Source organism: Lagopus muta, chromosome 4, assembly GCF_023343835.1.
Source record: "Lagopus muta isolate bLagMut1 chromosome 4, bLagMut1 primary, whole genome shotgun sequence".
NCBI classification, from domain to species: Eukaryota; Metazoa; Chordata; class Aves; order Galliformes; family Phasianidae; genus Lagopus; species Lagopus muta.
Genome location: NC_064436.1, coordinates 62,721,521 through 62,996,208, shown reverse-complemented (window position 1 = coordinate 62,996,208; position 274,688 = coordinate 62,721,521). Strand labels below are relative to the sequence as shown.

The 274,688-nt window shown below is 40.7% G+C and overlaps 3 protein-coding genes across 16 annotated transcripts; 2 read left to right on the top strand and 1 right to left on the bottom strand.

Annotated features, from left to right (window-relative positions):
* Window positions 1-49,337: 49,337 nt before the first annotated feature.
* ZFYVE28 (zinc finger FYVE-type containing 28) lies at window positions 49,338-196,575 on the bottom strand. Of its 6 annotated transcripts, none has more exons than XM_048942542.1 (14): window positions 196,298-196,575; window positions 125,021-125,161; window positions 107,101-107,238; window positions 104,348-104,550; window positions 102,567-102,656; window positions 101,264-101,353; window positions 96,820-96,921; window positions 89,505-90,866; window positions 80,192-80,296; window positions 67,028-67,182; window positions 66,344-66,460; window positions 64,560-64,664; window positions 51,787-51,890; window positions 49,338-51,599 (listed from the first exon to the last, which is right to left on the bottom strand). In XM_048942542.1, exons 1-14 carry the CDS (start codon window positions 196,334-196,336, stop codon window positions 51,468-51,470), a joined length of 2,883 nt encoding a protein of 960 aa, XP_048798499.1. In that variant the 5' UTR covers window positions 196,337-196,575; the 3' UTR covers window positions 49,338-51,467. The 6 variants fall into 6 exon arrangements, with proteins under 6 accessions (XP_048798499.1, XP_048798502.1, XP_048798500.1 ...); XM_048942545.1 differs by lacking the exon at window positions 196,298-196,575 and adding an exon at window positions 178,569-178,612; XM_048942543.1 differs by lacking the exon at window positions 196,298-196,575 and adding an exon at window positions 125,536-125,677.
* A 315-nt stretch (window positions 196,576-196,890) lies between these two features.
* Window positions 196,891-246,095, top strand: CFAP99 (cilia and flagella associated protein 99). 3 transcript variants are annotated; one of them, XM_048942551.1, is made up of 16 exons: window positions 196,891-197,200; window positions 199,105-199,232; window positions 205,118-205,262; window positions 208,037-208,131; window positions 214,468-214,580; window positions 216,620-216,794; window positions 220,513-220,593; window positions 223,181-223,246; window positions 224,228-224,299; window positions 228,152-228,240; window positions 230,438-230,642; window positions 231,801-231,942; window positions 233,121-233,272; window positions 236,926-237,131; window positions 242,979-243,141; window positions 245,562-246,095. In XM_048942551.1, exons 2-16 carry the CDS (start codon window positions 199,113-199,115, stop codon window positions 245,727-245,729), a joined length of 1,992 nt encoding a protein of 663 aa, XP_048798508.1. In that variant the 5' UTR covers window positions 196,891-197,200; window positions 199,105-199,112; the 3' UTR covers window positions 245,730-246,095. The 3 variants fall into 3 exon arrangements, with proteins under 3 accessions (XP_048798508.1, XP_048798506.1, XP_048798507.1); XM_048942549.1 differs by having other exon boundaries at window positions 196,891-197,205; XM_048942550.1 differs by having other exon boundaries at window positions 196,891-197,316.
* Window positions 246,096-248,074: 1,979 nt separating this feature from the next.
* RNF4 (ring finger protein 4) lies at window positions 248,075-264,719 on the top strand. Of its 7 annotated transcripts, none has more exons than XM_048942563.1 (9): window positions 248,771-248,866; window positions 250,400-250,469; window positions 253,755-253,922; window positions 254,437-254,557; window positions 255,477-255,556; window positions 256,817-256,826; window positions 258,086-258,251; window positions 261,671-261,719; window positions 262,111-264,719. In XM_048942563.1, exons 3-9 carry the CDS (start codon window positions 253,914-253,916, stop codon window positions 262,258-262,260), a joined length of 585 nt encoding a protein of 194 aa, XP_048798520.1. In that variant the 5' UTR covers window positions 248,771-248,866; window positions 250,400-250,469; window positions 253,755-253,913; the 3' UTR covers window positions 262,261-264,719. The 7 variants fall into 7 exon arrangements, with proteins under 7 accessions (XP_048798525.1, XP_048798524.1, XP_048798521.1 ...); XM_048942566.1 differs by lacking the exon at window positions 248,771-248,866 and adding an exon at window positions 248,923-248,937; XM_048942568.1 differs by lacking the exons at window positions 248,771-248,866; window positions 250,400-250,469; window positions 253,755-253,922 and adding exons at window positions 248,075-248,242; window positions 253,651-253,727.
* The last annotated feature ends 9,969 nt before the right edge of the window (window positions 264,720-274,688 follow it).

Here is a 274,688-nt window from a genome sequence, read left to right as displayed (position 1 = left end):
GCAATACTGTTACTCATTTCTTAATACAATGAAAGATCTACACTAAGGGAGGAGGAGGTACACGTGTTCAAAAGCTCAGTTACTCCTCACCGCTCTTCCCAGGGAGATACACCACACCTAAACAAATGCAAATGCTCCAATCACTCCTCCCTTTTGTTGACAGGAGCACACAAAGACAAGAAGCTAGAACAAACTGTAAACACCACACCTAAGTTACAGTTCACTCCTTGCAACTCCAGGAGGTGCACACAACTCAAACCACTCCTCCCTTTCTTTGGGGGGAGCACAAAAAATGTGAAGCTAAAGCAACACTTTCTAGGTTTCAATAGGGTAAATAAAACTTCTTGGAGAGGCACACACGTTTTAGTCACAAAATATCACTACCTCACTTCCCCAAGAGGCGCAAGCACGCAGACACACCAAATTTCACACTTCAGTTACCAAATAACCAGAGAGGTCTTCCCGAGGAGGCACACACGTATTAATCAAAATGCAAATAGTCAAAATACGTCCCCGAGAGGTACACACATAAAAGGTAAAGTTTCAGAATATGGAGCGGTCTTCCTGGAGAAGGACTCACGTCTAAATTTTCAGAACTATCGCTCCTTGCAACTCCAGGAGGTGCACACAGAAAAAAAAAAAAAGTTTCAAACTATATCTGGAAGGACAACACTCTCACAGCGGGTATCCTGCCGACTACGCCAATAAAAAATGCCTCGCTCCAATTTATGGGAGGGAGATGAGGTTCTTTAATATCTGTATACCCGGTGTGAGATTAAGAAACAACGGTTCATATGTTGTTGCATCCAGTTTATTACTAAGACCTAATCAGGGAGACGGGGAAGGGAAGGAGGGCGATAGAAAAGATGGAAAAGAAGCAGGAGTTGCGTAAAGCGGGGAGAGTCACCAGCAGGATCCAGCAGCGGTCCCGTTGCACGGTGTTTGAAGGTCCCGGGCAGAACGCAGCAGAAGACGGGGAGCAGCAGCGTGACCGGCCTTGGGCAGCAGGCAGGTAGACGAGGAAGTCGAGAAGCCAAGTCTTGTAGCAGCAACAGCGGTCAGGCAGCAGGCTCAGGAGAGTTCAGCAGCATGCAGGAGTCACCTCACGAGGAATCTGATCGTCAGGAATCCCTCTTCTTCTTCAGGAGGAATCTCTTGTCAGAAAAACCTTGCGTTCGTCGTGAGGAATCTGTTGTCAGAAACCTCCCGTTCTTCATGAGGAATCTGTTGTCAGAAACCTCCCGTTCTTCATGAGGAATCTGTTGCCAGAAAACCTCCCGTTCTTCATGAGGAATCTGTTGCCAGAAAACCTATCCTCATGGTTTTCAGTTCCTCTTTTATCCTCCTTGTTCTCCTGCCTACGTGACAAGGATGGGCCTCGAGCAAGAGTCATTGAGTACCTCCTGAGATGGCCATCATCCGGAGATAAGCCCACACAAAGGAGCACTTCACAGCTATTCAGCTGCAGTTCATCTCGCTCTCGTCGCCCCTGGCCTTGTCCATCAGCGTTCCCCCAGACAAAGGATCTCACAACCTTTGCCCAGGACTTGCCTGAACTTGTTCATCTGTGTCCTTCAAACAAAGGATTTCACAATCCTTGCTCCGGACTTGAACAAGTCCATCTGTGTCCCCAGCAAGCTTTGAGACACAGAAGTTAACAGTATAGTCTCTTACAAATCTCCTACTCTCTTTTATGGGTAAAGATATAGAAACTGGGTGAACAGTCAGACAGAAGGTCTGCAAAGACCTCCTGGGCCACTCTTGCCTGGGACTGGATGGAGTTTTGTACCTCACCATGAGAAATTCAGACCCATCACATTGTGGTGACAGGGTGTCTGCTATTCTTACGCAAGGGGTATAGCAGGTAACATGAAAGTGTGGAATCTGCAGTAATTAATTAGATAATGGGAAATCAATCATGCTAATGGGTACGTAAATGTTGGCAGGCTCTAAACATTACTGTGTAGATGGAAGTGATTTAGTGAACGCTTCTTTCAGAGGTTGTGGGTGGGAAGCTGCAGAGCTCTGGGCAGCAATGATAGAGTATGGTGCTTTCCTGTGCTGCTTCACAGCTGAGCTTCCAAGCTGAGAGCTGGCTTTAGTACTTTAGAGCTTTAGTAGACACACCGAACTCCAGCAAAAGGAAGATCTTTGCTCAACAATCCCATGACACTTCTGTGACAGGGGTGGAGAGTAAAAGGCATGGCCTCCAAGAAACAAAAAATTGCTGAAAGCAATGCACGGTTGGATGGTGATAGGACAAAGGGAAATGATTTTACACTAAAAAAGGGGGAAGATTTAGATTAGATATTCAGAGGAAATTCTTTATTCAGAGGGCGATGATGCTCTAGCACAGAGAACTGTGGGTGCCCCATCCCTGGAAATGCTCAAGGCCAGGTTGGATGGGCCCTGGGCAGCCTAAGATGATGGAGGGCACCCAGCCAACAGCAGGGGTTACAGGTGGTGAGCTGTAAGGTCCCTTTCAACCCAAACCATTCTGTGATTCTATGATTCTGTGATAAGTTCTAGTCATGCCAAGCGACCCTGTCACACATACATTTTTGAATGAAATTATGAGGATCATTTTAAAATGTCATGTATATTCACAGATATCCCAGAGGGTGTGAAAATTAGTAGAAGTACATGCCTGAATAGAAAAGGTAGCTCTAATATTCACAGGTGGGACTTAAAGCTTTAACTTCTAATGAACATCTCTCCGGCATTTGAGGTAACCCCTCATCAACGTCTATGAGGGATTGTAATTAAAATCCAGTCTCCTGTGAGCTCAGAAAGTCCCCAGAGGCAATAAAATCTGATTACTGAGCAGCAGTACTGTTCACTTCTGAAATGCTGTCACAGGCTATTCCAAATATGAATGAGTGAACAAAGCCCATACAAGAGGCAGCTTTTGTCGTGACTGGGGCGGGACCAAGGGATGGTCGTGGCCTTGTGCAAAGCAGTGCAGATCTCCAGCCCACAAAGAAAGAGTCAGTGCTGGATGCTTTGGTCCTGCAGAGCACTGGTTTGTGCTTGGAGGGGTGTCCATCCCAAGAGATGGAGGTTTGTTCATGCACACCATGTTGCAGGACTTATTGCACAGAGCTGCTGCCATTAGCAGAGGAGCATGCTGTGTGTCTGTCCTGACATCAGGTAGAAGAACCCTATCTGATGGATCATCTCTGCTTACAAGCTTGCCTCTGCTTCCCAAAGAATGATAGATGCTTTACACCTAAAGGCAGAGAGTATGATGGTTTAATGAAGAGGTAGGAGGTAACATTTGAGTGTGACCTCTGCTTTCATTGTTTGTTTGTGCCTTTGACATCTCATAAAACACATCAAACCACCCCAAATGCACACATCTGGGATTTTTGTGTTGAATGCTTGGTGGTTTTGTTAGGCCTTTAGTTACCTGTGGAGCCTACTATTTACTGCATGATGGTTTTTGCCACTTAGGCACTCTGCTTAATCAGATTTGTAAATTAATTCTCTCCTGGGGTTTCTCTTTGTGTGCTCAGAAAGCATAAAAAGTGTTCATGACACGCTTCAAAACACACTGGTTACATTAGTCATCCTCTCAGCATAATAGTTTTATGGAGAACACTTCATGTTAAAAAAGTCCTTTAAACCAGTTTCTTTATTCCACTTTTGATCCCTGCAGTTATGTTGCATGTTAGTAAACAGCTATGCAAAATCTGTAATCGTGATTTTTCTCTGGAGGAATTACCTACTGTTTCTGTCATGAAATATCTATTATTATTTTTTCATGATTTATTCAACTGAAAGCATTTTCATACTGGGTCCTGACCTTTTCCCAGCAGCTTGGAAGCTACTTAAAAAAATCAGCACTGCTGAATCATTGCATGCCTCATGCCTGTTCCCCATCACCTCTTTGCTCACCAGTCTTTCACTTCGTGTTTAACAAGAAACCAGCAGATAAATCACTGCTTTAAATTTCATAGAATCACAGAATAGCTTGGGTTGGAAGGGACCTCAAAGATCGTCTGTTTCCAAACCCCCTGCTGTGGACTGGGCTGCCAACCACTAAGTCAGGCACTAGATCAGGTTGCCAGGGCCTCATCCAGCCTGGTCTTGAACACCTCCAGCAATGGAGCAATTTCCTAGTTACTGAAAGAAAGAAAGAAGAAAAAAAAAGAAAAAGCTCCTAAATGTTCAGAGGCTCAGGAAGGCTGAAGAAGTTGGAAAAAATAAATAGGCAAAGGGAAGACCTAAAAGCAAATGGGGATTTCACATTGCTGATGCTGGGATCTTGCAGACATTGTCAAACTCTTGTTCATGGTTATATTTGCCAGAAAAGGCCAAAAGCATATGGTGGAGAGAGCCGTATGTTGGAGAAGGAATGCAGTAGGAGAAAACACTTCTATCTGACAGAACAATCCATGATCCTGAAAAGAGAAAGCTTTGCCTTGAATTGCTGCCGAGAGGAATTTGCTCAGCACAGTGGGGAGGAAGCTGGCTCTGACATTGTTCTCCAACAAGACCTTGGGGCTTTCTAGACACGTTTCTCCCTGAACTATTTATCTCTCAGTTTCTCTCATTCCCTGGATCTTGCTTCAGAGCTGTGGGATGGCCAGAACCCCCAGGAGTTCCCCCAGTCTTCACCCATAGGGCACATGTGATGGCAATAAATGCAGATGATGGTGCCCCAGAGAGAAGATGGAGGGCAGCTGTGCCCTCCAGTGTTTTCATGGTCCTTGGTCACCTGGAGAACCCGAGCTCACCCTGCTGCTCTGTGGTCTCACACATTCACTCTCCCATTTCTTCCTTCTCAACATTGATTTGCGGTGCATGAATTAATCCCTTCCAAATGTTCCTTCGCTTTGAACCAATCCTGGGGAACAGGAAAGTCATCCACTGGGATGCAACTGTGGGCCAGGTTGGTGGGACTGGACCCTACCTGTGGATGTCCGTTCATCTCTGCTACCACTTGAGCTTCTCTCTTGCTCTTTCACTGCTAAGCCCTCTGCTCTCCCCTTTCTCTTGGAGAACAGCACGGTGACATGCAGAAAGCAGGATTCTCCTGCTCTGCTGAATTTGGGGAACAAGTGCTGCTGTTTTCGGCCAAGTGCCAAGAAACCCTTGTTCACAGGCACAACTCACATTTGCTTCCTTACTCACCTGCGAATCTGGACCAGAAGGAGATGGGAGGTCTGCCAAGCACTGTTGGCCAGGCTTGCAGGCAGCTTTGCATTTTAGGAGAAGATCAGGAACCAGTATGGATATTTGATTCCCATTAAAAAAAAGTACAGGCATGTGTCACGCTAGAGGAAAATGAAACAGATCTAAAGAGGACCAAAGTGGTACATTTTATGGCTCTATATAGAGCTTCCATCACAGATTAACTTTCCTCATCAGTGCAAACTCTAATTTTGTCCAGCAGTAGTGAACAAGCCCAGGGGCTAAGGCTGAAGACACAGGGACAAGCAAACTCCTCAGTTTTGTTCTTGATGTGGAGCGAGTGGGATTTGTTTTCCCTGTATAAAACCAGAGCACTGAAGTGGATGGGACAAGGGGGAATGGTTTTAAACTAAAAGAGGGGAAGATTTACGTTAGATGTCAGGAAAAAATTCTTCACTATAAGGGTGGTAAGGCACTGGCACAAACTGCCGACAGAGCTGTGGATGCTCCATTCCTGGAGGTGCTCAAGGCCAGGTTGGATGGAGTCCTGGGCAGCCTGAGCTGGTGGGGGCAGCCAGCCCACAGCACGGGTTTGGAACAGGACAGGTGTAAGGTCCCTTCCAATTCAAACCATTCTATGATTAAGCCATTCTATGCTGACCATGTAGAGCTCTAGGGGTGGGGAAAATAGGATATTAGTGCTACAGATGCTGTATTTTTCTGGTGATGCCGCATGACATTTCTGAATGATGCTTGTCCAGCATATCTGACACTCTGAAGAAACTTAATTCCTCCAAAACACTGCATACACTGAAGTGGTACATGTTGTCCCCTGGGAGTCAGAAATGGATAGTAGCACGAGCTGGATCAGGAAGATGAGCTCTTTAGAAGGTGAGGTCCTTACTATCCCCTCCTAACAGGGGCCCTGGGGAACAGGTTGGAGAATCACACACCAAAGGATCTCAACTCAATTGGGCTCCTTCCAGATCTTCCTGTTCTCACTTGCAATTGTTTTATCCGTAGCTATTGCAGAATTGCACAGAGTGCACGTTTCAGCCTGAGACTGTCCCGCTTCCTTTTGTATTCCCCTTATGGTATTACACACAGCAGACGTTTTTGGCGACATGCACTCTTATTTGTAGTTTGGGTATTTCTCATAACAAAAAGATTTCTAAGCCTGGTCTTACTTCTTTCCCTTACTGGGAATATTCAGTCAGCGATTACCTTTGCCAAAGATGATGTATTGCAAGCAGGTGTTGCAGACTTACTTTTAGCTGTAATACATAGAAAACACATTTTATTTCTGACAGAAATCTTGCTGTTTCAGTGGGAGGCTACCCCATGCAGAGATAGGCTGGTAAGATCAAACTGTACTAATTGCACAGTGCTTTTGAAATCTGTTCCACTTGCAAACAGAATGAATCTAACACTTTATAACATTGAATTAACAAAGGTCACATTTCATGAATATTGCAGAGCCATTTTCATAGATAATGCAGCAGGCTAGTTAATGATTAGATCAGTAAACTCTTGACGTAAAGCCACGATGAATAAGGGACATATTTTTACAGCTCCCATTATTATTGCTTTAGGAATTTTACCAAAGCCAGCAGAAATTACTAGGGTACAACATATCTTTAATACCTAGCCCATCCATTTCTGGTCTTTGCATTGGCTTCTAGATCAATAACATCAGCTACAAAATTTAAGAGATTTTATGGTGTCAGTTGGATTCTCAATGGAAAAATAAGCACATTGGTTTCAATCCAGTTCTACTGGATTTTGCAATTAAAAAGCACCCGGCCTCAATAACTGATGAGAATTGGCAGCACTCAGGCAAGGCCCAGATTCAATTCTCCCTCCTGCTCCAGTGCTGGGGCTGCCAGGTCAGGACAGAACATGTGAGGAGAGCTCTGGTTGTGCTCTGAGCACAGGCCCCAGAGATGGGCTCCAGCTCCATTTCTTCAAGTGAGAAGTGTTCAGGCTACCTGAGCAGCAATCTGGCTGAACTCTGTGGGATTAAGTCTGTAGTGGGGCAGTATTTGACGTATGATGCATAAGAAGGCTGTGGAACGAAACCTGCGTGAGCTCAGATTACTCACAGGCGTAAAAACAGGAATCTTGGGCCCGTGTATAAACAGAGCACATAAAACTGGAGAATGTAATCTTCCAGGATTTAATTAGGCATGATTTAAATCCAAACGCTGCACACACACAGGCAATCCATATTTCTCAGTAGGGTTTTATCTACTGTGAGCCATTTGTGTCTGAATTGAATGGGCAAGGAAATCTTGGTGTGAAGCTGTGCGAACACTGGCACCATTCCAGGAGGAATTTGGGATTTCCTTCATCCACGAGAAATCCCCAGGGGATGGAAAGTGTCTGGTGTTACTCTGCAATGTATTATTGAGAAAAAAATTTGAAGGTAAAGCCTTTTTGGGAGCACATGGCTGTATCCATGCACTTCAGCGGAGAACTGGGGCCAACTGAGCCTCTTCTGGGGAAAGCTGTTGTCCGTGCAGTGGCACTTGCCATTTGGACATTACAGTTCTTAAATTCTTACTTTTAGACATTTCTTGCCTTGAGGCCATACAGAACCTAAACTGTAGGTCCTTGAAAATCTGATGCAAATTGAAACAAAACCAGAAACAAACCTAAACTCACCCACCTTTCTGCAGGCAGGAGCTCAGCTACACATAAACCAGCCCCAGCTACAAAACCCAGCCCAGAGCAATATCAGCACCAGGGTCACACAAAACCTTGAAGGCTTTTCCCACAGCTGGACTCCGGGGAACCCTGGCAGGAAGAGGGAGGGCTGTGGGGCCACTGCTCCTGCAGGGCTCACCCTGCCCACAGTCAGCACTTTCTCCAGCCCTGCCTCCGTCCCAGCTGGAACGGGCTGAAAAATAACTGGAAGTTTCTTGTCGCAGCACACGCACGGCACAGCCAGTTCTTCCTTTGACAAATGAGCGAAAGAAAAAAAATATATTACGCTGTCATTTAAAAATAGCTCTGGTGGAAATACAGCAGGGAGGGCTTTGGCATTATCAGCATACCTGGTGCTGGATAAAACCTGATCCTGCTGCAGGCGTTCTCGTTCCAAAGGACAGACTGTGGTGTTGCAACAAACACCTGAGAAACTGTAGTTTTCTGATAGTGCTGGAGTTTGAGACAAGGGCTCTCTGCTCCTTGCCTGCAACACAGATTTAGATAAGCTTCACATACGGGGTCTCGCAAAGTGATGTTCCTGGAGCTTGTTGAGTCAGGAGACAGTGAAAGAGCTTGGGCACTGTTCTTCTTCTATACCAGTTCGCTGTTCATGCAAAAAGCAAGCTGGCTTATTCCACTGGCAATCTGGGGTGAGTAACCCTGTGCAAGAGTGATACCATCCTTGAAACTCAAAGTGAAAGTGATCATAAAGACAAGATCCTATTGTAAAGCTCAGCCTTGGTATGGAAACTTCAACACATGATGTTTGTGCCTTCTATCCGTGCTCTGACATGGTATATTTTTGTCACAGGCTTTACCATGTGATTTTTAGGAAGTTGAGCTTTGAGCTTTCATTGCGGGGTCATCACTGTCTTTAAAAAAGCAACATGAATCTGCAGCAAAGTTTTACAATGGAAGAGCTCAAATTGTTTGAACCAACTTCAGAGTCACTGCAACTTTTGACATTCTTTCTGGTCTTCATCCTCTGAGTTCTGCTGAGAGTTTATTCATATAAAGAATTCAGGTGTTAAAATGAATTTATTTCAGATTTCATTTAAAATATGTTTAGATCCATAGAACATCATTTAGTTTTCAGCTTTTGATTGGATCTACTTTCACTGTTCCAATTATTTTCCCCAAAAGGGGAATCAATATTCACTAGCTGAAGAAAATCAAGCAATGAATCAAAAAAAGTCTCTTTTAAGAGACTCTTGGATGTATTTAATGGTGAAAGAAAAAGTGGATGGAGAGAGAGCAAGTCCGCAGTTCTTCTGGGATAGTACTGCTTGTAGTCCATTGCAGTGCTCTAAAGATCTGCACTGACCCATCACTCACCTAACGCTTCACAGCTGGAGACAGGGGTGAAATCTAGAGGCTGGAAGCACCGCTGGTACTAAAGGAAAACAAGTACATTAAAAGTAGAGTGATTGCAAATGTAGCTTTGCTAGGTCAAGTGTCATTCTCGTGACCCTAAGATTAAAGATCTTTCCTGTTTTTATGTACTATATCCTGACTGCTTTTTACATGGGACTGTATTAGCAAAGCACATCCTGATCAAAATACATGATGAAAAAACACCTGAAGAGAAACATCAGGTACCAGTGACAATCTCCAAAGCAGTGCAAGTCCCAAGCTGTCTTGCAGCCACAAGCCTGCGTGTCCTCTGCACGGCATCTGCAGTGCATGTGGCAACATTCCTTCCCTTTGGGATCCGCACAAGTCATTGCTGAGGCACTGACATATCCACCATGCCACCAGATCTCCGCTGTACTGATCTTGAGACTACTTTAATACCAAGGGGCTATGGAGGACTGTTTTTTTTCTCAAGCAATATGGGACTGCTCCTCAGCTCTTCTTCATTCTTTTCTGCGTGAAGAAATGGAGGCCTCTGCCCTGACATACACCTTCTGCAGATCCAGAACATTCAGTCTTCCTTTAAAAAAGTCTGCCAAACCTTGAGCAGCTTTCTGTTTGGGCTCAGTCCATCCCCAAGCATGGGGAGTTCCTTTCACAAGGAACTGGTGGAGAGAGGCCAGCAGCACATCCTCCTGGAAGCAGGCAATGTCTGTGCTGCTGAATGCTTCACATTCCTCCTGGACACTTGTTGGGACATCAAGAAGCACTACAGACCTAACAGAGAGGTCATTCAGTGTAAGACATTTGTCTCTGATTGCTAATCCTATCACCTAAAAACATGGGTAGGTGTTGTTTTCTTTTTACCCTTCTTTTTGGGTGAAGCTGCCATGACCATTCTCCTTCAGTATACTGGTAGGCAAGTGGATTAGTAGTGAAAGGCAGCATAGCTTGGGCTTTTCCCTTCTTTATGGCTTCTAGACACTGTACTTTGATAACTGAACAACCCTGCCTACATCCCATGAGTCTAATAAGTATTTCTCATGTATGAGGTTCAGATTTTGAAGAGCTCAGCACCAGCACGTCCTACTGAGAATAAAAGGAGTTGCTGAAATGTCAAGCCAAAAGCCATTTGCCTGTAAACACAAGATTCAGAGCTGCTGTCCCAGTTCTGCTCCTCCTGCATTTGGGGTCAGAGAGGGAGATCAGCTTTATTTTAGGAAGGAACACAACCAGGACAACAAGTTAAGGAATTTATTTTCTTCTCCCTGCCTCTCTCCTCTTTGACTTGTTCCCACACTTTGTGGCACTGTTTCCATTTCCCCCTCAGACTGATGTGCTGCTGTGCAGAAAGGAGCTCATTTAAGAGGGAGTTGGGCCAAAAGAAGGAAAGCAGCATCTGAGGACCATATTTTAAGAATTACTGAAATAGATCCTGGTATCACTTATTTTTTAGAACAAGAAGTCAAAAGTAAAAGAAAACTGGAAAGTGCTGCATTTCCCCTTTCTATTATCACAGTTGTTAAGAAGAAGGTGACATTTGCCATCTGCCTCGGAGGACACTGACACCCAGGTAGCTTTTCCTCCTGCCCCAGAGTTTGCCCTGCAGTGCTGCTGCTCTTTGCTCATTACTGCTGCTGTTATCACTCCCCAGGGTTACGGGAAGATAAAGCAACAGAAAAGTTTGCAAATCCAGGTTTCAGGAAGAAATAAGAGGCATACATCTGGTGGGGGAAAGAATGAAAAATAAATTGTTCTGGTGACATGCAGTTGCCGGCTGTTAATTCCTTTGAGGATTTTGTAGTGCTTCCAAAGCAAATACAGGATTAGCAGTTGGAGTGGTGGAGTAGAATGGGATACAGATTCCAGGGTTCTTGTAAAACAGATGTTTTTTTTTTTTGTTTTTTTTTTTAAGCCAACACAGAGCAAATCTACTTACAGATTAAATTTCGTATTCTCAGGCCAACTGTGAAGTCCAGCCACCCAGTAGCCCCTATGATAACCTGAGGAAGCCATGGTCCTGGTGAGGCAGTAAGTGGTGGGACATTCTCCAGCTCCAGACAGGATGGATGTCCCACCCTTGCAGCACGAAGTTCCTGAGTTGCCAGGAGGGTGATAGCCCTTTCCATGCAGCTTCATCTCATTATGCAGAGGTGAGCAGAGCAAAAAGCAGTCCAGTTGCACGTGGCAAGTAGAAAGCAGGTCTCATTTGCCTGGCACGTTTCTGGTGATTTACCAGCTGGAGGGGCTGCCCATCCCAGCTGCACCAGTTGGTGGTGCTCATAAGAAATGCCACCACTGTAAGAATGCCACTGTTTTGTAAAGCTTTGTCAGGACCTTCCAGTGCCAGATATCCAGACGTGCTAATGCAAAATGCATTAGCCTGAGCTGCAGGAGCTCTGGAGTAGCTGGCGCCACTGAGTTCCACTTGTTTCATCTTTATTATAAATACTGCATTGTCGTCTCTTTCTCTTCTCTTATCCTTTCTTTAGAAAAGAATTAGAAGGCTTTAGCTGACTGGTCCCTTTGACGTAGTACACTTGTTAAACCACAGGCAGTTAATACCTCCTTCAGTTGTTTAAGGTGAGTATGTGTATTTCATTGGATCAACTGAATTAAATCTGTAAGAGCCAGAAGTCCCCTCCTCATGGCAGATGCATTTCTCCACCTCTGAGCTACACGCAGAAGAAATTCCTTCTACATCTGAAGTGCAAAATCAGCCCAGCTTCAGGCTTGCACCTGCTCAGAGTTCAGCTTTTGGGGGTTCAGGATGTATTCTGATCAGGGATTTGGATGAGTAGCAAGGCTAACTCTGCAGCTGAGCTTTCCCACCAATTCCCAGCCCACACAGAGCTCCAGAATGGGGCTGAGCAATGCAGGCCCACCCTCTGATTCTACACTGAACCACACAGGGCTGACTGTGGGGAAATTTGCATTTCCCAGCTATACCAGTGTAGTCATCAGCTGCGCAGGACTTCATGGGTTTGACCCAGTACAATTTGAGATGAAAATATGTAGATAGGGAAAAAGAAAGAAGGACTATCATTTGAAGATTCGGACAACAAGGAGAAGCTTTCACAGATTTTAAGAACTAATATTGCTTACTTTCTTTGAAGTTAATTTGCAGTCTACTTAAAAGGAAACAAAACAGCATTTGACCCAACAAATCTTTTCCAGCCTCACATCTTCCCTGATTTTGCATCCATTCACACTCTGGCTCAGTTCACCTGCCATGTGCAACCTCTGTGCTCCTCGTTCCCTTTAGCAGCTCTGTCTGGCAATATACTTGATGTAATGTGGTTCAAGTCCATCCCCAAAGGGCCAGAAATGCACACGCACCAGTTCCTCTCATCAGGGTCACTCTCTGCAGGTGACTCCAAGAGATGAGACCACAGCTCGCAGCACACTGTTTACAGTTAGTCTTTTCTGTATCATTTTACAATTGCAAATCATCTCAAGATCTGTCGCTCCAGGAATTCTTCATGTTTATTGTACTATATTGGGATTTTACCTCGCACTCACTTTAGTGACTGCCACGTAGCAAGCTCTAGAGGTTTGCAGGTTAATCTTTTATTTATACGTATTATGTATTATATACATCCTAAATTTATATATCTGGTTTTGTTTAAAAGTGATGTTACTTGTTTCAGAAATACTTTGTTTACTGGGTTCTTATTACAGTCCCATCTAACTCTTGGGCGGTGGATGTTACCAGCAGCAGCTATAACTGAACCAACAGGCTTTCAAACATCTGGATTTAAGCCCCCATCTTGCTCTCAACCTGCTGCTCCAATACTACAGCTTCTGAAGTGATACTCCTTAAGGGTAAAGAAGCTCATACTCGGCGGACCTGAGCTCAGTATTTCCTCCAGGACTCCACTCTAACTTTCCATTCTTCCAGTTCTTTACTCCTGGCAGCTCATGTGTCTGACAGATTAATGTACAAGAAGACTCTGTGGAGGAACTGATTAAAGTTACGTTTGCTTTATGCTTAGAAACTCCAGCAAATGATAAAAGCATCTCTGAAAAACAATAAATACCAGAATGCCTTTCCCTGTCTGGGAGTACTTACTGCTTCTCCAGTCCTTTGAGGTGTCACTGGTGTGTTTCAAAAAATGGCATAAAATGACTCACCACCCTTTGCTTAGTCTTTTGTTTCTAGACAAAGGTGTTGGGATTTTTTGTTTTGCTTTTTTTTGTTTGTTTCTTTGGTTTGGTTTGTTTTTAGGCTGTCTGTTTATATTGGGATTTGATCTATGTGGTGTCCTTATAATGCTCAAATTTTGAATTTCTCTGTTCTTGTTTTCCAGTAGCATTTTAGAAGAGACCCCTGGAAAGCCAAGGTCTCTCAGGGCAGTGCTGATGGTTCTTGGTACTTTGATTTGGAGCTATGATCACTTATGCTGTCTGCATAAAACAGACATTTTAATTGGCACTGAGAGTTAAAGTTCATACAATCTTTAGAATTCAAATGGAATTTGTACATACATAAGAAAATTCCTCAGGCCATGTGTGCATAAACATGTATTTACATATGTATGACTACATTAATACACACACAGACACAACTGAATAAAAAACCCAAACTACATTCTGACAAAAAAGGTGTTAATAAAGCTGTATCACAGAAAGTCAATAGTCAATGTATTCAGTAGTGTAGAAAACATCCAGTTACCCTCACAGAAGACACCATTTTCCTAGTCTCACCCACAGGAACTGTGTTACCCTACCCATATACACAGTGCCCACATTACTCAAGGTTTTAAATGGTGCAAAATAGCAATATATTTTTCAGCTGCTGGTTTTCAGGGAGCCTTTCTGCTCTGGAGTTTCTCAGCTTGAGGAAGTGCAAAGCTGTACATAGAAAATTCCTGTATTTAGGGCAGCTGTGCAAATTGCAGTATAATTTTCCCATGCCCAGCTTGAAATATAACTTCCATCTTTCTCCTCCTTAAGTGTATCCTAGTGTGAGACAATACTGTATTGAGAAACACTTCAAACTACAATAGTAGCAAAACAGTTTTGTTTTATTATCAAGTGGAAAGAATCCCCGAGGACTTGAGAGAACTTCAGAGAAGCATATATAAGCAAAAAGAGAGGTTACTTATGTTAAGCAGGGTTCTTACTGATGTGTTGTCAGCATGCACGTTCACACAAGGAGTGCACAAACACTCAAGTATGATGGGGGTTTTGGTGAGGGACACTTCCCTCTTGCCCATTCTGGGGGACCAAGGACTAATATCTGTCACCATTCATGGTATTTCAGACAGTCAGCTGAAGCATAGGAGCAGAAACAGGTCCCACCATAGTCTCCCTTCTTTTTGAGGACAGATTTTATCCTCCTGTGTTGACATCTGCAGTAAAGATGTTTTGTTCCAAGTGTCTCTTGCCTGAGAAACCAGCCTACAAGATGGCAGCGCACGTATTCCATCAGAAGTAGATCAGTCAGGCTGTCAATTAAAAGCATTCACTGAAGGTGAGCAGCGGATAAATTAATATATTAGGAAAGCTCCAAAGGTCATCAGCTCCCTGTCAGGGATGGGAATGTCACAGCACATTGTTTGCTGGGATTGCACATGATGGTAATACTGTCAGTCATCACCTGGAAGCAATGTTAGTGACACCATTGCCTGCAGCCTGCACGGGCTGTCTGCACTTGGGAAGCAGCTCTGCCTCTTGCACTTGAAGAACTATTGTCACATGCCCAAGAGGAGGTAAGTCTGGTTCTGTGTGCAAGCAGTACTATGTGGAGTCAAGACTGCAAGCAGATGAAGTGCAGTCAGCGTGGGGCATGGCACAGATACAAGCCATAGGAGATCCTCGCAGGTGTCAGCAGCATTTGGCAGTAGTTATCAGCCAAGGCACCAGAGATGAGGAGGTCCCACATGCTCAGTAGTTTGTTCCAGGTCCAGAGCACTGGCAGTGGAGTCCAAAGTCAAGTGTATTTCTCCAAGGGAAACACAGACCAAAGTGGTGAGCTCCCAACCATTCGCAGTGAAGTAGTCCTGCCCTCTAAAGCAAAGGTGGCCCAGGATCATAGAATGGATGGAAAGGACAAGATGGAAGGGACCCAAAAAGATGATTGAGTCCAGCTCCTAGCTCTGCACAGCACCACCCAAAACCCAAACGCTATGTCAGAGTGCTGTCCCAACACTCCTTGAGCTCCAGCAGCTCAGGGCTGCACCCACTGCCCTGGGCAGCCCGTTCCATGCCCACCACCTCTGGTGCAGACCCTTTCCCTCACCCCCAGCTGCCCTCCCCTGACACAGCTCCATGCCGTTCCCTCAATCCCTGTCACTGTCACACAGAGCAGAGCTCAGCGCTGCCCTCCACTCCCTGTGAGGAGCTGTAGCAAAGGACCTCAGCTGCCCCTCATAAACCTTGTCCTCCAGAGCCTTACCCACCTTCGTAGCCCTCCTTTGGATGCATTCTAATAGTTTTATGTCCTTATACTGTGGTGCCCATACCGCTAAATAGGGAAAAATTACAAGCAACATGTGAAGACATGACTGCTCATAAGATGCAGAAAAGCAAATCTGTACACAACGTACATCAGAACTTGAGGAGAAGGGAAGGAAAAATGCTGGTGCTCAGCAGCACACTCTGATGGTCATTTCCCTCAGATTATGTTTTGTTGCTTAGAATAATGTTTAAAACGTTATATTATTGGCTGATGTTCCTCAGCCAATCAGTTCACATCTGTTTTTTTCAACTTCTTCATATTTATCCTCCCAGAGACCTCTAAGCGGAAGTACATGTTTTCAGAGATGCAAAAGGAATTCTGGATTAGTTTGGGGTTTTTTGGAGATGAAGAGGAATTTGAGGGCAAGAGCAGTTTATAATACCAAGCCCTGTATTTTGTAATATGGATACCAGACATGAAAGAGGAAAGTGATGGAGATTTCATGAACAGAAAGGTACCTTCTATCCATTAAAAATCCGTTAAATATATCAAAAAAATTGTTCACAGTCCGAGTAATGAAAAAACATCCTTTACTGGGAGACAATTGGTTTGTCACAATTCAGACAAATATTTGTTATGCAAAAACAATTCTTAATTTAACAAGGCAGCACAGTACCTTTGGGACTGCTCCCACAAGCTGTATTCCTGTCTCTTTGGAAAAACAAAATGACCCAAATCAACTGTTTGCATTGCAGATCGGGTCAACTGCTCTGAAGGCATGATCACTGGGCGCAGGAGCTGCTTCTGCCAGAAATCCTAGACGTTTTACGTCATGCGAATTCTGGTTCTTAGTTTCCTGTTACTGTTTTCTTTCAGTTTAGGGATAATCCGAGATGTATGGTTCTTGCCATTTAAAACCAAGAGAAAAACCACAACAGTATATAAAGCCAAAATCTTTCACATGTGCCAACTGTCAGGGCAGACAAAAGAGCTTTGATCATAGTCAGACACCATAACTAGCTACTTGTTTTAATTACAGAAAGTTTTAGCTATTATTACACGACAGGCTGCCACATTCAGCACATGACAGAATTTCATGAAAGCTTTTCGTTTCTCTCAGCACAGCTCCAGCCCTAGGCTATTTCACTCACAGCAGAAGCATAGGTTTGAATAATCCCAAGGAGATAACTCAGCCTGAGACCTACAACAACCCCCATGTGCACCAACTCCACTCCTAGCCGGATGGGAAACCATCATCCTCTCTGCCCCATCCGGTGCAGAGCTGTGCACTGCCCGCAGGTCATGTGCTTTCTTTTGTTCTCTAGATTCTTCATAACTAAACTTTCTAAATCCATGGGTTTGGGGACATATTTCAGCTATTTTAGAATTCTTTGACTTGATGTTTTCTTTCTATTTTTAGTACACTAGCTGTTTTGAGGGGCTGATGAGCTCAATCCCAAACTATTGATCTTTTTTTTTCCTGCCTGGATTGCTGTCAGAGAATCAGAAAGAAATAGCTGTGGCACAGGTCAGCCCAAACATTTTCCTGAGGGCTGTTACACGTTTTCATCTCTATTAGCAGTACTTTCATTTTGGCAAACCTTTCTGTGAACAAACTCACAAAAGCGCTGATGAAGAGCAAATCAAAGGGAATATGACAGTTGTCAGAAAGGCTCTGTGTTTTCTGTTTGAACAACTGCTTATGAGTACTCATTTTCTCATAGCTGGGAGCTCTAATCCTCCTCTATTCAGCACATTACAGAAAAAATACTAAATTACATCCCCTATCACTGCATCTAATTCCAAATGAAGTCAAATAAGTGCAGTAAAGAGAATAAACAAATAATTAGTGACACTGATAACATAGGAATTGGGCTGAAAGAATGTCTTTCCTTTGGAAAAAAGAGAAGCAGTGTCAGAGTTGTTGATTAATTTAACAGCCATTAAAACATCTTATTAACTCAAGTGCTAATTGACTGCTTGGCAGGAATAACAGAGCAGAGCCAACCACGTGCATACATACAAATCACTAAAATTTGAAAAAATTCTCTGGCTTAATATTTCATTACTTCTATAACTTGATTTTGTAGTGTGTTTGGCTGGTGTATGTGGTCTCACTTGCCTGTTTTGTGTTGGTTTTGAAGATTCCATGCTCCGATGGCTCACAACTTCTATTGTTCTTCAAAATGTAAGTCCATTTACAGTCCTCATGGCTGAGATCTTCCAAATCTGAGTTAAACAAGTGCCTTGCAGTGGTACCTGAGTTTGCACAAAGGCTGAAAGGTGCCAGCTGCTGAGCTTCGGAAGGTCTCAGTGCTGTAACTGCTGAAGTAACAGGTACCAGTGTGAGGAAACAACTGCTCCAACTGTTCCAGTCGAGAAATTACAATCATGCTCATCTCCATGGAATCACAGAATCATAGAATGGCTTGGGTTGAAGGGACCTCAGAGATCATCGAGTTCCAAACCCCATGCTGTGGTCAGGGTTGCAACATTAAGTCAGACAGCCAAGAACCCATGAAGCCTAGTCTTGAACTCCTCCAGAGACAGGACATCCACAACTTCTCTGGGCAACCTGTTCCAATGACTCACTACTCTCTGAGTGAAGAATTTCTTCCAAACTCACCTAAATCTCACCTAAATCTCCCCTCTTTCAATTTAAATCCATCTTCCTTTGTCCTATCACTCTCCCTTGTCCAATCCTGTGCCTTCCCAGGAGCAGTGTTTGGTTTTCAGAACACAAGATATTTTTTTTTTTTTGTACATGGGCAGTGTGCAGGAAGGAGTTAGACTAACGTTACTCCATCATCTGTATTTGAATCCCAGATGTTTGTGGTTGAAACATACTGCTTCCCATGTCCTTTCTCCCCTTGTACCCATAACATGTTAAAACATCCCTAGATGGCAAAAGGACAGCCACACATTTCTGTACTTCACTTCTGTAGAAGCACAGTAGAGAACACCTCCACTCCTTTCCCACCATTGCACCCAGTGGGAGGGAAGCAACTAGTTTTTCCTATCTGAGCAAGGCCAAGACATCACACTGTGTGAATTTTGCTTGGGGTCGGAAGGGGAATGTGTACCACTGCAGAAATTGTTGCAAAACTCCAAACTTCTCCCACTGATGACTACAAACGGATGTGGTGGTAGGGAGCTTGCTCCTACAGGGCAAACTCAAACTTCCAGTTATTTCATATTAGTTAGCCAAATACGGGCAAGAGGTATTTTGAGCTCAGACACTTCAACATCAAGTGATAGCCAGCAAGACGGAAGAAAACTTACAAGGCATGAAGATCATGCATAACACTACCTAAAGTCTGTCTTCCAGACCTCAGAACAGACACAGCTCAAATTATTTGTCTTTAAATACACAGGAAGCAATGCATGAAACAAGAAATTACAGTCAGTCTACAGCTGCCCTTGTTGACTCTCCTAACTCATGTACAGCTTTCTCCATGTGCACCCATATGACTTCAGCACAAGCTCCTGTATAATGGGAGTCTGCTGTTATTGCAGTATCTGCTGTTCAGCAGCAGTTATGCACAGAGCTGCTTTTAGCATGTAGGAGCCTCTGAAAGATTATTTAGCTGCAGCTTAAAGTGTACTAAGCTGCCCTAGATGGTCTGTTTGCAACTCCACTGGAGCATGGGCCGATAGGCATGAAGAGTCAGGGCAGGGCTGGAAGCTGTGTCTGGAACAATGTTTAGGCACAGGAACTCAGGTTATAAAGTGCTCTGAAGGGTCGAATCCACTGGAACCTTGGTCAGAGGAGAGTGGGTGTTTGTGCTGCGTCCATTGCCTTTCCCAGCCTCCTAGAAATGATCAGCCACCTAGCACTGGTGCTTATTAATAACCTCGCTTAAGGAAATTGGCTGGAGTCTTACTTTTCATTGTGTGGAATGAATGGGACTAAATATAATCCAGGGCTCATTTTGGTGGATAACAATGCGAGAGAAACTTCCTGTTCTAGCAGAAATCCTCCATTTAGGAGTTTCTCCAGGCTTGGTGAAATTCTTCAAATTTCAAGAAACACTAAGGTCACCATCTAAATCCTCTATTCTCCCAAATAAAGATATTCTTTTAATACTCTGTGTGAAGGGTAATGTAGTGTCTTTATTATAATCCAGCTGAAAGCACAAGATATTTTAATCAGTGAGAGCTCAGAAACAAAGGAACTTCTTGGCTGAAGACCCACATTCAATGATTATTTTTTTCAGCTGAATTGAAATAAAGACATTATTTAAACATTTATCTGTCATCTCACACTGCCTGCAGCTAGCTGCTGGTTCTCTATTTCTCAGGTGCACTGTCTCCTTATGCAAAGGTAAATATATATATCTATAACAATTTCCTTTTATGGCTTCACTTGGAATTATGCCTTCTTACATCTCTGTTAGCGGAGTGCTGTGTCGGGAGGGTTCCAAGTGCTGTCAGGTGTGTGAGTGTGCACCATCTTTGCAAACATGCCTGCTTGTGTTGCTGGTTTGCAAAACCAAGGCCCAGAGTGTCTGATTTGTCAGCTGATGCTGACTGAAGGACAGATGCAGAGACTGCAGGAGAGGGGAGCACAAGAGAAGCAGGAGCTCAGCAGCAGTACTGCTGCCAAGACTGAACTCATGAGATTCAGTGATGAAAAAATGCATTAGCTTTGCCCATCTTCCTTCCCTCATCTTGCCAGCAGTTACCAAGCCATCAGCCTTTCTGACAAGTTCTCCAGGAGCTCTGATGCCCTGGTGCTGCTGGCATAAGCAGCCTCCCTGCAAAGATCTTCACTATGGGAGAAAAACAAGCTCACCTGTAAGTATTCTTTCTTTGCAAGTGCAACATTTGCTATTTTCCTGTTTGAAGGGTGCCACACATAAATGGACCTGAAATCAGCACTGCCAATAAAGAGACACTTCACCATCTCAGAAGGGCAGAGGCAGCTTGGTCCTGCTGGGCTCTGAACTGCCCCATGCATCAAAGACCAAGGTGCAGGGGGTGGAAGCAAGGAGGTGAGTGAGGTCAGCAGGCTGTGTGGGGAGCCTGCTGGAGAGGAAGAGGAGAAAGGGCAGGAGGCCCTAGGGGTGGAGGAATGAGAGGAAGTGGAAGGGAAGAGACACATGAGGTACCTGCTGGGCTTCTGCTGGTGATCCTAGAGCAGTGATTCTCCACAGGGGTCCCTCCACTTCCCCCAGAGGAGCTCCTGTCACTGGTAGAGCCGTATCTCTGAGCCTGCAGCACTTGGGTGAAGAGCTGGAAGGCACGCTTCTGCCTGTGTGTCATTGAGATGGCCAGTTGAGCAGGACAGACAGCTTGCACAAAGGCAGGCCCTACAGAAACCTCTGCAGGACACAGCAGGAGATTTTGTGCTCTCTCCCTGTGCTTTGATGCGCTTGGCTAACAGGTTAATCAGCTGTTTGTTGTCAGGCCTGATGGGAAAATATCAACAAACACAACTAGAGGATGGAGAGAGCAAAACCTTTTCTGGCATGTGCTCCTTTGACTGCAACATCAAAGATCTCATTATGATATTTTTGTAGAAGATTATTTAACTCCAGAATAGTCAGGGACGTCAAACCCCATGAGCAGAAAAATCTGGGGAGAACAGCACTGAATGGGCAAGAGTGTTTAATATTTCACAAAGGGCATGCACAGACGAACACACAGTTCTCAAAACATCCTAATTAAAATGCTTTAATGAGTATATGTTTATAAACTAGCAGAGAGAGCTTTGCAAGTCTCAGTTACATCAGGTACCACGGGGGCATCCTTTCTCTTTCCCAGGGGAAGGACACATCTTAAGCCCCTCAGAACTTCCTTTTGTCACTGGATGATTTTCCTAATCTCAAAGGGCCAGGAGATTTTTTTTATTCAGCTAGAAAGCAGCCACACAAAGCAAAGTCAAGAGTGTGAAGGGAGCAGCAGAAATGATCTCGTTTCCTCTCCAGGGCTGTAGTTTCAGTTCCCCAATGTCATCAGTGGCATCCAGAGCAGGCACCCTCCAGCTCTCCCACAGGTATGGGAGCACTCCTCCATCCTGAGCCACTTCGTCTTGTTCTCGGAGAAGAGACAAGAGGAGTCCTTCAGAAAAAGCCAGATGATACAAATCCAGGGACATACTCCCATTTCCAAAGTGACATTTTTTAAGTGGAGAAAAAGAACTGCTTTGGACACTGAGAAGAGACAGTGAGACATGCATCTCTGAAGAACAGGGCTGAAAAAGCAAGATAAGAAAAGGCAAGTGGAGAGATACCTTTGTTTATTTTGTGGGAAGTCCCTTGGGTCAGGAAGGGCTTGGGGGCTCTCTAGGAGAAAATGTTGCTGCCAGGACTTACTTGCCACCTTTACAGGAAAGTGAAGGACTAAACATGCTGCAGAGATCAAGTGAATTTGCTCACAAGGAAGCATGCTTCGCTTTATCTGCTTTATCTGCACAGAGATAAGAGTTGGCTGCTGCCCTTCACAAACAGCCCCACAGCCCATCCCACTGCAAAGCCGCAGAGAAGCAGGATGGCAGCTTATCTTACATGGCCTTTTCCACTGATTATTAACCTGGACTGAATGCACGTTCTCAGCAGTTGCATTTGGGCAGCACTGAGACAGTTACCACGATCTGGATCTACAGAAATGTGCATGCTGAGTGAGCAGCTGGATGATGGCGGAGCTTCCACCTCTACTTGCAATGGATAGGGAGAAAGTGCATTTTAGTTATGCAAACCACATGCACATTTTTTCTCATATAAAGAATGAAAAATAGGTCTCCACCTTGTCTTTCTGTGAAATCACTCTGTTTGGAATCTATGGATAATTAACAACATTATCAAGCAAACTTAAGTGCATTGTACTCCGTCAACTTCACCTACCTTCCAGAGAAACACAGCACTGCCATCAGGAAGCACTCAGCACTATTTTTGCTGTGGCTATGTGAGAGAGGGCCTGTGGGAGGGCATCTTCCAAAGAAATGCAGACTATATCTTTTAGGAGGAATTAATAGTTAGGAAACCAAACCATTACCCGCTCTCACCAATGACCAGAGGATATTTTTCTCTCTGGGCTGGAGTTTATACAAAGAGCGCCACGTGCGCTGAAAGAAAATCATGACTCATTGAATTTAAGGAACTGTTCAGTGAAGCCAAATTTTGCAGTGCTCCTCCCTCTCCCTTGGCTGGCTGTCCCCTGGGCACACCAACCCTCTATCAGCGGTCACAACAGAGTCACAAAGTCCTTTTCATTTCCTCTGAATCGGAGAAGTCAGGCTTTGTCAGGACTGCGATTCCGCACAGCTCTCGTGCATCCTGAGAGCTGTGTGAGAGGATGCTGGCATGCTAAACTCAGCTCATTTCTGTGCGCAGTGATTTTGCAGTGCTGCTCCCTCTAGCTAGGCGCATCTGACAGTGGGCTGGGCTCCTTATCTCTGCCCCCAAACCCCGCTGGGTCAGGCACAGCAACATCACAGCATCGTGTGTCACACGGCTGCAACATCTTCCCCAAGGGCAACCATTGTGTGAATGAGCAGTTGTTCCAAAAGTGGCCACTTTTCCCCCAAGTACCTACAAATACATGAACTGATGCCTATCCACACTGGAATGTTTTGCTAGTGTCAAAACCCACATAAACTCACATTTTACCTGTGTATGAAGTACTCTTAGCAGCATCACCTATTGGGAAAAACAGTAACAAGAGAAAGGCATCAATACTTTATGAACAAACAATTGTAAATAAAGTTTGTGAATTTTTTTCTAAATACATCTCCCTCTCTCTGTTGTGATTCAAAAATGTTTGACCCTGCAGACAGCATTCAGAAATCTTTATGAAGCAGTGACTTCAGAAATGTTGCTGTCTCCCTGAACATGACTGGGATGGAGCTTTGCAACGCTGTGCAGATGGGACTGCAAAGCCTTTCACAAAGTTATCATTGAGGAAAATAAATAAGCAAAAGCTGCAATTGGTGTTGGCCTAAGATTTTTAAAAACATTGAGTGACTTTTTATGGAACACATTTTCATTTATCAGCTTCACAGGGCATGTGGTGGGAGTCAGGCTGGCCACTCATCCATAGCATGAACCTGTATTTCTAATTTTGCATCCTGCTTGTTGAATCTTGCCTGCAACTGCAGAATCTTTAGGGAAAGACTTACATTTTCCTATGTGTCTGCAAAATGCCTGCCACAGTGCCCAAGCTCTTGAGATGCTACCGTAATAATAATAATAACTATAACCATGAGCATAATTCCCATTGTGAGCAGCATGCAGTAAGGCAGCCAAGAGCCCTGCCATGAGCAGTTTTATAGTCTGCTGTCTAATTACTGGCATAAAGAGGGTACAAGAAGATTGTCTATACAGGGTGAAGAGGGAAGAGCTTTTGGGGGAATCAGAGAATAGCTTGAGTTAGAAGGTACCCCTAAAGGTCAACTTGTCCTGCTCCCCTGCAATGAACAGGGACACCTACAGCTCCATCAGGTGCTCAGAGCCCCATCCAGCCTGAGCTTGAGTGTCTGCAGGGTTGGGGCATCCACCACCTCTCTGGGCAACGTGTGCCAGTGCCTCACCACCCTTATAGTAAAAAACTTTTTCCATATATCCTATCTAAATCACGTCTCTTGTATCTGAAATAATTTCTCCTTGTCCTATCACAGCAGACACTGCTAAACAGTCTGTCCCCTTCCTTCTTAAAGCCCCACTACATACTGAAGGGCTGCTGTCAGGTGTCCCTGGAACCTTCTCTCCTCCAGGTTGAAGAGCCCCAGATCTTTCAGCCTGAGAAAACATAAGCGTTTCACAACAAGGTAGACTTGCTGTCCTTGCCCATGCTTAATGAAGATGCTGTGACTAAATATCTTCAAGGTATTGCCAAAGACATCCCTGTTTTCTTCTGTTGGGGAAGTCTGGGTGGATTTTGAGGTCGTTCTGTATTTCTATGGGATGTCTACAGGCTGGAGGAGGCCTTGAAATGCTCCAAAGCAGTGACAAAAACTGCAGCATGGCCAACACACATAAAACCACCAAGCCTGGGACAAGGCTGTGCTGGCAACAGGCTGCATAGGTGCTAAGGGCACACACAGAAAGTTGGATGTATACTGAAACCCTCTGATTTATGGCCCAACTCCAAGCCATCTGCCTAGCACACAGCTGAGAAATCTCACATGGAAACAGAGCAGCCTTAGGCCTGGGACAAAAGGGACCATCCTGGCAATAAATAAAGCACTGCAGTTTTGCAGGGAACCAAGCTATGTATTACATTTAGAACTGAGCCAGGAGGGACCTGGTTCTTGTTGTTGCATTTGGTTTATGTATTTTTTTTAATGGGAAAACCCAGCAATTTTGGAATTTGTTTTCTACTCTGAGGCAGGTAATAAATTTGTCATGCATTGCAATTCTAAAATTGCTTAATTTCAGCCAAATCAAAATACTTGGTTTCCATGAAATCAGCCTTGAAAATCATACATTATATCTATTACACTTTTGTATGAGACTGAAAGAAATTCAACCCAAACATTTCAGGATGGAAATTAAAATTTTTCTTTCTTGTTTTTCTTTCAGTTTCTCCGTGGAAATGAAATTCTCTAGTTTTCCAAGAGGATTAATTCCTCAGCACACTGGCCTTTCCCGAGGACACCAGTCACGGGGTGACCCATCCCCACTGATGTGACTACACTGCTGCTAGAAGCTTGTCCCAGCAGGGTCAGCATTTGCATTGGGAGCTGGTGGCAAAAGCCCAGCCTGCAGCTGCAGCTGACAATGAGATGCTAAAAGGCAGCCTAAAAACTAACCACTGATAGGGGTGAGGAAAACCAGCAGCTGCTGACCACGGCCTCAGTCAATGACAAGCATGGCACTGGCTGGGAGGACTTCCCTTCATCAGGAGCTGTGCTCTGACTCACAGGTTGTGTCTGAGCAAATACAATCTGTTGCCTTAATGCTGGTGCAGGTGCTGGGGTGCATCTTGCCTCACTTGTTATCAGGCAGAGCAAGCGGGACACCCCACAAAGGATATGAAAATCCCACAGCTGTAAGAAGCTGGGGGTTTTCTTGTGGGTATGGGTGCTCAGCTCTCCCTCACCTCCCCACCGCTGTGAGCAGGCAGAAGGAAACACAGACAACACTTCTCCTGCAAGGAAAAACAAAACAAAACAGTTTCACATCGTCTGCGCAGCATGAGTGGACATCATGAGCGGATGCATTATTTAAGGAGTATTTCAGCAAGCACAGAGTGGCTTTCTTAAGGCCCTTGGCTCTGCAACTAACCACACCTAAAGGTGCCCCGTGGTGGTGCTCAGCAAAAGCAATTGGCCTGGCTGGGCTCCTGTAGCTGTGTTTACCGGTATTAAACCAAAGCAGGGATCTCCGGCCGTGCAGCATCCAGGGGATGGCGTCAGCGCGGTGGCTGTGGCGGGGATGCAGCCATACCAGGCACCATCCCCACCGCGCCGGCAGCCCTCGCCGTGGGAAAGCCTTTGATGTAACCAGAGCTCCGGGGCCGCGTTTCCACCCCAGTACCTGATCTCGTAAACATCAGCGATGGCGCGGCCGCCGCGCACGCAGAAACCACATCCTGTCACCCGCTCGGCAATCGGCAGGGCCATCTCGGTGGCCAGGACGTGGAGGAGTTGCGACACTCGTCTGCGTGCTGCAAGCAGCAGCGGTTCCGTCAGGGCGAGGGGTCAGCGTTTTGCACCCTGCGACCCCGTGGGCTGGTGAAAGCCCGTCCGTGTGCAGCCGGGGTTTGAGAGAGCCTACGTGCGTCGGCTGATTTTTGCCAGCAATTCTGCTTCCGCGGGAACATGGAGCTGACTTTATAATTCATGCATGCCTGGGAAGTGCAATCCAGTCCCGCTGGAGTAGCAAGCTCAGTGGGAGTTTATTTATTTAAAGCAGTGCATGCAGTAGCATGGAAAAAAAGCAAATCTATCAGAAACCATAAGTCTTAATCCTGAAACGGGCTTTGCTTTTTGTAAAATATGGCCTGGAGAATCTGCTTTTACAGTGTGGCTTCCGCAGAGCCTTGGCTTGACATTTCCATCCCCACAGAACTATATTATAGCATAATAATTAAAACATTTACAAAATGAAGATAATCTATGGCTGATCCAAGTTTCTATGGAAATTTGGAGGCTATGGTGTATGCAGCTGCTCCCATCTAATGCAAAGGTTGGCTGTAGTTCTGCTTCTGAGCACATTCGTAACTTAGGAGATAATTTATCCACTCTGTTTACACAGTTCTCAGCTTGCACAGCCCTCAAACTTTTTCTATGGTTCCCAAGCAAAAGGCTGCCTTACTTTCCCCTCTCAACCTGAGCAATGCCAACAAAACTCCTCTACTGAGAGATATGTGTGCTCACATGGGTGCCACAGGCTCTGATGGAAATATATCAGAGCAACTCACGAGAGACACTCTGCCCTCCAGTGTCCCATAAATACAGTGCCACAAAAACTCACTGCCTTTCCCTTTGGTGAGGAGTTGAGCTCCAGTTTGCTCCCTTCCTGAGCAGCACCCCAGTGCTGCTGCTTTTCTGGGCAGCAGGGGAAGGGGCACAGCTGAATGGCACTGCTGTGGTTCACCTCTGGATATGGGATGCTCTGCTCCTGGGGGTATGTTTCTTCCTGCTCGCATTCATGGCAGGACAGAGTCTCACATTCACAAGTTTATCAGCTCCAGTGAGTCTGTGGATGATGCAAATAGTTTTCATTTTGCACTGTGAAATTGCTAATGAAGAAGGCATTAATGACCGCCAAGCAAAGGAAATAAGCCAGCAGCGCACAGCTCCAGCAGCCACACAATGGCCCAATGGGTGGGTGCAATCTTTTTTTTTTTTTTTTTTTTTTTTTTTGAGTCTGAACTCAGAAAGGCTTAGAGTGCCAGTACTGTGCAGTCTGAGGGAAGAAAAGAAAACCAACAAAACAATCAATCGATCAATCGATCCATCGGTAACACAAACAAAAGGCACTGCAAACCCCATTATTTTAATTCCTGGCCTTGTGAAACTGCTGCAGCACAGCTGAGCTGCTGTGAGGATGGAGGTGTTGGCGGCTCAGAAGTGCCATTGATTTTAAAGAGCAGCTGTATTCATAGGCCCTCAGTTACTTCTTAGTGAAAATAATTTGCAAAAAAGATACGCATCTCAAGACACTGAAAAGCCTGTCAGAACAGAAGGGAACTCAGAAGCTGAGATTGCTATCACATACAGCAAGTCTTCACTAAAGAAGCAATTGCTCAGTTTCGTGCTGCCCAAGTCTTAGCACCTCAAGCTTGTTCATGCAAATACTCGGAGGAAAAAGTGTTTCCTGCCATCCTGAGAGCATTAATTTGGCTCATGTGTGGTATTGCAAGGGGTCATGCCAATGAGGAGAGTCTCTGCTAATAATGATGTTTGCAGGACTCACGTGCCCTTTACCATGATATTACTGCAAGGGAATGTTTGTGGCATGTAATTACTGGGTATGTGTTTATTTAACACTATTCTTCAGTGTTTTATAAAAGACACCCAGACAAGAGAAAGGGGTTTGTTTTGTCTTTTTGTAGACCTCTGAGTACATAAGATTCCAACACAGAGAGTTGGTAGTGCAGAGGGATGCAAGCCAAGCTCCCTCTGACCAAACCCACTGCTGACTGTAGGTGCAGAACCACAACAGGCCAATGCTCAGAAATGCCCATGCACAGAAACGCCCCACTCACTGCCTGGCATCGCCTGGGAAGGTGTTAAAAGCAGGGCAGGGCTTTGAAGCAACACCAGCATGCTTTCCTAAAAGCAGAGAGCTGTGTTCACGCTTGGCAGTGCCAAGGACTCATTTCAGGATCGTGCTTCCCTCTTTACCTACGCCAGTGTTTGCAGCAACCAGTTGCTGCCTCAGCTGTTTGCATTCCTTATTCCCCTCTGGAGCCATGTTGCTAAGTCACTCAGTTATATCACTGGGGAGAACGTATGACATTTGTAGTTAATTTATTTTATTTTTTCCCCAGCCTACAGTCTGGTTATCCTGGTTTCCTAAAGACAAATTCCTAAATTTGCAGCTATATATCAGCTGGATTTTCATCATTGTCTCACCTTAAGCTTGGACAGGCCATGAGGATGTCTGCATCTAATATCAGTCCCTGACCACCTCATTAACAAACTGGAACTAAACAGGAACTGGAATAAGACACTGGAATAGGCTGCCCGAAGAAATGGTGGAATCATCCCTCCATTCCTGGAGGTGTTAAAGAAACATGGAGATGTGGCACTGAGGGGCATGGTTTAGTGGGCATGGTGGGGATGGGTTGGACTTGATGATCTTGGTGCTCTTTGCCACCCTTAATGATTCTATAACTCTAAGAATTAAACCAGATTAGACTAACAATCATTTAGGACCTTCAGAAATCCATCAGAAAGCGATTTGCACAGTCTGCTTGCTGTTTTACAGAACACCTTCTCTCTGGGATTACATTTTTTTAAACCAAGAACCTAAAAGCTCCACACATGTTCAAGTCTCCCGCATAGATGAAGACTTATGATTTTTTTCAATTACTGACATTTTGGTAGAGGGTTTTCTTTGTAGCTACTACTGCCATGCTCATTAAAACAGATCTGAAGTTAACAGCAATTAGAGCAAATGCTAAGACCCACAGCCTCTCAGGTCTTCTAAGGCAAGAACTATTCTCAAGGCAATCCAAGAATCACAGCCTCATTACAGTGTGATGTCTGTGCAGTTAATGAGCAGCCGTGTGTGACTGCAAGGCACCTCACAGTCCAAACTGCAAAATGCAGTGGTTGGTGACAGATAGGCTTATAGAACTTGCCCTCCTAAAGAGAGGCTGCTCTTTCCCTCTCTAGCACTGTGCAATACTCAGATCGATGCTTTCCTTTACTCTGGCCCAAGGCTCACCTCCTCTGCAGCCCATTGGTGCCCATTGCACCCCGGAAGGACTCTGGTGGATGCTGCCCCATCAGTAGTGCTTTCTGCGTCCTCAGGTTCTCCTTGCTGGTGGGAGTCTCAGCATTACATTGGGGACCATATGCTAAGCGATGCACAATTTCAACACAGCAGGTCAGGAGCCATGGTACCAGCTGAAAATATGAAGCACAAGCATTTGCTCTCACATTTCTGTGGCTGCTGGCTGGCTCCCCAGGAGACTGAGTTCACACTCAAGAGCACAAGGCAGGCTCCCATTGTGTGGGGGAGATGGGACAGTGAATCACTGCCAACAGGGATTTACCTCCTTGACATGGCAAGGTCAGCTTGAATAGCCAAGCCCACGCTGGCGAGCTCTGAGCACAGCCCAGTATACCCCAGCAGCAGTTACCAGCTACCTTGTGCAAAAGTCAGGCAGCAGCTCTGTAGGCTGCATCCATCTTCCTCTCTTCTTTTTTAGAATCATAGGATCATTAAAGTTGGAAAAGGCCTCCAAGATCATCCAGTCCAACCATCCACCTACCACTAATATTTCTCTACTAAACCATGTTCTTTTGTACCAAATCTACACATTTCTTGAACACCTCCAAGGACAGTGACTCAGTCACCTCTATGGGCAGCCCATTCCAGTGCTTGACCACTCTATTTGAGAAGAAATTTTTTCAAATATCCAACCTGAACCTCCCCTGGTGCAACTTGAGGCCATTGCCTCTCGCCATATCGCTGTTATCTGGGAGAAGAGGCCAACCCTCACCTCGCCACAGCCTCCTTCCAGGAAGTTGTAGAGGGCAATGGGATCTCTCCCGAGCCTCCTCTTCTCCAGACTGAACAATCCCAGTCCCTTCAGCTGCTCCTCATAAGGTCTGTGTTCCAGACCCCTCACAGCTTCACTGCTCTTCTCTGGACACACTCCAGGGCCTCAATATCTTTCTTGTAGTGAGGGGCCCAAAACTGAGCACAGTTCTCTGGACATGGCCTTACCAGAGCTGAGTACAGGGGGATGATAATCTCACTGCTCCTGCTGGTTGCACTATTTATGATATAAGCAATAGATTTTAAACAAAAAGTTTTTAGAAGTGTTGATTCTGCAATGATTTTGCCATTTTCCTTTGAAATGAATCTGTCAGAGGGAAAGCAGAACTCATCAGCTGTACCAACAGCTAAAACAAAAAGGATGAAGATTGAAAAGTGGCAAAATAATAAAAAGCAATGCCACCAAGAACATTCTTCAAACAAAACGGAGAAGTAGACAGAGAGAAAACAGAGTTAGGCAAGAGGGAAGAGGTAAGTGCCTTATGCTATGAGTCCTCAATATCCTTCGCTTTTCAGAGAAAAAAAAAGAGAGCTGGATCTCAGTTCTTTCACAAGGACATTAGGAGATGATTACATTTGCAGATGCTCTGTCACCTCAGTACATTAACATCCCATCCCCACACCCTGTGCAATATTTCCCTGGAGATGTCACCTTTCATCACATCTGATGTCTAATAAAGATGTAAGAGAAGTTAATAACAGCCTGCACAAGGGGAGTTCTGTTCAAACAACCAAGGGAACTGCTGATGTGTTGTTACTGGAGATGCCCAAAAAGGATAAGAATGACCAGGAAATCATGGGGTATCCAGTTTTCAGTGTGGTGGTGTTGGATCCACTGATATCACCCCAGACATGCTAAATGATGCACAAAATCTTTTCCAGCCATTTCAGCTTCGTCTGATGGTGCTCCCACCACTTGGCTCCATGCTTGACTCCTTACAGGGACACACCAGCCCCAAAACTGTGTCAAGCTGAAATAAAGCCAGTTGACCTGATTTGCTTTGCCTTGAGATTTCTGGTATAGGTTATTCATGCAGTGTCTGCCAGTTCCTTTTTAGCCAATTCTCACTCTGCTTTTATAAATCCATATTCACATCCTCATTTTGCAGAGACATAGTGGAACATTTTTTATAAGGACTTTTATTGCTCGTAAGGGAAGGCAGGCTTCGCTGCAAATTGTTTATGACTATTCTCAGGTGTACGCTTAAACAGAGAATGAAATAAGCCAAGTGTAGACAGATACTTGGTTGCAAACATATTATTGATACTGAAAAGTAAATATGGATGGGACATAGAAACGCAGACCTGGTTTTCTGAGAGAAGAACCGGGTACCTGAGAGCAATGCAGCCTGTGCATTTTGGCATCCAGCTCCCAGTTCTGGCTTTGGTGTGCCAAGGTGTCGTGGCTCCATGTTACCCAGTGACTGTGTGTCAAGGCCAAACAGCAGCAGCCTCCTGCTTTTCACAGCCCCCAGGCCTCAGCTTCCAGGGGCAACCCTTTTTCCCTTAAGACAAAATCTTTTATGTTATTTGAGTAGTTTTAAATGCAAGTAAAATCCTGCATTCAGGATCTCAGGATTAGCACCTGCAGAAGTTGACATTCCCTCCAGTGCCTGAAGGGAGCTTATATACTGGAGAAAGACCAACTTTTTACATTGTCTAATAGTGAAAGGACAGGGGGGGAATGGCTTTAAACTAAAAGAGGGGAGTTTTAGGTTAGATGTTAGGAGGAAATTCTTTACTCAGAGGGTGATGAGACTAGCACAGGCTGCCTGGAGAGCTGTGGGTGCTCCATCCCTGGAGGTGCTCAGCATCCTCCTTCTGCTACTGGAGTCCCATCCTGGCACCATAGAACTTTCCATGTCATCCTCTTCTGTGTCACTCATTTTTGTGTCACCTTCCTCTGCCACTCAGGACGTCCCCACCACCTTGCTGCCAGGTGGACCACTAAGGTACAGAAAAGCAGAGGGTTGCAGAGCCCAGAAACAATTCTAGGGAGAGGAAAGGAACATGCTGACTGCTGGCCAGCTGGCAAAGGCTCTGTATAGTGCTGGGAGGTCACAGTAATGTGGCTCATTGCTACAGGCTGGCTTGCATTCACTTCACCAAGCATCTTCTGAAGGGCACTGCCGTGGTTGCACTGGACTCCTCTGAGCTCCCTGCACAGCCTCATAGACCTTGGGTCAATAATTACTATTACATAGACTTTTTTTCTTTCTTTTTTTTTTTGTTTTGAAATTCATCTAATAATGAAAGGGCTGGGGGCCACAACCAGAACTATGTGTCTACAGCAGGATGTGAAGGTGTCTTGTGTTTCACAGCATGGCACGAAGGTCTGGGCATGGCCTCTCCTGAAATGCTTGGAGAACCGTCCTTGGCAGAGCCTGGTGCAGCCCACAACAGGTTTTTCCATCTGCGTAACACTGGAAAAAGCAGCAGCCTGCCAGTCGTGGTGAGGCTTCTCCTTGGGATAAACCAGTTGGTTTGCTCCAGAGCAGAGACAGGAGGGAGCTCATATGCATGCTGTGGAGACAGCCGGTGAGCAGAGCCCTGGGGGGAGCGCAGGCAGCCAAATGGGCTGGGCAGACCAAGGTGCGTTCGGATCCCGCCTGGTGACACCAAGCGATGCCATCTCCCTTCACCCAGTAACTGCGGATCAGTGCTGCTGGTCCCTGCTGCCTCCTGGTGTTGTCACAGGAGTCGTGCTGAGGTGTCTCTGGTACCTGGCTGCCCCTCACTAGGTGCTCTTCCTGCACTGGAGGTCCTCCAGATGAAGACAGTCCTCGTGTCCTGGAGCATTTTAGTTACTTTTAGAAGTGAATACAACTGAAAAACGATGCTTCTCTATCTCAATTGCCCTAGCCTTTAATCTGGGGCCTGAATAGGGTTTTAGGCTTTGTTTTAGTGTCTAAAGGGGAACAACTTTTTACATGGGCAGATAGTGATAGGACAAGGGAGAATGGATTTGAACTAAAAGAGGGGAGATTTAGGTTAGATACCAGGAAGAAGTTCTCTACTCAGAGGGCAGTGATGTCCTGTCCTGGAGGTGCTCAAGGCTGCATTGAATGGGCTCTGGGCAGCCTGAGCTGGTGGGGGGTACCCAGAAGGGTGCTGAAATGGATGGGCTTTAAGGCCCCTTCCAACCCAAACCATTCTATGATTCTATGAAACCGAATAGCCCGTAACTGACTGATTTCAATAGCTCCCTATTTACAGCCCATGTTTTCAATATGGCAGTTTAGGCCGCAGAGCAGTATGAGACATGATCTATTTACAGTAATACATGAAAATGTTTACTTTAAAATATAAATGTAATTATAAACGTATAATTACAGATAAGACTGTGCCTCTTTGAGCCACCTCAAATTACAGCCTCGTGTTATAACTATAAAACAGGATCAAATGAACGACCTTGATTAATTTCATTACAGAGAGGAGCGAGTGCGCTCGGCACAGCGCTGCCTGACCTTGTTCCACCTGCACCCTGCCCTAGCTGTGCCGTCAGCCCAATCGCCATCAGGTGAGCCCAGACGTTGCTAAGCAATCGGCTACAGGGTTATAAATGTGCAATGCTTAATACCTGGAAGCACAGATAACTTTTTTTTTTTCCATGTATTAAGAGACCTGAGATGGCTCGGCTCAATAGCATAGAATACAGAGCCAGAAATTAACCCAGATTTAAGGCAGCCATCAGTACTTGTGTACAGACTGAACTGATTTATCGTGTATGCTATGCGCTGAGTTGCAAAACCTTGCTGTATTAGTGATTTAACCGGAGGAACAATTTGATTTGTCATTACCAATAGGGATGTAACTAAATTAGTCTCCCAAATGCTATATGTTGATGAGGTCATGCTTAGATTTCCCTTGTAGATTTACATTCTCAATAGCTTTAATCATGGCTAAGACACATAGCATGAGTAACACTATTATGAAATGCCAAAGTACTTTCAGAGGGGTTTACAAACCCAAGAAAATCATGGAAGTCAATATCAAAGATAGGCTTCAATATCCAGCTCTGTGCTATCCATCTTACTAAATATTAATTCACAGCAGTGTTTTAGGTACTTACAATTGAGCTCTCTTGACCCATTTGAAGTGCACAGCCACATATATGAACCTGATATTGAAAAAGGTCAGGCCTGCAGATTCTACTTGATTTTTTCCAACAGTTTTTGCTTAATTAGCAGCCTGACCCTGCCTTTATAAGTTGTTGACTTGATCACTGGCATGTTAAAAAACAATGCTGTAAGAATTGTAATGAAGGCTTTGAAAAATGCAGAGGCTCTCCACAATATTATTTTGTTTTTATCAAGGAACAAGTGCAACCAAACTCTGGTTTATTCAAATAATTTGTCTTTTTGCTGCCAGCAACAGAACTGCAGTCCTTATGGAAATTGGGAATTGGGCTGCAGTTCTAGCTGAAAGAGTAAAATGGAATGTCACTGGATGGAGCAGCTTCCTGAACTACTTAGAAGCATAGAATTATTTAGGTTGAAAAAGATCACTGAGAACATCTAGTCCAACTATTGGCTGATTACCACCATGCCCACCAAATCATGTCCCACTCAGTAGAGTATGATGTGGGAAAACAAGCGGATAGCATTGTCCGCTTAGGATGCCTATTTCTCCAAAACACAGCAGCACAGTACAGCCCTCATCTTTGGCAGGGCACTTGGTGAGAAGACAGTACAGGATACAGGAGTTCTACCACTGCTTTTGCCCTTCAGCTTCTCAGGAGGTACGTGATATCCTCGGCCTTGGCCAACGCATCCGCATCTGTTGGTGAAAGATTTGCTCCTCTCAGCCCCTGCTTTGCGACAGTCAAATAGTCAGCACTAGAATGGAGCCACCTTATCCCTATCCACTGTGCACTGCCAATCCTCTGTTCCAAAGCCTGAAATTTCTTGATAATTTTTTGCTTGTAAGAAAGTGTTAATGGCTTTTCATCTGGTATCAGTGCTTTGCTCTCCTGACTTAAATACCACATTAATTCAGAGCTCTCTAGGGTGGATGAGTTCACAGTATTAGTTAACCTCTTCTGCTGGAAGTCTCAAATATGATTTGGAAATGGTTTTGTGCATTGTGACAGAAGGAAAAACTCAGTTAATTAAAATATAGGTTTATAATATAGGTTTATATATATATAAAGGTTTATATCTTTAAGTGAACCAGAATTCAGATACCAGCTCTTTGCACTGTTTTTGCACCACATTACAGCAAGTTTTTGTATTCTGCATGATCAGCCTAGTAAGTCTCCTTTCTGGTAGAAAACTAAGACATTTTCCAGAATGCCTGTGAGCAATGGGCGGGCTGGATCCGGGAAAAAAATAATTATTGATTCTTCTTTTGGGAATATTAACTGAGCTGCAAATTTTGGGAACGCCCTATTTGCATTACCCCATCAACTGTGAATACTTTATTTTGAACACTGTCAAGCAGTCCTTCAAGGTGTTTTTTGTTGGGTCCACAAAAGGATCAAGCCCAAGTTTTGCGAAGAGCCTCTCAGCTCCCCACATATTTTTTACTTCTCACCAAGAACTTGCTTGAGGGCACTGGATAGATAACCTAAGTCCTGGCAGTGCTGAGCTGGCTGGCCCTGAGCTTTCCATCCCACTTCCCAACAACTGCCAGATGCTTCTAAGAGCAAGAGGAGGAACAGGGTGACTTCATCACCCAACACCAGAAGAAGCCATTTTGCTTGTGACAATGATCACATCTGTATAAGGCTCAAGTCTACAGGGACTCATTCCTTTGTTTGTTGCTTTTATGTTGTTGTATTGTTGATATATTATTTTCTCACGTTCCTGTCTATAATCAGCTTACTGAATGCCACAATCACTAAGCCCTGGGCTCTGTGTTCCATGCTCTACTTTCTGTCTCCATAACTCTTACAAGCCTGATCCTGGGCAGGACTGAAGCTGCTGTGGAGGTTGTGGGATCAGTCTTGTGATCCTCCAATCCTGTCCGCAGGTTTGCGGGCCCAGAGCCTACATCTCTGCATTGTTTCTATTCACCAGACATAAAGCACCATCCTACCAATAGTGGCATTAAAGTGGGCTGAATCCTAGTTTAATTCCACCACTGAAATCTCCTCATCATCTCAAGGGAAAACCAGCCCCTTGTTTTCAGTGGACAGGGCTGCCACCTGGAGGCACCCCACTTTTCCAAGCATAGCCAGAGGGTCAGACTTCAGGGTCCAGAGAGTCTGAGTTGCACAGGGATTTGTTTACGGTGGCCTTCTCCCTCTGCCAGTGTCAGGAGATGACAGTTTTGGAACTCAACTAAGCAGAGCCTCCATGCTATTTCCTGCAAGGCTGAGCTGAAGCATGCATGGAATTTCCCTCCAAGACCCAGGTTCAGGTAAGACCCTACCTCCTGTCCTCCTACTGACCTAACACTGTTAAATAAATGTGGACCTTCATTCCCCTGTGAGCACAGGCACCTCACAAACTTTCTTGAAGACACATCTTTAATCAACTCTAGTCTGTACCAACCTCAGGTTTATTCTCCAGCACCTGCAGAAAACTGAGCCTGGCAGAAAGCTCAGATTGCCCAATGCATGGTGATGCTGTGAGGCCCAGCAGTGAGAACAGCAGAGTCGCAACATGCTTTTTGGCATGGTGGGATGTCAGAGCCCACACTGACCCACATCTGACAGTGTGACAAAGGGGAAGCAACCTCAAAAACAGTAAATTGCTGCACATTTATTGAGAAGTCAGTGCCTAGGCAGAAACAAGGGATGCAACTGAGGACCCAGCAGTTCCCCCATCAGCGTACAGCCATCTTCAGCCCAGCCACCTCACTTCTGCTTGGGCTGTAGGTTGCTGAGTTTTGCTGTGCACAGAGCAGATTTTTTGGGCTATAGTCTGGGCAACAGGTTGGACTCAGCGATGCTTGTGGGTCCCTTCCAACTTTCTATGACTACTATTCTATGATTTGCCCATAGAACAGATCTACTTCCTTGCCCCAGAAGTACTGGATGAGCTAAAGGTTTCCCCAAAATCTTACAGTTAACATGACTCAACACAGACTTATTTCTAGAGAAGAGGCTGTTTAAACCCATCTCCTCCTATCCCAGCAGCAGGAGGCCCTTCAGTAGGAAGCTTGGGATGAATCATCACACAGTGTCAGCAAAAAACAGAAAGAAAAAAAGAAAAAGAGGAAAGAGAGAAAAGAGTGTTTTCTAAATCCGCCTCAGTTTCATTTTTCAATAGAAATCTTGAAGGATATGAATTCCTAGGCAACAATCTAAGAATTCACTAAATTAGCTATAGTAAATTCCCTATATTAGTTCCAGAACAAATCTTACCTTTTGTCTCACCTGCTCCTTGCTTTATTCCTAGCTTTCTGTTGGCTCCAGTTTCACCAACCATTTGCAGCAAGGGAAGTTTTCTACCTCCCACTAGGTGAGTTTCTTCAGTTTCCCAGGGCTTGGGCTTCTAGCGCTCTTTGCCTTCGTGATTAATGGCTTCATGTGGAGAAACAGAGCTGTCACGACAGGACTCAGTCTGTTCCTACACATTAACTGGGGGAACTGGAGCCAAAGCTCAGCTGAATCACAAGCTCAGAGCAGTGCTGAGCCCAACCTTGACCTAAGCTCAGGGTGACACTTCTCCATCTTCTGGAAATGAAAGGCAGAACAGCATTGTGCCACAGAACACTGAACAGCTGGCTTGCCCCCCAGAAGTTCCTTTCCAAATGTTGTTCTTTTTTGCTCTCCTTTTAATGCACATTCACACATGCACAACTCTACTCAGCAATATAACCTCACTCTTTTCTCAGCAGCATTCCCAGTGCTGGTGCTGGTGGTGCTGCTCCTGCTCAGACACCCTCTGCTCCCTTGTCTTGATGCCATCGCAGTCCAGTCATACCAGCAGCTGTTTGTCTGGAGCAAACCACTGCTGGCAGAATTTTGCCACCTTACAATCACAGATTATTAATCTCCAGTCAGTTTAAAAACATTCAGTACCTTCTATACGTATATTTATTTTGTGTGATTTGTGGCTCACTCTGAACAGTTCAGCTCTGGTGCGTTGCTGGGGCTGGCTTCACTCCCTCCATCACTGAGTGCTGTCTTTGCAGCCAGGATTTTGGTGCTCGTGCAAAAAGACAGCCAATTTTAAATCCCCTTTCCATCTGTCCTGAAGACAGGAGACCTCTTCCTCTGACAGCTGTTGATAAAACTTGGTTGTAAAGGCGGAGGCACAGAAACATAAGTAGAATGTAATACAATCAGCATGCAGTGATTTCAAATGCATGTATTGAAGGAAACATTCTTCAGAAATGTATTTACTGAGTCCTTCTTTTGAAAGGAGTGAAGATTTCCCTTTCCTGTATGTCCAAGGGCCTTTCGTGCTTGGATGATCTGAAGGTTCCTTCATTTCTTAGACATTAGGGATGGGAAATGCAGCTTTTCAATAGCACGTTTTCCCATAAGAGTTGTCAAAACATTACGGAGCAATTCTTAGCTCCTCGTGGTTTTCATCAAGAGGCAATTTCTTCAGGAAAACCCTGCTGCTATGCAAATACAGTGGCCAGACAGATTGAGACAAACCATAACCATTCAGCATGTAACAGTAACCTTGGGAAATAGAGCGACATGGTGGGTCTTTCCTTGGTATGGCGTGAATTCCCTCTGGAACTTACCTACAGATGGTGAAACTCAACGCTGGAGTAGAGGAAGAGTAATTTTCGCTTCCTTTTTTTTTTATGTCTGCAGGCCTTTGCCTCTCTAAACACTCTTTGGGTCAGAAACCAGCCTAAATCCCCATCCCTGGGGGTATTCAAGGCCAGGTTGGATGGGGTACTGGACCCTACCTAGTGCCTGATTTAATGGTTGGCAACCTTGCCCATGACAGGGGGCTGGAACATGGTGATCTTTAAGATCTCTTCCAATCTAAGGTGTTCTAAGATTCTGAATATCTCCTCTCTTCTGTTTTCCCCCATGGATGCCCTTCTACCAAGGCTTAGTAGCTGTCGACTTGCTTAAAAACCTCCCATTTCTGCCCCAGTGCCTTAGAGGAGAGGTGTCACATTTTGGAAAAGGACTGGGGAACTTCTAGGATGTTACCTTGCAGTTTTCCACCATTTGTAGCCCAGCTGTACTCAAATGTCAAAAAAAAAAAAAAACCCTGGTTGCTCCTGCTGTAGTTTTCTTGAGACTTCCTTGTTCACGGTGGGCTCATGGCTCCAGGCTTTGGTGGGAGAGGAGATGTCCTCCCAGGAGTGAACTAGAGGTCAGCCTGAGGAAGGGCAGCTGCAGTGGGCTTCAAGGAATTTTCTTTTTTCTGAAGTAACGAATCAAAATGTATATTTTTTTCAACTCAGTCCCCTTTTTAAAATGAAGCCCCAGTGTAATATCCATGCTAATCAGATGAAAGCTTGCAAAATACAGTTCCTTCAAGATCTGGGGGCATGCATGAATTTAACTCTGGGTGACCTGTGACTTTGTCGGTGACACACACCATTTAAATCCGCACAAATGAAAACCTTGCCCATGCCACAGGCACATTCTTTGCTTTTCCCATGCAGCTCGCAGGGAGCTGGAAATGTTTGATGAGTGAACTCTTGGTGATGCATTTCAGCAATAATTCATATGCTATACATAATTTAGGCGCTCGCCGCAGTCCCCCCGTAACACAAGCTGCATGGTGTGTACACACAAGGCCAGGAGGAAGATTTAAGGAGGCTCCAGGCACAATCCGGAGCAAGACTAAGTTTGATCCATCTCCAATTTGCACCTGCCAGATCATGAAGGGAGCTAATTGGATTAAAATATTGTAATTATCGTTTCATTTACATGTGGCGAAACCTTAGGGAAATATTTTAAATAGCAGAAAAATTCAGGACGCAGTCTCTGAAGTCTGCTTCTTAAAAATGTAATGCTCTCTACCCTCTGTTGCCTGAGACTGGGTTTTTTCCCTAGGAAAAGGCGAGCTCAGTGAGGGATGTGCATGGAGTTAGTGTTGCACAAACACGGCACTGCTTGGTTGGGTCATTGTCATCTTTGTCATGGCTGCTCAGATGCCTTTTTCATCACTAGTGACAGATACCCCACTCCTACAGGATTTCACCCAAGAGTCTAAAGGATGTCAAGATGCAGAACTAGCTGTGAGTCTGGAGGAAGAAAGCCCCTTCCCTTTGCAGTAGGAGCAGCCCTCACTTCTTCTCCACAGGCAAATAGTCCTGCACTGGCTTGAGAAGCATCATGTCTCCCAGGAGGTCACCCTCCAGGTCCAGCAGCCTCTGGAATGGAGGGCAGCAGGGGTGGCACGGGGTAGCCATGCTGGTGGCTGTTACCAAAAGGCAGGGAAAGGACAAGTGCATGGTGCAGGGCATCCACAAGCTTTATTTCAGAAAGTATTTCATGATGTAGCAGAATATAAGAAAGAAAATACAACCAAAATCAGTGTCTCCTCATACTTAGCAGGTGCCCTGCAGAGAGGTAACTCACTTTGTGCATTGCAGAGGACATACCTGTTTGCTTCACAAGCCAAAGCTGGACTTCACCAAGTCCCATATCAGCTGAAGACCTCAGTCTGGATCAGGTGTGAAGTCATACCTTGAAGCTGTGTGCTCAATGGTGAGGCCTACACCAGAAGATGTCTAATTAACTTCTGTATTCTTTCTGTGACAAGAAGTAAAGAATAAAGTCACGGCCATGATGAGAAATAACATTGCTATGCTCTTTGTTTTGGATCTGCTCAGATCTCCTGTGGAGCTGGCACATCACTGCTGATCAGGAACAGCTTCAAGCCTCACTGCGCAGCTGGACCTAAACATGTAGACATGCTTTGTGCTCTCAAGAGCAGAAAGGTGGCGGTGGGAGAGCCCGTATTATTCTCACAGAAAAGAAAATGAAAGGAAACCCCATTCAGGGGAGTGTATCAACCCCTTACCTGAAGACAGAAGGCTTTGAAAAGTATACTGTGCAATGCAGGCCCTGCTCACATCGCTGGTGAAGAATGGGAGCACATGAGGGCAGCTTCAGGAGCTGCCTCAGCACTTTGCATGAGCTTTGGCAGCCTGGAGCCTGCTGCTGACACACTTACCCGATCTTAAGGTTACAGCTTCTTTTTTGGAGCACCTAACTCAAGACACAGTACATGGATCAGATGTTCAAAGGGCAAGCACCCCACCCAGTCTGGAAGCTGGAGACTGAAAGACATGTCCCATTAGACAGGCAGAAATCAATGCCTGCTTTGCCATTAATCACCCTGGAAGCCTCCACCTTGGTGAGTCAGCCCAGGAGCCTGGCATACCTTGCAAGCTGGAAAGGAAGATGCCTTTGTCTTGTTCCACCACCTTGCAGTTCTAACTTGAGAAGAGCAGGCAGCAGTCAGCTTCCTTGGGAAATCATTTGGCAGGGAACATGATGTGAAATCAATTTCTGATCTCACGAAGTCACATCTAACGTGTCTAAAGAACATCTGGCTGTCAAGTTCCCTCTCTCCAGCAAAACAACAAACAAGGAAGCAAGTCTTACTAAAGCAAGCTACTTAATGAGCTTTGTTAAAAGCACAAAACCCAAAGAAAAAGGAAAAAAAATCAAAAAGTAGAATTTCCTGATACATCTCCAAGAAGAGCAGCATAAAGTCCAATTACACTCAACCACACCAAACATAAGCAGCATTGGTTCAGCCAAACGTTGATCAGGACAGCATTGCTGTTCACGTTGTTCTCCAAGCTTCAAGTAAGACACGTCAAGGCCAGTCTGGATTTTCATTCTCCACTTGGCCATCTCAGAAGGTCATGGGATCTCCTGTTTCCAGCTGGCACAGCATCCTATGGACTGCTGCAGAAAGCTAAACAGCACGATTCCTGTTAACAGAACAACCATAACTGCTATGTATATACACAGTATGTAGAAGCAATTTAGAATTGCATCTGTTTAGCATTGGCTTTTCTTGCCTTAGCCAAGCAGTATGCAAGATATTCGTCCTTCCAGGTTTAAACCACTGACACACCTTTGTACGCAGGCAGTGCATTCTCCATGAGCTGGAGAATCCACACGAGAGCAAAAATTTCACACCCTTGCCAACTCTATATCCTGCTTGGGCTACCAATGCACATTTGTTATTTCAAGTCTCAACTTTTAAAAAAAGTGTTGATATAAAACTAACTTCACTACAAAAGTCAAAACAGATCAGTAGAAATAAAACTTTTAGTACTTACTTGCTGAAGTCATGCTAATGATGGTTTGTAACCACTGTGTTTCTGTGAATCAAGGGATTTAACCTTTACCTTTTGGACAGGAGAGGAGCCCATCAGCACAACTGCTGCTTTAGTTTCCTTGAGACATCTAGTGAGCATCTGTTTCCTTAATAACGAGGCTTCTGATTTCCAGTGGAGCTGCTTAGGGGAGTACCAAAGCGCACAGGCAGGCACACAAACCCATCACAAGGCAGGGAAGCCCAACACTTCAGTGCTTTCCTAGCTCAGCTCATCACCCCGTGTTGGACCACTGAGCACAGAACTGGGATACGTACAGCTGACTCCCTCTAATGGTGGATGGCTGCAAAGCTCACAGCTGTAAGACTTCAATGCAGCTTTATTTCAGAGGTGACCCAGAATCATAGAATGATTGGGTTTGGAAGGCACCTCTAGGTCCATCTTGTCCAACTCCTGCTCAGACTGGGCCACCTACAGTAGGCTGACCACGTCTTAGTGAAGGTGACTTCTGGGGATCTCCAAGGAGTTCTTCAGTGGTGATGGTGATCCCCTGGGCATTGCGTTCAGAGAAAAAACTTCAAGCTCATAGCTGAGTTTTATGCCATGATGTAGTTTCTGGCTGTGGAGAACTCTGAAGCTCTACCAAGATCAGGGGGCCATTTATTCAGCAGATGTGCAGATAGTCATCAGCGTTTTGTACATGTTACTATGCTTCATTGATGACACAAACCTGAGTGCTATGCTGGCTGCCAAGGGACACTTAAAATACTCTTTAAGCATCATTAAGTGTTCAGAAGTGCCCAGAAGCAGCCCAGCTCTTTTCTTTGTGCTGCAATGTATCTCAACATGTATTCCTATCCTATGGCATTTACTTGGCAATAAGACTTTCCCACCTCCTCTCCTGGAAGGGTACCAGGGATGTCTTCCCTGGGGAGTCATAGAATCATTAAGGTTGAAGAAGACCTCTATCATCATCTCGTCCAACCCCAAGCCATCCCACCACGTCCACTAAACACGTCCCCCGGTGCCACATCTACATGGTTCTTGAACACCTCCAGGGACTCCACCATGTAATGTGCCTTGCTCAGTGGTGGGAATAGGAAAGGTTGGGACTGCACGGGACTGGGGTTTGGAAAAAGTATACTTAAGGCAGAGAGGAAAACATAAGCACTAAGCTCACCTCAGCCTCCTGCTGGGTATGCCCTGGTTGCAACCTATGACGGGTACTTGATATTTCACGTGGAGAGCACAGCAGAAAGGTGAAAACACCTGACGTCTGGTCAAGGGGACATAGCTGTGCAGCCCTGTTCCTCTGCCCATAGGAAGGACGCGGGCCTGGTGGGACAGCTGCAGCCTGCCATGCCACAGAGCCATTCCACGTGCGGTGCGAACTGTCTGCCGGAGCGCTGCAGAACGGATCGCTCAAGGTTAAATTGGATTAAACTGTTACAGCTAAGCTTTCCCACGTGTGGTTTAAATTTAAACGCTATAAATTTCATGGTGAGTTATTAAAACCTTCTTGGCAATGAGAAGTCATCTCTGTAGGAAAAAAAAAAAGAAAAAAAAAAAACATTCTTCAAGTTTGCAAACCCACAGGGAGGCTGTAAGTCGGGGCACGGGGAGACTTCCAAGCAAAGGGGATGGACCAAGGTCTTTCAGTGTGGGACTGGGGCTGTGGAGCAGTCTGGCTCTGCTCCCAGCTCAGCTCTCTGGTTTGTGAGCGCTTGCCAACACCAATTAACAAACAAGCAGCACAGGAGGCCACGAAAAGCCTTTTTTTCTTTTTTTTTCCCTTTCAATCTCAACAACCTCTGTGGCTGCCACATGGTGTCACACCAGCTCCGCACTGCCGTGCTGCTGTTCCACGCTCTGTCACCAGCTCCTATTTATAGGGACAACCAGCCATTTCCAGCCCCAGAGAGGACACTGGGGCCAGGATGGTGGCAGCAGGGATGGGAGAGGGGATGAGAATTCTCCCGGGGGGGTTGGAAGTTGCAATGAGATTTGCTGCTTTTATCCCACTGCCATGCTTGTGCCAGGCTCTTGAGAGCCCCCTGAGATCAGTGGGACCTCTGATAACATCTGTGATGGGAAAGCTTTGGGAGGACTAAACCACCTGCAACTCACCCAAACGTTGTGCTTTGTGTTGAAGCAGTGCCACTGTGTGCTAAGCTGAGCAGGAGCACTCAGTGCTCACCATCAGTTCCCATGCTATGTCTGAGCTCTTGACCTAAAAGTGCAATTGCGCAGTGCTGTGTCAGCAGGTAGAGCAGGAGTGCTGTGAGAGCACTGCCTATTGCCACCACAGATGCTGGTCCATTAAAAGAGGAGAAACTATGATTAAGCCAAAAGGCTTGGCACGAAAAAAAGAAAAGAACAGAAAAGGGAAAAAAAAAAAAAAAAAGCAGGAACAAATCCAGTTGGCTGCTGGGAGTAAGGTGAGAGCAGCAGGACATCAGGTCCAGCACTGTGGGACAGGGGCATGGGAAGAGGACAATCAGAGAGGCAGGCAGATAGGAGATGTCTTCCTTGTGGTTATGCAACATAGGATGCACAGACGTGGCTGAGATGCTCCTCCAAGCAGACAGGCAGTCAGTCACTTCCAAATGTAATTAACTGCATTGTTACCATCTAAGCAAAACAAACTGCTCATTCTGTGCTACACTTAGCCAGAGAAGATCAGTGCTGCGACCCCCAGACTGCAGCTCCTACACTGCAGTGCTGCTGACATCCTGCAGCACCGCATTGCTCTCTTATTCCCAGTGCAGTCACCAGGAACATATTCCAAATTTCCTCAGGTGCTTATATTTGCACCAGAGAGCCACTGCTATATCCCCTCATGTGCTGAGCATTCTCAGGATGTCAGGGCACAACAACTGAGACAGAGCTGCCCCCACAAGCCCCAAGGAGGCAATGGAAATGAGAGCAGAATTGATTCTTCGGAAGTTGACCTTGACCTGTGCTTGAAGTGTTCAGCAGGACTGGAGATTTTTAACAAATCAAACAAAAGCCAGAGTCTGCTTTTGGGATGAGGGCAGCCTGTCAAAGAGCACGGAGCCTATGGCACACCAACCCTTTTAAGGAGAAACTGACATTTGAGAGCTGAAAACCAAAGCCACCACAGGCACCTATTTATATGGAGTGGCTTAGATGTTTTCTACACACACTCTTTCTCACATCTCTAGAGAAGAGTCCCAGTGACAGGCACAGAGTAAAAGGGGCCTTTTCAGGAAAGAGGAGCTCAGGCTGTGGGGAAAGGCTAAGCTTCAAAGTTTAAGCATCAGAGCCTGGGAACTTCACCATCTCAGTCTTACAGTGTACTGAGAAGATTGAGGTATGGCATTTGTGTGTCTTCTTCTATGTGTCACAGTAATGTTTGGGCAGGTGCAGCTGCTTTAATCTATGCCCTGCTCCCCAGCAGGGTTATCCTCCCTGCTTTCCTGCCGATGGCAACTGCACACAGTGAGAGCTTTGCAGTTCCAGACTTTCCCTCCCTTCTTTTAGACCCTGGATTCTCAGACAGCAGCACACTTCTCCCAGCTTCCTCCTCCACTGTGTTTGATCTGTGTTACATATTTCTTCCCTGCTGTCTGCAGCCATATACCAGTATGACACCAGCCCTGGCACAGGACCATTCCCAGGGTGGCATGGGAAGAGAAGGTGCTGAAAAATCATAGAACCATAGAATGGTTTGGGTTGGAAGGGACCTATAAGTACGTCTAGTTCCAAACTCCCTGTAGCAGAGGGGCACCTCCCTCTAGACCAGGTTGTTCACAGCCCCATCCAGCCTGGCCTTGAACTCCTCCAGGGAGAGGGCATCCACGGCCTCCCTGGACAACTTGTACCAGTGCCTCATCATCCTCACAGTAAAGAATTTCTTTCTAATATCTGGTCTAAATCTACTCTCTTCCAGTTTAAGGCCATCTCCCCTTATCCTGTCACTACCTGCCCTTATAAAAAGTCTTTCCCCAGCTTTCCTGTAGGCACTCTTCAGGTACTAGAAGGCTGCTATAATGTAGCTCCAGAGGCTTCTGCAGGCTGAAGAGCCCCAGCTCTCTCAGCCTGCCGGGTCATGAAATCATTAAGGTTGGAAACACCTGTAAGGTCATCTAATCCAACCCATTGACCTGTCCTCCCCGTGCCCACTAACACGTCCCTCAGCACTACATCTATATGTTTCTTGAACACCTCCAGGGGCAATATTTCAACCACCTCCATGGACAGCCCATACTAATTACTCTTTTAGAGAATAAATTTTCCCTAATAACCAACCTGAACCTCTCCAGGTGCAACTTATTAAGGCCATTATATCTCATTCTATTACTAGTCATCTGCCACGAAGCTTCTGGTCAGCCCCCTCTACTCTGGGCTGTACAAAACGAAGGACTGCAGCTGCCCCTCACATACCTTGTCCTCCAATCACAGAACAGTTTGAGGTGGAAGGGACCTTGCATTGCATCCAATTCCAACGCCCCACAGTGGGCTGGGGCACCTGCAGCTCTCCAGGCATAGCATGCCCTGTGGGAGGTCCTCACAGCACTTCTCAGCACTAGCTCTGCTCAAGGCTACTTCTTCAAAGCATCTTCCCCCATGCTGACAAGCTCAGCAATATCACAGCCTAATTCCAGGTAGAGCCTGAAAGCTGGGCACTGCTGAAATATTGCCTAGAAAGTAGTCACCTCAAACACCCTCCCTACTGCAGTTTTCTTTCTTTCCTTTTTTATTATTAACTCGGAGAATAAAAAAGTTGTGGCAGTAACATTTCATTGCCCTGTAAAGCACTATGGAAAACAGTAAAAATATGTAAATAAGACTTTGTGAAACAACACACTGGCTTAGTGCTTGTTCAGGTGGTATAAATGCTTGGCAATGGTTATGCACAGGAAATAAAATCTCTGTACTTCTCACCAGCCTGCAGGAAGGAGGGGATGGCAGCAGCCCCAGGTCCTGGCAGCCATGGGTGCATTCCACGGTCTTTCCTGCTGACCAGCTCAGTCAGATCCGAAACAGCAACCCTGTGGTGGTGGTGTGCAGAAAAATGCCATGCAGAAAGCAACAACTCAACGCCATACAGCTGAGTGAAACAGCAGGGAACATCTGGGCCCACGCCTCAGACTTCAGAGCTTTCATGGTTAGCGAGCACAAGAAATGAGCTCATGAAGCACTAATCGACTGGTTTGTTCTGTGCACAAGCGTGGCCCCGGTACCTGCAGTTACAGCTTGTTTTCAGACCAACTATTTCATTAAAACATTACCTCCACATTTCCAGATTTACTGTAACAAGTCTTCGCTTCATCCTTCTGGCAATGCTTTGCCATTTCTTGATTTGAGACCATGGGAGAGAAAGCCAGATACAAAATCACAGCCTTTATAACATCTATCACCCCAACAGCTATTAAAACCTCAGACCAAAGATCTGTCCCTTCTCCTTCTGCAAAGCCAAGGGGCACTGCGGGACAACAGGAAGGACTCGAGAAGGGGATGCTCTTGCAGGGCCAACGACACCAATTAGAGGTTTGAAATGAGCCCGTGCCTGGAACCTGGGGGGAAGCCACAGAGCTAAAAGCTGCTGAGCTGTTAAGTGCAGCCTCTGCTCTTTGCTGCGAGGCCGCTTCCCATGCAGCAGGAAAGAGAAGGTGGATGGCAGCATGGGGGAAGGGTGAAGAAGGGAAAATGCTGAAGGATCCTAAAATACTCTAAAGGGTGCCCATTGAGGAGAGCTCTTCCAGACAAGCATAATAAATACAGCACAATACAATTCAGTAAGGTGTTACTATCAGAAAAAGGTTGACAGCAAGCACTGTGATCTCCAGCACAAATGAGGATGCTGGAGCCATCGCAATCCCTCTGACGAAGCAGAAAGCTGCAGCCTGTGCGGGGATGGAGCGCTGCAGTCCTGGTGCCTGCTGATGAGATGCTATCGGGGTTACCATGGCAACGGGAGGATGCAGCACCAGCAGCTTTGACTTTGCATAAACCGACAGCGGGTTCAGCTGGGGACGAGGCACTGAGAGCGCTGCTGCTTTCCTCCAGCTCCAGGAACAGGCGCGGTGGGGCTGTGTTCTGAATCCCTATGGCCGCGTTCTCTGCCCCCTCCACTCCTACAGCCAAGGCTTTGTGTTCCCCACTGTGCACACACCCCAGCTCTGATCCTTCTCCTTCCAGATCAGCCAAAGCTGAGAGGTTGTTTCCCTCACACATCGCTTCCCCCAACTCCCTCCTCCCTGTACTGCCTTGTGACCTCTTCAGTCCTTCATCTCCCACACAAAGCAGAGACTCTCTGCCAAAGCTCCTCTCATGGCCAGGGCAGCCAGCAGGTGAATGGTGGTCACGTCGCTCACACCTTACCTTGTATCTCTGCCTATGTAGCACCCCAACAGGAAGGGAAAACCACAGTGCAACACAGCGCTGGGCCTTTTCTTCTGACAAGTGCTGCAGCAACATGAACTTCATGAATTTCCTTTGAGGAAGCTCTACTCTTCACTTATTTATAAAGCATTATTTGTCCATAAATATATACACATTAATTCAACTGCAATCCTAAGCCTGCGTGCAGACATCCCATTCATTTTTCCTGCTGTAGCAGCACTGAAGCAAACATCCCAACAATACAGAGCTGTAACATTTCTGCAGGGAAATGGCATCCCAAAGCCTCGCACTGAATCCTATGGGAAAAGAAAAGAATCCCAAACCCAGTGCAGTTCCATCAGGCAGGTGGACAGGCTGGTGCTGGCACTGCCATCCCTCTGCATCAGCTCTTTTCCTTCATGGTATTTGCAAAGTGAGCAAAGTGAGAAATAATTAAGGACAGTTTCCTCGACAGTCTGGCAGCTGTCACTGCACACCAACAGACCCAGAAATGAAAGCGCAATCCAGCACAGGGAAGTAGAAAGTCCTGACATTTTAATTATCTGAAGAGATTACAAGATGAAAGTCTTCCTTGAGGCAAATGTATATTAGTATTGATATAGTCATTGTGCTTTTCAGTAAGAGAAATAGGAGTCTGTATTTACATAAGAAACTATAGTGTCTGAGATCTTTAAATATCATATTTATGGAAATGATTCTGAATTACAGCATTTACAAAATAAAAACAAGCTTGAATAAATATCCAGTCCATTAAATAAGTTTTTCGTTCTCACAGAAGCAACTTTTTGTGCATATTTATTACACAACTGAAGTTTTTGTATTTTTATCCTATAAAAGAAGCATTAAATTTGTTGGTTTTTTTTTCTTTCTAAAAATAAAACTGCAATAATCATTGCAATGTGAAGCCTGAGATTTAAGCCTGAATAAGTACCATTGCTTGCACCGCGCGCCCGCCCACCCCGCACTGCTGCAGCCCTGCTGAGTGCTGACACTCCCACTCGAGGATTCCATTGGAGGAATTTCAGGGAGAAGAAACCAGGAAAAATATAAATAAGGTGAGGATAACAGATTACAGCTGGCATTGGTTACAAACAGCATCTTATAGCTTGTGTGTGACGCATCAGCCAGGTGAAGCTGCTTCACCTGATTTAAAATGACAGCAGTGCCAAACTGTGATAGCTTTCGATGGCTCATTAATGCTTAACATAAAACCACATAATGAAGGGAATGTCCACAAGGTAAACTAAAACCAAAGAAAATCACTCCAGCCAGTTTTGTTTTGTCACTTGGAATGATGAGTTCTTGAGCATGACACTGCAAACAACTTCCCTCATCTCTTTGTTGAAGTTATCGTTATGAAACACACCGTGTAACACTGCATGTCAGGAAAGGGGATAAGCAAAGAGCTCTTGATCTCCCTTCCTCTGTAACCACAGCGCACAGAGCCTTACTTTTAATGTGGCTAACTCAAAGCTTGTCCAGACGGCTTTGAAACTCAGCGCTCAGGGAGCTCCCACTGTAATAGTTTGTGCAAGATCATAGCAGGAATCCATGTGAATCTTACTTCTTTCCAAGTGCAAACAGGAATGAATTCCTGGTGTTTCAAACAAATACAAACGACTTCCAATTTGTTAGCATGAGTGAAGTAGCAGTATGCAGTATTTTACATGGTTACTCTGCCAAATATGGACAACACGAACCCTTCTCTGGTTGACCATTGTAGGACCTTTCCAATATATCAAGTTTGCCTTTAAAAATCATTTTAAAAACTTGCATGGGATAAATCATTTGTCACAATACTGAATTCTGCTGCTAAGCTCTTCCAAAAGTATGCATTTCAATATTAATTCATGCATTTGGTAATCATTTCCTCTGAAGTTTGTTTCATTAAGTTTTAGGTGCTGATACAGAAATCAAAGCTCTGTCATAATTCTGTTACCAGAATTTAGCATAAGTGATGCTGATTATAAACAATATGGAACTAGGAGTCGTAAATCTTAATTTTTAGAAGACAACTTGGAGTTATTACTCTGCTCAGTAAGTGAAAGGCAACAGAAATGTATTGCCTCAGGATCTCCAGTGTGAATCCTGCGATTCAAAGAAAGTTTTGCTTTTAGAAATACTGAAAATGGATTCAAAGTATTTTGCTTTAATGAATCCTGTCATAGGTACAAATCCCCCAGTGCTGGGAAAGTTAAACCACAACGGGAGGGAGAGGGCTGATGCCCACAGCCATGCTGGAGTTAGTGAGCACATTCCATGTCCAAGCTCTGGGGCTGCTCTGCTGTGAGGAACTAGTTAACCACCTGCTCTGAGCTTAGCATGACAGATAAGCAGCAACGCTTGTTCGGTTCTCTGAGCCCTATTTCTTTCCACGCAGTGCATTTGTTCTGCATATGGCATCGTAACATTAATGTTATAAATTTATGGAAGACTGTACTGCAGCCTTAGAGCTACAGACGCTTCATCCTTCCCTTTAGCAGCTTAGTAAAATGCAGTAAAAACTGTCTGTACAAAATTTATAACAACGGATGTCAAAGCTTACACACCCTCACCCGGTTCCTCTTTCACATTAACTCTTGGCTTAGCTCAAATGCATCGGTCCGTGTCAGACTCCATGGACACAGCAGTACTTTAATACGTCAGATACCGGCTTTGTCACTGTAGAAAGGAGTGACATGGAACATGTAACAGTGAGTGCAAACGCGGACAGGCTTCATCTGACCATAACGAGGTAATGGCGCAGAGTGGGAGGAGCAGCGGGAACAGAAGATCTGGAAAACAAGAGGAGATTGCACTTGAGTTCCTTGGAGAACGGAGTGAGGAAAAGCTGACCTCACCTACACACAGCAGCCATCCCACGTAGCTGAACAGTCAACAAACGCAAACACTCATCGCTTGAAATTCTTGGGCGTGAGCATGTGGCTCTCAGTGCGTTCCCCTGCATCTGACAGTTATTACCTTGCCACAGCTCCTGCAGTGGTGCTTCCTGCGGATGACCGTGAATGGAGCCTTGCAGGCAGTGCAGTAACTGCAGACTTCATCTGGAACCCAGTCAGGAGGATCTGTCAGAAGCACAGCAACAGAAGGGGAAATAAATCAAAAGGGAATAGCACCAAGCATGCAGCTGCCAGGTCCTCCAGGGAGCGTGGAGGATAAAAACATAAAGACAGCAGCTTTCATCTAGGTCTCTCCAAGCGCTGTGTGAGCAGGCAGGTGGGTAGGCTGAGGAATCAGGGAGGGCTGCTCTGAGGCAGTCACCTCCAGGATGAGCAAAACATGCTGAGGGCTCTGACCATCCCCAGCCCCTTCAGCCACTGCGACAGGAAAGCTGGCTGCTCTTCCTACAATTAGGCAAGCAGATAATCAGCTCAGAGCCCAGTTATTTGCTGGTAAATTATCAGAACTCCTTCTGGCTGGTTGCCTTACCAGCAATGAAGCAAATACTGAAAATCACACATACAAGACACCAGAAAAAGAACTCAAGCATTATCCCTAACAGCATGTCTCGAATGTTTATTTTTCCTGGGAGCTCTATAACCTCTCACAGAAGCCAAGCAGTGAAATGATTTGTTTTTGGCAAAGCAGAAAGTATTGGGCTTGCTTCTGTTGAGCTGCTTCTGTCTGTGACAGGCTGACGTGACCTCTGGGAGACTAAAATTATGAGTGTAGAAATGATGGAGCCGATTGCTTAATTAGGTTAATAAAAGTCTAATCAAGGGCAAGCCAAGTTCTATCCAGAAGGAATCCATGGGCACAGTGGAATGCAAACTGCTGGGCGTATTTACCCACCTGGAACTTCCCTCCAAGCACTATTTACAGTATGTGGCCCAAGTGACTGCTGATTTATAAGCTGACAAGCAAAATCCCTGCCCCGAGGAGCACATAATCAAACAACAAACTATATGGTGCACTTAATGTGGAGATCAAGTGGACAGTGGCTACAGGAAGAAGGAAGATGATTACATGAAAATTCAGCTCATTCCACTATTTCCATCGGCCAAATGTAACTGACCAGTCTTTGTCATATAGCAACATGTGTGAAATTAAAACTAAAGATAATTAAAAGATAAGCATACCAATGCAGAAAAATGTTCAAAAAAACAGGCAGAAAGACATCTGAACACAACTTCAGATTCTGAAGGATTTTGAGGACTGCACATAACAGCCTTCACCTTATCCCTGGGAACACCAGAGCAGTTTTGTGGGGAAGTAAGGTCACAAAATCCCTTTTAAAAGCCATGCCTTCCCACGGCAGCAGGAAGAGGTGGCACTGCCTGCTTAAGTCGAAGCAGTGATGTCAGTGAAACCAAAGGATTTTCCTCTTCTCTCTGCAGCTTGCCCAGCTACTGCACATAACTCACCCAGTGAAAATCACCCCTGAAATCAGTCTGTGATGCCGACTTTGAAAACTTCCTATCACTTACATTGGAAAAACCACAAAAAACAGATCCTTTTTGTATAGGTTGCATCAGGACAGTATGGAGCATCCTCTCCCATAACTCCTCCTTTTCCCACATCAAACTAATGCAACTCTGGAGCTCATCAGCAGAAGCCAGCTTTCCTATCAGGAGGAGCTGACCATTCAGGTTTCGTGTTGTTTGCTTTGTTCTGTTGCTGCCCCTGATATGCACTGGTGAAAAAGTTGTTTTAAGTGACTTTACATGGATTCAACTATCCCCAGAGCTACATAAAAGGGAAAATCGCCAAAAAAGACATATCAGAAACAGAAGTTTTTTGGTAGTGACCTTATAAACTCACAATAGTCACATAATCCATAGTTACACAATTACTTGACTGTCGGATGAATTCATCTGAATACCTTGTTTTAATAACCGCGTAACATAAAATATTAAAAATGACATGTCACTGGCACTCAGTGTACAGAAAGATGTAACTCTCCCTGCAGCATGTTCTCCCAGACTAGGGAAACACCTTTTACTTTAAAACTGGTCTCAGTTTGGCCAACTCACCTCTCCAGAATGAATGCACCAGCAGAACAGTCCAAGGACACAATGTCATAGCATGGTTTGGGTTGGAAGGAGCCTTAAAGCCCACCCAGACCCAACCAATGCCATGGGCTGGCTACCTTCATCAGCTCAGGCTGCCCAGGGCCCATCCAACCCAGCCTTGAGCCACGTCCAGGGATGGGGCACCCACAACTCTCTGGGCAGCCTGAGACACCTGCCCCCAGACAGAGACTCGGCGCACCGAAGCACTTAGAACCATGCAACCAGCACTGTGCCCCTTTGCTTCTGGGTTCCAGTGCCCTCCTGATGCCCAAATTCCTTGCACCAAAGTCAGCCGCACTGCAGCACACCCCAAATAGTAACACTTTGTTACATAAAGGCATGTAACATTTAAAATGCCATGCATGTGTTGTCTGCTTTCAGTCACCACTCTGTGTGGGGAGAATCAGTACAGAAATGCCTCACCCAAACCATACACTCATACCATGGTGAAATAGGAACCTCTGGGGGTCATCAGCCCTGTGCATTTGCTTCCACACGTGACTTCCATTCAATATAAAGTATGGAATGCTCTTTATGCTGGATAGAGACAGAAGCTTCATTTTGAGGTACTGCCCTTGCTCAGGAATGAAGCCCAGCCTGGACCTTCCAGCACTCACAGGAAGATGAGGCTGGGAAAGATCACACAAGCCCCAGTGGTGATGGAACCCGCATCCCTAGGTCCTGTCACAAGCTTTATCTCACTCAACCTTGGGAGCAGCATTCTGACTTATATACATTAAGGACTGAGTCATCAGGCTTTTTATAGAACAGGTTTTGGAAATATTCTCAGAAGAGCAGCCTCACGAGGGTATGAAGCTTCAGTGTGAGTAGCTTAAACCTCCAGCATTATCCCACAGACAGGCCGGGAGCAGGGCAGCAGCAATGCACCCAAAGGCTTTTACCATTACAGTCCTTCTTTGAGCTCTGCTGCTCTGCACACAGCAGCAGATGGAAGCATCCAGTCTCAGAAGCCCTGCCTGCCTGTGCTTCAGGGACTTGCAGCAGGCTTGGAGGAAAGGTTCGCTTGTGGGCTAATTGGCCCTCTGCTTTATCAGGCAATAAGAGCTAAGAAATCTGTTGGGAAACAGCTAAAGACCAAGGCAGAAACATCAAAGAGGAGGAGGGAGGGAGGGAAGGGATTAACGAGACAGAGTAGAGAAATGAATTTTAGAAGAAAACATGAAAAGCATGTACAGGAAAAAGGCAGAGAAAAGAAGTGAAATGAGTATTTTAATGAAGAAGAGTAAGTTTAGAGAAAGGAAAAAAACAACTCGAGATGAAATGGTGTGAAAACTAAAGAAGACATTTCAAGAAAAAGAGAAATGGCATTTCCAACTCCAAACTATTCAGAAGTCTTTCATTATGACAGCCAATAAAGTGAGAAACTTCATGGTCTTTTGTTTCATTTTATACTGTAGTTTTCAGAATTCACCTTTACATGTCTCTGCAACCTCAGTGGCTAAAAAAGTTCATTCTATGCTACAGAAGTTAAAATCTGATATAAATCCAAAGCGGTGGAACTTTAAGAAGAAAAACACAATCATGACAAAATTCAGACACTAGAAACAGTGTCAAAAAGCCCACATGAATTTATTTTGCTTAAATGCCTGCTACAAAACTGCTGCAGCCATATGTAACCTGACCAAAAGAAGGGTAACGTTTGTGTCTCAAAGCAGGTGAAGAGAGCCTGCACCTGGATCCATCAGCAGCGCTGACTGAAGCAGCATCAGGATGCACTGCAGTGCATGCCTCAGTGAGAGCTCAGTGCATTTTGGCAGCAGCAACTCTGAAGACTGAAAGATCAGAATTAAAAACTGAACCTAACTCTCTATGAGCATATACTATCCAAATCCAAGTTCTGACACCGTAGAGCCACAGCTCAGAAGTGACACTGAGCTCTTACAGAAAGCACAAGTGCACTGTGACACTGAGACACAAGAGACTGGGTGAGATGGGCAGAAAATATCCCCAGAGGTGTTGGAGACTGCAAGTTGCCTTCATCTATCAAATCTGATAGACTGAAAGAAAACAAACACATTAGAAAGTAAGCATACCCTGACTCCCTGCAGAGCCATAAGCTTACTGCAGTGCCTGACAGCTCAGAGGATCCCTCATCTTCTGTTTTTACCAAATACCCCTCATGCAGAACTCCATCTGGAAGTTCCTTCCAGATTGATGCATAATAGACTTCAGAGCACATCATGCATAACCCCGAGTACACGTTTACCAACCATCCTTAGGAGGGCTGTTCCTGCAGCCTGTGAAAGTCATACCTCTGTAGCCATCAACGTGCATTGTCCTCACAGCTGCAAGAAAGGTCAGGCTGCCTTGCTGCAGTTCTCTCAATGAATGCAGGAATTGTGGTCCATGGTAAATTCAGTTTTAAGTACAAAAAGCTAAGATTTGGGGTGACACAACTTCACCTCTCACTTCGGCTTCCATGGTGAAACAAACCTTTTTGTCCCTTATGACATTCAATTTTCCACATATCATTCTGGGTAGACTCCAACTTTTATGTAAGATTCCTTGGAGGCAATTGTACCACAGAAATCTTTTCCCTTGCTCAGTAGATTCAGTGTTGATTACAGCTGGCTTGAAATTTTTCAATTAAAAATAATTTTCTGCTTCAAGAATATTATTTGATGAAAATTGGGGCGGGGGGAGGTGAGGGAGAAAACAGAGGTACAGGCTGGCTAGCTTCAAGAGCAGCTTTCTCAAACGGCTTCCTTAGGATGGAAACTCTGCACAAAGCGAGGGAGCTGGGGGCACAGCTTGGCACTTTGTCCCTGCAGAGCTCTGATAGAACACAATCCTGACCACAACATGCTGTATCTTCTCTGGACAGGTGTGTGATCAGCAACTCATTCCGTGGGCTAACTAACCATCACTGGGAGTCCTTTGTAACAGCTACCAACAACCAGAACAGCCAACTTCTGGATTTCTCCCAGAATGTTCTGTTCTTCCTTTGCACCCCTCCCCTCTTTTTCTTTTTTTCTTTTTTTAATCTAGTCTTCAGAACAGAGAATAAAACATATTCTGAAGCCTAAAGATTGCGATTATGTAAAAATTACGTATTATAATAACACACATTTAGAACAAGTATTTCTCTAATAACATTCTTGACATAGATTCTAAAAACTAGAATCAAGTTGACACTGTAGATCTATACCACATGCCAGCAGAACACTAAAATGCGTATTTTGAGGGTGAAGAAAATTCAAACCTAATCGAAATCTCAATTATGTCACTGTGGAGACAAATGAGCTGGTGCTGCATGGTAGTTATGGGGTGTTATCTCCTCTGCAATGAAGTCTCAAGTTCCACACTGTGCTGACAGAGAGAGATGGTATTCGAAAAGATAAGAGATCACGGGCAAGTTTTTAAAACAGAAGTCACACTGAATTACTGCAATGCTACCTCAAAACTGTACAGTTGGAAATCTCGTAGTGTTGCATGCATAATTGAATGTGCTCAGCTGATTATAAAACAGTGCCTTATTTTAGAAAACTTTACACTAAATTCTTCTCTCGTGCAATGGAAGCAGGGATGCTAAAAAAGGAAAAAGTGAGAAGTTATATAGACAGAACTTGTTTGGCCACTGAACTGTGCAACAATTTAACTTCTTTCATTTAGCAAGTGTTGCTGGTCATCACTATAAATAATAGCACAGCCACGGGCATGCAGAGGACAAAAGAAAAATGGAAGCATTCAGCTAGGGTTGACAGCTAATTCTGGGCTGATGGTGATTAGGTTCTGCACACACTGTAGCACGGGCAGGTTTTCTTGACTCTGTGACTTCATACAGCAACGTGAACAAGAACTCGAGCTTCGGGACCATAAATTACTGAACTGTGCTCGTGCTGCTGGTTGGAGAGCAGCAAGGAGCTGCTCATAGACAGAAGTGGGCGGGCTAGAAAGTTATGGGATGGGAAGGGATCGAGGATTAAGACCGTGTTGTTGTGCAGCAAACAGATGCTAACAGCATTTGGCACCAGCAGTTACTTGTACTGGCTGGCACAGCACATGGATTATGGCTGGAGTTATAAGCAGGTGGCTGTGAGCAGGGCAGTTCTGTATGAGCAGGAGAGGAATGGGGAGTGAAAATGAATGTATGGCTGCAGAGAGCAGTGGGATGCTACAGAAAAGTATTTTCCTAGAGAACAGCTTCCTAATGTTTTCTGATTTTCCTTGAGAAAACCTTTTCATTTCTGAATGCCTCATGCTTGTTCCTAGAACAGGAATACAACCTGTTTTGTTAGCTTGCCTGTAAAACTTCAGGACACAGACACATTAAAATATTCACCTTTCTTTAGGGAAAGCAGGGACTTATGTTCTATCACATTTATATACTGATAAATACAGGAACACACACAAATCCTTATCAAAACAAAGAAGACAATTTACTGTGTATATATGGGAAACTGCTGGCAAATACAAAGTAAATGTGTTGGGACTGGAAGCAAGATCCCAGACACACAAACTGCATAAAGATATCACATTTCTATGTTTCAAATTAAGTCTCTGGGAGCAACATGGCCCTGACCTAGTTGGGATACGCTTTAAGTAGGTTAACTGAAAGGTAATTTTCTTCTATTTTCAAATACAAATGTTTAATCCCTATATGACTCATGCTGCCCACTCCCAGTCCCAAACGCCTTGGTCAGTTTATTATCTGACTGTCTGGACCCACACCAGAGCTTGAGAACTTCCCAATAACCTTCTCCCTGTGCAGACTGCAAGGTCACCGCTGGCAGAGGGATAAAGGCAGTACCATAAAAGGCCCCAGGACACACAGCCCTTCTGTTATCACTTCAGAGCAAACACCCTGGTGTCCTTTCTACTAGCAAAGAACCCAACCTGCTTGTTTCTGAGCAGCTGCCACCACCATTTGATCTGTGTACAACACACTTTGTACCCACTGGCCACCTTCTCCATCATATGATCACAGCATATTTTATTACATTAAAAACTCATTTATGGAATACTGCATGAATTCATCTTATATTCTAGGAAAATATATTGCATTCTCCCTCTTTAAAAACAGAATGCTTTTTACAACTATAAATTATAAATAAATATGCTTCCTCAAAACAAAAAACAAAACAAACAACAACAACAACAACAACAACAACAACAACAACAACAACAACAACAACAACCAACCCTAGAGCATTAGGAAAGCAAAGATGGATAGATACACCACAGGCTCATCTGGACTTTTGAAAATGAAAATGCTTTTGTTTTGGGATGCCAATTAATCTGTAGTATATTGTATTTCAGCCTTCAGGAGGTCACAGGATCCAGTTCTTATACTCTTGCCAATGTCAGTTGGCTCATAATAAGCATTCATATTTGTTTTATGACCCAGACCAGCTGGTGGGTTTTATATAGGGTAAGAATGAGAAATATGACAAAAACAACAACCGATTCATTTTTATAATCTAAGTAGAGGCTGGAACCTTCAGGAAAGTCTTAACACTACTTTTTTTGTTCGTTTGTTTGGGCTGCTAGGCTTTGTTGTTGCTTATTATTAATTAACATTATTTGAATACAAACTTAAGCATTTGGTACTTGTGGTAAAAGAGTTTTATTTGATAGTTGGAAAGAGTTTTCCTGGCAGGTAGCTTGCTGGACTTTCTCAATTTGACCTATGCTTGTATTATAGCCATTATAGAAGGGAGGAGCTTACCTATGTGCTCATCTGGTCTAAACTGCTTCACTATTTGCTGAAATCATTAAGATTTTAAGTGTAGAAATTATGTAAAAAAAATGGATATAATTAATTTTGGTGCAGTAATGTCAATAGATTGGTGCAATGATCACAGACTTTGCACTGACCCCATTTACATGACAACTGCAGTGTATTTCTGTTGGTGGCCTACTGCCCAGTTTTAGCCTGAAGGATGCAACCAACAGGCTTGCTGCAACAAATAAGGAACACTGATAATGCAGCAAAGGTTGTCCAAACCACCAGACAACTTCATATGTATCCAAACATCACCCAGCACAATGTCAGGGGCTATTGCTTCCACAGTGACCTGCAACAATTATGTAAGTGGGAAGGTGTTACAAGGTGGGGAGGAAAGCAGGTATCTGCTGAGGTTAAAATATTGCTGCAATTATCCATCTCAAGGAGAATGCATTAGAGACAGCAAAGATTGTATCCCATTAGCTATCACTAAATATCTCAGTAATAGGTAGTAGATACAAGCCTGAAGAGCTTTGCCAGCAATGACACCGTGTGACCTGCGCCTGAAAGGACAGAAGTCTGGAATGTACTGGAAAGGGGACAAGATGGATGCTTCTAACAGTTTCCACAAATGCAACAAAACAATTCACTTCAGGTGCCACTTTTTGTAGATCTTGGTTTGTTCTGGTTTGGAAGTCAGAGAGCTCATCTCCATGCTTCCTTGCACCCTCTATCATTTTGTAATGCCTCCCAGTATAAGAAGGATTTGGTCATACTGGTCCAGAATGAACAACTTGGTGACCACCAAGATGATGAAGAGACTAAGCACCTCTCCGTATGAGAAGAGCCTGAGAGATCTGGGGCTCTTCAGCCTGGAGAAGAGGAGGCTCAGGTGGAGTCTTGCCAATGTCCACAAATACCTCAAGGGAGGCTGCAAAAAAGACCAAGCCAGGCTCCTGTCAGTTGTGCTGCATGCTGGGAAAGGAGGCAATAGGCACAAGCTGAAACACAGGAGGTTCCATCAAAACATCAGGAAACATTTATTATGTGAGTGATGGAGCTCTAGCACAGGGACTCAAAGACATTCTAGGTCCACTTCCTTGGGGATCTCCAAAAGCAGCCAGGACATGAGCCTAGGCACCCTGCTCAGGGCAGCCCTCCTGGAGCAGGGGTGGAATCAGAGGGACCTGAGGTCCTTGCCAAGCTCAATCATTCTGTGATTCTGTAATTGCATATGTGCCTCTTTCTGACAAAGTTCTGCCCATTGGCCCACCTGAACGCTAAATCACAAAGCAGACTGAAGAAGTTAGTTTACACAGAGTAGCTGTTAATAGCTATTAGTAGCACGAGCATTTACACACCAGCCAAGTAAGACTCCCAGAGAATGTTGCAAGGACATGGATTCACACTCACCCAAGCCTTCCTGGCAAATGAGGACAGGTATCAAAAGCAGAGTAACTGCAAGACTATAGACCCCACTCAAAGAAGGTGCCAACATGGCAAAACATGGTGCCAAGACAGCCAAGCTGATTCTGGGATTCAAATTTACTTTTTCAAAAGGGGCTTGGACTACCCCAAAAGGCTCTGCTTCTGTCCCACAGACATACATGAAACACATCCTATTTACAAACTAAGTTGCTGGCAGTGATCTGTTCCACTGTAGTTATCTTCATATGCTACTGAAACTACAGGGTAGGTTTTACCACTCTCATAGGGCAGGGACACACCTGATTTACACTGTCTGGGTGCTGCAGGGCTATTGGAGCTCCCAGTACATAACTGGGATTACTGGGATCACCGAAGATTCCCCCTTCCCACCCTCCAAGACTGCCAGTCATAACATCAAGACTGATGCTCTCTGTTCCTGGAAACAGCATCTCAGTTCAGAAGCCGTGCTTCTCCATACACAAAACCTTATCATGATAAGCTAAAGGTCTTAAAAGCTGAATAATGTGCCATAGGAAGGAAGTGAATTTGCTTTGAGGAAATACACATCCACTGTGAGAAGGTTATTCAGCACCCTGCAGTTCAGAAAAACTTGCATTCAGTTCTGGAAGTCAAATACACTGACAGCATCAGGCATCGATTCAAAACAAAAGAAAATGAACCGAAATGGTAGGGAGTGAATCATCTCTTGCATTCTTTTCCACGTCAGCCTGTATATGGCAGATACTTTGCTTAAAGATTTGTTCTTCACTGTGCCTTCTGTCACTTTCTCAATTATGGCACAATAGAAAAATCAATTAAAATTATTCTGAATAGTTCTTTACTTTATCTGTCCCCAAATCATCTTTCTCCAGAAGCGATAATTTTTTCTACAGTACATTTTACATAAATTAGCCCTGCTGCTCTAAATAAATAGATTAGATTTGAAATCCTTTAGCCTGTAGCTACAGAAGAAGGGCTAGCAAGCTATCCGTGAGTTTTATATAAGCACAAAATAACTTATAAATACATAATTTCTTTCAAATCTAATCTTTAAGGTTGTTGTTTTCCTGTGATTTCTGATCTTTATTACAAACGACATGAACTAACATTTCTAGACTGTTGGTCATCCCCTTCTGCATACAAGCTGAGATGTATGTTGCTTATCACTCACATCATCCTGGAAAAAAGGATCCATCAAAAACTGACTGGAGGAACAAAGATGTACATGGGCAAATGGACAACAACAGAACAAAGCACAGCAAAGTTACTGCATACCTAAACTTCAGGGAAGTTTAAATATATTTTCACAATTTCTGGTTGTCTAGTGTTTTTCACCTGACCAGAGACAATGCCTCTCCAATAACAGAGCTCCTGGAGTGATGAAATCATCATTCAGCCCTGACGATCAAAGCCAGCTGCTTTCCTGCTTGCTCCATCTCATACATCTATTTTTTTTCTCTTATATTTTGACTGCAAGTGCTTTGACTTCTTTCAATTCATTTTTATACAGTGTTTACCATACTAAGGCTGCAGTCATAACTGACTCCTAAGCACTCCTGCAGCTCCGATTCAAAACACAAACTAGAAACTTCTGAGCTCTCATAATGCTTGAATCCTGTCTCAAATTTCAGTTATTATGCATTTCCCTTCACTCTTAATCTTACAGTCAGTGAGATTTAAGTACTCTCAGAAGATTTACTAGAACTGGAACAGAACTGGATCATGGAACAGATCCTCCTGGACAACATGCTCGGTCACATAAAGAATGAGCATGTGATCCGAGACAGCCAGCACGGCTTCACCAAAGGAAGGTCATGCCTAACTAATCTTGTGGCCTTCTATGATGGAGTGACAGCATTGGTGGACGAAGGGAAGGCGACTGATGTCATTTACCTGGACCTGAGCAAGGCCTTTGACATGGTCCCCCACCACATCCTCATCTCCAAATTGGAGGGAAGTGGATTTGATGGGTGGACGACCCGATGGATAAGCAATTGGTTGAAAGGCCGCAGACAGAGGGTGGTGGTCAATGGCTCTATGTCCAGGTGGAGGCCGGTAACAAGTGGTGTCCCCCAAGGGTCTGTCTTGGGACCGGTGCTCTTTAACATCTTTATTAATGACATCGATGAGGGAATTGAGTGCACCCTCAGCAAGTTTGCTGACGACACCAAGCTGAGTGGTGCGGTTGATACGGTGGAAGGAAGGGATGCCATTCAGAGGGACCTCGACAGGCTGGAGGGCTGGGCTCGGGTGAACCTGATGAGGTTCAACACGGCAAAGTGCAAGGTTTTGCATTTGGGCCGGAAGAACCCCAGGCACCTGTACAGGCTGGGAGGAGTGGTCCTTGAGAGCAGCTCGGCAGAGAAGGACCTGGGGGTCCTGATGGACGAGAGACTGAATATGAGCCAGCAGTGCGCTCTGGCAGCTCAAAAGGCAAATGGGATCCTGGGCTCCATCAGGAGAGGGGTGGCCAGCAGGGACAGGGAGGTGATTGTCCCTCTCTACACGGCTCTTGTGAGGCCCCATCTGGAGTACTGTGTCCAGGTGTGGAGCCCTCAGTACAAGAAAGACATTGAGATTTTGGAAAGGGTCCAGAGGAGGGCGACTAAGATGATCAGGGGGCTGGAGCACCTCCCCTATGAGGACAGGCTGAGGGAGTTGGGCTTGTTCAGCCTGGAGAAGAGAAGGCTGCGGGGTGACCTCATTGCAGCCTATCAATACCTGAAGGGAACCTACACCCAGGAGGGGAGTAAACTCTTCAAAAGGGCTGACAACAGCAGGACTAGGGGAAATGGTTTTAAGTTGAAGGAGGGAAGATTTAGGTTAGATGTTAGGGGGAAGTTCTTTACTAGGAGAGTGGTTAGGCCCTGGAACGGGCTGCCCAGGGAGGTTGTGGATGCCCCGTCCTTGGACGTGTTTAAGGCCAGGTTGGACGGGGTCCTGGGCAACCTGATCTGAATATGTATGTTGGTGGCCCTGCTAGGCAGGGGGGTTGGAACTACATGATCCTTGGGGTCCCTTCCAACCCGGGTGATTCTGTGATTCTGTGATTCTGTGTAACTGACTTTTCCTTACTTTGAAGTAATATGGCGAAGGGTTTGAAAACAGTAACCACAATATCTTGATCATTTCCCTCAGACACAGATGTGTATAAAATATGAGAAGTATTTCTACTGGGGAAAAAAGTAGAACTTCCACATCTAGCTAAGGACATAAGAGCTGCCCTTCGATTTGGCTGCACCACCTTACTTACAGCAGTACAACTTACACAGCTGTTTGAGAGCTGTCACGTGCAGTGTCACTTGCTGTATTAAAGTCTTTACTATGGAGAACCTTCTTTCACTGATACAGAAGCAGTCATAATGGCTGTGACAATCTGTAGATCACAGAGCTTCATGAGGAAGTTAGAAAGAATTCTTGAAGACATATATATATACAGTTTGTCTCTAGACCGTATAATGACAACATGTTATATTCCCTTCCCAGAACCAAACGTGAAAAGACTTTTTTGTTTTAGTTTTTGTTTTCTATTTCAACATGGATTTTTATTTTTTTTTAATGTCAGTATTGTCTCATTTTAATTACAAAAAAAAAAAAAAAAGTACCTTCAAAATCCCCATCTCTGGCTTTTGCTGCAAGTTCTGAGGATGATATACTTTCTTGACATAAAGCACAGTCTTCCAGTGCTGCGCTTCTTAAGCCCTGATTAACTGTAAAACAAAGCAAAAAGTACCTGAATTCACATTTTTCCAATTTGTACTTAAAAGACCAAAGTTAGGACTTCAAGGATTAGATACCTGTAGAATCAATATGTGGCTTCTTATACTTCTTGCTCTTTCTTTACCCTGACACACTTAAAAAATCTCCTGAATCCTTCTTTGAAACAACAAGAGCAATTAAAGATATTGTTACAAGACATACAGTCCTGTTACTTTCAGCAGCTTAGCTGCATCCTATATTTCTCAACTTTTAACTTTGCATACTTCACAAAGTAGATAAAAACAGAGAATCCCTAGGTGTATCACACAGATCACAAAGAGCAGCATCACCTCAGGAGTTCCTGGCTTTCATTCACTTTTTTCGTTTATACTTACCTTTGTTCACATGCTTTCTTTTTTAACCTAACAGTTTATTTACTGGAAATTATTCTAACTAAGTACCACTGCCGGCCATTTATTTCCTAGTGGTAATTCTGTAAACCTTCAGTTTCTTCATTATTTTCATTTGAATATTCAGTAGTCTTGATTCCCCTCTTTCATTTTTGTCCTACCTCTGTCTACCCCCTTTTCTTTCTTGCCAGTGAAAAGTCAGTCTCTTTTCACATCAGCACATCCTGCCACCACCAAACGCCAGGGAAGTTTCAGCTGCAAGTAACTGAAGACTTCCGTGCATCTTGTGCACTACTCCACTGCATAGTTGAGTTGCATTGGAGTTGTTTCTGCTAAATTTAACCAACTTTTAATACAATGTTCTACATAAAATCTCCAGGGGAAAAAAAAATAAAAAAAAAACAAAACACACTGAAACATGGAGAAGTGGAGAAGGGACTAGAAAAAGTTTTCAGTCCTGAGGAAAGAAAGGAAAGAAAGGAGCTCTGATTACCTTTAGATGCTGACAGGTGTAATCACAACAAGGACAATGGTAATTGCAGTTTTACTGAGATGGCATCGTTATTTTTAGGTAAATTAGCAGACTTGAATCTTTGAAATAGAAATAATCCGAATGGTGATAGAGGAAAAATGAACAGAATAAAAAAAAAAGTGTTGCAGTGGCTGATAATTCAGTTCTGGCTGCTTTATCTGAATTATCTAGAATTCAAAAAAGGCTATTTTTTTCTATTTTGAAAACAAACTCAGCATCCTGTGATTTATATAAGACAGGCCAGATCCCAGCATCATACTGGCATTCTCATATCTTATAGTCTGCTTTTCATGTATGGCTATTCAAAATCCAGAAGCAAAAACAAACAAACAAAAACGCCAAACAAACTGACACCTGTCTTGCTAACATAAAATGCATCCACTGTGAAATAGAACAAGGAAAAATAAAAATAAAAATTGAATCTGTGAACTCCAAACATTGCCTACTTCACATTATGACCAAATAGGCTAAAAACACTGTTCTGTTATACACAGAGATATGGAAAAAAGCAGATCCATTCTGACAGCTTTGAACATTTGCTTTAACACATACTCCCAATACACAGAATTCCAGTGATTTCATCCTGCTTAAAGTCCATTTTCATGACTTGTTTTAAACTCAGGTAAAAACATTGTACAGAGCCCAAATTCAGCGCGGCTTTAAGGAAATTCTTGTCAAACAGTTCCTATTTTCACATGGGGCCACCAGCAGAAATTCACTATGGAGGCTGCTTTAATCTGGTTATTACCTTTCTTCTGCTTTTCCTTGTCTTCTGTTTCAGGTTTGGTTGCCATCACTTCAAACAAGGTCTTCAAGATACTTCGAAGATCACTAGCATAGTTTGTCTGCAGCTGGTCAGCAACTCCTGGGGGTTTGAGGAAAAAGACAAAACATCACTAGGCTATTACAACCCCCTTAAAAAACTACATTTGTTGATACCAGTAATGGCCTGGTATTTATATTTGAAAGATCATTAGCTCGTATCAGTAATAAAAACTGATGATTTAATTAAATTCATTTCTCGTAATGGCCAAGCCATGTTCTGGCCTTTATGTTAGCTGCAATTTGAAACACATCTTCCTTGTCTTTTTGGCAGAAAGGGGACACTCCTCCTGTGTCAAAATAAAACAGCTGCATCTTATTTCTTCTCCCAAAGACATAGGGCATCATAAAGAGAAAGGAAGCAATACAAAGGCAAATCCGTTGCATGCCCTAAACCTTCATCATTATAGGTCTAATAGGTCTGCATCTCTGTGTACACCGGTCTTCATGAGTTCACAGGTTTTTATGAGACTTAAGATCCACAATACAACATTCTGTTGTTTCAATCTCTAGTCTGTTCTAACATATTTTTATAAACCTTAAATAATAACAATAATAAATAGTGTTTTTTACATTCAGAACTAAAGGATACTCTCTGTGATTCTCATACCTGAGATACAGACAAAAAGGCGGTGAATAAGATCATTGCTGCCATGGAATCTGGATCTGATCTTTTCTCGGGTGGCTATTTTAGCAGCCTGCAAAGCAAGCTGGATTTCTTCCTGATCAATGTCATCAGATGAACAAGAACTAGTCATTAAACTGCTGTTGGAGAAAAAAGGCATAAAAAAGAAGAGTAATGTAAGTCCTCACTTGGTTGATCAGAACGTTTAGCAAATCCTAAAAGATTTATTACTCAGGCAATACTCTATAGCAAACAAGAACTAATTGCTGTAAATTCTTGCTGAAGGTAATCAACATGCAATCAATCACCATCATGTTTGATTTTCACTCTGTGGCATAGTTGCAAAAAACTTTAAAGCAGAAAATCATTTGTCTGTATTTTATTGCATTTCCCTTAGCTATTTCAAAGCACAGGACTATTTTTCACATTAACTCCCACTAAAAGCTCTGTCCTGAGACCATAACTCTACCAAAAATGCAAGAGGAGAATGTCAGCCTAAAAATAAGAAGGTCAGCTCTGAAGTCAGATGAGAAATTTATTAATGTGGGAGTTAATTTGAAAAAAAGATTTCTGAATTATGTTACCTCAGAATAGTGAGAAGACAATCCAAATATAACCTTACATAAAAAATGGAATGGGTGACAAAATACTGTTTACACAATAGGGATTAGTCTCTTTACATACCTAGGCGTAGAAATTGCTTAAATGTCAAACTACAGCAAGAGAATGGCTCATCAACTCCAAAGAGATTAATATGTGTCATCAGGTGTCTACTAGAGGCTTAACCCTTCTTTTTCAAAACCAGATGCATGGTTGCTAGCAATTTCCATCACTACCCCTCTTAAGAAAGGAAAGCTTGAAACGACCTGAGGCTTCAGGAAAGCTCTGGGAGGAATCCAGATTCTTCAAATATCAGGAATTGCCTAGACTGCTTGTAAATCAAAACACATTAAAGAAGGAAATACTTAGGAAAAATGTAGCACTTTGCCAATAAAAAGCCCTGAATTGGGAGTATAGCATGGAATGCAATCACACCGGAGTCTTAAGGATTCACTTTGCTGACCGGAAGGAGACACTGCCCTCTCACTCTATTACAATGAAAGACAGAAGAACACAAAACAAATTTCCCCACATACTGGAGATAAAGTAATCTCATCAATGACTAAAGAAAATGAAAATGTTTTACTTGAAACCATACTTAGCTATCCAGAACTCAAGCACTCCTTACTATACAGACATCCACTATGAAAAAAAAAAAAACATAGAAAAAAATTATTGACTATATAAACAGCATGCAAGAGGAAGGATGTAGTTGCTAATGCATTTTGAGCTCAACCTGTAAATTTTATGAAGTGTTGAAGCCAAGTAACATTCACCAAGTAACAGATCCCATCCCTATAACAAACAGTTATTGCAGGATAAGACATAGGCAGCATTTAGAAAAAAAAATAATTATGAAAAAAAATGTATGGAGTATCATTTTGAAATTTCTCTCCATGAGCCACATAGATAATCCTTAAAATGTAGAAATGAATTTATTAGGCCATGCATCTCAAAAGTCCTGGTAAAAACAGAAACGAAAACACATAAATCCTAGAGATCAGTTATTGATAGAAATATCAGTGGAAAATGTGCAGTGCGAGTACTTTAGCTGGCTTCCCATTCTTTCAAATACTGAGTAAGGAGTACATTTAAAAGAAAGTAATTTCTGTTTATGTCTCCATTGCTATTAACAATTGCAAATTCCTGTAAAAAGATGTTGTGCTTTATGTTTAAAGCTCCCTCAGCAGGTTGAGTGACTAGATTTATTGAAAATACTGAGAATATTAAGAGTTCTCCCTCTCAATTTTCCCTTTGCTTTTCTGTAGAGGATAAATGATACATACCATAAGTGGGTCTGTATATGTACGTGTATCCATATATATGTGTATATATATATATATTCAATAGCAAGTCTGTCAGTGTGGAAGGATCTGTGTTGAAGATGAACGAAAAGGTCATGGAAAAATGTGGCTTATGAAGGAGTGAACTGAAATTTACTAAGCACCAGGATGATACCCTTGCTTCACAATGGAGTGGAGTTGGAGAATTTTCTGTTTGCAGGAATGCTCACATAAACAGACAAAAGGGTTTCTGTCTGCCTCTTAACACGGACAGATAAGGTCTACCCATTTTTTAATTATTATGATTTTTTTTAAAGAATCGGTCTTATACCTGTTGTATGACAATGGAATATTGGTGGGTAAGTACAAGCTCTACTGCGATATCACCAACATCATCTCTGCTGTCATAGGCCAGCATAATAACATAGGAGGCATTACTTTCGGAGCAGCCCTCATATTTCATCTCAGCACAGCAGTGTCCCTGGAAGTCCCACTCTAAGCCAAACCCAAAGTGCAGGGCACAGAGTGGTGCTTCAGGGATGACTCCCTCCAAGTGTTGCATGGTGCCTCATTAAGGCTGGCTATGTCCCGTGGTCCTTTTCAGCCCAGGCCATTCTATGATTCTATGATTACAAGACTGTTTTGGATTCACCCTAAAACTCCCCAGCAAAGAGCACATAAGAATTGCTGTGGCACTGTGGAATGAAGGTCAGTATGAACGTATACTTGCATTCAGAAAATACATTCGTATGCACAGACCTATACCATACCTAAGTATGATTTCTGTACACAAAAGGTTCAGGAAAAAAAATATTTTGATTGCTTGTGCCACTGCCAAGTGAAAAGTGAACATTCAAGAATAATTTAAAACTAGACCTAAGTATCATTACAATTAGAAAGAAATGTTCACTCTGCTTTTACCAATACGACACAGTCAGATTTAGATCAAAAATGACTCTCAAAGAGTGACTAATGACCATCTGTTCTTTACTTGAAAATATATCTTACTCCTAAAGAAGGTAGTCAGAAAATATTTTAGACACAGTCAGAAACACAGGAAGAGCAGAAAAATAACTGCTTCAGATACAAAGCTTCTCTTGCAACCAAGTATTCCAAACAGCAGTAATTGGATCTATGCAAATGTTTGAGATCTCTGGATTTTTAAACTGACAATTTGGAAAGCAAACCTAAATTCTGATCTATAGAGTTTTGCTTACCTTTTGTCCATATTATTCATTCACTCTATTTTTATAGCTTTAAGAGGAATGCCATTCCTACCAGGCTTATCTAACATGCATAATTTGGATAAAAACTCTCATGTGATACCAAGTGTGTAGGAAGCATTTCATTAACGTCAGGCTGTGCTCAGATTTAGAATGTTTTACCATCAGGATCTGCAGAAATATATATCACTGCAGAGCACAAACAAACATATTTAAGTACCAAGTGGCTAGCGATGTGTCGTCTATTTTTCTACCTTCTCAGTTCAAGGTAACCTCCTGCACTAACCAAGGAATTAGTGTATAAAGAGATACAACAGGCATAGAATTCCCTCTGTGAAATGCTTATTCTAAAAATGCTCATCATGTATTTATTTTTCATTCTGAGAAAACACTGCAAAGATAACATGCCTGAAGAAAGGAGACATTATGTCAAAAGTTGTTTCCAAACAATAAATCTGCTTATAAGATATGAAGGAACTGGTAGGTGGAAAAAAGCAGCTTTTCACCTGACTTATGTTTACACAGCAATTTTAAATGACTCTCCATGGATCACATTGTAAGAGCAGCAGGACTGTCTCAGCACACCACAGCTTTCTCTCTAGAACGGCTGCCTGGTCTCAACACTTGATTGCAAAATTTAGTCAAATACGTACAAGCAAACAAAACCCAGCAATTTGTTGTGCACAAAATCACCTTTCACCCATGGAACCAATACGCTCCACAGCTTTTAAATTCCAAAGCGAAGTTAAGCAGTAATAATACACAGAGTGGGGAGCAGAGCTGCGGAACAGAAGAAGTTATGACCGATATCTTCAGAAGGGACCAGTTGTCTTAGGTACCAGCTGTGATCCAGCATGCCTTGTGCTCCATTTGCTGAGTGCTGACCCTCATCCAGAAACACTAAAAGCAGCAAAGCCTAAAACTGAGCAGTCAAACCCAACAAGATTCAAAGTCAGTCTAAAATTAAATACTTCATATTAAAAAAAACAGGCCGTGGCAGTAGAAGTCTATAACATGTCATAGATGCTTCCTCTCAAATTTACAAGTACTTGGTTCACAAAACCTAAAATCTGTTCTGTATTGAATGCAGAACATAAAAGAATCTCTCAAAGAGTTCTGCCTTACTCTTCAAATCGCTGAGTACCTTAAGTACCCATTAAATACACACCAGAGTAGATAAGCACCAGGTGGTCACTCCTTGCAGAGAAAGAAAATCCAGTGTATCTATTCTACTAAACACAGCACAATTACATCAGCAGTTTTAAAGGAAAGTAAGACCATCCCCTATGCTTCTGACCTCATGCAAGATTTTAAACAACTACTTTTCAAATTTCAGAAGATTGTCAGTGGTGCCTTAAATTCAGGAGGGATCAAGTTCCAGAAAGACAAACTCAACCCAACTCAAACATTTAGAAGTTTTATGAGCAACACTACAAATGCCTAGCAGAAAAGTGTTAACACACAATTCAGCGACTGTCCTCTCATGTTCACTGTTCAAAATGCTTATTTTTTTTAACATCTTATAAACATAGAGCTGTACTACATACAAAAAGTTCCCTATATGCACGTTTCAAATACTTGGTCTTAAATACTTACATACTATTTCCTCAAATAATTTCCTCACGAGCTCCCTCGCTTTCATTTTTGATCATACAGAATTTATTAAAACATCCACTTTGTGCTCTGTGTCTAATATCAATAACACACACTTCTCCAACCTGCAGTATTTAAGCTTTTTTTCTCTCTCATCCAAATTCTCTTATATTTTAAGTAAAAGAAAAATCCCTTTTTGTGGGCAAGTCTGCTATTGTCTGAAGAGAGCTGCTAGAACTACTTGGGCAGCTGCTACATCCATCCCACTGATGCTTGTGTAGGCTGTAACTGGAAACCCCATACACTGAGCTGCAATTACCTCTCCTAAGCTATTACTCTTAGTCGCTTGTGCACTTTGTAAGTGCCTGAAGGCTGCCATCACCATCATGTTCCATTCTGCAAAAAGAAGAGACGACTGCTCCAAAGACCATCTGAAAGATCACACACAATAGCTGGGGAAAGGTAAAGGTTGTATATGCGAGGAATGACAACAGGAAAATGGTAGGGGTTTGAAGAAGAAAAGTGTGACTTCATGTAAGAAAGAAAAAAAAAATTACCAGTTCCTATCCTGTGTTTTGCTCTGGTATTTCTTTTTCACAAAAAAAGAAAAAAAAAAAAGAAAAAAAAAAAGGAAATTACAATAAACAGTAGGCAAAAACTTTTTTGCTTCTAGTAACTACTAGTTTTGATATGATTGGGAGGGAACCTATGATGAGATTAATGGCTTCTTACAATTATTTTAAGTGAAGTGGGTGGCTACACACTCAATTGTAGAGTCATTTAAACCAAATTCAGAACATGTCTCATTATTCACCTAATAGCATACACGTATTTTAATCAATGATCTCAGAAACTACATTTAAAGCAGACTAAAAAAGCTTTAATTCAGAACTCTATTTCTTGACTTTCTACCCTAGTATTATACTTAGGCAAGAGGGCTCTTGTATGCAATTTCTTATGTATTTTCTCTCTATTTTAAGAAAGAAGACAAAAGAGGAGGAAAAAAAATACCTGAAAGTGTTCCCAAGTCTTCAAAACTTTACTGCCTTGAGAAACGACTAGAACAACAGCATGCAAACACCTCTAGCAATTAGCTTGGCAACCCAACTGCACTGCAGTATTAACACATGTACCACCTGTGACCAGCTCTATACATACCAGGACACATGCTCTAAGCCTTATCTGCTGTCTGCCTTTTGAAGTCCACAGTAGAAGTATTTTTCTATAACTGCAAGACTTGCAGAAACTCTTTCTTAGCCTTTTTTTGCCCCTGCTGAGGTGACCAAACTAAAATAAATAATTTGGCAAACAGAGTGATTCAGTGTTCCAACTGATATCTTCAACCAGAGGAAACTGAATTTGAAGTCAACAAGAACAACCTCTACCCACAACCTGGCAGCCTCAACAGCTACCTGCTCCATTGGAAAGTCATCTTGAATCCTTCCTTTAGCTTCTCAAAATGAAGAGCACTGTGGTTCTGCATACCATGTTGGACTTCTGAAAAGGCACACCTGTTGAAGCACCCTGTTGCTAAGCAGATCCATTGCAAGAAACTCTACCTACACAACTGCCTTATTCAAAACCCATTACCGCTCCAGCCTAGGTTTTCAGAAGGATGCCGTGACACTGTGTGCCAAGTGGGAATTAAAATGAATGCCATTGCCAGCCCAGGAGTTACTGTCTTGGATACTGCAGTCTTCCAAAGCACATTTTTTTATCTGTTATGGATGAAATGTCTATAGGAATAAGAACATATTGCTTAGAGCACTATTAAATGCAGCTGCTTTCTTACCATCAAATTAAATATCAGGTACATGCAAAGTACTATAATTAGCACTTTTCTTAAAATTCAAACCAAAAAAGGATAAGGTCTGCAAGATAAGAACATTCAAGAAAAAAACAGAAATGAAAACATAAGAAGTTAGAATTGCTTAGGTTCTACTAAGATTTTCCCAGTTCCACCATGATGCTCTGTTTCTAATGCTTCCCTGTAATCAAACATGCATTTAAAGCTCTCAAACATTCACTCATGTTGCAAATGAAAAATAACGAGATTAGAGATTAGAAATACTTAAACTTCAAAAATAATCCTGGACTGAAAAAACTGAGAGTGAAAAATAGAAATAGTTAAGTGCTTACGAAGAAATGGTTTGTAATAGCTCTGATATCTGTTACGATGGTAGAAAAGCAGCAGTCCCAGCTTTTCATGTCTTATCCAGAACTTATTGTCTTATCCAGGAACATATTGCCCCGGATACCTGATGTCATAGACAAACATTTCCAGTGGCAAAGTCATATCATAGAGTTCTTCAGCAGTTTTGATAGTATTGCAGTCCTCTGTAATACGCAAGCAATTATACTGTACAGTTTAACTTAAAGTGAAGTAATTTAGCATCCAACTCCAGCAGAAACTCTCTAGTTACAACTGCTGTGTGTGGCAGACACAGAGATGGAGAAGAGGCACTGGAAAACAGTTTGCAGCACGAAGAAATCTTAGTGACGGAGAAGCTTATCAGCAGAAGGTTTTCCTATCACCTCCTTCAGTTCTCACAAAAGGTTATAGAAAACATAGAGGTGAAGCATTAAAGCATGCAAATCCCACAGGAATTCTGTATCCAGTCACGGGAATCAAAGCTGAGAAAATCTAATCACAGTATTAGGTGGAGCTTTAAACTCGTAATTAGAAAATCTCTCTCTCTTCATTTTTCAGCTTCAACGCTGCTGTATTTTTTCTTTCAATATAACCTTGGTTTTACACATTGCTAAAAAATTCAACAACCTGGAAACCTGCAGTTGCTATAGTGATTTTGGTTAATTACACAGTCTCAAAACTCCCCAACATGCTTTTCTAAGTTTTTTTGGGGGCATTTAAAAAAAAATCTGCGAAAGAGAATCTAATTTCTGCGAGGCAACAATCTTTGTTCCATTAGAAGCACAGAGAACACCAAGTGACATTCAACAGCAGATTTTACACGTCATTAAAATGAACATAATTTTAAATGTGGCCAAATTACTAAAAATGGAAATGACAATTGAGCTATGTAGGAACACAAATACTAACCCTTTATGATCACTTTGTGCCTGCCTCCAGCCAAACATGCTGGCTGGAATACAGCCCCACAATGGCAAGTGTGGGGGTATTTAGCAATTTTGCTAGAACAGACTGCTTGCCTCTATCACTGATGCTACTCAGGTTAAAATATTGCCTTTATTTCACTTCTTTTACACAGAGCGTAACACATTTTATATTTAAATCACTTCAAGCATATTGGGCATTTTAACGTCTTTAAAATATGAACCTCACCATTTCAGTAATGAAAGAACAAAACAAAACAAAACCTCACCAACAAACAACTGCCAACTGTGTTTTTCACTTCTCACTGTAGCAAGCACTTGTTAACAAGTTGCTCACACAAGACGCCTGGTTCACTCCTGGAGAAAAAATCTGCACCAACTTCTTACTGGGGACAAAGCTATACATATAATTTACCCAGAAATATCTGACAAAATTTCCTATGTAAGAGAACACTAACTTTAGAAAATGCTGCACTGTTTGGAGATTTAATTTTTGTCTTGCAGGATGAAGAACAAAATGGCATGAAACACATCAAGAAGGATGCTGGCAGTGAGAAACCAGAGACATCTGCTGCACTCACATATGCCTCACTACTGACTGAAATCAAGCAAAAGCTGACAGACCTCATCAGCGCCGACGGGTTTGTTTTGCTGGTACTGCTCAGCTGGTTGTTGGGGCAAGGGATTCAGCTGCAAAGCAAAGAGAGTCCCCACAGCAGTCTGCTTATGATGGTATTAATATGCATATTAATTGCCCTCACACTGCTTGAATGACAGAGCTATACAAAGCAGCACGGACTCACAGTGTTTGAAACATGGACTGAAAGTTTGTAGCTCAAAACCATTAGGAAGCAATAGCATCTATTTCAGAAGTCATTTTAATTTTCTTAAGGTACAGAACCCTTTCCTGTCCTACAACATTTCCCACTGAGCGTTTTATTTCTGTGATTCCAGTACAGTATACTGCAATTCTGATCAATCTTCTGCCAGTTGTAGAAGCATTAATGTTGGAAAAGATCACTAAGATCACCTAGTCCAACTGTCAATGAGCAGCCTTTCCACAAGGAGGGGAAAAGGAGGAAAGAAAATCTAAAGAAATTGATCAAATCAAAAATGCCCACTAAAATGAATTCTGAATTCATCTGTTATTCTGCACAGCTTAAACAAGTGCGATTATAAAACTGCAAGAGGGAAGATTTGGAGACACAGATTATCCGGACCAACAGAAACAGATTGGTGGCACATTTGTTGTCCTCCACACTATTACCTCCTTGACCAACCCCAGGAGCAGTTGCCATCTCTTGTGGGCAAATAATCTGTGCTGTAGTTTTCATAGGACAGATTAATGGTTAACACTGGACCAAAAGATGAAGGAAATGAATTCTCCTTCAAGTCCAGCTGAACAACTAAGTTCTGTTGACTTCTCATGTTCCCACTGAGGCACTGAGTTCTGCTGAAGAAAAACAGTGTAATGTGTGTGTTTGTAAGGAAAGGCCCAATCAACAGGAGCTGGCTGGCAAGGCAGCTCCTTGCAGGCTTTGAAGCAGATAACCAAAATCTCATCTTTCTCATTTGTATACTGAGATAACCCTGTTTCACATGTACGTGTTCATTCAAACAGGGATATACTGAAATTATTTGAGACAGTAAATGACATTCTTCAACTACATCCAGCAACCTTGGGCTTGGCCCAATGCATGCGGATACAAATACTCTAACAAACAGACAAACATCCTGCTCTAATTGCTGGCAGAGTCTTGCTGCTTTGGCACAGGCTTGAGCCACAATACACTTTAGATACTTCCCTTATAAACTGTACATAACACAGGCTAAAAATTCACCACCAATTCTTGTAATGACACAAAAAGAATACTACAAAATATTGGTATTCAGGACACAGGGATATACCTAAAAAAAAAAAAAAAAGTGACCAGTGAAGGTATCTATTACATCATTAAGGTTGCTTTGTAAAGTCACTTTTTAAAGTTACCATTTACTGACTTATCATACTTATCATAACCCCAAAATGAAGAAGTAGGCTTTACCATGTTCTTTAGGCAGACAAATTACTTGAAAGCAGATTCGTTGGTGTTTCTTCTTCCTTTGCTTCATTTTTGACAATGAGCTCCAAGAAGGTTTGAAGTCAAATAATTATAGCCACTTGTTTTTCTTCTGCCTCATTCCCCCCCCTTCATTATTCCAAAAAGTTGTGTTTCATGGCCATTTTCAGCTCCAGTCTTTCAAAGAACTTTGGTTCATTCTTGGCTTTAAGCACATCAAGTTACCTCATTCAGTTAGCACACAAATAGCCTTCACTTCTGTTTCCACTCAAATTAATGGTTCCCTCAGGATCCTGCCTGATAATTTTAATGCATGTTGAAGAAAACTGACAGACAAACAAATTTCTACAAACAGTTTATTTTTAAAAGCCGCTGGCTTTAGTACTCCTAACAATGAAATGGATAAGCTCCCAGCATTGTACTGAAGCAATAGCTGCCTATCTACAATAAGTTATATCAAAAATTGCTCTAAAAATTACATCCAGGAAACAGATACCAGTAAAAAGAGAACCAGGATGCACCATTTCACAGAGCTAATATAAACAATGGAGCAATTGCCGCTTCCCTGCTGTAGTTACAAACATCTAATTTGCACTTAAGTAGGCTGTATTACTCCACATTCACGCTGATGTAAGAGAAAGATGATGAAAACCCACATGAGTCTGCATAAAAATGTGGTTTCTCTGGGACTTTCTGAAATACATAGAATATATTTACTCTTCACTAACAAAGCTGGATACTTACATATAGGGATCTCGGATCTGTATACATTTTGCAACATATTTTCTGATCAGGGACAGTTTAACTTCTGAAAGTTTTATTTTAACCTCTAGTTTAACCATCTAACCAGATCTGCTACAAGTGAAATAAACAAATCAAGCTTCATTAACAAAACCTCTTAGGAATCCTCTGTACTTTCTTTTTTTGCCCCTCAACTCATGCTCTACAGGCAAATGCTTCACCAGGACAGTCAGTAATAAAAATAAATAATTACAGTTCTGGTTTAAGCCTCAAACTTTGTACTGTAGTTGCATTTGAATAAAACACATCTAAGAATTGTTTTTCTCCCTTGATAAAACAGGGAACTTAGAGCAACAAAACTTCTGATTGAGGTTTATTGGTCTGGTGCATAAAGTTGGGAGGGATGAATCTAGCTCAGAAAACTACACAGCACTGATTGAAGATGGAGAAGATTTGAAAGTGCCTCCTTTATAGGATCCCAATTGGATCCTACAGTCTGTTGCTTTTTCTTCCCAATTATAAATAAAACAGCAAACAATGAAGCATGAGTCAAACTGCGCTCTAGGGAGTATGGAGTGGGAATTTTCTCTTTGGTTCTCTGCTTGGAAAACAATGCATGCACAGATAAGTGGAATTTCATACCTACCATACTTCACTGTTTCAAATCCATCACATTTATGCTATTTAATAAACTAGTTCATTCAACACTGTATGTTAACTCTTCCGCTAACCAAAAAAGAAAAAAATATTTTAGGTATTATTTTGAGCAGGCATATGACATCAGGGGGAGTTTGGTTATTTCAGAAAAGAACATTTGGATAGTCTTTGCAAAGAGCATTCTTTTTGTGGTAGATAGATAACATAATTCAGTATAAGTTGTTCCATAGCTTAAGAGAACACTTTATATAATGCAAGATAATAGTGAGGCCTGTAAAAATAATTCTGAAATGTAATATAAAGAGATATGCTGAATACTCCATTTTTATGCACAAAGATGTAGGAACTTCTCTGAAGCAGTCAGACTTGGGAGCTTTATTTCTTTTTCTTTTCTTTTCTTTTCTTTTTTTTTTTTTCCAAATTAAGCCATGTAAGCATTTCAAAAGGAGAAATCAATTCACACCTGTATAGTCAAGCAGGCACCTAACTGTTTCTATAGGCTCATTAACTACAATAGCTAGATTTCTGGCAATATCAATGAGAAACAGAAAAATTAATAACTTGAATTCCTACATGACACCTGGGGATGATATAATGCTATAATCCACTGGGCAAAAGCTCAAATACAAAAACATTGCCTTGTAAATTAAACCTTAAGAAAAAAAAAAGAGAGAAAAAAAAGAGAGATCTAGTTTATTTAATCATCAGGATAACTGAACACAGTGACAAGTACAATATCAGCATACAAAGGCAGCACAGTAAGGCCTTGAAAAAAAGGCATTGTGCATAATGAAGGAAGACTCATTTATTTTACTTCAGATATGCCCAAGGAATAATTGAGGTTATTTCTGTTGTCCATTCAAATAGTCCTGTGTCAAACTGTTTGTTCCATGCCACTATCTTTAGCAGAGGGCAACCACTTCATGTTGGCAAATAGTGTTTTGTTTGAAGAACAGTTAAAAGTTAGTGTATTTAAAAAACAGATATACTGCATCTTCCTTTCCTTATGAGCCCTTTTAAAATTTGGACATATAAAGATATTGAGCCTGATGGTGAGAATATCCTAAAAATACTTATTACTCTATGTAATATTTCCTGTATCACTTTTACTGCCTTCTTTTTCTCTATACAAAAATCAGGAATTTCTGGAGTTAAAATGAAGCACTTTGTAGAGATAATGGATGAAAAAAGAGGAGATGAGTAGCGGAAGATTTATCTTGACTGAAATTGCGGTATCCTCTCTACCTGTACCACAATAACAGTATTATTGAGTAGAATGCATGCAATACATGACATTCATGTATGGCATACATACCTTGAAAACAGTCAAATAAATCAGGCTTCAGTAACTTTTTTCCCTAATCTTTATTTCTCTATTATTTACTGTAGGCGTTCTGTGCAAAACAAACTGAAGTTAAAACCCTCACATGCAGGCTCAGAAGATGAGAAGGTAAAATTAGTATTCTTAACAACTTTAGCCAAAAAAAGCATTGGAAGTTATACTATAGTTATCTGTCTGGCATGCAAGTCTCACTTTACTACTGCATTCTTCACTAAGTGAAATTAAATGGAAAAAAAACCAACATGCTTTCTAAAAAGGCAAGACCTAAGACAGACATTTGATGCAGTTCAAGCCAAAACCTTCAGACTCTCAAGAAATTCTACATGGACAAATAAGAGGAAGATCACTGAAACAGCATATAATTCAATGAAACATGCATTAAAACTTTTCTGAAAATAGTTGCCTCTTACTTGCAACAGTGCTAAAGAGAACTGCTGGGGAAAAAAAGCATCCGCTGTTCAAAAGGAAGAATATTCAGAAGTGTTGCTGTCACTTGATTGTTAACTCAATGAAAATTTTCAACCAACCATAATGCAATACAATTAGTCAAATCTGACTGTGAAGGGAGTTATTACCTCAGAGCGTATATGCTGGAGAGACTACATGTAGTGACAGAAACACTCTCATAGTCACTGCTGGAGATGGAGCTGAGGGGGGAATCACGTAAGCCATCCTGAGAACTGAAAAAACATATGGAAACAAAATGAACTGCTGAAAAGAACAAAGGTAAAAAAAAAAAACAGCAGTGTGGTAACATGTGGGCTGTCATTGATTTAAATTGTCACAGAATTAAAAGTAAATTGATAAGTGTATTTTTGTTCCTTTGTGATATCTATCTTGGGTTCTTCCCAAAGGGACAGGCAATTTGGCAAAGCTGGTGAGCACACATTTTATAAAAATCCTCAGTTTAGTTTTTGACATACAGTTCAATCATTCAGGAAAGAACCAAGGATCTTGCATTTTCATAAGCCATAGACAGAACAGTGCGTCCACACTCTTAAATCTTATAACAAAGGCATAACATCACTGGAGGTCCATAAAGTCACTGTATGCTTCAAGGCAAGATCATCTTCATCAATAAGATCCAAGAACTTCTGAAATACCACAGCTTTGGTCAAGATTTCCACAGAATGAGAATGAGAAGGAAAAAGTCCATGAGAAAGTAGACAGCTGACTCTTAGTAAAGGAGATGAAGACTTGCTATGCATTCATCTCTAGCCTGTGGCTCTACATCAACCAGATGAGCACAAAGTAGAAGTCCTATGACAAAGCATGGAAACTTTGTTAAAGGAAATCTACTAGCTACTGAATCAAAGAACATGTATAACTTCAGTTAATGGTATATAACTTGCTTCTGTCATCTCGGGACTGATGAAAAACCTTTAAATGGTATGTTGCTTCAGATCTCATGTCACATTATCAACACAAACTGGGATTAGGAGGTTAAAAGTAGTTTCATAACTGGTCTTGAAAACTAGTTTTCAATTGAAAAGACCAATTTTTTGTTTCAATAACAATTTAGTGCTCAGCTACTGAAAAGTGCACTAAGCAGAGGAAAATTAAATTACACAAGATAAGAAAATACGTAATCTTGAGCAAATGTATCAAAGCCGTATTAGCTCTAGGCAGCGCAGAAGAATCACTCAAGGCTGCTGAACTCAAAAATTCAGCCAAAAGAAATATTTGGAAAACACAGAGAGAGAGACGTAAGAAATATCTGTAGTTAAAAGAAAGAATCAAATAGATCACAATTCTTTTACCTCGCTCCTCCTCCACAACTATCAGATTTCTTAGGCTTGACTGAATTGTAGGAGCATGTGGGCTACATGTTCAAACCAGTTGAGTTCCAAATTCTTTTCTTCTACCAAATTTACTATTGTAGCTGTTTTTGCAGCTAAAAGTCTGGAAGAATGCTTGAAAGGAATTCTTCAAAGCAGCACACAGAAGGTATGTGCTCTAATCCCTCTATGGAATAATAGGATTTGTTTGCATACCTCCCACTAATCACTTGCAAAATGGACCCCTTCACGTACTTCATTTCTGATTGCCAATTTGAAAACAAATTCCAAGTATAATATGCTTTGGTTAAAAGGAGGACTGTTGCAATTGGGAAATAATTTATCAGACTTGAACAAAAATCTTTTTAACTTTTATTCATTTTATATAATTTTCCTTGTTAATTCTGCTCATTATGAAGATATGCATGCATTTAAATAAAGGCTTCCACTTTTATACCTCATCACCTTAGGCATCCAATCTTACAACATGGTCATGCCAGTAGAATGTACTTTTGCTATCTGTGCAAAGGATGTAAAAAAAACAACAACATTAGAATGCAATTTCACAGCATGATTGAGCAGGAGAAGCTGTCTTGCAAAGATGAAATGTATAATTCAGAATAAAGTAATCTTTAAACAACAGCACCAGAAAACGACTAGCAAATTCAGCATCTCCTTTTGTTCTTTCACCTCCCCATCATTTCCAGATTTTTGTAGTCCAGCAATCCTCCCTGCTGATTTGGGCAGTAACACTTCTGAGAAAGGTAAGGTTTGTTATTTATCTTTGAGTGCTTCCTTGAGAGTTAAGCTGTGCCTGATATGTTTGAAATCCAGTGCAAGTATATTTTACCAAAACAGTACGCAGAACAAAATCATGAGACTACTTAAGAACCTAAATTCAATTCACTTTCATAGGTTGTGTGTGATTTTTCTTATTTTTTTTTTAGAATTTGAATTTTTCAGTTATATTCAATACCAACAGGCAGCTCTTTTCCTTTGTATAAGAGCGAGATACGTTTCTGTAACCTAAACGCTACAGGCTAAAAGATGAGTAAAACAAACCAGCACCACCCTAAGTATCATCTCACTGCTAAGAGATTTTAGCAACTCTGTCCCAAGAGCAATATCATCTTCAATCCTCAACTGATTTCTTAGATAGCGTGGCCCAAGCCAGAAGGCAAAATGATGAAGGCCGGAGCACAACGGACTGGGACCTGATGGTAGATAAGCATAAGGAGGAACCACAGAATTGAATGGTATAAGATGGGTGCACATTATCAAAAATCTTAACAATACCTTTACTTTCACTTTCATGGATGTCTGAGTCACCTATGACCATTGGTTAGCCGTAACAGTTAGCATAATTTTCTCTCTTCAGTTCCACTTCCCGTCTATTTTTAAGTCTTAAAGCTGATTGCCACTGCCTCATAAAGCCCTCGTTTTCCTCTGCTTTATCTCTCACTCATTGTAGGAGCCTGGCCAGGTGGAGCCATCCACTGATCTCACCCAGCTGTCAGTGACCACTTGGTAATGTTGTTTGGAGATGCTTTACACAAACCCTGCTCACACAGGTCAGTTTCTTGTACAAAAAACCCACACCATTTAGATAATTACACTCTGCAAATATTTTTCGCACTTATTTGTACCACTAGAGATTGAATTTTTCTACCAGAAAATAATATTTACTATTTATATTTACTTCTACTTGATATTCATACTGGAGTGCTTCAGAGCCAGATATTCTGTGTTTATTCAGTACCAAGAAATGGAAATCGAATAATGAGAAGTCTGCTTTACGCCTTTCTCAGGACTACATAAAATAACTTTTTAAGAACAGATTCCTGACATATTCACTACATTTTTATTTCTCAGTACACACAGATGCAGGACACCTCTTTGCACAGTTTTCTTCTCATTAGTGCCTGCCTGACACTGTAGGTACTGATGTGAATTGACCTGCTTTTCCCAACTCGTGGCTGCTGTTACAGCTGATGCTAGCAAGGTGCCTGTGTCCATTAGCACAATTATAGGAAGGGACACGTGTGTGCATACAGGCCATGTTCTGTGGCAGCCTGCAGACCCACAGAGCAGCTCCTCCTTCCTTCCAGCTTCCCACACCAGCCCATGTGTGAGCTGAACTTCATGGCATCTCACACTCACGTGAACTCAGTGCCAGGTTGCATTGGACCTCTGCGTTCGCAGGACTCATGAGGCTGTGTTCCAATCACATAAAGTGGCAAAATTCTGTTTCATTTGTGAGGCCTTAAATGCCTACTGTGCTAACTTTAAAACTGCATTCTAGGATGGCATAAAACACCATCCACACTCACCAAAATAAAATTATTCAGCACTTCTGATAAAGACAGAATAAAGATCTGAGGCAACAGACCAAAGGGCCATGGGGTGATCTCTTTTCATGCACTGCCATCAGACCAAACCACTTACTTACAGCTGATCTTCGGTATTTTTTGCAACTACGGTAACCTTAAAAATAATAATAAAAAAAAGAATAAATCAAAGCCACTTTTGTCCTGTTTTTTTTTGTGCTTTTTTCTATTGGAATGTGTTTCCTCCCTCCCAGAAGTTCAAATAAATCTCACGTCATCTCACTGAATGCTTTCCTCACGCACCTTATTACTTGAGTTACAATTATATTCCACATTACACTGATTAATTAGCACTTCCCTTCTTGGTCTGTCTCACAGTACATGAGAGCTAACCCTGACGCCTCGTGTCAGCAATACCAAACCCACTCAGACAAGTGACTTCCAAAACTCTGTTTTACCAACTAGACATATAGGTATGCACGTTGTCAATTAATACAGTTCCCTGATGCTGCAATTTTGATATATGGACCTGGTAAGAGGAAAGCTGCTCTACTGACACCTTTTATTTGTATGCTAATACTTCACAACAGCAGTAACGTTATCAGATACCACATGGAATCTGTTCCCTGTTGAACAGACAAGGTCACACATTGTCACTTTTAATTGCAGACTTGTATTGTCAAAAAAAGAAATCAATCAGAGCAGGAGGGATTGAAAGAACTTACTTGTGTTACATCTGAATTTTTCCAGTTGCATGAACAAAAGGTTACATAGCAAAGAAACAGAATACCAGCAGAGGAACAAAGGAATTTCAATCAACAGACAGATAAAAGACTGCTTAAGAAAAGTTTTGCAACCAGAAGGCTGGTATGTTTTCCCCAATCAGCTACTGTTTCCTTCTTGCTGATGAGAAATTCTTTCTCCTGAACAGCTACATAAAAGACTAATCAATACAAGCCTGCTAAGCAGACATGTTTTTGCTTTTGTGAACAAGCACAGCTGTCCATTAATTTTTCTGGAAGAGGCAAATTGTCAAGTGAAGACAGGCACAATCTTCTTAAGTCTTCCTGTGATAGGAATATTATAGGGAAGACAAGAATTTAATACACTTAATCGAGTTATTCTGTATTGCTGTATCAATCTAGTTTTGATAGAGGAGCCACTTACAAAATCAAATGCTATAAACTAGAAGACAAGCAAAAAAGGATTTTTTTAATTATTACTATCATTTTTTTGAAGTAAATTCTAGCCAAACTCCAAACTCAAACAATTGCTTTCCATACATTAATAGTGGTGGAATGACTGTAATATCTTTAAAGTTTTCCTAAAGAAAACGTGAGCACGTCACATGTTGCTAGAGTGAACAAAATAGAACACCAAACCTAGAACACCTACTGTATAAAGCAAGTATTCACCTTTTTACAAAGCCATTCTAACATGCTGAGGAAATAACTATGCTAAATATATTCTAGTTTTACAATTTTTAGACTACAGAAGTGTGAAGCTAAACAACGGGACATGTTGAATATCAAGAAGTAGAAAAGTAAATTATTTATGTCATTGTAGCATTGCAATATAGGTCAGTAAATAACAAAACATGTTCTTCTGGAGGAGGATGTCTCATTCCTTTTCCTTACACTGTAAAAGCATATGGCGAAGCTACGCTATTTTTTAAGCCTTCGCAAAGAAATGCGAACAGTGTCAGTATCTAGCGGCCAGTGGATACACTTAGAACTTGCAGAATGAATGCAGATGAGATGTTCTCCTTGCCATCAATCTCAGCTCCTTTTGCCAAGTCTCAGCTGCACTGTAAAAGGCTTTGTTAGGAGTAGTATGCTCATCGGATACGTTCAGGTCACAGAAAATGGCAAAAAAGAAAAGGAAAAAGAAAAAAAAAAAGGTATAATTTAAGTTAGACATAACAAATGTAAAGAGGAAAGGAGAGGAACTGTATTTAAGAATTTTTTATATACAAATTGTTATGGGTCAGTATATAGAAAACAGAATATGCCATAGAACCAAGTGTTTAAGACGGATGCACAAAAACGCTACAACAGCATGTCAGTATGACTTCCTACTGTATCTGTAGAAGAAACAGAAGTTTTACAAGGGCAAACCAATACTGACAAAAACAAAAAGCCAGAAACTTCCATAACATCAAAATAAAGACAAAATAAACACAGTGTGTTTATGTTTATATGTCCTTGTACATTCTTCCATCAGAAATATGGAGGGAGAAAATTCTGACAGAATGAGCATTTAGAAACCTGCAGCAGATCAGATACCAATGACATTTTTGCCAGTGCCTCCCATATTTGTATAACATTAACCCTGCTGACAAAACTCAGTGTTCTTTGTGCCAACAAATAATGGAGCAAAGGACCCAAAGCAGTAAAGACACACCACTGCCTGGATCTTAAGCAGAAGAGTGTTTAATCTTTACCATAAGCTACACTGAACATTGATGCTAGATCAAGAAATACAAGGCACTTCAGACTTAAAGGATTAAACACAGGATTAATAACCTGACAGGATCATTGAAATTATACTAATAACACCATATTGCGCTGAATAAGGGCAGGTTCACTAAAAGAAGCTGTTTATATCACAGCATACACATTTGATAGCTGCCTAATTCAGACAAGGGAACGAAAATTTTCTTTTCCTAGTTTCTGAATTACAGTAACTAGAAAGTAAATACATTTATCAGTGTGATGAATGAGCATGCCCTGCAGCTATTCCATGTATATTAGATTGCTTATTGTTCTAGCTAATGGGTCCATCATTTTGAGAATTATCCACTGTCTGAAACATTTCCCCTTCGGTTAAGTTGGCATTCACAACCATGCAACAGGGAGCAGTCACAGAAGCCTAATACAATCTTCCAATTTAAAAATACCATTGGAAAGCAGTGATTAGTCACCACTCAGGTAGCGTAAGTAAGAAAAGGTCGACAAAGTTGTGTTTTCTGAGTTCTCTCCCTGTTGCATTGCCTCCTACGGTACTGACCTAAAACCAGGCCAGGACCAAATGACTGCACGTACACACCAATATGATGAACAGCAAAATGGTGTTTATTACACGTGAACTCTAGCTTATATAACCTATGTGCTTCGTCTACACCCCTAAGGGCACGTGCCACACATCAATCATAGAGCAGGGAACGGGCCTATCGCGTCACATCCCGTGGGGGGGCTCGCAGTCGCCTACAACTTGCTGATATCTCTTGCTGATAGCATGACTCGTGACTCAGAGGCAAGAACCCAGCACATAAATAGGCATACACGTATCTGAAAACTAAGGAGCAACACATGCACACAATTTTTTAAGCTAATACCCTTCACAGACCCCCCCAGCAACTCCATTTCCCACAGAATACACTGGAGGAGTTACATCAGAATAGTTTCCAGTAAAGAAGCAACAATCTAGCATCAAAATGCCTTTCATTTCAGTTTCCCCACTTCTGGCAAAATGGAATGCTTCTTCCCAAGTAGTAACAGAGGCACTCGTCTCCATCAGGAGAAGAGAGAATTAGCTGTAATTAATAAAGGAACTGTGGAAGAGGCAGTGGGGAAAACATACAAAATCATAATTAAGGGGCTATAGTATAAGAGGAAAGGTCCCCAAATGGATAAATAATTCTTGTCCATAAGGTGGGAGGAGCTGTTAAATGAGCACTTTTCAAAATTGCAGGAGGTCACTTAGGGGATTTTGTTTTCGTATTATGTCCTGCAGAAATGGGGAGAACAAGCAGGTCTGAAGAGCATTAGAACAAGGGCAGACTGAGGAACAGGACAGGATCATAAAGACCAGATAACAGGTAATAAAATGGCAGGAGCTCCAACTGATAAACACTGGGAGAAAAACTTAAGCTTCACTAAAACCGATGGTCTCCGAGCTCAGAAGGGGGCTTTGGGGAGCTGGCAGACAGCTGCAAAAACCACTAGCTCATCACTCAGCAATAAGCCAAAAAAACTCCAAAGTCAAATATTAGGAATCACTGGAAAAACCCTAGAAAATGATGAGGTCACTGCAAAAATCCACAGTTTGCCCATATCTTGACTAAGTGTAGTTCTGATTCCCTTATCTCTAAAAGGAAACAGTATAATAGAAAAAGGTTTAGAGAAAGACAAAAAGAAAGATTACAGTTATGGGACAGCTTCAATACAAAGAATGATCAAGTAGGCTGTGATTTCCCCAATCACAAAGACAAATCATATCAGTGAAGCATGACTGAGGTCTACAAAGTCCCAAAGGGCATGGACTGCAGGAGGACTTGGAAAAGAAGTTGTTGCATACACAAACCACTGTAGGCTAGAAAGACACTGATAGATATTTTTATTACATTTTACAGAATTGCCCTCACAAATTCCACTTAATATCCTACCCAAGGAAAAAGAAATATTAGACAAATTGAGTTGTGTGATAGATTCATAATTTATCAGGACACTGTAATTAAGCATACAACAGTATTCTACTTGAAGTGCTGTAAAAACATTAAATGTCAAAGGGATTTCTGAATTACTTCTTAAAATAAAAACCACACAGTATTTCAGTTATGAGGCACTATTTGTGATCATACTTGCAAAGCCTAATATCACAACCATTCAGAATAATGAGGAAAATAATGTTTTCATTTCAAAAGTTGAGTTTTAAGCATGCTAAGTTGTATTGTACCTGTAAGAAGAATCAACTCTGGCCCAAAGAACTCTTAATTCCATTTCCACAGCTAGCAAAATATTTCACAACTCACTTGGAACATTATTAAATGATTATTTCTGCAGCTTTTATATTGTGGAAATGCTTCATGGTTCAAGCTGTCTTGAACTCTGTACACGTACAATAAGAGAGAAATCCTGCACCACACATCCTCTTCACTACTGACAAAGCAAGGCATAAAGAAAGAAAATTATCACAGAAATAAGGAAGACAACAATAAGTTATTTAATTTCTTCCCTCTGCTTTGTGATATTAATGCTTCGGGGATACTGAGAATATTATTCATTAAAAAACAAGTTATTCTCTAAAGAGGAAGAAAAAATAAGTATAAAAATACAAAACAGCAAAAAAAAAAAGTTTGGCTTTCTACAAACGTATGTAAGATCCCAACATCCATTTAAACTTGAATTGAAGCATAGCTTTTCCTTTCTGAGACATTATATATAATGAGAGACATTATAGTCTCTCAGTGTTATAAAGTTCCTTAACAAAATGTGTCAAACATTAATCTATGACCTCTACTCTTCTACCAGTTTGGGTTAAAATGTATAATAAAGTTTAAAAGCTGTGTCTGCATTCTGTTAAGTTCCTTCAAGACATGTATTCACAAATCCACTCATGCCCACAGGCAACTTGATTAGATAAGCCCTGTTTTCTTAAATGAAGTTAAGAATTGGGATGTATTTAAATCACAATTTAATCCCCTGCAGTGATGCAGAATTTAACTTTTTAGTATCTGCTAGACACTTTTTTTCTGCAAAACAGCAGAATGCAATAAATATAGTCAGCCAGGTAATATACAATGGCAATACATCTTTTGTTACATTAAAATGGGAAAATTAATCTACTTGGTTTCAAACTCAGCTGTTCTCCATTAGTTTTCTAAAAAAAAGCTGATGAAAACTAGCAAAAAGTTACTTGCAGTAAAATTATGTATAAAAAAACTTAATCCTTCAACACAAATTTATTGCAAATCAATAATGACACACAGATCAGTAAAGAACAAGGAGAGAAGGATTTATTTATATGCAAGTCTTACTACTAAACCATCAAGTTGGTCTTACCTTGAACTAGATCTTGACTTTGTATCTTCCTTGGCTGTCCTTTCACTACCAGCATCTTCATTATTCTCCACTTTTCTCTCACACAGTTGTTTTCTCTTCTCCCACCTTTTCTGCTGACTTGAAGTGCTTTCTGCTTCTCCTTGAGAGTCATTTTCTGCTCCTACCTGTGAACCTGAGGAATGTGCCAGGCACTTAGAGGAGATGGGCAGATTTTGCTCTTCTCTGCCAAAGTCTCTTTCTGCTAATAAAGCAGACGTTTCAGGTTTTAACGTTTCCTGTGCAGGGACTGAATTGTCCAGGCTATCTACATGGTCCATTTCCTTAGACTTCACTAATGTGTACGAAGCATTTACAACACCTCCTGCAGAATGTTTAGTCTTTAAACCTTCCACACTCTCCTCCCTGCTGTCTTCACAGCTGCCACAACACACACAGGAATTAATTAGACAGTTTGTGGCAGCTATACTGAGTTTATGAGATTCATCCTCCTCCTCATTTGCTAATGGATTAGCAGATCCAGGAACACAATTAATAGCTGCTTCGGGTGTTACTGGGGATTCTGAGCTAGAGGGAGATTTAGGATTGAATATCACAGTAGCAGATATTTTCATTCCCCCTGTCCTGTGAGCTATCCTTTCTGCCATTTCTGCATCATCAGCATAAGCATCCCAACCATTGAGGTATAACTGTGAATCCGGACCTTCTAAACAGCTGCATGAATTTTGAACTGAGATGCCAAACATCTGTTTGCTGTCTTCAATATTGTTATTATTGCTGACATCACTTTCTGCGTCTTTTAAAAGCAAAGTTTCCTCTGTTTGCTGACCGTTCTCATACAGTAGAGCGTCTCTATATTGCAGGTTCTGTTCTGAATTGTGACAAGGGTTATTCACCCAAGCAAAAGTATCACTTACTGAATCCAACCCAGCAAGAGCCTCTCCTGCTCCATCTAGGTCATCCATAAAAAACACTCTGTCCTCTTCATCAGTTAAATTGTCAAGATGGTGTCTTGTTGGTGAAGCTTCTGCACTGGAACTATTTCTTAGGCTAGGTCTGTGAGCAGGAGACTGACAGATGCTTGGAGGGGAAAGCAGAGAAGACATTTCATCTCCAACTCTGTGTACCATCCTATTCAGCTGTTCCAGCTCCTGTTCATCATACTGCATTGAACAAGCCAGCTCAGCCTCTGTGTTCTCAGCTTTTGCTGAGAGCTCCTTTGCTGGCAAAGTTGCAGTTATGCCTGGTGTAATGACAGAGGGTACTTCAGGATCTGTTCTGACAGGAAAATCCACATCTTGAGAGATGCACAGGTTACGCTCCAGTGTGTGCAGTTCATCCTCAGTTAATGTCTGAAGTAGATCCCTAAAAATAAAGAAATACATGTGACATTGCTTTTACAATCACGGGAGGCACTGACATTACACAATTTAAAAAAGCTTTTACTGTCAGTACAGAAATCCAGAAAGTGAACTTGGGAGCACAGAATGCTTTCAACTGCGTAACTCATGAAGCATTTTGCATTCATGTTCGGAACACGTGGGACTGCTAGGGCCTCAATTTGAGAATACTCAAGCAAATACAGGGTACCAAATTATTTATATCCTTGCAAAGAAGCCCCAAAAAATAAATCAAAGTAAAATAGATCTTCTCGCCAACTACTTAGAGTCAAAACATTGCTCAAATTAGATGTACTTGGTAATTTTTAATTTGCAAATTTGATCAGTAAATAAATTTGCCATCCTTTTTATTAGATCCTGAAAATTATTCCATGACAGAATACAGTAGAAGTTCCACACCCTTACACAGTCAGATAAAAAGAGCTCATTAAAAGTACTAATATCACTTACACAACGCTGATATCCTAGAAGCCTATTCAGTGAAATAAAGACTAGAAATTGGGTCTCCTTTCTACATGGAACAAAATATCAGGGACCTACACTTTTGCATGATCTTAAGAATCAGGCAGGCCTAAAACCATTTACTAAACTGTTTTCTGGAGACATAAAGCAACCCCATTATTATGAAGTTTTGGACTACGAGCTCCTGAAAAAGTGTTGAGACTTATGTTTAAATGCCTTATAACTTTAAAACTTCAAAACAACGCAGTACACATTTTTAGATCTGAATTCGACTTATACTGTGCTTCTAAATTAGAAACTGCACATAAGTGTCCTGCCAACAGCAGTCCGGTCACTCAGAGTTGCTCGGCTTCTCTTCTAGAGATGCAGAAAGCCTGACTGCTCAGATCTATTTATTAAATGTTTCACATACTCCTAGTAAAGACAAAAATATCTGCAAATCCTGGAAATACATACTTATTGCATGCTAGTCAAATGGCCAACTTCACTGAGCATTGAACTCTTTGTTTCTGCCAGTAGCACCTCAAAATTTGAGAATTTGCAGTTAAAGGATAAGTAAATAAAGCTTGATTCAAAAATTAAGCAAATCAGCTGACATTCATGTTGGCTTTGAGGATTTTGAGCTGGATCCCGTGCTGCCTACAGTGCTGTATGCAACCAGTCTGACTATATGTTGTAGTCTGTTATTTTAGTAGGGAAATCATTCCTACTTTAAATTCATGTGAAATCTGCTCAACTTTTGAATTACAACATCAGAAATGTTACTATGAACAGACATCATCTGTCCTCAGGAAAACAGAATCTGACAATTGCCTTAAGTTTCCTGCATAAAAAAACCTACACTCACTGTGTATGTGTGTTAATTTAAATACAGGTTTCCTTGCAACATGACAAACTTTTGATTAACAACTGTCACTATACTGTAAATGAGAAGTTATACAGTGTATAGTAAATAAGAAAGATTCATTGCCAACATTAGGAACAAGGCATGTTTAAAATGCCTACACATTTAAAACATCTTCTATTGGGAACAGAATTAATGTTAACCACAACACAAAAATAAATTGTAAATCTCACTACTGGAAGTTTAGAATTAAATGGCAAATACCATTGTCAAAGCATAAAGTTTAATTAAACTGAACCTACTTCCATGGTTCATTTCCTTTCTGTTGAAGCATCTGTAACTCACCAGTAGATCCAGGCAAGTACTGTGCTCATATGAAAAAACAATTCTCCCTCTGCTCTCGTTACTCACAAGACACATGTAATGAGGGCTTCTGCAGTCTATCCTGACAGCTCTGGTGCACTTGCTTTTCACTGAGGCTTTAGAAAACAGCAAATTAAGAAAAGTGCATGTTGGGTTTCACCTCCTTTTATTAGCATGGTATCACAGCAAAGCAATCTAACCTTGAAAATACAAGGAACATTTTTCTTCCAGTGGCTTCAGCCATGAGACAAGGTCTTAAAACGTACTGTGGCTATTACAAGCCAGTAGTAACATCTACTCTATGTAATGCAAAAACAATAAATGTGTTTTACTGCCAATATCCAGGATGCAGAAATTACTTGTACAAAGATTGAGGCCGTATGTCCACTCAAGGACGGCCAGCTGAGCAGAGGACAGGGCCACCCAACCCAGGTGCAGGGATCTCATACATCTGCCTTATTCATGGACTCTGCTCCTCCTTCTGACTGGCACTTCACGCTGTTTTCAGAAAGCAGCATCATTGTTACTATTGCCAGCCTATGACTCAGTCCATATTCTGAACAGAGCACAAACAGCTCTCCGTTTATGGGTTGCCACTGGAAGACAAGATGTAGGTATGGAGATGCAGCTTGCGTCCTCCTGCTTCTGCTGCAGCAAGGCAGGCTCAGCACAGCAGCACCAGCAGATCGGCTCCAATGCAGCACCACTGAGAAACTGATGCTGATAAATAACAAACATCACAGTGCTCTCTTACTATAAAAGTCTTGAAATCAGCTCCAAATTTTGAACACAGCCATCTTGGTAAAACTAACATATTTTCCCTGAGTTAATGTGTGTGAGTTTCACAACCTGTCCCCTTGTATTCTTTAACACACTGACAGCAGATATACTACAATTGATTTCTAGTGCATGTGGAAAGATTTCCGTGCATGTAAAATGGTAAGGTCCCCTGATTCTGCACCATTTAATCTTCAGTCTGCTTGACTGCACACCACTGCAATCCACAGGGACCCTGCCATCAGCTGTAAGAAGTCCAGAACCAAGCACCAGGCAGGCAGAGGGCTCGGAAAAGAGGGTAGAGGTAAGGAGTACTGCAAAATCCCTGATTTGCTAACCTCAAAAAATCGCCACCTAGCAGCCACGAATGCACACACAGCATAGGTAATATTTTATCTCAAGAATGTTCAGTCATAGGCACCTAAATTAAATATAACAGGTATATACCAGATTATATGCTTGGTGTACTTGTAAGGATGATTTAAGTAGTTTGGCAGAAATGGTTCAAATATCAAACATAGTAACCCTACTACATATGCTCTGGTAGATAGATAAAATATAATGCTGATGTTTTATGTCTAAAATCAAAATCAACACAAGGACCTTGCACACATGACAATATTCAAACTGGCCATATGCTGTCCAGCTTCACCAGACCTAAACAAAAGCCATTAATACTTTTGCTGAGAGGGTCTCTACAGGTAACAATCTCTACTATTTTCAACGCTGACAGCCACAAAAAATTGCCTGAGACAAACATCTATTGACTAGTATGTAAACATAATGCTTACTGCCTTTAACAACAGGCTTGTTTTTGGATAATACGACTTAAAAGTTATCAGCTGTATATTTGGATATATTGGAGTGAAAATATTTATTTGGCTAAAGCTTAGAGCACACTGAAATATAAGTAGAAATTTGTTGGGCTGTCACCATATTCTGCAGTAAGATGTTCTATATTCAAACACCAGACAACTGTGATGTAAAATGAAAATATTTTGCAGAAGACTACTAGAATTATTTTTCATGTCTTAATTATTGTTGATGGAGACTAGAGAAAGACTCTGGAAAATAATGCTCCCTTTTTGCTGGAAGTATGTTGAAATATCTCATTCCATCTTCCTTTGTAGGGTTCTGTGAGCACTGCCAGCGGGCAAGGATTGCAAGTTAATGAGTTAAAAAATCTGTAGTAACAGAAAAAAAAGACCTATTTTAAAAATGCCTAAACTGTCTATATTTCATTATTCTTGTGCTTACAGCCCAGAAGATCAGTGGTATCCTAGGTTCCACCAGAAGAAGGGTGACCAGCAGGTTGAGGGAGGTGATTGTCTCCCTCTACTCGGCTCTTGTGAAGCTTCATCTGGAGTACTGTGTCCAGGTCTGGAGCCCCAAGAGAGCAAAGATGTGGAGCTTTTGGAGAGGGTTCAGAAGAGGGCCTGAAGATGATCAGAGGGCTTGAAGTACTTATCCGATTAACAGGCCAAAGGAACTGTGCTTGTTCAGCCTGGAAAAGAGAAGGCTGCAGGGAGATCTCGCTGCATCCCTCCAATATATAAAGGGAGTTTATAAACATGAGGGAAATCAACTTTTTCAAGGGCAGATAATCATAGGACAAGGGGGAATGGTTTTAAACTAAAGGAGGGGAAATTTAGATCGGATGCTGGGGAAATTTTTGCTGAGAGAGTGGTGAGGTGCTGGAATAGGCTGCCCAGAGAGGTTGTAGGTACCCCATATCCCTGGAGGCATTTAAGGCCTTGGGCAATTTGACCTAGTGCTTGATAGGTTGGCAACCCTATCTGCAGCAGGGGGGTTTGGAACTTGATGACCCTTGAGGTGTCTTCCAACCAAGCCACTCTATAATTCTAAATGAACGGCCCTCTTATTTGTATCACATCCTTCTTTATTTTCATACAATGTATTTTTCACTCAAAAGTATTAATAATGACTTTTGTTAAAGCCCAATTCTTTCAAGTAATCAACTTATTTTGGAAGAGTTCTTTGACAGCTCCCCCTGACAGTAGGAAAATTGGAGCAAAATGATTTTTGAGGTCTCTTTCAACTCAAGCCACTCTATGTGATTCTATGTTTGATTCCTTCAAACCACAGACTGCCTCTGAGGAAAAATTTCATACTGTACCTTAGCTTGCCTTTCACAATGTCCTAATAAATACTACCACACTAGACATACTTTGCTAAGTGTCTGCAAGAACACCAAAATAACATTTCTTAATGGTCATTCGAAATAATAAATTATATACATACATTTTAGAATATCAGAATTCCTTTTTCGAAAATGAACCTGAGTCTTTTCATTTTTGAAAGTGTGTAATGAAATTTATAGATATTGAACAGACAAGGACGTTACTCATGTCTTTTCAACCCATGAATTAAGTCCAGAGTAACTGAAAATTAAATGGACTAAGCAATAAGCTGACTTCACTGATTTTCATTTTCTTCACTGTAAGGACTAAGTACAAAGTATGGATTTTGCAAAATGTATTTGTTTTTAAATATTTTTGGCTTTCGCCAACCAGTGATCTGGATATTTATAAAACCTAACTGCAGAAATAGGCTCCTCACTAGGAATTAATCTAAATAAATGCAGTCTCCATGAAAACTCTTTTTCCATCAAACCAGTATCATGACAGACAAAAAAAGGAGACATAGAAGTGAAAGTTAGACACAGGAAAGAAAAACTGCCACAGTAACTCAAGAACTATAGAAATAAAATTTGCAGTTGGTATACAAATCTGAATGATAAGAAAATAATAGGGTCTGTGGATTGAGAGAACATGCTGTTTCACAGGCTGCTTAAAAATTTATTTATTTTTTTAAATTCCAGAAAAACACCATAAGTGCAAATATAAAAAACATAAGGAAAGCTTGATTTCTCCAAAGGAGCACATCAATCTTTTAAAACACCTCAACTAAGGAAAAACTATTTTAATACCCTTTATGCTTGAAAAAACACTTCTCCAATATTTACCAAGACTGGAACACTGTGAAAAGAGGTACATACAAAGTGATACATCCTGTAAAAACAGATCCAAAATATGAAAATTTATACTCACTTCTATTAGATTAAGAATGACCTGAGTACTGCATCATAACGTATCAAGGAAATATAATAAGCCTAGTTAAACAGAAACATTGATGCTAATTAGAGACAGGATCTCCCAAAATAAACTGCAACTTTAATATTTCAGGCATCAACCTACCACAGGGAAAAAGTGAAACGTAGTAAAATGATATTCAGAGAAAGGAAAGCAGCAAGGAGATTAAATGTTCAGAAAACTCCTGGTAGCTGAAAAACAAGTTAGATATTTCATGGACACACAAGGCAGATGAGAGGAGCATGTACCTTAGTGTTCACTTAGCAAACAAACACTTCTGCAAGCATTTATGCACACTATTTTACTATCTGATTTTCACTGCAGAAAAGAAGCAGTTCTAACCATTGTTTATTACTTGCCTTATTTTTCTTAACAGTGTGTGAAAGGGTCTGAAGAGCTCAGACATATCTTCTGGCTTGTGGTCCAAGTTTAATGGTCCCTCGGAATAGACTACAAGGCCACTGCAGTTCAGACGTGCATGAATAGACAAAAATGAAAATTTAATCACACAGAGCAACTGCTGGTTGAGGAATCAGAAATGAAACCGCACATAAATACTAGAACTATACTCAAGTTAATGAATTTTCATACTGCTATCTTGTCTTATTCACCTCTATTAGAATTAAATGTTACTTAAAGCAGCAGGAGAAAGTTCTCCTTCCCTCCATGCCATGCTCCTAAAGCATGGGAGAAAGAGTAACGAAAGCAGAAGAGAAATAATTTTAATTCACTGCTGCAGGTGAACAAAAGAAAAATAAATGAATAAAGCAAGAAATTGATTATTACTAGGTAAGTTGGGGAAGGATCACTGGCTTGAGAGTGATTACTAATTACTAATAGCTTTTTCCTTCAAGTCTAAATCATTTCTAGGTAATAAAAATGACCTCCTGTTTTTCTGCCTCTAAGTATAACCTGGCAGTATAGTAACAGGAAGTAGAAAAGCCACACATTAAGTTGCATAGAACACATTTTGATAATCCCATGCTTTTAAATGAACTCTGTACTTATAAAATTTCCCTGGGAAAAGGTCAGTTCATGATCCCAAATAAATGCATGTACTTCACTGAAAATACCTAACTAGTTGTGATAGAAAACACTACACTAGCAGTGACAAAACCCATCTGCCATACTGGCTGAGAAAGTGGATCCCACCAACATCATGCATGTTTCTCATAGCTATTTAATCCTCTGCCCATTACAAAAACAACTTTTATTTCTCAAAGGCAAATTAGTTCTGTTCTCACTCTCTAGATTGCATATCACAGAATCACTGAATCGTAGGAACTGGAAGGGATTTCAACAGATCAACAAGTTCAAATCCCTGCTAAAGCAGGTATCCTACAATAGGTTGCACAGGTAGGCATCCAGCCAGGTCTTGAATATCTCCATAGAAGGAGAATCCACAATCTCTTTGGACAACCTGTTACAGTGCTCTGTCACTCTCACTGAAAAGAATTTCCTCCACATGTTGGTACGGAGCTTCCTGTGTTCAGGTTTTAGGCTGCTACTCCTTGTCCTATTGCTACACACCACTAAGAAGAGCCTGGCCTCATCCATTTGTCTCCCACCTCCCTTTAGACATTTATAAACATTTATCAGACCTCCTCTCAGTCTTCTTTTCCTTTGGCTGAACAGATCCAGGTTACTCAGCCTTTCTTCATACAGGAGATGTTTCAGGACCTTAATCATCTTTGTGGCTCTCCTCTGGACTCCTTCTAGGAGATCCCTGTCTTTCCTGAACTGGGGAGTCCAGAACTGGATACAGTAGTCTAAATGTGGCCTCACCAGGGCAGAGTAGGGTGGGAGCATAACCTCCCTCAACCTGCTGGCCGCACTCTTTTTAATGCATCCCAGGATACCATTGGCCTTCTTGGCCACCAAGGCACAATGGTGGCTCATGGTTAACCTGTTGTCCAACAGGACCCCCACGTCCTTCTCCATAGGGCTCCTCTCCAGCAGGTCATCCCCTAACCTGTACTGATGCATGAAGTTATTCTTCCCCAGTTGCAAGACTTTACACTTGCTCTTGTTAAATCTCATCAGGTTCCTCCTGCCCAACTTTCCAGTCCTTTCAGGTCTTGGTGTCTTCTGCTCACCTGTTCACTAGCAAGCACCTTGCACAGCCACCTAAAGCTTTCTAAAATAGCGCAGCAATGCTGCTGTCACAAGTAATACAAAACCCACTGAAGTATTTTTAATTTTTTTTTTTTAAAAGACCATCTGGGAAATACTGCTCTTCATCTTCTACAAACTTAGAGTCTGGCTCATACCCTGGTACCAGGATACTACTGTAGTCTCACATCAGGTTGGAAGATGGCCATTGAAAAATTCAGAATTGTCAAGGCAACAGAAAGTTCAAGAAATCTGACTAATGAACTTGATTAACCTTGCTCTGGGGGCTGGTGTTCTGAGGGCAGGAGCAGGGAGGGGGAAGAAGTGGAGCAAGAAGCAATATGCTTCTTTTGCAAGTTTTTGTGTTTGTGTGTGCACGTCTTAAGACAAATTATCCTGTTACCAAGGATACATTTTTTGTTTTTATTTTAAGCTTTACAAGCATCAACAAGAAGACTGACAAAGCAAGACAGTTATCACTGACTCATGTAGTAATGTTCTGCCTGAACTTCCCTTCTCTCTGCGTAGAAGCTAGAGACTGCTTCTGCTGAACTTCAAGCAGACAGAACATCATTCTTTCTCTAGTTTCTAGGTTCACTTTCTTTAGATCTTGATTCTAAGAATAAGAAAATATAAGAAATAGAGGCTATATGAGAATATAAGAAAAAGGGCTGCAGCACTACAAAGAATGATTATGAAAAGGTCTCTATTTGATATCTCTGAAAGAGTTCTGAATCAAAGCTTGAAACTAGCTGTACTGTGGAACAAAATTAAAATTGCAAAAAAAGTGTACCTTAGTATTTCCTAACTATTTCTTCAATTCAAAATTCATTGACACCTGTTAACACACAATGCAACATACAATGTGTACAGCAAGCCAATGTCTGAAAAGAAATCTTAAGGGAAAACGACTCTGAAAATGATTCCTTAAAGAAAAGCCTTGCTAGTAGAGGATCAAAGGAAGCCAGCATTTCTCCTTGCCCCAGATGCATACTACATAGATTATATAACACCAACAACACAGCAGTGTGAAATCAGAGACAGATGCTACTCAAAGGCTTCTCCTTTCACAGTCCAAATAAAAGGCTTGCAGTTCTTTGAGACAGCACCATAAGGATGGTGTAATTTTGCTGCATAACTTTGCATGGCAGTGATTTATTTTCAAGTCACCAGATACTCGGGAACAGTTAAATTGATATATTTTCTCTCTCTCTGTCCTTCTTTGTAGCTTGGGATTGGCAATGCATGTTTTCCAGAAAGTCTTTGGTTTTCCACCGAGCAATTGTGCTCTTCTTTGTGTCCTCCAAGAGCTTCAGATTGCATTCTCACATTCATGCTATCTCTTGGTAACCAGATTATTACTGTTATTTTCATTAGAACATCACTTACAAAGAATATCCCATTTAAGAGAAACAATGGGCCACAGGGATTTCCAGAAGAATACCGCACTCAAGATTTGAGGCATTTTATTTCCCTACTACCACTATACTACTCCTATACTACTTTTATTAGCTAACTTTAAAACATTCCCAGTGGTAAAATATTTAAAATATGCTGGCTTTACTCCAGAGAAACTGCTGTCTTATTAAATCAGGAACAAAACGCACTTGACCTGATCAATCTTGAAAAAACTGTGAGAAGCAAAAAAACTGTTTTAATTCAGTTGTTGGAACAGACAGTACAGTTGGACCAGGTCCAGAGGAGGGCCACTAAGATGATCACAGGGCTGGAGCAACTCTCCTATGAAGAAAGGCTGAGGGAACTAGGCTTGTTTAGCTTGGAGAAGAGAAGGCTCCAGGGAGACCTCATTGTGCCCTTCCAGTATTTGAAGGGAGCTTATAAACGGAAGGGGGAACGGCTGTTTATGAGGGTGGATAGTGATAGGACAAGGGGGAATGGTTTTAAACTGAGACAGGGGAGATTTAGGTTAGATATTAGGAGGAAGTTCTTAACACAGAGGGTGGTGAGGCACTGGAACAGGTTGCCCAAGGAGGCTGTGGATGCCCCATCCCTGGAGGCATTCAAGGCCAGGCTGGATGTGGCTCTGGGCAGCCTGGTCTGCTGGTTGGTGACCCTGCATATAGCAGGGGGTTGGAACTGGATGAGCGCTGTGGTCCTTTTCAACCCAGGCCATTCTATGATTCTAGCATACAGGGTACAAAACCATACAATAGTTTATACTTATTAATACTTTCCTTGCAAGAGATTTAAATGGACTCACTGGTCACAATGTATTCAGCTTGTTATGAGAATTTCTATCAGATCTTGACTAACTAAGAAAAACACACAATTACTGATAAATATGTTTGCTTTTCAGAACAAGCTACAGTATTTTTGAGTGACAGAATATCTGCTTTGAAAAAGATCTTTTGTGACAACATGACATTCTATTCACTGATGTTCTTGATTCATCACTCAATTACTATTTTCTTTTCTGGAGGAAGACCAACCAGTAGTTCTAGTGCCCTGCTTTCTATAGCCCACCTCTTCTTCTCTTTCTTTTTGCTCTTGACCTTCTACAATAAACTGGCAATGACTCTTCTTAATTAAACATTCTCTTTTTTCTGTAAGAAAATGCAAGAAAACTCAGGTGAAAGAAAATTTGTCAAAATTCTGAGCCAAGTTTTCTAAATCTTAAATCATTTTGTAAGTGAATGGAATTGAAGAAAAATAGTTAACAGAATTACTTACCATACAATGGCTAGTCTTGGAATAGTAAACATTAAAGCTGGTTCATAGTCATCAATCATATCTTGAGTGAGGTATCCAAGCCTCAAGGCTCTAAGCAGAAGAATAAATTGATTTAGCAACAGATTAGACTCACACAGAAACCATTTCAACAAGAAAAAAATCTGAAAACAATGTTGTGAGGTAAGCCCAAATGACTGTTGCAGTCTCCACTGTAAAAATTAATATAAGAGAAAAAATATTTCAACATTAAAAGCGTTTAAGATTATTCAAAACCAAAATAATTTTTACGCCACTTTCCCTTCTTCTTCACTTTTTCATGACTGTTTTCACTTGTTACTGGAAAATACTGGTGATTATGGGCTTACAAGCAAAATCTTTCTAAACTAACATGAAGTATTTCTTTTCATTTGAATTAAAATTTGCTAAGATCTTTTAGGTCAAAACACACTAAGCTTACAAACGTAACTAAAAGTTAAATAAGCAAACAGTTATCACAACCCCTCATCATTCCCTAATAACTCTTTTCAAATATCTTAAGACCCTTTTAGATCTGAATCCCTATTTTTAATTTTTTAAGGCTTTTCAACTTGACAAGATTTCTAGTTTCAAGTTTCTAGTTTCTTCATAGTTTCTTAATTGCTTTATACGTTTCCTAAATTTGTCTACATAACTGTGAAAGATGACACCCAAATGGCACATTGCTCCAGCTGATAGAGTTGTTCCTGAGCAGAACAGAATTAACAGCTTTTTCTTCTTCTTTATCAATACTTTTATTCCCAAATGACCACAGCTTGCTTGGTACTAGCACTAGATGGACTTATTTGATATGTGGCTAACTATAACTTCCACATTCTTTCCCACAGTCCACTGCCAGGTTATCCAAAGCTGCAAAAGACAAGCCACGATTTTTCTTTGAATGGGCAAATATATGGTATTTATATTTATACTTGTTGCACATATTCTTGACTGAATTATCATTAACTGTTGATGTCTTAAACAGATTTAGCCCATTTAAATGCTAACTCTTTGTTCACACAGCTACAACTAGCCACACCAACAATATCACAAGATTATTGCCTTTTCTTTTATGACCAAAAGAAAACACTTGAACCTGGCAAGCCTGCATAATACTTCTTAAAGTCTGCAGTTGGATAGTTGCTAGGAAAGCATATAGCCGACACTTTTATGATGCTTCTTAAAGGCTACTGGTGAAGTATTTCTAGAAAAGTTCAGATTGAAAGCCGAATGCTTCAATGCTCCGAGGCATTGAAATGCAAAACCAGGAATTAATGGAATTGCTTACCTTTCCACAGTTTCACAAAAAAGTACGATTACCTCCTGCTGTACATAATATTCTTTTGGAGACTTCACAGGTACCATAGCCGACACGTAACTGCGAAGATTATGAAATAGTCAGTGTACAACTTTTTTACATGATTTACCAATTCAGACTGTAAATAAAAACAAACCTAGGCCAAATCATCACAGAAATGTAACATTTCCTAAGCCACTTCATATTTCAGAGCACTCACTACAAAAACTGTACAGGGTAAGAAGCTTTATGAAATGCAGCTGATTTACTTATTGCAAATGGAGTTAGTAGATCTCAGGATTAATTTATACGTGTAATTACACATCACACAATTGGAACTTCATTCTCCATGGCACAGGGAGACGTGTCCTACAAAGATCTTTACTACCACATCTTGATGATAGAAGAGTTGACGCTGCATTTCACACAAAGAAAAAAAAAACCCACTAAAATATATACTTTATCTGAAAGGTTTCAGTTGAAATTCTATTAGCGAAATTCATTTAGTCAGCACAGACACAATTTAGGAGACTTAAAAAGTTGGTCTCACTTCTATGTGGGATTACATGCAGAAGCCCTAATGGACAAGGCAAGAAACACCAGTAGAAGGAAGAGGTTTGCTGTCATATTATCCAAACAGTGTTTGAGGACTAGACATAACATAGAAAGAAATAAAGTTGCTTCAGAAAACAACGACAAACAAAACTGCTGTATGCACACAGGTTTGAACAGGTCAACTGTGCAGAATCAGTGCCTGATTGTCACTTGTGTCTGCATGAAAGTCACACTTAGAAAATGTTTTCAATCAGCGATTTCAATGTTTTCCAATACAACAACATATTTATAGCTTTCTGAAAAAAATAAATGAGTAAAATAGAAGAGTTTACAAACACTGAGGTAGAACAAACTATAACGGAAAACAGGACATTCTGGGAAATATTCCTAAGAAAAGATTAAGACAGTATCCAATTATAAGAAAAACTGTTATGCTAAAGGTAGGAACAGCTGTATTATATTAGATCCATTGATATTCTTGTCCAGGATCCTGTCTCTAACTAAACCAGCACCTCATACTTCTAGGAGACATACAGGAAGCTGGCATAAATCATGCAACACAATACAAGACTCAGTCAATAGGATCTTTAACCCAGTAAGTAGTTATTTTTCTAACCCCAGAAGCAATTATTTTTATTTTTGCCATAAACCTCCAAGCCATAATTCTTTCACAAGCTTTTAAATCAATATGTTCTTGGCTTTAATTATGGCTCATGTGTAAAAGCATTTCCTTCATCAGATTTCAATTTGCCTTCTTAAATTCAGAGTACATCCCACTTTTATCCCTTAGCAGGAGAGGGAGCAAAATCTCATAATCTCTACACTGTTTGTTATGATAAATATTTTTTTAATGTCTCTTATTTGTCACCTCTTCTCTGACAAAGAAAACATTATGGGGAGAGATTTATGGCTTCCTTTTGTGTTTTGGATAACCTCCCTCAAATGCCATATGCCAGCATGCAAATGGAAGATTACGGCTGACTTGCAGAGAGCAAATGCCATTTGCTAAAAAAGCTATTTAATTTGCTATTATTGCTACAGTGGAAGAGAAAAATATAACAACATAACACATTACTGAAGAATTCAACTGCCATGATAAAAAAAATTAGATTTTTTTTTTCTAGAAAAAGAAAACAGAATAAGCAGCTTCCAAAAAACAAAAACTAAGCAACAGTGACAGGGAAATGGTCTCAATGCATTTACTTTGGATACTTTACCTTAATTCAAATTCAGCAAAAAGGACATCAAAATGCTTGAGTGAATCTTTCATTTTTTCAGTGTAGAGGTTCAAATCTCTCAAGGCCTGGTCACGTATGATATTTCTAACTTCCTCTAGGCTGCGGGTCAGATCCTTGGCCAATGGTCTCATTGCCATACTCTCAATTTCCCGATTCATAATAATTGAACCAGCAGCCAGACACTATGAAAACACATTGAGAGAGAAAATACTTTATAAAGTTAATTTCATGTTAACAAAAGCAGAAGATATTTGATACTTTGACCGGGGCAGGGCTTAGCTTCATTTGTTGCTAACTGTTAAATAACTCAAAGATTTAAAACTGTTACACCGAGAGTCCTAAGACTTCGCCCAAAAGGTCAGGGGCAGCTCAGTCAAGGAGATAAAAGAGTGAGAGGAAGGTCAGCAGATGAGCCGACAGAAAGCTCTTCCCTGACTGACAAGGAAATCTGTAGTAGAACGTATCCTTGGTGTGTGCATGGATGGCTTGCAGAAAAGGGACACAAATGCAGATAAAATATGATCAATGGCTGCTTAAATCCAGGCTGGACTGCTTTAATTTGTAAAATAAATCTACAAAAAGGAAATAAATTCTGCTTAAGAGATTCCTTCCTCTGACTAGCTCAGAGCCACTGAACGTATACTTTTACTTGAACATATTAACTTTTTTTTCCCCCAATAATAGAAATAAGTTATTTAATAATCTTTGCTCTTGGCTTTGTTCCCTTACAGATAGGTTAGAAGACAGATTAGAAGACAAGAAACATGGACATAAGTTCTCCAAGCTGTATTAACAGAAATATTTTCTTTCACTGAAAATGTAGAGGTTTGTTTTAATCTAAATCCTCATTTTATTCTTTTCAAATTCCCCTCTGCAGCTCTGTGTCACTGCTCCTCCCCTCTGCGCTCTGTGGAGGGACCATTTCCTCAGCTCTGGATGGAGGAGGTGCAGTCCCAGCACTTGATCAGCAGCCGCATTTCTGCTTTATGCGTACTCACAACCAATTGCGTTGTTTCTTCTTTTAAGCCAAAGCAAAAGAAAGCAAGATAACGGGCCGATAGGCTCTCTTAGTCTGATGACTGAATGTGTCCGCACTGACAGGACACGAGTGCTATGTAAAACTTCAGCACTGCATGCATTACATCTCCGAAACCAACAGGAGAGCTCAGACCACAATGAAAGTTTGAAGTGGGAAGATTACAGGTACGAGCTTCAGGAGGAAGTTTTTTTCTCCTAGAAGATAGCGGCTTTCTCAGCGATTCCCACAAGCATTTTCCACCACGCACTCAAAGAGAAGTTATTACCTTCGTTGAGATTTTTCCTGTTTGTTTCTGCAATCCCAGTGTGTTAGTCCCTTAGAAGAGAAAAAAATAATGGGACTCATAGGGATTCAATATAAAAGGTGGCCATGCCTGCAGTGGGGGAAGATGGGAGCTTGATGATCCTTGAAGTCCTTTCCAATCTGGACCATTCTGTGATTCAGTGAAAGGTTTTATAAGGAATTACCCCATATTATTCTCTCTAACTACCAAGGAAAGGCTACTAAGTCAACGTAGCAGATACCCTCAGCGTTTTAAAACTGAGCTGGGTGCCATCTGGCTGAATGTAGGTAAGGTCACATCTTAAGATGAAGAAAAGCTGCTGCTTTCACTGCTGAGCACAGGATTATAAAGCACTGATACTGCAAATTCCTTTTGTAAATTCTGCCCAGGACAACCCCAGCCCAAAGGAGCCCACTATTAACAACTGCCAAAGAAACCTTCAGAAACAGAACACACAGAGATATATTGAACACAAGAAGACAGGATGTGCTGATATAGATCATATACTATAAAAGGAAAGGAGGCACTGGTAGAGGTTAACAGCAAAAGCTGAGGGATTGCTTCCAGTAGAAAAGATGCAAAGCTGAAAATAACATAAGGGGCTGTTTTGTGCTGAAATGCCTACTTCCCCTCCACCTTAACAAAAGCACTGTGTTTAAAGTCACCTCAAGGCTAGCAGATTTGAAGAGTAAATTTATCATAAAGATGTCATCGTGAATTTTTTTAGCCAACAGATATCAGTATTAATGAATAAGCACCTTACAGACCACATCCTTTTTTCTAATTCTTCAGGCTTCCCTTGATTAATCTAATTGTGGCTCAGTCACTATTAAACCCCCTGCTCCCATAGGATGCTGTGAAAGTAGGTCTTCAAGAGAAACCAGGTAAGAGAAGGAAACGTTCAATGTCTTGCACAGAATCCATCTTATTTTCCACATACATATAGAACAAGTACATTAAGTGCGAGAAATGTCAGCAGAACAAAGTTCTGCATGTTTAATGAGTTAAAAGAAAATGACAGCATACACTCAAGTTTTGCAGAACTTTTCTCCTGAGAAAATTTCCTTATATCCCTTTGCTTCTAAGGCTTTCAAAAGCATGAGATGTGAGATGGCTTTTTTGGATAAAATTCGTAAAGAATAGAAATCAAATGCTAATTCAAAAAAGGTCAGTTTTTATAAGGTGGTCATATTGACAACAAAGAATTACAAAAATCTGTTCTCAATAACCAAAGCCACAGTGAAAGAATCTTCTTCCACTGTGCATTCACAGCAAGTTCTCAAAGATCTGTTTCCACAACTTTGTAACTAGATGGACCATCTTCAAAGAAGTCTCCAACTTCCAACTGCAAGCTTTATACAACAAAAATTTGTCTATTAATCCCAAGTAAAAGAAATACAGGAGACTTACTTCTGCTCCAAACCAAAGCTGTCCTGCAAGGTTATCATGGCGTATTTCTTCTGGAAACTTAACACAAAAATCTCGGTTGGCTCGTTCGTGAGGAATGCATTCATCCATTATTTGATTTATGATGTTCAAAACATTATCCTGAAGAAAAACACAAGATAACATTATGAATTGTTCCAGAGAAATTCCAAACTTTTTTTTTCCTAATTTTTAGTGAATTTATTAGTGAGACTCCAAATAAGTAAGGTAGAAAATGCAGTATGTAATGATAAGATCATCATGCACGTGCACCCCCTGTGGTGAAGAAAAGCAGAATGTTGCTTGGAAGGAACTGTATAATCACAGAATATCCCCAAGATGGAAGGGATGTATAAGAATCATGAAGTTCAGCTTTGTGCAGGACCACACAAAGGAAGAGTAGGAATGGACTTTTTGTAGTTTTCTGATAGTTACTCAGACTCACTTCACTTAACTTTGAATACTTCAGTAGGACTTCTGATGAGGAGGAATGACTTAAAGACCTTCTTACCTCCAGCTAACTATCTGCAAGATACTGGTAAATCAGCTAGAAGTAGAAGTAAATTAGATTTCTTTCATTTCATCTCAGCAGCCCCAGTGACATGTGTTCCATTCTTCCTGAAAAGAATGGCCTACAGAATGCCCTGGAGCCATATAAGAAATTGACTTATGTTGTGATAGTCAGGGTTGCGTAAACTTGAGTTTGCCCCAGAAATAGAGACAAGGAGGTTTCACCACTCCAGCCCCCAATAGGCAAAAGCTGGCACTCCTCTGTGCCTTCCAGACCATCCAGGAGGATGTGGGGACACAGCACTAATTAGAAAGTGCTTAGTAAGCGCTCTAACCCACCTCTGGAGCAGGACAAAGAACAAAGTGCTCTAACCAGCTTCTTGATATGTAGAAAATAATCTGTATTCATTGACTTGAGAAGATAATTTTCACACAACCCTTCTGGGTACTGCAAGGAATTTAATTACCATAATAAAGGTAGACTCAGAGCACAGAGAAGGCTGAGTGCTTTCATTATAAAGATGCTTTGTTTGTCAGGGGCTTTTTGCTCTATTTACAGAATTCACATTCTACTTAAAATATTTTTCAAACAAATAAAAACAAATCTGTCATGTATAGAACTGTTTAACAGGCAGAATTGCTTTGAGAGTGCTCTTCGCTGTTGTATCTTTCTCTGCATTTAAAAAAAATAATAGAGGATGGGAATTTTAAATAAAGCTGCCTTTTCTGTACGCTTCCCAGTGAGAAAAAACAAAACCTACTCCTAAGTTAAAAAAAAAATAAAAATAAAAAAATAAAAATGAACATCTATATTTTCTGTAATTCCAGTGCAGGCTGCTGGAAGTGCTCTTGCCACAAAATAATCTTAGCACCAATCCTGTAACCACAATGGTATCTATCCGAAAAAATAAACAAATCAACCAATTATGAGGGGCAACATTTATTACACAATCATATATGGTATTTCATCTATTGCTGCAATTATTGAAGCACTCTTATATGAATGTGTCTAGCTTATTTAAACACGTGAAACTGCTAGAGAGCATGCAAAGGAGGGTGACAGTGATGGAGGAGGCTCTAGAGGGTGAGACGTGAGCAGCAGCTGAGGGCCCTTGGTTTGTTCAGCCCAGGGCAAAGGAGCTGAGGGGAGGCCTGATGGCAGCTACAGCTCCTTACAGGGAGCAGAGGAGCAGCGCTGAGCTCTGCTCTGTGTGACAGCAACAGGGCCTGAGGGAGCAGCATGGAGCTGTGTCAGGGGAGGGCAGCTGGGGGTGAGTGAAAGGGTCTGCACTGAGGGCGGTGGGCATGGAACGGGCTGCCCAGGGCAGTGGGTGCAGCCCTGAGCTGCTGGAGTCGCTTATTTAGCATTTGGTCAGTGCTGACAGGCATAGGGTCTGGATTTGAGGTGGTCCTGTAAGGCGACAGGAGTTGGGCTCAGTGATTCTACAGGACCCCTTTCAGCTCAGGCTATTGCATGAAGATGCCCGCACCAGGCTTCGCACTGACACTCTTGGCCACTTGCTGAAGGAGTAGCAGCCTGCCACCACTTGCCTTCCTCTGGGTAAACTGGACTGAATTATGTGCAAATTAATAGGTAGCGTCAGGGTGACAAAGGCAGACTAATGGCAAGTCACTATTTTCCTTCCTCCCTTCTCCTCCTCCTCAGTTCTGTATAATACAGATGTAGATAAAAGGATCAGTAGAAATGCAATTTCTTAATTCCTTCTAGGTAGTACTCTCCCCACATCATTATACAGGCAAGATCTAGCTGGGAAACCAAAATATTTTGAATGTAGGTCACATAAGGAAATCAGCTCCTAAACCATTTATTTCACTTCTCTAAGTAACAGAGCAAAGAGCAGAACTGAGGATTATAACTTATAAATTGGAGAAAGTCACAAGTCACTCGTGATGTATTCTAAATCAGTTACAACTGATCTATTTCAAGTGCAGGTGCTTTGTCTGTAGCTCCCACATTAGCTCAACAGCAACAGAAATTGGCACATCAGAATGAAAAAAGCAAGATTTCTGTTTTCAGGGTATTGGTATAAGTTTGCAAAGATCTTTTAATCTCTGCATCAATTCAGTATTAAATGCAACCCTACCAGTTGAATTTTTACAAAGGCTGCATAAAATGTAATAACATATATTAAAGCAGGGAACTCAGAAAAGAACTGCATTTGAATCTGATTTGTATCAAGTTTAAATAATCCAATCCAATTTTAGTTTAGGACATGATATTCCAACTGATTTTACTTGGCACCAAACTTGAATATGAGAAAGTACAGTTTCCCATTTCTTGTTTTCTAAGAAGCTGCACAGAAGAAGATAGTGAGGTCCATATTGAAAAGCCTTTCCAGATTGCTTATTTAAATAATCATTTAACTTTAATATGCTCCTTTTCAAATGCTACCTTACTTTACAGCAACAGGACAGACAGAACTCCCATTTCATAATCAACTACATTCTTACATAAAATTCCTGATACGCCAAAGACAGCTTTATGCGGAGTGCAGGCCTCATATTTGTGTGTTTTTCTTTTTTTTTATATTTGAAAAAACAAACAAACAACCCTGAGTTTCCAACTAAATCATCTCAGAAACTAATTACAGACATTATGAAATTTTGTACCTTAATGCACAGATCACGTATTGTAACTGAAAGCAGTAATATGCAATAAAGATACCTATATTTTTACAAAGAGGTATATTCCAGTAGTTCAGTAAATCATTTGTTTACTGTGTAAAAGGCATTTGATATTTTTTCCATTTCTTCAGGAATTCCTCGAGTTGACAGATGCTTCTGCTCTAAAACACCACCCAAGATCTGTCATCACATCTCCCTTTATGCCATGTTTCCAAAATAGGTTTAAGAAAGAAAAAAATAAGCAGAAACAAAAATATGACTTATTTGTTATTTGCATAGTACAAGCAAGTTAAACCATTGGTAATAAGGGTTTTAATATAATACACACTTTCAAATAATAGCAGGTTTTTTTCAAGAGTTACCTGGCTTCACATTGGCAGCTGGTCATTGGGACAAAAAGCAACGTGAAAAACACAATTAAAGAAATGAGCACCTTTCCCTTCCTAATCTACTGGTGATACTGTAAGATTAAAAAAATAATATTTGCTAGAACTTTAATATTTAGTTAGTGTTAAGACTGTTCTATGAAGTAAACTGTTTCTGATATTTCAAGATGCATAATTTCACAAATTCTCTCTACTGTGTTTATTTTATCCTGCTATGCGGAGAAGAAGACAAATACAGTTCTCCATCAGATTCCTCCTCTGTTCCACTCTTTCTTCTTATGACACCCAGAGCAAAGAAACCTAAATAGGAAATTTAAAACACTTGCTACTATAATGATTTCAAATCTCAGCTGCTTCGAAGAATGCCAGCCAACTTAGACAGACTAGCCAATGCATTGTAAGCAAATTAGTCTTTTCTTTAAAATAGCTTTAAGAAACATTCAATTTAGTTAATTACAGCATTCTGCTTTGTAAGCGAACGAATGGGTTCAGATACATGGCAGCATGGAGGTTTTGCTTTAATTTAAGCAACAGAAATCAATTAGTTGGAATTGAAGTCGTAAATCTTTCACTTGATCCATCTTTCTACATAAAAGCCTCCGGATGTTAATGTATCCTTTGGTGGCTTTATCCGTTATCTGCTGGATCATTTGCATACAGGGATGACACTTCTGTTTCAGCTGCTCTCTTCAGGATTTCCAACAGCACAATGGCCAGTGCTGCTTTTGGGATTTCTTCCAAGTTCTGCATTTCCTGGAAAACAGAACTGGGTGCTTCCTGTAATGAAGAACGTTTCTTTATATTTATTTTGATAGGAAATATAATGAGCAGCAGAGAGACAGTGAATGCAGTTAGCCGCAGCAGAGGACAAAAAGTTGGTTTATTTTTGGCCCAGGAATAATTGGCCATATACTCAATAATCAGAGCAAAAAGCCAACAGTAACCACTGCATTAGCCTTTGGATATGTACAAAAAGAAGAGCTAATAGCTCCATCTTAGCTATGGTCTAAAAGGTATGCTTCTGTCAGTGAAAGGCAGACTTATCTAACCTTCCGTACTTATCCTTGATAAAATCTGTGTTGCCCTCCATGCCATTAAATTTAATATAATTTTCTTGAAATCCTCTACAAGAGGAAAGTAGCTTCCTGTGTTGCTAAGTACCTACCTCTCCGTTCTGCATTATTTGAATTATCGTAGTATCTAGCCATGGTAACACAGTCTGATAACATTACCATGAGCTCAACAGACAGTGTTTTTTGACATCTTCTTTGGAATATGTCCTTCAAAATTCCTGCTTCCTTTTCCAGCTTGACATTAAGTTGCAGACCACTTCAACAGTGTATTGCTGATGAAGAGAAGCGACTCATAAACAGAAATTACATAAAGAGACATATAGGAAGATCCTGCTCTAATTTAAGGAATTAGCTGGCACTCAGGCTTTTATGACTTACTCCAAGCAAAACATAACAAATGAGGTATGCTTTGTAAGTAAAGTGACAGGACTTCAGAGAACACCCACATTCTGGCTTCAGAACCCCACAGGGTCTCTGCCAGCCCATTTCAGTGATCACAGCCTCTTTCCACACAGCAAAAAGTCCCACTGCTTTCCCCCCACCCCATTTTGCACAAATGTCAAAAGTCATGCTTTCAGTCCTTTTCTTGTCTGATGAGCTTTGTAATTATTTCTCACTGCTAACTTCTAAATGTTCCCCTTTCTAAAAGCAACTTCAGACTTCCCTCAGTTTTGTCCATTAGCTAACTTAACCTAGCACACTATAAAATGCTTCCAAAATTCATTGTGAATGAAAGACAGCTAGCAGTTTAAACACTATCTCTCTACCACAGCAGCAACAATTGCTGCAGCCTGTGTTGAACTGCAGAAAAGCTTCTCTTCCCCAACAGCCTTGATGGCATATGCTTACGAAGGCACAGCACACTCCAAATAACACAGGTTTATTAACGGAAATGTTGATCTTATCTTCTTTATGTGCTCCAATTTATTATGCATACACTGAAGAATTACATCTACAAGCAGAGTAATTGATGCATATGAGTCTGTGAAGATGGGCACCAGTTAAGTTGCAGATATTTGATCACAGCCTCAAATACGTGTTTTTTTTTTTTTAAACCAACAAATACTCATAAATTTCCAGACTAAAACAACTATTTACTAAGCCAGCATTCATTCTTCCAATGGATTACATTTATATTTAACTTAAACCTGCTCTGAGAGTCTCCCTTTAACACAAAGTCCTAATCATGGAATTAATTTCTCTTTTGTCATGCTCCCCATCCAAATATAGCTCTCAGTAAATACAAAAGAAATCACCATTTCCAGAAGGGATGTTCCTAACTACCACCAACGTGTAAGTCGACATTAAGTAACACATCACTGCAGGGCATCCTCTGTTTGCAAAGAAGAACATGTTCAGATCTCAAAACATCTCAGTGTTCCCAATGTCATCATAGGGGAAAAAAGAAAAAAAAAAGAGAATAAAACCAGCCACCTGTTTTCTCCACACCAACAAGCCATTAGTTAATAAGAGGCATGACAGCCTTAACTGAAATGAAGCATACCTGTACTCGTACTGAAGAACTGGGCTCTCAGCACAGAGCTTTTTAGCCAAGCCTTCCTTCAGCAAGAAGGGAAAACTTAACTCTGTACACAGTAAAACAAGGTATTACTAGATAAACACTGTGGCACTGTGGATAGAGACACGCTCCTAAAACAGTTTAATAAGTACTAGAGCTTTTTCCATAAAGACTCCATAAGATTTGTCTTGTAATAAAAGATGCTTGAAAACAATCAAGTAAATAAACTGGTACTTCAACATCCCCTTTACGTAGCTTCAAAGCAACAGAGAAATAATTCCTCTGAACATGGGCATGTGCTAGAACAAACGTTACCAGGTTTCCTGGCACAGCAACCTCAAAAATGCCTGAAAATGTACTGCAGGATCTCTCAAGAACTTTAAAGTTGGTATGTGCTTTTGAGCATTGCTTCAAAGGTACTCAGCAGCAGAGGCCAAGAGCAGAACAAGGAACGCACCATCATGACTTATTGCCACCTCTAGTAAATGCTACTGCAAGTCTTTATTCCAAGCAAAAGATTTTAAAATATTAATCTTCCAACATACGACCAAAAAACAGAAGGGGAAGAGAGTCCTTGGTTAGTTGATGGAGTTATCTGATGACCCAACTTATGGTCAAGCATTTTGTATTTTCCAGCCTCCTTGCTCATCATTCTATAGTCAAAAATAACGCAAATCACCAAATAACTTCCAACAAAGAAGAAAAGCAGTTAAATAGACATAGAAAGCATAGAATTATTTCTATTAAATCATTTCTAATTTAAAAACAGTTATTGCTGCACATTTGTTTTTCACCAAGTATCACTCTGTTGGTAACTTCTGGGGAAAAAAAAAAAAAGAAAAGCAAATGTAAAATCTGCAGACAGAGCCTACTTTCGTTATAGAACCAAAATAATCAACATTTCTTATACTGAGAGTAATGAAATAAGAAATACTGTAATAAATTATTAAAAAATGAGATGAAACTACAGCCAAAAAAATTTTTTTTATCAGATTTAAACAATACAGCATAAGCATTTATTTTCCAGAATTTATGGATAACCTTGATATCACCAATTAAATTAATCAAAAAATGCCTCTGTTTCATTTTTCTTTGTCTTTTTTTTTAACTGACACTGTTGTCACTTTAAATCAAAGTGTAAAAGAGAACAATTTTCTCTGAACAAAGCTAGGCTCATCCTCTTATCAGTCAACTGCCCAGTCCTTCTGGCATGAATTTCTGAGTTTCCTAAATCTGTAGCAAGTCTCTTAAATATAGCACCTGTGGGAATTTCTCTAGAGCCCTGCAGCTCTGTTACACTTCATGTAAACTCACATACAGGTGCAAATCAGGATACCAGCATGAGTCCATCCTTATCACAGATCAATGAATAATGAATACCCAAGTGTGCCAGTTCTATTTGATGGAGAGATTCTGCCTTGGATTCCTACTTCTCCCCTTCTGCTGTTCAAAAAAACCACCCTTATTATCTACAGTTTCTAAATTTTGGGAACACTAAGACAAAGATTTTCAATTTCTTTAAGTTCATTTCTTCCCTGTAGCTCAAAAATTGCCCAGCTGTCTCCTTCACTGACCTCACTAACATCACTAATACAACGTCTCAAGGGCTGCAAATTGAACAGACCAGAAACACTTGGCCATTACTTCTTCTAAAAGCACTCTGGGCTCAAGTCATGCTGTTTAACCGTTATATCATTTAACAAAATAACTAATAGATTCTTGCCAACTTCTAACCAGTCACAAGGTCTCAGAATCCAATGGAGAGTTTCTGAAAGACTTAGTCTAACTTGTCTCATTTAATGGTATCTATTTCTGTCTAATTCCAGAGGAAAATGTTCTTCGATGGACAGATGCAATCAAACATGAAAATGTCACACCTCTGAATTGCCTCACCGTTCACAGTGATTACAGCACATACTCCCAGTTTGCACTTGTCAAGAATGTTAATGAATACAATTAGTATTCCCCAGATAATTTGCTGCCAATTCACTATGACACCATCATTGTCCTGTGAGTTATTTAACTGCTCTTCACAGGTACCTTCTTCCAACCAAGAGATATTCATTAAAGCTGACTTTCATTTTAAACACTGTTTTTTCATCAGCACGGATACAATTCAGATAAAATAAAGAATAAACGGCCTGTCCTAGAGATCCCTGATTGTCATACCACTTGAAGTTTTCAGATAAGAGAAGACACTTTCAGATTAGTCAGTTTTTAAAGATGAGCAGCAAACAGCATTAGGCCATTCTGCAATATAAGCTGACAGGTAGCAATGCCAGGTCGAGAAGCCTAGCTCTTATCTCTCCCACTTTGCAGCTCTCAGTCTTATCTCCAGCCTGTACCAGGCAGTCTTATCAGCACTGGCAGCTTCCTTGTACACCAGGCATATGTGAAGGGGTTCAGCGCACAGTAATCCAGGTCATTTCCCTGGTAAAGTTGATGGGATGACACTGCAAATATTTGCATCAGTACAGGTGAAAATGTGGCTTTTTAGCCATCTAAAGCTGGCTGCAGCTTATTTAAACTGGATAAGGATCTATACAACCACCCCTCTCTCCATTCCTGGCTGTGGATACTCATCCAGCTGTACATCAGCAATTTCATACCATTGCACAACCATACGTACAGCACATCAGTTTTGCTGCGAAAGCAATGCCAAAGATCTGGCTACAAGCAGGCTTCCAGGCAGATTCAACCAGCCTCAGAGCTTGCTCAAGCCCTGCTGGAACACAAACGTGCTTCCTGGGACAGACAGACTGCTATAGGAAGAAAGACAGATGAGGTTGCCTAATCAGTTTAGATCACTTCTAACATGAAGCTCTGCTCTGAGGTTCTACCATGCTAAAGTGCAGGGATAGGAACAAGAATTGTGTGAGCTGGTGATGGAAAACCTTAATAGCAGCGCTGTCAATGGATCATGGAATTACAGCCAAAAGGAACCACATGCTATAACACCAAAATCCATATTTCAGGAAATGTTTTCAAAATGAAGTTTATCTTGTTTGCTCACATTCAGCCACATATCCAGACTAGTACTACATCAGCCATCAGCCATACAGTTTTATCCAGCAATAGCTCAATTAAAAAATACCCAAAGCAGAGCCCAAAACTTTGCAGGTACATATTCTGAAACTGAGTTTTCAGGCTCACGAACATTTCAACTGTCAGTATATTTAACATGACCAATTTGAGAATTTCCTTGTAAAATAAATTACAGAAAGAGAATGCTGCCTGTTGAGGAATGCACTTAGAATTTGATTTTCTCAATTATAAAATATGATGTGCTTTTAGGATCTTATTTGCATTGCAGAATAAGTCAGACAAGCACAGATATGTTAATTAGGTCTACTGAGAGCCCTTCTTATTCCAGCTAGAGGGTTAAATTATTTTCCAGGCAAATTTGCAAAACCCCCACAGAAGCACAGATAATAAACAAGGCAGATCCTGAGGCCGCTGGTTTGCAGGAATACACAAAAACAGTAGAATACTTTTTAAACCCAGCTACTGTGAAAATCTGAAGTACAATTATTACATAAGCCTGATAGAATCCACCCTTTGAATATTTCTAAGATTACACCACACCTAACAAAAAAAAAAAGACATTAGGTCAATACAACAATTTGTCTCAATGCCTCTTGTATTTACGCAGATCAATTTACTGAGCTTTGCAGTTAAGAATGATCACTTAGCTATTTTATCCCTGGGGCTCCTGAAAAATCACAGAATACAAGCATTTGCTGCTTGGTATTTGCTTCAGTAAATTTTATCCACTGAAAACTTACTCATAAGGCTGAACCAAAAATGTACACAACAACACAAGACACAACCAAGAGCACAACTGCTGTTTTTCTCCTCTTGCCCCCTTCTCTGAACAGGGATCACTTCTGCAGTATTGCCATTTGGGAAGGACCATGTACTAAGGTAATACCACTGCTGTTTATCTCACCACTCTTTTAATGGAAGTAATACTATTTTGAGTAAGAAGTGAAAATCCAGCAGAAATAGATGCGTGAGAAAGTGAGCATTCTTAAACTAACAGAGCATTCTTCCTGCATAATTCATTTCATACAGATATTTGTTTTCCAAGGTGTCCCAACTTTTCATGTGTACAAGCAGTGCAAAAGCTTGCAGGAACAAAGTCTACCATCTGCTGCCTGCTCTCCAATAAATAAACCTAGGCTCATCATAAGCTGCTTACATATCAACTTTTCCCATCTTCTCTAAAGTGTTCCTAACTTACTAAAACATGTAGTACTTTGAGAAACCAAGTTATTTATAATTAAATGACTGTTGTGAAGTCTGCACCAATCATTTTAGAATATTATGCTGCAATGAACTAACCCACATTGTTTCCAGTGCATAAGTCTGAGGAAGACATAGATTGTATCTTTACAATGCAAAAAGAGCTAGGAGTTGTGACTGAACTATTTATATTTAATACTCTTCCCTCTATCTTATGATAAAGTCCCAATGACTGACCAATTTAGCTTAATGGCTAACAGGTTTTTAATTTTTCCTATTAACATGCAGAAGTCCTTGATGTGCCCAATGTGTAATACATGTAGATATAGATCTGTATGCAGACTCTATATAAAGACTTCCTTTTGTTAATAAAAACTTATAACCTATACAAGATAAAAACAGGTTGCAAAATATTCCACGAAATATTCATAATAATCCTATATTTGAAATATATAGGCAGTATTATTAATGAAATATATTGCTGTTATATTCATCCAAAACAGTTAATGACTTACAAATTATTTCATATAGGCAAGTTTAACCTTTAGCTTTCAAAGCTGTTAAGATCCCAATGTAAATTGACTGCTATGACACTGCTATGGATTTTCTTTATGAAATTAATTTGTCAACTTGTGTTTCTTATCATGCTTGTCCAGGATGAAAGAAGAATTAAATGATTTACTTTCTTAAATGATTAAGTGAAAAGGCATTTAAGCAGAAAACAGACTTAATCACCAAGGACAGAAATATCAAGTAAGTAATTTGTACATAATCAAAATGGCTTAGGTTGGAAGGGACCCAAAAGATCATCTGGTTCCAACCCCTCTGCCATAGGCAGGGTTGCCAGCCACTAGATCAGGTTGCTGTAATGGTTGTCTCAGATCACCTCCTTGCCTTGCATGTGCCTTCATTTCTTCCATGACCTTCCCAGGCACAGACATGAGGCTCACCAGCCTGTAGCTTGCTGGGTCTTCCTTTCTCCCTTTTATAAAAACGGTTGTGATGTTTCCCTTTCTCCAGTCACCGAGGACTTCACCTGACAGCCGTGACTTTTCAAATACGATAGAGAGAGCAACTTGGCAACCACATCAGCCAGTTCCTTTAGGAGCCTGAGATGCATGTCATCCAGCTCCACAAGACCTGTACATGTTCAGCTTTGAGACTCTTCTCTGTCATTCAGCAGTACATCCCTCTCCCCCCACTGAAATCTAATTTAAAGCTCCAGTGATAAGCCCAGCCAGCTTGCTACCCAACCCAGAATACTCTTGCGCCTCCTGAGCAGTTGCATCCCATCCAATGTCAACATGCATAGTCTACTGAATCTACACTGTTGATCTTGTAAGGATGCTGCTAACGTGTATGGAGAAGTTGAAGAAAGAAGGCAATCATGAGACTGCATAACTGGTTTAGATGCTGATATGTGAATTCATCCTGCTTTGCAATAGTTAAGAAAGAGAAAAGAGAGAGAGTGAAGATAAATGGAACCGACAACAATTCTCTGATGACACCATCAAAGAGTGTGGAAAAACTACAAAACTATAAAGCCCCTGAGAGTGAGACACATTACATTAGTGCCCACAAAAGTGGATCTGGTATAGTCCCATATCTCACAAATGCTGAGTAAAGTCAGTTTCAAAATGACCTTACACCCTAGTCCTCGTTTAGCCTTCAAATGCACAAAAATTGCCAGTGTATCTCAGATACACCATGTCAGCATTCAGTCAATATACTGTCACGTCCATTCTTCTTAATATGAATATAATCTAGGGCTCACAATCACACATTAAGAAATAGAACATCTTTTTAAACAGTGTCAGAAGACTCAAAGAACCTTCTGATTATTTCTGCCTTAACTGTTAGCAGCTGAGTTCTCTTTCTTATAAAAGAAAATACTGTATTTTATTTGGGACAGAAATGTCTCTATAGCAAAAAAAACCACAAAGTTTCAGCTTTCTAATTGAAGTACATATAAAATATTAACCCTGTTTTCCTGTTAAATGGCTGACATCCTCATCTTCCACCAAAGATAAATTATTTTTCCTTACAAGTTTGCATGCAAAGAACCTGGCCATCATGAGCAGATGGCGCAGTGTGACCGAGCATCACAAGCCCTTTCAGCAACAACCACCCGCCTCCCCAGCACACGCTACTTAATACAAACACATCCCTCTTCACACTGATAAAAAATTAATCATATTTTATATAGAAAGACAAGTTTCCTTTTTTATTATTTAGTAACTTGTGATTCTAGCTTCAGTTTCATCCTTGTGAAATAGAAATATGCACAAAATAAGGAAATCACACTAAAATGCTTTCCATCCTTTGCTGCAGAGAAATCCCCACATGCTCTGTGACAGCTTGCTGCATGCAGGGATGGCTCTCCCCAGCTTGCTCAAGATGCAGCATAAGCATTTTTGGAATCCTGCACCACTTCTGCACTCTTGGTTTGGCTATATTTTAACTAAAGAGAAAAAGAACCTTGGCATTTACAATCTCAGTTACATACACGAAGCAAGCAGAGGTGAAAGGCAAGCAGAATGTCTACCTCACATCAGGCCATTCCTAACTCCTTCCAGATGTGTCCCATTATCAAACAGCAATGCAGTTTCATCCAAACATCAAAAAGCACCAGATGAAGAGATTGCCTATTTTTAGATCTCTCTTACCCATTCAACTCCAGCATCAGATAGCAAATAATATTTTAATGCTTATTTCAATGACGAAAGCTGGAATTCTTGTCATTTCTAAATTAAAAACCAGATTTTAGCTGGCCAAGCTGTGACAAGGGAGGTTCCTCAGAGGACTCCAGCAGCATTTTGCCTTCAATCTTTTTATTTGTTTTTCCCAAAGCTGGTTTTTACCCACTTTCCACGTAACACAGGCAGCTCATGCTGCCCGTAGCTGAGAACCAGCACGTAACAGGTGCGCTCCTACGAAGTAGGAGCCGAGCTCTGTTTTCCTCAGCACTTGAATAGCAAGCAGCTCATCTCAAACTGATATTTTCAGTTGTTGAAATAAGCTGTAACAAATAAGGAGATAAGTATGACTGGATGAAAGAGAGCGTTTCTGATACCATTCTCACAATGTATTTTCCATTGCTACAGAAATTGAGGCAGGCAAATGATAACAACAAAATGTGTGTCAGCTTCCTCTAAGGGCTCTGGTTCCCCAGTAATACAAATATATACCAGGAGAGATAATGAGGTTCAGACTCATAGGTGCCTACGTGGCCATCAGTGTAAGGACTAACCTGTATTTGTAAGTTGCACACTAAGGACTACATACATTTAAAGCCTGATGTTTCATCAAATTGAAACTACAGAGCAATGACTCAAAAATGATGGACTTCCAATTTAAGGTATTCAAGTAGTGTTTCCCAAGTGGCTCCATCAAGCGAATAGCAGGAAAAGAGAAGAGCCAGTATAATGTTACCAGTCAATCATTCGAATAAGAGCTGAGAAAAACAAGGTTTCACAAATAGTAGAAATTTCTCATTTTACCACTCTGTGGCAAAGTGCAAGCGGTACCTTATCTCAGCGAGTAAATGTCTTGCTTCAGGTCAATGCCCTGGCAGGGGCAAATTTCTTCCCAAGGTGCTTTAATGGATGGAATGACACAGTGCTGAGACATAACCTGCAGTTCAAGGAATTATTTTGATAAAACCATGCTGGGAACTGACTCATCTGCTATTCTGAGAACTTGATGCTTTACAGAGAGAAGTAATTCTCAATGTACTAACCCAGCAAGTACTATGATCCTCGGACTCCTTCGCAATGGGAAGCACTCACACACCATTCAGTTTTGACCTCTCAAGATCTTACAAAATCTCTCGGTTAGAATTAAAGGTGTTTCCAGTTTTCATTCTTCAACTTCACTGTGATCTGCAATATTTAACATTAAACCTAATTCCACTTAGATGACTGAGAAATTGTTTTAAATAAATCAGTTCATGTACCATAATACTAATAAATGTGAAAATAGTAATGGTCATGACAAATACATTCAGAGAGTTATCACAAATGTGCGAATGATTAATTAAAAAACATACATTAGGTGTTGTTCCTTCTTATGAAATTCAAGGGCAGAAAATGCCCTACGACACTGGGAAGGGTGGGAACCACACAGAAAAGGACATCTACTACTAATCTTAAGATAAAAACATTTCAACACTAGTTATTTGTATTGCAAACAGAAAAAAAAAAACTCGGATGAATCAGCGCTGCGCATTCCTCAAGACGCACAGACGCAAACATGTTGGTTTGCTTTTAAGTATCTTCCCAGTATTATCATCAATCAAGTTCAACAAACCAAAGTATATCACTCTACCTTCTGTTTTTTTTTCACTGAAGTGCAACATATATAACTTTTTATCATGCATCTCTGCACACAACAGAATGCAACACCAGAAGAAGTGCTTTACTCCGTTAGATATCAGCCACACTAAAAGTGCAAGACAACATATCTGTTAATACAATACATTCTTATAATACTCTGCTGTTGACACGCAAACACCAAAACAAAACAAGGGATATCATTTTTGCAGGAAGCTACCATAACCACAGCAAACTGCAAAACAACACCTTCGTACTAATTGATACATTCTACTTGGCACCATGCTAACCAGTCAACTCACAGCATTTAAAATTCAAGATGCAAGATCTTCGGTTTTTATAAGTTAATTTACTGTTAGAAATGTGATTTTATCATCAGTGAAACAGTATGAAAGCAGAACAGTAAAAAACAACATTCAGAGTTACAATTTATTTTTCATATCCTTGAAAACTGAAGTTCTCTGTATATGTGGAAAAAAAACCACCACAATAAGAATTATTGAAGTACCAGAGCTTCAGCTTATCTTGACTAATATTGCTATTATTGATAAGACAGAAAATACAAAAAATATCCATTAAAGCACATTCTCTAGGTAGAGTCCTTTTGTTTTGCCTGAATTAGTTTACATACTGCAGTAAACTTGGAACTCTTTTGAAACAGTTCCAAAAATTGAAAATATAGACACAGATAGAAAGCACATCTCCTGTGTTACAATCAAGATCCAACAGAATAGAAGCTCTCGAAAAAAGAATCTGAGTTCCTAAGACTTGTGGCTCTGTCATAAAGCAGCACTAGTTTAAAGGCAGTTCTCTCCCATAAACAAAACAGTAAAATTTCATAATATCACCTACTAAGCAAACACTAAATTTAGCTGAAAATAAACAACCAAAAAAAAGTTTTTTAAACAAGAAAAGGTAGGTCAAGGGATTTCAGAAATATTCAAGCCTGATAGAAAGACTATGTCTTTATGAACTTAAGGAGATAGTTTTTATCTAGGTTGCAAATTATCTAGATTTAATAAATTATCCAGATTGAAAGTGAGCCATACATCTTACTAATACATTTAAAAATCAAGGACAAAATAGGAAGAGAAAAAAAAAATTTAAGCATAAGGTTCAGAGCCTGTTTAGCTACATTTGCTGTGGGCACAAGATCTTTTTCAGAGGCATCATGTGAAAGAGCCCGATTCACACAATGTAGCTGCTGCATTGCTTTCACATGCACAGCCTTACATGACAATTATTTTGATCCATCTGCCTCAAACACCACCATACTTCATCTGCAGCCCTTTCTTCTCCACTTTTCCTATGCGATATTTGATTAGCAAACACCTACACTTGGAATCCTTTCTAAAATACTGCTCTTTATTCTGTGTCCTTTACACAACAAATTCTTAAGGGAAAAAAAAAAAAAAAAAAAGAAACATAATACAAATATATACTTTTTAAGCTGCTTACTACAAAATAATGCAAGACCTGAACAGCAAAGTCATTTCTGAAATAACATTTGCCTATGATCTGACCTATACTGTAGAACACTGAACATTAAAAATTGCAAAAATAGCTGCATAAAAAAATAAAACTCAATCTTTTCTTTCTTGTCCAGCAACAGATTGTTTTAGTAACAGCAATCTGTTAGACAAATGAAAAGAAGAAATTACCAGGCATCAGACTGTATTAAGAGTCACAAGACAGTGAGTCATAACACAGCAAGCCAAGTAAACTGACCAAGGACTATGAGAGCTTGCATTTCTTGCATTCCTACAGCTAAAAGATTCAGAGAAGCTACTCTTTAAACAGAAAGGTCTGTCTAAACTGCAGTGAGCAAATAGGAACACCTGTGCACCTGCTGAGAATCGGGGAAGAAGTTTTTACCTCCAGGGATAAAGCATCAAGAAGAAACTGTTCATCTACCCTTGTTACCAGAAAGCCTTCACTAGTATCAGCTGGGAAAGAGTTTGCCTAGGAAGTCTGTGGAATGTCCATTACTGGGGGTTTCTAAAAAGACAAGTCAGACAAGTTTGTGAAAGGTGGTTTAGGTACAGCTGATACCTCACAGAGAAGACAGACATCAATGACTTTTTAAGATACCCTTACACGTATATTTTTCCTCCAAGGTACTGAATTCTGGCTGTTTCCAGTTTGGTAGACTCAAACTCTGCATTTTTCTCTAGTGATTGTGCAGTAGGACTTAGATTTTTTTTATATTCAGTGGAAATGATTTTTTATTACCATGGTCTCCGCACTTGCATTTCACTCAATTGACAGCAAGTGCTTACTTTTCATAAATAAATCCTCCTGAGCATGGTGAATCATGGACTCCAGGACTTTGCATTATGTCATGCTGGTTGGTGCAACAGGGAGGGTGTGTATGGAAGCATTTGTGCAAGAATGAAGTGTTTCACAAAAGTAGTTTACATTTCTAATTTATTGAATTTTATTGTTGAAAAAAACTTATTGTACAATGGTATACATTGTGACACAAAGTCATATTTCTCAATTACTTTTCAATTTCTGAATTATTTTTCTTAACAAATCAAATCACAAATTCATCCAAGTTAAAGAACTAGATTTAGCTTGTCTTTGCAGTCTCCAATTCTTCCCCCTCCAAGTCATGCTTAGCCACAGTTTCAGCAAATATTATGAGGAATCATTTCCTCAGTGAACTATATTATGCAACAAGAACTCAGAAACAGATTCATACTTTTGAAATACTTTACAAATAAATATCCTCTTCTGTTTGGTTCCTCAGGAGTTCCTCTTAACTCTAAAGCTTTTTATGTGAAGCAGATAATATTCTTTCCAATTAGCAAAGATACCAGCTGCTCTCACATAGCTTATTTACTAATTAAAAGCTATCAGATTTATAAAATATAAAAGCTAATCATCTACAAAAGATGTGGCTACTTTACACTGCCTGAAATGTTTCAGTATTTCTCTCATTCTAGTGAGCTCCATGTGCAAAGAAAATCTTACTAATGTGTTCTCATTTAAAAGAAACCATCAACAAACACTTTAATGAGATGAAATAGATTTATGAATAGCATTTTCAAAGAAAATAGGTGTTAAACTAATAAAAGGCATATATCTACCAACGTCATCTTAAAGGAATTCGACAATAAAAATTAATTCATACAATAAATAGCATTTAATGCACACAAAAATGCCAACTAAATCATGAATCACTTTCATTACCTGACAAGAGCGAAACTGATTGACCAGCAGTGTGCATCTCTGTGGGTCTTTTCTTCCATCTAAACTGTCCAGTTCAGCTGCTACTTGATTTAGTTCCTCATCGGCATAGTAGAACTGAGCAAGGAGCTGCGGGTCTGTTCTCTGTGTAGAAGAGATGCATAGAATGTTGAGTTACAGAATATTACGTTACTTCTGCACAATTACAAAAATACTCCAGTGAATTATATTGATTGGAATTTATTTTTTAAGTCATTTAAGCCAGATTAGTAGAGCATCAGCACAAAAAGAATGACACTGAGACATTTACATAGACTTACAAAATCTTCCTACCTTGAAGAAAAAAATCTCTCCTCCAACAAAGCGGGTATTATTAAACTACTGTTATCTCCAGAACCATCCTGGCATTCTCACTCATGGTGGCATAATTGCCTAGTGGACAAACAACTGAATCACAAGCTTTGCTTATTAAATAAAAGCTTGCTTCAAGTTTGGCAAAACAAGAGAACAACCACCACCTGCTGCCAACACAAAGCCATGCGAGGGGCCTTCAGGAGAAGCTTCTACAGCTGCTGGTTGGACTCATGACCACTGCAGTGACTCCTGAAATCCAACCATCAGCAGAGGTTTATGGACACCGGTGAGATCTGCCTGAGCGTTCTCTTTTCTAAGCTAAGTTGTCCAGCTCTCTCAGGCTCTCCTCAGCAACTGAAATGATGAGAGCACAGAAAGTAACGTGAAATATCAAGTATTCACAAAATACAACTCTGGCAGAAAAAACCCTTTGGGCTTTTGCATTACACAAGCGTTAAACCTACAGAGCTGTACAGTCACACAGTTAACTACTGTGAGACCTGGTCTCATTAGTGATGCTACAGACCGCCTCGCTGGTGCATGCTGCATGGTTTCTCAACTAGCAATTTAATAGCCCAACAACAACAGCCTTCCCTGAAAGCAAACACACCAGCTCCTGTTCCTACATGTCCTACTTATGCATGAATATAATGATTTTAGGCTATCTTTCAGCTTTCTACATTGGTAGTTCACACCATTTGAACTGGGAGGCAAGTCAGAAATACTTTTTAAGTTGATGAAACATAGTAATGAAAGTAAACGTAATGAAAACTAGGATTTTTTTTTTAAGCAAGAAACCAGTTGCTTTCTACAAAATAAATGACAGAAAGCCTTGGCAATCTTTAGATTTTTCCTCTGCATTCTTTCAATGTTGTCTTTTATTAAGCAGCTACAGTGCACTGAGCATGAATTGTGAGACATTTAAATTTCGGTTTCATTAAAGCCTTGATAGAAAAACACTCAGGGAGAGAGATAAAGCTTGTACACGGGGAATAAACAAAATCTAGAATTAAGGACACTATGGAGAAACCCTACAACTGAATTACTTAATTTTGTTGAGCTTAGCACAAAATTCTCACAGCTCCCTTAACCAATTATTTTTATTATATCTGGTGTTTACATTTTCCTTTAGTATTTACCGTCATCAAGAAAACTTTCTAGATAAAATCGTTAACCGAAGACACAGGAATTCATGCATGGAAGTGTGGCAAAACACAACTTATTTATATGCATCTAAATTGCACTGCAGAAGCAAAATAAGGCAATTTGTTGAGTGGTTCCAAGCTAAAAAAGCAAATGTAAGACCAAGGCAGTTAGCTCCCATGTGGCTGATATTTTAAATTGGAGAAACAAAAGTTTTAATTGAGTTCTCTCGCCTGTGTTATGTTTGTTGTGGATTAGTATTGTGATCTTTGATTAATTGTGTCAATCATGTGGGACCTGGCAAGACAAACCTGCATGAGATTTTAAATCTCCTAGCAGGGAGGCATTTAAAGTTGATGCCCACAACTTTCTAAATTCAATTTGTTCCAACCAGTAGGAGAAAAGAGGTAGCACCATACTCTGTGCCAATTTTTGCTTTCAGTTTGTGCAAAACGTGGTTCAAATCATTCTATCAGAATAGATTACTATTCACTGGCAGAGTAACAGTTAGTATTTCTCATCTTCAACTGTTCAAGTTAATAGAAAAACTACATTTAAGTGCACCTAACAAAGAACCTATCGCTTAATATTCTATTTGTTTCCAGAATTAACCACATTTACAATCAAATTTGTTCATCTAGATTTTTGTTGTGACTAGCTGGACTCACCCCCTAGGTATTGGATCTTGCCTTTTTCCACTAGAGCATCATGTGTTGCAGCTACTTCTGTTATTTTCGTATCCACAGACTGCAGGAACCCTTGTTGCCACACTGCCCTTGTACAACCTGTACAGATCTTTGTTCCTGTTCTGTTGGGGTGGTAACAGATAAAAAACATAGCCAAACACCACCCTGAGCCTGAGCTCTTCACATAGGAGTCTCCTCCACTGTACAAGAACATCTTGTATTCCCTCTGATGTTTGTCTGCATTTCACAAGTCATATTCTAAAAGATTCAGCCCACCAAGTGATGCAGGTTATCCTCATGTATCCTCATAATTGCCAGCATGTGACAAACCAATGCAGGACTGCATTCACCACAGATTCAAAATCAGTTTTTTTGTGCATTGGTAATTATTTATTATCCTCATTTATAAGATATACATCAAGTATTGCTCCAGTCAATACAAAGATAGGAATTGGATATCATCAGTTACAGTAATAGTTCATTATTCCTTCTATTAGGAAAGATCAGTCACAGAATTTTTTTGATGTGTGCATTCTCACCCAACAGCACACACACTTATTTCTTATTAGGCATTACTCTTCATTCTCAGCTCATTGGGTCAGAGATTTAATGCAGAAGGCTGCCTGCCATTGACAAGTTCAGTACTGAACAGCCCACGTGAGAAGCTGTATTAACTACCAAACTGGTTACACACAGATTTTACCAGCAAATCCCCACCTAGATTACGGCAGTTCAGTTTACTGCACAACAAATTCTGATTTCATTTTTATAAGGATTTACATCGACTATAAGAGAGTGGTAAAAGGAAAACACCTTAGGTTTAAGTAAGCTGTCAGATACAGGTTATTAGATAAGTAACAGGTCTGTAAGATTACACGATATCAGTTGAAAAGATGCTATTCTCACATCTTGTAAACAAGCTGGTCTTTATCAAAAACAGAAGTTGTCACTTAAAAAAAAGAAAAAGTGTAAGCAGACTGGAAAAAGAAGAAATTCTAGCTCACACATCCGAGCACAGGACAGAAGCTAGCAGCCAGACAGAAAACAGATACTATAAAGAGAAAATAAGGTGCTAAGAGTAATGTCAAACCAGTCAGTAATTCCAGAATTGTTTTCAAAATCAAGTTTCCAGAAATAAGGATTTTTCTAGTACAGAATTTCCCTGTTTTGAAACAAGATTTGAAGCATCTTCTATATGATTTTCATGTCACCTTTTGAGCATACTGCTTTTTTTTTTTTTTTTTTTTTTCCAACTAGCTCACATAAAATATGCATGGTCTTATAAATATAACAGACAGCAGCCCATAAGTTGAACACCAAGGAACATTTTCCCCAGATTTCTATGGTCCTTCATAGAGGATTTTAAGTTCCTCTATACAAATGAAGTCTCCACAACCACCATCAAAAATAGAGAGGGAAGATGTCATCAACACCAATAAGCCAAAGAACAGACTGAAACAAAATGAACCAGAGATGAACAAAATGCTAGCTAGTGATACAGTTATTTCCTGATTCTCCAGGAAATAACATTCATCATGTTTGAATTGCTGATATAAAGGTTTCAGAACAACAGATAAAGCCCAACCCTGCTTAAATAAAATTCATGTACTTGATATGAAAAGTTCCTTGGTTGTCCTTTTGAAGTTCTTCAGTATCTTAAATATTCATAGCTCTCCTACATGCTCAAGCCCTGATCTGACCCTAATCGAATGAAACCACAAGGAAATTTTTTTTTTTTAAATTTAATTATTTTTACCTTCTTCTGATGGTTAATCTAGATAGCTTTTTTGACAAGGGAACCCATAAGCCTACACCCACTGGGGAAACTTTTCAAATAGCATTTGTTAGTGGTAAAAGCTACATTTTACATACATTTTATCACACATTAAAAAGCAACTCCATCCACAAACAGGCAGGAGGCAATGCAACAACCCACAGGATTATATTGGGTAAAAACAGTCAGTCCCCATAGGATAATTTTAATTGCGATAGATGCCAGGTTATGTTGCCCTTCCATAGCCAAGATCAGTTAAACATCAACTCTAGTCTGCTACAGCTGATGGGATTTTACTATCTGACATGAGAAGTTGTAAGATATGGTGTTTGCATCAGCACAAGTGTTATATCTATATGGCCTCCACTGCTCCCCATTCAGGAATGGGATGGGTAGTATAAATGTCTGTTACTGAAGGCCAAGTTGTCAGCCTAAATCTGTTGCCTACTGTGTTTTGGGGCAAAGGAAACAAGTGGATTGTCACGAAACTAGGCAAACAGGATCAACCTCGAACTTTCCATTCTCTGGAACAAATGTAGCAGTTACTGGACTTTGCCAAATAGGAACAATTACTGCATGGCACAGAAATCAGAACAAAGTCCCCACAAGTGAAAGTACATTGGCTTTGAGATGGGAATTTGAAAATGCTGTAAGTAAAAACATCAGCCCTGTTCTCCAGCACACAGGTAATATTCTGTAACATTTTAGAAAACAACTCACTATACACCATATGCTTGGTGTATCACAAGGCAGATCTAGGTGCTAAGAATTTAAGTATGGCCAGTTCTACATCTCAGAGGTGACGTTATGTTCTCAAAGCCTAAAACAGATGTTGCACACTACTAGTTTTAAACTCACTAAACTTATTTAAGACTTATGTTAAAAAAAAAAAAAAAACTAAAAAAAAAAACCCACAAAACTTGAGGGTTGGTTTCTTTCTTTTTCTGAAGTAAAAGGATTTAGGCTCAAACTCCCAAACGTATCCATTGTAAGTGTGAAAAAATAATGGAATCCTTAGAGTTGGAAGGGACTTTTAAAGGCCATCTAGTCCAACTCCCCTGCAGTGAGCAGGGACATGCACAGCTACATCAGGTTGCCCAGGGCCTGGGCCAGCCTGGCCTTGAAAATCTCCAGGGACGGGGCATCAACCAGATCTCTGGTCAACCTGTGCCAGTGCCTCACCACCCCCAGTGTAAAAGACTTTTTCCTTTCATCCAACCTAAATCTCCCCTCTTCAAGCTTGAAGCCACTTCCTCTTGTTTTGCCGCCACAGACACTGCTAAACAGACTGTCTCCTTCTTCCCTGTAGCTCCCCTTTAGATACTGAAAGGCTGCTGTCAGGTCACCTCACAGCCTTCGTTCTCCCAGGCTGAACAGCCCCAGCTGTCTCAGTCTGTCCTCATAGGAGAGGTGTTCCATCCCTTGGATCATTTCTGTGGCCCTGCTCTGGATGTGCTCCAACGGCTCCATGTCTCTCCTGTACTGAGGACTCCACATCTGGACACAGCACTCCAGGTGAGGCCTCACCAGTGCAGAGCAGAGGGGCAGGATCACCTCCCTTGCCCTGCTAGCCATGCAGCACAGGGTATGGTTGGCTTTCTTGGATGCAAGGGCACATTGCTAGCTCATGTCCAGCTTGCCATCTACCAGTATCTCCAGGTCTTTTTCAGCAAGGTTACAGTCAATTCTTTCACCCACTTTCACTCAGCTTGTACTGGCAATGAGGGTTACCTCCACCCAGGTACGAGGCCTTACATTTGGATTTGTTGAACCTCTGCCCACTGCTCAAGCCTATCTAGGTCCCTCTGGATGACAACCTGTCCCTCTGGTGTGTTGACCGCACCCCACAGCTTGATGTCATCAGCAAATTTGCTGAGGGTGCACTCAACCCCACTGTCAGTGTCAGTGATGAAGACATTAAAGACTATCAGTCCCAGCACCGACCCCTGGGGGGCACTAGGGGGACTCATCACCGATCTCCATCCAGACCATAAATGGACCTTGAGTGACCAACACTTATTCAATTGAAACACAACTACACAGGTCACTGATGCACTAGCAAGCTTGATTGACAGATGACTTATTCCAAAGATTTAAGGCATTTCTTCAAAAGGGCATTGCCATTACATGGTTACGTAGCTTCATTGTCACCTCTACAAGGAAGTGTACGCACATTCTCTCCTCAGACAGATCCTTTGAAACTTTTTCATGCTTTATAAGAAGTAATAAATACGAACAAGAAAGAATCACTCTTTAAAAGATGGATGAGTCAATATCTGACATCTGATACTTCATTTCAAATATTACAATTTTTAATAGCAACAATACATATTCACATTAAAGGAAAAAGGGTCTCAGCAACTCAAAACATGCAAGTTTCTTGTTATTGTTTTATTTATCAAATCTACCAGCTTTACATCAAGAGCTACCTGTTAAAAAAGGGGAAATTATTCCCCCATGGTTTGTTATGTAGAATGTATGAAGCCTTAAAAACAATAGAAATGCATTTTTAAATGAATTTTCTTGGCTTTCTGATGTTGCACATGCATAAGAAAAAGTCCAAGATGAGCCCAACAATTACCAAGTGGATGTAAGAATTCATTAAAAAAAAAAAAAAGCAAGCACTGTGGGAAAAGCTACAGTCTGGTTAAAGCCTTACCAGCTGCTCTGTGTTTATCTATAGAATATCATTAGACAAGCTAGAAAGACAGGTAAACAGGTTGTTAGCACAAAAGAAAAAATGCTAGCAGTGCCTTAAGCAAAAAAGTCAGTGAGATAAAATAACAAATTATTGGAAAACAAAAATCAGGTGAGTTTTTCCAATACTAGCAACACTCTTCAAAAACCACATTTAAATTCTATGTCTCCACTACAGAATGGTAATACGAGAGCAATATCAGCCAAAAAAAATAGTCAGATAGGCTTCGCTGAACTAGAACAGCAAATATTTGAGACTGCCACAGTCAGATTTCACTCATGATGGATTAAGTCACTGTACACAGCTTCTATTTTTGTGTGCTCATAATACTAATCTAGAGAAGCATGTGCTCAAATTCATATTTTCTTGGGGAAGCACATAAGCATATGCTTAACACGTGTTACTTAAGCTTTTGGACACGCACTCTGCTGAACAGGAGTGGACCGCAGCTGAACCACAGCCTCTATATCTAGGAAACAAACATAACCTGAGGAAGAAGAAATGGTTTTGCTGTGGGGATATGAAGACGTCAGGCAGTGATGGAATAGCCATGGAAAGCATGGTAACTTCCAGGGCTGCTTCCTCCCTGAGCCCACTTGCCAGGGATTTCTATTTCCAGAGTTGTCTCCCGCTAAAAACAAAGGCAACTATGAGGAGCCTTAGGGAGAGCAAGAAGTCATTTCCGTCTTTATTCTGACCTGTGAGCTTTTTCATCCTATTTCCTCTGCTTAGGCTATTGAGGAGCAATAAAGCAGCCAGGTGGGAAGCTACGCCAGCCATGGTGCACCCACCAACTCTACAGCCCTTCCTGCTGTCACAGCCCACCTCTTTCAGTTTACCTTAGGATAATCATCATTCTTTCTCATCTACTGCAAGAACATCAAGCTTAAAAGGACAACCAAGCATTTAGAAAGAACAAATTCAGCTTGTTGAGAAAAGCACCAAAACAGGCAGACCATTCTTTAAATGCTTTTATGCAGCTTGCTTCAGATTTCTCTGTTTGTATTTGCAGTTACAGGTTACACTAAGCACCCTTTCAAACAAAATTGATTCTGCCACATTTTTAGTCATCTGCTACCTATCACAAGGAAAATCACACATTTAGTTCCCTGGGCTTCCGGAGCTACAGGACCCTCCTTAACATAAGGATGGCGTTTGAAAGTGGCATTCAACTATTTTTCCCCTGATAATATGAAACCCTCCACCTTGCTAAGTTCCATTTACACATGACTTCCTGCAATAAATGACTTAGTATTCCACTATGGTTGTTAAAATGTTTTACGAATCTTTTCAAGTATTTATAAAAATTCCCAAACACTGAGATGAACCATGACCCCACTCTTGCAGTTCTTCAATGTCTAAATCTTCCTATTATTTTCTACAAGCTTTTTTCTCTCCTAAAAATCAAATTTCTTTTATTAAACAAACAAAAAATAAACAAGTGCACATTTTAAGAATTGTTTTGCAGTCTGTCTGAAAAGCTCCATCTTGCTCTACGTTGCTATATCAGGATATTTTTTTCCTCCCAGGTCTGCAAGTTCTGCAGTCCCAGTGCTTTGCTCATGCTCAGCAGCCCTGGTTGCATGCCAGCTTTGCCTCACTCTTCAGTACCAACCTAGTTTGAACAACCTGCCACATACAGTATTTTACTTTTGAATCAAGAAATAAATGTCTTAGTTAATCAGGGCATAGACAAATTACCAGCAAGAGGGAAACCTGACCCAGCAGCAACCTCAAGCACGCTGATCGTAAGAGTTATTACATAGTTCCTCTTGAGTATGAGCAGGCATAGAACATTCCTTAGGTTTCTTCATATTGCAAGTGCATCCTTATTTTTCTTTGCCTCAGCAGATTTGCTCATGATTAATCTGAGGTGTTCTGTACTATATTTTAATAAAAGAACAATCATCTGCTTAAAGTTGCTCATTCATAAACTTGTTTGTCTGGTAGGAGGCTCTCAGTAAGCCCAGGTTGAACACCTTGCCAGATGAGCAGAATTTAACTACCTTTGGCATCATATCACTACCTCAATCAATCACTGCAACAAAAAGATTTCATCAGAACTTTATTCTTAAATGCACCTGTTCGAGCCCAGCAATGAAAGCAACCAGGCACTCATCACAAAACCCTCTCCCAGCTGCTGCCTTCTATCTGACAATAACTTCAAATGAATGTCTGCCTAAGTAAAACTTTTGATCTTATTTCCACTATTTCAGCTAAAGAACACAGACAAGTAGCTCTGAATGCCATCATCTGTCATACTGGGTTTGTTTTTGAGATAATAGCAAGCTTCAGTTGGTGTTTGTCCATGCTCAGTACGCAGGCATATAAAAAGCATATATTTGCTGGCAAGCAGTATGCTAACTGGATGATGCTGCATGGCAGTGTGATCACCCATGTCCCTGCTCAACCACTGCAGAACTGAGTGTTTTTGCTCCAATAAGGCTTTCTCTGGTTCACTCAGACCACGTCCTCATGGTCTGCCTTTGGCACACAGAAATCTCTCCTGGGAAAGAAGTGGATTTTTGTACAGCTATTCTTGTCTTATGTTTTCCATGCTAGCTCAGGCGCACAGTTTTTGTTTGACCATTTCACCTCATCAGCATGCAGATGCTGGGTAAACTCCATCAGGCTTAGCTGTTCTCCCAGCCCATCCCCCAGCTTTAGCAGGTTCCTTTTAAGGCAGGACACAGAACACACAAGAACTAAGCAACAGTACAACATGAACGCTTTCCTGATATATGTTTTCCTGGTCAATTTTAAATTCACTATTGAAAAGAAAATAGAATGATAGGAGTGTTTGAGTTGGAAGGGACCTTTAAAGGTCATCCAGTCCAACTTGCCTGCAATGAACAGGAGCACCTACAGCTCCGTCAGGTTACACAGAACCTGAAATAAAGAGAAACAGAAGACTTAAAGAGAAAAATCTCTAGCTGTCATATATGCTAGGATTTCAAAACCATATATTGCCTCTTCAGGCAAGATCAATTTTGAGACCTGTCTGCTTCCTGTTTAGGCAAATACAACAATCCAGCACAATTGTAGCTCTACCTATTTAACCAAGAGATAATTGATTTTCCTCATTCCAGAAAACAATTGTCAGAAAAGACGTAATACATACCGCCTACACTCTCTATTGATCAGCAGTATCATTTTCACATCACAGCTACATACTTTCAATGTTCCCCTTCAGCAGCATTTTTCAAATTTTGGGCTGCCAAGTATTTTCTTCAGTATGCTATATGACAGAAGAGCCAGAGGCATTAATTGCAGAACTGCTTCTGAAAGCAAGGAAATGCATTACCAGTCGTGCTTATTTTAACGTTTACAGTGCTCTGGCAAGAATATGATTCAGACTAGTTTTAGTTTGCTATATTTGATAATGGCATCAAGAAAAAGAACAACAACCCACTACACTGGAGACACCAATAAAAAAGAAAAGCGATCTTCGAAAAGAGTAGCATGATTAGTTAACGCAAAAAACTCAACTCCCACAAGAACAACAACTTCCATTTCCAAAGTAGACACCTGCTGGTGGTCTTTACAGTAGATAGCAGTAACCTTCAGCTTCCAAAGCTGAGCTTTCTTCTCTGCCACCCCAGGCAGACTCCTAAAATGAACCCTTTCCAAGCACAGTACCAAAACTGGAGGCTGAACTGTTATTTTTCTCCCACATAACGGGACGAAGAATTTCTGTGCTTCCACAGCCTCAGGGAAGAACACCTACTGGAATATCTGCAGCTTACATTTCAACAGCACTACAGGTCAAAAAAGTTAAACTGTTTTACTATAGAGATTGCATTTGATATAAAGCTGTGTATGTGCAGTCTCGGATCAAAGTTAAGCATTGCTTTTCAATTGAAATAACGGAACATTTTTCTCTGAATAAAACAATTAGCATACAGTCAACAAAGGGTCAAAAAGTTTTGACATTTCTGAAATCAGTTATTAACTATTCTCAGTAACTTCATGACCACTCTGCAAATAGATGATATTAGGCGAATTCATTCAATATGCACTTGTTCTGCATACAGTCATGCAATCACATTATTTGGTCAGAACAAGAAATATTGTTCCAGAACAAACAAAAATAAGTAATTTCCCAGTCTTCCATTTTTTTCCAGCTTAAGACTTTGTGTTACAAATGCAGAAGCAGAGGCCACAACATGGATGTAATTTCCACTGTGATCTTCACTTGAACCAGATAGCAGTTCACCCTTATTCCTATTGACACTCAGATGTTCTAACAAAGAGATCAGAGAAAGGAACTGCAGAGAGACCAGCCACATTAGTCAGGAGCATGGTGGTTCTGTCTGAAGGTGAGATACATCTGCTGGAACCTGTCAAAGTTAACACGGCCATCCTTGCTGTCTCAGAGAACACTCAAACAAGCTGCCTGCTTCGGCATTAAGCTCCAGCTTCCTCAGCCCTTTCACTTCTGCTCCTTCCAGCTGTGGCTGATAGTGACAGACATGAAGCCCAGGGGTGATCTTCTGCAGCCAGCAGGTTCAAAGTAGGGAAGAGTGCAGAATGTAATTGTATTTAGAGCTTCAGAGACTACCGGTGATTTTCAAACAAAATCTCAGTGCATTATTAGACACAAGAGAAATGCTTTTTATAGATATGACCAAACATGAGGAGAGAAGTACTTAAAGGATACCCATATCATGCACTCATATAGATAACTGCAAACACTCATCAATTAAACAAAAAGTCTTACAGTAAAACGCTTTATTATTCTTCCAAGCAGTAAGCTTACCTAATTAGGCAACAGTTTCCTGATACACTGAATATTTCACAGTTCTAAAGCCACATGACTTTTCCCTTTCAAATCGAAGAGAAATTCCTTGTTCTCCATCAAAGAAGAAGCTGTGGGGGCTGACAGATTTTTTAAACTACTGATATACATGTCAATACAGCAGAACGTGGGGGGGAGGGGGAGGTTGGTTCTTGTCAATTGTTTTCCTTGATATAATTTCTTACGTTCAGTTATCAATCATATGTATTGGAAATCATTACAGTTAGATTAAAACAGAATATATGCAATTAAAGTCTCTGCTGAGAAAGACACCAGCTTCAAAGAATGATGTTATCATAACCCAAAATTGCACTGAGATCACAAGTACTATTCAAAATCATGACTAACGCATAATTACAGCATGTGTGCAGAAACAATTTTTATTCATTTACTTTTTTGTTTATTTATTCGAGAGGAAAAGAAAGTCCAGAATTAATCAACTGGAGATGACAGACAGAAGAATATAGCCTGGAATTTATCATGACTGGGTATACACATCGTTTGGAGGGATATCAAAGATGATTTGTAGTCAGCAAAACACAATTATGGTTTTGAAATGGACCGAAAACAGCAGTGTAAATCAAGCAGGCATTATACTTCTGCCCTCCAAGCAGCTACTGCTCAGTGGCTGGCAGCAGCACCTGCAACAGCACTGGGCAGCTCCCCACAAATCCTACACAAAGGAACAGGAATTCACTACTGGAAGGGAAAAAAATTACCAATGAGATTGTAAAAGTACTGACTGATTACAGCACGGCGACACATTTCTGGGATGTTTATACACTTATTCTATATATAGAAAAATGATATCATGTAAAGCAAAATAATCTGTTGGAAAAAAATATATGGCAAAAGAAGTGACTTCTGGGGGTATATGAATATGAATTGTTTCAGAAAGATTGGCTTGAGATGGACACTCTCTGGAATTAAATTTAAAAAAATAATTTCAGAAACCACAGAAAATATAGTTCAGCTCATCACAGGATGCTCGGGTGCTACAACAAGGAAAGCAGTAAGAACCTGAAGTACAGGGTACAAAAGCACAAACACACAATTGGGTGTAGACAGAAACTAACAATGATATTGGCATGGAGAACAGTGCAAACACAGGAGATAAAAACAGAAATGAAAAGATGGATTTATAAGCTCAACATAAACCTCACCTCTTCAAATGTTCAAATCCCATAGCAAACTACCCCCTCTTGCCCACTTGTAACTTCTGAGGACCAAGCAGACCATCAGACAATCAGCTGTTAAAGCCAGCTTCTAAACCTATGTTTAACTCAACCATTATAGAAAATCCTTGAGTAAATGAGGCAACTTTAATTACAAGAGTTACACTAAGAGCTCTTCTATATATGCTACTGTCTTTGCAAAAGACAGTTTCAAGAAAGCTATGCAATTTATTTTATTCCACAGAGGAGGAAGTATATCACCTGTGAAGCGAGACCCACCAAATTACCAGAATCATAGAATCAGAAAAGCCATTACAAACAGCTTCATTTCTCAGGAAATATTTTCATTACAGAAAACACAAAAAACCATGAGACTGCTAGGACTCCTAATGATTACGTATGTTTCTCACCAGAAAGCAGTTTGCAGGTTGTGAAGTGCAGGTGAACCTGCCTTCCATGCTCCATGTTTCTAGAACAGAACCCAAGGGGAAATGGGAGAACTTTCTCACTTAATTACACTTAATTTCTCTCTAGACATATTACATACAAATTTGTTTTACAGCAATCAGAGAAAAATATACTGCACACAAAATTTGGAAAACCACTGTTTAAAATGATAAGTATTTTTTTCCCCTCCATTCTGTCCAGGCCAGCAGTGACTGAGCGCTGCTCCCCAGGCATCACCCCCTGCAACAGATGGGAACGCTCTCCTGCAGAGTGCTGTCAGGCACTTCAGCAACGAAATGTATGTAGCAGAAGACACGACTCTCATATACTGAGGAATTTATTCTGCCTTGCAATGGGAGATGTACAAATAAAGGCTTGCCCTAGTGCATTTCACTGGAAGCATCAGTATATTCAGGTTTGGTGGTAAAATATTTAAGATTTGAGAGGTGAGGTTAAAAGTTTATCTATCTAAAAAAAACCAGGGATTTAGACCAAAAGCAGCAGGTTGTTTCCAGTCCCCACTTCTGTGCTAAGATAATTCTGAGTGTACCACGGAGAAAAGCTCCATCCACCAAGAGCCAACTCTATATTGCCAAACATCTGCTGTATGATTCCTTCTTGGGAATGTGTCACAGCAAGCTCCTCAAACCCATTCCTGAAAGATGTAGACACCTTGCCCTGTTAACACAGAAATAATTGCCTAGAACCCCAAGGATATCTGCCTTTATTACATTTTTCTTTCTTCATTTTCTCTTCCCATAAAGAAATGGGTCTCTGTGATCACATGGCAGAGAACAGAGAAGCAGAGGGGAGATGCTGTCCCAGTGATCTCTTGCTATGAACATCAAGCTTCTATCTGACCAGTCTTAAATTGTACTGTTATGAGACATTAGAGCCCTGATATCCTCCGACACAGAAAACTGGAATTTAAAAAGGACATTGCCCTTACCCAAGCAACTAAATCGTGTCACTTCCCAGAAAAACATTGGAGCCAGAAAATAGTTATCATAAGAGGTCAGTGCTTAAAAGTGACAACATAACAAAACAAATATATCAAGCAAGCTTTTCGCTCACTCCCTGGAACAGCACAAAGTCTCTCTTGGGATTCTGGAAAGCACCTGCAGCATGTGTGAACCTGCTCGGGCTGACTGGTCTTCCCTGCTCTCTGAATCAGCCCTGCAGACATGAAGCATGTCAGCCTGGGTACAGCAGGATGTGGAGGTGTAATGCAGAGTAAATATGCACACAAAGTTCAAACCTCACACAGGATCCTATTCGATAAAGCAAGTGGATGGATTTGTTAGTTTCTGTCTACACCCGATTGTGTGTTTGTGCTTTTGTACCCTGTACTTCAGGTTCTTACTGCTTTCCTTGTTGTAGCACCCGAGCATCCTGTGATGAGCTGAACTATATTTTCTGTGGTTTCTAAAATTATTTTTTTAAATAATCCAAGCCTTTATTTGGATTTGACTATTGTCAAACAAAGCCAATACTTTGCAATTAAAAATCAAGTCATTACAGCCATCTCCATTTTTTTTGGCTTGTCACTAGAGGTGCTTTCATTAAACACTGAATTATTCTCTCCACAGTTAGCTCAGAACTGCTAGGAAGGCTCAAAACCAGCAAAGAGACAAAACAAACAAATTGATTCTTAGCAGGAGTCACATCCCTAACTGGAGACAGCAGCCTACACAGTCTCAAAAAATTAAATCAATTATGTTCTGAAAGTTACACATCCAAAATGTGGCCTTCTACTACATACACACCTCACATGGGAACTGATAATTAGCTGTTGTCTGGGAGAGACAAATCTAACCTGGTATGGCAACAGTGACATGCAGAGGATAGCAGACAAGATGTACCTATTTCAACAATTCAGTATCTATACTTTGTTTCCACATTAAAAAAAAAACAACAAGGATTGCTGCTTTCCCTAAGGGCAAAAAAAAGCATGGGCTTTCTTTTCCCACTGCAGCACAGTGATGTCACAGAAGTTCACAGCCCCTTGCCCAGCACGGCCAAAAACTTCTCCTAGACTGGCCCAACCTGCACTGAGGATTTCTTCCCATTTGTAAAATCAGCACTGTTCATAGCTGGGAAGAGAATCAAAACAAGTGCTTTTCTCAGACTTAGGTTTGACTGTCAGCTTGTGCCAAGGAAAATCTTGCTGAAGCACAAACAGTCTCAGCACCTCAGGCAGAAAGAGGAAAAACATCAAGTTGAGCAGTCCAAAGGAAAACTGAGCACTGGTACAGATTACTCCATATTCTACTGAGAACTGAATATTAAGGAGGTGTTCTCACCCAGACATCACAGCTCTGCATGAAGGCTGTCCGGCCCCACATGAGACTGTGCCAACAAAATGACCCGTTCTGCATGACAAATTTCAGCCAGGAACCTACAAATGCAAATGCTGACTTCCGAACTTCAATATTATAGGTGGCTTAGCTATCCCCAAAAGCTTCTATTTCTGAAGATGCGCTCATTCATAGAAGCTTTCCCTCCTCAATCTCCCCATACGTCCCCCAGGCTTACCCTAGAGATGGCAGCCTTCTGCTGACACATCTTTTTCTCTTCAAAAAGTTATCACAAAGTGGAAAATTTGATCATCATGCTTGACAGCTCCAAACCATGCATGGAATAGCAGTTTTGGCTTATCCTCCAAAAAGCTTACATGGGACAGCAAGCATGGTGTGGAGCACCAAGGTTACTTATAAGGAGAAGTAGCACTCACTCTCTAGGGAATCAGACATGTTACTTGGATTGGCCATAGTCATAATCTTGCCCAGATAGCCCTGCGCCAAACACAAACAGGATGAACGTGAACTGAGATCAAAGCATTCAAGTCTAAATCACTGGAAGTACAACGACAGAGAAAATGGCAAAGAGAGGGAGAGGGGGAAGAAGGAATCTCCTGGAAACTGCATCTACTGCCAGGGTAAGGTAAGATGAAGAAAAACTTGGATTAAGTCTATATTCTATCTGTAATATAGCTCAACTTCTGCCAAAAACATTCAAAAAATTAAAAAACCAACAATATTTAGTTGTATGGTCTTTGCATTGATTCAAATAAAAAAAATTCCATGGATTCATCATGAAAGTAAAACAAGTGAAAAGCAGATCCTTGATTAGGGGGAAGCAAGAAGAAGAGTAATCTAGTCAATGGAGTTCACTTGGTAGTAAACATAGGGAATTTTAGTGGTAACAGTGCACTGTGAACGTACACACTGAATTTGTTCTTCGTACTGCACTGAAACAATCGACTCCCCTGGAAAAACTGGAAAAAAGTTAGACTGCAGCAATTTGGGAAGCCTGAAAAGGAAAGAGGTGTGAGTTTTGCTTAGCAAGAAAAAAAGTTATTTTTGCATAAACTCAGGCTTAATTGTTTCAGGTGTCCATGTGTTGTCTCCTTAAAAATAAAATGCTACCAGAATCTCAACAGAAGCAAAAAAAACCGTAACAAAGATTTTAAAAATCTGCATAGGAATGTCTAGGAAGTATCATAAGTTTGTTTTTAGAGTAGGAAAAAACTAATTTCGCACTACTCACAACCTAGTCAGAAGTTCACCAACTAATGTTACGGCACCCAAGCAGTTCTAAGAACCCTGACATCTGTTTCTATCCAATAAACCTTTGGTTATTGTGACTCAGTGTGAAAACAAGCTACTGAACCACTGCAGCACAGCTGGAAGAAAAAACAAAAATGTTTTGAAGTTGGTTTATGTGCAAGAATATACTTCAGTGTGGAATTACACAAAGTCCCTGTGTGACTGTTTGCATTACACAGGAAAGGTTGAACTGCTTTGAGAAATGGTTTTGTAAGATACTAGAAAACAAACAGCATTCCAACGTGGTATCACTGAGCTAAAGGACAAGGGCTGCTCTGAAAGTAACTCCTCCTATTTTATTACGATGGTTTGTGCCATCAGATATGGAAATTGGTGCGGCAGTAGAGGCTGAATCTTCACACCAGTATTCCATCTCACCTTGCTGCTTTGCGACAGCGACATGAAAGACAAGCCATTTTTCAGATGGCCACACACAGCTGTCACAGCACAAAATGAAGAGCATCTTGATCAGCTCATCCCCATGAATCAGCTAATAGTGGTGACAGTTTCCTTTGTCAAAGTAGTATTGGGCTCTTTGCATCTGTTGGAGTTTCCAAATAAATAAATAGCAGGTGTTATTTTCAGAGAAATCTACATAACTATGAACTTCTTTGCAAATACTCAGGTGAAAATTTGCACTGAGTAATAAGAAGCTACAAAGAAACATCCCCAAAAAAGTGCTTATTACCTTTCACAACTAATATACCAGAGCACAGCAAAATCCTGTAAGAAATAGCTGCATCCCCATTCTCGCAGCGTTCTGCAGCATATGGAAGAACAGCCAAGCCAAAGGCAGATTCTGACAGATTTAGAGAAGGGGAAAAAAAAGTCCTTGCTATTGGACTTGCTATTGGAAAGGTTCATATACAGTACCAGCCTGACAGACTGAACTTGTTGCTGCTGCTGAACTAATGTAACACTGTGCATCTTCTCACACACTTAAGATAAAACTTACTCTTAGCTCTTCACTTATCCTATTAATCTCGTACACCAAACAATAACATTGCAACATCCACTTTTCCCTGCAGTAACCCACAAAACTGATCAAATCACCAACAAAAGTAATAATCCTCACAACACTGAAATGGATGTCAGCAAAATCAAAATGGGTTCTGTGCCACATGTCACATTTCCTAGCTTTAATTTTTAGACTACTAGCAGAGCACTATCTTCATTTTAGTTGGAAAGTAACTTAAGGTACCGCAGGTTTTCAAAAGCTGCTGCATTCCTTTCTACAGTTTAATAACCAACCTCAGCATTCATGGTGCCACAGCTTTCACAAGGCTTCATCATGACCTGCTTATGCTGCGATGGTCCTGAATTGCACTGAGAAACCACCTTTAACCTCAACGCATGAACTCTACAAAAAGGAAGAAGCCCATGAAGCAGAATGAATGCAGCAGGTCAGCTCAGTCAGTCTATATGGGCCGTCAGCTCCTCACTACCTTCCCTTTCTGTGACACTGCTGAAGCCCTCAACTATGCGCTCTGCTTCTAAGGTTTGTGGTTACTCACCTTCTCAATAACACCATTTTCTCTATATAAATGTATTTAAGTTGCTAGAGCACAGTTTGATATATAATAACAAGTTTTGTTTTCAGAAGATGGCTTCTGCTTGTATGTACTCTTCACAACAATTTGTTGCAGAGCAACAAGTAATTATGTCAATTTGACTTTTATGTCAAACGGTTACAGGCATATCAGTCTGCACACATCCAACAGCAAAGCACAAGCCAAAAAAGACAACGAAGACTAAATCACCTCTATGTTTATTCTCTTTTCTTCCCAAAAGTAAACAAGAACACCATACCAAGCACAATACTTTACTCCTTTTAGCATTTGCTTGTTAACAGGTTCATTAGAACCCATAACAACAAACAAGTTACTGTGTTACACATATACACACAGAAATTTTGTAGGTTGCTCCTTTTTCCCTTACTAAAAAATGTTAAGCGTTTTGGTAAATTAAGAAGTAGTGTCATCATTCCTTCCCTTGAAGTGTTACAAATGAGAACCTGAAGGTTATTTTTTAATGTCTCAACACTCCTTTCCTTGAAACCATGCCAGCAAGCCAGCCACACCTTTCCATACACTCACCAGGTGTATGTACCAGGAGTGGACAAACATGCTCATTAACCAAGAAGTTGGTTCAGGATGCAATGAGAAAACTTTCCCATCCACCAGGATCTCTCTACACTATTGTAACCTACCCAGGATTTATAGCATCAATTGCACCCAGCAGCTGAGAACCCTTACAGTGATAGACATTACAAATTCAGTATCTTCTTCAGTTTCACTTAAATTTGTAAATTAACAGAAGCTTTATAACACTAAAAAAAAATTACACCCAAAATGTGTTCTTATTCCAAATACAACAGACATGCCTTAACCTCCCATATACAACAGCAACAGTGCAGAAGTAGTATCTGCTCAGGCCAAAGTCCTATTTTCAGCTGTGGTTACAGCAGACATTCAGCAGCTCAGTGCAGAAATCCAACAATATATGAAGCCAACCAACTTTCTGAGCTGTTGTGGCGTCCAGAACTTATGCCATTTGTCCAGCTGCTTTCCAAAAAGGCTGTAAATACTGGGCATCTGCATACTGCTAGGAGGCGTTTCACAGGTTAATCATGTGCTGAAGAGAAACAGCAAACCATTTGTTTCCCTGAACATGCTCCATTCAGCACTGCTTACTTTTTCTACTATTAGAAGTCACTGGACTCTCTTCCCTGCTGACCACAGTGTTATCACATAAGCACCTATTGTGTCATTTTGTTCTGTTTTGTCTCACATCTTTGAGGTAGGAATGGGCCAAACACATCAGACTCTAAGCATTGCCTTTAAGTCTGCCTGCAAGTAATACAGGATCCCCAAGAAGGGACACTTCAAACGGAGTACCAGAGAAGACAGAAGGAATGTCTCAAAAATCAGTGTTTGCTGAAGCAGCTTCCGATGACTAATAGTAGCCAAGGCAGCAACCAGGGATCTATGCTTGAGATAGTTTCCTTCAGAAGTTTGTCACAAATACTCTGTGCACGCGTACATACTGAAATAGAGTTTCTTTTCCCCACTCTTTCTGTGAATACTGTAGAAACTGAGAGTGTCTATACTAGCAACAAATCTTTATTGAAAGGATGGATGGTTGGACTAGATGATCTTATAGGCCGTTTCCAACCTTGGTGATTCTATGCTGATGCACATTGCTTCAAAGGCAGATGTAAGTAGAAATACTACTAAATACAGATTGATGCTTAGAAAGGGTTTACTTAGGAGTAAAAATAGGAGAAAAGAAAATGAAGACAACACACAGAGGAAAAAAGAATGAGTGGATTCTATGTTTAAGACAAGTGTCATGGCTCAAAGGAACATCACATGTCACACACACAGTAGCCAAATCTTCAAGAAGGGACAAGTCAGACAAGTGCATTGGCACAGATGTTGACCCATCCCACCTAACTTCTCCTTCAGAGGAAGATGATTTGTACTGTTGTATCATAACTGAAAAGGGTCCCACCTGGGCAAGTTCAATGTGAACAAATAAAGCACCACTGTGAATCTAACATCTTTTTGGTTTTATTTTTAAACATCTGGAGATGAATAGCACTTACACAATTTATGAGTAATCATGCAAACTATTTCACAGTAACATTTGGCAAATTCTTGAAAGTATAAAATGCAAAACACTACTGAAGAAGATGAGGTTAAGAAGTGCACTTGAACAGTTAGAGTGCAGTAATTTAATGCAACAATTAATGTCTTTCATTATTACATATTTGATCTGGAATAAACCTTTAAGACAACTAATATTCTAGGAAACTTACAGCTGTAGCCCAGAAACTGCTGCAACTGAGGATTGCTATCAAACTAAAGCACTAGAAAAATCCCATTTTCCTGACTGGATGCATTCTGCAGAATGTAACTACGAGAAAAGAATTTATAAAAATAAAGGACTTTGCACAGAAAGGGCAAGAGAAGCCTGCACATACATATGGTAGGTAAAGTTAACGGCAGAAAAGAAACCAAACCGGAGTTCTTCTAGAAGAGTCTCTTAATCCCAACTGAATTTTGCTAATTTTTCTTTTTAAACTGCTTTTCATCACTTTGTAAGTCCTACTTGCATATTTACCTAGAGACATCACTATCCAGCCAAAGCATAAGTGTGATATCAATCAGATCTGGAAATTCATCTTCACAACATGCTACAGATTTTTTCAATTATTCACTCATAAAAGTCAACATAAACCTGGCATGCCAACTATATAGGTAAAATGGATAAGCTCCAATTCTGCAAGTAACATTTTTGTAAGCAGAAAACAATCCTGGCTACCCAACACCACATGGAATTCCTATCAGATCCTCAGGGAAGGACTTGTGGTGCTGCACACTATTGGTGCCACTCTTTTCTTTCGTTCTTCCCTACTCAGCCTCACAGATGCACAACTGATGATGTACCATGAAAACTGTATCAACATAAGTTAGATGACTTAGATGAAAAGCTTTCATATTCTTATTCACTTTTCCCATTTTTATAGAAACATTCAAGTACATCAAAGCAAAAGCAGAACCTTTCAGTCAAGAATGGGAAACTTAGTATGTAGAATTGAATTCCTCCATTCAGAAAAAATTGCACTCATTGACATTCATCAGCACTTGCTAAATGTTTACACAGACCAAACAGTGGATGTGAGCGCAGTGAGGCAGTGGGTGGTGCATTTCAGTAGTGGTGACAGCAACAGTGTGTTACCTCTATTGGCGCAGATGCTTATGAGTGTGGCACACAGGCAAAAATGCATAGTGAATAGTGGAGACTATGTTGAAAAATAGTGTTCTGTAGCTGAGAGTTCACTCTATCACAGTTATTGTGCTCTTCGTTGTCATTTCCATAGAAATAAATGGGGGGCATTACTTTTGGAGCAACCTACTGTATTTCAAGCATTTTAAACTCTTATTATACAAAATCTCCTCTCGGCAGATACAACTTCAAGTAATATAATGCAATTACTTTGAATCAAGAGGGAAAAAAAACAAAGCTTGCACAGTTTGAGGGGAGAAAAAAACATTAAAAACAGAAAATGCTTCTGTCTTAAATTAACTGCTCTGCTACTCACAGCCACAGTGTTTAATGACAATGTTAGGGACCTATGAGCAAAAGCAAGCAGCTTCAGCTATATTTTTGGGCTACTGATGTGATACAGATTATAACCTGAAGCACCAAGGCTGGTGACATTTTGCTAAGGAACCATGATATGAAGAAAAACTATCTTGATTAAATAAGAAAAGGGGAAAAAGAAGAAAACAAAGAAACCAGGAGGCCCCAAAGGAAATAACAGAACTTGCATCCTCTTAACTCTTGCAGATGAGATTTGTTGCCTCATGCTATGTTTTCTCTTCCTGGTTTTCCTTCAGCTCTCTAATTTCTGTTCAAGTCATAAAACTCTGCAGCATAGAATCACGGAACATCCTGAGTTGGATGGGATCAGAGGAATCCAACTCCCGAAACCTGATAAGCCATTTAAAAAAAAAAAATTACTCAGAAGTTGTGAAAAATAGTATTAAGTACAGGAAAACAAGAACAGAAAGCTTAATAAACTCACAAGTGATTAGATAAGGAAAGGGCCTCTCTGACCTTAGCTGTTCTTGAACTTGTATGTCCTGTGAATGATGAGAAAACCACCAGCTTAGGTACTGGCAATTGTATGATTACTGGGATGAACACTGCTCCAGATCATTCTGTGGCTATGGAACAGGTCTAGGCCTCGAACAACGTGATTACAGTCTTTAATTTTAGACTGTAACTGTATGAAGTTTTACGAAACTGGGGTCCCCTGTGACTTATGTGAAAGGTCATCACAAACATCTTTTGCACTGGAACCATACAACACCCATCTCGCACATGGAAAATGAAGGTAACGTTTCATTCTCACAGCACTCCCTTTTTGCAAAGCATCGTTGTACAAAAGAATGCTGTGAGAACAAAGCCACTGGTGTTTATAAAGCAATTGGAGATTCCGGGATAAAAGTTGTTGTAATGCAAAACTTGTTTACTCTAAACCAGTGGAAGCACTCTGCAGCTAGCAGAGCCCATCCTCATACAGCTCACAGAGCCGTGCAGGCACAACATGAGCCGGTGCCCACGTGCAGCTCTGCTCTGAGATCTGAAAGTACAGCACCTGAGAAACTCCATTTTCCTCATTTAACTGAGGCTGAGACACACTTGATCTGAAACTTCCAGGTGCACTTCAATTAGGAACCAATACTGTAAGCCTTCAGTAAGTATCGCTCCCATTATCCTTCTTTTATTTTAACTAATTAATATTTACAGGGGGAAAAAAAAAAATATGACTAAGCAGTACGAAAGGTTAATGGCAACATACAACCAAAAAAATTTTATACATCTGTTCACAGGATTTTGTCACCTTCACCTGGCTTTCATTACTTGAGGACTACGTTAAAAAGGCCTGGCAAGATTTGCTGAAGTTACTTCTCAAGTATACAGCAATCATTTCACACAACAGAAGAGCTCTATTTCAGAACCCACTACACCTGAAACTCTACAAACACACTGCCAGGGCCTCCAAGCTGAAAGAAAAATGGCTTTAGGACAACGCTGACATCAAGAATTTGTTGTGCAACAACTGTATAGGCAACATCTCCCTCCCTTGCATACATAGGAAAAGCAAGCAGCGAGCATACAACAATTGCTTTAAAATAGGTAAAAGCTCTAACATGAACATTTTCCTATTTAAAGCCTTAATTTCTGTCCTGGCCTTGACTGGACAGCTCATCCTTTTTCAGAGCATGATGCTGCCAGCAGTTGCATAAGAGAATTAGAGATTTTCAGAAATACTGCCAAAAGGAGGGGAAAAAGCAGTCATTTGATTATGAGCACCTTATCCTAGGCATATTATTCACAAGCAGTAGTAACCAAGCAGTGTCTCAGAATTCTATTGCATATTCATATGCTCCATCAAATGCAAAAATCCAATTATATTTTTTAATTATTGCACATTTGTGCTATTTCAGTTACATGTAAAAATACTGCAACTCACTTTCTACCACACACAGCAGATAAAAAGGTCAGATAACAAAAGGGGCCTGGTGTCTTTGGGAAGCTCTTACTATCTTGAGCTTAAAAAAGTAAATATACTGGAAAAAGAAATATCAGCAAGTCTCCAAACAGCAACTTGTGCTGTGAGCCTGGCGCAGGCCCTCTAGCAGAGATTATGTGATTATTTATGGATGCTGCAGTCATGTGGCTGCACAGCAAAGCTTTTGTGGGAAACATGACACAATTAGATTTGAGTCGAGCTGCTGGCAGCGACTTCTAGTTGTGCATTCTCCTAAAACCTGCCCTCAGTGGTAAAGTAGTCTCAGCATGTCGGTGCCGCTGCCCCAGCTGGGGTGAGTTCACATTCCTCAGTGCAAGGAGTGACTTCAAGGCCCCTCACCGTGCACTGTTCCAGCAGTGAGTTCCCTGGTGTCACTACAGTTCTGCACCCCTGCTAAGAATGATCCCAGCTGAAGGAAGGTGTGGGTGCCCAGCCCTGCGGCACCCTTCCCTCAGGTACACCAACACTCCCAACAACTCAACCACAGCACCGCACACTGCACGTCTTCCACTGCGCTGCCTTCCCCATACAGCACCCACTGCAGTACTGCATGACTGGATGCTAACTCTTCTTCCGAACAGACATTTGTCAAATATTATCAGTTTCCCATTGTATTCTTCAGAAGACAACCCAATTTGCAAGAATACCTTAGTAGTACATAGACCAACTAACTCATTTTAGTTTACTCAGCTAACTCTGCCTCCTATCACATACATCTTCTATCCACACATACTACAATTGTAATTGTAGTATGTTACAATTTTGTAATTGTACAAAAAATTACACAACTACAACATACTACTACATTCTCACTGCCTAACACTTAAGGTACTACAAAATACTTGTCTAAATACCCAATTTCAGGACAATTCACATTTGGCCACAAAATCCAAGTTTTCTAACTCAACAACTTGCACAGCATATCTTTGCAGCACTTTGCTTTCTTTCTGAAAGCTTGCAGAAGAAATGCTCAGCCAATAAAATGAACTCCCATCCAGCAACACTTTGCAAAATGCTGCAAAAATCAAAACCATCATCAAAACCTCATATTAAACATCATGGAAACCTTCAAACCCCACTGCATACCTTGGCGGGGTTCTGTAAGGAAGAAACTGCTATTCCCAGATTCACATCAGCTCCTGCTGCCAGCTCTGCTTGCAGAGCCATGGCCACATGTCTGCCCTGACGGTAAGGTAGGATGTGGCCCCATCCCAGCCACCCGCACAGAAAGTTTTTCTTACACACCTCAACTCAGCCCATAGCCCACATGCGGCAGTTTAGCACAGCGCACATGGGGTGAGGTAGAGTTTAATGCACACTCAACTACAGTTGACTAGAGATTGGATTTTTTTTTTGTTAGGAACGTGCTAAATGAGCCAAACCATAATGAGCTCTGTTGTAAATGGTTAATGACTTTCATATTCTAAAATAACCTCTGAAAATGAAGAACAGCTACACACTGAAAGCTTGAAAAATACAATTTTGCACTCTCAGTACCAACAGGTCTCAGCTTAAAGCAGCAGCAGAACCATCAAATTTGGACAAGTAGCAGCACATCGTAGTTAAATATCCTGTTCATCATTAACCAGCACAATTACTCACAGAAGTAGGAACACTGAGCTCCCATTTGAAGCTGAATAGAGCTGGGTTAAACAGGGATGCTTAGGAGAAAGCGCAGTGCTGCCAAGTCTTCTGAAGTGCTCTCATCACACATACCTTCACAAAAAAATCTGCATTATTACTAAACCTGCCAAAGATCAGACAAAGTGGCTTTTCCAACCACACATAAATGATACATTTATAGCAAACAGAGGAAACGAGAAAAAAATTACAGCATTTAGCTATTGCTAACTCAAACACATTTGTTCACTGTAACTCTCAGACCTTCCCATGACTAATCACAGCCACTTTAATCTGCTCTTACTTAGCAAACAGGCCAGTTACACAAGTACAGTAATAGAAAATGTACTGCAGACTTCCTTTTTGGGCTTTCAACACCTCTTCTCAACTCCACTTCTTCCAGATTAATTCAGATATTCAGTATCTGAACTTCACAACTACAGAATTGCATTCAGGTCTTGTAAATATATATACATTTAATATATATTTTATATATATATTAAATTTAAATATGTATAAAATATATATTTAAATTTTAATTCCTGACCATAAATTTCTAATCGTGACAATATCATAGAATGCCTTGGGTTGGAAGTGACCACAACAATCAAGCTCCAAGCCTCCTGCCACGGGCTGCTGGCTACTAGATCAAGTACTAGATCAGATCACCCACGGCCCCATCCAACCTGGTCTTAAACACCTCCAGGGATGGGGCACCCAAAGCCTCTCCAGGCAACCTGCTCCAGCACCTCACAACTTGTTCAGTAAAGAACTTCCCCCGACATCTAATCTAAATTTCCTCTCCTTTTGTTTAAAACCATTCCCCTTCATCCTTTGATTACCTGCCCTTACGAAAGGCTGATTTCCCTCACATTTATAAACCATTTATAAACCTCCTCTTCAGCCTTTGCTTTCCCAGGCTGAACAAGTTCCTTCAGCCTACCTTCATAGGAGAGGTACTCCAGCCCTTGGATCATCCTTGTGGCATCCTCTACTCTGCCCTAGTAAGACCTCATCTGGAGTACTGTGTCCAGTTCTGGGCTCCCCAGTACAAAAAAGACAGGGATCTCTTGGAAAGAGTCCAGCGGAGGGCCACAAAGATGGTGAAGGGCCTGGAGCATCTCCCCTATGAGGAAAGGCTGAGTGAACTGGGTCTGTTCAGCCTTGAGAAAAGGAGACTGAGAGGGGACCTGATCCAGGTCTATAAATATCTAAGGTGTGGGGGGCAGAATGGCGAGGCCGGACTCTTTTCAATGGTGAGTGGAGACAGGACAAGGGGAAATGGCCAGAAACTGCAGCATAGGAAGTTCCACACAAACATGCGCAAGAACTTCTTTACAGTGAGGTGACGGAGCACTGGAACAGGCTGCCCAGGGAGGTGGTGGAGTCTCCTCTGGAGATGTTCAAGACCTGCCTGGATGCCGACCTGTGCGACCTGGTGTAGGGAACCTGCTTTGGCAGGGGGGTTGGACTCGATGATCTCAGGAGGTCCCTTCCAACCCCTACAATTCTGTGATTCTGTGATCCCCTCTGGACCCTCTTGAAAAGTTCCACATCCTGCCTGTACTTGGGGGCCTCAGGCCTGTACACAGTACTTCAGATGGGGCCTCACGAGGGTAGAAAAAAGGGGACAATGATCTCCCTCACCCTGCTGGCCACCCCTCCTCTGATGGTGCCCAGGATACCATTGCCCCTCCAGGCAGCAAGTGCACACTGCTAGTACATGCTAAATCTTTCATCAGCCACAATCCTTAAGTCCTTCCGAGTAGGGCTACTCTCTAGGACATCTGCTCCCAGCTTGTATATGTATATCTGGGATTATCTCAATCCAAGCACAAAACCTTGTTGTGTACTTTGTTGAAGCTCACTAGATTCACAAGTGCCCACCTTTTGAGTTCAAAGTCCCCCTGGACGGCATCTCTTCCTTCTGCTGGATCAACCCAAGCCATTCTATGATTCTGTGATCAACCGCACTGCTCAGCTTGGTGTCATCAGCAAACTCGCTGAGTGTGCATTTGATCTCATCATCTAGATCACTGATAAAGATGTCAAAAAGATACTGGAAGACACTGCTTGTTATCAGCCTCCACAACCTCAAGTAACAACTGATACAGCCACATCTGCTTCACTTCAAAGGAAACCTGAGCAGAGCATTAAATGCACTGAGCTCCTTATTTATCTCAGTGGTCATTGAGATGCTGAGTGATACAGATGATCCACCTTCAGCATTTATCTCATGGTTTGGTAATTCAATTTCATATTAAGCCCGCTCACCAACTTGAACACCGGCAACATTGAAAGAGTAGAAGCCCTGATGTGTCTCTGTTTATAGTTTAATGCCCCTGCTTGCCGATGCAGGAGAACAGTTCCACAGTCGGATTATATCAACTTGCTTATGAAATAGAATTCTGCATTAATTTGGCAGCAGAGGATGTTATTAATAACAGGCTTTCATTCTGTAACTCACTGTGTAAAAACAGTTTACAAAGACAACATTCCAGAGACACCCAAGTCCAAATCCCCAGACACCAGTGCTAACAGCTCATCCACTCAGCCAAGCATAAAAACAGCCAGGCAGCCACAGACTGCTATATAAACTTTCTGAAATGGAACAGCCCAGATGACCAACACGAAAAACACAATTTCACAATTGCTCTAAAAATGCAGACTCTTTCCTCCTACCTCAAGAAGCCCTGAACTCTGTTTGAAAGCCCCCTCCAGGCTTTCAGCATCACCAGCCTAATCAAGACTAGGGCTGAAGAATACGCCATGGAACCCAGCTGACTGCTGCCACCCACATCCACACCAGCTTACACACCAACCCCATCGAGGTTCAGTACACCTTACCTTGCAACCACCTTAATAAAGTCTGCTGCTCAAAAAGAGGAATAAATCCTAACTTCATAAAACAGGTCTGGTCTCATTCATCCCCATAGGCAATAGCTATTGAAACCTATTCTGCAGCAGCCAGACCTGGTCAGCAACTCAGAACCAACACTGCCTTTCACCAAAGGTCCAGGAAAAAAAACGAAGGAAGGCAAGAAGACACATGAATTAAAGTAATTAACAGCAATGAGAACATTTGTTACAACATATCTCTGAAGCATCAAAAACTTTAACATTTGTTTCTTCAGTCCCATGTCTGGGACTCACCATTGCAATCCTGAAAAATAAGAGTACTTCCCAAGGGTGTCTCCATCTTTAAAAAGGCATGTTCAGGGCAGGTCAGTTCTGACAACTTTGGGGTTATGCTTTGTGTTTTATATTATTATTGAATGTCCTTTGCTTTCTCTACATCTCCACGAAGATGAAGACCTCTTTTTTGCACCACTGCTCTCCGGAGGTCCCTTACAATGCAGCTGGCAGTCATCTAAACCATGTCAGAAAAGCAGTCTTCAAACTACAAGACCCCTAAAACTCTAGTTACACAATCCACACTAAACAACTCTTAGAATTGCAGCTACTACTTCTCCATCTCCAACAAAATCCAGACAATAGACAAACTCCTGGCTGCTATGAAAATAAAGAAGAGTTGCCTTGGTTAATCTACTCTAAACTTGACAGTGTTCTCTTCAACTTGAGGTTGCCAACCCCAGACACACAACTCATCTGCTCGCCAGCTTAAATGCTCATTGGTGCTAAGCTTGAGATGCTGAAAAAACTTTGTACAGGTATTCCAGTGTTGGAAAATGTCTGTGCTCCACATGTTCAGGTCTTACTTACAGGTTGATCTCACAGCTTTTTGTTATTCAGATTCAATTACCCCTGCACACAGTTAAGGTCTCAAAGGACTGTACAGTAAGAGGCACTCCAGCCTTACTTTCCATCCCTCCCTCCACATGCTTGCTTCTCAATAGAAGCAAAGCAGACACACAACCTCCTCACAGTACATTCAGAGTCCTGCATGTATTTCAAGAGTCACCTTATAATGACTATGTTCAAAAGATCCACCAGAAAGGCTGGAAGGCTTTAAGCACCATCTGAGATCAGAATTAAAGAGCATTTTAATATGAGCCTGAGATAGGTTCAAATGGAAACTGAACTGCACTTATAATTAACAACATACAAGTTGAATTACAGCAACAAACATTAACACCTTTGCAGTGGTTTTGCAGATATTTAATGTCCAGTATTTTTTACTTTATTAGACAGGAGTGGGAAAAAATTCTGCTTGGAACACAATTATACACTACAAACACAAACTAACCAACTTGATGCAGTTTCATTACAATGTTATAATCTAATGAAATTCAAAGATAATACCCAAGTTGAGGGGCAATCTAGATTTCTTTCAAATGCATCTTTATCCCTCCATTTCTTTCCATAGAATTGCACGATAGTGAAGATGACAAACTAGAAAGACAACAGAATACCTTGTTAAAGAAACTCTGTCACGATGCTTTCTCATTGTTAAATTCTGCTTAGCTAATGGCAATCTATTCTCCACCATTTTTCCCTTGAGCCATTACCACAATAAAGTGGTGACATTTTAAAGTAAAGAAAAACCATCTGCTAACACATGGATAGCTAGCATCTTTGACAGCATAATTTTCATCAAGGACAGCAGCAGAAATGATGCCTTGTGAGTGCCACATACATCACAAGCGACATCAGCCTGTGCTTTTCATTATTCTCCACAAACTGCATGTGGAAAGGAAGATGCAATCTCACATTAATACATCTCATTGTTTGTCAACACCGTTTATAACCACACAAGTCAAAAGTCAGAAACATGCATAGAGGGATTTCTTAAGGGTAAAAAAAAAAAAGCAAAGTGATTAGGGATGACAAACTGATGGCCTGAGATTTGTCATTTGTTTGTGTAAATGATAACTGATGATCCAAATTTGATTTTGTGCTTAAAAACGTGAAAGAGATGAAGTTACATATTTTAGTCCATAACATATCCACATCCTGCTTACCAAAACCAGGAGTACTACAAAGGCCAAATGTTGTACAGAAAAGACCTATCTGTGTTTGTATACTGCAAGATAAAAGTCCCGTAAATTCCATGAAGTACTACAGTGAGAAAAAAGCATATTAAGAAATGAAACCAAGGTTGATTTTCTTGAACATATCTTCATACCATTCCCACAAAGGGACTGAGCTCCTCCATCCCACGTCACCCAGCTGTGGGGTAGGAGTGATGCCAAATTCCCTGTCATATCCTGTGATCCATAAAAAAAATACATCATACACATTTGGCGAATGGAAAAAGAAAAAGGAAAGGGTGGGGACAGAGAATAAAGAAATAAATCATGTCCCTCCTCAGCATCACGTATACACATCTGTGTGCATACCTACAAGGAACATGTTAATTGAATTAATCTATTACATAGCTATGAAACAGGATGCAGATATCTTCTACCTCGTATCAGATTTGTTAGACAATTTCAGTTACAGAAGTACCTGCATATCATTTCTAAAACATAAGATACTCACTTGAAAGAACAAGTCCTAATCTTAATCAAAACCCAACTTCCAGGTACAGAGGTAAAGGCAAGTCCAAAGATGTAGGAGAATTTTTGCACCAGCACAACCAATGAGACTTGACACTTCTACCTCCCCAGTGACCATGTAATGAAACAAATTAAAGAAAACAATCACTGAGAAAAAAGACAATAATTCAATGCAAATGTTAGTTTGTGGGGGCACTGTGAATTGTCTGTGCAGAAGGTGATCCAGAAGTTCTGCACTGACTTGTGTTGATCTCGCTAAGCTTAATCTTGTAATTCAATGCTGCCTGCCAAAACTTGCTAGGGGCAAACTAAAACATTGTGCTACTTGATAAATCAACTCACGAGCAACAACAGCAGTAAGAGACAACAAGGAAGCTGCTCTGAGGATAAATGCATTTAATAAAAACTGTTAAAATCGCTTTAAGGGACCACGCACAACATGAACTCATATTACCCAGCTTAGCCCAACCTGAGGACAATATTCCACATCTATTCACATACAAAAAGCTAAATAGAAGATGGCTGGGATCACTTGTCTCCTTTTCCTCTGGCCTTCAGAGGACCCTAGAGAACACATGCCATATTTACAAAGAATCTCTGCACTTTCTATCACAGAACAAGATACAAAATTAAGATGTACTCAAGTACCATATTGAGGGAGAAAATAAAACAAAGTGCAACTTAATTAGGAACTAGTTTCTGTTCTTGTTGAGAGTGCGCACTCACTCAACTAGCTTAAACTGGCTCATCTCTTCGGTCTTCAGTGTGGCAATGCATGAGGATGGAAAGGCTCACTTTACAGCTGACTCACGGCAAAGTGCTCCCAGAATAAAACAAACACATCTGGATGCTAAATGCCATTAAAGCTACAAGTTCATAAAAAAGGGTGCAAGAAAGCAAACCAAAATATTTCTTAACAAAACCAAATTGTTCCAAAACTGTCTACTCTTTAAGCCACTGTTTTGAATTCCTCCTTGTCCATCTCATTCCTGCTTTCATGCAATGATTTCTCTGCATGAACAAAATACAAAAGGTTAAGAAGATCAAGCACAGCTTTGTTTAGCTGAGTTTCTTGAGACAGTATTGGATATATCATTACAAACTGCATTTGGTCTTACCTGGAGTTTCTTTTAGCCCAGCCCTAACCAATGTTTCCACTACAGTTCTGTAGTAGAAAGTAGAAAGCAGGAAGTGCCTCTGAGGCAGCATGCTACCAAACAGTGGGCAGTTCTAAAACACACACTCCACTTGCATTTCCCAAGTTGAAACACATGAAATGCTGATACCTTCTGTGATTGATGCAGTCAGACTTGATTTATATTCCAAACTTCTCCTAGGAATTATGGCCACCAAATCATTTTACTTTTAAGTGTATACATGAATCTGTAATTAAGCAAAACAGGCACAGGGAATCTACAGTGCTGATATCCATTCAAAATGTGAATATTCAAAGTTATCTTATGCACACTTTGTGGAGTAGAGCAACATGCTCAGCTCACAGAGCATTCAGACATTCTCCAGTTTTATAATTTCTTATATAATTACTGGAACTTATTGGATTTTGTATTTTTTTCCCTATGTGTATCTTTAAACTAAGAAAGGCTGACACTGATTCTTGTGTGCACTCACTGAGTAGCACGTCAAATACACCATTTGGGACTTTCAATTTTTAGCCTTATAGTCTAAATTATTAGCCTTCAAAAGCCTGTACGTGGATTTATAACTGCTGTCTGAAGAATTCACTCGAGCAGCTTTAAAACACTCAGAAGGAGACAGCACAACATCTGTCTGCGACAAGCTGCTGAAAAGCAGGCAGTAAGCCAAGCACTCTCTTCAGTTCCAAATTAGCAAATCAGACAAATTTCAGCAGCTGTAAACAGCAAAGCAAGAACGGCCTTTAACATTAAATCAAAGAAATATAAAAACTGGAAACAAGCAACACAATACAGCATTTGCTCCTTAAAGCGTTCCAGAAGAACGACAGGGCACAACTCAGCCAGTCTGTATTGATGCATTGGAAACATCTTACTGGGGAAGATACATTCATGTCTTTTAAACTGTCCCAGATTCAAAACATGGGGAGGGCTTCTTTGCTTTGCAAAAATAAATTGATCCTCCATTGAGAAGCTCACTCTGCCAGAAGAAAATTAAATAGAGCAGACCTTTAGAAGAACGAACAATCAAAGTTAAGCATTAAGATGCTTTTGTTGGTTAGGTTTCACATAGAGACTTTAAATTGTCTCAATGTTTTGGGGCTTGTTTTCCTCTTAAGAAAAAAAAAAAAAAAACCAACAATGAAACTGGTATTACAGCAATGAAAACTTAAGAACAGAAAGAGTGAAAAAGGCATATAAAGACAAAGAAACACAGATAAGCAGAGGTGAAGTGATGTGAAAGAAAGAAAGCTACAGGAAATTCTGACAAAGGAACTGTGGAAGATGTTATCTCCTGCTAAAAGCAGAAGTAACTGTACAAAATAAGGCCTAGTTTTATTACTTAAAACAAAGCCCATGTATTTCGGAAGACAATAAAAGCATCATTTCTTTCAGTATCAAGAATACACAACTCAAAACAATTTCTAGGGATAACAAGAACTCTTTTGACCATGTTGCATTAAAAAAAAATATAATCTCAGAACGTGATGTCAGGCTGCAAAATAAACCTTCAAGGGAAATTTTACCTAAACATGCACAGTCCCATGTTTTCACTTGCTCAAAACAGTGTTCATGTATCAGATTTCTTCCTCCACAGAGAAGATTTGACCACATTTCTTCTGCCTTCTGGCAGCAGACTGATGAATCATACCAGATGGAAGAACACACCATCCTGAGGTACCCTCCCTTTTCATGTGTGACAGGAAAAGTTAACTGCATGAAAGATGGGATGATCCATGAGAGATTCAGATGATGCCTGTGGGTAACCCGAGCACTGTGGCAGCTCAAGGGGACATGGTGCAATCCGCTTCTGATTGCTGCACCCCTGCACATCATATGTGCTATCTGAAGGCATGGGAGGCTTGAGACAGAGCAGACATAGAAGCACAGCCAAATGGGAGCATAACGCAGAAGCTGTCTGGAGAACCCTGCATTCAAAGCACGTGGTGCAGGAAGTCCACAAAATACCCCAAATCTGCTCCTTGAAAGCTGCTTCATGCCACAAGGAGAGATGATGGCAGAGCTGGAGGATTGATGTCCTTGCAAGGTCAAAGCATTGACAAGCGCAATTGAGCAGGTCTGGCAGTATTAATTACAAGAACCAGGTAAGAAGATACTCATCAGATACACCACCTGACTTCCAATTAACCTCCAGGTGCTCAGGAAGCTGAAGCCCTGCTCATGGCTAGGAGCTGTGCCATGCAGCAGTCACATAAGGTGCTGCAGTGCGAAGGTCTGAGACACAAATGCCAGCTGACAGTCAGCATCACGCACAGCAGGAACCCACACAGCCCTTCATCTCATCAGCCTCAAACAGCTCAAGCTCCAACTTACACAAACTGTTCATTGCTACTGTTCTGTTTTCTTACAGTCAGGTGGTATTTAAGAGGCTGCTATATAATTCTGAATGGCCTTATTTTATTTTGGTCATGAAGGGAATGGATCACCTCTAAGATCTTCATGCACTATCTCATGCCTGCATCTGAATAAATGCTACCAATAACACAACGAACTTCCATGTAAAATACAAAAGCATAAACTTATAAGCTGATGGACAATCATGAGGAAAGCAGAAATGCTAATTCCACGGAGATGCACCAAAGTAAATAAAATGGCAATTTCGCATTAAAAATAAGGATGTAATGTAACTAATATAACTTGAGGCTGCCATGCAACAAACTTCTGAAGAACACTTCTGAATGTCACTCTCCTTTCAAGCAAATTACTTTGAACACTAAGTGAAACACTGCAGCCTTGAAGTGCCACAGTGGGCATAAAACATCTGTTTCTTTCCCCACAGTAAAGCAAATATTGGCAAACTAATTTTCCCCATTGATCTTCGTAGTTTTGCACCAAAGATATTTCATATATACTGATGAACCAGGCTCTAACAACACTGAGAAACCTGATTTGTCACAGTGAGCAATGTTCAGTCCTGCTCTAAGCCAACACTAAAGTTATTATCATCCCAAAAACCTAATGAAAAGAAAGCAGAATTTATACCACCACCTTCTCTGGGAAAAAAAGGGTTTAAAAGGCACAGGCTGCCCAGAGAAGCTGTGGATGTGCCACTCGTTCAAGGCCAGGTGGAATGGGGCCTTGGGCAACCTGATCTGGTGGGGAGCAACCAGCCTGCAGCAGCAGATAATTGGAACTTGATGGTCTATTGTGGCCTTTCCAGCCCAAATAATTCCACAATTCTATGATTTCCCCCTATACAGTGCTATTTTGCCTAAAATGTACAAGATACGGTTTAGTATCTTTCTTATGGAAGATCCACTCATGTAATCTATCTGGATTTCATTAAAGCCTTTGACATAGACCAAGGTTCTTGTCTGTACATGAAAAAGATGGACAACTGTCACTCACCTCCTATGAGATTTACTAAATTTACTAAAAATCAATATGTATTGATAACACTACATTACTTTTTTTTTTTTTTTTTTTTTGGCATTGTTTGGTTGATTTGTTTGTTCTTAAATGGCATTAAACAAAATGACTTGTACAACCTGCATGGATTCCAGGATGTAACACAACGCAGCTTATGTCGATACCAGCATTACTGCTGCAATATGAAATGCTAGAGAATCTGACTGTTTGGAGAAAATAAATAACAAAACTTCATCGATGTTTTAGCTAGACAGGGGGAGATGAGAAGAGATGAAGTATGTACTCAGACATCTGAGTTTCACAAGGGTTTTCTGTTTGTTTGTAAAAGGAAGTACACCAGACAAACAAGGTCACTTTCACTCACAGTATCAGTCAGCAACCACAGCATCCCCTTTGTTCTGCACGCACCTCAGGTGAGTTGTTATAATTCAGACTGTTAAAACACAGAATAAATTGTGATCCCAGCTTAAAGGACTTGTTCTCACCTCCCCCTTACCCAAGAAGGCCTTTTCTCTCCAGTCTCCTGCCTGCCTGTGCTGGACATGGCACTGAGCTTCAAGTACTTATTTGGAGAGAGAAAAAGCTTTAGGATTTTCACTCCTAAACGGGAACAAGATATACCCAGCATGCCAATTAGTCCCATAAGGAAGCTGGCTACAGTCAAGTTTTTTATGACTATGCAGAGGAAAAAAAAAGGAGACCTGCCAAGGAGCAGCAGGGAGCAAAGCAAGCAGAACAACCTGGTACTCGTGTCCGGCTGCGCGGAGCTGCTGACATTTCTGTACTAAATGAAGCCTCCTACAGGCACTGGAGTTAGGTGGGCTGTATTAGGGAGGAAAATAAAGACAATGAAGAAAATAGCTTCTGTGCCTGCTACAAGAGGGAGGCATTGCAAAACAGTGCAGAATAGACTTGTGTAGCCACAATAACTAGGATGCTACTGTGATTGAATGAATCCAAATGCAAGGAAGAAAGATTGTATTTGGTACAGTGAAAGAATACTGCATAAAAAACCTGACGTGCCAAGTTCATTTTTGAAGTGCCTCCAGGGCTAAGGCACAGAAAACAGAGATTTGCAGATGAGAAGGCCACTTGTTCCCTGGGAGGTGCACACAAGAAGCTGCACAGTATTGAGAGCCACAAATGGAAAACCTTATTAACAATATTGGATTATCGGTAGAAAAGTTGGATAGTTCAAGAAGACCAGCACTACCTTACACTATATAATACGCTACCTGACAGTGTTAGGAGAACTGCAGGAATATTTCCATTACAGTACTAATGTTTTCCATTTACCACAACTCTCCAGAGCAACCTTGCAAATCAGTATTTTTCAGACAGCATCCTTCTCTGTAAGCAATTCCCCCATTATAAAAAAAACAGGTTTAGCAAGTTACTTGATGTTAAAACAAGTGAAAAAGAACAAATAAGCTTTTCTAACTAGGAGAATAACTCTTGAAATGTGAAATAATTACAAATAGTTCTAGCAGTAATATCTCTGAGCACAGAGATCAACCCTGGCAGCTTAATACCCACCTCTGGGAAAGATAACAGACAAGGAAATTGCTCCACAAACATCTGTAACTTATTGCTACCTGATGGTTTTATGATAACTTATTGTAACTGTGCTTTTAAAATGCACAGAGCAGAAGCTACTGTGAAGCTGTGCTTTATTTTACAGTAAGGTTTGCAGTATTTTGTAACATTCAGAGTCATACTGCACTTAGAAACCTGACTGGCATTCAGACTTGACCAGGAGTAATACGTTTGGTTGTTCACTTCCAAGGTTTTACATCCATTAACATCCCAAACTGTGCCACAGTTTGGGTTTTTTTTATGTTCCCAAGTAAATGGGAGGAGAAATGGCCCAATGAAAATCATGTCATTTGTAATAAGAACTTCCTGGGTGTTTTTAAACTAAACCTTCTATACTGTATTTTGGAAATGCACTGTAAGTACCTGTTGAAAGAAGATTCCTATATTCTGGGATGCAGAAGGGAAGGTAATATTATTTCCAAACCACTGAAAACTTTTTTTTCTTTTGCTAGTGTGTAATAGTTCTGATTATTCATCAGCAAGATATTTCAAAGCAAAGACTTTACCTTTTGCTGCTTGTTATCTAATTTACAGGGATTTAATTTTATGTAATGTATTGTATATTTATACATCTGTAATTAATTGCACATTAGATAAGAAAGAGGATTAGCTTTAGAATAACACCTGTTGGTACTCTCCAATAATTAATATACTGCCTATGCATTGCATCTTTCTGGTACTCTTACACAGCCTTAGTTTGCGTTACTTTATACTGTGGTGGTGTTTTTGTTGAACATGCAGTTGTTCACCTGCTGCTCGAAGGAAGGATACTAATGCTGCTCTGGAATGGTTTGCTGAATGTACTTGAAAATGGATCTCTAATGTGTGCGTTGCATCTCTCCATTGTGGTTAATAACACCAATACGTGGTCTGAACTGTACTGTATGTAGCAGGAATGTATTAATTTTGTGCTTCTTTGTTTAAAAACATCAGGTGTTCAAGAACAGTATGGAGATTCCCTCACAGATATTTCCACGAAATTTGAGCCCTTCAACAATAATTAGCGCTGGTTATTTTGGTACAAGACAAAAATCAGCCAAGCACAAATACAGACAGAGTATAGAGTACAGACAGTCAAGTGGACTGGCTTGAGAGCAGCCCTGAGAAGGATTTAGGGGTGTCAGTCAATGAAAGACACAATATGAGCTGGCAACTTCAGCCCAGAATGCCACCTGTATACCCAAATCATTCTATGATTTATCAGATTAAGAATGAACTCATTATGAGCTTATTATTAAACAAGTGTCTTAAAAACTAAATCTTATTGATGAAGGAATGGAGAAAAGTAGACATACATAACAGCTTTCAGATGTCACTTGGGAAACCTCTGAGTTTGCGTATTCAACTTCTCACGTGTTCAAAAAGACCATTTCAAATCAAAACAAACATTTCCACATGGAGAAAAAAGTTTTTTCAGAACAAGTCAGATACGTATTATTAACATACCTGCATTTCCACAATTTCCAATCTCTCATCTCCTTGCCTATTCTGTACACTGAATGCTTCCTTTCTGAACTCTCACATCTCTGAATTATAAACAAAAGCCAATGTTCAAAAACTCTTCTCACTTCCTGATTAAGAAAGTGAGAACTGCCAGTTTTCAGATAAAGAGAAGAAAGATAATGAAATAAGAATCATAAGATACAAAATAGAAATTCCCAGGCAATGAGCTTTTCTCAAACACAAACGCAGTGAGGTTTTAGCCAGAAAAAATTCTTACAGACATCCCAGAGAAGGAATTTACCTTCCTATTTAATTTAGAAGAGTAACTACTAAGCAAGACTGAATTAAGTGGAGCAATTTACAGCCTGAGCTCTGCTTTTGGCAAATTCTTTATCCTCCATTTAAGTATTCCACTGGAGAGGAAATACGTCTTCACCTGTAGATAGGGAAGCACTCAAGAGGAAACACACTGTACAAGTTTTAATCAAAAAGATGAAATTTAAAATTTATTTCCTCCAAAGAATATTAAGAAAGCACGAGACATCAGTTCCTCAAATCTAATTGTACGCATTCATACTCCAAACTCATGTCTCTGGACACAAAACAATTTCCAAAAGACTGTTGACTTCTCCTTTACCTGCAAGATCCCACTAAATCAGACCATCAGGCAAAATAAATAAATAAATAAATAAATAAGAAAGAGCACTGCTAAGTTCATCTTCAGAGCACACACTGAAACGATGAATTAAATCTGCAGGCTACCATCAGTCCTGAAAAAGACTTCAGCTAGTTATTTTGTGTAGTTCATTGCTTCTACTGGAGATTTATGATATAAGATGAATTCTATACCCATTCATCCTGTTAGAAAAAGGGAACTTTCTCTTTTAAAAGAACCAAGATGAGTTTGTATCATTAAGTGCAATTTTGTAATTCTCTTGAATCCTTAAAGACTAAGGCAGTACAAGGCTGCAGTGGTGGCATGTAAGAGGGAAACAAGCCATGATGCAAAGGAATGCATAACCTGAACTGAAAGATAACTGACTTCTTCCAAGACCTAAAATGCAAGAGATTATATTTTGTACGATTGTCTTTAATGTATAAGAAAATCAAATGCTTATAACAGTAAAGTGGAGGATCACAAAAATACTCATACAAACCACAGGAAATTGCACATCAAGTATGTGATTTCTGATTAATCATATTGAAGTTCAAATACTTTTAGAGCTATAACGTCAGTAAATTTAGAAAACATTCCAAAGATTTCTTATTAACAACTACATTCTCTGCAAGCTAATGAAAGAAAGATAGGAGAAATACAGCTGCAAATTGTTATACAACAGACCACGGATTCCCTTTCGGGCCATATAGCTCCTGCACTACATTCCTGTATCTGCACAGGATGAGTCTTTCATGGAGCTCTTAAGCACATAAAACAAGGTAGGGTAAGGGATTCTATAAATATTCCAATTGTGTTGCTTTTCGTAAAATTAGACAGCTTTTTCCCCTTGTTTTGACTCAGCTGTATTATTTCTTCACATGAAGAACAAAGCTCAAAGATAAAAGCCTCTTCTGATGATGCTGTATACTGATGATCCAAATTTGCAGTGTAGCTGGCTATGTTCAAGTTTCAGTAGAGGGAATTCCAAAATTTAAGTATTTTTGTCCATGCCTCAGTCTTACGGAGCAGACTTTGCCCAGAACAGTTGGAGCTGATGAAGCTTTAAGCAATTCATGCTGATTTGAAAGCTAAGCAAGAGGTGATCATTGAACTAGTCACGGTAACTTCAATACAGAATTTGACACATCACTTAGTTGTACAGACAATCATTTTGTACTTAAACCAATCCAGAATTACTATAATCATGAAAGTACAAATTACTCATAATAGACAGAAATGGAATAAATTTATGAAGTCCATATTCCTCTTGCAAAGCTGCTTATTAACATTATTTGTGATGTGTATCATTCTGGCTTCCAACTTCGCATTTCTCCAAACTTCACATTCACTGTTTCTAAAAGTAATCTACTTGTCTGAAACTTTAACCAAGATCTAAACCCTATGTTATATAAAGCACTCTTTCCTGATACTGATGATGCATAATATGAGTCACCACTTCAAAGCCTCCAACACACCACACAATCCACAGCCTATTAAGTTGTGAATAAACCTTCAAGTGATTTCCCCTATCCTGCTCCTAACAAAACATCCTCAACTCTCAACAGCAATCTATAGCTCTGTCAGTCAGGAGAAAATCACAAAAATTTCTCAGCAGTGTACATTTATAGATATCCTTAACACAAAACACGAATGCTTCCCATGTGTATTGAAGTTTCATAGAACAGACAACAGAAAAGTTGAAGTTACCAGGGCAGTTGCAGCTTGGTACCTCTGCAGCTGTCAGGCTGCCTGCAGTAAAGCTGCAGCATGGCTCCCAGTGCCATTCAAGGAGACACGAGCAGCTGCAGCGAGGGCCTATGTGCTCCTTGCCCATGGCCAAGGGTAAGCAATTGGAGGCAAGAGTTCACCACATAAGAAATGGTGAACCTAAGCAAAAATTTCACTGTCACCACAGAAAAAGAATTATGAGACACCTGATGATGCGCAGCAACCGGCTGGTGTTACTTGTTCCTGAAAAATCTCGACTCATGTTTGAAAGAGAAAAAAACTGAAACAGTTACTCTTGCTCAGGAAGTCATCTTTCCACAGCTGATAGCTTCATCAGCAGGATATCCCTTCTCACTGAGTTGCAAGCACTTCCACTTGCCCACAACAGTGACTGCTGATCAGCCAGACATCTCCTTCAGGCCCAGCCATAGAGTCTGCAGACATAGGCCCAAGCTGAGCCAGGCATCTAGACAGGAGCACACTAGCTCACAGTAACAGTAACTCATGTCTTCAGAAGTTAGTTGAGGAAATTATACTGCTTGCATTTCAGAAGCCTCCACTGAGCATTTAGTATTAGAAAGACTTTTAATCTTCTGATCAGCTTCCCCAAAGATATGGTCTCTGAAGAAAATACTATGAAGAATGCAGACTTCATGATGGTCTGATAGTACTGCAGCTACTGTAATTCAGCAGAAATAACAAGATCAACATTACTTGTATAACCATAAATAGAACAGCTTATTAACTAACAATGAATAAAATTTGAAGTCTTCTGAGTAAACATTGTAATGTACAAATACAGAAGTTACTACAAATATGCATACAAGAAACATTTGAATAGTTACAAATAGTTACATAGTTGAAGTTTGGTACCAAAGTGTGTAAACAAGTAGAGATGAACTGTTCTGTTTTTGCCAAACAAGTAAATCTTAACAGAAAGCAGTGGGATTTCCCTTCCCAGGGAGTACCTCTGTCACCTCACCATGAGATGCACCAAGTGCATTTCCACATGCACGAACTCAGAGAGCAAGGTGCTGACTTCTGTCTCAATTCATTCTCCCCAGAGCTTATTTCAGAACAAGTATGCAGTAACAGTACAAATATTCAAAGACATTCTGGTGCACTCTCTTTTTCCTTCAGAGGAGCACTTCCAGCTGCAGTAAGGTCAGTACTCCTCCTTTGAGCTATACGTCCTCTTGTTTATCACTGAAGCAAAAGCAAAATTATTTCTTCACGAAAATACTCCTGAGACAGGAAATATGATGTTAAAAACTGTTATTAATAGTTTGATTTTTATTTTATAATTATGAAAATGAAGGCTGGCTCTTACTGCCAAGATTGTTTTCACATCCAAGCTTGTCTTAGAGTTGAGCTAAAACCACCGCACAAGTCCGGTCACCTCAGATAAAAATCAAAAGGAAATGGTTTGCATCAGAGCTGAGCTCTGACAACAGCATTTGCACCCTATGAGCAGAGCTGGCCAGCAGTGATTTGAAAGTAACCCCAGCAAAATTAATCTGCTTTGAATATATACAGCAGTGGTGTCACTGGGGGTAATAGAACTGAAAGTACTCATCTTCAGGATGTTGACTGCAGTGGACTTGATGATCCAACAGTTCCAGCTACAAAGTAACTTTCTCTCTTTAAACTAAAGCTTAAGCAGATCTTAGCATCTTTCACTGTAACCAAACACAGCGGAAAGCTAGCTGAGATTCTTCACATGCATTTCATTGTATTCTCACATCCATTTATACCTTCCAAATCAGTAATGGGTTATTTTCTTGCTCTGTTTCTTCAATTTCCATTTCACTTCATTTCTCATTGCAATTTCAGTTACAGCACAGTTTAACAACAACTTCATCACCAAGATGTGGGGAAGAAAAAGATACAAGGTGACTAACCAAAATACCTTGGTTGGAAGAGACCTGCAAAGATTGAGTCTCACTATCTGACCACTTCAGATAAATATCATAAGCACAGAACCCTGATACTATCCTGGGAACAGGAAGTCCAGATAATTCTGGAAACAAACAAAAAAAGCCACAGTGAGCAACAACAAGAGTAACCCTCCAACACTTTCCCACATAGCAAAGATTTGAACAGGGAAGACTCTTCTCCTGAAGAAGCTCATGAGTGTTAATGAAAACCCCAGGCTCAAACTAGATGATACATGAGTTCAGCTTCCTTCCACTAGGATGCAGTGTAAACCCAATGAAGAAACAATTGTGATAAAATTACGTAGACAACATTCTGTGAAATAGGCAGTACTCATTTTGACACAGCAGCCTGGTACAATCAGTGTTGCTTACCTAGCATAACTAGTGCCATCCAAAGCATTCAAAACAAGTTCCACAGTCCAGGTATGCTAAGGCCCCAGTGAGATGAAGAAGAATTCTAAGTGGAGCAGCTGCTTTAGTAATGGCCACACAAAGGAGGACAAAACAAACTGTATGAGCTGTAGGAACAGCAGACCTTACTCTACAGTCTGTAGGTGAGCAGGATTCGGTAATTCAGATTGCACTGAAAAAGCCACACAGAGTTCAATAGCCAGAGTATCATGGATTGATAATTCCAAATTACAAATTTTACTGCTATTGCACTTCTTCCCCCTCCATGTTACCCTGTATCAGAAAGCTAACTCTACAACTAACACAGTTCCACTGAGCTAGCTCACTGCTATTTAAGAGAAAGATCGCATAACATCACATACAGCCTAAGCAACTCAGCTGCTGGATGGATTCCTCCCTAGGATAAGGGCCCAGTTTAACATCAGCACTAATTTTAGCACATTTAATGAAAATTATTACTGTTCCTAAAACTAGAATAAACTAAGTCAAAACTTACCACTGAAAACATGCCAATGCAACCTTAGTGAAATAAGTAAAAAAAAAAAAAAAAAAAAAAACGGTGCAAGTTAAAAATAAAATGATACAGCATTGACCTCATGGAATATCTGCAATTATAATTAACGTTTACACACCCTGTGCAACTAAGCCTTCTTCAGGCTCAATCTTAACTCCTCTCTATCTAAAAAAAAGGTAACTACTTCACATGACTTTTTCCTTGCTTTTCCTACTGAGCCCCTAATTATTCAAAGGCATAAGACAGCAATGAGAAAGTGTTTGATTGCAGCCTACCACACTGCTTTATCTTAAAATGCTAAATGAAAGTGTCCAATTTTGCCTTTATGAAGTATGAAAAACAGGTTTCCTAATCTGATGCACTAAATAGTGACAACTAGCTCCTAAGAAAGGCTTTCTTTTTCTTTTTTCTTTTTTCTTTTTTTTGTAAGAAATGCAATCATACTCACAGGGAGCTTTTGATAGCAGATGGAACTGTAGCTGTGAATTTCTGGTTTGGAGAAGAGCTTTTCACTGCATTAATTCTTGTTGAAGACCAACAAGTGAGTAGAAACTAATGGTAAAAACTCATTTTATATGTAAATGACATCTCCTGCAGGAAGATCAACCTGAAAGATCAAACAAAGGCCACCTTCTCCTGTGCAAGTGCGCACAATGAATATGTGCAAATCAACATGCATTTCCCATCTTCAGTTAATTCTATCAGGTCTCCTCAACTCAACTGGATAGGCAAGCCTTCAGACATAATAGATGTTAAAACAAAAAAGCAAGCCTTAACACACCAAAAAAAGTTGATAATTGGAAGAAGTACAGTAAACAAAAATAGAAGACCTGAGAAAGTAAAAGCTCTAGAGTTTTTATTTTGCTCCAGGAAGTACAGCTTAAAGAAAATTGTGATAATGCAGCATCTTCCTCCGAAGTGCACAGGCAGCACACTGCTGCAGGGAACTACACACAGGCTCTCTCTCCACTTATATTGCACACAGTTCAAGGCAGGTAACCTTCCTTCCCCCAGAAGTCCCCACCTCATGCCCTTTTGCAGCAGTGCAGAAATGCAGACAGATAAACAAGTGAGACAAAACAAGCCTCTAGTGCACCACATGGCACAGATTTTTAAACAAAACCAGATATGAAAACAAGTTTAACAACAGCCTCTTGGAGCATTCCCAAAAAGCACTCTAAGGTTTAAGCTCCATAAAACTTACCTAGACTCATTTCTTTCCCTCGCAACAGTGGAATCATGAAGATATTTCCCTTTGCCTAGCACAGAAGACTCGCAATCTCCCAACTATCAAGTTCAGCATCAACAAATCAAACCTAAGGCCTACCTGACAAAATCATGGCTTCCTCCATGCACTCAGCCTTAATAAATCAGCTCACACTGGCTTCAAAAATCAATTTATCCCCAACGGTTCTACGCTGTTTTCAAGATAGCATTCAGCAGAATCTCATATCCTTCTATTCACAGATCTGAAATCTCTTACATCTCTAAGAATAGAAATTCTGACTGAAAATGAAAGCAAATTAAGGCCTCAGTCAGGTAGTTGCCCATTATCCCAACATATAGTTTACTGAGCTGAATAAATTAATACATCTAAAACCACCAAATGATAGACTTCATTAAGTTGCAGGTAACACTTGAGGTATTTTATTTTTATTTTTTCAGGATACTTCAGAATTCACACAAATTTTGCATCCTCTCAATTAGAACATTATACACCTGCTTCAATAAACAGGAAAAAATTTACCAGCGTTAATTCCATGCTGACATTTGTAAGGATAAAAACTATTTACTAGTTACCTAGCTGAACAATAAAGAAAAAAGAAATATATATAAATTTGTGTGCATACACACTTTCACGTCTATTCCTTGTTCCATGACATGATCTCTATATACAGAACTCAGAGTGGAAGGATTTCTTTATGGTACCCTTCAAACTCTCACTATATGTTACCTTCCAGCAAGTGTTTAATGGGTCTATTTCTGTTCTGCTGATTCCAAGGCTTCTCCTGCAGAACAAGTCTGTCAAATTTGTCAGACACTGAAAGCACAGAACATGCAGTAACAGAAAAATTTGGAAGGTTCAGAACCTTTGCAAGAGAACATTAACATAACATCAAGACTTACTTCAGAACTAAAAGAAAAAATGATCTAAGGCCTTGAAACTTGCGCTGAATAAAGCGTAAGATTTTCTCTGCAATGTGAGAAGTGCTAGGCAATAGTTACAGCAAATTAATGCTGCTCTCTTCCCAGAAGACTTGAGTTCAGTAAGTATGGGCTGGTTCATAGCCACTGATAACAGCAGAAATCTAGGACCTGCACCGTGCACAAAGAACACAGGGTCTCCAGTTAGTGCAATCTTCTGCAAACAGCATTCATTTAAAGAAAAGCCAACAAATCTGCTGGCTGTTCAGTTTCCACAAAATGGTGCACTCAGAGCACTGACTGCTCCTACAGCTGTGCAGTGTCAGCTCACCTTCCCAGTGCAACTGTTGCTGACAAAACCGAATCAGGTGTAGTTCCCCTAATTCCATAACTAAACTCTCCAGCTCAAGACGTAGAATTCAAATAGAAGTTTTCTCTGCAGCCATGAGCACACTTTGAATGGTTACCAACAGATTACCAAAGCCAACAATACAACAGTTCTAATTTCTTACGGAAGTCTCATCAAATTTCTTTTGTTTCTTCGCTTTTTTTGTTTCACTTTTTTCTTTTCATTTGTTTTAAGTTACTGCTATATTACAACTACACATGAGCAATAACAAAATCAACAAGGTAAGAAAGGGAAATGGTTTTAAGTTGAGGGAGGGAAGATTTAGGTTGGATGTCAGGGGGAATTCTTTACAGAGAGTGGTGAGGTGCTGGAACAGCTGCCCAGAGAGGCTGTGGGTGCCCCGTCCCTGGAGGTGTTCAAGGCCAGGTTGGATGGGGCCCTGGGCAGCCTGGTCTACTATTAGATGTGGAGGTTGGTGGCCCTGCATGTAGCAGGGGGTTGGAGATTCATGATCCTTGAGGCCCCTTCCAACCCTGTGATTCGGTAATATTTCAATCACATACACAAAGCAAGTTGGACTCCATGGGTCCCTTCCAACTCAAGATAGCTTATGATTCTACAAAGAAAAACTACTACAATGACAATTAGTTCATTTTAGAAGCTTCATTTAAAACTCACCAAAATGCAGATTTGAGCCACACATCAAACATGACAGCAGTCAGACTGATACCTGAGCACTTCAATAACAAAGCAAGAGAACTGTTTTTCTGACAAACACCTTCAGTCCTATCGTTTCCAATTTTTAAACACTACCCAGTTTTTACTCCTCCATAAACAGTTTAAAAGTCACATTTAAGATTTGAATCTTACATCTCACTAGGATTTGGTTTTTTTGTGATCAGAAGACAGCATTTGTTCTTAACGCAACACTTCCATACTGGATGCATCTCTGCAAAGCATCACAATACTGTTAAGGTTTTGTGATTTTGCAAGATCTTAAGATCAGCAACAAAAGGTCAACTAGAATTTCCACCTTTGAATTCATACCTTCAGTTTCGAACACTGCATTCAACATCGTTACTTCAAATAGCAGGAATCTATATTTAATGTTATATTTGAAGTGGCTCATACAAGGTCTGTGGCTCATTTTGTAAATAATTTTGTAATTAAGAAACAAAAGAACGTAGACAACTTCAATGTTAGAAAGATAGCACATCAGGCCAAATACGCTGAGGAAAAGGAATTGCAGATGTTTGTATTCCTGTCCACTGTAATTTTTTACCTTGTAGCCAATCATGTAGCCACAAACTCTTCAAGCAGGTACCAACTAGAACATTAATAAATTCAAGCTACATTAAAAGTGTCTGGAATTTACCTTAAATTAAAAAATAAATATTTGGTACTTCAAACAATATTAACATCATAGATTTTTACTATATCTCCCCTTTTGTTCATGCATTCCTCAGGATACCAGATGAAGAAACAAAAACTTTAGAATAACTTCCATTTTACGTCCTAAGACTGGAAAAGAGTCAAATCTCTCACGGCCACTTGCTTAGCTTCCCAGACTATCATGGCATTCTAATTTTGCTAGAATGCTTTATTTCCCCCATTCTCTCTCCCCTATCTTGACCACTTTTTGATTGGGATGATCCCTCCTTAGAAAGCGCAGAGAAACTTAGGTATACATATATTTGAACATTCAACTTTCTCATTCTTTTGCCAATATCATCTCTAAGTCATCCACCTTATCTCTTAGTAATTTTCCTACATTAATTATCAGCTTTTCAGATTAAAATCAAAGTTAAGAGAAACATGTTTCAAAGCAAATTGGACATTTTCCAAATGAAGGTCCGTTAAGGCTTAAAAAGATCTGAAACTATGCCAGAAATCGGTCTATCACATGTGAAGCAGTCCTGCTAAGCACAGGCTCAGACATGAGCTCCAGGAGGTGCTCTGAAATACAGAGCTTCCGCGAGTTGTTGCATGGGGCACATGCAGCTCCTGTATACAATGCCATATATAAATATAGCTCATTAGTAAATTGTTACTAATTATCTTCTGAATGCATTCCACAAAGCACAGAAACATCATCTGACCTTAAATCCAGGGAAAAAAAAAAAAAAAGAAAAAAGAAACAATGACTATTACAATAATTTATTTCATTAGAAATGAAATACACAGGTTGCAAGCGGTTTTGTCCCCCAAAACAAATGTTTGCCTTGAAATCGAGCTGATCCAAATAAGAAGAGCTTTGATAAAGATGTGAAAGATTTCGGTGGTTCTAGTTCAATAATCAAGACCTTTGCTTTGTAACATCAACCACTGATGGGCAAACATTCCCAATAACCAGAGAAAACTTGAAAGGAGAAAATTGGAGAGGATAAAGGAAAGAAAAGAGTGCTCACTTTGTAACAATGTTAATTTTTTTTTCCTACGGAGTTCCATGAAAAATTGTTACCAACTTTACTCAGAAGAACAATTCCCTCCTAATACTCAGTGCACATTTTTGTAACGGAGACTCCTCTTCAGGGGCTATTTTGCTTGCATTTTTATTAAGCCACCTTCCCAAAGTAGTCAGCCACCACTCCCATAAATGAGTTGGTGATTTTATGCAACACACCTATAGGTACTTCAGTCTGTTCTGAGAGTCAGCAGCAGCATTCAAGAATTTCTGGTTTTTGATCTCATGTGCAAATTCAGAAGCATGTTGAACCCTTCCACACTGAAGCACTAAGTTAACCTTTTTGTTACGGAGAGCCAACGAGCATAAACTACTGCTGCTGAAGAACATGCTACCTTTGGAAAGAAGCATACTCTTCAACTCTCTGAAACTATTGCTGGAACTACAAGACAATTCCATAGTTATTTATGTATTACAAAGAAAAGCTGTTGATGTCATATACCCTTAAAGCACTTTGCTATTTTTGTAATATACTGTCCACTTATGGGCACCAATAGCAATAAAACTCCATCAATAATCTGTATAAAACAGCAACGTCACCTGTAGGTGCTAGCCACAGAGTCTGCATGCATGAGAATGCCAGGCACACTGCAACCCCTCCAATATCAGAGCGGAAAGTCTAACTTCAGTCATGGGTGATCTTGTTTAAATTGGTCTCAAACTTCATGAAGCATGATGTGGTCAAGTGACAGAAGCTCTGTCAATGAATCTGAATTTGCTTTCCCAATAGCATTCTGCTATTTCTGAACTCCAAAGCTACTTGCAATAGACACAGCTTAGATTGAACGATTACTTGCACAGCCACATTCCAAGAGCCACCCTCAACCATACACCAGATTCCAAAGAAAAAAAAAAGTCTCTGAAAACCCAGTCTGGCCTACACTCAAGCTCTGTAGAGTTTGACTGCTGTAAGAGCTGGGGGGAGGTGGAAGGAAGAACAGAATAGAGAGCCTTACTCTGGGTTCAGTTATAACAGAGACAGACTAATTTCTAATAAAGAACAAAGGTTTTTCTTTTTCAGATGTACTGGGTAAACACCTTCAATGTTATGAAGTACTCTAGATCTCCCAATTTGCCTAGTGTTCATGATACATAGCTTAGTTCTAAATACAAGCTTGGAATACTTCAAAGCCCATAGTCAGACCAACCTGTCTCAGCAGCACCAGCCTGCAAGGGTAGAAGAACTAAGAGTTACCAACATGCTACAGATTCATCTCTCCAAAGCACAGCAGTGATGGAAAAACACCACTGATAGTGAGGGATTTAAGTGGGAATTGAAGTTTTGATTTCTTTGAGCTTCACCATAAAAATGTCACAGCAAATAAGAAAATGCAACACACAAACTGCCCTGTCAGCAGTTGGCCTTTTACATTGTACACGTTAAGTATCAGTGCTTTGATCCTAGCCAGCTATAAAAATATACACTGCTTATGCAAACAAAAGGGAAAAGAAAAAATAGAAAAGAGAGCGTTTGTCATAATGAGTACTCTTTGCCTCCATCTGCTGCTCAGCTAAACCTTTCTAAGAAAGAACCTCAGTAGAAATCATTGACACCATTAGCTAAGGTTCATTTATTAACATAAGTTTTTAACTAACTCTGTTCTCAGCAACCTATGCAATGCAGTATGAAAATGACCTATGATGACCTAAGCTATGATGCTTATTCAGTTATTCCCTACAGCCATCTCTACATCTGGGAATCGATAGCATTAAAGCAAACAAGCAGGAAAATGCAAACCTGATAAGGCCTCCAATGCAGCAACAGAAATTTGCACCTGCCTTCCTGTAGCCGCTGCCACCTGTACTATTCCACACTCACACAACTTCACGCAGAGATTCACTTGTTAAGCTGCTGGAAGTATCTCAAATACAACAGAACAGAAGCAAAACACCCACCCCCAATTATATTTGACTGATTTTCAATGAGGGTGTTTTAAAACTGTGTTCATTCTTAGTGTACAAATAACAGAATTCAGCAAAAATACTAATGCTATATTCAAGCTCCTACCTACTGTGTTAAAACACATTCATAAAGATTATTGAAACCTGCGCTTAAGAGTGCTAAATCACAGGACTGGACGTTTTCAGCTATGTTTCCAAAGGTTACCCAATTCCCTTACATTTAAGTGCTATTGGATATATAGTGGTTTTTTCACTAATTCCTCTAAGAAGTGAGAAATCATGTTAAACTACCATTGCAATAGAAAATGAGGGTGTTTTTTTTTTTAGTTGATACATACATGAAGAAATAGAATATGCAACCTACATAAACTGATGTTAGACATTGAAAATAACATCATTTCAAAAGTTACAGAAGTTTCTTTGTACAGACTGGACTGTGATGGGCAACTTTTTTTCAGCCACAGTACACAAGCTATAGCTGCTAAGGAAATAATCCGAATATCTGATTAGAAATACTGTTACATACAGAACTATTTCTGAAGTATTTCACGTCCAGTCATCACACACACAGTCACATCCACTTCAGATGTGTGCTGAGTGACTTCACAAAGTAATTACTACAGTGGAGGCTAATTATCTAGTAGGATTTGGGCAGTCAGTTGTTACAAAACACTGCTGAGAATAACTGAAGCTTTTCCAGTCTCACTCCCACAGCTTGGAAATTGTTTCTGCACATCACAGCAACTCTGCCTGATGCTGTGAAATTGCTAAGTCATGCAATACTTGCACTGGCTGCACCAAATCTCCTATGACTCAAGTTAGGGACATAATATTTGACAGAAAGACTACTCAGAACAGTTCTGTCCCAGGGCAGGTAGGTCACACCAATTGCTCTTTCTGTAAAAATCTAAATTAAATAAAATAAACACTAACTAAGACACTGACATTTCTATGTCCTAGTAGAAGAAAACAGAAGTAACTAATGTGACATGTAACTACACTTCCAGACAGTACAGTCACTTACCTCCTCCTAGTCACTTTGGAGAAAAAAATTTAAGGGAAAAAACCCACACCAAAAAACTCTGTCTGAAAGTCTTAGACCAGATAATGCCTTCCAAAAGCTGGATAGGAAGTTTTGCTTCCTGTGAAGCAAGCAATACAATTTCCATTGACTTGGAAAAGGACCAGGATGTCACTCCAATCTCAGCTTCTAAATCGTTCTGCACACCACAGGGAAATTTTTTCTGACCTATTCTCAGTCATCCCCAGTCTCAAAATCTGAGCTAAGCTCTCAATACAGAAATACAGGACCTCGGGAGTAATACCAGACAGAAGATCTATTTTCCATTCACACCTCTATGAGCTTTTGCTCATATTTACTGTCTCACCACCACACTGCAGCCCCACACATCGCTTCTTCAGGCAGGCAGGCAATGTACAGGCAAGCAGGGAGCTAGGAGGAGACTTCCTAAGCCACAAGAAAAGGCCTCTTCTCTGCCCCCAATAACTGTATTAGGCTTCTGCTCTCCCCCAAATTAATATCTGTACACTGAGCAATTTGTCCCTATGGAGAACATTATAAAGGCAGAGAGAAAAGTAGGTGTCAAAAATCAAGAAGTTCAAGACAAAAACTACTTCGCATGCATTCACATCCTTATTATATTTATATATGTTTAAAATACATTTTCAGTAATTACTCCATCCACCCAAAAACTAAAATTATAAGTCAATGGATGCAACCTAAGCAACCCAACCTAATTTGGAATGAGATTTAACTTGGACATCTGCCCAGCTCTGAGCAGAGAAATAACCAGTTGACTAGAGAGAATCACTCCAGCCTCACTTTCCAGTTATTTCTTGATAAATAGTCTCCTGCTTATCAAAAAATAGTTGTGGTACAGCATGACAAGTTGGATTTTAAAAGTAATAACAGCAAGTGGCTAACATGATTCTTTCACAAAGAATTTCTTCCAATATTATTAATCTGCTTGCCCAACAGGTAGAATAAATGACATACAAGACACTAATCTCCAAGCTGCTCCAACAGAAGTTTTTCATCTGTTAACAACACCACTGAGAAAATAAACTTCTTAAAATGAAGGCTGACTCATCTAAAGACATACCCCTAACATTACACCAGTTACATGGCTTTTTTCATTAACATTTGTGATTTAAAAAAAAATATTCCCAAGATGGAGATGTACATCCATAAAATAATCTATCACTTCACCCTGCTCTTTCAGTGACCTCATGTGCATGAACAAGGTAACTCCACTGGTGGCAACTAAGCTTCTGTTGACGCTGGCAAACCTCTTCTTGTTGCGGGAAAGGAAAAGAACACAATTCCTCAACAAAATGAATCCATCAAGAAGGGCTGACTTGATCCTTCTTAAGCAGTTCAGAAAATTCAGCTTCTGAACAAGGTGTACAAAAAGCAACTCTGAAGGAGGGAGGAAAAGAAAGCCAACAACATAAACCACAGGACTACATCGTGCCCAAATTTTTTTCAAGGGAAAAGCAGAAGTGAAAGAACACCTATGGGTATTCAAAGTTAAGATTAATACAATATAATCAGATTAATTCCAATATAAAAAGGCAAACTTCTGCATTTTTCATGTGGCAAAAAGAGGGCTCTGCCTTACCATACAACTACACAGTCACAGGACAGCTGGGGTCAAAAGGGGCCTCAGGGTTCAAGCTTCACATCCCATTCTCATAAGGCTTTCTGCTCAAGTTCACCAATTGTTCAGACAAAGCTGCTAGAAATATCAGTTAAAGCTCAAATACTGCTGATGTTCAGAAAAGTGGACAATGGGGATACAACACAGGCTAATCTGGCAGCAACTACATAATTTGACTTGTTCCCCAGTGTAACACAATTGAAAGCAAAGAAATGACAGCAAAGTAGTAAAGTCCCAGGCTGCAGCAAGTGATGACTTGCTCAAATGCAATAGCCACATGCACAGAAGCAAAGGAAATAATCTGCTAACCTTTGAAAGGCTTCAGGTACATAGAGGGCTCCAGCAAGATACCCTTGCCTCCACTACCAACCCTTAAATGAGGATCCTTGCTCCACCCCTTCCAGTCACTCAGGTGCATTGCTTGCAGCTGAGCTCCCCGGGGTTGGCCCTGCCTCCCCACCAGGTGCTCAATCACTGATTGAAGCTGTGATTTAGCATTTCTGCCACATCCAGGAAGAGTTGCTTTACTTCAAGCTACAGCAGTTAAACATTATTACTTACTTTAAGCAGGACTTGATAATCAAGAAAACCTCAGGCCACTTCACTTTTAGGAAAAGACCGAAATTTTGCCGGAGTTTTGAGGTGGCCACATCTCTGCTACTTGACGTTCAACTGCACAGATGATACCAAAGGGTAAGCATAAGATTATCAAACCCTTATGAGCTTTAGCTGAACTGACACAGGCAATGAAACTGAAGGTACAAAGGATTAGAAATGCCAAGAAAAGACTAGCAAAATCCTAGTGACTACTTGAACCCACATCGACCCCACAGTCATGCTATAATGCTACGCTACAGTGATCCCTCTCTTGCTGACAGCTCTGAGAGACGATAACAGATCGTGCTAAATGCAGCGTGACAGCTCCAACTATCTTTCTGAAATAAGTTATTTGGGCTTGTTCCTAGCATTAAGAAACTCACAAAGCTTTTTTTTTTTTTTTCGGGGGGGGGGGGGGGGAGGAAATGAGGAGCCATGCATAAAGAGAGAAAAAGACAACAATCCTTTCTTCAAGTTTCTCTGCAAACATGACAAAGCTACCAACAAAATCATGCCTATTAATACCTGCAAACTTTAATGCCAAAATATATTGAAAGTGTTATGTTTAAAAAACAAGCTTCCAATCCTCCTATTTTCTTCTACCCATTCAACTAAACCAGTAAGTTATCTTAAATAGATGCAATATTTTCCACTCTTCAAACAGAAAAATGCCATAACCAGTGTGAATTTCCTAAGACAGTAATTGGACTTCACCTTCAGCCAGTCACTCCACTAGCAGCATTCTGGAACCAATGAAAATACTATTTGCAAAAGCTAGATGAAAACAACTGAGCATAAACCAAGTTATGGCAAATTCTACTAAAAATAAAAAGTTTTCCCATGAACTTCTTTTATTCTTGGAAACCATATAGCCTTTAAAACAAAGACTCAAAGTGGCCAATGCTGTATTCAATAGATAAAAGAGTAAAGTCAGAAGACCATCAGTATTGTGGATGCCCTTCAGTGTCTTTCAGGCTTATTTGAAATTTTTCTTGTGGAAGAACATGACATAAGGAAAGGTCAGAAACTGGAGGAATCCAACATAGCATATAAAAACACTTATTGATTGCTATGATTCATCTCTTTGCTTCAAAACCTCTAAGATATTTGACCAACAATTGTTTTATTTACAAGAACTGAAAGTGCCTCTAATGGAGAAAATAACAGTACTTATATATACAATAACAGCTAGCAGTCAATTCCTCAGCTCACCTCTGGAGCTCAAGCAGAAGCAGGCACAGATATGCAGGAATGATATCTGCCCAGCTTTACAGGCAGCCATGAGCACAAGAGAACAGCAGCTCTCCCAGGTGGCAAACAACACCAAAAACTACCTACAGAGTAGCTGCAGAATCATCTTTTCCATCCTTGATTTAGGGAGCAGACCAGCTGCACTAGGCTAAAGCTGTCCTTTGACAAAAAAAAAAAAAAAAAAAGTCAGCGTAGGTTTGTTCCCAAGCACTGTGGGTTTTCAAAATAAGGAATTTTAAGGCAGCAACACACATTCAACACACAGCAGCAGCCACCCTGACCAAGGCTCTCTTCTGCTCAACGAGTAAACACTCAACGAGCTACCTAAGAAGCTGCTGGGGTCTTGCACACCCTCTTCATCCATTTGCTACCATAATACTTAAAAATCAAGAGCTACACCTTGGACTTCTGTCCAATTTCATTATAAAGGGAAAGCCATACTTTAAACCTGAAGTTTTCCTTGAAGAGACTTCAAAAAATACTTATCATACAAAAAGAAACATTCCAGGATGCCACAAATAGATACTGCAGAAGTCAAAGGAGACCACAAAGTAAAACAGCAATATAATCAGTCATTATAAGAAGTCCCTCCCCAGCTTTAGTTTAAGTTCCTCAGGTACTAGAAGGCCACTATAATGTCCCCCCCAGAGCCTTCTCTTTTCTAGGCTGAAGAGCCCAACTCTCTCAGTCTGTCCTCATGGGGGAGGTGCTCCAGTCCTCTGATCATCTTCATGGCTCTCCTCTGGATCCAATCCTGCAGCTTCAAGTCATTCTCGTGTTGGTGACCCCAGAACTGAACACAGTCCTCCAAGTGGGGTCCAAGCTGAGTAGGGGGCAGGATCACCTCCCTCAACGTGCTCGGTCATGCTTCTTTTGATGCAACCCAGGATACGGTTGGCTTTCTGGGCTGCAAGCCCTTCAGTAGTCTTGATTACTTCATGCTTATTTATGGCATCTCTCAGATCTTCATTTGTCTCAAGCCAAAAGTAAAAGGGATGAGGAAGGGAAAAGGATTCAAAGAATTATGGAAAACTCAGCCTAAGGCAACAATTAGGAAGATATGAGATGGGAAAGGCTGGTACAATTATGAAATTCTAAGTTTGTAAGATTTAAAAGGCCAGTGTATTATTGTACTATTAACATTATTTTCTTATATTAAGGACAAATTGAAACAATTTCAATTGCAACTTCATGACTGTTGCATTGCCTTAGTCTGGTGCAGTGAACACAGAGAAGGGACCTCTTTTGCCTTACTAGAACTCTTCACACTCTTAGTCACTCATAGTCTCACGTGACACTATTAACAAACTAAAGAAACAATCCAGATAGAAATAAAAGTCTGCTTAAGTGCTTGTGTATATACTGTAGGCTATTAAAGTCTGAGTATGTTTCAAATTCTGTCATGGGTCTGGCTCTGTACAATTTAAGAAAATAATTAAGTGTGGTTATAGTCCACTTGAATTGCATTAAGGCATGAAAAATGCTTTCCAAAGCAGGAACAGAATTTACATTACAATAAACTGACTCCATTTTACAGATGAACTGTAATGACTTGCTGTTGTCAATAGAAATCCCATTTCTCCAGAATCTTCCTCACTCCAACATACTAGGCTGGCTGCTAGTCAGCTCTTATGCTTCAAACTGAAAACAAATGCTAAGGTGAAGGAACTAGAGTGGAAATGAGGTCAGTTCAGTCCTCAAAAAACCCTACACCATTTTCATACAGGCTGAGTCAGCCCAGCAAGGGTTTCAACAAATACTATATGCAAAGCTGGGGAAAGCAATGGGAACACTGAAGTACTCACTCATCAGCTGACAAGCTCAGGTCTAACAGAAATGAACCAAGAAAGCAGTACTCAAGAAAAATAGGTTCCAATGAATGAGCAGTTCAAAGCAGGATCAACTAATTACTACAGATCATAAACTGAGTAGAAGTCAATGTCATAACACTGATAAAACCAAGATCACACATAACCACTAGAAGTGCATTCCAGTCTGCATGGCACTCCTGTTTACCTAGTCAAAGAACTGGCCACCAACCTTTTTATAAGATCTACATCTCCAACTGGAAAAAGAGCAAAAAGAAACAAGAATAAGAGTTTTCCAAAAATACAGCTTATAGATGTTGAGGACAAAGAACTAAAAAAAAAAAAAAACACCATAACAACAACATTCCCATATGTAAAGAGTTAAAATAAAGATGACTTCTTCCACACTCATTCAGGCTCACGAAAGAAAGAAGCCAAACTAATCTGCAGGAAAAAATGATTGGCATTTTGAGTCAGAAAGGACCCAACTACAAGGGAAGAGCAATAGATTGTCCAAAGTGGTAAAAACCATCCTCAGATGTCACAAGATTCAGCCTTTTCAGGGCCTGGCTTAGAAGAATCCCACGGGATAAGGCCCTGAAGCCAACCCAACCAGGAGCCAGTAGATCATCTACTGGAACTGACTGCCTAGAGAAGAAGTTGGGGAGTCTGCATTTTTGGAAACAGGTCAAGACCACTGGACATTGGCCTGAGAATCCTGCTTTGAGCACAGGAGATGCAACATGCAGTCTGCATAGGTCCCTTCCAGCCTCATCCCTTCTGCAATTCTCCGATGCTTGCTCAGAGCCCAATTGTAAATCTATTTACAATTACAACGTACAAAAAGCTTTGATGTAATAGCATCATCAAAGCAAGGCAATTCTGCACAGACATAAAAGAAAAAAATCCACATAATTGATTACTTGATACCATTACGCTATTCTGTACCAATCCTTTAAAGATACTGAAGTAACAAAGAAGGTTTCACACAGCGTCACCAATTTAATAACATATTACAGAAAAAAAATTAAATTGCAGTTGTACATTCAAAATAGCATTTCCCTATGAAAACAAATCACAAGGACTTTGCAGCTCAGTTGTCTCATAAGGCAATAAAGACTGCACATTGTTCTTCAGCCCAGCTAGGTTGGCTCATAAATTAAACAGGGTCAGGCTGTTCAGCAGCAGATTAGAAGAAACCCAGATGTTTCCAGGAAGGCCATAGCAGTGGCAGTGCATTTGGCCATGCTCTTTGCCAACCTGACCTGAACCCATGTCCCAGTATGACATCAGATTAGTCTGTTGCTGAATGTGCAGCTCATATGATTCACTGGTTACCAAATCCTGGGACAACTGTGATCAGAAGGCAGTGAACTAGCCCTCAAAAAAGCAAATTCTTAAGCTTTTCTCCCCAGTGTATTTAATGGCATTACAATTTGTCCATCATACAGAACTAATTCTCATGCAATTTCCACTGGATGCAGTATTTACTTTTCAGCCTGAACTGCAGTGAACGTACAAAAGCTGCTGGGGATTTTCTTGCCAAGAGAGATATGCTAGGACACCAGGGGGCTAAAACACTAGGGTTCTAGACATAAAAGGTCTAAAACATGCTAATTAATTATTTTCACTAAGAATCTGCCATTGTTCTTGGATGGGCCCATAGAGTAGTAGGGCCCATAAAGCACCTGGATTCTTGTTGGGTTTTTTTGTTATATTCATACCATTAAGCTATCATCAGAAATATATAAAGCTCATTTAAAAACTAAGAGGCTGCAGAGGGTGCTCCAACACTGCTCATAGCCAATTCCTACTCAATCCCCATATTCCTCAGCACATCTCTCATGAATTTTTCAGACCTAACTAGAATTTGGAAATAATGCCCTAAAAATAATTTTGAAGGCAGATTAAGATCAGACTTCCCCAACTCCCTGTAAATAATCCACAGAGAAAAGTGGCACAAATCAGAAAACTTATTTTATCCTCAACAAAAGGTTTTCTGTGTGGGGGAAAAAAAAAACCTAGGAGATAGACAGCTTGCCACCTTTTTTCTAGCTCCTGATATGTCAAGGACTTAATTGTTCCACATTGATCTAACAGACTGGACAGTGGGGAAAGAGGGAACAGAGACATGGAAACACACACTGCAATATCATAATCCAATTTGCTTAAGGAAACATTCTCCCAAGTCCCTTAAGAAAACATCCTTCTTCGAAGAAAATGTTGCTTTGAAAGTAGCTTCTCAAAAAGAGCAAAACTCTTCACTGATCAGGCCACTGAGCAAGAAGATAAAGCACACAATGCAGAACGAAGTAAGCTGTGAAGACAGTACTCCACACTTGACAGGGGAGAAGGGGTGAGCACAGAGTAAAAATATGGCCTCTGCATATCCCATATATTACATTTGTATTTAGCACTGCAAACTTTTACTTGCTGCCATTCAAGCAAGCAAAATGAAGATAAACTTCTTTTCAGCTAAAATTATTGTACTTCTACCCATCCTTACAGTTCCATTAATCCTTATTCCAGTAAGAGCAAAGTGAAAAAAAATTACATTAGCTGACAATACTGCTATTAAATATATTAATAGTGAACCAGCTGATGAAAATTAAATAGAGGAGATGCTTTTAAAGACTTGGAAATTAATTAAAAATGTTGAATGCGGCTGATCTGTCACTATACTGGCTCCAAACTCCAAATTAGTGAGTCCTAAGTTTGACAATTCATACAATTAACTTGAAGCAGAAAACAGATATGCCAAACAGACAATACAGCATTAACTGGATACTTCAATGCCTTCACAATCCCTGTTTAAAAGCACAGCTAGCTCAAAGCGTCCAGCAGTTCAACTATGCAGAAAGCCCATCCTTTCATAGCTTGCTGCTTCTGTAGCTTGCTTTGTGCCTTTGTCACCACAGTATTACCTACATTAACATTTATACGTGGTCTGTACCTAAGTCACCTAAAAATAACTTAAGGTGAGCCCATGTTTTGCAGTAAGGAATTGAATCACAAGTCCAACTCTTTTAGTTCCACGTCACTTCACCATGGTTTCACACTGCTCCCTCAATATACAAGTCACCATCTTCCATGCAAAAGGAGCAATAGAACAGGTGCTATTGGAACTAGAGACATCAGTACATCTTTCTTCAGATTACAGATTTCATTCTACCACTACTTGTTGTGAATACAGGATGTAAAATACAAAAGGCTGAAGATACAAATTCACGGTCTGTACAAGGTAATACAAAGACCTTGTTGCCACAAAAAAAAAGAGGTGATTCTGCTGCTCCTCCACCAATGAAGCTGACAACACACTCTCCAAATTCCTGTAAACAAATGATATTTGGCTCCAACTGTGTCAGGAAGTGATCCAGTGCAGAACACGACCACCCCATTCCTCACACAGAGCCAGCAGCCTATAAAGCACTGGGCTAGCCATAACCCTGCCCTCTCAGCAGCAGCACTACTGTTTTCAGACAACTTAAAATTCACAAGACCACCACCAATATTTTTATAGGCATACATTATATATTATACTGCGTTCATATATTTTGAATGCTGAAATAGATGAGTGAATACTTGTGTTGCTCTAGAGGATCACTGCTGCACAAATATATTTGACCACACTGATAGTACTTCACAAAAAATTTGTCATTACAACAGAAAAGTTGCCTAATAAGCAGTAAAAGAAAGGAGTCATAAACAGTATATAGTAGCAGAGTTAAGTAACCAGACTTGTGATCTGGAGTGGCTATAAACTGACTCATATTCTAGCAGGAGTTTGCAGCAAAGAGGTTCAAAGTTTGAGTTTAATCATTACTGACAGTGATTTCATCCAGTGCTGCAAAACCTCTACATCTCAGATGCCAGCATTTAAATGGCAGTTCTAATTCCTACCTTATTATACAGTGTTGATCACATATTTTTTTTCCCCTCTCCACAAACCAAACAAGATGTAACATCTTTCAGTAAGGTACCCCATCTCAAAACTGCACTTCCGACTGCTGGATAGCTGCTATTGAACAGGCAGACACTCTTCCCCCATCCCAAATAACCAAAAAGCTTCAGCAGAAGTAAACTTTCTTGCCCAGCAGCTTTGCTGACACATTCCAGAGGGTTTACCACCAGGGGGAGATGGGGAAGATGACACAGAACTGACTGAAGGCACGGGTAGTGAGGCACCAGTCTGAACATGCCTAATTAAAAGCTGAAAATCACCATTACCTATCTCCCATATGTTCCCATTTGTAAGCAGGAGTTGGGCAGTGAATCTTAGCATATGGCAACAGTAAGCTGTGCTCCAGTCTTTGAATAGCAAAGTACATACAATCTGGTCTTCAGTTTCAGCTATAAACTGTGACAGTACTGCACAGTACCTTAAAAGGAAAAATATATAAAGTCGTGGACAGGGAGCAACGATGGATAAGGAATAAAATAATGAAACCCCACATAAAATTTTTCTGGCTGCTGTGACTGTTAACTTATATTTGGGATAACTAAACCTTCAAGCCTCAGATCCCCTTTTGAAAGCTAGAAAAAAGTAATCCTGTTTGGTGTTTCAAGAACACACAGAAGACACACGAGTTGTGGATCAATCACAACGTGTAAGCACTGAGAGAAAGAGAACTAGAATGAGCCAGAATCACGCTGATGGCACTGCATCACTTGGCCTCCCCAGTAACACACAGCTCTGGGCTTCAGCCAAAGCTGTGCTTGGCTTTCTTATGCCACAACCAATGCTCCCAGCAGCAAGGTCATTTAGAGATTCTTCAGGAATATTCATCAAGAAATATTTGCAGTAATTTGACAGGCTTTATTCTTTTGAAAAAGTGTGCATTGATATTTAGCGGGTAAATGTTTTCTCTAATTAAGAAGCTTTTTAAATGCTGATCAAGTCAAGTGAATTCAAACAACCATCTCTCTCTGCTTCAGGTAGGAAACAAACAACTAGACATCAGTTCACCCGTTGTTATTCGCTAACATCATAATAACAAATGATGCACATGTCCTTATATTGATATACACACTATATAAAGAAATTAATAGAACACTGTTACAGAAAAAAGTTATCCTGTTTACACCTAATTTTAAGTTGTGCCTTTTTCAAGATGCATTCATTTTTCAAGAATCATTTGATTTCCAAGTTGCATCCCTGTTCTACATCTGAACATGCCAGTTTGGAAGTAATTTCTTGCTAATCACTTCATTAGAAGAAAAAATTAACCAAATGAACATGACATCAGTGAACACTCATAGTTAAACAAGATGCACTTCTTAACATAAGGCACAGAAATTAATCAGCCTTCTTCCAACATCACATTCCCACTTTAAGTTACATACAAACATTTCAAGATACCTACAAAGCACCGTGGAAGCTCATATATTGAAACAAGCCTCACTAGTTTTTATTCTAAAAAAAAAAAAAAAAAAAAAAAAAAAAAAAAAAAAAAAAGCCTCCAAACATGGCCAAACTCATCATCAGAACAAAACAGAAGCAAATTTTGATTTAAAAAAGGCTAAGTCAACACACAACATCCTAACATACCTCAGCTACCAGCTAGCAAATCAGTGGAGCCTACACAAGAACATAAGGGATCCCACCACACATCCCCACAGGACTTACACACATGGAACCCCACAAGCAGCACATTCCAGTTTGAACACATACCAGTCACCACCAAGGACTGACTACCATTTTCACTTCATCTCTTACGCCTCTAAAACCCAAGGCAAAAGAAATGATGGGTGTAAGATGAGATTTGCTTTACAGCTCTTTATGATTTCTCCTACTTTTACGTCCTTTTAACTCTATCTTATTCTCATAATCCACCTTGTCCCTTGAAATGAATGACATCATTTCAATTGCGTCAAGGTACTTTTATATGGCTGTCAAGTAAATGAGGTACACTCATCCATCTCTATAAAAACACTTTACAAAGGCATTAAATAACGCATTCAGAAGTGCAGGTACTCTATCTTTCTGAATCCTGAAAATTAAATAAAAGCAGGTGGCTCTTGCAGGGAATCTGGCAGGAAGCAGTCTGAAATGTTCTTGTTTGTATGGTAGAAGCACTAAAACTCCAGCAGCTGGAAACAGACAGGAAGTTGAAATATCTACCTACAGGTCCGTGCTTATAGGAGAATCAGGCAATGAGGCACTGATACAAGAGCCTCCCCTCACTCCTAAATAGACTCTTAAGATAACATTCAAAAGCCAAGATCAGATAAACATACAAGAACCCTTTCATGCTCAGCTCTATAACATTGGTATTGAGAAGAAACTTGAGCAATCTGATTATTCATAATATCTGATAAAGTTCAGAATTTCAGGAAAATTTTCCTGCATTAAAAGGCTGACAAAGGAAGGTGAAAATTAGAAGCATGCAATGTAGAACAATGTAGAACACCCTGAACACCTGGTTAGTTTAGCTACAAACACCTGTAATTCTCAGAGATCAAAGTGCTGGCTGATGGCAGGAATTAACACATTCCAGCATAAACATCATGCCAATTTATTTTCACCTATGCCCCATTTGAAAATATAAAGCATGCAATTTGAGAGTGTCTCCTCCTTTTTTTTCCATCCTTGAATTGTATTTCAGACGTTTTTATTTCAAGCACATTCTTACACCACCCCATCTTCATCTCTCTCCCTCTGTGTCCTTTGCCCAGTAGCCCTTCTTTCATTCATTCACCCAGCTAGGAGTACATGGAAGTGACACGATGCTCACAGTTATTCATTCTGAACAGCTATCGAGTGTGAATAAGGTCCTGTGAAAGAAAAAGAAAGATGATCCTGTGGCCTATAAAGACGGAGCAAAGCAGGGGCAGCCTTTACATGACATTCTCAGAGGTCAGTCTCACTTGCAGTGCAACACTATACAGGATTCTACAGTGAGGCTGTGAATATGTTTCCTTCTATAATCCAGTTCCTGTTGATCAGTTCTTCAGGGCATCCTGATCCTAAATGATATCAGAAGCATTAATACTCTAAGGAGGAAAAGATTATTAACATAGAGGAATAGCAATAAGCAGAGCCACCATCAAGAAGATTGGGAACATCAATAGTTTCCAGGCCAAGCCCATGGAGGCAATGCACAATTGTTACTGACTACTGGGGAGACAAGAAGAAAAATCCCATAGCCTGCAGAGGAGAACAGAAATATAAATAGAATGGAGCAAGCCTGATCTACCTCATCAAATACATATAACAAAACAAGAGTTAGACCCTCCAGTTTCAGCAGCAAGGCATGCTGAAACAGGAAGGCTGTACTCTTCTTTGCACAAGCATACAATCTCCCCAAAAGCTCACCTCTTCCGTATCCTAAACCTACAGCTCTATAAAGTGTATCAGAACTTGTGTCACTTACCTGCCTTCCAACAGCAGGCAGCTGAGTGCTTCAGCAAAGGAAAACTGGGCTCTGTTACACAGCAACGCCTGCCTTACATAGGCTGAGTGCTCTGCATTGTTGACTTGGGATAGCTCTGGCTGAGGGGACTTAATAGCTTCAGCCTGCCTGAAGGGCAGCAGTTCACTTCCAGAATGCAAGCATGAGGCCATTAAACAGTTACCCCCAGCTGGCAATTTTAGCTACAAAGTAGTACTTGCATATTTTGTACCTTGAAAATGAAAACAAAGACTCATGAGAACAGGTAAGACTCCAACATAGCAACACCTTCCAGTAAAACAATCAAGTTCGAGAAGCTTGCTTTGTCAGATGCACACTATGAAGGCAGGTCAGTTTTCAGACATGAGCCAAACATATCAACTCAGCCTTCAATTAATTTTTTTAACATGATTATTTTAAAAGCGCTTTACTGAATACATTTTTAAATCAACGTTGTTAGAAAAACTACCAGGACAGGAGACAGAAACCACTAAAATAACTAAATGAAGCATTTCAAGGTGTTTTTACTGCCAGGTTCTTTCAGTTAGCTCAGGAATAAAGAACTCTTCGGGCACTCACAGAGCTTAAAGACTGTGGCTCAATGCAGATTTTTTTTTTTTTTTTTTTTTAAATCATCATTCTTCTAAATAACATAGAACACATTGTGCTCTAAAAATATACATATATATCAAAAAACACTAGAAAGAAAGAGTATTTTTCTTTACATTCTGCTACCACCATGGCAGTGCAGTCAGGGGGATCTCAAGATCCAAGACAAAGAGCAGAAGGGAATCTGCAGGACAAGGAGCACATCAGGTCAATCACACTGATGGACACTTGAAAATACACATCACTAGAATGAGACTCACTTTAAGCACCCATTGCTAGTAGTCATTATGGCAGCCAGAAGTATAAATGGACTGAAAAAATGATTAGATACTAAGGAAAAATGTTCCCAAGCTATTGAATTATAAGGCACAATCTGTAGCTGAGCACGCACCTATGATGCAGACTACCATAAGTGGAAAAGAAATAAAAGCCCAGGGGACATATCACTTTCCATTCATCTCATCTTTTTCCCCAAGGCATCTGTTACAGGACACTGAAAGCCACCAGACACGACACCAGGCTAGATGGACCCTCAATCTGATACACTGTAACTCTGCTCACAGTAATCCATATCAGAAGAGTCATTTTGCAAGGCATATGCATTTCTCTCGCATCAGAGTAATCATAGAACCCACAAGGTTAGAAAAGACCTCTAAGATCACCCAGTCTAACCATCCTACCACCAATATTCCCCCACTAAACCATGTCCCTCAGTACAACATTTAAGTGTTTCTTGAACACCTCCAGGGACAGTGACTCCACCACCTCCCTAGGCAGCTCATTCCAGTACCTGACCAGTCTTTCAGAGAAGAAATTATTCCTAATGCACAACCTGAATCTCCCCTGACATAACTTGAGCCCATTTCCTCCAGCCTTGTCACTACTTACAGGGGTAAAAAGGCTGACTCCCACCTCACCACAGCTTCCCTTCAGGTAGGATACGGAGCAATCAGATCTCCCCTAAGCCTCCTCCAGGCTGAACAATCCCAGCTCCCTCAGTTGCTCCTCACAAGATTTGTGCTCCAGACCCCTCACAGCTTTGTTTCCCTTCTCTGGAAACACTCCAGGGCTTCAATGTTTTTCTTGTAGCAAAGGGCCCAAAACTGAACACAGTATTCCAGGTGTGACCTCACCAGAGCTGAGTACAGAAGGAGCACTTGGCTGCTCCTGCTGGCAACACTGTTTCTGATACAAGCCAGGATGACATTGGCCCTCCCAGCCACCTGGGCACGCTGCTGGCTCACGTACAGCCCAGCACTGACCAACAACCCCAGGTCCATTTCCTCCACACAGCCTTCCAGCCACTCTGCCCCAAGCTTGCAGCATCATCTGCTGTTGCTGTGGGGAAAATATAGGACCCAGCACTTGGACTTGTTGAACTTCATCCCATTGGCCTCAGCCCAGCGATCCATTCTGTCCAGATCCCTGTAGGGCCTTCCTACCCCCAGGCAGATCGACACTTCCTCCCAGCTTGGTGCCATCTGCAAACTTACTGAGGGTACCGTACTCTCCTCTCAATCCCCTCATCCAGGTCATCAATAAAGCTGGATTTAACTCTATTCACCAAGTAATCAAGCACAGACAAACAAATCTCTTAGCTGACAACTGCAGCAGTTTACCTACTTGACTTTTTCAGACATAGGTAAACCAAGGCTAAGAAATAATAAGACTTGAGGTAATTATTTTAAGTTAGCTGCTGAGCTGCAGAACAAACAGCAAAGAATTACTAGTTTCCACACTGGAGTTCAAACCACTAGATGGTGCTTTGAAAATGAAGCAGAACTGTGAAGCTAGAATAACGTATGCTGATTTATAGGTTGCCCTTCTCAGGATTTTTATCAGTATTGCTCATCACTGTAGCTGCAGCCTCTGATCAGACAGTAGTAACAAGAAGAATCAAGCAGGTAATTGAGCAAGATCAAAGAGCTGACTTAAAAAATACTGAGCATCTTCAGAAATCCGGTGCTGCTTCCCCAGATAAGACAGATTCCTGATTCTTCTGTTTTTGGAAGCCATTAGATGTTAATATACACATGGCATTAAGTACCACATTTTTATCACAAACAGCATGGTGCAGAAACTTGGATTACTGTGCAGCACCAAATTTGCACTACAAATAATATTTACTTTCACTCTTTCTTCAAGTTCTCCTAAGACACTTTTCCTCAAGACCAAAGTCACTCAGGTTCTCTCCTGTGAGGAGTAAATATTTCACTTCTAAGATGTAGAAATCACATCTAAAATGAAACACTGCTTCCCAACTATATTACTCTATAAACTGGTCCTTTTCCATTCACTCACTCAAAACTTGTCTCAATAGTTGCTTGGCTACTGCAGCAGTTTCATCTTTTTATGATGGGCAGAAATGGTGAGAAACGAAAACACAGCTTAAAATAATGTTCCCCCTTCCTACATCTCCTTCTACTGAATCAACTTTAAAAGTGTTCTTCACAGTGTGTTAAGCACATCCTTGAGACTAATTTTTACTACATTCTGCTGCTCTGTAGTTCATATTTCTATTCATCTTCTATACACAACTTCATTTTCCCTTCAGAAATCCCTACTAACATCTTTTCCTCCTCCCTTCAAAAAAAAAAAAATCAATTTTGATTATTTTTCATAATATTTATTTCCTATTTCTATTTATAAAGTAACTCTGGGGATGCTCCTAAGCAAGATAACATTCTCACATGGAACTTCTAAAGCTCAGTTCTTACCTGCCCTTAAATAAAAAAAGAACAACAAAACAAATACCACCACCACCACACAAGGTAATGCAGACGCTCCTAGAAGTTATTTGATTAATTATTTTTATTGCCACTGGCTCTCACTTTTCTACGTTAGGCAATTACTCTTTATTCCTTAGGAATGTTCTTATTTGCACAGTGTCTTCTTAGGTCAGTCCTTAGCAGAAGGGGTGCTAAAAAACAGCATCATGCCTCCAGGCTGTTGCCAGAACACCTGACTGGGACAAAGCATGCATAAAACCAGGCACCTGTTATACCAATAAGTATGAATTTTGTGTTAACCAAGAACATAAGGAATTCTGGAACAATAATCACAAGATGCACCTATTACCACATAGTAAAAAAAAAAAAAAAAAAAAAAAAAAAAAAAAAAAAAGAAATCTCAGGAAAAACATATCTCTTGGCTTTTATTCCCACAAAAGAGTAATACAGAAAATGAACATCCATCAGAGGTACTGCAGTCTTATACTAAGCAGATTAGAATATCTTTAAATTGTGGCTGGAAACAAATTTTTTCTTTCCTAGTCAAATATAGAACAGTTCTTTCAAAATATCAATAAATCAGAGCTCCATTCAGCACTGACCCTGGTGAGCAAGTTACCTGTTCTTTGCTCAAGCTATTCTCAAACCTCAAGTAGCAGCATTCATAGGAGTTTTCTGAATACTTTGGTTATCAAAAGCATTTCATAACTGTACAAAAGCAGCCTGTTCCAATCCTTCTGTGGGATGCTGACATCTGCCTGGGAGCAGGCTCTGACCTAGCACCTGTGGAATGTTCCGACAGCAAAAGGCACAGGATAAGGAGTGACAGGAAATGTTTCTATTATATCTGCGCGTGCATTCAAACATTTGCGTTTCAGAGTCACCCTTTTTCTCAGAGCAGCAGCTGTACCAAGGATTTCTGCAGCATCCTGAGGCAGTCACAGCACACAGCTTCTGCATGCTGCAGCCCTGAGCAGCTTCCAGTCACTCCTCTGCACTTTCTCCTGGTTCAGAAGAAAACACTAATTCCTTTCCAAAAACTTACCATGTTGTTTCCTGTTTGAGGACTGCAGAATCACCTCACAGAAAGCAGTAAAAAATTAGATTGCAACCTATGTAGCACAGGAGTTTGAAAACAAAGCCTCATCTCTCTGGTTTGCCTCTATGATCTCAGCTGAGAGCAGCCTCCTGCCAGCTGCATAGCTCACGTTGCTGTTATCTGTTTCACTGTTTACCTCAACCATCAGCATTAGACCTGGTTTATTAAATCTGGGCATCCAGCATACCTGGAGAGCCATAACAGGGCCACACAGCAAGAGCATAAGGATGCAGAAAAGTCACGCTGTTCTCGTGACACATTCCCGGCATTAGTCAGGATTTTGCACTTCCCTACACTAACATTTTCTCTCACATCCTTGCTATGTTCAAACAGATGCAGCAGTTTCAAAGTCAGTGTCTGTCCTGATGCAGGTTCTGCCTCTTGCAGCAACTTGACAATTATACTGATAGCTTTGTAATTACATCCTGTTAAGCAATACCTGCTCTGTTTCATTTTTTTAGCCTCCCCTATGTAAAAATATTATTTGAAACAGTTTACACAAACACCTATGGGGAATAGAACTATCAAGTTCATTTCATATCAAGAACTATCCATTTCCCCGGGATGAGAGCATTTATTGAGGTCTCTGAATGGGCTGCACTGTGAGTGCTCTGTGCTCTGAGCTCAATGCCTTCTGCTCCTTCCCAATCCCATTCCTCCACTGCCTTCGAAGTTCCCTCTGGATGTAACCAAACAACAAACAACCAGCAACATATGCTGCCATGCAGAAGTCTATTACATGATACTAGCATCTGGAAAGCCTCAAGAGAAGCAGTTTCCAACACAAGCAATAGCAATATGTAATTGATAAAACACACCTGGTACCTGCAGTGCCTAACAAGACTGTAACTAAGCAACATCAGTAATGATAGCCCCCACCAGATTGAATATCCCAAAAGTAGCCATCTCAGGATATACAATATTCCAAAGCATTCCAAAAGAAAGCCTGGAACCCATTCACCTTAGCAGGAAGAATCTCAACAATACCTTGACAAAAAAGGACAGTAAGCATTATAACCAGGAAAGTTACAGCCACAGAATCATACAATTACAAAATAGCTGAGGTTGGAAGGGACTTCACTGCCCATCCAGCCCCAACTCCCTGCTATGGGCTGGGGCCCCCAAGCAGCTCAGGCTGCCCAGGGCCCATCCATCCCAGCCCTGACAATCTCTAGGGATGGGGCACCCACACTTCTCTGAGCAGCCTGTGCCAGAGCTTCACCACACTCTTGAGTAAATAATTCGTTCCTAACAACTAACCTAAATCTCCCCTCTGTAAGTTCAAAGCCATTTCCCCTCATTCCACTGGTATCTGCTTGTGTAAAAACTCAGTCCCACTTTGCTTATAAGCTCTCTTCAAGTACTGGAAGTCCCTATATGAGAACTCTATCTTAAACATTACCAAAACATGCTGAGGTTTGAAACATTTCATTATTAAGTTAACTATATTATCTATAAGAATTCAATAGGCATGAGGGAAAAAAAGGCTATTTCTGAAGAACACGCTGTCACACTGACCCATTTTGAACATGTGTTTAAAGGCAGCACAATAAGCTCCAAAAACCAACAAAGACCAATTTGCAAAGTCTCAGTGAGCCACAACTCTGCCTACCTAAAGCAGTTCTCTGGAGCACGAAGGCCCTGCTGCTGCCTGCAGTGCAGTAGCACAAGATGACAGTGCTAGGTGGGGCCAGCAGCACGCAATGGGCTGGGAAGGTCCCCCAGCACAGCTCAGCCCCATGGAAATAAGGGCATGCACTGCCCAGTGCACACACTGGGTACTGAGAGCACAGCATACAGCAAGGTACTGCACAGGGGAAAGTAGGTCTTACCATAAAGAGACAGAACCTCTATTAGAAAGAAGATTTGTGTGAGATTATTTTTCATTATTACTGTGAAATTTGATTCATTTTGATTCAAAAATTGTGACAAAAGCGACACTTGCAATTCCCTGCACAGTTAATTCTGCGCATATTTTCTTGTAGCTCACTAAAAGTTCACTGATATAAAACAAGAAGTCTTTCGAAAACTATTTGCAGTCAGCTGCTGCGTTTCCTTTCCTCCATGGGAGCGGCGTCGGAACACCGCGTCCCCCACGCACGAACCTGCGCTGCCCGCACGCACCGCCGCCACCCGCGCTCCAGTTCTGCAGCCTCATCTCAACTTTTCCCTCTATTTCTCCTCGCCCTGCAGCGCAGCGCTGTCACGCGGGTGAACGAGCCGCGTGCGGGAAAGAGCGACGGGAACGAGCCTCAGCGCTGCCGCCGAACGCTGGAAGAAGGACGGGCGGCAGTGACAGGACAGAATTCAGCCGAGTGCTCCGTGAGGTGAATCACGCCGCCGAGGGGGAACGGAGACGCGGCGGATGCTGAAACGCAGCAGCGCTTCTCGCGGCGCCCCGAGCACGGCGCACGGTGCCGCTCGAGCCGGAGGGGAACCGCTTCGCCACGCGGCGGCCGCGAGACCCCCAAAGCCCACTCACGACCCCGGAGCTGCGCGGGCAGCGCCGAGGCGGCGGCACCCGGACCTCCCGCGGCCGTGCCCCGCTGCTCACCTTGGGTTTGTAGAGCCACTTTCGGAACCTGTTCATCATCCCCGCGGCCGCTGCCCCGCCGCCGCCGCTCGGAGCGCGCCGCCCGCCGGCTGCGGCCACGGGGGCTGCCGGCTGCCCGCCCGCAGAGCGGGCTGCTCGGGAAGCGGGGCGAGCTCTGCCGCTCGCCAGGAGGCTCCGCGGGGCGGAGGGTCTCAGCGCCACCCGAACGAAGGCTGCGCGCCGCCGCTTCAGCGCACGGACCGGCCGCCGGCACAGGCAGCACCAACCGCTCCGCGCCTCAGCGCCCGCCCCCAAAACATTGCGCGGCCGCCCGCCCAACAGCGGCACCCCCTCGCCGCTAGGCGCATGCGCAGGGGCAGGTCCACGCGCTCCCTCAGCACTGCCCACCGGCCCCGCAACCAATCGGAAGGCGGCTGGGTGCGGCCTCCGGAGGGATCGCCCGCCTACCTGGCCCCTTATTTGCGTAACACGAGGCGGGGGCGGGGGACTACATCTCCCAGCATGCCTCACGACGCAGCCGGAGGCGCGATGCGGAGCGCGGCGGCGCAGTGGATGCCGGGATTTGTAGTCTTCTCCCCAGGATCGATGCTGAGCGTGTCGCGTTCAGGTCGCCGAGCCTCTGCTCGTCACAGCTATCCTTATCTGAGTGCGTAGTGATCGTCCGATTAATTTCTAAGCCTCTCATTAGCGCAAGAACCAAGGAGAGGATAATTGCGTTGCTCAGCAACGGCGACAAACAATCGCCGCCATCTTTTCTCCTGCCCGAGTAGTTCTTCGCCAATGCCGGCGCCGCTGAGCCGCACGAAGGAGAGCGAGCGAAGAACTCCAGATCCCGTCAGCCCCCGCGCCCCTCAGCAACCGCGGCGCTGCGGCGGCGGACGGAAAAGCGGTGAGGTGGTGAATGTAAGGTGAGGCGCCTCGGTGAGGCTGGGCTCGCTTTCGCTATGGTGATTTCGGTCAAGCAGCAGTCTCGGTCTTTGTAGGCGAGAGCGAATATAAAGCCTGAAGGAATCTCTCAGGTCAGTCTGTGGTCAGGCTTAGTGTATGCAGTTGCTTTCCAAGTATCCGCAGGCTCTGCTGTAAAGTATGGCCACTTCGGCTTCCTCCTTTAACAGGAGTTCTGTATTAGCTAATGGAAGACAACGTTTTCTTCAGGTCTAATTTCTGTCATACACCAGTTAGCATTTTCTCCTAAGTGTATGGATGCACTCCGTAACTCAATACGTTTAGTTTGGGGTTTTATGTATTATATGCTTTAAAACAGGATGATAATCACAGCAGTTTGTTTAAATACGTTCACAAGGGAAGAGCCCCTCTATGTCCAGAGCACTCGAGAGGGAGGGAAAGGAAGGAATATCAGCATGTACAAAGGATGAGAGCTCAAACTCATTTTCTACTATGCTAGGAGAAAAAGTATTTGTCACTGGGAGAGCTGTTGGAGCCTGAATTATGATTCAGTCTGAATGAGTGCAGAGGTATTTCTCTCCCCCTTATCCAGAATTCCTTGTGAGTGTAAGAACCTTGGCAGGTACAGAGAGTCGTGTAATGTTCTGCAGAGGAAGGGAGAAACGATGATTGTCCCTACGACACAGACACTGTAACACCTCTTCTGTACTTGTCATCATTTGTCCTGATCCAATCTTGTCTTGTTGGTCATTTATTTAATTTGGACATTTTGTCTTCATCACACAAGGTAACCAAATGCCTATATTGCATATAATCACAGACAAACACTTTCTTTTCAGCAGTATTTTAGTAATTAAAATACTGCTTAGGCAATTATGAGTGAGTTTAATAGTGCTGAAAGGAGAGTATAAGAACACAGTATCAGGGAATGTTACAACATCCTTTTACAACAAGAAATGAATTATCTTTACCACAGTGGCAGTGAATCATCTTGATGAAGCTTTCTTTCCCAACAGCAGAATATAAATATATAAAATGCAAGAACAATTTTCAAAAACATATTTTTCCACCACACATAATTACTTCTGTGTTCATTTTTTTTTCTGATTGCTAAGCCAGATTAATGACTTTCAGACCAGATCATTGTTATCATTGGTCTTTAACACAGCAGCACACACATGTGTATAAACTAATGAATTATAGCTCTTATCACTCAAACATTAAAATCCAGGTAGCCAGCTCTGTGAACTCTCACACCTACGAGTAAAACATCATTTGAGAGAGATACAGTCCTTTCACTTCTGAAACAAAACATGAAGCATAGAAAGTAACAAACTGCTGTGCCTTCAGAGACCTTGGCAGTGGCTGAAGCTACCTATGTGTTGTCGTTGCTGCCCAGCCTGCTGACTTCCTTGTGTTTAGCATGCCTCTATTCCCATTCCTTTTTTTTTTTTTTCCTTTTTGAAAAATAGGTTGTTAACAACAATTTCTAACAGAATTTAAGATTAAAAATTCTGTTTTCATTTACATCTCACTGGGAAGATCAGTGTATTGAGTAGGACCAGTATAGCCCACATTCAAAAATTAATGCTTTTCTCAAGATTATATTTAATTACATTGTATCAAGTAACCTGGTGCAGAAACCATTTAAAGTATCAACCTAGTGATCTCTTGAGATATTTGCAAAATAAGAAATACGTAATTATCTCGTGTATTTTATTGATGTTTCTACAGTTTTCTCGTTTCTCCTGCTAGCAATTCTGAATAACTGTGATTTTGAAAGCTTGACCTAAATGTTCTCTTGTACATTACTGCAGTGCATTTTCTCTATGAGCCTATCAACATACATTATGCTACAACTGAAGAGGGCATGAAAAATTAATGATTTACTATATTTATAGGATTCTCCATGGTGAAGATGGTCAGCCATGGAAAACATATCACAATAATAATCCAACAGCTTAACAAATTTAACCCAGAAAATCAGAGCATGGAGGATTTCTGGAATGAATCAGCTAAGATGTTGCAGGTACATTAAGTTTCATCTCATTTTACATCATTTACAACATTTTAGTAAATTATTTTAAATATGAAGTTACCAATTTTCTAACATACTGTTGTAGCTTTCCTAGATTCTTTTTACAGTACCAATGTTTTTCATTCATGATTTTAAGACCAAATTTCTTGTTATCTGGTTATCACCAGAAAAGAGAAAAGTAAAAAAAAAAATACGTGCTTGGGTAGCAGCAAAAGGTGGGGGAAGCAACCACGTCCTAAAATGAATCTGACAGTCACAGGGAAAGTTTCTCTTCCACTTCTCAACTGTTTTATCATTGCCTTTCTCCTTTTCTCCTTCCAAATGAAAGTTCCCATCAGCACCACATATTTATATATACAAAAGCAGTTCAGAAGCTGGTTCACAGGATCAAGTATCCTTGCTTTCAGGACATAAGTGATTGTCCCAACAGTGAGATAGAAGGCAACTGGCAGTAAACTGAGTACCCAATTCTAACGTAATACTGCAAGTAACCAGATCAAGGTCTGCCAACCTGTAGCTGCAGCAGTTCCAATCCTTTACTTACCATGCTCTGTCATCTTTTCACATTTCTTTGTCCTTCGTGACACTCTAACTTCAGCTGATGCAGCCCGTGGGTTGAATCAGCTTTAAAAAGTCATGAAGACATTAGTATTATCAGCCTACTGCTGTCTGTACGTGCTGTGTACTAACAAACTACATTGTCAGAACTCTGATTCTCTACTGCCATGTGGCTCAATTACTCGTTTTCACTTCTGCCAATAAAGTCTAAAGTGCTGCTATTCCATGTAATTAGTTTCTTCTGTGTTCATTCTGCATAAATGACTACAGGGATATAAAACTTGAGAGGTCTGATAGGGAGACCACAGTTAGGGGTGTTGAATCCATTTGCATTTCTTGACTATTTGCTTTCTTAAATAGTTTCCAGTTAGGCACCTATTTTCTGCCTCTTGCACTGTACTGGCATAACTCTTTATGCATTCATGTGTTGAATTACATCAGGGAACTGATCCAGTTTCAAAATATTCATTTTTCACTGAGACTGGGTAAATTCAGCTGAATTCACTGCTGCCAAAATAAATACTTGTAAAAATTAATATTCAGAGCATCGCTCTTCTCAGCCCAGGAAAGGTGGCATAAAGACAAAAGAAGCAGTAACTCCATTAGAAAATCATGAATGTTAGGATTCTTGTTAAACTCTTTCAAATGGAGAAGAAAACAGAGCATAGCTGATGTCATAGATAAGGCAAAAATCTTTCTCTGGGATAGTTTAAAACATTCTATTTCACTTCACTTGCTACATAATATTTTTGCTGGGAATTTATCCACCAAAATAAGATCTGTTTTTATACAGAATTCAGCTTTAGGAAATGTTTCACTTCCAAATTGGTGATTATAATTTCTCCTGGAAAATTCATTTTACTTCTTTCAAATTCTATGAAAATTTTGTAGCAGGTTTGTGGTCCCCAAAATATTACTTTGTTTTTGTACACATGATCTCCAGGCTTGGCCACTTACCAATTAGTTGGTATTAATGACTTCAGCAGAAACTTCTTCTGGTTAGGATCCTGATTCAGGCCGTCACTTTAAACCACACTCGAGTTGAGCCTTTATGTCTCATGGTAGGAGCAGTACAATTTGCAAACCTAACATTGCTAATTACTGCCCAGACAAAAATCAACAGGGTCAGATTCAAAAGTACAAATCCTTATGGTGGCAAGACACAGCTCTTCACTCAGTTAAGTGGGTACCCAGTGAATCAGACTTGACTTCTCAACGAGTTACTATTTTCTATTCTATTAGAGTTTTCTGTTTGGTTAAATAGTTTTCCATCTCCTGGGAGAATAATCAGATTCCATCCATTATCAACTGTGTTTCGTTAATATTATGTATCTTTAAATATTGTATTTGTATGTTTCTAATCTTCGTGTCCTTCGAATGTGGTACCTGATATATCTTGTCTAGTTCTTTGATAACCTGTTGATAACAGAAAATACTTGTTAACTTGTTGTCCAGCTGTTTGATGTTGTTCCTAGTGAAACCAACACGTTTGAGCTAGGTTATTTCTTTCACAATAAAAAGGCAGCATGCACAAGTCACTCCAGAATATGTTTTGAGATTCAGCACCTTCCCCAGGCTCTCTACAAGCCTGTGGGAGCCACTATGGACACCAGTATTGAAAAGTGCCAGGTCCTCAAATTACTTCTGACAGCCACATGCAGATACCTGGAACTGTAAGGAGAAGATAGCAGAGGACATTTTACATACCAAAACCTATTTTCTTTCAGAACAAAGTAAGTTTTGTGGAGCGATGTAGACGCTCATAATAGCTGAAGTTAATCTAGCTCCAACACCTCAGGTGCACAGGAATCATCCAACGCAGCCTTGAGCACCTCCAGGGATGCATCAACGGCAGCTTCTCTGGGTAACCTGTTCCAATGCCTCACCACTCTCTGAGTAAAAAATTTCCTCCTAACATCTAATCTAACTCTCCCTTTTTTTAGTTTAAATTCTTGTTGTATCACTGTGCATTTTCCATTCATATGTGAATATGTTCTAAATCTCATAGGTTAGAAAACCCAGTTTTCAAGAGAGAGCATCATCTCTCCAAGGCCACTCAGGAAGCCAAAGAGAAAGGCCTGTCCCAGTCTCATTTCCCCCTTGCAGCTCCTATTTCTTGTTTTTATAAACAAGTGGAGTTAGGGAATCTCACTGATTGTTAGCCTTCTGTTTTTAGAGTAAAACAAATGAAATTTGGTTCCTTCTAATTAGAATGCTATGATAAAAGTTAGTCTGGAGGAAATTCTGTGTTAATTTCCACATATTTTATTTCTGCATCATGTTAATTTTATGTCGTGAAAAGAATTTATGTTGATTGTTTCCACTATGTTCCCATACGTGATTTTCTTCTAGGAAAGAAATTACACTTTGCCTTGTAATTCAGCTATTTACAATCTTTGCGTTTATTGCATAGTATTTTATAATGCTTGGAACACAACAGTGGACTTGTTTTTCACTGGGAATACTTTCAGGAACGTGGGTTCCTTCATTACACGATGTGTGACTCCTAGTTGCAACAAGCCAGCCTTCACCTTTGATCTCAAAGAGTCTGTTATGGCCTTCAAAGCTCATAAAAACAAATAGTAAGTGCATATAAATGCTCTTGTTCCAGTGTTATGACCTCACTGATATTAAAACAGAGTTCACTTGGAGTTGCCTGGAAAACACATTAACCTAATTATTTAAATCTGTCTTGGTTCTTTAAATTATGGATATTCACATTCAAAACTACATGTTCATTTCTATTATTCTTTGTTTGAATGCAAACACTGCTTCTCTTTGCTCATCTTCCTAAATGCTTTTTAATACTCTTCCCATCAGTTGATGCCCTCCAGATAATATCTTCATTTTTGTTTATTAAAGCCCCTTCTTTTTATTAAGTATCTTCAATTAAATCTATTAAAAATGATCCGCATCCATAGAGATCCTTCATCAAGTATATTTTACATAAGGGCACGATTTTATCAGGCTTTCTATAAAAACTGCTTCTGCTCATTTTGAAGGGAAAAAAGTTTTGCATCAAACTGAATCATCACAGGCAGTTTTTCTTCCAACTGACTGCTAGAATCAAGATTTTGCTATGATAACAAGACACACTCTAATACAGAATCTGCCATGCAATATTTGTGCCTTTCTCTGTGTAAATAACTCACCTTATTTTCAGCAGAATTATTTGCTTCAATTAGAATTGCAAGATCAGACCCACCATATGACCTTTATAAACCTCACCTACTAGAAAGCTGGAGTAGCCACTCCATATCCACTGTTCTACTCCTTTATTCCTCTGATATTGATAGCAAGAGGAACCTGTTTATGAGCTTTCCATTTGCAAGAACATGGTGTAATTTGGCATAAACCTTCATCGTTCTCATTTGTGTTGGTTCAGCTGTATGTCTCACACATGCCCACTCAACTGTGAGTAAAATCTCCAAATGTCAAATGTCACTGGTTTATTTTTTGGTATGAAAATAATTTAATGGAAGATTATTTTGATATATGCAGTGGAAAAAATCTAATCTAGTCGAATCTAGTTTGTATTATCGCTCACTGAAATAGATGCATGTTATGATCTTTCTAAGAAAAGGATGGAATCTGATTTTTCTGCAACATCCTGCTCATGTAACTTAATAAGTACAAGGGAACATAGCCTTAACTGTACCTCTTTGAGATGATCAGCATTGTTACATGAAAATACTAGCTGCTGTCTGCAATATAGACTGTAAATAGTAGAAGCAGTGCATTCTCCTATTTATATCCTAACATCCTAAAGCTTTTTTCCCTATTGCAATGGCTAGAAGCATTTTCACTCACTGCAGGGGTGAAAGAGGACTCAGTTCTGGTAACTGATCCAAACCCCAAGGAAGTCAGTGGGGATATTTTCTTTCATTTTCATGGCATTTTGATTAGACCCCTGGAGAGACTAGCACTGATATCAGAAGTGCTATAAATTAATCAGAGAGCATCTGCAAAACGTGCATATTCTGCCTAGAAGTAGGCAAGATCAGTACATGAAATTGCACAGTCCTCTCAGGAGGTGAAAGCTATTTTATCTTTTCATCAAATATTATCTTCTTCCATAAATGTTTGTTTCACCTTAAACTAAATCCTTATTCTGAGGGGTCTCAAGCAGGGCATGGCTGATGTTCCTTCCCTTCCTTTCCTTCCCTTCAGAAACAAGAACTTTTCTTTCTTTCCTTACCCATCCTTTTCTGACCCCCCCTAAACAGCTCCTATTGTCATGCTTATTATCATGCACCCACACTGGCAAGGCTTGCTTTTTGCAGATACTTCTCCATTTAATTTATGGTATTTGTAGTACTAACAAATTTTGAACATTGTTTGTGTTCACAAATCCTAAGCTTAAGCTTTCTGACACATTCTCTTCTGTTCTCGAGGCAACTTGACCCATTCCCAGCTACAGTTAAGTGACAAGGAGCAGGGAAAATATGCCCCCAAAAGCAGACTAAGGGCACTGGAAATCTCTCAAAAGGCAGAGATAATGCCAGTCAGCACATATTCCTACGTGAGTCAGTCAATCTCATGCACAGGCAGGATCCTTCTTTTTGAACTTAAACACTTGGGAATCAGGAAAACTGAAATTCATTGTCATGAGGAGAATGTGTTCAGATATTTTTTATGACAATGACATTGTGAACACATATTACAATGTTTTACTTACATCCAGTACAGCCATTGCTCAACACTATGAAATATAGGCTTCCAAACATTAAAAAGATAGAACTGTCCAATATACTCTTATAAGCTTACTATGCTTTACACAACAAAACAGATAATAAGCTGTAATATTTGAGATAGAGAGGTTGTTTCTGGAGGCATATTGTTCCAGATTAATTGTCTTTGATGAATTTCAATGATGAGTGCAATAAAAGATGATAGCTGCATGTTACTTTCACCTTTACATTATCTGCCCTTTCTCATGCTGGAGCACTCATGAGAGATGCTTGCAAAGCTAACCAACTAGTAGTTGAGGGGAAAGCAGTTGAGGAGTAATTGAGAAGGTAAGAACATGGCCTGATGGACAGTAGAAAGACACAAATTTTAGCATTTATGATTTTTTTTCTTGTTGCTTGACTTTGTGTTATCTGGGGAAAATCTGTTACTAAATCCGTACTACAGTTCCAGATTTGCAAAATATTACCCAAAAAGGAATCTCTTTAAAAAATGTGATGTGCCAGCCCTCTGAGCTGTTCAGTATGTGTGTTTTTCAGTTACCTCAAAATGATTGTACTTCTTTTTATACACAACTAATGTTTTATTTCCAGGAAACAATAATTGTTATTAATTTTGTGTCTCTATAGACTCTTAATGTGGCAGAAGAAAAATTTGTATTGGAAACACTAGCTGGATGCATAGAATATAAATCCTTACTGGATGTAGTAGTCAATGCCTTTTTTGCTCGTGAGGGGAGATACTGCCTGATTTCTGAGCGTAATCTCTACATAGGTAAGCTCTCCTCAAAACAGCAAATATATTTAACACAGATCTTTAAAAAACATTATTTTATTAGTGCAGTTCTTATTATTACATTTGAAGTATTGTGCTCAGTGCAGTATGAAATACATAGGCTTTTCCAATAGCCTAATGTTGTAATGTCTAAATCCTGAAATTGTTATTTAGTTTGGGCTCTCACAGGTATCAGGTGGATATTTATCTGAGAAAATTCAGTAGAATATACCTAAAGATAAGGTTGATTGTAACATACAGGCTGGAAATAACATCACTGGCTAGAAGTATCTTGAGAGCTCATTGTTTTCCTTTATTGTTTTCTGTGAGATTCAATACCTTTGCCATTCAGAAATGAAATCGAATAACAAAGCTCTGTCTGTTGAGGAGCGCAGCATGTCTCACAGGATAAGAAACCATTGTTTCTATCCATTTATTAGTTCCTTCATCATTAGTCATCACAATACTGTGGATAGACTTATGCCTTGTCTCCATGTGTTAGGTCAGTTGTCTACCTTACGCTAGTTCCTAAATTAAAATCAGTTATAATGCAACTATATCTGATAGAATGAGCTAATTAGCTAGAGTAGGTACTATCCCCAGTGCTATTTCAGGCATTGAGAAATACTTAAAAATCATCTTTTAAAATTTTTTTTGCTGTGCATTTAATACAGACACACTTAGCTTGAGTTATAAAGTTCCTAAATGAATTGGAATCATGGATTGCGCTGGCATTGGTTCACTGACTCTTTTGGGGTACTTTGTAATGTCCAGACTGCTTCATTCCAAATGACTGAAAATATTAAAACATAGCAAACAAGCACATCTACATTTTATGTTTTAAAAGCTGTTTCATTTCTACAGTAATTCCGGTTTCTTCTGTCGAAGTCCCAGGAAAGACTTGAAGTCTGAACCAAGTAACAACCTAAAGGGAATGTCAGGGACAAAATTCACAGAAGATCGAGTTTTTTCTAAATGATAATGCTTCACTGTCTCCATTTCTCCAAAGCTTTGTTTTTCAGTGTCTGGACCACGTAAATTATACCTTTAAGCCCAGTGTTGCTATAATTGGATTGGCAGGACTGGTCCACTCAAAAGCCTCCATTAATCATAGACAAAGGGGAGACCCCAGAAGATTTTCCTTTATCAACAAGTTGAGAGCTTAAGGTCATTGGCTTATATTTTTTTAAGCGGCTTGTGATTCCCTTTGCCAAGCTGCATTGACACTTAAATGATCAAAGCTGCTTATAAAGGCTGTTGCTATGTGTGAGCAGATTTGAATTTAATAAAGCTTGTAGGAGATAAATGTATATTCTACTAAGACTGCTTAAATGTGTTGCTATGCTAAAACACAAGATTGAAGCCTGATGATACACTGAGTTTGTTGCAGCATTTTGGTCAGAATTTCTTGGTTTGGTGGCAGCTAAAATACTGCAGTGTGAGTGAAGTCTGACTGATGCAAGTGAATATAGTCAAGTAAAAGCTGATACAGAAGCTTGTGAACTTTGCAGGCTCGTTGAAATCTCAAAGAACTGATTCCTCCTTTATCAAACTGCATACGTGCCAGAAGAAGATGAGAGAATCAGACTTGGATTTCTCAGAGAATTCCACAATTTTAAAATTTGCCATAATTGTAATTTAGAATAAAAACAAAAATTGTAATATCTATGCAAAATAGTCACTTGCAAATAAAAGGGAAATGAAATACTAGAATTTTTATGTTTAGAATTTTTGTTTTGTACCATAAACTGTGATTTGGGAATAGGTATCCTCACTAAAAATATTAAAAACAGAATATGTTGAATATGTTGAGAAATCCACTACAAACTTTTTAGTTTATTTTTCTTTACTTTAAATTTTACCAGAACGACTTTTCTTATACGTATACGAAAATGTTCACTACATCACAAGAGAGCTGTTTATAACAATTTAATTCTTTCAGCAACTTTTCAGTCATGCCTCTTAGGAGCCATTTGACTCCTGATATCCTGCCTTATTGCTAGAATGATATGGAATTTCACTGATGGAATATGCATGTACTTGGTGTATTGGATAATACAACTGCCCAAAGACATGGGCTGCCCTTATCCCCACTGCCCTCCTGCTCTCACCCCCGTGAGTTAGAACAAACTTTTAGCCACCAATCAGCAAACTGAGAATGAAACTGTTTCAGGTTAAAATCCACAATCTGATTCACCTTGGCTGTGTGCATGTATTTGCCCCAGAGAAGAAATGCCAGGAAGTAAAAGCAGATAAAGGAAACAAGCATTTAGAGGTTGACAGAGCTGCTTAACTTATAGCAATGAGGTTGACACAGTGAAATGTCTTCAAAAGCATGGCAAGATCTTAGAGGATTCCAAGTTCTGCACTAATAGATCTCCCAGATATTTGCAGGTATCAGGATGATCTCTATCTTGGGTACTTTTTGGATAGCTACTGTTGTTTTACATTTTTAGTGTAATTGGATAACTGTTACAATTTTTGCATTGAATTCTCTATAAATTCTTCATAAAACTGAAAATCTATGCTAGCTTAGATCTAACTCAAGAGACAGGTAACAGATTTATATGAACCACAGCATAGTCACAATGCAAATAATAAGCATAAGCTGAATATGATAACTTTTCTTTTACAATTTCTAACTGTCAAGCACTGTATTGCCCAGTTAGATAAGCAGTATTGATGAGTATTTAAGATTAAAGTCCTAGAGCATGCTGAGCAGAGGGTACACCAGACTTTCCTGTTGCATTTTAAATATATTTCTCTTTTGGCAGTTATTTGCTATTTGGCGACTTTTCAACTCGAAGAGCTTGGTCTTCAGCACTTCAGCAGAATTGTGAAATCTCTAGACACTGTAAAAATGCATAAGGTAATAACAGTACAATTTTTTCTTCACTAATTAGTGTTTTCTTCATTGTAATTGGTTAATCAGATAATTTCAACTTTCAGTATAATTTAAATGGAGAAATTAGTTTTCAGTTGTAATTCAGCAATTAAATAGAAATTATTATTCTGTTATTACAGAAATCTTGAGTTTCTGTACTTAGGCAGCAACTGCCTCATATTCAAACAAAGATTGTTAAATTGTATTTTTTATTGTCTAAAGCAGTAGAATAATCCCAAGATCTATAGTTCATGTGATTTACAGTTGTCCTTCTGGCTTACTCTTGGTTCTGCTTGCATTCTATCTTTAACTTTAAGCAATAGAAAAAGTTTTTGCCATACACGAAGAATCTGTTCATGCCAGTTTGTATTCTTTTTTTCCCAAGCAACCCACTCCCACTTTGATGATTAATCCTACTGCCCTTCCAATGCTTTTCCCCTTTTCCAGAAAAAGCAGAGTTTCTAGGTTGGATTTATGCGTTTACATCAAATTACATCAAAGTACATCATTACAAAATATATACAACTGATCGTTCCATTGCTGCCAAACAGAAAGAAAATTCTGCCTGCTTTTCCTCCCCCCTAATCAGCTTGGATTTCTCTCCTGTACTTGTTTGCTGGTTTCCATGAAACTTATAAAAATGTAAATATCTTTTGCTTCTCTTTAAAGATGTTTGAAGGCACTGACTATCTTAAAAGCTATGCTTTAATGCGAGGGAGAAGGATAAACTGGCTGGCAATGCTTTCTCATAAGCCCTGCTTTTTTGGGAAAATAAGCTAAAAATTAGATTACTGGTGACATACTTGTGTTAACTGTGACAATGTGGGTGTTGCAAAGCACATATAAACACAGTGTTTGAATAGCAAATAACATAGTCTTCTATATACATGTGAGATTTGGGGAACAGCCAAATTTTAATCATTAGTACTCAAAAGGTGATGTTTCTCTTTTTTCTGAGCATTGAATGTTCATGTGGATGGCTGTATCTTTCTCATGAGCACAGTTGCTTTGTATTATGTAGGAAGAAGGAAGGTTAGGTTGTCTGCATAATGCTTTTAGGAACATTCTGGTCACTTTGCTTTCATGTATTTAGCATGGATTGTTTTTTATTAATTCCATTCAGAGAACAAAATTCTGTATTTCATTAACTGTTAGAAGAAAAACCCAAACAAGTGGCTAGAAGAATTACCTTAATCTGATAGACAGACAAATCACTCTCTCTAAAATGCTCTCCCAGCATCTTCTTTAGTAAACATCTTAGAAACAAGCCACTGGATTGGATGCATTTTGAGCTCATTCAGCTAGCAACACAATCTTCCCACTTCATACCAGTTATCTCTTGTTGATTCCATTCACCCAGATGTATACGTTGTCACTACCATGATGTTTTATTTCAGACAGTTTCTCCTTTCTTGTCTGGAATGATTTTTGTCTGGTAGGGAAGTGCTGCACATGTGATGATCTGCACCTACTACATTTTTTTCTCCTGTAGATGTTTGCTTAAGTATTTTATCAGATCCTCATCACCATGGTACCTAGGTTTTCCTTTCTTCCATTAGAAGAGGTCCTTTGCCTGCAAAGTAAAACTAGATTATACTGATGCACCTGCAGTACAGGATTTAGAAGCAGTGTTTGGTCCCCCAGCAACCGAGACAAAAAACAGCCAGAGGCAGATTAACAGCCTTAGCAACAGCCTGAAGTTGTCAGCAATTTGGGATTCTCCATCAGGATGCTGACTTGTACATATTGCCTGATGACTGTTGTGCCTATGTTCAGCTGAGGTAGAAAATAATTGTTCACACATATTTACTTAGAAAAGATGTATTTCAGTTAAAAGATAAATGTTTCTGCATATCACAGGCTGACTGGAATTTCCTTAATCATGCAGATAAACCATATACAAACGAGTAGCTTTCATGAAATTAATGGCACTACGTTTATGAGATCTACTGGTTTGAGTAAACCTTCTTCTTAGAGCACTGCATGACAGAATCCATTTGAATGAAATTCAGTGTTTCCCTATGACTGGTGCCTTCAAGTATTTTCCAGGCAGAATAATAATACTACCTTGTTCACACACATTCATCTGCTTGAACAGAAAATCATAGGATCACATTCTATACTTTTAAGAATATATACAAGAATTCTTTGTGGTTGTATACTTACAGAATCATAAGATAAAACCCAGTTTTGTAAACTTAGCAGGATTGTTCTTGAACAACTTAGTTATGCATTGCTAACTAAAGTCTATTTTCATGCTTAATTATTCATACATTTTATTATTTTATTTTTGTGATAAAATTTTAGGGTTTGTACGATAGAGGAAAGACACTGTTGATATAAAATGTTGAAGTAAACATTTATAATTTCATACTTGCCCCATAGAAAATGCATTCCCTGTAGCATTTAAGAATAGGTTTCATTCTATTCTGTTCTGGTTGTTACCAGTGGCTCTGAAGTCATTTGTAAAGAACTTCTGAGATCAGCAAGTAAAATTAAAATAGAAAAATTATTTCTATTGTTATGAGATAGGAATAGTAGGAAAGGGTCAGTAGGAGGTAGGACAAGATCATCCTCCTCAAGGATATAAGGACAGAAGGTCAAACAGTGGCAGAAGGACCTGAGATCATGCTAAGACACTTTTCTGCATACATTTAACTCAGGATTCTCAAACTGGAGTTGTCCATTTCTTGGTAGGAAAGCTTACAAGTGGTTCAACTTCAAGTGAAGAATAAGAGGGAAAGAATCAACAGGAAAAGAGGAGTGGACAGGAAGGTCCTTGATTGCCTTTGCCAGTACAACAGATAGCTGTGGTTGTGTGCAGCCAAAGTAATCTCATTCTCAGGTAGTGGCTGACCTGCATAGAGAGAATGAATCTACTGTTTCTTGCAGATATTTCCTTGACTGAATCAATGAATCAAAAGCTTATATCATGAATGTAAATGGCTGTGAATGTGAAGATGCTCTCAAATGAGGAAATGTCCCATTTTTTAATTTTCTTCTTAGAAATAATTCCACTGGGTAAAATACATATAAAGAGAATATTAGCAGAACATGTTCAAATTCTCACAAGAATTAATTCAGCCCATCTGTACAAATGCATTACTACAGCCAAAGGAAGTTAAAATTGTAAAAATGGGTATAATTTCTGGTGTAATTCCACCACTTTCAGAGAAGAAATGAATCTAGCTCATCTTGCTCAGTGAATAGTTAAACCTTTGGACTGTGAACATTCAGGACAGGGAAGTAAGCAGAGTAATGCTGTTATCCAAATGACTGCCTGGTGTATTCACTAAGGAGACAGATACTGATAACAACTGAACAGAAATCTGAGAACTTTAGACTGTATTTTGCTGCTATACAAGGAAAGAACTATTATATTGGGGTTGCCACCCGCTCACGTGTGACCAAAGACAAAACAGAAATGTAAGGTAATTTCCTAGTAATTCAGCTCACAAAACACAGAAGTTTCTATTGCTAAGCAACAAAATCTGCTGTTGTTTTGTGGGTCTGATTCTGCCCAGGTTTGCTGTTTGTAATGTGAAATATAAAAGCCAAGACTGTGGACTTGGGCCCAGGCAGCCTAGGGTCAGAACCAATGTCTGGCAATCCCTGCATAATCACTGGTATTCCCTGCATTGCCTGGTTAACTGTTCCAGGGCAGCAGCCAAGGCCTTTTCCCACGTGATGCATTTTGGGCATATCCTCACAGCAGTTCTCTGTGGATTGTAACTAAAACACAGAAGGCTAAAATATGCATCACAATATCTGTGTCTGATTATACAGTTAACCACTCTCTTTGCCTCACAGGAATACATCATAGCATCCATCCATCACAGAATTACCCATTTGTCCTAACATGGTGTGAAATGTTAATAATGAGTACATGACTGGAGTTGCAGTGGGAGACCTCAATGATCATACTCAGCTGCTTAATACAACAACGAGAAATCACAAAATATATGCTTTTATTAGTTTCATCTGCCTTGGAGAGGTAGCTGCAAGTACTTTGTAGAAGATTATTAAAGCAAACATTTAGAAGACCTGGACAGAAAAGATCAGACAGGAAGAGCTCAGATTACAATAATTCGGAGGCTTAGTTTCATGGGGCAACATAATAGAAAACTGATTGAAGGCTCTGAGAATGGAGTCGGCTATAAAAGAAGAATACTGGGGAAACAGACAGGGAAGAGGAGTTCAAATTAATGAAAGACAATGAAAGAGAACTGGAGGATTTATAAAACACCACCTGTAGTATTTCCACAGCAGCTTCTCTATAAAGACTCTGAATACTCACAAATTTGAAATTAACTTCTCATCTCAGAGTCTGCTTCTTTTTAAGTATAGCTCATGTTCAATACTTCCCTTGTATGTATACTTGTTTACAAGGGATATAAAAATACATTTTTTTATAAACTCTGGGTATAGTCAGGGCCTTCCATAAGGTAAGAGAAGTACTTTGGCAATGGACACGATGCTCTGGGTCTATAATCATATCTGCACTGGGATACCTGAATGTAAAATTTGTTGTTGTATCTGCTAGAAGTAGTGCATATGCAGTGCATTGGTACTCTTGGAGACTTGTCCACTGTCTAGACTTTCAGCATTTTCTTTTTACATTGCATAAGCACAAATGATTGTGCTATGTGAAAAATGAAACTGAACACGTGTATTACAGAGAAAGATCCTCCGTAAGGAGAACAAATGAGTTGCTAAAACAATAGGATGAAATACTTATCATACACTTGGCAAACTCCACTGAACCTGGCAACAGCCAAAAAAAAACCAAAAAAAAAAAAGCCTTCACAATTCAACATTTAGTTTATAGTCCTGCTTTTAGACATTAAGTGTATTCTTCTAGGTAGTGAAAAATCAGCATCTGCAGTTTGGGGGAAAAACAGTAATTTCTAGACATGAACGGGAATCCAAGGTGTTAACAATCACTTTATTCAGTTGTCATTCAGTTGCTGATAAGACATTTGACTCTACCAAAAGATGAATAGATGAAAATAAGACAAAATTTACAGGTTGATTCCTTGGAAATTATCAGAAGTCTACAGATATAAAGTAGAAGACCTTCTGTGCTTTTGTAACTTCTGCAGCAAACAGCTACAGCCAAAACTATATGGTTTATAGCTGAGTAATTCATGAGGTTCTAACCCATCTTGAGCTGGGCACCACCTGTGAATTAAAAAGCTGCCTGTTAGTCCTCTGGAACAGAAACTCTATACAAAGACCTGTATGGATCTGTAGCAAACAACCCAAATAAGAAAGGACTGAAACCAAATCTGAAATAATAAGACCTGCAGTCTCCACTGGATGCTATTCAAGTGACTGCACGCAATTTTCCAGTATGTCCCACAGTGTCTGTATTATTTAGGGCTTTTTTGCTGTCACTGGGATTATTTTGGTGTGATACTCAGCTTCCTTCCACTTCCAGATGTTCTATGATTCTATGATTGCCAGGCATTTTTTCATTTCAGTAATGAAAAAGTTCAGGTTCAAATTTGAAATTTGTATGTCCATGATACATGCTGGATCTGAGTGCCATTTTCAAGAGGGTTTCAAAAGTCTGTTTGAAGAGCTCAGATTTTAAAGAAATGCTTTTAACCTTCTGGTGAGCTCCACTGGAAATCAGACGTTCGAATGTTGTTACTTCTCAAACATGTAGAGCTGTATAATTTATATTTCTAATATTTGCCAAATTGAATCTTCCTAGTTTAATGGGAATATGCCCATTAATTATTTCGATTAAAAATGACCACATCGTATAGCAGCTACTGTACATCTCACCAGTTCTCCTTGCAAAGTTCCCAGGGAACTGAAAGGATCCAAAGTAATTCAGGTGCACTGCCAGGCCTAAGATATTTTGGGGCACCATGGCTCACCCAGCTACAGATAATCAGGAGTTGGCTGCACGTATTTTAGTCTTCAAAACTCTGTTGTGTAATGAAACTAAAATCAGTGTTTGGGAGTAGCAATTACTTTATTTTCTAATGAAAACTTGTATTACACAATGTTTGGATCAGCTTAAAGATGCATCAAAACATCTCCGTGCTGTAGCCACTAGATTTTTTTTAGGCCATTAAAATATTTTAGTATCTGTTAATGTTTCATTAAATAGAAGATCATGAGGCTTTCCAAGCAGAACTAAAGACACACAAATATCAAGCAGATATGGTTATAATATAGGGTATAATAAAACCAAGTTCTTCAGCAGTGTTTGTAAACAATCATGCTTGTTTGTTTGAGGGTTTTTTGGTAGTTTTACATACCTCATACCTTTAATAAGCATATTGAAAATAAATCACTTGTTACTAGTTTCTTAGATTCTTCTTCAATGCCTTGTATTTGAACACATGGATAAAAGATGAATGGAGTCAGCTGTATGATTCGCTGTATGTAAAGGAGAACTGGATCGATCCACTGCTGAGGTAAGCAGTCAGTACTTAAGGAACCTGTGCTCACCTCAAGAGTTTAAATGCAATACAGAAACCTTCTGATGAAAATTCAATTTGCTTTTAAGGTATTTTTCCCAATTAAGTCACTGAGAACCTTTCTTGTCTTCATGAGACCATAGTAATCCCTTTTAGTTGCCCAGAGGCAAGGTTCTCTCATAGAGAAGTCCCTCCACAGCTGTTCTAAATTAGTTTCTTATTGCCCATGAATAGATCAAACATCGCACCAGCAGGTTCATGTTCTCTCAGGGAGCGAGTCCAGTCTCATAAGTCACTTCAACATCTGTATGACATTAAGAACATGAAAAAGAGCTTGGCTTTGTGCTCAGATTTGTTTAAGCAGGCGGTTGTAAAACCCCTTCTGAGCAAATCAGGTACGTGTGTAAACGAGTATTTTTAAATTATTATTCATGTATACAGTTGCAGCATCACTTAATGGTTTAAATGCTTGATGGGGCCAGATGTGACCACACATTGCTTTGGTGGAGAAAGACCAGCATGAATACCTTTGCTAAGCTGGAACATTTTCACATGGAAGAAGAGTACCTGTATTTCAGTTACTCAGCAACTTGTGTCACTTTTTAGCTCTTGTTTTCACTCAGGGCAGATAAATTAAAGCTAACTTGGGTACACCTGGGTGGCTGCAATCACATCTCCTCGTCACTCCAATAGAGATTACCTCAAATAATGGCAAACGCTGTTAGAACTGTTATAAACAGTGCCAGCTGAAAAAGAATTTGTGTCTAGTTCTGTAGTATCAGTCACTAGAATTAACCCTGTAATACCTTACAGAATATGTGAAATTAGTAAATGTAATACTACAGATTGGGCTTGAAATACAACTCCAATGCATACTACAATAATTACAGAGACATACCTGAAGTCAGAATTTGGCTCAATATATTCTTGTGTAATAATTGTTATTATAAAGTATTCTTCCAGCAATATTATAAAGATGCGAAATACAGAATAGCGGTGTTATCTGTTGCTTGTGTTTCATTAATAGTAGGCTTGTGAGAACTGTCATTTGCACACAGTCCCATTCAGTATAATAAGTACACATTTTGCCTACAAACAAATGTAAGTTGTACAAGAATGTTAAAGACCTGACTTTGTTACTAGAATTGAAACCTCTTTCAAGGGCCTGAGGATGCACTGGTCAGTTTAGTTACTTCAGTAACTTAAGTTCATTGAAATATGAGGTTGATATAAAAGCCTTGTTACTTTCAGGAGGTACTCATAAGCCTCATCCCACAGTGGCAGTAGTGGCTAAGCTAATACTCACACGAAGAAGTCACAATAAATTTGCAGTTATCTGATTCTTACATTTTGGGAAAACTCCATTGCATGTGTAATACAGGTTGAACAAAAATTAGCCTATATTAAGCTGTGAACAAAATCAGCCCTGTGATAGCTTGTTTGTATGCCACCTTGAATTCAGTACCTTCCTGTCATTCCTGGGAAGAAGTTTGAACCATTATGTAGTCAAAAATCCAAACACAGAGAAATCAAAGTCACCTCAACTGCCCTACAGGCACCAACTTGTTTTGAGGGTTCATTTGCTAATTCCACCAAATTCCTTACATCATTCTATTTGTTGTTGTTTTTTAATTTGACCTGCATGTGCTGTGAGATGATCTGTGCATACTCTGTCAGATGATGACAGTGGTAATACTGAGACCTCTGTCTGTCCATATTCTCTTCATCTATATTTACTCTGCTTCTGAAAGCCAATCTGCTGTTTCATAGCCATCTTGTTGCAAAATAAGATGGCAACACAGTTGCTTATTCAGAAGAAACTTTGGCTATTTTATTTCTGGACCAGCATCTACTAAGAGGTGGAATAGCACAATCCAACTAAATCATAAGTAGAAATTAATGGGTTTGTAGGAAGAAAACAGCGGTGTAAAGTGTTACAGAATTCACACAAGTGTTGACTGCAAATACTGTATTGTAAGTACAATAGAAAAAAAAATGAAACAGAATTTAAAAATCTTTTTTTTCTTTTTTTGAAGATGGCAGCCTAAAGTACAGCAACTGATAGAACAACTTGCAGATAAGTTAAGCAGTCGTACTACTGACGTCAAAATATCAACGGTCACTCAGCCAAAGGAATTTAATTTGACTGTTCCCAAGCCACGTGCCATTCCTGTACCTCTGCCAATACAAGTGCTGGAAAAAAGTCCCCCTGTGAGTTTTTTTATGCTTTGTGAGACACTGTGGTTTGTGTGTTCTTGTGCACAAAATCATGGTAAGCAATTTAATGGCCTCTTTCAAAGTAATTGTAGAAAATCTGGAACCTTTGACAGACGAACAAGAATTCATTTCAATTTCAGTGTTACTGAAGGTCAGATTCCTATAAAAATAACTAATGCTTTTCATTTCAGTGAATCTTGCATAAGCAAACTGTAGACCAAATAAAGGAAAGGGGAATGGTTGTTTTCTATAGTTGTTTTGCATCTTTTGGAGGTAGGACTACACAGTGGATACACATTGATGAAAGTACAATATAAAAATTTGTGGTAGTCCTTGGATTTGTAAAATGCTTGCTTTGGATAATGCAGTGAAGCAGGTAAGAAAAAATATTCAAGTGAAAAAAGAATTATAAACTAGCAGGATATTTTAGATGAACTTGTTAAAACAAATAGCAAAGCAATTTCAGTGGAGATGAGATGGACTCCAGTTTTGCAACTGGGGTGGAATTTTATTTCTCACTATTTGTTTTAATGTTGAATCTCTAAATTTTCTTTTTTCTGTTGAAATTTATTGCTCACATACAAATGAGAGATGAGTTTGTCTTTGAAATGGTAAGCTTTTATTTTATTTATTTTATGTTCAAGATTCTGGTTCAGTCATAGTCATACAAATCAGAGACGCACAGTTGGTTTTTCGTACAAATCAGAGACGCACAGTTGGTTTTAAGTTACCTCACTGGGGTAAGGCAAACAGGATTTGGGATTAAGTTGCTCTGACTAACTTAATAAAGACTCCAAAATCATCTATATTTAAATGCAGTGGGAAGTAAGCTTGGAAGTCATTGTTTTGAGTATTATCTGCCACCTTGCATTAGCACTTCAGATTTTAAATAATGCATATGTTGAATGCTCTTAGATACCATTTACATCTTAGGAGAGCAGAGCAATTTAATGGTAGTGTGTTACACAGTTAATGGAATTCTACATTGGAACAACTTAATACTGGGCTCTGAAAAACTGCATTTAATAACTACTGAATCAGTATAAGAATGAGTCATGTTGCTGTCATTTTAATGCCTTTATGCTGTGCAGGCCCTCTTAGAATAAATTTGCTTTAATGCAGATTAATTTACTAAGTTCATTTGCATTGTTAGGGTTATACAAAATTTGGATTACATTCTGGCCAAGTCTGCAAATGCAATAGTTTGTGTGAATCCAAAACCATTAGTGCAGTGGTGACATATGACATGCCCATCTCTTTGCCTATCTCAGCAAATAAAGCTTCACTTTGATTTGTCACATTATTGCCAGCATCACCATTTTAGATCGTGAACATTCAGCAGAGACTGAGAAGGCAGTCCAGATGGCAAGAAAGATGTAGAGATATAGTGAGAGCACTATATTGGTTTGGATGCTGTGTGGTGGAGAGTTGTATGTTATTAAGAGGAATGCTAATATATAGAGCAAGCAATATACTTGCCTTCATGATCTTGTTATGTATAAAAACACAAGCTTTTTATAGAATAAGCATCGCTTACAACCAAAAAATAGAATTCTGGTCAATACCAAAGTTCAGAGTGCTTATTCATCATTCTGTACAATATTTTCCTCTAACACTTCTTCCTGAAGCTTATATTCTCCTGGTGTTTGACATTGCCTCATCTAACATAAGGAATTTTTACTTGGGTGCGTATTTTGGGTGTGATTAAACAAAACTGAAACAGTTTCTTAGAAATGGTTTGGCATTCTCTGGATATTTGCTTCTCTGCACCTTTAAGGCACTAAATAGCCCTGCTGTCTCAGGGCCCCATAGAAAAGCCTGTAGTTCTGTTTCTTTCTGCACGGTGTCAGCTCAGTGATACGTCACGCCATTTTGTTCTTCCTTAAAATTCTCATGATGCCTGCTCCTGAAATAAACCTCTGGTAGAAGCATATCCAGAAACCGTGGGTGAACCTGACCACTGCTAGATGGGAAAGGCAAGCTTGGTGTGTGTCACTCCCAGCCTCCTTTTTCTATACTAAAGAATTAAGTAGGCACAGTTTGGCCTTTCCAGTCTCTCTATTGCTGGAATTTACAATTTGCCTATAGTGATGTAATCATCCTCTTCTGACAACTGCAAATTGTTTATTATTAGAAAGGGTAATTGCTCTGTTGTCTATCTGTCTGCCTGATTGGTTATCATAACCATGGTATCTGAGGGCTAAATTACAAGGCTAGGATCATTTCTAAAAAAGCTGATTGAAAAGTCTCCTCCTTAAATTACTTGTAATATGGACAGCATTTTCTGTGGACAGATCTTCAGCTTACACTGGCAGATGATTGCAGTTTTGCAGGTAAAGCACATGATTGGGAAGAGTGAAATAAACTGATACTGCCTGTGCAACTCTTTGCAAATCCTTTGGGCTTTAATTTCTCCATCCATAAAAGCATGATATAAAATTGTAGATATTGCTGGGAAATACTTTCAGTTCTACTTCACTTAAAAAGCTCACAAAGATGTTGAGTAGTCTCACCCATGCATTTATTTGCTGGCCTTTTCTATCTGTGCATTTGTTTTGCCTGTAGATAATGATGTCAGGTAGCAGAGGCGATGGAAAGTACATCAGTGCCATGAGTTTTTCAGAGCATAGCTCTTTATATAGTCCAGTAAAACCAGATGGGATGCCCCCATTGCCATTACAGATTTTTCCCATTAATTCTTGAATTAATTTTGAAACCTCTATTGGAGGTAGAACATTTTTAGCAAGATAAATATTTAAGCAGATGTCCTGTAAGCTGGTAGACTGTCTCACCCACACAGGAAGGAGACATCCAGTCTTTTTACAGATTCTGCTTAAGCAAATACTGAAATCCCTGAGAAGCTTCAGCTGTAATGAAAGCCATGCAGCTCCTGTTCCCCGCTTCTGCCTAGTCTTCTGCTCAGCCATAGGACAGCCAGACTGTATGTTTTTCGTTTCATCTGTAGCATTTCCTAAATTCCTGTGAATTCTTGCCCAAATTTCTGACTAAGACTGAGTCTTCTACCTCCAAACATTTAAGCTACATCTCCAATTATATCGTTTTACAAAAGTACATCTGGGCAGGCTCAGTAGACCAAAGCAAAGGCTTGTTTTGCCCAGTGTGTTTTCTCCAGCAGTGACCAAACATAGATGTGTAGGAGGAGCATGCAGCAGAGACAAGCTTAATTGCTGCTTTCTCCAACAACCTTCTCAGATTCCAAACATTTCAGCTCAAAGAGTTCCTGCAGTTCCTGGACATTTAATAACCTGTGAAATATGTATCTTCCCTCAACTTTGGCCATACCCTGTGCCAAAGTGCTTCACCTTTTAACTTTTAACTGCTAAAAAGCTCAAGTTTATAAGATGTCAAACAGAACTTTTTCATTTCTAGCATCTGCTTTTCCCCCTTCATAGGGCCTATGGTGTTCTTTTTTTTTTTTCAGCCTTTCCTATACTTGTTTCATGTTTTTCTTTCTTTCTGGTCCATTGTCCAAGTCTTGTCTTATACTGGACATGTCTGAAAAGCTTGGGTGGTCCCAGCTAATTGGAATCGGTCCACAGCTTCTGTGTTGGCACTAATAGAAAATAAACAGTATTTTAAAAATAGCTGCAGCTGATTTATAGTGGAGATGAATGCAGTGTTTTCATTGCAAGGCTATATAACTTTGAATGTTTTACATTCCATATTGTGGAGATTATTGCCTTTCTCTTAGGTCCCTCCAAGCACCTACAAGCCTCCAAGGGAAAAAAAGCAACTGGAGAAAATCAAAACAAAAAATCGCCAGAAAGCAGAAGTAAGTATATTATGTACCTGTTATGTTCTTTTCTTTCTTCTAATCATTTGTTCTGCAATTTGTACCAGTTTTCACAAGTCATCGAACTCTATCTGAAACATTTTTTCTTTTGCAGCTAATAACTTCTGTCTCTTTCCCCAGAGTCATGAAGTTTGTATTCTCTAATCTGTTCTATCACCCTTTGTTCATTTTCATTTTAATATTAACTGTCTGGATGTAGGTTCACCTTTTATTCACAAATAGGAATTACATGATAGATTATGCAAATAACTAGGAAAGGTAGTAGAAACTCAATTACTTCTTTTTCTTCACAAGCTAAAAATTGTTTCTTTTACTTCTACAGTACATGTAGGTATTTAACGCATTCACTTAATAATCAAGACTTGAAATATGAAATATGTTCAGACTTGAAATATGAAATATGTTCAGACTTGAAATATGTTCAATACTTTCATTTGCCTTCTGTAGTAACTGATAAATAACCATGTAATTACTCAGAATTTTAAAATATCAGTAGAATCTAACTTCTTTTTCACACAGACTTCATTCTCTTTCCTTCAGTGGACTGAGAGACTGGGAAGTCATCACGATTTGTAAAGAAGCAGAGTACATGGTCTGTGTGTTAAAAGAGCAGGAGAAGGGAGTGTCTGATAAGGGCCCTCATAGAAAGAGACATCCAGATATTTGAATTGGTACATGATCTGCGTCTTAAGAGAGCAAGAGAAGGGAGGGTCTGTTTAAGTGCCTTCACAGAAAGAAACAGTTCTAGCTATTTGAATTGATCCAATCTTTGTTATGAAGCCTGTTTGTCAGGTTAGCTCCTATTATGGTTAAAGCAGATTACTGTCTTCTTCTCTTTGGAAGGGAATTAATTAAATGTCAGTTCCCACTTTTCTTTCTGCCCACACTGCAGTCACCATATCCAATCCAATCACAGGATAAGTTTGATAAAACGTGTGCTATTTGACTTGTTTTTATCTGAACTCTCCCACCTCCGTTCTCCTTACTCCAACTTTTAGTAGCTAGTACTCATACAGAACCATTTATCACTGTTCTGGGCTCTCCTGATGCCCTTGTGAAAGGGGCATTGGATTTTGTTCCTAAACTACAGTAAAAGCTACAGCGTGATAAATTCTAGAAGGATACATTTTGCGTTCCTTTTGCTGACCCACCACATTACCAATGGTTGGTATTTTATTATCAAACAGTACTGCATTATTTTTTATCCTCTCATTATTTCCCCACTGTGGAGAAAGCACACATCTATTTGTCTATGTGCTTATTTGTACATATGAACTTCCTGGAAAATCTGTGGAGGAAAATGAAGATATCACAGTGCCTATATTGTCAAAACTCTATGACAACTATAAAATCACTTAAATACCAGCCACATTCTTCGGTGAAGTAAATGCATGAATACAAGGAACAAAAGAAAACTACCACAGAAATTATAGCTGCAATAACAGCAGTTTTTGTTGCCTCTGGAACATTATAAAAGGAATCCAAAGCATTCACAAAGGTCACTTCCCTAGACTCTTTGCTAAACAAGCTGAAATGTTGGGTCCTAAAAGAAAATGCCAGTTGTTTTGTAGCGTTTTTGTAATAGCTACAGCTGTAAGTACAAAGTCTGACCAGCTGTGAAAAATGGGGTGGGAGCACTAGTAACCATATGCTAGATGATTATAAAAGTGCTGGTACTATGGACAGCTGACCACAAGAAAGACATTGGAAAATCCAGACTGATTTGATTAGAAATTACAATGAAAAGAAATATCTAAAAGCAGGAAATGTGAATGCTTGTTCTTCCCCTTCCCCCTGCCATTTGAAATGACAGCTGGAATTACTGTTATGGATATTGGAGCAGTCATTGATGCTCAGATCTTCTGATCACAGCCTTCTTATTCTTATTCACAGCCTTACAGAAAAACAAAGCCATTTTTCATTGGCTACGTGGAAACAGTTAGAATCTGTGAAACTGATATGCTGTAGATGACTATGAGGATTTTAAGTAAAAGTTTAAATGAGCAACATCTTTCACATGGGAAGACCAAGCATGAGGTCTGATGCCCTGTGCAAAAGTTAGAACCCATTAAACATATGTAGACAACATATGTAGAAACTAGAAATGTTTCATGAGGAATGACAATTCAGATAAATAGTAAGTCCAGGTTTAGAATCACCAAGATTGCAACAGACCTCCAAGATCATCTCATCCAATAGTCCACCTACCACCAGTATTTCCCCACTAAATCATATCTCTTACTATCACATCTAAACATTTCTTGGACACCTTCAGGGACAGTGACCCAATTGCTTCCCTGAGCAGCCTGTTCCAGTGCCTGACCAGTCTCTCAGAGAAGAAATTTTTCCTAATATCCAACCTGAACATCCCCTGGTGCAACTAGAGGGCATTCCTCCGGTCCTATCACTAGTTACGTGGGAGAAGGGGCCAACCCCTTCCTCACCATAACCCCCATTCATTGGAATGAAATTAGTATATTGTCTGTGCTGCAGGGTTTTTTTCAGACAGAAAATTAATAGAGACTATGAATGTACCATACTCCTAAGATAATTGTTTTTATCCTAGGATCTGCTTCTGAAAGCAAACACTAAGCAGTTCAGGTGTGCGGTCATGAAACCTGAAAAAGCAGAGGTATGCTACAAAATACTTTGTTGCTTAAATATCTCCAAGTATGAAGATGAAAATAACAGTTGTGTAAAGATATCTCAAAATATTTGAGAGTTTTTGTTTATTTGGGGCTGGGAATTATGTGTTGTCACTTAAAACTGTGTTGTCAGTTCACATCCTTATTATTGTTTTCAGACTGTAGAGCAGCCATACTGACAGTTGCCTCTTTGCATTTATAATGTACAACCCCCTTTTGTTCTGGTCCTGCTATTTTATTCTCCTGACTCTGAGACAATGAGACCTCCATGATACTACTCCAACAAGTCTCCAAACCAGCAATATTCTTCTAAACCTAGTATTTTTGCATTAACTTTTAAGGCCACAGAACAACCAAGCTGAGGCAGTAGTACTTGTTTTCATATGAAATTCTTGCTATTGTTGATTCCTAATTTACACCTCTGTCACAAACTATTTATATAATATATTCATCATATCTGCATATTCTATTCACTGTGTTCATCCTTACGATGTGTAGACACTTTTTTTGCCAGTATCACTCTAAAATGAAATTAATGACCATCAGTAGAATTTGAATACTTTAATGATTCCATGAAATATCCTCTGACACCACATTTTGTCTTCCCAATATCTGTTTCAGTTAAGAGCTGAATGCCTTCATGGTTGACAGGTAGAATTCAATAGGCAAATGAAATGTCACTGTTACTTCATTGGCATTATTTTAGTCAATAAAGGTTATAGAAATAAAATAATAATCTTTGTCATAAGTTTTTATTTGGACCTACATTTGTATGGTCATTTGATATGAAATATTACCACTGTACTGGGTGTACATAACAAGTTTTGAATGTATAACAAGAAAATATATATGCTGTGATCATATTTGTTCCTCTAACTGAAAACTCAGGAATGATTTTCAGTACAGAGCTAACATTGTTTGCTGAGTATTTGAAAATATCTCTCTGAAAAGGAAAAATGTGATTTTAGTTTGAACTGCAGAACACACAGGACAATATGAAGAGCAGGCCAGCATTCCAGGCTCAGAAGATCCAAAGCAGGGTGAGTAATGTTTTAGATCCCATTGCTAGATATGCTTGCAATTTTTTTGAGTGAAAAACACAGATTTTTTTGGTGGTGCAAAGTCTAATGGAATCTTTAGTTTTATGTCATATTCTGTGGCCAGAACGGAATGGATTAGATTTATGGTTTACACGTTTAGGCCTGTGGACCTTTAACAATTCACAAGGAAATGGTCAGCGAACAACTGGTGAGTGGCTTCTCCAGGAGGGAAGCCAAACTGGAAGCCAAGAGTAACAAAAGCACAGGCAGTGCCCACACCACTCAGGAAGAAGGTTACAGTATCTGCCCAGGACAAGGCAAGGCTGGTGGTTGTAGTGACAGACTGCTGACTGCCAATCATCCTTATGCAAACAATGAAGTGTGAGGTCTGGAGTGCACCAAGGAAGACCAGTTAAGAAACAGTGCTACATCAGTGCAGGTACATACTGGAAGTCCAGTAAGGACAGCCACATACCAAACTGGAGAGACAAGGAGCTGAATTACTTCCAGTGTAATAGGAAAGCACTGACAACCCCCCACTGAGCTTAAATGGGGATCATGGACTAATGGGCAAAGGGTCTGAGTGGAGCTTCTAGGCGAGGCTGGCCGCAGCAATTACAGCCTGTTAGATCCCTCAGAACACTGACAAGTAAGTTGTCTGTAGTTGCAGCATGAAACTATATTGCTTTAACCATGTTTTCAATTCCAAGTGGAGAAATTTATATGTAAAATGATGAGTATTAAGAATAGCCCACAGGGAGAAAATAACTGAACTAATGGCTTAAGAAGTCAGCACAGAGACAGAAGAATCCTACAACTATGAATGACTGTTTCAAAATGAGACCCTAAAGAATGCTGAGCACTGACTCTGGATAATGACTGCCTGATATGCAATATACAGTCCATCTGGTTATTTATCTTCTGCCCTTTATACACATACTTAGGTCATAAAATCCACTAAACTGCATGTTTCTCTGCTAGGATTTGCAAGGCTCAGAGAATGGTAAATACAGAAAATTTGTTCCACTCTTGGTTGTATAACGCATGAAAACTCACATTGCCATCTCTTTGGTAGTTATGCTACAGATAATCTTCAGTCTTACATCATTCAATCAGTCACCTTTCATTCAAATTCATCTCCAGAATAGTTAAATGTAGAAGTTGTATTTGTACTGTCACCTAAAAAACCTTGTGAGCAGATCTACCTACTTTTTAAAACTGTATTTAGATACAGTTCTTACAGACTTTGGCAAGTCTGGTTCCCTTCTTGAAAACTGGGTTTCTAGTAAAAAATTCTAAGGAATATCTGGCACCAATCACATACTGAAGTTGTCGTTAATAACAATATCATCTACTCAATCTGCTTTCTAACAAGCTAAGACCATATAAATTATGGGAAAACAGTCACATCCCAATTTCTTTTGCCCTCAAAAGAAAAAAAAAGTCAGGAAACACCTACACAGATCACCCAAACATACGACCTGTGACTATGTGAACTCGGTTCAGGGTTATGTATATTCTTTTGTCTCTCATAATTTAAAAAATTGAAACCTAAGTGCCAACTCAGAAGAGTCAAGCCATCTGCCTAAATCACATAAAGAAAAATGTGGATCTAGCATCTTACTCTATTGATCAGGATATTTCTAACACCTCTAGTGTCTTCCCTGGAAGCAAATCAGTTTTATCTCGTCTAAACACATTTGCCATAAAAGTTAGATAGATAATATTCAAGAAGCTGCTATAACTTTTGAGATAGGTATCTTGTTACTGACTTTCAAAATACTTTCCATTCCTTTTGCCTACCTATCCATGCATCATAGAGAAAGGTTTATCCATTATGTGTTACAAAGAGTATAATCTGTCCTCAAATGAATGACATCACATAATGTTTTAACCAACTATTATGTTCTTTTTCTCTTTTCAGAACACTCACAGTATGTTAAATACATTTTTTCAATTCTATCAAACACACTTACTGTGTGCACCAGCAATTATTTCTGATTGCCATTACAAGATCTCTATTTATCTTTTTCACTGCAAGAGTGAGACAGTACAAATGCATCATCACTCTGTCTCAATCTGCTTCTTGCTCATATCTGGCCTTGTTCTTTCTGTATGTATTGGTTTTGGTGAGCTCCTGTGTGTTGTTGGTCATAGTGAATGAATCTTTTTCCACAAGACTTACAGTAGTCTACATTTTGCCAGATTTTTTCTGTTTTCTCATCTTGAAAGTATCTCACAACAGAAAGGGAATGAGAAAAATTCAGAAATTCCTTGATACCACATGAAACAGAAGAATCTTTCCAGTTATTTTATTTATACCTATCTTTACGTATGTTGGAAGTTCTAGTAATTTTGACTATATGAGCTTCATTCCTTCTGTTTAACAATGTGAGAATCTGAAGCTAAACTTATTTTCATAATCAGACTTAACTCAGTTCTCTAGCCACATTTTACTTAGTAAATACAGAACTTGAAATCTCTGCAGGTAATCGCCAAATATATGGAAATTTCTATGTGTCAGAGAAAATGTCTACTTTACATCAGTATAGGGTATAATACAGGCTGGAGGGGGAATGACAAGAGGAAATGTCATGTAATGCAGAAGACATTGATAAGGGCTGATAGGTGGACCAAAAGGAAGGATTTAGTTAGGCACTGAGAAGAGTAGGTATAGTGAGTCAAACAAAATCGCATTTTTTTTGCCATCTGTGAGGAAAACTCAGTAAATGTACTTAGTGAATTTCCAGGTGATAGCATACATTCATTATCTTCAACCGACCTAATTAATATCAATTACAAAATATCCATTTTCCAGTTAACTTGCACGTTTCAGGAGACTGCAGTACGCACAATATTTGCAGTGTATAGCTAGAGTGATTCTGTGCATCTGTTTGGCAGCTTCTCATTAAGCTGTTAATTTGGAGTTTAAATACATGTTTGGATATTAAACAAAGAATTTTTTCTGGAGTTAGGTCAAATGTGTCACGACTAAGCTTTGTTTTCTGCAGGAATGATCCCAGTTCTTATCCTGTCTGCCCTGCTTTGCCTTCGTTCTGATCACATCTAATTATATGCATTTGCAAAGGTGCTATATTTTGTCATCTGAGCAGTCTACATATGCAAGAAGTATTTTTATCTGGCAAAGAGATTGTTCCCTTCTTCATGCAGTATTTAGAGATTGTCTAGGAGTTTAGTCCTAAGGCAGTACTCTGAAGAACTACAAAGCAGCTACAGGATCTGGTCCAAGTTGTAATGTGAAGACTGAGTCACTGAGAACTTTGCTTCCAGGATCTAGAAAATGGATATGGCAATTGGTAATGCCAGTTGTTTTAGAAATATTTTGAAGTTAAAATAGTGATCATTTGCAAAAAAAAAAAAAAAACACAAAAAAAACACAAAAAACTTTTGAGACCTTCAGCTAAGAGGTACTGCTTGTGTTTTATTTTAATGTTTTTGGTTAATTTACCTTCCCTCAGAGACAGGCACTCAAAATATTTTATTCTGGAAACAGTTTACTTCCTTTGTCTAAACCAGATGGAATCCATGCATACTATGAACTTGAGCACTGAATAAATGAAAGGAAGCGAACATTCTAAGGGATTTGACATGGTCCAAGAGTGATTACAAATTTATAATCCACTTGGGGGACTTTGCTGATTTCTTAAGCAGCTTGAGTGGTTTATGAACAGCATGGAATTTCATTGTGAATGTCAGATTAATGCTAGATGAATGCTTTAAACAAAATTTATGCTGTCTTGGGTCGATTTATTTAACCCATTGAAATGTTTTTATACTCTGTTTTATGGTTTACATTACTAACGATAGTATATACATTCCCTCTCCTGACAGATCGACAATTTACCTATTAAATTAAATGCAGCAGCTATTTTAAGGGAGGGTGCCCTCTATCAGCGAAAAATGGAACAGGAGCTCCAGAGGTATGGTCACGCATCTTCCTCAGATGATTTTTCACACTTCTTGATAAAGAATAATTGACAACATTACAATAATTACACAAACTCCAGGTAAACTAATATAAAGGACCTTTTATAAGGCATTAAGAAGCTATTCTGTAAGCATTAGTGACAAACAGAAAAGTGGACTAAAATGAAAATTTACGCTGAAGTCATTATTTTACTATAGATGATGTGCTGTGTGACTGTGCTCTGATTTTGCACTCTGGGTAGTGTCCATTTGTAAAGTCCAATAAAGATCGATTGTTACATCAGTTCCAGTTCTTCAGAATAAATAATGAGCCAAATACACATCTGCCTTTGTGTCCATTATAAAAGGAGCATATATATTAAGCATATATGTTAAATATTTCATATATTGTCTTTTTTTGGGGGGGGGGGGGGAGGGGACGGGGAGAGGAGAGGGGATGAGGAGGGAATATGTGCAGAGTTGATAGTTGAATCTGTTTATCTGTGTATAGAAATACCTGCCCCTTTCTATCACATTAAGGTGTATGGGAGGACTAAGACCATGCTGGTCCACAAGCTGGATGAGCAGGAGTGTGGGAGACAACAAGGCATGCAAGGGCAGTGTCCTCACTGAGAAGCCACTCAGTCCCATAGTATGCTGGTAAGGCAGCAGAGTGGGTCCAATGAGGGGAAGCAGGGTCAGCCAGCAATCCAGCAATTGCTAGGCAAGACTATAGGGACGAGTAAGGCCAAGGCCAAGCCCAGAGACAAGTCAACAAGTTGGGTTAGCAGGTACAAGGCTGGGCTCAGGCATATCTGCAACATAGCCAAGGACAAAGGCTTCTGTGTTTAAATACAGCTTCCAGGAAGAAGCTTCACAGATACAATTTTCTCAGCAGTTTTTCACACAGCTCCTCTCTGCAGTCAGATCCAGTGCTGCACAGCTGCACCATAACACAGCTGTGTTTGAATACAGGCAACTAAATCGTAGGGTTGGGGAATAAGATCTCGTAGGTCCATTTCATGCACATGGAACTCTGACGTAAGGAAGCCTGACTATGTGGCACAGATTTTCAGCAGATTTTAATTGGGCTTCTGAATGTCTGCTGCAGACTGTATTCTATAACTAGAAATACAGAACATTTTAACTAAGATAAAACCTGTATCGTTGTCATTTTGATTTAGTATTTTTACTAATCCACCTGACTTAGCAAGATAAGGACTAAATACTGTTGTTATTCTAAGTCCTGGAATGACTGTCTAAAGTTGAATTTGGTTTTTGTGAAAAATGTTGATAGATGGATCAGAATTTCAGCAGTAAGATTTTACACATCTCTCAGGTTGTGCTATCACCTATTGTTAACAGCTGTGTATGTATACTTACACAGTTTTGTGTACAATTATACATGCTACTGTTCACTTTATCTGGCAGAATTTTATTGCACTCAGCAAAGGAATAATGTTTCCCCTAACATTTTTTTTTGCTCATCAGATGTAATGTTCAGCTGCATTTAACACACAACAAACACATAGATACATGTTGGAGAGCAACAGTAAGGCACAACTCACTGCATTTTTGTGTCTGTTCCCAAGCTCTTGGCTCATTCAGTTCTTTGCTGCTGGACTTTGAGAGGCCATCTGCAGGGCTTTGTTTTGCTTTTCTCTTGACCATCCAGAAAAAATAAGAATGTGGTTTTACTTAACAGCTGAATACTTCCTCGCCTCATTACAACAATATTATAGATTATTTAATCGGTGAAATACAAAACAGGAACAGAAATAAGCAGAAAAGTTTTTATTTCTCTATGGCGAAGTTGGCAAGAGAACTGCCAAAGAGAAAATGTATTAGTTCTTTTAAGCAAAATAATCCTCTGAGAAAATTTACATACCTTTGGCCTGATTCTCCTTGCTCCGTATAAGAATGTACACGTAAATAAAGTTAGCCCTGTCTTTGGGCTTGACTGTGCTGACAACTTTCACATCCATGCCTTCATACACTTTCTTACTGCCCTATTTTCCCAGGCTTTCTACCTAGTAGGACCTCTGGAACTGGAATTAAAATACATCTGTGGGATGTCCTCACAGTGACTACCCTTTTTCTCTGCAGGGATCAAGGGCTTTATGCCACAGAAAAAAAATTCTAGAAATGTTTTATAAACCAAAGCAGGGCTGGAGAGCCAGAGTATGATGTACTCTCCCTTCACTCTTGCAGAATTGAAAATTTGCTACGAGGGACTGGAGACCCGTCTGAATTCTTGGAATGGCAAAAGCAGATGCGTGGAAAAGATTTGGAAGAGCAGCTGGCTGAAATAGAGTGTAGAAGACTTCAAGGGAAACTGAGTCATGAAGAGGCCATTCTAGCCCATCAGAATGTAATTCAAGAAAATAAGAAGAAAGCTGATCTAATGAGAGAAGAGGTAATACAGCTTTGTTCAAATTTTGCCTGCATTCAATTACTGCAAAATTTACTACAGATGATGCCTATTACAAGTAGTTATAAAAGTTCTGTACAGTGTCTTTACTCACTGAAGTCTGTAAACAATGGATAAATAATGCTAAAACTTCCAGACGCTGCAATGTTTATACATTCAAGTAGTTTTCATAAGTGTTTGATTTGATTGATAGCACTTCTGAGTTCAATTGAGTAAAAACAGAAAGTAGAGCATCCTTCCCAATTTTCATGTCATTATTAATATTCTTTTTGCTCAGATACTGAGATATTAGGCACCGTTTGCAATGAAATCACCAATATGTGACTAATTTAATTATCTTGTTAAATGGGAGTCATGAATTTAAACAAATTTGTTTCCTTAAAAGATCAATTCAATTTATTTCATATTATCCGAATGGCTGTATGTCTCCTGGGGAAAATTCAGATAGGAACCCTCTGTTGATGTACAGATACAGAAAATGGAATACTGAAGCCAGAAAGTATCTTTTAACATATTTTCCAACATGGCAAATCACATTTTCCCCAAAACATTGCTAATTTTTTTTTTTCCAGACTCACTTTTTTCTGGCACTTTTCTTATAAACTAAGCAAATGCTCAAGAAATAATCAAGTACTATAGAATTAATAATTTCAGAAGTGACTATCACAGGCTATGTCCACTGTTTTTCTTTTCTATTAGCTTGGTTTGTTGCTATGCCCCGTAGGCTGACCACTACTTTTCTCTTGGTCATCTTTCACAGATGTCAGTAGTGACTGAAATTTAGAACAGACCCACAAAGATTTTCAAGAAGTGCATAATATAAAAGGGATATTAAAATTAATTAAATTAAAGTATTAATGGGGTCCTTTTCTGTCCTTAAAAAAACACCTTTTAGCTACTCTGGCATTAAGTTTGACTAGACAGACTATCAAGCAACAACTTGAAGTGAACCCTAACATGTACAACTGAACACAGTGTGGTTGCTTTCAGCCACACAAAAATGATTGTAGCCATTATATTAACCTCAGTTTCAGGGATGATATTGTCCAGTGAATGCAGTTGTCTTTGCACTATTTCAATTATTTGAAACACTCGTATCATTGGTTATCAGGAATTTTATTAACTTGTTTTTTTGGGATTTAGAAAGCAGAGCTGATGCATGAGTATGCAGAGAGATGTCTACAGGAACAGAAAGAAATGAGAGAGCTGGTGGAGAAGGTCGTGGAAGGACACAAGAATGCAAAGCAAGCAAAACTAAAGCTTCAGAAATACAAACAGCAGATAGGTATTTATATATAGCCAGAAAAATTAGATATGATGCCAAATGTCCCCAGATTACTTTGTTTTAGAGGGGCAATTACAATTTTTCTGAAAGAAAGAGGAAGTTGTGGAAAATATCCAGGATATAAATTCCCATAAATGCATGAATATGAATTTTAGGACTAAGTTGGTAGCAGGTAGATCAGAAATTCTAATTCACTGCTTATGGGAATTAAACTTTGTTTAAAAGGGAAGATTACAATGCTAATGTTCTGCAACTGGTTTCTCCTCCATCTAAAAGCAGCATACTTGAATGGCTGTACTTTTTGTCAAATCAATTTAGCAAGCTCAGATTCCTGTGATTCATGCCATTAAGAGAGGATTTGCCTAGCAACCTCTTTGAAAGAATCATAGCTCCAGATTATTGTCTTCTTTAGAGAAGACAGTCTGGAGGAGATAATTGTAGCTCAAGAAAGAAAAGACATCTGCCAAAAGAACAGTACCACAAAGGAGAAGGATTAGCACAAGACAGACCAGCCATTAGAATGAAGAGAAACTGTGTTACACATCCTCCACAATTCTTACATAAAATTCCTAGCTAATACATCAGTGAATGAAATCCAGGCAGAAGGCTGTACATATTCCAATGCAATACCATGTTAACAAATGTTAACACATGTTAATAAATGTTAACAGTGTACAAGAGGGCTCCCTTAAATTGTGCATATTTTGGTGAGCAGAATACTTTTCACTGCTTCACTATCTCTATACTTGTACTGAGGGTGGCAGAAAGTGTTAGCCAATCTGAAATGGCATAGCAAAGCCTACCAAGCTTTGTGGGTCACTGATTTCTAGGATACCTACAGCTTGATAAACTACAAGTGTTTGATGTTGTATAATATCCTTTTATTTAAAAATGAAACGATATACATTAATTAGAACAGAAATTAAGAAGAAATCATTCAAATTGTCTACTTCATGTATGTATACAATATGCTTCTATGTTGAATAGAATGATAGATAGTGGAGGTGGGAGTACTCATTTGTTTCTTTAATTGTTCCTCCCACCAATGACAGATTGTTTCTTCAAGTACCTCCAGATATGTATTATTATCATTATTCACAAATGCATGAGTTTTTCTCCAGATGGACTACTTGTTAGAATATGCAACAGGCTGACAGAGATTGGTTCTTTTCTTTCAGTTCAGGAAGTTTGCGAAGAAAATCGAGAACTACTTCGGCAAGCTTTAGAAGAAGAGGAAGAGAAACTTAAGAAAAAATATGAATTAATTCAACAAATACGAGCCATTGAATCTTTACCAATCCTTAAACACAAGTTTGTTGACTTAACTGAGGTAAGCTCAAAGGAAAAAAACACTGTTTTTACATTTATGTGTACTGTATGTGTTGCACACACTCATAGGAACTGTGTACTGCATGGAGATGCATAGTGTGAAGCACAAAGTGACCCCATGAGACAAAGATTAGATCTGAAATTTTCACAAAGTTTGTAAAATATTATCATGGAGAATATTCTGATGAGAAGTGAGAACTCACCACTTCTGATAGTAAGTGAAATCATAGGCTCTTTGAATTTCCTTTGAATTTTGCTGCCAGTATCTAAATTTCCAGACATCTTCCAAAAAGAGACTGCCAACTCAGTACAACGTGTGCCATCCACTTTAACAAAGTCACAGATTTGTCAGTCTTCAGTGAAGACTGACACAAGCACAAAGTGCGAAGTGATGTATAGTTGCTCATATTGCAGTGGTGATTGCCACAGTAATTGACAAAATTAATTTCCTGTGCTTTTAAAACTTTCAACATTCAGGTATATGGAAGAGATTGTCTGGAAAACCCAAAACCTGCTTATCTGTTGTGCATGTACTGGGCAAGTGACTTGTGAGTGCATATGTGATTAACTCCATGTAAATGTATCCCAAACTTCCTGAACTTACTATTGATTCACAGCTGATACACCTGACTGGTCACTTTTGCAGAATTCCCAGATTTACATGGCATGCAGAAATCTCTGGATGTATCTAAAATATACTCCTTCATCTTCCTTTCCTTTCCAAACTGAAAAGAAGGATAACAGAGTAATACAAAATGACCTCACCAATTTTAAATGTGATCATTTCTGTTTTTTTCCTGGATTCAATCATAAGATGTGGGCTGCAAAGTCATGAGATATAGTCTGCAAAGATGAAACAGTTCAAAGTGGTTGCATGTGGAAATGTCATTACTTTTTTAATCACAGCAACTTCTATAAAATGGTGCAGGCTCTCACTGAGGAAAATGAAGGTGATTGGAGTGTCAGTACTTTCTTACTTTCAACATAGTTAATTTCATTGCCGTATACGTGGCTGCCAACTTGACACAGAGCTTCCACTGAAATTCTGTTTGTAACTAAATACAGGCTTTAAAGTAAATTTCCCATCTAGCTCTTCTCAAAAGACAAAGTAGAAAAGCACAATAGGTTTCAAGGCATATTTAAAAAAACTCAACTGAAATCAAGCTTATGCTATATCTACAGTAACTAAAGTGTAAGGTTGCTGAAAGTAGGATGGCCATACAGGTCATACTGCAAGTGCAAGAGAGTCAACCTGAATGATATCTCAGCTCATTTTACGATTCACTTATACCCACTATTACAATGGTTCTCAGAGTAATTTAGCATTCTTTTGGTGATGGCTTGCCCTACTTGTTCTTTTTCCAAAAGACGTTTATAGGCTAAGTGAAATTAAGTATGTATTCATAAAATTCACACTAATTCTCAAAATTGTTAAAGTACCCAGTTCTTCCCTTGGTGGCACTTCAGTTTCTCTAGTAGCAGCATTACTTACTGCACAAGTATAGAACTTTTCTTATTCTAGGAATCATTTCACTGTCTTCATTGGATGTTTTTGGAATGCATGTGCTGAAAGTATTCATCCCTACCATTACATTGCTTCTCTTTCCTTAATCTTTTTGGTGTCTGCTTACCATGCTCACATACAATCACTGGTATATATGCCCTGCTGCAAAACAGTTTCCTTTCACCTTCTGTGAATACAGTTCAGCAGTCACTAAGTAGCTTAAATTAGTGGCAAGATATTTAAAACTGAATTCATTTCATACCAAATTTCACTCAAAACTGAAATCTCAGGAGAGAAATAATCATTTTCCTTTCCATTTAGTTATGGTGGTACATATTTATGAAGAAGTTGCAAATAGAAGATTAATTGAATTATTCTATTACTCTTCTTCTATGCTACTCCTGTACTCCTGTGTACTTGTGTGTACGTGACCATTGTTTAGGTCATGTTTGGTAAACATGAGGAGTGTGGAACCAGAAACCATGGAGCCAAAACTGAAGAGTCAAACTTTAGGTAAAAAACAGTGAGTGATGACTTATTCCTACTGATTCAACTTTTGATGATTTAGAAAGAGAAGCTGTGGGGACCAAAACCACAGGAGAAACTCTTGGAAATGTTGGAGGACTCCACAGGTTCCTTCCCAAGACTCACTGGCCTTCACTGATGAGTTTGTATCATTAGGTCTCCAGACCAACTCAATAATAAGCCCTCTAAAGCACCATTGTAGCAGCAGATAGATAAGTCTGTTTCTGTGATACTTGGTGTCTTGCAGCCAAACTCACAATCTGAGTATGTGTCTATAACAGAACATCTCTCTCTCTTCCTGGTCGTTGATTTTTTCCCTTCCCATTCATGTTCTATTTTGTGAAAGGCAAGTTGTACTCTGTCAACAAGCAACTCAGGATTCAATACAAGGGATTGTTTTTCTGCTGGAAAGGATTACTTGAAAACACATGAGCTCTTGAGCTGAATAATTTCTCTCCATTGAAATGACTGTAGTGAGTTTTACTTACATATATTTATCATTACCACTTATGTTCTTATGTTCAGTTTTAGAAATAATGTTTGGAGGAGTGGTTGTCTGTTTGTTCTGCCTTCCTCAAATTCAGCCTTTCCAAACTTTGTCATTAATTTTCCATGGAACTAATTAGATCAAGGCCCTTGTGATCAAAATCTTAACCAGTGTTTCACTCCTAATACTTTGCAATTGTATAGAAAGAGTTTGGTAAGCATCTTGATGTCCTGCACCCATGTCTTCCATTGTAACATGCCATAATACCAGATCCTCATGAAAGATGTGTACCAAAAATATGTTGTTAAACAACAGAATATTAATTGCTGTGAAAGGGATGAAATTTTGCAAAGATGGATCCAGAGTAAATCAGTATTCATATATATTTGTGCAAATTTTCCCTATCTGCAGATGTATTTATGTGTAGATTCAGGGAAAGGGAGAGTATACATAAGGGCTGAAAACTTCAAGTGTACACAAATCTGTTTAGAAATTATCTGTGTTCACATGAAAGCTAAGGTGCTGCTGTCTCATTACGTCTTATAACAGGGCTCACTGTGAACTTAATTACAAAGTGAATTTTTAAAAGCCTTCAATTCAGATTTGAATATTTTGAATTTGGGCATTAAGTTTTCAATTTCCTGAGTATAGAGCATTGCTTACTCCTAGTCTTTTCAGATAAAAATAATAGATGTCATCATAGTTCATATCCGTAGTTTGGATGTAGATGAATACAAAAAATGCATATTTTTGAGTGTAAAGTCAGTTTTGGTTTTACCAAAACAGAAAAGATGCAGTTTTACAGATTTCAAAACTTCAAAAAGCTTATTAAAACTAAATGATAAGTCAAGTAGAGTTTTATTGTACAGCAAATGTGTTGTGTTTTTGTTTATTCTATTTTTCAACATTTTTTCATGAAATGTTTTGAGAGCCTTGTGTTTTTACACATACAGAAGATGATCTCAACACGTTAAAAGCAACTTGTAAATAGCAGTTAGGTCAGAGTCATCCCTGTCTTTTTTGAAGTCAAAAGATATTCAGCATGATTTGGAACACAATCAAAATACTGTGATTGTACTCATTTTCTCTCTCCTTGCCATTTACAGTGTTATTTAAATCTATACTTCTTATTCCCTAGACTGGTGGCCATGGTTTAATTTGTGAAATGTCAATAGTGGAACTACGTGAACGCCTCGCTCTACTTAGAGAAGCACAGAAGGCAGCAGAGGAAGAGAAGAGAGACCAGATAATTCAAGATAAACAAGCTAAGGAACAACTTCTTCTAGATAAACTGGACCAGATTTCCATTTTCAGAGCAGAACTTGGACGAGCAGCTGCATTAAAGTCAGTATAAAACAGTATATGGCACTTAACACACTGAAACTTTGTTAATATTTTGCTAGTTCCATGAGAAGAAAAACAAGTCAAGAGCAAAATTCAGCCCTTTCATAAAGCAATGTAGCTTTTGTCAAAGATTACACTGGGACCAAGATTTCTTTTTACTCCTGAAAATAATTTGCATCAAATTTAACAAATCTTTTTCATAAACTTGAATTTATGGTTGAAGACACTGTATTCAGCTAGTATTGAGAGTACTGTGCTGGTATTCAGAGCCAAAACTGTGTTTGAGAAAAAACCTCTTTCTTCTGCTCCTTTTTAGTTAATCAGAACTGATTTGATTTTATTATAATCATTCTTACTTGCTACTTAAAGAGGTTTCTCATTTTCATCTAAACCAATATATTAGGGCTATAGTTTTCTTCTTTGAACTTCATTTGTGATGTGAAAGAGCAGGCATTGTTTTAGAAGATACTTTGAGGGAGATTTTCTGATAATAATAATAATATATAAATTAAATATACTATAGCTGTAGATCAAAGAGAAGAATCTTTGCTTACAGGCTCTCTGATCAAATTTTGTATTCATTATGCATATTTATTATTAATTATCATATTTATTATTCATTGTCATAAAGGATCCATAACCATCATAGATGGTTACATACATAGAAGACAGATCCCATCCACAAGGAATGTAAAATCTAAGTTTAAATTATTTACAAATAAATCTGAGCAAGAGGAAAGCCTGTGTAAGTGTGTAAATATGGATCACCTCTTGCTCTCATGCCATTTTTACTGCATCTTGACTGCCTTTTTTTCTTGCAAGTTTTCTTTCACCTCTTCTCTCCTGTGACTTTGATAGTTTACTTCTTGTTTTGCCATATTTATTTTTGCAAATAGAAGTTCAGGCTGACATTCTGAAAACATATTCTATCAGGCTAAAGCTATGCATCTTTAGACATGTTTTAGATTTGTGTTTATCACTTAGATACCAAAGGTGGCTTCTTAGGAGTTCAATTCATGTTATTGATCCATCTTCCAGTTCTAAATCTCAATTACAGAAGGCAGTATTGATGTATTCATTTAACCAGTTTTCACTGGTCCCTGCTCTGATTTGGTTTGTAGCTGATAGTTAATCTCCAAAGAGTGAGGTTTTACTGTGTTAGTACTTTAGAACTTATTTTAATGAGGTTAGTGAATCAATAACTGCAGCTCCAGTGGATTGACTGCACAGATCAGTGACCTTCTCTTCTTTGTCATCTGTGGAGAGAAGACTAAAGGACCTGCAGTAGACTTTGAGCTGAAGACAAATTCCCATCTCAAGCATTCAGTGTTATGTGAAATCCTGTGGGAGCAATTCAAGTCATTGCTTGCCACTGGAGATTCAAACCAAGCATTAAGAACTTGTATACTACATAAAACCCATTTCTCTAGTATTCTAAAAATAACTTGTTATGGTAGATATGCAGTGTGTACATACTGTACACAGCTGGGTTTCTTTAAAATAGGCTCTTTGTCTTAATTCAGAGCTAAAACCTTTCCAGTCCTGAAATAAGCTATGCTGGAATGTGAAGTTAACATGGATTTGTCCTGACATATTTGAGATGTTACTTAGAACAGATGACCATGCCAATGATGGTTTCTGATCAGACTCATGATAAGGAATACAGAAATATACTTTATTTTAATGGAGACCCATTTGTTTTCCAAATGAAGGAAGTACAAATTTTCAGTATCAATTTTACAAGACATTTCTTTTCACGCTTCCCAAGCACTCTAGGTCACAACTTGGGAGCATTAATTATAAAGAGGCATCACAACATTGTTCTTCAGGAATGCCTTTAATGCTTGATCATCTAGAATGCAAATCTGTGGTGGTATTTCTGTTAATACACAGCATGCTGGCATACTTACATGTGCTAGACTTTTTGCTGCAGCTTTCATTTTTGTCTAAACAAACCATAGGCTTTGTGCCTTAAACCTATTTACAGGTCTAGACTCCCAAAATATCTATCAAGTCAGTGTGATTAATTGCTTAAATTGTATTGATATACTGCACAAGAGATATAAAGATCAAATTATGCTTACAGAATTAATTCATAATTATAGGCATAGCAAATCTTACTAATGGTGCTCACAGATACCACTGTGCATCAACACAAAATTACATATTATACCTGCAACTGTCTTATGTCAAAGGCTCTTGCTAATCAGCCAAAGTGTGATGGCTAAGCTTTGCTAAACAAATCTGCTGTAATTAGTGTCAGCTGGAGTTTAATTGGGTCCCTACCAAGCAAGTTCCTTTCAATATCATTTACAGACATACATCAAGACAAAAGAAGCATATTGGGCAAGCATATAATGAACTATATTAAACAAAATAGGAAATGGAACATGAAAAATCACAGAAACATCAGCCTTTAATAGATTGAAAGCCATTACATCCATCACAGCAGTAGCTTTATAAGTGCTTGCAGAACATTTAAGAATCAGTTCAGTGTATACGCAGGATTTCTCTTTAATTGCTAGAATTTCACATAGTTTGACAATGAGCACTGGCATATGATGTGGACAAACATTTGAGTTCTCAGCTTGAACTCAGTATGAACTCTAAAAGATTTTTGACTATTGGAATACATGCTAATGTACTATAGGCTTGTACCCATACACTTCAGTTACAATTCTCTTTCACTCCAGTGAGGCTGTGTCTATATTGCAAGTAATTTAATGCAACAAAAATCAAGCAGCAGATAAAAACAGTAGGTGCTAAGACTTCAAATCTGTGGTTTGCTGGGATTACTTTGGATTAAACCTAGCCTCGTCTTCGGTCTGCACGTTCTCACCACTAACATGGTACACCACTACCAATACAAGCTGGGGGATAAAAGGATTGAGAACAGCCCTGTTGAAAAAGACCTGGGGTACTGGTGGATGATAAGCTGGACGTGAACCAGCAGTGCCCTCACAGTCCAGAAAGCCATCCATATTGTGGGCTGCATCAAGAGAAGACTGGCCAGCAGGGTGAGGGAGGTGATCCTGCCCCTCTGCTCTGCACTGGTGAGGCCTCAACTGGAGCACTGCGTCCAAATGTGGAGTCCCCAGTACAGGAGAGACATGGAGCTGTTGGAGCACATCCAGAGCAGGGCCACAGAAATGATCCAAGAGATGGAAGAGGCTGAGAGAGCAAGGGCTGTTCATCCTGGACAAGAGAGCCTCTTCTCAGGTGTGGTGACCTAGTAGTGACCATTCAATATCTAAAAGGGAGCTACAAGAAAGAAGGGGACAGACTCTTTAGCAGTGTCTATGGTAATAGAACGAGGGGAAATGGCTTCAAGCTTAAAAGAGGGTAGATCTAGGTTAGATAAAAGGAGAAAGTTTTTTACAGTGGGGGTGGTGAGGCACTGGCACAGGTTGCCCAGAGATCTGGTTGATGCCCCGTCCCTGGAGACTTTCAAGGCCAGGCTGGCCCAGGCCCTGGGCAACCTGATGTAGCTGTGCATGTCCCTGCTCACTGCAGGGGAGTTGGACTAGATGGCCTTTAAAAGTCCCTTCCAACTCTAAGGATTCTATAATTCTAAGTAAACTAAGAATTCTGTACATGCTTTCCAAAAATTATCACATAATTTTATGTTATATCCAGTGAGGATTCTTCTAGCCATGGACTATCCCATTCTGAGTGACTGTTAACTTGCTTCCTTAGGAGATATGTGATATAGGGAGAGAGAAGTTGTATGAGGATTTTATGTCTCAAGTCCTACAAGTTCTTCACTGACCATCAAAGAAAAATAGAGCTTGAAAAATCCCTTTTTTTTTCCCCTCTCTGGGTTTCCATTAGAATGTGATGTGGCATCTGAAAATTTATGGGGCTAGCTGCTTTTTGGAAGAGCGTACATGGCTGGCAGATGACTTCATGTAGAGGAGGACTGAATATTTGTCTGATTATAGCCAACTATTTATAATGTTAATTCAGAAGCAGCTACTGCTGCTTCGTGAAGTAAAACCTCTTGTTATTTCTCCTGTAATGGTATTTACAAGAATCTGGATTTCCATGTAGTGAAAGGTTTTGTTGCTTATTCCCACTGATGATATTTAATCACTGACTATTTATATAAAACCTTACTGTTATATTCTCTTAGATCCCCTGGAATGCAATGCCTCATTGCAATGCAAATAGAAATAACCCATGTTCTCAATTAGATTATATGGTAGAACATAATTTTTAGACTTACAGAATTGTGTTAAAAGTTAAGCTCACTGTTGCAGTGTGTGACTGTATGAAGGAGGGGACAGAAGTGTCACCCCAGTAGACAACATGATGCAAAATGAGAAGCTCAGGAAGTGTCTCAGGAAATCAACTGGCAATGAGAAACCAAGCTACACTGTGCCCTTTTTTAAGAGTTCACAGTCACATTTAGGAGTGTAGCATGGGTCAAATCTCCTGTGCATCCAATTTCTGAGGATCTGGGGAAACGTAGTCTAGAATGGCTGCTCTGAAGAATACCTGCTAATATGAGGAATTTCCTCTTAGCAAAGATGAAGTTAACAAGACAAGCAAAAATATCTTTCTCAAGATGACAGTAGTGTTTGGATCACTGGAATCTTGATGCAGACACTTCTGAAGGCAAACTGGTGGTTTTAGCATCAGAAGGAAAAACGCTTCTTCTCCTTTTCCCAACCCCTTGAGAATTACAGCATCACAGAAGAGTTAAGGTTGGCAGGGAGCTCTTCATGAGAATAGCATGACCTACAGTGAAAACACCATGGAATAAGACCTGAGAGATGAGGGAGAAGTTCTGTTGTAAAACATTTCCAAAGGACAACCTGTCCCTGAAATTGGACCTGGCACTCACAGAGTAAGAGTTCAACACCAGCTAACAAGGCCCCAGTGCACTCTGCTCTCGGTTATTCCAAGCCCTGTTCTGATTCCCAATAATAGCAGTTGTACTAGTGAAATAGTGACCTCGCACTCTTCAGCTGAGAGAAAACATCAGATCTAGCCTGGTGATATACTAGATAATGATGCATGTTCCTTGGTAGATCTGATGTCTACTTTAGCTCTGGATTTGGACAGGGAATCACAACTGGTCATGACACAGAACTGCAGCATGATGGTACCCAGTTCAAGGGCAGTGTTGAGGGAACAAGAAAGTTGGATGTAAAGTAAATCACAATATAAGGTGATACAAACTACATGAAAAAAAATCTGAGTACATTGCACCAGCTGAATGGAAGCAAGCAAAACCAGACAAAAATGTAAACTAAAAAGACAAAAAACAGCTACAATAGGAGGGAAAAATATAATTGAATAAGACTATCCAATAACTCCTCTCCTATGCCTTACTCATATGCTACACATGGTACCATCAATTGGTCCTCTCCTAAAACCTCTACTTTTAATACATCACCACCCCATAGATTCTGAATTTGGACATCCAGATTACACAGAGACAAACATCTTGCATTTGTCAAGGAATAAATACAGCAACTGAGATGAATACTGAAGATCACGTTAAGAAAACTCCACAAGCAAAAACCCGCAGTGCTAACATAAGTTTTGCACATGTATTTTTTCTAAAGAATGTCATGTCAGGCTTGAAATATTGTCAGATATTGTCATCATGGAATCCTATGGGAAGAAATGATTCTATACTGTTTAGTAATGCTGTTCTGTAAACAAGAAGCAAGCTGTGAAAACCACATCTATTGAGCTATGTGATTTAAACCTGTTTTCAACCAACCTGGTTCCCAGAAGCAGAAGCAAATTCATTACCATCTAAGTAATACATAATCAGATGGATTTATTCCGTAGGTTATTACTTTACATTCTCATGGCTTCTTTTTCATTTTGCAGGCAAGAAGAAAAGAAAAGAAAGTCCCAGTCTGGTGAAAGGCAAATGAAAGATGAACGCATTTTAAATCTGCAGAGAAAAATTGTAGAGAAAGCAATGGAGCGTAAAAAGCAAGCAGGACTCTTAAAGATCACCCCCCAGAAAGCCAACACTGCATCAAGAAAGGTCTGGAAGTACATAAGGAAAAGAGCTCTGCAGCAGACCTGTTCAGAGTTTTGCTGTACTGCCAGCACTGGCAAGGGTGGCAGAAGCCATACTGGAGGGACAGTAGCAAGTCCCTGCTTCCTGCATAGGCACAGTCTCCTCAAACCATGGCCTTGACCTCACCTCCCTGCCTTACATTTGGCTGCCACAGACTGGGGTCCATCCACACAATACTTACCTTTCCACTCATGTCACCACACACTGAAACAGCATCTAACCTCTGTCCCCAATTCTGTCTCACCATCTCACTACATCAAACTGGGACGCTTCCCACACCCAAGGCAGGTTTCAGCTCATCATTCCTTTGATTTTAACCTGACCTTTCCTCCACCTGATCCAACAACATCAAATGAAAGCACTGACAGGCTGGTGCTTTCACCAGCCTAATGCTGGTGGCAGTGGTTGTGTTTCCTTGGCAAACATCTGAAGTCAAGTGGTGAGAACTGCTGCTACTGCCGCCCCTGCCACTGCAGTGAACAGTCATGATGGGGTCACATTTTAAAAGCTGTACCAGTCCAGTAAGAAATTAGAACTACATCTCCCAATCCACTAAAATAATAACTCTTTACTTGTTCTGTGGAAAAGATGAAGCTGAATTCATTGAAGAGGAAAATTGTATTTTTCAAATGCACATAGTTTAAAAACTGAAACTGTGCAATCTTTCAGAGTACCAATTTTTGCAGTCCTCAGTATCCCTATTTCAAGCCACTGCATGTGTAAGTGAATGCTTACACAGAACACTAGGTCTGTTCCTTTTAGCAAATAAAATAGTGAAGAAAGCATTTCCTAAATTGGGATGGCTTTCTGAACTGAGACTTTGAACATATGCTTAATCACTTTGCTGAATGGAGTCCAGTACAAAGTAAAGGCAATAAACGCAGACTTCAAAGGCAAGAAGCTATATAATTACAAATGTGAGACATTTATAAGATAAACAAATTATAAATTGAGACTTTTTAGTACTGATGTGGGTCTGTATGAGTGCTCCTGTGTTGCATAAAATTGGAAAAAACAAACAAACAAACAAGGCTTGTTTGTTTGTTTTTAAGTTAGATTTTGTATTTTATTTATTAATTTTTGTAGCAAAGCTTTAGACAGTTACCCTCCTAAGATGTCACAATATTTTTGTTTATGGCTTGCTTAGTTGTTAAGACATCTGTTAAAAAAAAAAGAAAAAAACAACAGGATAATCTTGAGGTTACTTTAAATTACTTAGATGTTTTGGTGTATCTTCCGTCAGTGCTGTTCAGCCCTGCATGACCCCGTCCAAATGTTATTACAGGGAAATAGCTCAGTGCATGTCAGATATGCCCAACAGCACCTTCATTCTAGATGAACTGCATATTGCTGTAAATGGTGTTAGTAAAGCTATAGGAAAAGGGTTTAATTACAGTGCAGTATTTACCTGGCATTCAGTTTGTACCTTTTAGGTTCTTCGGTATATTGAAAAGGAGTGAGACTAAACCTGTGTACAACAGCCCCAAATCCAGACTGAGGCTCCAGTTACTTTAGGGATAGCCCTTGAGGCCCAATGGGCTTGTGCTGGTTTAATTGAAAGTAAAATTTGTTTGAAAATAACTATTAAAGTTCTTAATAAACAGAATTTATATTGCAATTGGGAAAACTAAGATATTTTCAGCAGTCTGTGGGGACAGAACAAGGGGAAGTGGCCATAAACTGGAGCATAGTGTGTTCCACACCAATATGCAAAGGAACTTCTTCACAGTGAGGGTGACAGAGCACTGGAACAGCCCGCCCAGAGGGGCTGTGGATTCTCCTTCTCTGGAGATGTTCAAGAGCCCCCTGGATGCCTACCTGTGCAGCCTGCTGTAGGGGGCCTGCTTTACAGGGGGGTTGGACCCGATGGTCTCTAGAGGTCCCTTCCAACCCCTACAATTCTGTGGGGAAAAAAAAAAATATTGAAAACTACCATTAATTAAAAAAAAAAATACCATGGTCAGTGAAAAATCAGATGAAGAAGTAGCTGTTTTCTGTTGCTTCTGAGCTTTTTTTGGGAATGCTCCCTTGTGAACCAGCTTTTAAATCAGCTAACAGCAGAGTGTGATGGAGTTTGTTCATTTGTGGCTTCAAGGATAACTTGATTGCAGAGAAAGAACACGAGGTAGTGGCAGGGGAGCAAGCCATCCCAATAGTTTTCTATCGACCACACATTCTGTGTAGTGTTGCAGCTGTGTACTTCATCATAAACTGAGCAACCCAATTGAGTTCCTTTCCATTCATCATGCCCAAACTGATGATGTTTCCCAGCCGTGTTAGCTGTGTTGCCAGCCAGACAAATTGTCAAATAAAAGTTCAGTGTATCCTCTAAACAAAACCATTATATTCTCAGCAGTCTGATCTTCTGTGTGTCATCTCTACAGGACTCTTTGCAGTGGAGCCGTGGGAAAGAACTGGAAGAGAGTCGGGAAAGGCGGTTCAAGACTCTTCAGTACGGCTTCATGGCCAGAGAAACGGACCAGAAAATGGCTGCCCATGAGGCAGCAAGAAGCGGAGCCACAGCTTGCATCCTGCGCTCCCAAGCAAAATAAAGTACACTTGGAACAAGCCCAGGCCTGCTGTGCAACTATTTGCTACAAGGTTGAATTGTAATCTTTATTTGATCTTTACCTTTAATAGCAAAATTTGGGTCATTCAGACATAGTAGAATCGAAATGTGTTAATGTTTTATAAGGGAATTCTATTTTTCAGCTGTAATCATATATTTTTTTCTGATTAGAATGGAAAGCTGTAAGAAACCCAAATGGCCGGTGTCTGGGTAAGAATGCTGAGGTCTATATTACTGTCATCACTGTATACTGTGCCATGAGTTGCTGTGCTCACTTTCCTAAAGAATAAAAATGAGGGGGGAAAAAAAAGCAATACTTGTTTACACCAGCATTTTTTCAGCAGCCATGCTCGGCCCGAGTTCCTAACACATCATCTTACATGACAGTAACTATGTGTAACAAGATCACCAGTTTCAACACTGGTTTTAGAGGGTGAAAGAAAATTGTTTGGAAGATTGAGATGACACCATAGCCTACAGCTGCCACAGGCTGCATTCAGCAACCCAAGAGACCATCCCTCTATTTGCAGTCTTTTCAGTCTTTAAACAGTGTAAGGAGGACACAGCGTTGTTGGATCTCTTTAGCAAGCTGCTTGCAGAAAAGTCAGAATCCTGTTACTCACCTAGAAGATAATTTGCCCTCTACGACAATTTCTATACTGTGTAAAACAGCTCTTAAATCACGAGACTTATTCTAGGCACAAAACCAAGGACGATATAAATCTCAATTAAAGTCTGCACAGCAGTAAGACTACGTAATGTATTTCTATTTCAACGTGATGCCAGTTACTAAGTGTTTAATTAAGGCTATTGCAAATATTTAAATTGAAGGAAAATGCCGCTGACGTTTGAGTCAGGCAGCTGCTTTTAGTGCTCCCACAACATTACATTTCTCACTTTTTACTGTAGGAAGTCCAGTGGAATTCTTTTGTTGCCATCTAGCTGTGAGGATCGTTTCCACAATCTGCAAGCTGACAAAATGTGCCTTTCATTCATTGTAAGCACTGCTGTGGTGCACTAAAGCAATGAAGGACTCATTCTCAGTAGGAAGAGATAGGGAACTTATCTCCTAACCTAGGAGAGTGAAAAGAAGGAATGAGAGCAGAACTACAGAAAAGGGGCAACCACGACATTATATCTGGCAGAGGAGTGTAAAAGCTTAAAATGACAGACGGTGGGTGGCAGGGAGTTGATCTTCCTTTGTGGATGTTCAGCATTTTGTTGTGCTGTATTCCAGAATGCCAGCTCTTGACTGTAACACCTCTGTTTTCCAAAAACTAGCAATTAACAAGGCTGACACTCATGGTTCAGGATATTGCATAGCTGAGTAGTACTTCTTAAACTTTTTGATGCTGCTTGTGTTTCGAGAATGTTAAGGAAAAAAAAAAAGTATTGAAGTAAGTGACAGAGAAATTTAAGAAATCTAATATACCGTATGCTCCTTCCCCCCTTCAGAATTCTTACTGAACTGTACTCAAACTGACTTATAACTATTTCCTTCTCCACGTTTTCCCAGCTTCCAAATGAAAGGGCTGAGGAATCTCAATAATCTAGCTGTGGATTCTTTACCATTGGAAGTGACAAAGAGCCCTGTTCTTGTTACTTGAGGACCTGATGAGCAAATTCATTTTCAGAATTGATGTTTTGAGGAATGTAGAAAATTTTGAGTCTTTGAGGAAACATTCCAATATACTCCTTTTGTCCATTGCCCACTGATTTTATGACTGCAGATCTTGCAATAGATAACACTAAAAATACCACAGCTCCTCATAAAAAAAACATGTATAACTTGATGTTGGAGGCAGACCCTGTCCGAAGCCACTCTGCCTACGGCCACCAGAGCACTTAATATAATATTGCTCATTCCAAGAATATGCTACACTGAGACCTAAAGCAATCCAACAGAAAGCCGGCAAAGGCCTGGCAGGACTTGTTAGCTTTGAATTACCAAACCAGCTGCAATGCTATCAGAGCTGAGTGAGCTTTGAAGCGATACAGCTGCATTCACTGTGCTGCCCCAGTGGCACAGATAACCAATGGCCGGGCTGATTTGCACACAGATAATTGGGAGTCAGCTTGTAAACACAGGGGTGTGAATAATTCATGATTCATTTAAGTGTGTGCCTCTGAGAAAAGAGGATAAGTGGACAAGACTGGTTCTTGAATAGCCTATGCAGACACAAAATCAGAGACTTCTCCTGTGGGGGCTTAGCGACAGACTCATTCAGTAAGAAAGCTCTTTTGACGCTGTAAATTTCACATTCTGGAATCACCTGGATAAAAGTGAGAGCCCTTGTTTCAGTGTAAATGACCAGATCAGAAAACTTCATCGTGGCCTTAGGGTATAAAGATGCCCAGAATAGCTGTGGAAGAGCAGGAGGTTTAACATAAACCTGTACCCACAGCCACTGCTGTGTCGGTGCTTCTTTCAGCCCTGCGCCCTCATAGGGAGGCAAAGCCCGAGTGCCAGCTAGGCACTCATATCTGCCTTAAGCAGTAAGTATTTCTTTGTCTGCACGCAGAGACAGAGAGCGCTGTTGGTGCGGCAGGCAGAAACCTTGTGCAAGCTTAAGAACTGTTCACCCAGAAAAGGGGAGAGAAGACTCCAGGAAAAGCTACGAGTGTACGTGCAGAACGGCAGAGAGGCAGGTGGGGGCGGGAGGCAGCCAGCGCAGAGCTGAGGGACAGCGGCCAGAGCAAACCTGCTGACAGCGAGGTGAGGCCGTGAAAACCGCTCTGTGCGCTTCTACGGGGAGACGGGCTGAGGAGCGGGACTAATCGCGGCAGAGGCCACAGGGAACGATCCCCGGGGTCTGTGGCCGTGACGAATTTGCCCAGGACGTGGGGGAACGTCTTCAGGGAGCAGAAGGGACGCAGCTCGGCGCGAGTCCGCACCGCCGAGGTCAGGGAGAGCCGCTCGCAGGCTTCTCTCGAGAGCCGAGAAGCAACCGTAGCTCCCAGCGGCGCCCGGGGCCGGAAGCGAGGCGGGGCCACGCGGATCCCCACCCCCCCGCCGACGTGCGCGGCGGCCATTCCTGCGCCGCAGAGCGGCGCTGCAGCCAATGGCGGAAGGGCGGGGGCGAGAGCCGTTCTGCGCCGTTGCCGGGCCGGCGGCGGAAGGTGAGCGCAGTGGGTCGGGCTCGCGACGCCGGGCCTGGAGTGGCGGCCGGCTAAGTCGCGCGACTCGGCAGGTGAAGGCCGGGAGGGGGCCGCGCTTCTACGGGGCGGTTCTCGGCCGCGGTGGGGGCGGGGCGGCCGGCGCCGGGTCGGGGGGAGGACCGGGCCGCCGGACCGCGGCCGGGCGGGCGTTGCCGTTCTCTGGGGGCCCGGAGGCGGCCGCGGCCCTTTCCCCGGACGGGGAGCGGCCCGGCCCTGCCTGCGGCTCGGGAGCTTCTCGCGGCACCCGTGTGCCCCGCGGCCTCTGAGCCGAGTGGGGAGCCCCGGCCCGCCGCCGCGGCCCGCGGTTGGGAACGGGGCTCGGAGCCGGCCTGCGCTCTGCGCCGTGACGCGGCGCTGCGGGCGGTGGCTGCGGGCATCCCGCCTCCGTCCGTGCCTCCGCGTCTTTCCGAAAGCGAGCGGCGGCCGCCGAGAAAATCCCGCACCGAGAGCCGCGCGCAGCCCGATCTCCCGAGCGGTCCTCGTCGCGTTTTGATGGCGTTCCCGAAACAGATCGGGCGGCCAAATGGCAGCTCTGGCTGCGTTCCCGCGGCCGTGCCTTTATGCCTGCCGGTGGATTTGTGCGCGGTGCCCGGGGTGCGGCCGGGCCGGGGCTGCGCTCGTTCTGGCTCCGCAGCACCTCGTGCCGAGTTCCTGCGGCTCTGCGAGCCTCAGTGTGGGAATCGAGCGCGTTGAGTGGCCGCTGTCGGTGCGGTCTGGAGAAAAAACAGGGCCGCCTATAAAGACGCCTGGGACGCACGGCTGAGGTTTTCAGGGATCTCTGGCCCGGCACTGCGCGAGCAGGATGCCCAGACCCACGTCCAGGCTGCTTTTGGAATGCCGTCCTGCCAAAAAAGGACTGGGGGTAACGATGGATGGCAAGCTGGACGTGAGCCAGCAATGTGTCCTTACAGCCCAGAAAGCCAACCTGATCCTGGGCTGCACTGTGGCCAGCAGCATGAGGGAGATGATGCTGCCTTTCTGCTCTGTGTTTGTGAGGCTTCACCTCGAGTGCTGCATCCAAATGTGGAGCCCTCAGTACAGGAGAGACATGTTGGGGCTGTTGGAGCACATCCAGAGCAGGGCCACAAAGGTGATCCAAGGGATGGATCTCCCACAAGGATGGACTGAGACAGCTGGGGCTGTTCAGCCTGGAGAAGAGAAGGTTCTGAGATGACCTGATGGCAGTCTTTCAGGGGAGCTACAGAGAAGAAGGAGACAGTCTCTTTAGCAGTGTCTGTGGTGACAGAACAAGGGGAAATGTTTGCAAGCTAGAAAAATAAAGATTTTGATTGGATGTAGGCAAGAAGTTTTTTGTAATGAGGCAGTGAGATATTGGCACAGGCTGTTGGTCTGAATGGGTTGAATGGCTGAATGGAGCCCTGAGCACCTGATCAAGCTGTAGGTATCCCTGTTCATTGCAGGAGAGTTGGATCAAACAGCGTTGAAAAGATCCCTTCCAACTCAAACAATTCTATAATTCTCTTTTTCTCCAAGGAGAAGACCCCACGCCTCTCTGATCCTTGTGATGGCTATCCTACATCTCCCAACACAGCAGGACTGCCTGGTGGGTAGGGGAGCTCTTGATCTCCAGGTTATGCCTCTGGCCCTGGGCAACACTGCACAGAGAACCACTGGATATATATTTTTTTTATAGGCTCACATCTTTGTTGCTGTTTCATGCTGTTAGGAGTGCACTGAAAGGTCTTGAGAGAAGTGAGAGCTGAATGTGAAGGCACAACCTGTCCTACTCTGACAAATCCCACCTGTGCTGTTTGGTTTGGGTGATTCTTTGTGCAGCCAGGAGTTGGACTCAATGATATTTATGGGTCCCTTCCAACTTGGGATTTTCTGTGATTTGTACAGTTGTGTCACTTGTGACTTGCACATACCGAGTCTGACATTACTGCCTTCTGTGCATTGGTAATGTTTAGAATGTTTATGAAGTGAAGTGTTGTTTGTGTTAGTTGGACACAGTGAAAATACTTGCTGCTTGCTTAAGCTGATTTGCTCCAAATCATTCTGAGCATGTGAGAGGTCAAAACTTTGTTCCCAGAGTCATGCAAGAAAAGCTTTTGGTTCATACCATATAGAGAATGCAGTTTTTAGAAATGTAATTGAGCCACTAAATGAGGTCAGCTTGAACTCAGTGGAAATATGAACTTATTTTATATTAAAAAAAAAAGTTAGTGGGAGATTTAAGCCATAAATATACAAGATGCAATGTTACTATTAACATCCTTTGTTTAGATGGCTTTTCCTTTGTTTTTCTCCACTATCTACCTGTCCAGAGAAGCTGGTAGCTGTAGTACCAAAATTGTTTATAGGTTGGCTAGAATAAGCCTTGGGCTTCACTGTGAGGACAGCAACACTTAAGATTTGGGAGAGGTGAATGACAGAACAGTAACTGCATGTGGAATGAGGAGGGACGAGCAGCTCATTCCAGGAATGCATCGTCCTGCAGTGATGCAATACAAGTTCTCTGCCAGTTGGAAGCATTTATGGGCTTGCTAAGTTATCTGCAAACTTTTTGCATTTAAAAAGAATAGAATCTTGAACTTTACTTGGGAAAAAAAAACCCTCATTATTAGAAAAAGTAATAATCCTCATTCTAGGATCTGGAAGTGATTATGCTACAAACATAATAGATAACTTTGTTAATAGCTGCAACTGGAGTTATTTGATGCTTCTGGGTTGGGGTTGCACCCCCCAGTGCCTGCTTGTGATGCTGGTTGAGCAGTGTGTGCTGGAGGAGGAACTCACAAACCTTACAGGTCGATAGAGCTATCTGGGCCTGTGAGTGGTCCTGGGGCTTTGAAAGCCTTTTAGTGCTAATTAGTGAACAGGTGCCTAAACGAGCAGGATTTGCAGCTGTTAATTCTGCTCTCATGTTGTGGTAACTTGATCTGTGTTGTACCAAAGAAGGTAAGCTAGGCTTCATTTTTCTTCCTCCTTGTGGTTTGGGTAGTCAGCGTTGGGAGAAGCTTCCTGAGTAAGCCAAGAACCTACTGTAGAAATCTGCAGCCACACAGAAGAGGTTTGTTGTTACAAGACAAACATGTTGCTGGATCAGAAGACATCTTCCACAGTTGGAACAAATTCCAGCAGTCTGGTTTCCTTTGTTAGTGACTCTTGTGGATGCTGGTGGATCTTCTCTCGCTGGGTTGTTTTCAGGTGGTTTTACAGCAGCAAGCTCCCTGTGGTGATCCATCCTCTACTTTCTTCTTTAAAGAAGCTCCCAGAGAAGTTCAGGTTTGAGCCCTTAGCAGCTAGAACAGGGCAGGAGCACTGGGGCTTTGTGTGGGCTCTGTATTAAGTGTGGATACATCAGGTTGCTTTAAGAGACTGCAACAAAAATGATTCCAGCTGTTGGTAATTTTAAAGCTTGTATGAAGATTAATTCCTTATGATCCTCATATATATATATATATATATATATATATATATATATATGTGTGTGTGAGTGAGTGAGTGAGTGAGAGTGAGTATTCCCCAGCTTTTTATTCTTAAAGTATTTTTCCAGCTCTGTATCAGAGGAAAGCTGAGGAAGTTGTAGCTTGGCTTTCTGGGTGAAGCTGGCATACAGAGCGCAGTGGCGCAGTGAGTTAATGTGCCTCATCTGTTGCTTACCCCATTACCTTCCTGTTGTGGGGGGAACAGCATGCTTTGCCACCAGTTCAGAAGCTGGCAGATGAAGGTGGTATCTTGTCTTTGAGAAGCTGCAGTTTGAAGGAGCACAGCAGTGCCAGGGCTGGGTTTAGGGGACATGCTCTTTATTGACATCCCTCGTGCTGCTTGCTTTCCTTGCTTCAGCTCCCTCTTCTCCCCTTGTCTCTGGATAAAACCTGTAAGTAATGATTGTGCAGAAGGGAGGTGTACAGCACCTGAAGAGTGTGATCATCGAACAGGGCATTGCTTTAGTAAAACAGGATCTTCCCAAGCCTTGGTAAGGCTGAGAGGTGGTGGAAAAGCTTCATTCACTGGGAGGTGAAAAGAAATCTTAACCTGTAAGCAGCAGGATGAGGTGTACACACTCCACCCAGATACAGAATGGTACGGAAATGAGAAAGGTTGTGTGGGTGGGTTCTGTGTGCATGGAGCATCTTTAGGGCTTACTGCTTTGCGTGCAGGTAGTAGAGTGTGTGAGAGTCAGTCGGCTCAGCAGTGCTCAGATGTGTGCCCATGTTTGTGTCCAGAACTGCACAGTTTGTGCAGACATGGGCCCATTCAGTGAGCCACAGTTGGGCACCTTATGAACTCTGGCCCTGAACCAGAGCTGTGAGCAGAGAGCAGTGAGCTCAGCCCTGCAGGGACAGTAGGGCTGGGTCATCCAGCAGCTAGCTGCCTGCTGAGCAGGGCACAACCCCTGCCATTGTGACACAGAATGTCTCCCGGAGCATTTCTATGAAGTAATTTCTGTTCTCCACTTGCTTTAGGTTCCTTTCGAGCTGCTTGGCTCCCATGTGTTTTAATCTGGCCATGGTTTGGAGAAAAGAGAACTGCTTATCTGTAATTTTTGTTCTCTAAAGATGGCTTCCTGGTTATTTCTGCCCCCACACAAACCTTGCCTTCAAATAATCGGTTGTTTTTCAGATAAAGCTTAATTGGGACTCCTTAGTATCTTTCTGGTTTGCTGTTGAACTGACTTACTCCGGCGTTTAGCTAGGCAAGTGAGCTTAAGTGAAGCTGCAGGCCCTGCTCTAAGGGTCTGTAGCTCTGATACTAAACTTGTGGGACTTCCATTCCAGCTCTGGTCAGAAGCTCGTGGCTCAGAAACGACATCCTTAAGTTCGGGTGTATTTGAGAGAACAGGAATTACAGATAGGTAATCTTCTCTCTTCTTTTCTTATAGGTTTGGAAGAACGTCATTCTAAGATACTGAGAAATCTGGACTTTTTAACAGTGTACTACCTAAAGAAATATAAGGAATTGAAAGTTGTAGCTTCCTTGCATTTAATTTTATGGTATTTGTACCTCTTATTTTTTCTGTAACTCTAGATCAAGAAACACCATGAGTACAGTAAGTATTTTACTGATCAATGTAAAAGTGATTCTTAATATATTGTTTATCATGTTTGTATAAAGCTTTTTAACAGTTTACTGTGAGTATGGTGTAGCACTAATTTTTCATTTAACATCACGTTCTGTGATATTTAAAAATCTCTCATCTCTAGGTGCTAGCAGTGTTTCAGAAATACTTGGAGCATGAGTGAAAACTTTAGGTTAGACTGATTCAGATGATTGGCTGAAAGCTAACACCTGATGTAATTGAGCTCATCTTCTCATGTAGACCTTCAGAATGTGGTGTGGCTTTTTCCTTTGTCACTCAGCTGGTAGGAGACCCGACATGATGTCTGCTCCTTGATGTGATCAGTGCAGATAGGAGTCCCCCATACCACTGCTACATTTATGTTGTATTTAGGCTTCTAGCAGTGCGATTTATCTACCTTGATATGCAGACCTCGATGTTGCAAAAGTGAGGGCTGCGTTAATATTAGTCCTAAAGAACATGCTAAGGCTTTCTTCTCTCTTAGACTCCAAGAAAGCGCCGTGGAGGATCAGCTAACTCTAGGCAAGCTCAGAAACGAAGCAGGCTGATAGCTTCTACCACAGAGATGGCTTCAGAAGGAGAGCCAATAGAACTGGAAGAAAGTGGTAAGCTTTCTTTTTTCCTCTGTGAGAAAACGGGCTGCTCCTGCAGTGCTGGGGATCCGCTTAACATGTGTTTTGCCAGTTTCAAGGCCCCTTGAAGGAGAGTGGAAAGCTATTTATTTAGGAAAGGACGTAGTATGGAAGCAGTAAACAGCAAGCCTAACAACAACTGTTTAAGATTGTTACTGGGGTGCAGTGCTTTCATTTCCAGAGATGGGTGAATTAGGTAAGAAAGGTGCACACGTGCTGCTCACACATCCAGTTATCTAATCTGATACACTTGGAGTTACTGCAGCTGCTGCTTCAGATAACAGCAAACTAAATTTGGGAACTTACAAGTTTTTAAAAGATATTTAAAAGTCTGTCATCAGTCCCTTGAGGGGAGGGGCCCTGACCAAGTGTGTTTCACCAAACAACCAGAGTCCAAAAAAGCTTCTTTAACCTTCTGAGCATTTAATTAAACCATCTTCTGAAATTTAAGAAAGGAATAGAAGTGGCTGGTGGTCTCCAGGTAAATAAATGGCTCCTTCTGGTTTTGCTATGTATTTGGCTTTTGAAAGGTATGTGAGACATGAGGTGGGAACACTTACAGCACTGCACTGGAAAAGACTCTTATATCCTGTTTGATTCCTGTTTTACAGTGTGATAAGCATTCTCCTTTATTAATGTGTTGCTGTCTACCTCTCACAAGCTACTGCTGTATCAGAAAGTATGTGAGGTCAGTTACTTATGCACTGCAACTTGCAGAAGCTGTTAATACTGTATATACACTGCTGACAGCAAAGCTTGAGTGAAAAATTGAGTATGTTACCAAAGAGAAGAGAATGGGGCAATGTTGAGTGTTATATGCTCAGCCTGTTATACACTGATGGGTAACTTTCCTCCTGTGATCTCTGATTTGTGTTCTAACATTGTTTTTAAGCTGGTGAAGAAGTAGTAGATCTCACGTGTGAATCTTCTGATCCTGTAGTAGTTGATCTAACTCACAATGATTCTGTTGTGGTAAGTAGTGGCATGCTTATCTAAATGCTGTAGCAGATGTGTTCTGTGTTGTGCTTGCTGCTGGTAGAGTCTAAGGATGTGTTCAAAGTTGACTTTTCAATATATGCATTCTTTTGAAATGTGTGTTGACCTGCTTTAGGAGGTCTGTGCAGTACAAGCAAATGGAAATACTTGCTGCAGAAATAAACTTAGGCTTTACAAGACGGGGCCTTGGGTTGTAGCTTACCAGAGCCCTGGTTTTTCAGAAGATGAGCTTCTAAGTAGCCTACCTTAAGAGGTTAAAGCGTGGCTCTTACTTAGCATTTCAGAGCTCACATCCAATCCTGGATGGACCTATTAATGCATTTACATCTACAAATACCACCTGCAGGTAATGAGCACAGTCTAAAATAGCTTGTTGCTCCCAGTGTTGGGGTTATATACCCATCATGGAACATGTAAGTAAATGCCATTTAAAGCTGAAGCTGCATTGAATATTTCAAGGAAAAAGGCTGATGATTTAAAGAGAAAATTAAATAAGTAGCAATAAGTCTTTAGGGTGACAAACATGAAGCGCTCAGGCATCTGTAGGCTGCCTGACCATGGTGGGAACTAGTTAAACTTCTTGCTCTAGGAAGTCTTCAGAAATTCACTTTGTTGTTGTTACTAAAGCTTGAGCAGTATTTGATCCAGTCTGCAGTGTAGTTAATAACACTGGTTTGGGAATGCCACTACTGCCTTGCAAAAACAAGCAGCAGGAATAACAGGGTTTGTTGCTGTACAAGGGCCTGTACAAGGGGAATGCCACAAGCCTTATAGCATGGTTTGCGTTGCCCTGGCTTTGGTTCCACTGAATGTAACAGTGGGTTGGTTTTCTGTTTATTTTTTAGGAGTTTTTAGTGTAATTTGAAGCATTCATGGATATCACACCTGAACCTCTGTTTTGGGGGGAGAAAGACATAAAGCTGTCTTCAGCCTCAGTCGAGTTAGGGTACTGAAAATGGGGAGCAGAGCCATTAAGATGTTTCCTAAGCTGCCTCCTTTTCTGTCCCTTAGCAACAGTAAAGGCAAAACCTGAAGTAATCACTTAATAAATTAATCATTGCTCTGAAACTATTTTAACACTTTGTTAATCAAAATAACGTTGTGATATCCTGAAATTCTTATCTTGCTTTGTTGTTAATTGCATAGATTTCTGGTACTTGTACATAAAACTTTAGTGCATACTGAAATCTAATTTTATTGTTCTTTTCCCTCCCCCGCCGTGTGTATTGGCTCAAGATTGTTGAAGGTGAGTTCCTATTTTACAAGTGATCAAGGAATTGTTCTGAACCTTTTCTTTTCCAACAAACTTAAGCAACATGAATTGAAACTGCTTTCAGAAAAAGACAAAGAGCAATGCTGTGGTACCTGGCCAGTATCTTAGAGAATGGCTTCAATCTGTGTTTCATGGTCTCTGTGAAAGCTAAAGTATCTGAAATAAAATCCATCAAATGTTCTCAAAACACATTTTTCTCCTCCATTGCAGAAGTTCCGTAAGCGTGAAGTCACTTGGGTTAGCATTTGTAGCAGTGGAATATCTGCTTTGAATAAGACAATGTTCAAAGACCTTATTAGCCTGTGTTGCACTGAAGGAAATGAAGCAGAAAGATATCAAAGTTCATAATATTTTCATTATGTAGTCTGACACTCCTCAAATGCAGTACTGCTAAGTGCTAACAAGTTGGGTATTTTCTACTTCAGGTGTAACTGTAATTGTAGGCAAGGTATAAAAAAATCCTTTATACCTTTCAGACCTTGTTCAATACCTGAGGTGTGTTAGTAAGTTGTTAACTGCTTACTTAGAATGTAATCCATTTGGGGCTTTGAAGGAAGGAAGTGAAAAAACAACAAAAGAAAAGCCCCATGTGCAATAGAGGCTATAGCTCAATAAGAGCAACTTTAGGTTTTGTGGTTATTTATGTGACTATAAGTAGGGCTCCGTGATTGGTGTTAATGATGCAGTTGCAAAGAAATAATTCTTGTATGCAGTTTCTAATGGTGAAAAAGCAATCAGCAATTCTATAACCTCTGGGTTTTGCAGGCTCGCTAAAATTTTCTGTTCTTGAATGAGTGAGAAACCAAAACAACTACATAATTTAAATGTGTTACTTAAGCATCTCTTCTGTCACTTGTGAAAAATGACTTAGCTTTGTGACCAGAGGAACGTTCTGAGGTATGTGTGTGTTTGTACATATGGTCAGTAATCCCCTGACGCAGCAACTGGCTGCTGGCAATGATATCAGTGCTCTAAGCAGTTTAGGTAGTTGTGGGGGATGGTGCTCCCTTCTAAGCTCAAGCATTATACCATCCTGAACAAAGTGCTCACTGTTACCAAACCTTTTTGCAGCGCGACCTCACTGTGCTATTCAGAAACTTGAGTCTTCTCTACCCTTTTTTATTTATTTTAAAGAATCAAACAGAATTTTTTTTAATTCTTTAAGGTAGTAAAATAGTGTTGTAGAATTCTCTGTATGTATTTTATGGTATATCTAACTTAATAAATTGCAGAGAATCAGCAGCGGAGGAGAAATCTCAGACTAAGAGGCCAGCGGCAGTCAGACAGCTGTGTGCTCAGCAGCGATGATGAAGATGAAACAAGAGATAATGATGTGTATGTGACAGATAAAGTGTCTCGAGGGCTGGGGCCGCTGGAGGACGAAACTGCAAGCTCCAAGTATGTATGCCTTACGACCTAACAAATGTTGAGTTTTGCTGTTCTGTACATGCAGGGCTAATTCAGATCGTTATGGTCTGGCTTATCTTTGAAATCAGAACTTAGTTTCCACTTTAGATTAATACAGCATAGCATTTCACAAAGTGCCAGAATGATACTGTTTGCACTTCTTGACTAAAAAGCCAACGCAGGATGGATGTACAGCTTTGCACACAACTTACAAGTTAAAGAGATGTGGCAAGGAAGGAGGATTAGTGACAATCTGTGGCTCATGATGTATTGCATTTACTTCTCGTGCCAAGCTGTTGGAGTGCTGTTAAGGTGTGGAAATCTTTTCCACTGATGTAGATGATTTGGTATCACAATTTCCTAGACTATGAATGAAATCAGCTTCCTTGTCTGCCCTTGTCATGTGGTCACAAGAGAAAAGTGGTGTAAATATCTTTGAAAATATGTTTTTGGGAGGAAAAAGAAAAGCAGATTCTAATAAGGGCTGTAATATAGGCTTCTGTTGTGCTGTGTGCTTTGGCCATGCTGTCCGGGTTGTATTCTCATTAAGTGATTCTCTCTGACGAGGAGATAGGTTAAACCAAACTGCAACTGAAGTGCAATAGGTAATAAATAAAAGAAAAAAAATCTGCTCTTCTTTGCATTATATATACTTCCTAAGCACCTACTTATGCACTTTAAATATAGTCAAACTTAACAACTGACTTAGAGCAGTTACTGAGGAGGGACAGCTGTTCTTATCTCTGACAAGCTTATAACTTTCAGTATCCCCATCTGACCTTATGGCATGAGGTACTGGATCTGAGCCAAGTAAATGGCATTTACAGCACAGCTGATCTGCCTGCTCTAGTTACCAGGGAGTAAAGGATAAGAAGTTAGCAAAAGATGTGCTGATAATCTCTGAAGAGCAGTGGTGGGGGATTTTGTTTTGAATTTTAAGTGGTCTGTCATGATGACAGAGACAACTCAGTGTGATAGTGAGGATATGCTAACTCACCTTCTTTGCATCCCAGTGTCTGCAGGCATTTATATGTGGTCTTAACGCTCAGATTTTGTTAATCCTTTCTTTGGATACCTTCGACTCAGATCCAGCTCTGTGGCCCAGCAATCTCCCCTGAGTTAAGACATGCACTGTGATTTAAAAACAAACCAACACAAAAACCAAACTCACAAATGTATGGATGCTGGCTAACTTCTTTCTCCTAAAAATCAGGGAGGCATTTTAAGGTGGGACTCCATGACAGCCTCTTTGAGCTCATTTTGGGAAGCAGCTCATCACACTGAGCTTTGAGCCTTGTAGTTTACTAGAGGGCAGTGTGGGGGAGAACAGAAACGCTGGTTTTCAGTTATTACATGTGCTATGTGAAGATGCTTGTAGCATATGAGAACGGTGCTCTTTGTCACTGAATTTGCAGACTTGTTACTTTGAGCTTATTTTTGGTTAATGTAAAAATGTAATGTTTAGATGCCTCAAGCTCGTACTTTTCTGTTAAAGATGGGCCTTCCTGCTCTGTGTTGGCAGGGCTAAAACAACTCAGTGCTGTAACTTTTATCACTGACATGAAGGTGAGGTTATAGTTTCACACTGTAAATGGCTCTGTGGCAGAGTACAGAGTTGAGTTAGTCTTGCTCACGTGAAGGTTATCATCAGTTGTGATGAATTATTGAGTTGGTATTATAGCCTCTGCTTAAAGAATTTGAGTAGTAAAAAATGGAGAAATTAATAGAATTTAATTATGTATGTGAAACTAGGGATAGACCGGTATTACTGCCTGCTTGAAGTTAAGATTATGGGTTGAAGGATATCTCATGCTTTTTATTCTTCTTGTCATTAATGAATTATATAAACTGTTGCTTAACAAGGGAGGTGACAGAATTACAGAATTGCAGGGGTTGGAAGGGGCTTCTAGAGATCATCTAGCCTAACCCCCTGCTAAAGCAGGCTCCCTGCAGAGGCACAGATCAGCGTCCAGACAGGTCTTGAGGAGATCAGAGGAGACTCTACAACCTCTCTGTGCAGCCTGTTCCAGTGCTTTTTCACCAGCACTGTAAAAGATGTTTTTCTGCGTGTGCAGTAAAGCCAAGAGTTTATGGTATAAAGTTACTGAAGCTGCTTCTTGTGATCAATTAAAATGAAGATGAATCTGTCCGTGAAAGTGGCAGGAAGCTCTTACTCCTAATAGAAAACAGTCAGCACACAGAGATGACACGTTCCCTTATGCAGGGTTGTTTGGTGTGTGGTGTTTGCAGTACAGCTGTCCTGGCAAGCAAAGGCAGGAGGAGGTGCAGCTGTGACCTCAGCTTAGAAACGGCTGCCAAGCTGGTCTTCTGAGCAAAGGGGTTTGGGGGAATGTTTCCTTCTGTTAGTATGTGCTGCTACCCGGGCCTGCATGCTGCGAGAACTGAATAACGTTTCCCAAGGCAGCAGTATCATGAGGGCTTCCCCTTGCCCAAGAACCCTGAATGTAGAATGGTATAGTGTGTAATTCTGGGGCTGCAGTGACTGTGCAGAGCTCTTAGTCCAGTTTTGGCCATGAATTGATAAAACCTGCAATCAGTAGTTGTGATATTCAAGTCATTTATTTGCAAAGAAGCCTCTAAAATTTACCTCTGAAGTGTGTACCTCTAAATTTTATACTAAATATAGTATTTGGATTACATCAAAAAAACTCCTTGTTAGGTAAAGGTAAATGAAGACAAAACACTGCAAAAATTCTTACCTGTTAAGTTTATTTTCTGGTTGCAGCAGGAGCAATCTCTGTAAGGTTGTGACTCTGTGCTAAGGCTGTAACCTAAAATATACTGCTTACACCTAAAATATAGCTGCTTTTCTAGAAGGTATCTCATTCTTAAAGAAACAAAAACTCCCATGAAATCATTAACTAGTGTATCTTGCACAGTGAATGAAGAGACATGGAAACAGTTGCAGTAAATAAGAGTCGGTGTGAAAATGTGCCCTGTATGATCATTCATTTTATAAGGAAGGTGTTTGTGGTACTTGTATGTTACTGGGTTAGGACATTGCTTAATTAGAGTATGGGATGTGTGAATTTGTCAGCCTCTTTCATTTCCAGAGTGAGCAGTAAATAAAGGACAGCTGCATGGTTTTGTAACACAGCTGATACGATGTCCTGAAGATGGATGTTGCCGTAGGTGTCCTGCACGGTGTGAGGGCTGCTGGAGGAGGAATGGAAACCAAGAAGCTGTTTCCCTTAGGTGACAGAGACCCAAACTGCTTACTGAATGCAACAATTTGATGTAGTTTAAGATATGCAGGGATCTTCAGATGAAATGTCATGGCTTGTCAGTGCGGTCAGATGATTATGTGACATTTTATGTTTCAGTAACTCTCAGTGTACTGTGAAATTGATGGATGTATGTTTGTTTCTTTTTATTCCCTTTACAACAAGGCCTTCTGGTACTGTTAGCTGTCCGATTTGCATGGATGGCTACTCGGAGGTAAGGATCCACGTTGTCATTTGTTTTTCTTGTTGTTTTCTTTTCAATGGGAGGGAGAATGGGGAAGAAGGTGAACAGCACGACTCCATTAGGACATGTGGGACGGTACAGACAGCTCGCTTGGAGTGCAGGCGTGGGTTCTAAGGTAAAACTAGGTAGTAGCATGTGCAGGGGAGGAAAAGGTGGTGGAAGACACTGTGAGTTGGGTTTGTTACTACAGCAGTAATGTACTGATCGTGGGAACCAAAGCGGTGCCAGTAGACTGGCAGAGCTGAATTCCTTGTTTGCCTGCTGTAGGGATCCTGCTTTAACAGGGGTTGGGTGATCTCTGGAGGTCCCTTCCGAGCCCCACAGCTCTGTGAAACACCTGTTGTGGTTTCTTTCCTTCCAGATCGTGCAAAGTGGACGACTTATTGTGTCAACCAAATGTGGCCATGTCTTCTGTAGTCAGTGCCTCCGCGACTCTCTTAGGAACGCCAACTCCTGCCCGACTTGTAGGAAAAAACTCACTCATAGACAGTACCATCCGATTTATATATGAGTACTTACATTCCTCAGGACAGATTCAACTGGATTTTGGGGGAAAATGTCATGTTTCCAATTCTCTGAAGATTTGAGGAGCAGCAGGTTGTGCACACGTCCAAATAAAACTGATTTTTTTGAGAATAACTCGAGGAAATAACTTTCCTTCTACTTTTTTAATGCCTGAATAAGAGGGGTCTGAATATTTTGTTATTTCTTATTCTTGAAATTATTCCCACAGTTCTGTACAGATATGAAATAGTTACCTTTCAAACAGATGAACAATTTGCCATTTCATTACGCTTCTATTTTTATCCTGAAACATGCTCGTTATGTATTGCTTTCTGCTAAATCATCTTTGCCCAGATAGAACAAGTTCTGTAACAGTGGATCATTTCATCATTAACTAAATTGACATCCAGGACAACGCAATAAATTAACCTGCTGTTAACCAGCAATCAGATGGTTGGTTTTCTTTAAGCAGGCAGCTTGAACATGTAGATGTCTTTATGGACTCCGTGATCTGGAACACATAGCCCAATTTGCAGCATGTACAATGTGAGAATACTGCCAGGAATTCCTGTATTTGAATCACAACACTGAATTTATTTTCTGTTTTCTGATGTGATGAGATGGTCTCTTGGGTTTCCTGCAGTTCTACAGAGCTCTGTCTCCTTATGGCTGAGGAGAAGGTAGTATCCTCTAGGCTTGCTAGTGATGAATGAGAAGCAAACTGTATGCTTTGCTCTTGTCAGCTGAATACCCAACCACCCAGGCAGATCTTTTTAGTGTATCAAGTGTACCCAGTGCAATGCTTCAAATTCAGTCCATTCCCTTCATTGCTCTCTTCAGTTGCTATACTGACACACCTGACTGGTTTTAGCCTGATGCACAGGATTAAGGTTTGAATAACTGTAATGCTATAAATTGAGAGGGATGAGGAACTTTATTTAATCTCTTTGCTCTAAAGGCCGTGCATCCTTCTTTGTGTGTGTGATGCTGAGAGATGTGAGCTCCCTGTCCTGGGAGAGAGCTTTTCTGTTGGAACAGGGCAAGAATGCACAGCTTTAGGCACTGTTGTCTGGTTACTATTTTATTTTTTTTTTCCAGAGCAGAGTTAAAAATATCTACTTTAAACCAGCTGAAATCTGCAGGCTGATGTGAAATTCCAGATGAGCTGATGCAAGTAGGATAATAAGCAAGATAATTAAAACTGGTATTTTATGATATATGCTGTAGCCGCATCTGTGAATACTGAAATTCAGTATGTGAAGTAAATCCAGAATGAGACTGTCAGTACCTTTTGGAAAACTGTTGGTAATGAAAAACCTTAGAAGGAGCATTTTGGGCTCTGGGCACAATGTGGCTGTGGGATGCGTTCAGTTAGCAGTGGATCTGATGCTTCTTTGCTGACTTGTCCTAAGGATCGGTAGGAAGCCTTTAATTAAACCAGCTCTTTTAATTAGCCATCTGAAGCTCAATTGAAGATTGCATCCAAAGAGCCAAGTTTCTTGTTAGGATGTTGAGGGGCGTTACTGGGTGTAATAAAGCATCCCAAACTGTGTTGGGTAAAGGCCAGCTGCAGAACAGCAATACCTTCCCCAGCATGTTTTGGGGAAGCTTGGGTTTGGCCCTGCTACCAGCAAAATGCAGGTCCTGCACTGTGGCAATACTGTAACTACCAAGAAGTTACACTTCTCTCGTTCCTTTGTGCCTCCATGGCAACATGAACTCGTAAGTGAAGGAATAAAGCAGGCTTAGGGCTGGAAGTTCTGATCCGAAAAGGGTGGAATGATGAAACAGTCCTAAAGGTGACTTAAAATATGAATGAAGAGAAGAAGCAGCCCAACATTAAACTGTGAAAATATTTAAAGGTCGTGAAGGGGGAAAGAACTTCAGGCCAGTTTTCCCTGGGTGGCTGCTGCATTGGAAGTCTGGTAATGAGAGAGTTTAATGGATTACCTCCGGGTGAGGCTGCGTCACATCCATGCAGCTTCCATAGTTACTAGCTGTAGCCTGACATGACTTTGCACAACTCCCTCTGTGTAAATACCACTTTATAGCTTGTGCTTCAGTAGCCCTAATTGGAATTTAGACACCCAAACTATAAAATATTTAACAAAAAGGGTTTGTTTGGTTTTTTTTTTAGCTTTTGTGTACCCTGTGAAGTGCCACAAATCTGTACATCTTAAACTTTAAGGTCTCAGTATGTGGACAAATGCTAACTTGCATTTTCCTCTTTTTGTTGAAAAAGGAAACCCCAATATATTTACGTTCCAGTGATGTTTCACATTGGCAAGAGCTGATAGATAATATAAAGACTTTTTCCATTCTGTAAATGTATGTCTCGTTGTATATAGTTCGATTTTTCCTGTATTTAATTGTATTCATGTCTGTATGTCACATCTGTGTTGGACTCTGCTGGTAAGCAAACAGCTCTTTCAACAGGTGGAAATAAAAAATAATTTGCTCAATTAAGCATTGTTCCTTTGAATTGCTGATGACACTTCCAAGGATTCCAAAGGACTGCCATGTGCTGGGGCTGCTGCTGGGTGTTGGCAGAGCTCCTGGTGCTGCTTGTGGGTAACATGGCTGTGTGAAACACACCAGGAGGGCGGCAGGGAGCAGCCACTGTCATTTCATTTCTGCTCCAAACGAGCCAGAAAGGTGCCACTGCTATCTAATGCTTTCCTCATGCCCCTGATTTGCCTTCCTTATTCTTTCCAAATGAAGCTCCTGCACTGTAAGGAGGGGGGAAGCGACGTTTCTGTCCAGGCTGCCCTGTCGTGTCTGTGCCATTTATAGAGATGTTAGCTAACATCACTTGCCTATACAAATGCACCACATCAGAGGTCTGCTTTAATCTTGTTTATTCCATTGGTCTGAGGCCGTTGTGTTAGGATGAACCTGATTCTGAATTGTGCTGCTAATAAAACTTCTGAAGTGTGTTTCCTACTGACCTTTGTTGCAGAGACCGATGTTCTAGCAGTTTCCCTAAATTGTTTATCAATGGGAAAAAGGGTCACAGCTTCTAATTCAGCTGTCAGTGTTTCACACGTGGATCATGCAAACCTTCATGCCTCCTTCCTTGCTGCTATGCAGGCAGATGCATTTTAAAACAGCCTAGGGTAAAGGTTTAGCCATTCATTGAACAAGGCTCTTTAAAAGCTTCGTTTCTAACCTACCAAATGGCTGTAATGGGTGAGGATGATGCAAGGCTTCCAGCGTTGAAGAAAATGCCTTGTGTGTGCTGCAGTGTGATGGGGGCTCAGGACCAGTGGCTGCAGAGCTCTGATTAGAGAAGTGCTTGCTGAGGGCTGGCTTTGCACCACCTCTGGCTGAAGTACATTTGAGGGGCTTCTGTAAGGGTGAGGGCTCTGCCGGGCGATGCAGCTCACCAGCTTTGCCATCTTTTTGTTTCCCTTCTCCAGCTGCTCACGCTCAGTGCTGCTGCCATGCTCCCAGTGGGGCCTCACTGGCTCTGCTGCTGTTCCATCTCTGTTAGGATGTCTGAGCTCATTTCAAAATGATTTTGAAAGCAGATGTTTCGTATCTCTACATTTATGTTCTCTTATAAACTGATTCTATACTGAACGTTATTTCTGCCACCTGGCTGGGTGTCAGACTGCCATGTAACCTTCTTGCTCGTACCTCTGTGCTTCCACATCTGCAGCCACAACCACCCACGGTGTCCTTCTGCACACCCACATCTCTGAGAGAGCCTTTGGGCATTGTGCTGCTGCTGGGTTGCCCCGTTTCACCTCATGTTGATGCTGAGCACCGCAGTTCACCAAACCAGGATGCAGTGTGGGGCACAAGCAGAGGAAACAGTGCTTTAACTTAGGTCCAAAGCTTAGGATCTAGGCTTAGCATCGAGGCTCAGCTCTTCCTCGCACCTTGCTGGTGCCCTTTCCTCCCAGTAAGCACAAGGCAGTGCATCCCTTATGTGTGTGCTGTGGTTCCTCTCCAGCCTTTAGCAGCCTTAGGGACACTAAGAGAAGAACAGTGGGGACGGCTGGGGATCCAGTGGTGCATAGGGAGGGGAGCTGTGGGTTCTACTCCAAATGATCTCAGTGCCAACAGAGAGATTAACAGGCAGTGCTTGGACAGTGCTGTCTCACAGATCTCTCCCTAATGGCACCAGGTGGCCAGAAATCTTTTCTTTCTACTGCTATAAAGGAGCTGAAACTCTGCTAGAAGAAAATAATGGGTATTAATTTGGGGAAGAGTGGTGGTTTGGATGGAAATAAAATTGCTGTGCTTGACAACATGCTGGAATAATAAGGTAAAGCAGTGAATTACTTAAAGCATTGCTGAAGGGGAGGGCTGTGAGGTGGGGTGAAGCATGCCATCATCTGTTTAGCAACCGATAATGCAAATTGCAGAAAGAAAGAGAAGAGGAGAGGAAAATAAATTAACTTTTGAAAACGCTGTTGAGGTAATGGGGAGGTAATGGTTTTCCTGACATTTGCTGTAAGAATGTGGTTGTTAATCCCACAGCCCTGGAGGGACGCCAGGTCAGTAGGTGCCACCTGCCAGCTGAGGGGACAGGGTGGGCCAGGGATTGGGAGCTGAAGGCTGAGTTTAGTGAGATGGAGAGTGGCACTGGATGGACTGCACATCTGGATAGGAAGAGTCCAGCAGTGGCTCCCCCACTTGGTAAATTTTACATGGAAATCCAATCAGTTTCACATTGCTGTACAGCAGACTGATGTATCATTTCAGGTCTGGGTATGATTAATTAAAAAGAAACGTGGCTCCTGAAAGCTGCATTTCATATCTGCCCTCATCTGCCTCACGCCTGTTCCAAGCCCTGTGCATGCTTTGAGAAATTGTAAGTCAATGAAAGTGAGTGTGTTGCAGAATTTCAGTGTGCTGGAGGCAAACTAAAAGGCTGTGATGTTCGTGAGCAGATGTAAACATCAAGAGAGATTCATTCTGAAACAGTGTTGGTGTTCCCTGGTGCTCCCTGCACCAATAGAGCTGATGGACAAGCACATAACCTGCCAGTGTACACCGTGTGCTGCTGGACTGATGCTGTCCCATAGTGCAGATGCATATTGTGCTCTCTGAATGTACTGTGATGCTATCGGAAACTCCAGCCCACACAGCAAAGGCGATACATGCCAATGAGCCAATGACTGCTCTCTGGCTGCCTGTGCTGTATTGCAGCTCATTATTTCCCAGTGTTTAATTTGATTGTGAAGTCTAGGAGGCTGGGCAAAACTTCCCTGGGAAGAGGTGACCTAAAAACTGAGTGTGGGGTTGCTGTTATTAATTCTCCTTTACAACGTCTGGCATCAGTTGCTGGAGGCAGGTGGCTCAGGTGGACTCTTACTGGAAATCACCGTCTGCCCTGTGAGACTGGGTGCTTAATGTGATGCTAGCCAGAGATGTGGACAACATCCAAGTGTGTGCAGGATACACTCATGGTTTCCCCACAGATTGATCAGAAGGAAAGCTGCAAGGAGACAAATCTCTTCTGGGGTGAGCTTCTCTTTGTTTTTGTAGGGAACCGACTGAAATGTTCCTATTAAGCAAGCATCCATTGCCTGCAAAACCACAGGGTGTTGTGAAATTGTGAGCTCAAGGACGTCAGTAAGAGGACTCCAGTGTGGCTGAATCAAAATAAATGCAGTTTTCCTATTTTTCAGGCTTTCCTATCTCTGGAGAAGAAATTGCAGAAATATGTTATTCCCAAAGAACTTCTCTGGGATCTGAGTAGGTCGTGGGGCCATGAGGGGCCATGTGCTGCATGGAAAGGAGCACACATCTCCATCCACACTGCATCTTCCTCCCGTAACCTCAGCTTCAGTGGGAAGCACCAACTGCATTTGTATCCATTGCATTAGAGGACAGTGGGGAGGATTAATGAGGATTAAATGATTAATTTTGCTGTTTACAGTGGAGTTGCAGTGCTTATTCCCAGGTGCAAAGGCTCGTGCTGCATTAGAAAACACTCACCATCTCCCAAAATAAATGCCCTAATTTGTCTTTTCTTCTTACCGGTCTTTAAGAAATAATTACAAACAGATCTTTTTTTTTCTGCTTTTCCCTATTTCCTTGCAAACAATGGCTTGTCCAAGGACATCTCCCGACGACAGCTGCTGCTACCTGCAAGGGAATATGCAGCAGCCTTCACCCCAGGATCACCTTGGAAACGGCGGAGCAGCTTTCTGCGATGTCCAGAGGAGAGCTGGGTGTTGTGCAGGGCAACAAAAAGGGCTCTGCTCCAGAGCGCTCTGTCTGCTTGGCCACAGCACCCAGGTGCAGGCATCCTGGCTTGGGCTGATTCCTCACATCCACCCTTGACTCCTCAGCCATGGGTATGGTGGGGTGAGTATTTCCTGCACGTTCTGGGGCTGGGAAGTGGGTTCAAGTCTTGTATTGATACCAAAGATGGAGGTTTCCAAGCTCTCCGCACTGCAGCCCTTGGCATCTCATTTGTTATCACAAGGAGTTTTGTGTCACAGAGGGAGCTCATTGCTACTGCAGCCAGGAAACTGGCCTCACCAGCCAGGGGTGAGTGGTGCACAAAATCATAGAATCACAGAGTTGTAGAATGGCTTGGGTTGGAAGGGACTTCAAGGATCATCAAGCTCCAACCCCCCTTGATGGCAGGGCCACCAACCTCCATGTCTGATACTAGACCAGGCTGCCCAGGGCCCCATCCAATCTGGCCTTCAACACCTGCAGGTGTTGAACAGGGCATCCACAAGCTCTCTGGGCAGCCTGTTCCAGCGCCTCACCACTCTCTCTGTAAAGAACTTCCCCCTGATATCTAACTTAAATCTTTCCTCCCTCAACTTAAAACCATTTCCCCTTGTCCTGCAGTTATCAACCCTTTCAAAGAGTTGATTCCCCTCCTGTTTTTAGGCTCCCTTCAGGTACTGAAAGGCTGCAATGAGGTCACCCTGCAGCCTTCTTTTCTCCAGACTGAACAAGCCCAGCTCCCTCAGCCTGTCTTTGGATGAGAGCTGCTCCAGCCCCTGATCATCTTTGTGAGTCTCCTCTGGACCCTCTCCAGCAGCCTCCTGTCTTTTTTGTACTGGGGGCTCAGACCTGGCCGCTCGAGATGAGGCCTCACGAGGGCAGAGTAGAGAGGAAGGCAGTGTGTATGTTCTGCCTTTTGTGGAGAGGGCTTAGGTATTAATGATGCAGCAGAAGGGAATTATAGATTCCTGGAACAGTTTGAGTTGAATCTTTGAAAGGTCAACTGGTTCAATTCCCCTGCAATGAACAGGGAAACCTACAGCTTCATGAGGTGCTCGGAGCCCCATCCATCACTACCTTCAGTGTCTCCAGAGCAACTGCCTCTCTGGGCAACCTGTGCCAGTACTTCACCACCCTTAGCATAAAAAACTTCTTCCATATATATAATCTAAATTTCCCCTCTTTTAGTTTAAAACAATTTCCCTTTGTCCTAGCATAACAGGCCCTGCAAAAGAGCCTGTCCCCTTCTATCTTCTCCCCTCCTTTAGATACTGGAAGGCCCCTGCCCAGCACAGGCATAGCATTTGTCTTGCTAAGAACCAAGGGGATGCTCCTTGTTTTGTCTGTTCACTGGGGAATTATTCAGGAGCTGTGCTACTGATGTGGCCTTGGGAGCGGTGGGAAGGGATTGCATGTGATAACCAGAATGAAGTGAAAAGTGTTAATTAGTGTAATTATTCAGTGGAGCAGAACTCTTTTGTCAGAACAAGCTGAGTTCATTGAGAAGATAACCCTGTTTGCATTGTTTTGCTTTTATTTATAGGATGAGAAACTGGCACTGGGCACTGGGAACATCCCTGGTGCTGTGAGGCCAACTTCCCCCACTGCGACGTCAATGGGGAAATAAGAGAAAACAGGCATTGGCGTTTCCATAGTGACTCTCAGGTTGGACTTCTGGAAAAGGAAAAGGTTACAGGAGTTTGGATGCATCCAAAGTGTTAATTTTTAAGAAAACAATTTTGTTTGTTTGGTTGGTTGGTTTTGTTTTTTTAAGACTTCTTCACTTGTACAGAGAGGCATGGATGACCTCACATGCGTTGTGTGGAGCATTTGGAGACCACTTCTGTGCTGAACTGTAGGACGCAGGACCCACAAAGATGCACTGCCCTTGCACATGGGCCTCATGATGTAAAAGAATGAGTAGGTAAAAAACTTGACATATTTCTTGTCCCCTTTGCCTTTTGCCACTACTTTCCTAACCAGAGTTGTGCTTTCCACTCATGTCCTGTCTTCTGCCTCTTCTTCCTTCCTCAGATTGCTGAGCTTCTTCATGAGCAAACAAACACAACCGGTCCCTGCCCAGGCCCACAGCAATACGCTCACATGTCCCCACAAAACCCCCTGTGATCTCAACAGCTGGCAGCTATCTGACACTGGGTCCCCAGCATCACAGACTGCACAGTGCCCTCAGGAATGCCCACCTCATATCTCCTCTGCTTTCCCTCTTCCTTCTGCTCTTACCAATAATTATGGCTGAGGGTGTGTCAAAGCCATCACTGTCCCAGGTCTCCAAGGACAACATGAGGGAAATGCTGTGCAAACTCACCAGAGGTAACCAGTCGGAACAGGTACTTATTTCTGCAGTTTAGCAGCAACAGGGAGAGCTCTTGCCAGTTTTACACAGCTGAAAAATGGTTGGCATTCTTAGGAAAGTGGTTTCTTTAAAACCTGGGAGGGGAATAAGATTTGACTTTAGCATTTAAGAACTAGGGTGAAATCAAACGGTGGTGTCTCCCTGATTTATAGACAGGCAGTGTCCTACTGAGGCCCCATGCCTGGAGGTGCTCAAGGCAGGTTGGACGGCCCCTGGGCAGCCTGATGTGGTGGGAGGCACCCAGCCCATGGCAGGGGTTGGGTCTGGGTGTGCTATGAGGTCCTTCCAACCCAAACCATTCTGTGATTCTATTGAGTGGGAAGTACTGCAGCTCCATTGGCTCACTGATACAGTCTTTGAATTGCAGCATCTCACCCTGCAACAAGAAGCTGTACAGGAACTGGTAGCATAGCTTTTGTAAGGCTTTAACAGTCAAATTGCTATGGGTTGGTAACTGGTAGAACTCGAGCATTTGTTAAACTGCTATAAGGTAACTGTTCTAGTATTTTACTGCCACTTAAAAAAAAAAGCTCTTAAGCTGATTGAATAAATGCTTGAAGGATGATGCTTCAGCAAACCATTACAAATGCTGTCACAAGGCAGTGGGAATATATCTGTTTGCTGCAGGAATGCTGAGCCATCTTTACTCATGATAACAAAAGAAGCATAAGCTTTTAAAGCGCTGTCAATATTAGATAGCACTTCTTAAGTTGTTTTACAGAGATTTGATTTGTGCTTCATTTATTTTCCACCATAGAATTCCTCTGACTTCTTACATGATGCTACTGCTATGTTTTGCAGGAGAGAACCATCGTTTAGTTCAGCCAAGGCAGCTTTTTGACAGACCAACCTGCTCTGTAGATAATGAGCCTTTCCAGTCGTCCATGATTTATTGTGAAAACAAAATACTGCATAACATACTGGAGAAGCTCAGAAGGAAGACCTGCAGAGTGTTTGTATTTCCATGGTATAGAAGGGAGCTTGAGGCCAATGAGGTTACATAAATGCTCAGAGTCAGTGGGGAACTGGGCAAAAGAGGAAACCCAGGCCCTGCACGCCCCTATCTAGAGCAGTAGCAGCAAGTGCTGTCGGGTGGATAACCTGGGTTACACTGATTTCTAAAGGATCTTTTCAACAAAAGTCTTCTGTCAGGAAGCAAATGTCAGGCAGCCCCCCCTGCTAGCTTCCTAAGCTTTCACACTGCCAGAGAGGAATTGCTCTCTTTGACAAAGCTTTCAAATCCATTCAGGCTGAATCTGCTTTCCCTTCTGGATTTCAGTTATTAACCATTATTATTTATCTCTGGTGCACCCAACCACCATATGTTCTTAAATAAAGCCACTTTCCACTTCTTCCTTTCGTGCTTTGAGGCAAATAGAATTGCTGGAAATGTAGACACGCAGAAGGCTGCCTCTCCTTTGGCAAGTGCAGGATTTCTAGGTAAATCTTCAGCACAGATTACCTCTCACGCAGCTCTGCTGAAGCGCATGATGTACTGTGGAGTGTCTTTATACACCATTTACTTGCAGGCATGTAATGAAATATCCCTTCTTTGTCCCAGCCTGGTTCCAATTGTGTCACAAAGACATAAAAGAATTCTGATAATACACCCATCTCTTATCTGGCACAACAGCAAGGTCGTATTTTTAATTTTGAATGGGATGACTAAAGGCGCTTCATTAGCCAAAAGGCAGAGCTGTTATATGGCCTGGAGAAGCTGAAATGGGATGGAACACTCCTACAGCATGAAATAAGCATTTATAAACCTAACCCAGCAGTATTCTTCTTCCAGCTTCAGCTGGCAAGAACTGGCTGCCATAATGGGCATGTTTTAAAAGTGGGAAGAAAAAAATCTCATTTTTCAGTTCCTCTTTGCTCAGGTACCAATAAACCACCCCAGAACAGGCTGCTCTGAGAGGTCATGGAGTCTCCTTCTCTAGAGATACTCAAATCCCATCTGGATGCTTTCCTTTGTTCACCACTACCTACAGTGGAGAACCTGCCTTGCACGAGGTTGCACTGCAGGATCTCCAGAGGTCCTGTCCAATTTCTGTGATTCTATGGGGAAAAGTGAGCCTTGGAAACACAGTTTCTGACTACTTAATGCTGTGTCATTGTCTCAGTTCTGTTCAAAAGCCTTTGGACACCATTCTGGAGAGAACTGGGACTACATGAGAGGAAGATTGGCACAAAAGGCACAAAACTGCTTCTTTTGTGGCCTAGCTTTCCACTATTTACCAATCAAAAGGGCAGAAATCAATGGAGTGGTGCACCTGAGCACTTGATGTTGAGACTGCATTTATAGGGTCTCTCTCAGTATTCTCAGTAATGTTGAGACCACTGAAGCTCAGCAGCTGCAGCCCCGTGCTAACAGTCTGTGCCCAGTAACAGTGCATGTTAAGAAAGCCAGCCCTGCTGAAGCTTTTGATACCGCTGTTGCACTTGACAACTCAGACACTGAAGTGGTGCAGGAAATGTCTCTTCCAGGCTCGCTAATGAACAAACTGCCTCCTTGCACTTAGCGAAATGCCTCTTGCAAGCACATACTGTGCAAACACGTCAGTGTTTGTTAACTTGGGGCCTGAGATGTGCAGCAGCCTCAGCCTATTCCGACAGCAAGGAAGATGATGTTCCACCCCCTGCAGGGTCAGCTCTTAGCCTGTAAATCAAGCTATGTTCTCGTTCCTCATCAAGTAAATTTCCTTTCTCTGGCAATTGCATGCCTTGGAGTGGTGCCAGCCTTATCTGAATGTGCCTCATCCCCTGGGAAATTTCCTTGGGTATTTTCTCTCACGGGAATGGGAAAGCTCGGAATGATGACGCACTGTGTTCATACAAACACCATACAACTGTTAACAGCAAACCATGCACCAATCCAGGGAAGAGCCCCACCGTGCAGCAGGTGGGAAATGGTTGGAATAGCAGTAGCTCTGAGAGGGCCTACAGCCAGAGGTTTCTGGTGCTCAGCATCTTGTATCAGTCAACTGGCGCAGGTTACCCTGAGAGGTGGTGGATGCGCCATCCCTGGAGGCACCCAAGGTCAGGCTGTACAGGGCTCTGAGCACCTGGTGGAGCTGTAGGTGTCCTCCTTCACTGCAGGACTAGATGGCCTTCAGAATCCCTTCCAACTCAAACAACTCTGTGATTGTATGATTCTGTGATTGTATTAGCTGCTCAGTGTTTTGAAGATTAAAAGATACAGTTAGGAAGTTAGGAAGAAACATAGAAATAAGCTAACAATCCAGGGGCAAGCAAATAATCTCATCAAGCCAACAAAATATTTCAGTTGAAGTACAGGCACTCACTGCGGTAAGGATCTCAGTTTGGACTGGAATTTCACAGATGGTTTTTGTATCTTTGGTCTTGCACCACACATGAGCCCCAAATGATCCAGTCTTTGGAGAACCTTGGAGAAGATGTTCCGTATCTCAGCCCTCAATGAAATATGCCACTGTACGAGCAGTGGAATTTTCCCATGGGCTTGGATTCTGCATCTCCACATTTCACTCCCAGTTCTCCCATTCCCCTCTGCCTGGCCAGGAGAGTGGCAGCATCTTCTGTGCTGCATTGAAGTTACACCTGGGCTGGCTGGCCAGCAGTTCTTTCTTCTTTTTACACACAAGAAACTGAAAGCCGCATTCCCCTTTGTGAGGCTGCCCTGAGAATGTGGAAGATAATAGCTGCATATGCCTGTAGGATGATATGTCTGGGGAATCTCTATGTCTGTCAAGCAGAAATGAAAGCAATCACTGGGGTAAAATTGTTCTTAGCAGGTCAATGAGACAAGGTGACTGCAAAGGTTTTCTTGGAACGCTACGGTGTTATAGAAGTCAGCTGGACCACCTTACCTATTTTTTAGT

What these genes read in the sequence shown, in the direction of transcription:
- CFAP99 (XM_048942551.1), top strand. Translation starts at nt 199,113, where the DNA reads ATGGTGAAGATGGTCAGCCATGGAAAACATATCACAATAATAATCCAA. An exon ending in TGAGCGTAATCTCTACATAG is followed by an intron (nt 205,263 to 208,036) that starts GTAAGCTCTCCT and finishes CTCTTTTGGCAG; the next exon opens with TTATTTGCTATTTGGCGACT. An exon ending in ACACTGTAAAAATGCATAAG is followed by an intron (nt 208,132 to 214,467) that starts GTAATAACAGTA and finishes ACTTGTTACTAG; the next exon opens with TTTCTTAGATTCTTCTTCAA.
- RNF4 (XM_048942567.1), top strand. An exon ending in AATAGAACTGGAAGAAAGTG is followed by an intron (nt 254,558 to 255,476) that starts GTAAGCTTTCTT and finishes ATTGTTTTTAAG; the next exon opens with CTGGTGAAGAAGTAGTAGAT. An exon ending in GCATGGATGGCTACTCGGAG is followed by an intron (nt 261,720 to 262,110) that starts GTAAGGATCCAC and finishes CTTTCCTTCCAG; the next exon opens with ATCGTGCAAAGTGGACGACT.
- ZFYVE28 (XM_048942542.1), bottom strand. Translation starts at nt 196,336, where the DNA reads ATGATGAACAGGTTCCGAAAGTGGCTCTACAAACCCAAG. An exon ending in TTTTGTGAAACTGTGGAAAG is followed by an intron (nt 101,354 to 102,566) that starts GTAAGCAATTCC and finishes TCTTCTGCTTAG; the next exon opens with AGCCTTGAGGCTTGGATACC. An exon ending in CAAGGAAAAGCAGAAGAAAG is followed by an intron (nt 64,665 to 66,343) that starts GTAATAACCAGA and finishes TTTGTTTTACAG; the next exon opens with TTAATCAGGGCTTAAGAAGC.